The sequence below is a fragment of the Pelodiscus sinensis genome, chromosome 24 (assembly GCF_049634645.1).
Source record: "Pelodiscus sinensis isolate JC-2024 chromosome 24, ASM4963464v1, whole genome shotgun sequence".
In the NCBI taxonomy this organism is placed as follows: Eukaryota; Metazoa; Chordata; order Testudines; family Trionychidae; genus Pelodiscus; species Pelodiscus sinensis.
Window position 1 is genome coordinate 21,750,467 of NC_134734.1, and position 234,849 is coordinate 21,985,315.

The following is a 234,849-nucleotide window of genomic DNA, read 5'->3' on the forward strand; positions in this document are numbered from 1 at the left end:
ATCCAAGGTCACCCATTGGCTCTGCAATGAACAGGGGATGGAAGCCTGACCTCCTGCGGGCCAGAGTGGTGCCCTGAGCATTGGATCATCCTTCCCCTCCAAGAGTCCTTCCAGACCCCCGAGCCCTAGCTCCTCAGGGACGGGCCAGCCCGAAGGGGCTGTATTTGCGGTGCCGAGCGCCAGGCCCTGGGGGAAGCCAAAGGAAAGCCTTGCAGGACTACAGCGGGCCTATCGGGCCAAACCACCGGAGTGGATCTAAACCCGTTCCAGGCCGCTGAGATGCCTTCCCATTTAGCAGCCTAAGGAAGGGTGGGCCGGTGCGGAGGGGTCGCCATCCCCAGATGGAACACACAGCCCGCAGCATTCGGGGCAGAAGGGCAAGAGAAGAATGCGTCCCTGCCTTGAAGAGCCTCTGCTCAGAACAGTGGGGCAGACACAGGGAGAGAGGGGAAACTGAGGCACGGGGCTCCAGGCCACCGACAATCGCGGGACGGACAGACAGACATAGGGTAACATTGCTGCAGCACCCACGGATAATTCAGAGGACTTTCCATCCACCTACCATGTCCCCCAGGTGGTTCATGGCCAGTTCGTAGGTGTGACTGCCCAGAGAGAACTCCAGGTTGTGGGTGTTGATGTACTTGAGGTTCTTCTCCCAGATCAGCCGCCGTGAGAGCTCGTCCATCTGCGGAGGGGGACGGAGAGAGGGATATTCGTGAACAGAAATGCACCGAGCTATTGGACTCCAAGAGCCAGACCCTGCACGGGCTCCGGGAGTAGGGTCTGGAGGTGAGAAGTACCTAGAATACAGCCTCCCCAATTGCCCTGGGATGGAGGAGGTGTCGTGTGTCTTGAACCCAGACCTGCCGGTCTCCAGACACCTGCCACCCACTGGCTGCTAAAACCCAGTGGGCTAACCAGTGCCTAGACCTAAGCACCCCAGTCACAGCCCCGCCCATAGGAGCTCTGATTGGTGGATCGCCCGACTCCACCGATTGGTCCAGCTGCGCTATTTAAGAGGAGGAACAGGAAGTCTGACTGAGAAACCAGGTGGTTTCCTGTTGTGGCTGTATCACACCCTGTTCGTTCCTGTCCCCCCCCCCCCCCCCCCCGCATGCAGCCCTGTTCCCACTTCTGCCTCAAACCCGCCTCCGCAGGGCCTGTTCCCCTCCGTGCGCGCCTCCCGTCCGCGGCGACCGGTCCCAGCTCTGATCTGAGTGATCCTTCGCGCCGACCGTCAGCTTCGACCGCTGGCTCTGGGAACCGATTCTGATGACCACCCTCGACTTCATTCCCCAGCCTGCGCACCTGCTCTACCCACTAGACCAGACTGCCTATATCCCGGCCCATTAGAGCCTGCCAGCATCCACGTAACATCCTGAAGGCGCGGTTGCTTCCAAGCTGCATTAGAACCGCCCAGGCTGCCCGTGGGCCGAGGTTCATCTCCGGGAGCTGCCTCCTAGCGGGGAGACTGTGCAGCCTCGTATGCAGGAGTCAGGCTTAGATGCTCATAAGGTCCCGTCTGCCCTTCGAGTCCAGTCGTATGTTCCCCAGGGCCCTACGGCTGCCCCTCGCTGCCAGGGCCCCTGGGCACGGTGTGGGGGATGGCTCTGTGCTCTGGGGGGGATTTAAAGGGCCCGAGGCTGTCGGCAGTGGTGGGGAGCCCTGGGCCTTTAGAAACCCCAGCCGCAGGGCCACTGCCCCCCCCACACCCCCGTCAGAAGCCTGCACGCTGCCCCTCCCTTCTCTGGTTCTGGGGTCTCCCCTAACCCCTCTGCCCAAGAACCAGCAAGGCCTGCTGGTGCCCACGACACTGCCCCATCCACTCCCGAACCCCATTACCTGGGCGAGGCGCTTTCCAGCCCAGAGCCCTCGGTCAGCCACTGAGCCAATCCCATCGTGCTCTGGTGGGGGACCACAGGGCCCTGCCTTTCCTCACGCCAGGGCGGAGCGGGTGTCACGCCGGGGCCGGCCTCAGGGCTTGGCCAGCTGGGCCCGTGCCCAGTAGGGATGTAACATTTCCATTCACCGGCTAATGGAATGGTCGATGCCTTTTGCATGGACTATCCGATTAGTTGGGAAGGGCGCCTTTAGCCCTGCTGCTACGCTTCAACGGCGGAAGCGCTGCAGGGAGCAGGGGGCCAGCGGGGGACTCAAGCCGTCTCCCCAGCAGTCCCCACTGAACCTATGCTCCCTGCGGCGTTTCAAAGCAGCCATGGAGCCCGGGTCAGCGGGAGAGTCCCCACATCACCCCGGGCTCCACACAGCACTGCCCCTTTGAAGCACCCGCTCTCCTCTCCTCCCCTCCCCCTTGCTGCCTCTGTCAGAAAGAGGCAGCAAGGGTGGGAAGCGACCAGTCGACTAGCGTGTTGACTATCTGAGAAGCATTTGCTCATCGAAGAGTCGATTAGTCGTTCGCATCCCTAATGCCCAGAGCACCATAGCTAGTGAGGGAGGACAACTGGGCACGGGTGTTGCTGGGCAAAGGGGGCGGAGGGAGCTGGACCTGGGGGCTGTGTGCCAGGGGCACAGGTTGGAGAAAGTGCAGGGCTGGGCTGAAGGGGGCCCTGTGCAGAGGGGCAAAGGGGGCCCAGGATGGGGATGCCAGGGCTGGGAAGCCCACGGGTACCAGGGGAAATGGGTGGTGCCAGGCCCACAGGGGTCAGGGCACCAAGTTTGCCCAGGGCTCCATTTTCCCTCAGACCGGCCCTGTGTAAAGCGCTGCGGTCCCGCCACTAAGGGGATCCAGCCCCATGGCCTTCACCGAGGAGACAGACCTGGGCACTAGCGGCACAGCTGCTGCTTGGGGGGCCCAGCCTGCCGAGCATTCAGCGCCCCCCCCCTTCAGCTAGGCCCAAGCCCCCTCCCCTGTGACCAGACCCCAGCCTCCCTGGGTACCTTGCCATTGTACTGTTTGCGGTAGGTTTTCTTCCACAGCTCCCACGGGGAATCCAGCGTCTCCTCTGGGTACACGCTGGCCTTCACTGCCGGGAGCAGCAGAGCCAGGAGGCTGATCCACCACATCCTGCTGGGGTGGAGGGGAAAGCCAGCCATGAACAGGGCAGCGTCGCGGGCAGCACGGGGACCCTCCCACGCACGGCCACTACAGCTCTCCTCCGGGCACTGACCCCACGCCCACCTTGCACGAGCCGCACCTGGTCCCCTCTTGTGGCCTGTCTGCAGAGAAGATAACAACCTACTACCGCTGCCAGAGCTGCCCTTTTAGCTCACGTCTGTGCTGTGGTGCTGAATTCAAACCTGGTGGTGGGTGACCCACGGGGGGGGGGGGGGGGGGAGCGGAGAGTGAGAGACCCACGGCAGGTGTTAGTGCCCAGTTTGAACCCAGCTGCAGCTGGAGCAGTTACCCTTGGGGCTGTGGGGAGTGGGGAGTCTAGCATTGCAGGGAGCAGGGAGGAGGGGGTTGGGGGAGGGGTTTGCTCCATCGTGCACTGCGCCTGCGCCATGAGGCGAACGAGGACTTTGCTCCTGTATCCCGGCTGCATGGAGCCCTCGGCGCCACTGAACACAGATACAAAGTGTGTGTGTGTGTGGGGGGGGGGGGGGGGGGGGGTCACGTAGGGCTGGTTAGAGACAACACAGCATGAGCCAAGCTCCTCTTTCACAAGCCGGATCCTACCCCCCCCCTCCTCCCCAAAGCCCGGCCTCCTGGACCTGCCTGTGGCTGCACAAACATCTGTCACATGAGCCCAGCAGCTGTTTCCCATTAGGGCCCTTTCCCGGGGCGGATGCCTTGCAGATTTGGGAGGAATGCCGGTTAAGCTGCCTGAGCACATTAAGTCTGCCCCTCAGCTCCCCCCTCCCACTCCTGGCATTTCCCACAGACAGGGAAACTGAGGCACAGCCGAAGGTCTCGCGGCAAGTCCTTGCTGCGAACAGATGCCAGGTGCCCTGGCTCCCAGTCCAGTTGCTCTAACCACTGCGCCGCTCTGCCTGCCTTTGTGTTACAGTCCCCATTTCCCTGCCGAGGAAGCGTAGGGGCAGCGTGGGGACGGGACGTGCCCAGGGGCACAGAGCTGGGTGTGGTCAGTGCAGGTCTCCTGACTGCCACTCCTGCACGGAGCACCCACATCACATCCAGTGTTACCCCCACTTTACCCCTCTGCCCCCCCCCCCCCATCAGACCCCGCAGCCACCCTCCAGCCCTGCCCGGCATGCAAGTGACCAGGGATGAACGGACAAGCCCTGCCTGCTGGGCTCAGTGTGCTGAACCCCACTTCTGTGTGCCAGGGATTGCTGAACACCTGGCTTCTGTCTCAGGAGTGTCCCGGGGGGGGTGTCATGTCTCCCACTCCGTGCCTCAGTTTCCCCTCTTGCCCCTTTTGTCTGCCCGTCTGTTCAGAGCAGAAGCCCCCCAGGGCGGGGGCTATTTCTCCAAGTAGTCACAGGGCTTAGCCCCACGGAAGCGCTTGCTCTCCAGCAAGGCCTCCGAGTGCTCCCGTAATGCTACCAACAAGCCGGACCCCCGGACTGCAAAGAGCAGCTGGGGAAGTCAGCCCTAGCAGCCAACTTCTGCAATGGCCCCAGGTTGCTGCTGCCTGGTCCTGATGCTCGGGGAGAAGGAAATGAAAGCGGACGAAGAACCTACGCCGAGCACAGCGAAGGCCGCCATCTGGGGCTACGAAGCCCCTTCGGCCCCCTGGGGAAAAGCTCCTGACCCCGCCCCAGGTGGGAATCTCTCGGCACCGGACACCAAACGCAGGGGCCTTTGCCCTAGCTTCCGAGAGAGCCGCCCTGCCTGGAGAGCTATCAGAGCCCCTTTGCCCAGGGGAGGGGACAGGCCAGACGCCCGGAGGAAAGGGGGGCTCACCTGGCACTCGTGGCTGCTCTCGGAGACCGACCTTGGATCAGCTGCCTGCCCGAGCGGAGACCAGAGGCGGGATGCTGCACCACCGCTCGGCTGCCAGTTCTTTTAATGTGGGCTGGATTGAGGAAGTGGGGCAGGCGGATGGAAAATCTGGGCTGTCAGTTGCATGCAGGGTTTACTCAGATTTGCATACGGGCCAGGCGGGGCGAGAGGTGCCGGCTGGGTGTCTGGTTTCACGTGACCTGCAGCGGCCACCTCGCAGGCCCAAATGGCACCCGTTTCTGCCTGGGGACAAGCCGGGGGGGGGGGGGGGGCGAGCCGGGGGGGGCCTGGGTCTGTCCCCCCCCCAGAGCCCCAGCCTGGACAGATTTCCTGAGCAGGGGGCACAGCTCCCTCCCTGCCCCAGACTGGGAAGCCCAAAGGGACCATTCGCTTTTAATGCCACCCCTTCGAGCCACAGACCCCATCCGTGGCACGTGGCCGGCCCAAGCCAGGGAGGCCTTGGGCCCTTTCCTTTGGCTTCAGGGCAGGTCAGCCCCTGGCAGGATTAGTCCCCGAAGGGCCTTCCAGCAGCAGGGGCTCCGCACCCTTGTTCCCTGTAAGCTGAGCACTTGGGCGGCCACCCAGGAGAGATCCAGGTGCTGCCCAGCTGATGAGCAGAGCCTGTGTTTCTATCAGTGGTGCCCCTCCGCACAGGCTTTGGCGCACAAAACAAAATGTATTCCACACACTGATTTAAAAAAACAAGCATGAACATTGCACAGCCCCCGGGTGACTTCACCATAACCAGCTGCAGGAGCCGTTTGGCTCAACACAGGGCTCGGCCTTGCCCCCGTGACGGTGCCCTCTTGGTGGAGGCAGCAGGGGACTGGCCCCGCAATCTCCAGAGCTAAGAGGACAGAAGCGGTTACAGCTGCCAAGCCGGGGCTGCACCAACGCCTCTCCTCGGCGGGTGCGCGTGGAAGGGGACCCATTGCACTCCTCTCCCGGCTCCTCCCCGCCACAGGCACAGAGGGGCATGTGACTCGCAGATTAGCAACCCTCCCGAGGCGCCGTAGCTCAGCGTTTCTCCAACGTGGCTTTTCTTGCTGGGCTGGGGAGCAGCAGCACCCCCTTGACATTGGTTGCTGGGGCCGCCAGCAGGGGATGGGTCCAGCCTTCGCCTGGGGACATGGGGGCACCGCCAAGGGAGCCGACAGCTCCCGTGGCCCTTGGGACAAGGTGGGGGAGCCCTGGCTCCACTCCCCCAGAAGGGGCGGGGCCCCCAGTGAAAGGGGAGGGGCCAAAGCAGCCAGCCCTCAACACCGCCCGGAGCACAATGGACCCTCCCCCCAGCCCTCAGAGTCGCTGGGAGCACGTGGTGCGGTGCTCCAGCGGCGAGTTAAAGGGCCCAGAGTGCCAGCTGCCCCACTGCAGCAGGAGCTGGGAGCCCCAGACTCTTTTGAATCAGAGGGCCCGTGGGCAACTGCCCTCTTTTTCCCCCCTCGCCATTGGCAGGCCTGGGAGCAACGCCAGGAGAAGCCGGCAGCCAGCAGCTCAGGCATTACGGTGCAGCCCTGGGGCTGCGGGAAGTGGGTTCTGTGTGTGGGGCTTTGGGCTCCCGCCTGCGGGCTCCAGGCTCTGCCCCCACCCCCTCCCCCGACTTCCCATCCAGGCTCATTTGCCGGGCCTGAGCGACTCCGCTGCGAGCGGTGCTCTCAACCGCGCACGTGGCAGTCTTCCCAGCAGCCTCAGCAGCACCCCACGCGCCAGCGGCAAGGGGGCCGACCTCGCTACGCGCCTCTTTACTTGGTTTTCCTCGGGCGCACGAGGAACTTTAGGAGCCTGCAGGGGAGGGGCCGCTGGCCACTGGGGGAGGCTGCACCTCGAGGCCACCCGCTAAGTGCTCCGGTGCAAACGCCTGCCCAGCTGACTCAGAGGTGCAGCGCCCCCCCCCCCACACACACACACACGGGGCTGAAGCTGTCACGGGTACAAGGGAGCAGGCGGGAGAGCGGATGCCGGTCCGAGCGGCGTTTGCCCATCCAGGGCTCTAAGGACAGGATGCTCCCGGCACGGCCACTGGTGCCCTTTGAACCAGCAGGAGCAAAGAGCAACCCAGCCACTGATCCCCTCTTACCTTCCAACTCTTATTTTTGTCCTCTTCCCCCAGTTTTAACTTGAGGGGGCAACAAGGTGCTGGGGGCCCCACTCCCATATTGCTGGATGGGGGGGTACCCGGAGCTTGGGGGGGGGGTCTCGCGTGGATGAGAAGCCCAGCTCTGACCTGCACGGTACAACAATTTCTAGTGGAGAAAAGCAGAACAAAGCCCCGTGGCTAGCCGCCAGCACCGGTTCCAGTTAGGAATCTGTAGCACCCAGGCACGGCCCACGTATAGAACAAAGCAACACTCCCCCCCTCTAAACGCTTCCCATCTCATTTAATGCACCAACTCGGTGCCCGGGGATTTCAAAGCAGCCCCCAGGACTGGATTAAATCTCCCAGGAAGCTGGCAAGCGGCTTGTTGTCTGCTTTGCAAATCATCAGCAGAAATGAATCTGACCCATGCGTCATGGTCAGAAAACCTTCCTCTTCCTCACACTAAAGTACGGCCTTCCATACACACACAAGCTGCTCAAGGTGACCCAACGTCATCCCCTCGGCTAATCTGATCTAGGGCTCTTCTCCCATAGGTCCCAGAGCACTTTACAGTAGCACTATCCCCACTGTACAAACGGGGAAACTGAGGCACAAAGCCGGGACACGTCTCACCCCAAGTCGTCCAGCAGGTCAGTGGGGAAGCCGGGTTAGAGACAAGATGATCTAACAGCTCCTTCCGGCCTCACTGTCTACTGGTCTATGAATAAGCACAAGGGACCAGCTCTTTTTCCAGTGAGCAAAATAATTCCCTAAATTAGACACGATACCATTAGAGACCAGGTCTTCTGAGTCACCGTTCAAAATGATCTGGACAAGCTGAAGAAATGGTCTCAGGTCAATAGGGTGAAGTTCAAGAAAGGCAAATGCAAAGTGCTCCACTTAGGAAGGAACAATCCATTTCACACATACAGAATAGAAGAGACTGTCTAGGAAGGAGTATGGCAGAAAGGGATCTAGGGGTCACAGACCCCAAAGTAAGTACAAGTCAACTGTGTGACACTTGCAAAAAAAGCAAACATGATTCTGGGAGGCATTAAGAGGAGCGTTATGAGCAAGACACGAGAAGCCGTTCTTCCGCTCTACTCTGCTGATTTGGCCTCAGTTGGAGTTGTGTGTCCAATTCTGGGCGCCACATTTCAAGCAAGATGTGGAGAAATTGGTGAAGGTCCAAAGAAGAGCAACAAAAGCGATGAAAGATCTAGAACACATGAGCTATGAGGGAAGACTGAAAGACTTGGGCTTGTTTAGTTTGGAAAAGAGAAGACTGAGGGGACACGAGAGCAGTTTTCAAGTATCTAAAAGGGTGTTACAAGGACGCGGGAGAAAAACTATTCTCCTTAACCTCTGAGGATAGGACAAGTAGCAACGGGCTTAAACTGCAGCAAGGGAGGCTGAATGTTAGGAAAAAGTTCCTAACGGTCAGAGTGGTGCAACAGGAATAAATTGCCCAGGGCGGTTGTGGAATCTCCATCTCTGGAGATATTGAAGAGCAGGATACACAGACACCTGTCAGGGATGGTCCGGAGATGGTGCTGGGTCCTGCCGTGAGGGCAGGGGACTGGACTCGATGACCTCTCGAGGTCCCTTCCAGTTCTAGTGTTCTGTGACCCTACAATCCAGTGCTCTTCCCAAGGGGTCACCCTGCCTCTAGCCTGTCTCCTCGCATGGGCCCGATCCATGTCTGCTCTACCGCTTGTGGAATCATTGCTACTGGTGCAAACATGCCACCACACAAAGCTGGCAGCATTTGACATCGGTGTTGCTCTCCTGCCACTGCCAGTGACTTCATACGTGCTGGAGAATTGTGCCACTTGATCGTGTTCTCTTAGGCTGCTGGATCATACAGGGTTTTAATTTGGGGGGGTAACAAGGTGCATTGACCCCCACTCCCATATTGTTAGATAGGAGGGGTCCTCGACCTGGGGATGCCTGCCTGGCTGAGAAGCCCAGCTCTGCCCTGAGTTACAACTCCTAGCAGAGACAGGCAGGACAGAGACCGGCCCACGGCTGGCAGTGAACATGGCATCCATTCGGATTAAAAACCAGGCACAAACATTGCCCAGGAAGGGGGCTGAAATGGATTCCTCCCGCCTTCTCTTCTCAGGCGGCCTGGCTAGTTTCTGGAAGAGACGTTTCAGCCGCAGACGGGTCACCAGGCCCCGCGCAGAGGTAACTGCGTGAATTTCTCTACCCTGTGCTATCCAGATCAGATGAGATGAGCTAACAGCCCCTTCTGGCCCTACCGTCTCCTGATCTATGAATAAGCAAGGAGGAACAGCTGTCTTTTTCCAGTGAGCAAAATAATTCCGGGTAACCCTAAATTGGTCTCTCGTGGCATTTTGTCTAAGCTGACGAACAGGCTCGGCTCTTCCAACAAGCCACAAAACCCAGGGGCAATCTGACGGTGCAGAGCAAATAATAAAGACATGTGCTTGGTTTGGATAACTGAGCGTAGGTCGGCTTTACAGCTCTTGGAGTGTCTGCAGTTCCCGGCTAGCGTGGCTGACAGTAGCGGCAAAGGCCCGGCCCGGCGTGGGCCAGAAACGCGAGTACACACCCAGGCATGGATCCACAATGCCCCTCCAGAAAAGTGAGATAAAAAAAAAACCAAAGAAACCCATAAATCCTCTTGCTGGAAGGTTGCAACATACCACGACTTTCTTGCTTAGCTTTTAGAATAAGAATACACATGAAACCCAAAACACAGATGCAAAAGCGGGCGGCTCCCTTCGTTAGCAAAACAACTCATCCCACCGTCCTCTAGGCCGGCTTGCTGTGGGTTTGCTGCAAGACCCAGTCTGAACACTTCCCTACACAGCCCAGCAACCTGTCCACAATGGCTGGGAACCCCCTGACATTTTGAGCGATGACCCGCTGTCTGTTGCAGGTGCAACACCACCCTCCGCGGCTGCCGCATCTTCACCGCCATCTTTAGCCATGCGAGCTCGCCGAAAACTAGGTTGGGAGCCCAACCTGAGCTGCGATCACACCTCTGTCCGCTGCGTAGCCGTGCCCTTGGAACGTCAAACCCAGGGGCACAGTCCAAATCCCAACAGCCTCCAGGGAAACGCATCAAGGAGTGGGACTGGGCTCTAAGGGGTAAACACAAATCCCAGGGCAGAGTTAAGGTTATTTGGCTGCCACTTTGCTGAATGGTCCGGGTGTCGGGGCTGTGGATTAGAACGTTAAATTGACTAATTTCCACTTCTGAATGCTTTGGTGGGAAGGGGAGAAGGATGCGTTCGGTGGGGAGTGTCCTTTGTGTCTCACCCCACTTTTGTGCTTTTGGGGGGTGGGGGGAGTTCAATCACCAAGCAGCTAACTGCAGTCGAGCCACATTTTTCTATTCCCAGAGCAGCACTGGCTCCCCCACCCACAGAAGCAGCCCACCCAGTCCCTGCTGTTTAGATTGGAGGCTCTTTGGGGCAGGGACTGTCTTTGTTCTGGGTTCATCCAGCACCTCCAAGGTCCTGGTCATACACTGGGGCTGCCAGGCGCTTTCATACCACAACTAACTAATAGGAAGACCTGCCAGGGCAGCTGAGCAGAAGAGCACAGCCCCGGGAACATGCTCTCCGGCAGACGGCGGGTTCCCCTCGCTGCTTGCAGCAGCGGCTCAGGACGGTGCTCAGCGGTGCGGAAAGTCTGACTCTTGTTCTCTGGGTAAAGGTGCTTTCCAGCCTGCGGCATGCACAGCACTCTGGGGTCAGCAGTTCACAAGGCAGCCCTTCCCCAAGCAAGGCATGGAGGAAAGCAGGTGACTTGCCACAAGGAAGCAGCATTGGTTAGTTACAGGCAATAAACAGGCAGAGGGGGAAGCTGCGTGGAAAATAGCTGCCTCCCTGCAGCCGCCATGGAGGCACGGTACTTGGTGCTACTGGTCAATAGGGAAGGAAGCAGCGTATTACCCCAGCTCAGGTCTGTCGCCCGCTCTCCCCTTCCCTGCCTGCAATCCGACGCCCGCTCTTCGAGGCCATTGCAGGTTTCGCTTCACAAACATGGTCTAGGGCTCTGGCGTTTTAAACACCCCCCCATTTAGAACATTTAGGACGTAGAAGCTCTATATACCAACATCCCACAGGAAGACGGATTACAAGCAATTAGAAACACTATCCCAGAGGACACCACTGCCAGTCTGACAGCAGACCTATGTAACTTTGTTCTCACCCACAATTATTTCCAGTTTGAGAACAACTTATACCTCCAGATCAGCGGCACAGCCATGGGTACACGCATGGCCCCACAGTACGCTAATATCTTTATGGCTGACCTAGAACAACGTTTCCTCAACTCCCGTCCCCTTTTAGCCCTTCTCTACTTACGCTACATCGATGACATCTTTATGATCTGGACGCATGGCCAAGAAACACTGGAGACATTCCACAGAGATTTTAACAACCTACACCCCACCATCAACCTCAGCCTGGTCCATTCTACACGAGAGATCCATTTCCTGGACACCACAGTACAAATCAGCAATGGAAAATTAGACACCACTCTCTACAGAAAACCCACTGACTCATACAGTTACCTACATGCCTCCAGCTCCCATCCAGAACACACCATACGATCCATCATCTATAGCCAAGCCCTTCGATACAACCGCATCTGCTCTAATCCCACTGACAGAGACCAGAAACTTCAGGATCTCTACCAAGCATTTATAAACCTCAACTACCCACCCGGAGAAATAAAGCAAATTGAAAGAGCCAGACGAATACCTAGAAACCATCTAGTTCAAGACAGACCCAGGAAAACCAACAATAGAACACCACTTGTCATCACCTACAGCCCCCAACTTAAACCTGTCCAACACATTATCAATAAACTACAGCCTATACTGGAACAGGATACTAAACTCCGAGAGTCTCTGGGACACAGACCCATAGTCTCCTATAGACAACCGCCCATCCTCAAGATGATTCTTACCAACAACCACAGGACATACCACACTAATGCCAACCCTGGTACCTTCCCTTGCAACAAACCCCGTTGCCAGCTTTGTCCACATATTCACTCTGCTGATACAATTATTGGACCTAACCAAGTGAATTATAAGAAAAGAACACATATTCCTGCACATCCAGAAATATAATTTATGCATCATGTGCCGAAAGCGTCCCTCTGCTATGTGCATTGGACAAACGTCTCAGACACTTCGCCAAAGGATCAATGCCCACAAAACAGATATCAGACAGGATCACAAAGAAAAAACAGTTTCTTGACATTTCAACCAGAAAGGACATTGTCTCAACGACTTGATTACCTGCATCCTGCTTCAAAGACCTTTTAAGACTTCACTTGAAAGAGTATCCTCTGAACTGCTTAAATTCGACACTTTACACCTAAGCTTAAATAAAGACATGAATTATCTTACCCATTACAAAGATAGCTTCCCCAATTATCACCTCTAATATCACTAGCTCACAGACATTTACCTTCCCCTCCCCCCATCCCTCTTCTGTTCTGAAATTTGATTTGTCCTTTTCATATGTGTTCATTTTTTTTAATTGTATCCTTTGTTCTATATGGTTGTGACAATTTTCTTCCACTATTTGATCTGAGGAAGTGGGTCTGGCCCACGAAAGCTCATCACCTAATAAACCATCTTGTTAGTCTTTAAAGTGCTACATAGTCCTGTTTTGTTTCAGCTACACCAGACTAACACGGCTGCATTTCTATCACTACCCCCCATTTAGAGTCACTCCCAACTCTACCCTTCCTGCCCAGCACGATACTACGATCCAGGGACCAATTCTACCTCAAAAAGCCTCCAGCACCGGTAGGGATGGCCCTGCAAACAAGCTTCTACACAGCTTGCATTCCAACTTTCTCTCTTGTTTGCCAGGGCCCCTCTACAACTCTGCAGCAGGTGGAGCCATCTAGTGGCTGAATAGCTTATTACAAGTAAATGTATCCCACAGCTTCCTTGGTTCTGTTCCCCTCTGCACCCAGCGCTCCTCTACTGCCTCTGCAGAGGCTGTTTAGGGACAGAGGCCTCGTCTGATCCTCTCCTTCATGACTGCTCCCACCCTGCAGCAGTCAACTGGCTCCTGGGAGCAGCATGCAGCGCCCCGGCTATTGCTGTAGCATGGGCTGCACAACTGTGGCAGGCTGGGAGGACTGATGTTGCTGGAGGGGAGCTGCAGCGCATGGAGAGACATTAGCTAACCCAGCCACACGACAGCCCTCTAAAGCAAGTCTCAGCCTTCCCCTGTGGGGGGAAACTGAGGCACACGGAAAGGCCCAGCCCTGTGCTCCTATGTGTCATTGGCTAACACTGCACTGAGCACAACATTAATCCATCTGAACAAGGACTCCAGAGCCGGGCCGAGTCCAGGCGAGGAAGCCACGCCGGCTTGTCTCAGGCCAATTGTGCTGGGCTTTCGTGTTATACAGACACCATGGGGCTTGGCCCTCTCGCAATAATATTTAAAGCAACAGTGTCATGCACCTGGCTTGTTCTGGGCACCCAGAGCTCTGTAGAAGTGGTTTTCAAAAATATTCACAAGGCAAAGTGACATTAAAACGTGCTCACACTCCATCGTTAGAGCCTGGCAAATCTGTGGCTATCTGTATTACATCCAGGGGTATCCGCATCCGGGGACAGCGCCAGCCGCCAACCATTTTTGCCGACGGGGACACCAGTTGTGTGTCTGCACAGGGCTCTGTCCATTGTACTTTACTCGGGATCAGGGTAATATTCCGAGGATCTGGCTTGCTCCACTAGGGAGCTCCCCTCCGACTTCACGCAAAAGGGTGTCGGCATTTCTGAGCACTTCTCCGCTTTTTGGCGCGTCTCGAGTTCGTGTGTGGGGCGAAAGCTTTCCCGCCCCCAGGGTCGGCCACATTTTACAACCCCTCTTCCCCCCCGGATCCATGCGCGGGGCCCGTTTTCCCGATCACTTCCAGATGAAGTCTTGCCACCCCCCCGGAAAGGGGAAGGTGAACTTTGAAAGTAGCTTTGAAATCGCAACACGGTGAAACGAAGCCGACGGCTTGGCTCACAGAGCAAAGTCCCAGAGCCTGGAGCGTCGCGGCTCGGCCAGGCAGACATACCATGCACCTTTCATCCCCAGGACACCCTTGGGGTGGGCCTCCGGACACCTGGGTTCAATTCCCCGCTGACTGCATCCCTTGCTTCCCGGCGTGGACCTTTCAGAAACCATCAAGAGACCCTTATGGCCCAGGGATGGGAAGGAACAAACTGCGACAACCTGTTAACAGGCCCCGGTCTCTGCCCATTGACCTAGGGGCGGCAGCGACACAAAACTGGGAGGGGCTTGGTCTTGTCCCCCACGCAAAGTGGCTCTGGGATCATGCCCCTGAGGCTCGCCTGTCTGGGCAGCAGTGTGGGAAAGCCGCTTTGAGCCCGCCTCCCTGGCGGAGGCTCTCTTGGGTATGCGGCCTGCGGAGAAGGAAGTGACAGTGTCAAAAAGGAGAGGGGGAGACAGGCCAGGTCCCCTCACTGGCCCGCAGTGCGCTGGCTTCGTCAGACACAAAGTAGCCGGCATTATGGGGGAAACTGAGGCAGCTTCTCAGGTGGAGTTGTACAGGAGATCAGAGGAGATCTGTAGGGCAGCGGTCCCCAACCTTTTGGGGCTGCCGGGCACCCGGGGGCAGGGCCACTCACACGCCGGACACCCGGGGGCAGGGCCGCCCATGCGCCGCACTCCCGGGGCTGGGGCCACAACTGTGTCGTGCTCAGGAGCCGTCAGTGCTCATGCGCCATGCGCCCAGTGGCGGGGCCACCCATGTGCTGCACGCCTGGGTCAGCACCACCCATACTCTGCAAGCCTGGGGCCTGCACCCACGGGTGGGGCCACCTAACCGCCGCGCGCCTGGGGCCAGTCCCGATCACTCGGTGGGCGCACAGAAATGGCCCGGCAGGCGCCATGGCGCCCGCGGGCAAAACGTTGGGGACCACTGCTCTAGGGCCTCTAATCTAAAGGGGAGAATAATCCAGCGTCCACCAGGTCTTTTGGGGCAGGGAGCATCTCTTGCCGCGTTTGAGCCGGGGGCCCAGTAGCCCATCTATCTGGAACTAACAGGCCTTCCCTTTCCTTAGGCCTGCGTGGGAGGGAAAGAGGATCAATCGTTTTCTCCGAGCTGCAGCTGGGAGGTCACGGCCGTTCCCGGAGAGGAGCAGAGACTCCTGTGACAGCAGATCCCGTGACTGGCTCGCCCCTCCCGGCACGGTGGGATGAGGCCCTTGGCTTCCAGCCGCCCGGAGGAACATTCCTGGCACCGGCGCGCACAAGCCAAAGCAGAGCTGCTGACTCAGCCAGAGGAGAGGAGCTACCCCACATGCAGAGTCATCTCTGCCAGAGCGGGTGAGCAAGCAGCTTGTGACCGAGTCACGGGGGCCTGACTCCTGCAGGAGCAGCTGTGGATCCAGCGCTGGGCCAGCCCCACGACGGCAGCTTGACACCGAAAGGGGAGCAGAGGCTGCTGCAAACCGGAGGCGAAGGGCCGACGCATCGCGATCCGCCCCCGCGCCGCTTAGTCCCTGTTTAAAACTGGGGGGGCTGCAGAGGCACCAACGGCCCGTGCGGACCCCTGCAGCACAACCGGGAGCGGGGCTGAGCCCCGGGGGGCCCAGACCTTATCCCCTGTGCAAGTCACCGCTGGGGAGCTGGGCACGCAGTTCCTGGAAGAGGGGGGCGTTGCTCCTCTAGGCCCCAGCTGTAGCCTCTTGCACTGGGGCCAAGGTCCCTGGAGTTTCCCCCAACCTCAGCCAAGCCTCGGCGACTGCCCCACAGGCTGCTCCCTGGGGTGCCTGCCTGAGGGATGGGGAAACTGAGGCACGGAAGGGCCCTAGAGCCAGACAGGGAGCTGGGGTTGCTCCAGAAACTCCTGCCTCCCCTCCCTTCATGTGTAACGGGCCCAGTGCAGGCTGGGCCCAGGAACCAGCATTGGGCCTGGTCCTGGGAGCTCTGTGCTCCCCCCCTACACACACACACACACACACACACACACACACACACACCCTGTGACACTGCCACTGGGCCTGATCCTGGAAGATCAGCCCCCTTCTCCTCCACCTCTGAGCCTGATCTTGGCTCCCTCCCTGCAGTGCTGGGAGCTGCCCAACCTGCAGGCACCCTGGCAACTCCCAGAGCAACAAACCCCTCCAGCGCGCACACAGAACAGCCTCAGGGGTTCAAGGCTGGACCGACGTGCGGTTCAGGGTCTGAGCTGCAGCCGGGACTCCTAGGGGCTTTTCTCAGCTCTGCCACCCCCTGCTGGGCAACCTTGGTCACGTCACTTCATCTCAGCTCTCCGGGGACGATGCGCTGGCGGGTTGGTTTGCACAGGGGGCGCTCTTCAGGGGAAGGACCGTCTGGGCAGCGCCTGGCACAACGGGGCCCTGATCTCAGCCAGGGCTCCCAGGTGCCCGTCGCTTTGATAAGGCCCCCAGCTCTTGCTTCCTGCTCCATGACACAGTCTCAGCCAAGAGGTGCAAACGGCTCCAGCAGCCCCCAGCCTGGGCAAGGTGCCTGAATGGCTGAGGTCCCCCGCCAAGTGCTTCCTGGGCCTCAGGCTGGCCGCTTTGCGGGGGGTGGGGGCGGGGGAGGGAATGCTATTCTCTGGGGCAGGTTGGCCTGACCTGCCCCCTCTCCATTGCAGCGACAGGGAGCGTGGAGGCGTCTGCAGGGGCGCATTCAGGGACCATGCTGAAAATATTCCTGAAACTAATCAGCGTAGCAGCGCTGCGCAAGAGGGTTTTTCTTGCGTAAGAAGAGGCCGGCAGGCAGCTCCTTCAGGCGGAAGAGCCTCTTCCGCAAAAATACCAACTTATTAGATATGCAAATGAGGCTCGGCGATATTCCACGCTTAGCCTCATTTGCATATCTCTGGCGCAAGATCGCACCCGTGTAGACCTAGCCGAAGGGTGGTCACCACAGAAGTTACAGCGCCGGGGGCGGATGAACCGGGTAGTACTCAGCCTCGGTGGATTTGTAGGTCGTCTCCCGTTCTGTACTGTGGTGGCAAGCTTGGGGGCGAGGGCTTGGCTTTTCATGGGGCGTTTGTACAGCGCCTTGCGCCAGGCACCCTGGTCTGCGAAAGAGGCTCCCCTGGGCTGCGGTATTACAAAGACGACACTGGAAGCACAGAAGTTGAAGTGACAAAGATTGGTCCCTGGAGGTCAGGTCTGAGCCACACATGACGCCGTTGATCTGTAGCATTCACAGGCCACCAGCCAGGCAGCGCAAACATCTCTGGGCATCTCGCTGCCAAACCAGCGCCTCCGCCAAAAGGGACAGTCCCCACGATAAACAAGGCCAAAGGTCCAGGCTGCATCCTGTCGGGAACAAGGGAGGCAGAGAAAAGCGCAGACACCAAACCAAAGATACGGTTCCACACAGAGTCGTCACAGAATACACAGCGGTGAAGGGCACCTGAAAATTTAGGGCACCGCTGGGTCTTCGTGCCCACCCGCCCGCCTCGTCCTAGCCCGGTTCTGTGGCTCGGCTTCCTCCGGAGAGGAACTTGTTAATTGAAAAGTGACAAAGCTCGGCAGAGTGATCCACTTGCTGAGGATCACTGAGCCCCACTTTACAAATGGGGAAACTGAGGCACAAAGTGGCGACTTACCCAGGTCACGCAGGCATAGAGCCCGGGTCTCCTGAAAGCCAGCCCCACGTTCTATCCCCTGTACCAGGCTGTTCCACTGAGACAAGGAGGTAAAATCCCATTTTTCTGTTATGGTGCTGGAAGCATGGGAGTATTTTATGCCAAGGAGGATAAAATTTCTTTTTCCAGGGGACTGTGGCTCAGTGGTTAGAGCAGAGAAACACCAGGACTCCTGGGTTCCATTCCCGGCTCTGGGAGGGGGGACTGTGCCGGATGAGGGCAGCCCCAGCCATGGGGATGGATTTTAGACTTTACCCGTCCTGCGCCCCCTCCTTCCGATCCTCAGTGCCTGCCTTTGGAGCACTTACCCCATCAGGGGAGAGAGGACGTGATCTTTCTAAAAGGAACAAACAGAATTCAGAACTAACTCGGGATCACAGAGTTCCCAGCTTAACCACATCCAGACCCGGCTGCGAGGATTCTGCAAACAATTACAGCGCCGGAGGGGAGGGAGGAAGAAACCCTGCTGCCTTACAGGACTCTGGGCACCAGGGCTGCAAAAAGACACTGCTGACAACGCCCTGCATCCAGCCCCCTCTTGCTGATGCTGCGCCGGAGCCAGAGCCGGGCACAGATGTTGGCCAAAGCCACAGGACTCCTGCTTGTGCCCAGGGAGCTAGTGCCGGGAGCTGGCATTGTACACATCAAGGTGGAAAGGGGCTGGTCATAAGAGCCTTGGAGTAGAACTCTGCAGGTCTGGCTTTGCTGGACGGCCTTGGTCATGTCCCTTCATCTCAGAGCTGGAGGGGGTTTCCCTTTGAAAGATATGGGGAGAACAATCCCTCCGTTCCCCTTGGGGCAGGGAGTGGGCCAGGGCCCGGACTCCAACCCCAACTGCATGAGCATTTGGCCAAGTTTGCCCACGGTGGCCTAGTGGCTCAAGGCATCAAGTCCAGACTCCTGAACTCAATTTTGAAGCTGGGGAGAGAAGATGGGTGAGTGGGAGTCTGAGTTGCGGGAGGCTGAGTTGCCAGAGGCCTGCGTTCCCACACAGGCACTGTTGCCTCACGGAGCGACTGCAGCCAAGTCTTGGCCTCCACGTGACTCAGTTTCCCCCATCTACCAAGAGCACCTCTCCCAAGCCATCCGAGAGCTGCGGCTGGAAAGAGCTCCCCGCGCCTCTGAAAGAATTTCGCCACCTTTTCCAGTAAGCCCAAGGTGCTGCCACCTCCCACCATTCATGGACGAGTTGGTCACAGTGGGCCCCGGGGGTAACGGCGTGCTAGCTAACTCGGCTCCTCGGGCCTTTCCACACACTTGCAAAGATCACAAGCCGCTACGCCGGGGTCTGGGAGAGTTGCCACCCGCCGTTGGTAACATCCGGCAGGGCCTAGGGACTGTTTAGATTGGCTAGTGGCGACACTAGGGATGTAAGCAACTAATTAACTACTGGATAAGCGTATGTAGGGACTCGATTAATTGCTTCCCCCCCCACCTCTATCAGAGAGAGGCAGCAAGACGGGGTGTGGGGGAGAGCAGAAGGCGGTGCTGGGGGGAGCTAGCTAAAAAGCTGGCTCCCCCCCCGCACAGTCTCTATGGGGGGGGCGCAGAGGTACAACAGGGGAAAAGTGTGAGCGGGGATTGAAGTACATTTCAAAGGCAGAGGTGTGGCGGGATAGTGAGCGCCCCCCCCCCCCAACTAATCGATTAGTCGATCAAAATTTAACATCCCTAGGAGACACCAGCTGAGCCAGGACAGTAATCATTGGGGAGCGCAGCAGAGTACCAGCGCCCTCCCCAAAGCAGATCCCTCCCCTACAGTTACAATCGGGAAAGGGGGGAAACAGAGCATCAGGGACTGTCCCAAGGTCAGCCAGCTGCTGAGAATACAAGCCGGGTTACCCGCGAGCCAGCCTAGCACCGCAGCGCCTCAAGTATCGAGCAGGCTTGACTCTGTACGGAGACCTTAGAGCAGGGCGGATAAGAGGGAAGGAAGAGACAGGATTGGGGGGGGACGGTGGTGACAGGCGTCTTTTGAAGCTGCCATTTCTCACCCGTGAGGCGGCAGCTACAAAGGGAAAGAAGGAATCGCGGCTCCCGCTCCCCTTTTATTTCGGACTCTGGCTTTCAAACACCGCCAAGCACAGGAGATGAAAGGCCTGGGGCGTCGCCAGACACATGCTCAGCAGCTTGACACCCTCTCGACTTGGGGAAAAGCCTTTTTCCTGAGGCCACGGCGCCGACAGGCAGGCCGGACGGCACGGCCAGGCGCAGCTGCTTTGCTCCGGCAAGCGGCAGGCCTAATGGCAGGAGGGGCTGGCCCTCTATCCCCGTCTCTTTCATAAACTCACGTCACAAGCATGGGCCAGCCGTGGGCCCTGGCAGCCCCAAGTCTCCGAGCACTAACGCAGAGCTGGGGAAAGGCCGGGCTCTGGGCTCTCGTGCAATGCCCTGGCATTCAGCTCCCCACTCGTGCAAGGGGAGGCCAGGCCGTCCTTGGTCCCGTCTGCTGTAGCTCCTGGGATAGCAACTAGCTCTGCCCCCAGGTCCGCACAGGGCCTCCGCTCAGTCTATAGCCCTGAGCCGGGGAGGGCCAGAGAACCCAACCACCACACGTGGATTTTCACCCTCCCCAGTAACCATCCTTCTGCAGCTGGGGAACGAAAGCACGGAAGAGAGTTAAGTGATTTGCTCCAGCTGCCCCAGGGAGGCCGTGGCCAAGGGCCCGGGCTGAACACGCCGCTCCTGCATTCCAGGCTGTGGGCCCGTCAACCTGCCAGGGTCAGATATTGATAACTTTAAAGCCAAGCTGGGGAGGGGAGGAACGAGCCTCACATGGCACCTCTGATGTGGAGCTGTCCCGTTTAAGACCTCTAGGCTGGGATTTGCAGCAGGCCACTCAGCACCAACGCCTCCCGCTGAAGCCAAGGGGAGCTTGGGGTAGATGGGTATCCCAAGTCAGGCAGACCTCAAAGCCCTTGAGGAGCTACAAGAGAGCGGTCCTTGGGCTGGTTGCAGGTCAAGTGGCCAAGCCAGGTGCTGGGAGGAAATCTTTCCCCAGCACAATTTAGTTACCGCGAGTTAATGGAGGGCTGCTCAGATTGGAGCCGTGTTTCTTAAACTGTGTTCTGTGGTGCACAGGTGAGCTGCAGAGAGCAACAGAGTTCAAAATGGCCACCCTTAAAGGGGCAGGCGACCTTTTTTTTTTTTTTTCCAGAGGCCACAGTGCCCACAGCCAGCATGGCCAGGCGCGTGGTCCCAAGCCAGCGGGCTGAGCTGTTTTCCCCAGGCAGGACAAGTTTTCCAGCCAGTGTCTCCTTACCTTCTTCCCTGCAGGTAGTGGGGGACACCGCAACCTCCCTCCAGCCACACAAGGCGCAGGACAGCAGGTCTGCTGGGATGGCTGACTTCCAAGCTGTGATTTCCCCTTTTCCGACCCACACTTGTTCTATCCCAGATCTAGGGGAGCCACATTTGCTCAAGGCTCCAAACACCTAGAACAACCTTCTCCCTAGAGCCCTTGCGTGGATACAAAATTTGTATCAGCATCCACAGCCACAAAAGTGAGCCCTGGCTAGGGATGCGGATAGCCACAAATATAAAGGGGATATTGTGGACTTGCAGGGCTCTATTTTTCCCATGCTCTGGCTGTCTTGGAATAAAAGGCAACCTTAGCCCCACAGGGAGCTCTCGAGTCAGCTGTGAGTACAGGAGGTACATACTGGCCGGCAATTAGCCAGACTTTTTTTTTTTTTTTTTTTTTAAAGGGACTAGGGATGTGAACGACTAGTTGGTAAATGCTTTTCGGACAGTGGTCCAGTTACTTCCCTCCCCCTTGCTGCCTCTATCAGAAAGAGGGAGAAAGGAAGGGGGAGGGAGATGATGGGGTGCTTCAAAGCAGCAGCACTATGTGGAGCCCACAGCTAGACTTTGGGCTCCACATGGAATTGATGCTTTGAAACGCCGCATGGAGTCTCAGGCCAGCGGGGAACTCCCCTGCTAACCCCAGGCTCCGTGCAGTGCTGCCACTTTGAAACACCGCAGGGAGCACAGGGCCAGCAGGGGACTGCTTGAGTCCCCCTCTGGCCCCATGCTCCCCAACAGCGCTTTCACCTTTATAGCATCTGTTGCTATACTTCACTTCAAATTCGGAGGCACCCTTATGGGCTAATCGAATAGTCGATGCAAATTGCAACTACTATTTGATTACCCAATTCAGCTAAATTTAATGTACCTAAAAAGGACTCTCCTCCAACACACCAAATTGGATTTCTTGATTGTATCGGTTGAGGCTAAGTTGCTCGAGCCGAGCAATGTTCCACCAAAAAGCTTCTTCCTCTGCCCACGAAGCTTCCACAGCATTACGTCTGTAGCACAAGGGAGGGGCAGGAGGTGCTGGGGAGAACACAGCCCTGTGTTAGTTATGGCTCCCCCAAAACCATCCTGCCTGTGCCCGAGTAACAGGCCCACGCTGCTTCTCCATCCGCCCCGGAGGACAGGCTGGTGCTCACTTGGAGGGATAGGAGATTGCAAAGAACTTGCTGGGTACTGGATCCCAGCCTGACTAAGTCCAGAGATGACTGCAGGGGAGTGAAAAAGAACTGAGGTGTTCAGCTGTTGCTTGAAGCCAGAGATTAAGGAATCCCACCTTTCCGGACAGTGGGGAACAGATCTACTGCTCACCCCAAGCACACTGGTTAGATCACGTCCCAACATCTCTAGAACACGGCACAGCAGTGCCCCATCCGATGGCTAGAAACGCACCATGAGGCCACACAAGCAAAGGCAATGCTTGTTGATATAGCTACAGTGGGAGAGGGCAGCGCATCCCAGGACAGCGGACAGTTCTTCATCTCTGAGAGCTGAAGGGCTTTAACACACAAGAGATTTGACTCTTCTGAGCAAGACCACAATAGTAGGGATGAAGTAGGGCAAAATTTTCAAGAACATCTCGAGGACTTGGGAGCCGAAAGTCCCTTTTTCTAAAATGTTTTCAGCACTTGGGAGCAGTGTTCCCTTTCACTTTTTCCATCTGTGTGGAATACATTTTGTGTTGCGTGCCGATGCATGTGCACCACCAATAGAAACATGCCGCTGGCAGTGGGTGCTCTCCTAATCAGCTGAGTGGCACCTGAATCTCTCCTGGGAGGTTGCCCAAGCGCTCAGCTTATAGGGAACCCTTCTTGGGATTCTGAGTCAATGGGACTGAAGCTCTTTTGAAAACGTTTCCCCTTAAATCTTCCCAACCAATTTCAACCTAAAAGGAAGCTGACACCAACTTCCATTCACTTTCAGCAGGAGCTGGGCAGGTAACTGCTCCACTTGAGCCAAAATCTCTCCATCAGGCTGCTCATCCAGGGAGAGCTCTGAAAGTCAGGCTAGCAGGCTGGTGAAAGCACTGCGTGGCAGGTTTAGGCCTCGGGTCTTTGCATGCCCCATGGAAGTCCTTAACCCTAATGAGTTCAATCAGGCTGGTGAATGCTCATGGAAAGACGCCCAAAAGATGACACTTTGAAAAAGGGAAAAAAAATATCTTGTAAAATCTCTGCTACATATAATTATTTGCAACCTCTGGCACAGCACAAAGCCTTCGGTACAGAACATTTATAAAAGAACAAACGTTTCGCGCCTCCCGTCCCCCACCCCTCCCCAAACTGTACAATAAAATACTCACATTTTAAAATATTTGATTATCAAAACCAGGATTGAATGAAACTCAACCTTCTCTCAAGTAGACTTTTAAAAAATAAAATAAACTAAGACTGTGCACCTCCTTGCATTTCCCCCCTTGGCATCCAGAGCGGGGAAGAAAAAGACCCAGCCGCCTTTCTACGGGATGCACGTTTCACAGCAGCCCTGTTCGCTTGCATGGCAAACAGTTATTTTTGGTTTCCAGCTGACACTTGGGTTACGTTGCTGCAGGCCCACGGGGCATATTCGATAGGCCTGGGTGTCGTTTCCCAGGAGGGTGAGCACAACCGGCTGCTCCCGTGAGATTTCATAAGGGAGGATTCCGGAAGGTGCGTCCCTGCACGGATTTTATTCCAAGGAATGCAGGATCCAACCTGTCAAGTGGCATCTGGGAAAGGGGCTGCCTGCCAGAGCTGCAGAATTCTCCACTGGATCCTTTAAATCTGAGGGTTACAAACTACAATTTATGTGGGCCCCACTACTGCAGAACCGGAGCATCTAACTAAGCCCACCAGCACCAAAATGCGTCTAGTGCAGGGGTTGCTCCCACGTGTTGCACATACCCCTGGGAGTATGAGACATCTCTGGGAAGAACTGTGCAAGAGTAGGGATGGAAAACTTAAATTAACTGGCTAATTGAATAGTCAATGCAATTTGCATCAACTATGTGATTAGTCAATAAGGGCGCCGTTGCCTTTGAAGTGCAGCAATAGCCCCAGGGCTGTTGCTGCACTTCAAAGGCAAAAGCGCTACGGGGAGCATGGGGCCAGTGGGGGACTCAAGCAGTCCTCCCATTGGCCCGGTGGCGTTTCAAAGTGACAGCACCACATGGAGCCAGGGTCAGCGGGGCATCCCCAGGTGACCCCAGGCTGCATGCAGCGTTTCAAAGCAGCAGACCCTGGGCTCCATGCAGTGCTGCTGCTTTGAAGCGCCTCCCCCCACCCGGTCCCCTTGCCGCCAGAGCAGCAAGGTGGGGAGAGGGGAAGTGATTAGTTGACTAGTTGTTGACATCCCTATACAAGGATGGATCTTGCTAAACATTTTCCTACCAGGCTACTCAGATGAAGCTTTAAAAATAGGAATTTGTTATAAAACACTGGAGCTGATTTACTTCAAGACGTACCAAGGAGAAGAGAGCTGACATACGGAGCCCTCCCCGCCGATCACAGTGGCTGCAGGTTCAGTTGTCCAGCAACTCTCTGATCTAACTGAACTCAGAACTTTGGGGTAGGTTGGTTTGGCCTTGTGTGTCGCACTGTACACCTGTCCAAAACAGTGAAACAGACAGATGGCTCAAGGCGAGTAGTGTTATGGAGAGCACACCAAGTGCCAGTGCTGAGAAGAGCAGGGTACACTGGCAGCTGGCAGAACTGGAAGGGGGTGGGCAGTATGTTTGGGAACCTCTGATCTAGGTAACGGAGCTGCCTGAATTCTAGTGCACTAAGCTGCAGTGAGCTGGGAGCCAGAGCGAGCCGACGAGTTACGAATGGGATAGCAGACACGGTCATCATCCAGCTAGAAGCAGCTCCTCCGGCCATGCACATGCCCAGCTCTGCCACAGAGATGAGAAACTGAAAGCACCACTGGAGAGAACTGACCACAGAAAACTCCCCCCTCTCCCCCCGAAAAAAAAAGATTCTAGCTGTAGGATGAAAAAAGGTTGAGTTTCTCCAATATCATTACAATAGTGTGCATACAGTACATGGTTTCTGTAGAAACAGGTTTCTTTCCTTATGGCCATACAGTTTCAGAGCGTTTGTCGCAACAGGCTCATTCTGATTTTCAAGGCCAGAGCTGCCCTCTCCTTTACGAGACTGGCAACGTTTATAGCTTTACCTTTCGGGACACGCTGTGGACTCAGTTCTAGCCACTCACAACAGATACTTGTGCCATTCTGTCGATACGATGTAACACACAAGCAGACGCCGCCACACTGAGCGGAAATGCCTGGGATCATTAGCACATTACAGCTAGACAGAAAAGAGCTGCTCTAAGCCTGAGAATACCCCATGGCTCAACAGCCACCAAGTTAGTGATAAAGTTATATGGAACATGGTGAACTGCCATAGCTGAAGGGGAGAGCCAAATGCAATTATTGCTGTTCGCTCAGCGGGGCACCGATATAATCTACCCAGCAGGGAGGAGATTAAGCAGATGAGTAACATTTTTAAAAGCTCGTCTGCGATTTAAGCGCTTAAGTCCCATTTTCAAAAGCGATCATTTGAATCGCTCGAAGGAGAGAAGAGCTTTTGAAGATTTGACCCAAGGTCACTAGTGTCTGAATGCTTGTTTTAACAAATGATGAGAATGCAGTACAGGCTTAAGTCTTCTAATCCTTCAGCGTCAATAAGATCTCAGGCAGGATACAGAAAACATGGACACTTCTCATCTCGCTTGATAACAGCTATTCACAGACTGAATTTAGCCGTCATACGCGTCTAGGAAATCTGCTCTCTGGAGGGCACATTTGGCAAGCAAAAGTTCACCCTCGCTACTGCTCCACCCAAGGTCTGTTAGTCAAAAGATGGCACTCTCCCGCGGGATACTCCTGGTACTGTCACTCGGCAACATTTTTTGCACAAAATGTTTGTGTGGAAAAAACCCAGATTCTGCAACACTGAAGCACTTTGAATTTGCACTCAGTTCTCCACGTGGTCTGTAAAATACCGGGCTTATTTCATCTTTAAAAGGCTGAAATATTTGTTTGAAAGAACTTTGTTTCAAGATGTCCTTTAAAAAGCTCAGAAGCTTAAAAGTGCTTCTAATCAAAGTAACATTTTGAAAACCCAGCCGTAAAACGTCTTCTTTACGTTTGCAAAATAGCCAGCCCATGGTAATCCCAGTATCTGTCCAGTTCTGATCCCACTGACTCTGGAAGGATGGCCACCCCCGGGCAGCGTACACAAACTCACTTCCCGTGGAGCAGCGCACACGCTTTAAAGGAATCAGACCAGCAGATTTAATCCTGAGGAAATACACATCTGCCTTTTCAGGAAAGGTTGTATTTTTTCCACCACAGCTTAGCAGTGTTGTACCCACACAGATAGATCCAAGTACAGGCTGCACCTGCCAGGTCTGGCACCTCGGGACCTGACTGGTCCTGGATGCGAGATTTTGCCCGAGCAGGGGAGGTCATTTTTGGATCCCTGCCCTGGCCAGTGTCTCCCAGCCAGCTTCCCTCCTTCCGCTGGCCCCGTTGCCCTGCCAAGCCGCTGGGCAGCCATTGCTCCACTGGACAGCCCCGCTTGCCAGCCGAGCGCACCACGCCAGGGCTCCCTGGGTAGCCACGTGCACACTAGGGCTCCCAACTCTGTTGGGCAGCCACACGCTGGGGTCTCCCAATCCTTCTGGGCACTGAGTGGCCCCCCCATCAGCTCCCTTTGGGCTCCGTAGGGATCCTTCCTGCTGGCCCTCCACCCCAATGCTCTGGTCCCGCAACATCCATGCTGGACCATGGATGTTGCTGGAGCAGAGAATCCTGGTTAAGAGTTTCAACCTGTAGACTCTCACTGTGTGTACTGGATTCAAATCACTTAAAAAATCAGGGCCAGGAAAGAGTGAAGCTTGCCACACATTTGTCTAGGGAAGGTGCCAGCAAATTCCAAGGAGAGGCTTGACTAAGTTAAATACCTTTCGTGTGCTCCTCCGTTTTGTATTTTGGCAATAAATCAGCACCTGGCAGTCTGGAGTTCAGGGCTCCGTGATCATCCAACTAGAGCTCGCCATTCTGACCGCTGAGCCAAGAGCAGGACTCTGCTATTTACCCGCTCCCTTGCCCAGAAGTTCGAGGCAGAACAGACTATTTCCAGATGGGAGCTGCGCCAGCCACTCAGAAATGGAGGCGGTGGGAAAGGAGATAAAAAGGGTAAAGTTGCACTGAAAGTGCCATGTCATTCTTAATAGATACACTCACTGAAATCCGTTTAACACTGGCTTACGGCAGCACTGAAGCCATCTGCTGTGGACAGGTGCATCTAGAAAGCAAAGCTACATATAATTATTTAACACTTTATGGCTCATTTCCCCCTCTTTAAGTGAGCGATAAGTCCCCACACGTATAGGCCATACTAACTAACAAGCCCATATGAATTGCACTGTTTATGGAAGAGAGATGGGATTTCAAACATGTTCTTCCAAAGCCAAGCTCCCATGAAGGTGGAAGCTTCTTTCCCAATGCACCCTCATCACAAGCCAGGGAGCCAGTAACAACCTTACTCCTTCCTCTCCAAAGAAGACACAAGCTTTCTTGCTGCCACGACCTGTAGTCCCAATGGGAAAGGCTGGGTAAGCCAAGAAGGATCTGTAATCCCCAGCACGTGCTAACCCTTTGCAACGCGGTTCTAGGGTAACATTTGGGAAAAGGTTCCAACAACTAAGCACAGTTACAATAAGTCTTTTGAAAGTCACAGTACAGAAGACTGAAAACAAGTTTTAAAAAGCGCCTCGAGAGCTCTGGGAGGTGCTTGCTGAAGGAGCCAGGCGCTTTTCCTCCCGGCCCAGTGCACAGAGCAAACCTCCTGCATGCTTCCCGCAAGTCTGGGGGAGCTTTATCCCGGACTCTCCAGTGCTTCCCGAGTCCCGAAGCCGCCTGATGAACAATCCCATGCGCCTTCCACGCAGGGCTAGCAGCCCTGCTGAGACCTCGCCTCCTCCTTCAGAACACGCGGGCCATTCTGGATTCTTGGTTGGACGTTTGCGCCTCCAGAAAATAGGAAGTGTTTAGAAAGTTCAGAAATCCTTGGGAAAAAAAGCCTTGGTGCTTTTCCTTTTACACGTAGATATTTATATAAGGTTCGTGGGGAGATCTCTCTTTTTTATTCTGAAAAGGCAGGAAACATATTTAACTCCGGGAATTCTTCATTGTTGTAGTTGGTTCCCTGGTCTCCCAGCATTGACAGCATGTCCTGTAAGAACAAAATGCGTTTTATATCTGTTCTGCAGGAGCGTGTAGGAGCGCGAGCCCCAGTCACGGACTCAGGTCCCATTGCAATAGGTGCTGCGCAAAAACCAGAACCGACACTCTCTTTCCCAAAGAGCTTCCAATTTAACGACTCCTGCAGGCACCCTCCCACTGCCTGTCACAGTCTGGATACAGCCGACCTGTGACTAACTGTGGCTACACACTCCTGGTCAAACAGGGAGCTGAAGTGGACCGCTGGACCCTGTGGGGCGCACACTGCAGAGGACTCACAGAAGAGGGACTGGGGGCTGTATTTGGTGTTCCCCCTCTCCACAGAATAGGCCCAGCTCAGGCTGCAGCACATGCTCTGCCCAGCACCCTGCCAGGAGGCCTTAGCCCAGCTATGGACCAGACGCCGCTGAGGGGAAGAGGAGAGGTCAGTCTGCGGCCACATGTGTCCCTGAGACTGAGGAGTAATGACAAGCCAATTCTGGTGGTGCTGGGTGAAGTGTGCTCCTGCCTACTGGAACAAGACAGGCCCCACTGGGATCCCAACCCGAGGCAGAGTCAAACCAGCTACCTAGCGGAGGTGAACAGCTCCAGATCCCTGGACCGTCTCCTTCCCAGCAATTCCACTCGGGCTCATTATGGACGTTCACAGCCCGCTGCCCAACACTCTTAAGGAGCCAGTGCTGTTGTAAGCCACGCCCACTGCTTCCTGCAGGATTTACAGTCCTGATCTCCCTCAAAGGGTTACAAAAATGCCATCTTACTGGGAAGACCTCAGGCTGACTTGGCTGCTGCTGGACGTGCTGCTCCCCAGAGCTCTGCCCGTGGTGTTGTCCTGGCCACTGAGGCCACATGCCAACTCCTTCTGCCGTCCGTGTCTGGAACTGGGCTGGGGTCTGTCCAGTTTCAGCGGCTGTTTAACAGAGTAACAAGGTCAGGGTGTTGTGCCCACAGAAGAGCCTCTAACCCAAGGGGAGCGATAGCTGTTCCCCCAAGAGTCTTTAAGGGTCAGGCAACACAAGAACGGTTATTGCTTTGGGCAGCCAACTTAGTCTGTCAATAAGGTGGAGAGCGCGCCCAGCGTCTTAGCGGCAAGGGTAATCGAACCATGGATTACGAAGGGTCCATCGCTGATCTTATCCAATCAGCTCAGGACTGAATTTCTGGCAGGGTCAGGACGATAGGAGTCAAGAGGGACCCTCTTACTCTAACCGGACTGTGATTTTTAGAATCCCTTCTACCTTCCTCTGCCAGACACAGCTACTGCAGCTGTAAAAGCCGCCGGTTTGCCTCAGTAAGGACAAGCGGGGAAGGGGAGAGGCAAGAATTCAGTTTTAGAAGTAACACTAGCACAGCATTAAAGGCTGTGGTGGGAAGCTGCATCTACCCGTACCTGACCCAAATTTGACCTTAACCCTAATCTTTAAGCGCAAATCCAAACAAGCATCTTTTGAAAGGAGCTTTTATCCTGCTCCCACCTCCATAGCAAGATTCGACACATGCCCCTTGTGCACCACGAACGGCACTTACCAAAGCCAGTGCTGCGGCTGGCAAGGGGTGGATAAGCAGCGACCCCCGGGGAAGCTGTGGAACCAGGCGTTGACATTGGGCTGAAAGAGGGAGGGGTGCCTTGGAAATTCCCCATTCCAAATGAAGGGGACCGAGTCTTTGTGGTCTGGGAAGCCACTTGCTGTAAACACCAAGAGAAAGAAATGCTGCATTATTCTGCTCCAAAACGAAAACAGTACAGGATGCTGGGCTCACGCATCTCTGGAGACTGAAGTTCTCTACCCGAACACACAGCGCAAGCTTCTCCCAGTCAACCTATCCCAGCCCGGCACCTGGAGGGCCCCTCTCTAGGGACGAGCGCTCTTCAGGGTAAGGGCTTGTCTCTGTAGGTGCTGTGGCCAGCGCCCAGTGCACAATGGGCCTATTTTCATTGTGGCAAGCGGGTGCTGTAGTAATAGAAATATGAACTAATCCCTTGAGTGCTCAGTCCATGGTCTGGACACTCCTTGGCCTTGTTACATCTGCAAATAATCCCATTCTAGACAGTTTTCATACTGTTCTCATCTTTGAGCACCTTCCAGCAGGCAGCAAGCAACACAACTACACATCCATCACGTATCTGTGGTCTCCTCAGGCGCAGGAGGCGGCACAGTGAACTACCTTGGTTCACCAGCGGGTTTCTTTTGTTTCTTATGAATATACGTGTTGCTATGCATTTAACTAACAGGAAAGGCAAGGGCAGAGACATGCACCCTGCCCTAGGAGAGGAGGGTGTGGAGGTTTAGGATGGGCCTTTGTTCCTGAGTGAGTTCATTCCAGTCTGGGACAGGCCACCCAACAAATTCCTCCTGCCCAGAGGAGCTCTGCTCTTAGGGTTGGCTGGATGCATTGATGGAGCAATTGTTTTCAGGGTTGGAGGTCGAACCCTTGCCTCCTTAGAAATGGATCTGGACCATTTCGCTCAAGCAGCTGCTGTAACGTCAGCTATTAAGAGATGGCGATCGCTGTCCAACTGGAATTGTTGAATACATCCTGGGTGACCTTCCCCACATGCCAGGGAAATTCCTCCATCAATTTCCTATTCAGAAGTCAAGCACGTCAGAACCCTTTAATATTCCCATGCAGCTAGTGAAAGAGAAATTCTCACGTCAGCAACCTGCCTGCTTGCTGCAAACCTGTATCCTCCGTGAAAAGGCTCCCTGGGAATTCTCAAAAAGGTACCTGTGCCGTGAACGACGGTCGTGTTGCTGATGCCCAGTTGGTTGCAGTGACGGGAGTGGTGTTGGAGTGGCGAGAAATCTGGGCTAAAATCTGGCCAGCTGAAGCAGGCTGCTGCTGGATGATGTTGACGGGGGGTACCATGCTACTGCTCCTAGAAGAGAACGTGCTTTTTTAAGAGTGATCCCCAATTTAGCAGTGACCACTAGACCTGCCGTCAGAAGTATTAGAAGCACAGGCAGACAGGTAGAATGTGGAGACTATCTAGAGCAGGGGTCAGCAACCTTTGAGAAGTGGCGCACCAAGATCTAACTTATTCACTTCATTCACAGGTCAGCGTGCCGGTGATACTTTTTCAGTCAATAATAGTCCTGCTACCAGCAGCTTCATTAATAAATACATTCAAATGCAGATTGTACCTTTAGTGTGATCCTTGGCCTTGCTTTGCCTTGCTGAGTTCTCTGATCTCGGGCTCATAGTTTGATACTTTAAGCAGCAAACAAGCCTCTGAGTCAGGGTTTGGCTACCTACAGCATGCCAGAGCGGCCGCCCGAGCAGCTATCCCCCAATGTGGCCACGGGCCTCGGCCCAGGCCCGCCCCCAACGGCTTCAACCCCCCCCCCCACCAGCAGCCATCTGCCTGCCCCTTCAAACCCCTCCCCCTCCCCGGCAGCAACCCGCCTGGCTGCAGCTTCAACACACCACAACAGCAAGCTACCCGCCTGCCGCGTGTTCTAGACCCGAAACGCCGGCGGCAGCCGCTCCACAACGCAGCCTCAGCCCCAGCAGCAGACAGCCCTCCACGTGGCCCTGGCCGCTAGAGCAGATGCCCGAACAGCAACCTCCAATGCAGCCCCGGGCCCGTCCTGCTCCTCAACCCTCCCGCCCGGAGCTTCCGCACCCTCCTAGTCCCCAACACGCTGCAGCAGCAACCCGCCCACCTACCCCATGTTCTAGGCCCGAAACACCGGCGGCAACTGCCCCACAATGCAGCTTTCTCCCCAGCGGCGGCCGGCCCCCAACGTGGCCCTCGGCTGTCGCGGTCATCGCTGCTGCCGCTCCCCGTCAGCGGGAGCAGCCACGACACCCACCTTCCAGGAGCAGGAGGAAGCGAGTGCTGCTGCAGAGGGGGCAGGCTTAGATTAGAGTTTTGTCTGCGTCACTGCGTAGGTGCGCACATTAAGGAAACGCTGGTGCAGGCTCCCGGCTGCACGGAGGAGGAGGGGCAAGGCTGAGCTATTGGCTCGCGTGCTGCCGTAGGTTGCTGACCCCGATCTAGCGTATCCACATCGCTTCGCTTGCTCGCCTAGCTTGGAGAGGAAGCACCACAGCATGCACATGGGTACCTGTCTGCCTATGCTGCCCATTTAGTATTTACGCCAGTGTCTAGCTAGTATCTGGTCATATTTATTGCCTGACACTCATGCAAAATCAAATGGTTTCCTAGAACAGAGACAATGGTATCCAGTTCCTAGGGATGCCCTGGCACATCCAAATCTTTCCTAGGAGGGTGGTTAAGCTTGTATTGTAAGTACTGCAGGCCACTCCCTTGTGACAGGATCCAGCACATGCAACAATCTAGTCTGGTGCACTGAAGAGACCCCTTTAGGGCAACACAGACTGTTCAGTCTGGACAGTTATTTACAGACCAATTCTCTTTCAAAAGCATCCAGCTACCACAAAGCACTGTCCGTCCGTCCCCTCCTTTCTTCTGTTGCCTCTCCAGGAAACTAAGCCTGGACAGAGCATAAAGATGGCACAATTCACAACCACCCAACCCCAGTCCAGCATGCTAACTTCACCTGAAGCTCTCAGCGGGCCGTGCAGGAGCAAACGCGTTTCCCTGGGAAAAGAGAGGCTGATTGGCTGGCACTGTGCTGGCAGGAATGGCTTTGCTCTGGTCTGTGAAAGAAAGGCAAACAGATCTGTGAAAGAAAAGCAAATGGCTTTGCTCTGGTCTGTGAAAGAAATGCTAGTGGAGGAAACCCAAGACAAAAGGCCGTCCACAAGGGAGCAATCCACCATGTCAAGTTGGATTCTTTGCCTTAAACAGCTTGGCTAGAGAAAGGACAATCTCCTTACAGACACTACCCAGGACTCAGACTGCAGATGGTTCCATGACAGCTCATTAGAAAATTGAAAGGAAATCAAATTAAACAAGCCTTGATCCTTTTGGGGCTTAGAACAGCCAAGGGCAAATGCCTGAGTCACGGAAAACATCTGCCCTCTGGGGACAGGCAGAAGGGGCTAGGAGGAGATCCTAGACACTGGACCCAAGGTGCAGAGTAAAAGACTGTCCCCGTCCCAGCCAAGCTTTGCCGAGATGCAGTCGGGAGGCACTGCTGTGATGGCCGCAATCGGGGGAAAAGGAGAGAGGCAGACGGGGGGGGAGGGTGGGAATGCCTGTGATATTCCGGACTGCCTTCACCTCTGCCACTTCAGCACCTGTCCGCAGCCCTGGATTCACCTAAGCAGAACGAGTGATGATACCAAGCCAGGACAAACCGAGGAACGGAGCCAGCTAGCTCAGCCCCCTGCACATTGCAGCCCCTACCTGTATTGATACTGGAGTAGATTTCTGAGAACCGCGGGTCCCTCTCCTGACTGAACAGAGCCTCCGCTTTCTCCCGTGGTTTGCTGTGCTCTGGGCCAGCAGCAGTCACGGGCTGAACAGCAACCTGCAAGCAGGGCAGGGAGGCAGAAGCAACAGCCGGCAAAACAGAGGTGAGTAGAGGAAGCCACTTAGGAACCGACTGCCTATGATCAAGAGCACAGGGCACTTGTTACCTGGCTTTCTACATACACCTTGGTCTGCAAGGTGCTTTAGCACAGTCTCCGGGCCCACTTGGCCTGTTCCAGACTGAGTGCATGGACAGCTCAAGAACTGGGGGGGAGGGGTACAGAGGCAGCTCTTGGAAGGACGAGAGAACCCCAAGTGGAGGAACAGAGCCGCAGGGCGCTCCAAATGCTGGAGACGGCTCAGGAGCGGCTGTGCCAGCCTATCTGATGGAGAAGTCACAGTATGGGCTCCACAGAAACCCAGCAGCTCAGACTGCCATGCGGTGGTGTCAGGTTACTGCTATATGGGCCAGTTTTCATCTATAGTCAGGGATAGATCGCCCCATACAGGACAAATGTCCCAGCTCATTTACCTGCGAATGGTCATAACCAGACAGACTCTCTCTTCCTGGGACCACTTCCAGCTCACTCTGCGGTGTCTGCTGCTGCCTAAAATAGAACATGAATGTAATAAGAACAGGGCCTGCTAAAAACAACCGAGCTAACTAAGCCGTGACCCGCTGGCGGCCAGGAATCTGAGTGGCTCTGCATAAGCAAGCAGGACAGTTACACTACTGCTGGAGATTCTGCCTATGCTCTCAGCCCATAGAAAAAAAAAACCCAAGACTTTCAAGCGTAACCAGTTTAAGACTCCACCCCGCAAAAGGAAGTTTGTGACTCTCACAGCATCATTCGACGATCCTGTAAGCAATAAATCTCCTGCATAGCCTATTGGACTGCAGCAGATCAGCTATTCTTCCTTTTCGCTCATTTAAAAATTAATTACTAGCTCAGCATTAGGCCTGCTACTTAACTAGGTCAGCTGATTGCTGTAATAAATATTTTGGAGCTGTTGACTCAGACATAGAACCCTAGAGCGCCTGCTCCTTCAACAAAGCAAAGAGGGGGAAGGGGTAACCAACAGGCCTATAAAAACAAGGTAGCCATATAGGGGAAGAACTAGGACAATCGGAGGCACAGTAGAATCCTTTCACCTAGATGCCAGCTGGGGTGTGCCCATCTCCAGGGGAAGGCCGACGTTCTGTCCCTGCTGTGAGCGCTGCATGGAGTTAGACACGGCAGGCCGAGACTCCTGGCTTGAGTTCCTGAATGTTTTTGAAAAAAGGAGAGGAAAGAAAGGATGCAAGAGTCAGTTACTGTCCTTTAAAATTGGCCTTTTTTGGTTCAGTCGTGAGTCCGAGCGCCTCATTTTTGCAAAAGCCTGATGAAGTCAAAGGAACGATCCTCAGCCTTTGGATCAGACATCTAATGGAATAGCTGGGATCCAAAGGGCACTAGTCCTCCGAAAGATACACCAAGGAAGAAGAGCTGTTAAATCTGTGTCCGCTGGAAGCCTCACCAATCTAATCAGTACTCCCAAGGCTGTCAAGCCTAAACCATACATGACTTACCATTTGAGTCAGTAAATACATCAGGGATCAGAACTAGGATGCCCTCAGGAAAGGGCCACTGTTAAACCGATTATTAACCTCTGGGCTCTGCTTCTCTCTAGTCGTGAAGCCTGTATAGGGCAACGTAACCTAAACAAGCTTTCCCATAAGGTAGAAAAATCTGCTCTCTCAACATGTGTTTTAAATGCTCTTGTTTCCACCCAGCGGAGAGCACTCGGAGCTGTGAAAAATAAAGGGAAGCACAGTTCACATCGGGCAGAGCCAGGCAGCTGGAGTGCACCTATGCTATCTGAGGCACAGCTGGGCTTTTCTGCTCTGAGCTGGCATGGTACATTTGGAAGCTGGAGTATGGAAATGGGAATGGATGTGTGTGGACTGATTAAGAGGAGGAGAGAATATTGTCAAAGAGACGCCTCTAATGCCAGGATAAGGCTAAGTCCACATCAGAGGCATGATTAGAAACCAGACGCCTGGATCTCTACTCCGTGTTCACACCATGGAGGTCTAGAGCCAAAGGGAAGCCCCTGGAGGGATTGGCTTAATACGGCTCTGAATCTTTTTGCGGGAGCCTGATCAGAACAAGGGTCTCCTCCTGGTGCTTGGAGATGGTACACGGCCAACTGTACGGCATGATTAAGAAAGGTCTGGGAGAGACCCTGAACATCCAACTCAAACTCTGCCCTCTGTCTACAAGCACAGATGGTCTGGCTTGCCTCTTGTCCAGCTGGACAGACTTCCTTTGAGGCTACTCCTAGCTACGCAATGGAAAGAGGAGATTTGAGCCTGGCGGGCACAAGTGCTAGACCTGTACAAAGAGCTGTGTGCTCCCCCTAGGTTGGAATGCCAACTAAGGCTAGGTATTGTGGTGCCCCCATGCCACCAACATGGCCAAGAAGGGAACAGGTGGTAGGTCATGAAGATCATAACAGAGAAAGGTCTATTTTTACTACTGTCTCACAATCCTTTCCTAGCGCTAGGATGAGCCACTGAAGCAAGCAGACTACACCAAAGTAAATATTTACTTTCTGGCGTCAGCTGAGGATTTTCCTGCCCACGTTCACTCTCCAACTTCCCTGCCTCCTCCTCCTCCTGCCACGGAAGCCAAGAGCTACCTTAAAATATCCTTGCCGAATATTAATATAGACATACAGCCTGAAGCATCAATGCAGTAACAAGCACCACCAGCCAGTTAAGACAAAACAAACTACACTTTGACAGCTCCCTAAACTGTTCAACTGAGCAGCCAAAAGAATTCCATTCAATGCATTTTAAAAGCATTTCATCGCACGCTCTACACCGATATCCAGATTCTGCCCCAGGAAGTTAGTGACTTTTCAAGAAAGCACAGACGCTTGGGGAGGTGGGGAGGGGGAGAAAGAAGGGGTGATGGTGGAAGAACCTGAGCTGGTAAAGCATCCTGTCTGTGCAGCTGGTCACGCTGGGAGGCAGTGGGTCAGGCAAAGTGCACATGCTATCACGGACAGTGCTCAGGGATTGAAAGCCATTGCCGTGTACATACTTAACGTTGGTGTTGGTACAGATGATGTACTCAATCTCATCTGAGTAGGGGTTCTGGAAGGTAAAGGAGCTGGTTCTCATCCAGAGCCATTCACGGTTTTTGGACCGGAATCGGAACATGACTGACAGAACCTGGCCTTTTAACTTCACCACCTAGAAAAATTTAACGCCATGAGTAATACCTGACAAAAGACGACGTTTGAGAGCAGAGTTGTTTACAGGCACAAACCCACCCACCCTGCTAGCAATGACGACAGCCTTCTTGGCTGTAAAGCTACGATAATGCACCTTGCTTCCCAGCCACACAACAACTACTCCATTCTTTTAAACTCTTTTTATATATTCCTCCAATGTCTGACTTCCCAGGATGATGGTATGGGCGTGAAATGCAGCATTTCCTTACACCTTCAATTAATGCCCTTTGCAGTTATGGAGTTAACAGAAATAAGAACCAAAAAGTTAATTTTTCCAGAAACCAAAAGCTGTCGGCTATTTAGGATTCTGACTACTGGGTTAAACAAGCGAGGAGCTGCTTTTCAAAATCAGCAGCAGTGAAACCTTTCCTGCCCTGTCAAGTCAAACACCCTCGAGGAATAGCAAGAGAGCCAGCTAAGTCACATTCATTAAAGTTTGACACCTTATGCATGGCAAGGCGGATGAATTGGCGTTTGAAAGCACCCCCGGAAGCGTGGCCTTGATGTCATGACTTTGTACTCACATCTCTGGTCTCAGAGAACTAGCCGCAAAGGGAGGAATTTAAAAATAAATTAGACACACAAACCCACCCAGTTTCATTTTGCATATTAGCAAGTTTAATGATCTACTCAAATGTATGCTGCTCCGTAACTGAGACATGTTAGGACAACGAGGTGTGATTCCTGCTTTGATAAAAGTCTAAACCAGTTCAGTTCCATTGCATAGCAGTCAGTCAAAAGGAATATCGGCTTATAAGCTGTGATGCAGATCAAGTTGTGAACAGCCAAGGCAGTTAAATATAATACCTGCTGAAAGCTGTCCCGCAAAAGCTGCTGGTCCTCTGGATGACAGAAATCCACAACATCTTTCCCCAGGAGTTCCTAATTTTGAAGAGGGGGGGGAAAAGTCTCCATTTAATAAGCAGACTGCCTGCTTTCAGCTTGCTCAACTCCAGCTCACAACTCCCTCATACAACTCTGGGACAAACACAGAGACCTCAACCTATTTTAGGAACGGACACTTCTACAAAACAGCTCCACAGGGATTAAACGTTAGGGTCAATTGCTCACTCTGAAAGGCTGTCAAAGACCTTGCTTCAACCAAATTTGCTCTAAATATACACCAGATTCACCTTCCTGCATTCAGTGTTATACAAGAACATCAGAATGACTACACAGTGTCAGACCAAGGCTTTCAGAAAGTCCAAGTACATTATATCCACTGGATCACCTTTGTCCATATCATTGTTAATACCCTCAAAGAATTCTACTAGACTGAGGTGGCATGATTTCCCTTTACAAGAACAGTGCTGACACTTCCCCCAATAAATTGTGTTTATCTGGGTGTCTGATAATTCTGTTCTTTACTATAATTTCAACTAATCTGCCTGGCCCTGAAATTAGCCCTATGGGCCAATAATTGCCAGAAGAGCCTTTTAAAAAAAACTGACACATTAGCTCTCCTCCAGTCATTTGTACAGAAATTCATTGAAGCAATAGGCAATATGCCATAGCTAGCAGTTCTGCAATTTCATATTTGAGTTCCTTCAGAACTCTTGGGTGATACTCTGTTCCTGGTGACTTATTACTGTTTAATGTATTGATGTGTTCCAAAGCTTTGTCTATTGACACTTCAGTCTGGGACAGTTGTTTTGATCTGTCCACTTCGTATTTCTTTTTTAAGCAACTGGTGAGGCAGAAATTAATGGCTAGTTCAATACCTAACCACTAATTTGTCTTAGCTCAGTTCTATCGGAAAACTACAGTCATGACTTGTGGAGCAAGAGGGAGGGGAAACCAATTTAAGTGCAGGACTCTACACTGGGAAGAGTCTGTTGTTTCTCACCTGTGGCTGGTAGCCAACTGTAGCCACACAGCGGTGATCTACAAAAGTGAAAATGCCTTCGGTGTTGTGTCGGGAGATGAACTCCGTTGGCTGACAAATGCTGTTCAGGTCTGTGCAGTTGGGTGAGCTCGTGACCTGAAGAGAAAAGATTCGATTTCAGGTTTAAAGAAAGTCACTGAGAAATGCAAGTGTGATCTCCCAGCCAACACATACGAGTCCTTGGCCTGGCTGAACGACGTTTTCTCCCACCAAATCATGGAGCAGTCATCGCTGCTTGGAAAGATACAGACGACAGACAGAAACATTCCCATTTAATAAGGTAAGTCAGAAAGGAGGAATAAACCTGCATGTGAACCCAGGTAAGTCCATCCCTAACTCAAAGACTGTTGATAAATCATTAACTATTTATAGAGCCTTTGGCCCATTTCCAAAGGGCAGAGATGCACCGACAGGAGTGGAGATGCCAGCACAAGAGAGTAGGAATTGTGAAGCCACATGGTGCATTCAGTGCATTGACTGGCATGTCAAAGAAGGCACCTGCCAGGTTGCCAAGCTTCATGCTGGGCTTGCGAGAAACGCACAGGTCAGTTTCGGTAGGGTCTGCAAGCCCCAGAGTTGTGGATAGTTTTATTCGTCAGAGATGTGTTGTGTTTGCTTTATCTAGAGCCACAGATGACAGCTAGGAGGAAAGGGGGAGGGGGAACCTGCAGAGACAATATACTGGACAGGACCTTGGGGAGAAAGCGGGAAAGGGGTTTAATCTTCAGCATGACCATATTCCAGAGACTTGCCGAGTGTGCTTTGACTCACCTGCAACCTCCCAATGGCCACAAGGCAAAATTTGCTCCCCTGGCCAGCATCTGGGTCATCGTCTGGCAACGAGACACCTGAGACAAAAGAGAAAATGCTCAAGAAATTACAGAACACACACACTAGAAGCCCCAAATCCCACAGGGGAAGTAACAAGATAAGCAGCTCCCATTTCCACATTTCAAGCCTTACAGTTTATTTTGTTGTCCATCACTTTCTTCTAGGCTACATCTAGACGGCTTACTTCTGCCGAAAGGTATGCAAATTTTGAACTAATTTGCATATCTTCTGATCACGTTATCAGAAGAGGCTGTGTCAAAAAAGATAGCAGTGTAGATGCGGTTCTTTCGAAAAAAACCTTTCGAAAGAACCCTTCATCCTCAAAAATAAGGTGTGTAGAGTTCCTTGGAAAAGGGTTTTTTCGAAAGAACTGCATCTAAACTGCTTTCTTTTTCGACAAAACCTCTTCTGATAACGCGATCGGAAGATATGCAAATTAACTCTGAATTTGCGTATCTACTTTCAGCAGAAGAAAGCAGTCTAGACGTAGCCCTAGTCAAAAAGGATTTGACTGGGTAAATTCAAAGTAGATTTCAACTTAATCAGACTGTTACATGAAAGTGAAAGAAAAAAAGATAACCCGGGTCTCGTTTCAGCACCAGATTCTCTAGCAGACTTTTTTGAAAGCAAGACCCATTCTCCTGACCACCAGGAACGTCCCAACCTTTTGTAAACCCTCACACCTACAGGAACCGATTCAGCAGAGTTTGGCACTCTTTAGTTCTTTAAGTTTTGAAACATGGGCACAAAACATCACTGCTTTCAGACTGCTCGTCTCTAAGTGCGACACGTGCACCGAAGGAAAACAAGAACATGCCAACACCACAGGTTCGATTAAGAGCAGAGTTGGTAACTAGAATGTTCCAAACAGCTGGTATAATTCCTTACCTGCGGGCGGCCAGGCTTTGATGTATCCCGTGCAGTGGACCACCACATAATGGGGCTCCCCGTCTTTCACTGCACCCAAGCCATTCCTAGAGCAGAGAACATTAAGATGATTCTTTCTATTTTTAAGAGGCTCATCTTATTTTGAACTGATCAAATAACTGAAATGGAGCGTAGTCCCTGAGCCTGCACACCTAATGACATCTAATTTAGATCCATGGACGGTGGTTTACCCAATGCAAGCCCATGCTCTGGGTGTCCCAGCTAGCTCAGGCTGTCAGCCCCAGGGCAGGGAGAGTTCCGGCTGTGTGGAGATGTAAGTAACCCCGTGTCTACGCAGACACTATGACCGAAGCGTTTCACCTCTTGCGGAGGCGAAGGTGTTAGACCAGCGTCGTGGGTGACCTAGTCAGCGGGAGTGATGTTCGATTGCAGAGTTAGGTCAATGCGAGCTGCCTTAACTTCGTAGTGCAGATTGCAGCCCAAACCCAAGACTGACTGTTAAAAGCTGGGCCTGGATGCAGGACTAGATCACTGACGAACTGCCCGGTCCTGGTCATTCTCTGGAGCATCTGGCTCCGCCCACTGTCTGAATTCGGGACTTTGGGCTAGCCGGGCTATTGGTCTGATCCAAGATGGTCCATCTTATGTCCTTAAGGTCAGCTGCGTGGACAATGAGCTATTACACGTGCTGTAATTTCCAAGGATTGAAGATCTCAGCCTTCCTTAATGTCCTTTAAAAGTAACATTACTTGTCTTCCAAATATAAAATACATTCAAGCCTATGGGGAAAACCCTCCATTTGTGCAGTTCTGCTAGACCTTTAATTTATACACTGCACAGAATAATGATTTGAGGCTTTAATCGACATATTAACCAGGCCTGTATTTAGGGGGAGGTGCAAAGGGTGCGAATGCACCCTGCCCCCCACAGTCCTTCATAGTCCGCCCTGGGGCCCATTCTGGACAGTCTGGGAAAGGCAGAGAGGAGCGTGGCCAGTCTCCCTCCCCCATGCTCTGGCCAGCAGAAGGAAGCCTGGGGCTCATTCCCCTGCTTCTTCCTGTAAGAGAGAGAGGCTGGGGGCAGAGCTGGACCAAGGGGACAGGGCATGGGGAGGTGAGGCAGCCATCAGCACCTCCCACAGCTCGCACCCCCACACAGACAGGCCTGTTAACAGTGTCTTGCGGAAAGTGGCATTGCTAAGGCCTCTCTCCATTGCGAACATACATCTTGAAGCACTCAATCAAGGCTGTGCTAGGCCATCGCACACATGCTTTGTGTACTAACCCTCCCACACTGCTCTCAGCTATTTTACTTTGCTACTCAATGTGCTGCAAGACTCGTCTCATCATCCTCTAGGGTTATCAGCTCAGTTTACCTGCATCGGTTCCTCAAGAAGCTGAGCCTATTCATGGAGACTGGATCTACTGAGCTGTTGCCGCACCTGGACCAGTCAGGAGGGGGGAAAAAAAAAAACAACAGTTTAATCCCCAAAGATTAAGACTGTAAATAAGATACTTTACCCTTTTATTCAAGATTCCAGAGTGTTTTATAAACAGGAACCATGCCCCAGCCTATACTACAAACTTACAACAGTGTCACTCAAGAGTGTGAAAAACCCACATCCCCAGGCAATACCATTACACCAACTGAATTTTTGGTTTACACAACACTATGGTGACAGGAGAAGTGACATTGAGGGTGGTGCAGCTGCAGAATGCGGCAGTGTAACTGTATTGCTGCAGGCACTGTACGTGTAGACAAACCCTTATCTATCTCCATCCCCACTATACAAGGGTGTAACAAGCCCTGCTGTACTGAAGCAGAGGGCTAGGTGACCTGCCCCAGGTCAGAGCAAGTCAATGGCCAAGCTGGAACAGAACCTGGAGTTACTGAGCTGCCTGTGGGGACTTCTGAGAGCTGTCAAATCCCCTTAACACAGGGGGGAAACATTAGGTGTTCCAGAGCTGAACCCTGTTTCACACAGCCCCCCTCTCTCTCCTCTAACCTGAGGCGGATGAAAGAGTTGGAGAAAAATTGGACTGCTCTGATATTTGGTAAGCAGCCAGTTAGCAGGTGTAACCGTGGACTCGTGCAACCCCGATTCCCTGCAGGCTTCCCGGTATTACCTCATGCGACATATGAAAGATCTCCTTGAGCCCATGCACATTCTCATGGACTGCTGGCCTTCCTTCTTGACTGTCCCAGTCTTTAGATCTAGGATTCGACCTGGGGGGAAAGACAAGCAGAGTGACACTGCTCTGCAGAACAAGTTCTGGGATTGTCTCCATCACCAGGATTGCACCAGACAGCATTCCAGGCACCGCTTAATTTTCCAAGTGGGAGCTACAACATAACCAGCTTTAAAATAGGACCGTGGTGGATAAATCCCATGTGGCAATGGAACTGAAGACCGGCTCCTGCTCCACATCTCCCTATAGAAGCGATTCCCTCTCTCCAGGCTGACAGCATTACACTCAGCTCTGATGCGAGAGGAATAAGAGGACAGGCCCTACTGACTCAAATCACTCTAGTAGATCAAGGCACCTTGTTTAGGGGTTCCTTGATGTCCCATCTCCTTCTAAACTAGAAAGGTGGTGTCTGTCACAAGGGGTCTGCAAGGGAGGCAGACTTCAAGGTTTGGAGGAACTTGCATGTGCATATTTGAGAATGGGGTATGGATTCAATGCTGTAACACAGAGAGGTGGGGGGGAGGAGGTAGCGGAGTGCCCTGCTGGTAACAGATTTAGCACCATGAATAATGGAAATTCAGCTACATGTATCCTCCAATACATCCTCAGGCTCTTTGTTAGAGGCCTAGGGTGGTTGGCTCTCTAGCAGGAATGCTAACAATCCAATTCTTGCCTCGTCGCATCATCCCGACACCAGGCCCATGGGCATGCTACACATCCAGGAACCCAGCAGCCCGGCAGAGTCCCTATGGCAGGTTGCTTTACCTGTCAGAGCATTCTCCGAAGTAGAGAGTTGCTCCCGCAATTTGCCCACGTCATCGGGATGCACCTGGTCATAGAGGGTGCTGCCAAACCATTCGGACTGCGGCTGGTTGAGGACGGGAGTCACCGAGTCGGAGACGTACACCACCCTCCCGGTCTCACAAGACACAATGAACAGAAAGCCATCGGCTGCTTCTAGAATCAAGTGTTTGAGTTCCTGCAGGCAGAACAGACATGTTATTAACCCAGTCGTGAGGCAGTCAACCACCCACCAGCTGCCTTTAGGCTCGTCGGCTGCCCCAACATTAACTGCCCTGTGGTTGAGCTACCCACTGAGTTCTTTCAATCTTTCCCGAGAAGCAAAATCAGCAGACACCTGATCAGTGAGAAAGGAGGGTTTGTAGGTGCCATCTGCAGAGGTGTTGCCGGTGCCCCGCAAGGACTTCATGTGAGAGACAGCCATGCGCAAGATAGTCAGCTTGTCTGGCTTGCGAGCCAGGGCACTGCAGGTGGGCACCATGTCGGACAGCTCCGTGATGTAGGCAGTCATCTTGTTCCTACGTCTGCGCTCTATCTCGCTGTGATTCTCTCTGGGAAAGCAGACGGGGAGAGGTTACAAAAGCCAAATGGATCAGCTCTTTCGCCACATCAACCCTTCTCGGGTTCCCACCAGGCCAGAGCGCAGAACAAAAAGTGCCAGGATCTTCAGAAGTTAGAAGGGCTGCAAAAGCCTTCCATGCAGGGCATGCATGAAAACACAGGAACAAGGGCAAGGGAGAGAAGCTTCAGCCAGAACATTATTGCCATACACAAGAGCATCTTGCTCTAAATTGTGTTGATTCAAGAAGTCTTATGAAGGGCTAAACTACATGGACATGGGAAACTCTTTACAGCTGCTGGAGAACACAGCTCCGCTCCACAGAAAGCAACCTACAATGATAATACAGGTTTCCTCAGTTGCTGGGGCCACAAAGACGCCGTGGAGTGGGTGTAAATCAGTGGTTCTCAAACTTTTTGGCCCGTGGCCCACCTGGCTCAACGCAAATCTTTCCGCAGACCGCCAGTTGCTAATGGAAACTCAGTTAATTACATCGGAGCCCTTTTGCTAGTGCTGCAGCTAGGGAGAATGGTTTAAAGTAAATTATTAAACAGATTAAGCATTTTAACTCTCTCATGTTAGTTTATCAGACTTCATTTTAAATAAAGTAAAATATTAATTTATGTCCAACAAAAAAAGGTTTCAATGTTTTCTTTATGGCGGGGGTGGGGAGCCTTTTTTGGGCCAGGGGGACACTGACCCACACACAAAAAAAATCAGTTGGGACCACACAAAAGTGAGAAGCAAAAAAACTGCTCCAAACCTCCCCCAACTGAGAAGCCTCACTCCTCTGGCGCTCCAGTCCCATGGGACAAGGGGAAGAGACAGGGAGGACTGAGGTTCAGGGCTTCCCATAGGCCAGATTTACTTTTCTGGACTTAGTGGGTTTTATGGGCTCCCTTAGTCACTAGGCTGGGGACAAAAATGAGGGATTCAGTGTGCGGGACATGGCTGCCAGTGAGTGGGATAGGGATGGGAGTGCAGGGTCTGGGCAGAAGGGGGTGAGGGTGGAGGTAGGGTGCAGAAGCAGGCTGGGAGGAGGGTGTCTGACTGGGGGAAGGGAGCAAGAGCAAGGGAGGGTGCAGCGTGTGTTCAGGAGAGAGGGTACGGAAGCAATAGTGGATGCAGGAGCAGGGTGGGGGTAGGTGTCTGGCCAGGAGGGAGGGTGCAGCATGTAGCCAGAAAGGAGAAGGATCAAGCTGGGGGTGCAGGGTCCTGGTGGGGGAAAGGGGGTGAACGAGAAGGATTGGGGTGCAGGGGTCTGGGCACGAGGGGGTACACTTAACTGGCTTCTCACCTCCACTGCTCCCATTTGCCAGTGGATTGTAGAGAGCTGCTCCCTTGTAAGACTGTGCTACCAGTAGCAGGAACTGCTCCTATAATATATTGCTATCAGAAGTAGCACAACCCTACAGGCTATTGTTTCTAAACAGAAAACTAAATGTTTAGAAGTGCTTCCCCTTTCAGCACTGGGGGGCTCCTTGCCTGTCCACTGCACTGGCTTTGTGTTTATGGCAACCCAAACAGCACCTTGTCAGCACCGGGCACAATGCAATAGAGAAGCGTATCTTGGTTTACACCAGCTCTTCAGAGGCAAGGGGTGATGGTGGGGGACAGTCCCTTCGTGGCCCTCCTTCTGGCTGCACCCCCCGACCTCCTGGGGAGAGAGGCAGCCTCCTCCCCTGGCTTCTGGAGGAGCCCCACTCTGCGTGGCGGTCCTACAGAGCAGCCCTCCCTGCCTCAAATGCAGCTGGCTGCACCACTGAGCAGAAGGCAGGATGGGCAGGTCCTACAGGGGAAAAGCCTCCAGGCTCGTCTGGATGCTTCCCCAGCCCCACAGCGCCAGTCCTACCACTTCTAGGGCTTCTCCAGCAGCTGGTGCAGCCCTTCCCCTGGGCAGTGCCTGGAAGCAGCAGGGCCCATGGCAGATACCACAGTGCAGTGCAGGGAGGTGGATGCCAATCTCCTGTCTAGCAGAGCCAGCTCCCTGCAGGCAGGGCTGATACTGGGCTGTGGTGTTGCTAGAGGGCTCCCAGAGGCAGTGTGGTGCACAAGCAGCTGTTGCCCCTCAGGGCACCCCAGGTGGCACCAGCAGGGAAAGCCTCACTGCTGTTTCCCCAGCAGGCTGGGATGACCTCTGTCCCCTCCCCCCCCCCCCCCCCACACACAGCGGGGAGGTAGTGTGGGCTCACTCCTTGCCTCGTGGGGGAGCTGAGCTCAAGCCACAGACCACTTGGGAGGTGGCCACAGACCACTAGTGGGCCGCGGACTGCACTTTGAGAACCACTGGTGTAAATACAATTTCTACCCACTCCAAGGCCCCTCACCCCTGCTGGAGTGTCATGTATATGATCACTAGGCTCCATGGCTTACTGATTTATTTGTTCTAAAGGTGAGGCAATTGCATCTCTACAATACAATTAAGCGTATTCTATGAGCCGCCCAACTTGCTTACCTGTGAGGCACACCTGTGCCTCATGTTCTACCGCGTGACTGACTGTGGGAGTACACCGCCGTCGAGAAACATTAGAATACATGTTCATTGATTTCACCTCCCAGTAGAGTCAGCATGCCCTTCTCAGGCATCAGGCTGCTCCTGGGAGGCATTCTCTATTGGCACCCCCCAGGATACAAGATACCATGGGCTCACATCACATTGCTTTTATGGGCCACGTGTAATTTAGCTGGGTTATGAAAATGGATTTTTCACAACCGAACAGAATGCTAGGTTTCCTTTAGGAACAACTGGTTAGAAGGGAAGAGAATGGATCAGATGGAAGAAAGGGCACAATGGGAGATGAAACTGGATGATGGCAGCTAGTAGAAGGAGCAGCAAAAATGAAAAAGGGAATGTTTAAAAAAGGAAGTGTCACCTATTAGCCTTATGCAGTTTTTAATAGGAAGAGGGAATGCCGTTTGGCACAGTGCTGTGAATATCCCATTCGCCTTTAATTCCACTTCCCATAGTTGCAAAGAAAGTTTACCTGCCCAGACATGTATTACTCACTTACCCCGTCAGGATTAAATGGGGAAATCGAGGATACCTCACATGCCCAGTTGCAAAATCTTCTTCCCAACAAGAAGGACTTTGCAAGGCAGTTGCAATGAGAGATTGTAGGGCCACTGCTCAATTGAAGAATGAGGACTCCTGAAAGTCTAGCACGCTACTGTCTCCACACACTGCTAGAGAGCCCCTCATTCACCAGACATACACTACAGGGTTTTCCTTTAATCCACTGAACATCTTTCTTCTCTGGTTAAATATTTCACCTATGAAATGCTGCACTTTCAGAAGCCATCTCTGCTTCTTAGACAGCATGTAATAAACCAACCAGAACCCTGACATTTGAAACACACACACCCATGTAATAATTCCAAGTATTACTTAAAAGCAGTGACTGTTTAAAAAAAAAAAAAAAAAAAAACCATCTGTAGGTTCGTGAAGTCTTACTCTTTTACAGCACAGTGCCCATTCTGTTTTACCAGGTGCCAAACCAGTATTTGGCATAACACTGAATTTACAAGAAGTCTGGCCAATACAATTATTCTATCTATTTTATAGTGTGGTAAAAGGCACCATCAGCACAACCCGGCAGCAGCTTAGAAAGTGGGTATTTCTTGGCACCTAGCATCTTTCAGTGCAACAGGAGAGAGGTTTTACTTGCCAAAGCTGAAATTAGCAGAGCTACCTTGATCTGTGAAAACACTGGCCTAGCCACTCTGTCCTGCGATCTTCATGCTCTCTGAGCTTGGATGCAAACGGTCTGTGGAGGGCATTCCCACAAGGAGAACACGCCTCATCTCCCAGTCAAGTTTTAATATCACACAGATCCAGAAGTCGCTCCAGTTTCAAGTCCTTTATTGCAGCAGATAAGAAAAAGGTGGGGATGCCTGAAGAAACATCAAGGAGAGGAAGTACTCTGCTTTGCCATGCTTGCAATCTCCATTCTCCTACCTACCTGGCCAGTCTTTCCTTATCCGCTGAACTCTGCTCATCATCAGACCTAAAAATAAAATTAGTGAACTAAGCTAAAATAGAAAAAAGCTTAAAGAATGAAAAAACGGGAAGAGGTAGCAATAGGTTGGATTTCCTAATACAACTGTTTTGTAATAAAACAAATCACAAAACAAGGGGCTCAATTGTATTATACACTTATCTAGCACTTTCTATCCGAGTGTCTCAAAGTGTGGTGAAAACATCAAGCAAGCCTATAAGGTAGGCAAGTGTTAGATTCATTTTTTACAGAAGGATAAACTGAGGCAAAGAAATAATTCTGTCCAAAGTCAGAGGATCAGCAGCAGAGCTGGGAAGAGCCCTCAAAAAGTCCTGACATTAAACTACACTCGCTTCCCTCAGGAAAAAAAGATTTTTTTTTAATTAATACACAGCCTATCAATTCATAGTGTTAACATACTTGTGAGCTACACAAGAGACACTCAAGACTTGCATACAAGGACACCCACAAATGCCAAGAGAGACAGAGACAAGTATCCTTTATAACACTGTTACATACACCACATGCACTGTTACATACACCGCATACATTTGGAGCGACCACATTGTGCAGGAGTGGTGAAACCACAACGGTACTGTGCAAGTCATCTAACCAAAGGGCCTACAAAAGTCTTATAGTAGACAGGTTGGTCTTACAGTAGTAGGGTTGGGGGGGGGGGGGGGGAGAAGGGAGGGAGAAGGGAGGGGAATTTTTTTTTTTTTTCAAAAAGTTCACTGGTACTATTTTTCCCAAGCCTCTCTGCCTTTAAGACCAGGGTTGCCTTGGGTACCACATTATTCAAAAGCTGTATTTGTAAGTTTTCAGATAATAGTTAACTATAATTTTAACTGTTTAACCGGTTAACTGTTGGCAGGTTGGCATGGCCAAAGGGGTCATGCCCAGGGCTTGGCAGCCGCGCGGTTCTGCGAGCTGTGCATGCACAGATCGTGCTGCGCCAGCTGTGCTGGCTTGTAATCTACTCGCCACGGGCAAGTAGATTACATGATTTGTTGAGCCCTGGTCATGCCTGCTCACTGAGGTGGGGATGGGGACACAGTCCCACCTGCTGCCCTGACTCAGCTGGTGGCCATTCACTGGGATTTGGACAAAGCCTGGTTAACCCATTACCCAGTAAACCTTCCAATAAACCTCATGCTTACTGGGCAACCAGTTAACCTTTTATACCCCTACACCAAGTACTGAACACATTAGCACAATTATGTAAGACACAATGGTCCTGCACATTAGCAGCTTTTCAACCCCAATGTCTCAGCTGTTTTACTTGTGTAATTTTTTTAACGATCAGAATGGAGGTCAAACACTGTAGCTGTTTGTTTTAAACGGGGTATTTATAAGGTCCATTGCTGCTAACATTTGTAGCTATGCACGCCAAGATAAGGAAAACCTGATCCCACACTTCAAGGTGTAAATTGATCACGTGCAAAGAGGTCAAGATGAATTTCCGCACAAACGCACATGCAACATGGTACGACCAGCTTGGAGTATTATAGAGTTTAACTCCTCGGAAGAGTCAAGGACTGAAACTATATATCCAACTCGAGAGCTAATGTCCGACCCCTGCAGATCAGCGTTAAGATACCACAACACATGATACCAAGAGAACCTGTGAAACATTGTGTGTCAATGCCTAAAGAATCGGTCGTCTTATATTTAAGTTTCTTCAAAAGCCACCAAGGCCGTGCTTACATTAGGCAAAGAAAGATAAACAAGTCAGCTAGCGCAGGTCGGTTAACATTAACTGAAGTGAACTGGCAATCGACTCAAGTACAAAAGCTTAGTGAAGCTGAGTCCCTCGAGTTCTCTAGTAGCTGTATGTGAATGCCCATGACAGACTTGAAGAGGCTGGCTTGGGAGGTCACACACTGCCGAGACTGTTATGAAGAGGGTTTACAGCTCCAGTGTAAACACACAGGGAAAAAAGGGGTTAGGAAAGAAACCTGGAAGTGCAGAACTGCTGCAACAATAGGCCTCCTGTGCAGAAACACTATACCTTGCCCAAGGAAGCTGAATAGGGCAAAAGGAATTCTGCCAAATTCCACACCCCCATTTGATCCTCCTCCCTTTCAGAAACCCACCACTTTTCTGCCTGAGACAGGCCTGCTGTGCAAGGGTCAGCCTGTTTCACGGGACGATTCCTGCCTCTTCGGCACTCCTGAACTCTAAGAGCCACGCCCTGACACACTGCAATGTCCATTTCCCACAGCGATCTCAGTGAATGGAAGTTCTTTATAAACACAGGTAATATCTGCTGCTTTCTCTCCTGAGGAAGGCTAGCAGTTCTGATACTGAATACTGGCTGCCATTGGAATCCCACTCTCTGAAATTTGTATTTTAACTTCAAGTTCAGGAGCGCCTAGATATAGGGCATTTAATGGTTTTAGGGCCACCTCTAGCTGAAAGGTTTAATACAAGTTATTGCATGCACTGTTGCTAATGCTCAAGAGTTGCTTGTTTTGGCTAAGTTTAGCAAATCAGAAGACAAAATGGATTCTTTCAATGAAGACATGGACTGGAACCAATGTTCAGAACAGAGATAAAACACAGAGGTTCTGCAATATTACAAAAGCGACATAAAAACATGACAAACATTTCAAATAAGTTTAATTAGCATCATTCTGGGTTTGCAGTGTCCCTTCAATGCCCAAGGCAACCAGAGAAATACAACGTCAATGCTCAATTCTAGATGGTACAGAGAGCTCTTCACAAGACAGTCGACATCCTCAGCTCCCACTAACTTCAGCTGTGCTTGAGAGCGCTCAGAACCTTACAGGGAAGTCCTACAGCACCAACGCTCCCAGACACTTCCCTTAAATTCAAAGTCCTCTAATAATGCTACTTTACTCCCTGGTCATTAACCCCCCTGTCCCCCTCGCCATTTATCTGCACCATTTTTTCCAGAATTCCTTTACAAAATATACTAGCAGGCAACACCCAGGAGGCATATTGCAGGCAGAAAAGGAAACTCTGGACAGGCTGAACATCTCTAGTCCGGCACCCTTGGGACCTGACCGGTGCCAAACCAGAAAATTTGCCAAACAACAGGAGGTCAATATTGTGTAGCAGCATGACTAACACTTCCACTGCTTACTGGGCTTTTAGACATTTCGGGGTAAAGCAGAAGTTAAACAACAGCACAGAACACTGAAAGCCAGGACTGGTGGCTGCAAACAAACTTTATGGGACAGTGGGAAACTTGGCCACAGCTATAGTAAATGGAAGCCCAGCTAACTAAAATCATGCTGGATCAAGTTTGACACAAGCTTACTGCACACTTGTATTTCTATAAGATTTGGGGGCTGCTAAATGACAGCTGAACAAGGAGAAGCATTGCAAAAAAGTGATTCTGAATTAGTTTGATGCCTTTACAATCAAACTGTTCTAAAGCAATTTAGCAGAATTGCTAGCTTCCCTCTTGAAAAATGTAGATGTTCCGCAGAATAAGATACAAAAAACAAAGGTGATGAACATGCGCTAATGGGTAGATGAGGCACCCCACATGGAAGAAGTATGACTTTGTGGGTTTTATGAACCACAGTACTGTAAATTCTTACCTGGCAAATCTTTCTTTATCATTTGGGAGCTGATCATCATCACATCTAAGAGGGAGGAAAAAAGGAAAATGTTTTTAAATACTTAAATATCATTCCTTTTCAATGATAAAGTAACATGTTTATTAAATCGCGTGGGAGAGACAAGACACTGAAAAAAATACACCAGTTACATAGGATACAAGTTGCAACCTGACACAGTGTAGTCATGTATTTGTTTCCCATTGCCAAGTGCTTTGAGATTAATAAACCATTAGTTACATTTCTCCCACGCAATACAGAATAGTGATCTCATACCAAGATCAGCCACCTCCCATTGCCTGACGGTCATAAGTAATATGACTTAAATTATGCTTGGAAGATGCAGTTTCTCCCATAATCTCATCCATTCAGTGACTTAGAATTCAGTAGATAAATCATACGTACTCTATAAAAATAAAGAATCCAGAACTACTGTCATGCTCGTTAGCTATTCAAAAGCCTCTAAATGGTATTAAACTACATAGCAAAATGCCACAGCGCCTAAGAAAAAAAAAACTGACATACGGATTTTGAGCTTCATTACACTCAGACTAAGGCCGAAAGGGAACAATCATCTAGTTCAACCTCCTGCACATTGCAAGCTGCAGAAACTCACCCACCCACTTCTGTAGTAAACCCATAACCTCTAGCTCCGTGGTGTTCAACCAGTCCTGAAGAACTAGCCACGCTCAACCGGCCAAATAGCCACATGTGGCTAGCGGCTAGCATGTTGGATACCACAGCTCTAAATGAAGTCCTCAGATCTTGATTTAAAGACTTAAAATTACAGAAACTCTATCATTTACTCTGTTCAAACCAGTAAGCCGGTGATCCCGACCTTCTTTATACCAGGAAACAGCAAACCCATTCACAAACTTTTGGTGGACCAGTAACATTTTATTTACATATTCATAGAATCCTAGAATCCTAGGGCTGGAAGAGACCTCAGGAGATCGAGTTCAGCCTCCTGCCCAAAGTAGGGCCAACCCAACTAAATCATCCCAGCCAGGGCTTGGTCAAGCCAGGATTTAAAAACCTCTAGGGATGGAGATTCCACCACCTCCCTAGGGAACCCATCCCAGGGCTTCCCCACCCTCCTAGGAACATTGCTTTTCCTAATATCCAACCTAGACCTCCCCTACTGCAACTCGAGACCATTGCTCCTTGTTCTGCCATTCCTCACTACGCAAATAAAGAATATGCAAATAAAATGTTACCCGTCTGCCACAAGCCCCAGCCCCCAGAGCCAGCCCTAACCCCTAGCGCTGGTTGGCTGAGAAGTGGGGCAGGACACGCCTCTCCCAACAGCCGCAGCAGGAGCGGTGTACCCCAGCTCCAGCCCCCAGAGCCACCGCAGCCCAGCTGCCAGAGGTCCACAGACCATTGTTGAGAACCGCTGCACTAAGCAACCCGTGCCCCATGCAACCGAGGAAGGTAAAAAAAAAAAAAAATCTCAGGATTTCTGCCAATCTGATTTAGAGTGAAATTCTTTCCTGACCCCAAATACGGCACTGAGTGAAATCCTAGTCATCTGAGCAAGTCTCAGACAACACACACTTGGGAAAGACATATCTGTGGTAACTCTCAGCCCTTGCAACAAGGAGTCCTGTGGCACCTTATAAACTAACAGATGTATTGGAGCATAAGCTTTCGTGGGAAAGGACCTACTTCAGAAGATACATGTCAGGACTCCTTGTCACTTCTGCAGATCCAGACTAACACAGCTACCCCTGATACTCTCAGCCCTTGCCATCTAATGTCCCATCTCTGGCCACTGGAAATACATGCAAGCAGCAGCCAGGGATGGGCCCCACACCACATTGCAGGCACTCCTCACAACCCTCTCAAGCTCAGTCTTAAAACAAGACAGGGTATTTTACCACTAGCCAGAACGTCGCTCCTCTGATGGTCAGGCATCTCGATCCATTTTCAAGCCTAAAGTTTTTGATGGCCAGTTTATATCCATTTGTTCATGTGCCAACATTGGCCCTTAAGTTAACACACTCCTCTCCCTCCCGGGGGTATTCAGAGAGAGCAATTTCCTCCCCTCCAGCCTTCAATCTGTTACGCCAAACAAGCAAAGCTCTTGAAGTCTCCTCCCATCAGATGGGTTCTAGGGATGTGAATGGTTAACCAGCCGGAGCAGCCCCCTCGCTGTGGGGGAGGGGAGAGGAGGGCACACTCCAGCCCAGCCTGCCGTGGGCAGAGGGCATCTGCTCCCATTTAAGCTGTTAACCGGTTAAACAGTACGGTTAACTGATTAAACAGGATTTTAGGTTCTCCATTCCTCTGATCACGCAGAAAAGAGCTTGAGGTTCCTGTCTGAATTCATGTTTATTAAACGAGAGACCAGAATAGCACTCAGTGCTGCAGCTGAGGTCTCACCAGCAACTTGTATTTCCAGTAGATATGGGGGAAGTGTTACCATCATACACCTAGGATTGCATTAGTTGTCATCTAAACAAAACAAACAAAAAAAACTAATCCAGGTACCTGGACCACAGATTATTTGCATGAGCTCATTAAGATCTTGAAACTTCCATGCGGATTATAAGAAGTAAGAATGTTTGCAGCCCCTGGGAGTTCTCATTAGTCAGAGCATCCATACAGTAAATTAAACGACTAATTGGTAGGGTAGTAATGGAAACTCTGCTCATTAGCAAAAGGGTTTGACCTTGTTAGAGGAGCAACTGTGTTGTTAGGCTGGACCTGTATTCCCAAAGGTAACAATGAACAGCTGCTTAACTCACCCCTGAAAGGAGTTAAATCACATTTGCTTTCCCCATTAACCACTTTGTTACACCAGCAGAGCTGTTTCTGCAACTCCATATTTAATCCTGTCAACTGAAACCAAAGAGTGACGCACTACTATACACCTAGTACCAGTTTTGTCATGGCTCATCAAGACTCACTACCAGCATATATTTGTTTTAGGCATTCTAACATGAATACTCAAACACAAAGGGCAGCAACTGGACACGTGACAGACCACTCTTAGGTTTGCCCTGCCTGGAAAGTTACCCAAATATCAATCTACTTGCCAGACAGTTAACGCTGTCACTTTGGCTTAGATCAGTGGGTTTAGATATTACGGCATACAGAGATGCAGGATGACACATATTGTTCTTAGCACACCAGGGATGTGTAATGAAGAAAAAAAAAATTATTGGAATCTCCTTCCTTTGATTTGCTTACCCTAGATCAGTGGCTCTCAAACTTTTTGGCCTGGAGCCCAAAGGGCTCAATGCAAATCTTTCCAAGGACCATCAGCCAACCACCCATGATGACAAAATACCTTTGCTTATCTCTAAATACCTTAAATATTGAATTATTCATATGATAGCACCAATAGCCTAAGGAGGCATATATAACCAGTAAGAAAATAAATATTAATTAAAATCAAAATAATTAAACAGGTTAGGAGCTTTAACTTTATCATGTTAATTTATCAAACTTCATTTTAAATAAAGTAAACTATTAATGTATGTCCAAAACAAAAAGTTTCAAAATTGTCTATTTATGACGGGTGGGGAAGCTTTTTTGGGTCAGGGACCACTGATCCACAGAAAAATGAGGAAAAACAGGGACAAAACAACCCCCAACCAACACTGATGTGGCCCACAACTGAGACACCTCATTTCCATGGCACACCAGCCCCAAGGGTTCAGGGCTTCCCCCAAGACAGATTAATTCTTTGGGGTCCCAGGGTTAGTAGATTTTGTGAGCCCGTCAAGGCTTTGGATGGGGCCAAAAGTTGAGGGGTTCAGCGTGCATGGGGGGCTGCCAGGAAATGGGATGAGGATGGGAGGGCAGAAGGAGATGAGGTTGGGGGGTATGGCCGGGAATTTGGGTGCAGGAACGGGTGGGATATCTGGCCTGGAGGGAGGGTGCAGGGTCTCAGCAGGGGGCGGGGCACTTACCAGGCTTTGAACTCTCTGCTGCTCCCAGGCACCACCTCCTGCTGCTCCCATTGGCTGCAATAGCAGCCAATGGGAGCAGCGGGGAAAGCCTCCGGGAATGGATGGGGGGGAGGAGAAGCAGCATGCGGAGCCACTTGGGAGCTGATCCGGCAGCAAGGCTTGGGACTTTCTCCCTCCACCCAGCAGGAAGCTGGCAGCTGGCTCTCCAATCTTGTGGGGGAGGTTGGAGCATCAAGCTGCAGCCCATCTGCAAGGCAGCTGCAGACCACCGTCTATGAGAACCACGGCCCTTCGCATCTGTGTTCTCCCCCTCCGCCATCCAACATACCTCGTGTTGCTGCAGCGCCTCTCCCGGCCCAAGGAGAGCTCCTGTGCCTTCCCCCCAAAAGAGGCAGAGTCAGTAACACTCCCACCAATCCCAGAAGCAAAGCTCTCCTGGGTCTCAGCTCACGTTTTACCATAAGTTTTGTACATTTAAAGAGTGTCTGAGGGGAAAGAACAGCCTCACCTGAGGAATTTATTGGTTCCTTCATCATCATCATCATCATCAAAATCAAGCCTGAAAAACAGAAGCGGGAAAAGCAGCCATTACCAGAAACGCTTCCTCCCAGGGCTGGATTAAGACATGCTGAGGTCCTAAACGACGTCTAGTTTAAGAGGCCCCAAAGCATTATCAAGAAAATGTGTATTATCTTCTTACAGAGAGGACAATGAAAATAGAAATAAAGTTGTTTATAATTGCATATACACTGGTATATAAGCAAAGATGCAACTACAAAAACCTTTTTTTTTTTTTTTTTTTTTGGGTATTTGGAGGTCCCTCAATCTGAGGCCCTAAACTGTAGCCTACTTAACTTATACATAAATCCGGCACTGGTTTTTCTTTCCAGGCTGGTTACCCATTCTGCTGCATGTCAGCCCTGCAGAATTTGTTTGAAACTAACATTAAACACCCCTCCTTGCAGTAATACTGAGAAGAGCCAGGAAATTCAAATAGGTGGCTTCCCATCTACACTAGGGATGTTAAATGTGAGGGTTTTCTTTATAAAAGTGTAACCATTGAATTTTTAAGCGGTTACATGTTTACATGCAGCAGGCAGGCAGGCGCTGGTGCTCAGGCTTGCTTTTAAGCCGGCTCCCCTTAGCACTGGCTCCTGCTCCCCACACCCCCTTCCCCCCCCCCCCCGCTTCTGTATCAGAGGTGGAGAGAGAATGGGAGAAGACGACTCAACTACCCAATAAGCGTAGGTTTATCAGATAGCTGACTACACTTTTACATCCCTAGCGTGTAACCATTAGGATTCACCCATAAGCCCAGGCTTATTGCTTAATTGTGTAAATGGGTAAACCAGAGGGGTGGGGAAAAACTTTTTTGGGTCAGGGGCCACACCCAAGAGAACAAAACAAACTCACTGACGTGGCCCACGGCTAAGAAGGAGGAAGACACTCCCTACATTCCCCTCGCACACCAGAGCCTTGGGTGGCCCAGGCTAGAAGATTGTATGAATTCTATCCTCACAAGGGGACAGTTGGGGGAAGAGGAGAGCGGGAGCATCAGCACAGGCCCCCCAATGCAAGGAGGGCTGCATCCAGCCCCCTGGCCTTAGGTTCTCCATCCCTGGGGTAAATGCTAACATCTCCAATATACACTTGTCAGAAACGGAGCATGCAACGGTGCAGGAGGCCATTTGGCATGACATCAACCTTGCCATGCATTAACCTTGTATTCCAAGTATTGTAGGAAATTCAAAACAGCGAGTAGGGATGTAAAAGGTTAAATGGTTACCAGTAAGCATTAGCCTTACTGGTACACTTACCAGGTAACCAGAGGGTCTGGCATAACCTCTGCCTATGACTGGTGGTTAACCAAATCGTTTTTGGTTAGCCAATTTAGCCAATTTTTATATTCCTAATGGCAAGTGATCTTATAAAGCAGATAGCTCCCTGCACTCCCCACCCCTGACCTGATCAGCGTGGTAATCTCCATCTGGAGAATATAGTGTCTGCCACTTTAAAATTGTCAAATCTCCTTTATCTTAAAAATGGAAAACAAAATAAAAGTTAACTCTAAACAGTAGAGTTTGTGTTCTTAGCAATCTTAGATGGTACTACTGTTAGAAAAAGGCTGACTTTTCTATTGTGACCACCTTTTATGTGCCTGGAAGGGGGAAAGAGTTGTCACTTTACTTTGTTTGCACTTTGAAACCTAGCATACAGAGCCAGCTCAGCTGCCTATATGCCTGTAAATAATGTACAAGGAACAAGTGGTAGGCAGAGTGGGAGGGCTTGAAAATAAGAGGATTTTACCAGCAGTGGGCTTTTTAAGAGAAACTATTGAAGTCTATTTCCCTTGTCCCTTCAATTTGCAACAGTATTTTTAGCACAGTAAAACTAGAGTACAAGCACCATTGCGATCATAAAGCTCACCCTACAGAATGGCATCAGAAAAGCATTGCAGACTGATCCACTGGTATTCTCCATCTCACACCAGCCGAAGTATTTTCTCCTTTGCACTACCATGTTCTGGAGCAGACTTCTTTTATTAGTGCTTCACTGATTTCCCTGCCTCCTGCCCCATGTCATTCCCAGCCATTTTTTCTTTTGTCCTGAAACTCAACTTCTTTTGGCCACACCTTTTAACAGTAACCATATTAACTGAAAGGCATTTGGGGATACAGTTTGCATTCAAGATAAAATGACTAAACAAAAGTCAAAAGAAGCTGAAGCCACTGAGGAATAATTAAATCCTTTCAAAGGTAAGGAAGTTTCCTCATTACAAGGCTGACCACGCTTTACTGTACCACACAAATTGCTCTGCAAGGGAGTAAACACTATCTTAAGGAGCAGCTTACTGTGTTTCTAGTTATTACAACTTACCCTGGTCGTCTCTTGTTTGTCCTCTGGACAATGGCTACTCCAGACTGCGTACCAGGTCCAGGGTTCCCAGAAGCAGCTGTTGCACCCAGAGAGGGAACATCCGAGGCCATTTCTGAGCAGCGGAGAAAAGCAATTATGCCAAGTCCCACCATGTTTCAGATTTTGAAGCGCATTATCCATTAGATTAGTTATCCATTAGAGGTGATTAAATCTGAGCCCCAATGCAGTTAAGCCCTTTATCTATTTAAGTGGGTAAACTTTATGCAACATGCAAGTCAGATTCTCATTTAGCTCTCCGTCCAGAGCCTGTATTAAGGGCACATTTGAAGCTCTAAGCACATGCTGCTTTCATAAGATCAAAAGCTCATATCACTAAGATGTGTTCATTTGAAAGAGGAGCTTGATGTGGTCGTGGTTAGAAGTGGAGACAAATGCTAATTGGCCCCCCTCTGGTATGCAGAAGGGAAAGGGAAGGAAAGCTTGGAGCTACTAAAATGATTAATACAATTGGGGAGGAGAGGAGAATCAAATTCATACTAAAGCTGGCACTAAATACATTCTCACGCGTTTTTCCTATGGACACTACTTCGTAACAGCCTTAGGGGGCTTAACCAACATTTATAGAACCCTCTGAAATTGTAGAAACATGGTAGAGTGGAGTTTTATTATGTAAGCAACTGTGCTGAATTGGACCAGGGAGACTTCCTGAAACCATTCAACTCTCAGCCTCTCTAGCGGACTGCCAATTGTAATACTGGATACCACTCTTGTTCATTACCTATCGCCAACTACTCATCTCCAAGATAGGCCAAACACAGAACAGCAGCAGCTGTGGTCACTACCACTCTGGGCTGGATTCAAACTAGTGATCAAGTCAGAAAGACCTGTGTCTTTTACCAGCTATCTAGTCTATTGCTTCTACAGGTCCAATTATGCTGAAACACAAAGCAAAACAGCCGTGATTCCATCTGAACACAAATATATTAATCATGTGCCACCGCTGGATGACAGAACTATAGAAAAGAAATAATACTGGACATTGCACTACTTTCAGCAAAAGGAAACAGCTTCTCAGGTTAATTACTGGGGTACTAAGAATGTGAACAATGCTGCATAGTCTTCTCTTAATAAGAACTTGTACTAAGTTTTTTTGCTGAAAATCTTCTAAGCTGAAGTAAAGATTCTAACCAGGAACAACTTATAAGCAAAGGAAAAGAGCCAAATGTAAACATGCATGTTAGAATTCAAAGCCAGTTGAATTATTCACATTTTGTATAGAGCTGAGTTAAATAAATGTAATGAGATATTTCCTACCCCAGTCTAACATATTCATGGTTCATTCCCATGTAAGAATTGTGCCTAACCCCAAAATGAATGTGTTAATTACATTATTGGCTTTAAAAAGCCAGTATCTAAGCACCTGCATGGTGTAAAGTTTCAACAAAAACAAAACAAACCAGAGGGGAAAAGCCAGAGATCTTGGGTATCTCAAATCTCCGTTTGTCGTTTTCTCTCAAAATCACATTCACAGTAATAGCGTAATGGAAAATTATCTATTCATTGCAATAAAGGATCCAACTCGCCTATTGTCCACCCATTTTGAAGGGTTACTGACTCTAAGTACAACATTGGGTGAGTTTGTGGTTTGTGTTTGTTTTTAAACTGAAGAATTAAAAACTTTATGAAAAGATGCAAATCACGCAAGCCTCACTTAATTATGCTTCCTTATTAGGACCATTTTTAGAACTAAAAATCTTTGGGATAAATTACATTAGATTATAACAGAAACAGGAACTAGAAGAAAGAAAAACGTTGAGGGAAAATAGTCATGGTCTTCAGAGATTGTTTGATACATGATACGAAAATAAACTTCTATAAATGGCTCCATACCTGAAAACAGAAGATACCCAAAATGAATACAGGCAGTCCCCGGGTTACGTACAAGATAGGGACTGTAGGTTTGTTCTTAAGTTGAATCTGTATGTAAGTCGGAACTGGCATCCAGATTCAGCCGCTGCTGAAACTGATCAGTTTCAACAGCGGCTGAATCTGGACGCCAGTTCCGACTTACATACAGATTCAACTTAAGAACCCCAGAGCAACTCTGCCTTGGGCTTCCTGTAGTCAGCCGCTGGTCAGTTTCAGCAGCGGCTGACTTGGGGACGCCTGGGGCAGAGCAGCTCGGGTGCTGCTGGGTTGGTCCAGTAGCACGACCGCTCCTCAGCGCTACTGGACCAACCCAGCAGCACCCCAGCTGCTCTGCCCCAGGCGTCCTGATTCAGCCGCTGCTGAAACTGATCAGCAGCGGCTGAATCAGGACTGCTGGGGTGCTGCCGGGTTGGTCCAGTAGTGCCAAGGAGCGGTGCTACGGGACCAACCGGCAGCGCCCCACCTGTTCTACCACAGGCCCCGGGCTTTGCTCCACGTCTCCCTGGTCTGCTGGGGGGGGGGGCACTAGCTTCGTCTCCCCCCAGCAGACCAGGGAGACGCGGAGCAAAGAGGCGGAGGACCCGGGCCGGACCGCGGCACTTCCAGATCAGCGCCGCGGTCCGGCCTGGGTCCTCCGCAGCTTTGCTCAGCGTCTCCCTGGTCTGCAGACCAGGGAGACGCTGAGCAAAGCAGCGGAGAACCTGGGGCCGGACCCACAGCGCTTCCAGATCAGCTGGAAGCGCCGCGGGTCCGGCCCGGGTCCTAGGCGGCTTTGCTCAGCGTCTCCCTGGTCTGCAGACCAGGGAGACGCTGAGCAAAGTGGCGGAGGACCTGGGCTGGACCCGCGGCGCTTCCAGATCAGCGCCGCAGGTCCAGCCCGGGTCCTCCGCGGCTTTGCTCCGCGTCTCCCTGGTCTGCTGGCTCCCCCAGCAGACCAGGGAGACGGGGAGCAGCTTTTCTCGCCCCGAAGGAGGCGGGCGGCGGGACCAGGCATCCCGCCGCTCCAGTCCTCCGGGGCGAGAAAATCCCTGTTCGTAACTGCGGATCCGACATAAGTCGGATCCGCGTAACTCGGGGACTGCCTGTACAACACGGTTTTCAGGTAAGAAATTTGAAATGCAAAGAGCTTTCAAGTTCTGCATTCATAGTTCAAACTATGTGGTCAAGCCTGTTAAAGGTCAACAAATTTCAATTCTCGAAGAGTGTAGGGTTTTCAGTTACTTGCAAACCCAGTATGTGATAGGAAGGCACAACTTCCAGGCCCTCAAAGAGGGCTGCTCTGTGCCCTGAGCGGTTTTGTACATGGCTTGGAAGTATTTTATTTTTAATCGCTAAACATTAATCAATTTCACAATATACATGCAAACCAACAGAAATACTTCTGCCAAAATTTAGATAGGAAGAATAAGAAAAATGCTGCTTGAGCATTAAGCTATTTATTCTGTATGATTTTACATAAGATGTTGACAATTTGTATGTGAAGGTTATGAAACTGTACATTTTTAAATCTCAAAATCTACCCAAAACAAAATAGCTGTTGTAGGATTCCCCTGATAATTTCCTGCTACAAGGAAAACTTAAAATGAATTAAAAATATTGACAATTCTTTTAAAAAAAATTATCCACTTAAGTTATTTAAAAACCAAATCAAATCCTGCCACACCTATTGATGCAGCATACAGGAAGCACTGCCAAACTGCTAATATCACTTGTCAGAAATCATACAAGTGCCCTGCTAGCAATAAAAGCATTGGAGTACCACTCTAGCGACCATGGTTTGAATTGTAGCGTAGGCCGCATCTGGCCTGCCAAGCCTTTGGATCTGCCCTGCCTGGACTCTTAGGCAGGCTCCCTACCTGCTGCTGCCCCAGGCTGCTCAATGTGCTTCTGTGCACTGCACAGTGGGGGGGGGAGGGGAAGACTCTTGCATGCTGCCCCTCCCAGCCAATAGCGCATGTCCCGTTTGCCAGAAACCAGTCAATGGAAGCTGCGATGATTGGGCTGGGGTGTGGGTCAGTGTTCCCCCCAGTCTCCCCCACCCCCTCCAAGTTGTTTTGCTATTTGTGTTTTTTGGCTCCAGTCAGTTCCTCTTTCCCTCCCCCCCCCCTTTTGCTCAACAACTTTTGCTGCTATGGGGGAGGGAGGGGGAGGGTTTCTCAAAATTCAAAAAGAAGGCATGATGCCAAAAAGTTTGGGAACCACTGAACTAAAGAATCCTGCCAAACTCTCCAACTACAGACTCTTGCAATATGCCCGGAAAGTGGAAAAGCACTTCTGCCTCATCAGATCCGCTGGGATAGGCGAGACAGAGGACTGGAACTCACAAGAGACCCTGCTGAAATCAGTGAGAGTTTTGTCAGTGAAGTCAACGGAGCCAGGATTTCATCCCGGGGTCTTCTCCCTAGCTCTGTCATGCCTCCATTTCCCTTTCCACACTCTGGTCTACTTAGACTGTAGGCTTTTTAACGCAGGGACTTTCTTACCAGGTGCTTGCACAGCATCTAGCATAATGAACTTTGATCTCAGAGCTTCCATTTGCTACTACAGTATGAAAAAAGGAGTAACCTTCTAGCAGCTTAATGTACTACAAACACTGCAGTCAGCATATTTTTGTTCTCTTGCTGCAATATGCAGCATGCAACACACTATATAAATTTTTGTATCACTACAATAATTTCATTAGCTAGTCATCAAGAGTACTGGAATCAAGACATCTTGACATGAACCATGCCAAAATCCATCCATGTGGAGTCAAATTACCAGATCAATCAAGAAACTTATGCTAGATCTTTTGGGTGTGAAACATGCATTATCTATTTCATGATAAGAGTAGCTTTCAATGATTTTTAAAAGCCATTTTGTACTAAAATCACTCCCCACACGGCAGAAAGATATACGCATTGCTAACAAATGTCAATGTTAATAATCAGAAACATTTTATGGTAATGTATTTCTGCATTAATTTAAGTCATCTGATCTGAAAAAGATTAGAATACAATATTGCATAGCATTTTAAAAAAGCAGATGTAGTTCTCCCACAAAATCATCTAAATACATGGCTAGTCTGTATTAGGGTTTTTTTTTTTTTTTGCAAATCCCTCCTTCCCTCCTCCCCCCAAACTGAGTGTGCTTCATGACACTATCACAGCAAGACTACCATCCTGCCAATTTTTAGAATTCACCAAGGGTGACTGCACTCTGGAATAACCACTGAGCCTGGCAAATAGCAAAGACATTATTCTTGGCCTTACCAATAGCATGGGAATTCTAGATTTAAATAACTATAGCAACAGAAGAGGGTATATCACTTTTAAAAAAAAATGACATTTTAGTATAATCCCCAAAACTGTCAACATATAAAACATTCTACAGATTACCTTTGCCCTTAATCTTCTTTTCCATACTCAAGTAGTTAGGTTTTTACCTATGTTCCCTGTCCAACTTGTACAGATGGTTAAAAAAAATAAAACCAAAAAGTTCCCCCACAAAGTGATGGGCCCACGTTCACATGGTGTGTCTGGAAAGACCTGCAGTTCCGAGACCTGTGTTTTAGTTTTAAAAAATACTTTCCCTGCCATCTTTCTGGTGACAAGAGACCCTATTGCTAAATAAGGCCTTTAAATGTTTCAATTATTTAAGTTTGGGAACACAGTATTTATGAATCTAATTTAGTTTTTTAATGTATTGCTTCTCTATCTTGAGATCTAAAGCATACGGCAATTGACAATATGGTATTGATGTTGCTTCATTTGTTCACTAAACCTAATCCTGGGTTTGAGGTAAATTTAAGTGGTTTAGAAGAAATCATGAAGGAGGAGCTTGTTTTATGTCTAGACTTGGCTTTATGATGCATATGATTTTTTCCTGTTTAAACCATGGTATTTGCATTTCTGGAGTTACTGACTCCGACACTGTATGTCACTGTTCTATTAAGAAGGGAGGAACTTCCGGTTAAAGACAGAGGAAGGAAATGACCTTGTATTTTTAAGACTGATTTACGAGCAAAACAATTTTAAAAGAAAGCTTCTTACTTCTGATCTGTGCATTCTCAAGGGTCACTACCAGGACTAAGAGCTAAAAGCATAGGGATCCAGAGGTTAGGGCTTTGGTTTGGTTTTTTGGGGGGAGGAAGGGATGAACCACATGAATTTGAGCAACTTACTTCACCCCTTGCCTGCTCCCCATCTATAAAAACTAGAACTACGCTCCACACTTGCCTACTACAGGAGGTGGTGATGAGGCTTAAGAAAAGGAAGTCTGTAGAGTGCTTTGAGATCATGGAAAGTACCATATTTACGCCTAAAAGGAAATACATAAAAAGGGTTACGGAAAATCCAGTTACGTTCCCGCTGTTTAGAGGAAAAGTCCTCCTCAAAAACTGTATGTTAAAAATATGAACCGTCTCATCTGGAAATATTTATACAAAACATAACAAACATTAGGCTCCAGCATTCTTTTCAATTTTACCCTGAATACAAATTTTATACTGAAATTAGTACGGAAGAAATGAGACCAAGGTCTGTGCCTAATAGATGCATGCCTATTAGGGATCATTCAAGGTATAGAACTATCTAAAAACCAAGAGGGGAAGGGAAATGGGTAGAGAGACTGAAAAGAAGGACATAACTAGCGGGTGGAATCAACTGTCACAAGGAAAATGGTGGCGTTACACATAAACTGTCCAGGATGTTGCTCAACTAGAAATGTTTGAAATTAAGGTGGGGATGCCAATAGCTTCTTCATCTTTTCAGTCCTCAGCACTCATTTCCTCCCTGGTCCAGCACCCTCAGAACCTGACTAAAACCAAACCAGGGAATTTGCCAGACCAGGGGAAGTCAATCCCAACCACTCTGGTCCTGGCTGCTGGCCAGCATGGCTCTTCCCGAGTCTAGCAATGCTCCTGGCCCTAGAGTGCCCATTTCCTCCCTAATGAGAGCTCCAGCCCTAGAGCACTCAAGAAATCACCAACAATGCCAGACTAGGGTTGTTGCCAATCTAGGGAAATCAGAATTACAGAGGTTCAACCTGCAGTTTCTTATTCTTGCTGTAGCAAATGTGGAAGCTGCTGACTAATATGACAAACTAAAAATTAATGATTACTGAATGTCAGAGTATGATGTTTTGACTAAAGTTGCCCACATATGAAGTGGTATGAAGCAAGCATTTGAATAGGCTGAGTAACAGATCAACTGAAGCAATAATAGCGTTACTCTATTAAAGTAAACTGTAAACCCTTTCAGGAGTGAAGCAGCAAGACAGAACATGTTCTTAAATGTGATGAAACCAACTTTTTGCAAGATCAAATGCGTCACTGAGAGAAAGATTTGTCTGCCAAAGAGGAAGATCAGATCTTTAATGACCCTGCTAACAGGATATGTTTTACATTGTGGTCATCACAGACACATAGCCAGAATGATGTGTAAATCTTTGTTCTAAGCCTTTGAGGCAACTCTTTAGCATCAGCTCCATCCGGAAGCAATCCTTAATTGTCTCCAACTCCCATTCCCAATGAATGAACACACCAAACTAGGACCACCACTAAAAAGGTCAAAATTGACAAGCTATGAATCTTTTGCATTTCTGACCAATATGACTGACTGCAAAGACAAAACTGAGCTTCAGTCCAGATCAGGAAGAGACTGAACATAATTGATGGAACATGACCTTCAGTTCCTTCCTTTTCTTCTAGACTGTATAACTGAATATCCCATGTTTCCACACCAATTCTATTTGTGAAGGAGGTTGTCTCAATGGGCAGCATCAAAATGGTGGCCTACCGCAGAAGTAAAAACATGAAAAACAGAAGAGCTGAATTCAGAATTAGTGATGTAACCAAGTACAGGCAGTCCCCGGGTTAGGTACAAGATAGGGACTGTAGGTTTGTTCTTAAGTTGAATCTGTATGTAAGTCGGAACTTGATCAGTTTCAACAGCGGCTGAATCTGGACGCCAGTTCCGACTTACATACAGATTCAACTTAAGAACCCCAGGCTCTGCGGCTTTGCTCTGCTTTGCTCCCCGTCCCCCTGGCCTGCAGACCAGGGGGACGGGGAGCAAAGCGGCGGAACAAGTGGGCAGCGGATCTGCAGTTATGCAGACCAGGGGGACGGGGAGCAAAGCAGAGCAAAGCCGCGGAGCACGCGGGCAGCGGACAGCCCAGACGTGTTCCGCCGCTTTGCTTCCTCTCCCTGGTCTGCTGGAGACTAGGGAGAGGGAGGGCCCCGTTTGTAACTGCGGATCCGACATAAGTCGGATCCGCGTAACTCGGGGACTGCCTGTACTTGACTACTCAGTTCCCCCTCCTACTTGCTGCCTCTGTATGGAGAGGAAACAGGAGACGGTGCTGAGGGGAGCCTGTTTAAAAGCTGGTTCCCCCAGCACCATCTCCACAGTGCTGCCCCACGGACAGGGGCTGCTGCCGCCAAGCAGCCCCTGTCCACGGCGGCCTGGGCAGCTCTTACTACATTTAAAATGCAAAGGCACAGCGGTCCTGGAGCCTGCACCAGTCCTGGCTTGCACCAGCTCAGGAAGTCACCTGTGCTGTGGCTCTGCAGAGCGGCCCCCATATCAACTAATCATGTAGTTGACACAATTTGTATTGGCTGCACAATTAGCCAAATAACTGCTCTTTGGCATCCTTATTCAGAATTGTGTAGACTTATTTGACTAAAACTTGAGAATAGGCTAGGTATGGAAACAAAAAAGAAGTTTACAAAAAAGCTGATCACTATCAGAGCAGCTACAACTGAGCAGTAATCCAGCTAGGTAGAAGAATGCAATAATCAAGTCTTATCTCATTCACAGAACTGCAAGCTTTACTGTTTGGACCGCGTGAACGACTACGCTTAAGACGGGAATTGCACACTGTAGGGATGTTAATTAATGATTACTTTGCTAGTCAAGTAGTTGATGGAATTTTCATCAACTACTCAATAGGCACTTGTGCATTCTTCCTTTGAAATGTACAAGAGCCTTTGCCATGATGTTTCAAAGCGGCAGCACCACATTCTGCCACTTTGAAATATCCCCTCTCCTGCCACCCCTTTGCTGCCTCTATCTAATAGAGGCAGCAAGGGGGAAGGAATCGACTAGTCGACAGACTATCCGATAAGCATTTTCTTATTGGATAGTCAACTAGTCTACTAGCCCTTAACATCCTTAGCACACTGGTATTTTTTTCATTTAATAAAGCCATTGTTAATAAGTTCTTGGACCATAGGAGAGGAAACACAGCAAACCTGAAGATAATTATTAAAAAAAAAAAAGATTACCCTTAAAAGTGACAACGTTTTGGTAACCATTAGCATATTGGGGTTTTTTTAAAACAGCATTTTAAAAATAAAGAGCTGTGCATTTATTATGAGTCAAGGTACAATGTACACCACCATGCTTTGCCAAGGCTCATAGGAAAAGAAAGTAACATTAACAAGAAACCAAGGGCAAATAAACCTTGTACCTTTCACTTCACTGCCAATATTAAAAAAGCAGATATGAACAGGGAAGGGAAGTTTATAATGAAACTAATAGGTCAAATATTTGTCCAAAAAAATTTTTACAAACAAAATCTGACATTAAAAATCTTTCAAATATTATACAAGTCTCCTCCTCCAGATTAAGCCTAACTAGGGATGAGAGATTCCGTGTTTTTTAGTAATTGTGGAGCCCAAACATTTTTAATGGTTACCAAAATGGCCCCCCGGAGCTCCTGGCCCCCCCTCCCAGGGAGCCCGTCATCCCACAGAGCAGCCTCTGTCTCCGGCAAGCCCGGGCCTGCTGCAGACAGAAGCTACTCCGTGACAGCCTCCCCTGCCTCGCCACCCTGCACTGCTGCCTCTGATAGAGAAGCAGCAGCGCAGTGGGAGGGGGGAGAGGGCAGGCGGCTCCATAGGATCCAGTGTTCACAGGGATCCAGCTTTTAAGCCAACTCCCCGCTACCGGATCCTGCCTGCCCCCCGTGCTGTTGCCTCAGCTACAGAGGCAGTAAAGAGAGGAGTTGTGTGTAGTCATTTGGATTAACCAATAAACCCGGGTTTATTGGTTAATCATTTAAACATCTATATGCTAACATCCCTACCTTCTATCATTAAACAATGAAGCCTTACGCTATGGGAGAAGACAGATTAATTGCTGGGGAACAGATGGGTAGAAAGATGTGTTGCTTTAAGGAGAAATTTAAAATGAAATGAAAAGAGATTCATCTGTAGTCCACTCGACAATAAAAGTCATTGCTTGCAGCTTAGATCAAAACGTAAGTACTTATGAACAGCAAGACTAATGTAAAAAATGAGTTAAGCCAGAAACGTGCACTGAACGTTTCCACTAAACAGACTCAGGACTCTATTCTGAAAGCTGTTTGGCACAACCACATCTTGCACCTGCAGAATTCCAGTAAAGTCTGTGGGGGACTAACAAGGGCACACTGGTCTTCCCATGCAGAACTTAAAGATCCAGGCCCTAGGGTTGAAACCTCTGTGCTTTTAAACAGTTGTAAATTACAGCATATTTTGTAACCAGTTTTATCCATCACCAGACTCTGCCGGCTTAATAGGACATTCGGTGCATATTTCTGGGCTTAGCTCACTCGAACTTTGCAGTCCACTTTTTAATACCAAAAGGGAAAAAAGGGGTCAAAGCTTGCAAGGACAGCAGCAGACAAATAACTTATCTTACTAACATTAACCTAAATGTATACAATGCATAATTACTCAGAGTAAATACCTTTTCCTGTTTAGAGAATCAAGCTATTATTGGTGTGTTTGTCAAACTGTAGCCATGAAGTTATAAATGAGGATGGAAAACTTGTTCTTTTGACATGTGAATTCAGCAATGTTTAAAGAGTGTCTCGAATGCTAAATATCATCCAACTCAGCAGATGAAGTTGCATAAACATTTTGTCATGTGTGAACAATACAAAATACTCATTAGTGTACTTACTTTTCAGATCACAGAAGTATTATTGTACTACAAAATCTGGTTTACTTTATGAAGTGTTTCCTCCCCCCCAGCTTTACTGCACCAGGCAATGGATTTAACTACATCTCTTTTGCTCTTGAAATTGCAAGAGAAACTTCAACACTAAAAACAAACAAACAAAAACACCAAAAAAAAAAACCCCACCACCCTGGCAGACAAGAAGGGAGCAATCTCTTTTATAAAGCTCCAGTCCTGTCAACACCTACATGCTTAACTTTTTTTATGTTGAGGAGCTTCTTTGATTTGTGAAGCACATGTGTTTGCAGGATTGGGGGGTAGGGAGGTCTAAGTTTCAATCTGTTGCCCTATTCTGACCAAATGGCAACACAAGCGTCAATGATTCAAACAAGGGGAACTGACTTCAGTATGTTGTAGAATTTCAGTTCTTTACATGTGAAACCACAACCACGTATTTCTAGACGTCAGCGCTGCACCCTAGCCTCAAGATCACCACAAGCTAAAGACCCAAGGTGCTTTCTCAATGTTGAAAGCCACAAAAGGTTACTATACCAAATTATGTTTAGCTAGAATGAAAATTTCATCCTTCAAAATTCTGTTTAACAATATTTGATGAATGTGAACCGCTCTCACAGCCCAAGACCTAATCAGCCTCAAGCCACAAATGAATATACAGAAAACACCACAATTCAAAGAACACAAGCAGAGGTCAAAATTCGAATCCGCTACAACACTGTAAATCCACAATAACTCTACTGGCATCAGGGAAGTTACATCAGATATACACCAAAACAAATGAGAAAGTTTTAGCCAGAAACTTATGAGGCATGAAAGATTCAATTATAATCAGCAAGGATCAGAAATACCAGATTTCCCCCACACACCCATAAAAAAGAGCTCCTGTGTTAGGCAGAGTTTAGAAAGTTAAAAGCACACTAGCACTGCCTCTCTTGCCTATGTACATTATCAGTTTTGCCTGTCAATCAGTTCAGAAGAGATGAAATGGGATATTGTTTTTATTGCCATGAATTACAGTTTGCAGTGCCCTCATAGTTTAAGCAATTAATAACAGTAGATTTTATTTCTTGCCAGGGCAAAAACAAATCAACATATGTGCAGAAAGAACACCCCAATGTAAGCCATTAAAATAACAATTTTTTTTAAGATAATTTTCTGGAGTGCACTTACTGCATGCCAGCCAGCAATGAATTCACAGAGATGGGAAAGAGACCTATCAAAACAGACTGGGCTGTTTGCATGTGTGCGACCTTGAAGGGAAGCAGGGTCTACTTCGAAACAAGCTAGCCAGCAACATAATCCAACAAGGAGTAAAAAGCAGCAGGAAAAAATTGGGGGGAGGGATTCACTGGGAAGGGGTTGGTCCAACCCCACCTCATGCATTACTGTTAAAGGCTCCAGCCAAGCCTCCCCTCTAAGCTTAAATATGACACCCACCGCAACCCTCTGCCTAGAACAGGGTTTCACCATAACATTTCAAAAAGGTTGCCAAGTGTCTCTGCCCCCCCCCCCTTGTTGAATTGCCTTGGGTCACCAAGTCTTCCTGAATTGTCAAAATGGGACCCCATCTGGCCTAGAGAATCTGACCTCCGCCACCTTGAATTCAGTCCATCCATCCACAGCACTCCTCCACCCACTCCTTCCCACAGCCTCCCCTTCCCCTGCTTTCCCTCCCTCAGCCTCCACACCCCTCCCTATACACCTCTCCCAGCACTCCCACCAGACACCCCTCCTCCAAGACACCTCCCCCCCTGCACTCTCCCAGCCACCTCCTCCCAGCCACCCTTTCTCCAGCCACTTCCTGTACCCCGCTCTCCCCAGACCCCCCTGCTCTCCCCCTAGACGCCACATCCCCTCCCCCAACCCTCCCAGACATCCCCCAGGCCTCCCCCTAGACACCGCCCCTCGCCCCAAGCCTGCCCCCCCCAGCCGGCCCCTCTCCCAGCCTGCCCCCCCCAGCCTGGCCTCTCTCCCCAGCCGCCCCCCCCCCCAGCCTGGCCTCTCTCCCCAGCCGCCCCCCCCCCCAGCCTGGCCTCTCTCCCCAGCCGCCGCCCCCCCCCAGCCTGGCCTCTCTCCCCAGCCGCCGCCCCCCCCCAGCCTGGCCTCTCTCCCCAGCCGCCGCCCCCCCCCAGCCTGGCCTCTCTCCCCAGCCGCCCCCCCCCCAGCCTGGCCCCTCTCCCCCCCCCCAGCCTGGCCCCTCTCCCCAGCCTGGCCTCTCTCCCCCCCCCCCCCAGCCGGCCCCTCTCCCCAGCCTGGCCTCTCTCCCCCCCCCCCAGCCTGGCCCCTCTCCCCAGCCTGGCCCCTCTCCCCCCCCCAGCCGGCCCCTCTCCCCAGCCGCCCCCCCCCTAGCCTGGCCCCTTTCCCCAGCCGCCCCCCCCCCAGCCTGGCCCCTCTCCCCAGCCGGCCCACACCGCCCTCGCCCTTCCCCCGTGAGCTGCCCGGGGCCCGGCTCTCCAAGCCCCCCCGCGCCCCGGGGCCCCGCACTCACCCGGGTTGGCGGCGGCTGCCATCGCCCCGGGCCGCCCCCCCTCGCTCGCTCGGTCCCGCCGCCACGTCCAAGATGGCGGCGCAGAAAATCCCTCCCCGTTGCGGCGTAGCCGAGCCTGCCCGCGCCGCGTCCGGGGGCCCCGCTCCCTGGCCCGTCCCCATTGGGCAGGGAGGGGAAAGGGGCGGGGCCACCTGGAGCCTCGGGGAGGCTGCCTCCGCACGCGCCTCCCCAGCCCCGCCCGCGAGGGGGCGTGGCCAGAGGGGGGGCGATTTAAAGGGCGAGTTTGTTGTCAGGGTGCGTGGTTGGGTGACGTCACCGGAGTGGTGGAGGAAGGATTTAAAGGGACAGGAGCCCGGTTTTTTTTCTTGGGGCGGGCGGTTGTGCTGAGCCTGGGGCTAAGCGCCCCCCCCCCACCTGGGGCTGAGTTCTTTCCCCCACCTGGGGATCATGTGCTTCCCCTACACACACATCTGGGACTGAGCCTATATACCCCCCACCTGGATCATGTGCTACCCCTCCCTCCGCGCACATCTGGGGCTGAGCCTATATACCCCCCACCTGGATCATGTGCTACCCCTCCCTCCGCGCACATCTGGGGCTGAGCCTATATACCCCCCACCTGGATCATGTGCTACCCCTCCCTCCGCGCACATCTGGGGCTGAGCCTATATACCCCCCACCTGGATCATGTGCTACCCCCCCCCACGCACATCTGAGACTGAGCCTATATACCCCCCACCTGGATCATGTGCTACCCCTCCCTCCGCGCACATCTGGGGCTGAGCCTATATACCCCCCACCTGGATCATGTGCTACCCCTCCCTCCGCGCACATCTGGGGCTGAGCCTATATACCCCCCACCTGGATCATGTGCTACCCCTCCCTCCGCGCACATCTGGGACTGAGCCTATATACCCCCCACCTGGATCATGTGCTACCCCTCCCGCCGCGCACATCTGGGACTGAGCCTATATACCCCCCACCTGGATCATGTGCTACCCCTCCCTCTGCGCACATCTGGGGCTGAGCCTATATACCCCCCACCTGGATCATGTGCTACCCCTCCCTCCGCGCACATCTGGGGCTGAGCCTATATACCCCCCACCTGGATCATGTGCTACCCCCCCCCTCCGTGCACATCTGGGGCTGAACCCATACCCCCACCTGGATCATGTGCTTCCCCGCCCCTGGAGGCTTAGCCAATACCCTCCCGCACCTGGGGATCATGTACTTTCCCGCTTACCCAGAGCAGCGCTCTCTCCCCTCCCCGCCATACACTTCCCCTCCTCTCGTCCTATAATCTGGGACTCGGTGCTTGCAAACCCTCACATACCCAGGAGGGACTGGGCTGACCCAGGCAAGGATGTGACAACCCTTTCTGTGGATGACCTTGCAACAGGCTGCTTTTAGTGGAGGGCTCCAGCATGGGAATTCTCAGCTCTTAGCGAGTCTGCTGGGGCCTGGATTTGTTGCTTACCCAGGTCCATTTCTTTGGTTTTAAGTTTTGGAGAGATTTATCTCCATTATTCTGCCAGGTTTTCCCCCGACAGCCAGGGAGCTAATATTGCCAGTGGCGGCTGCAATTTTTGAGTGAGGCGGCAAGGGGCAGACCTTCAGTGATGGGAGAGTGTTTTTATTTTGGAAAATGAACCCTTAACTTCCTTGGCCTTATAAATTATTAACATCAATTACATGAGCCTGGGTCATGAGGAGGAAATTGGCTCCCCCGGGGCTTTTGCAAGTGAGGTTATTTTTAACTCCACCTTTGGTTAATGCAAAAGAAATAAGCCTTCCATTTCTGTAGCGTCTTCTGCACTCCCCAAACACTGTATGGGCTATGGCCTCAACCCTGCAAATTAAACTTTGCAACACAAAAGAAGGCAAGTGTAAGAGGGATGAGGCACTTGCAGCAAACATGGTTCCTTGCAGTGATGTGCAAAAACAGATGCACCCGGCCACACAAACCTGCAAATCCCAGAAGGCCAGACCTGTGTATTCCATGACCCACAGCCTCTACATCAGCTCTGGGGCTCATGACGGTCTTTCCAGCTCACAGACTCACCGTGTCGTCAAGGTTTCTCACATACTCCGGTGCCCTGCTACCTCATTCCAGTAGCATTTACTTTTTCACAGCTGTGCCGCCAGTAGCCAGGGGCACTGAAAAATCAGCACCTCCTCAACTTGTCCTTGCCTTTCTCCACCTTTCATCCAACACTTCCCGTGTACAGAGGCTGTGGGGGGGGTCCAGGAACAGTGGGACAGTGCCTTGTGGATGGCTGATCTCCCTTCCCAGAGAAGAGTAGAGACCCAGGCACTCAAGGTCCTTTCTAGGTGCTCGTTCGGTGAAAAGCCAGCTCTGAAATATCCCACTCACTAGAGTACAGACTTACCCAGTTGGTTAGGTGTCTCATTCGGTTTTGTTTGCATTCCTCCAAAACATTGGGTATTGTTATATTATCAGATCTGACAGACCTATTGTCTGTTCCGGGTGCTGTCTGTACCTCCCTGCATAAAGGAGCTAACCCGGCTTCCAATAAAGTCCACCCCAAATCTGCCGTGGACTTCAAGGGAGGCAGAATCGGAACCAAGATATTTAGGGCTCACTTCCTCTGGACTCGATCCAGTGCCCATTCAGGTCAATGGGAGTCTTCACATGCACATCAGTGGGTGATGGATTAGGCCCCAGAATAGTCCATTAAGGAGATTCTTGCACTTTTCTATGAAGCTGCTGGTATTGGCCATTGTTGGAGATAGGACACGGACTGAGGAGGGCAACTGGTCTGATATGATGCAGCAATTCCAACAGAGGGCACCAGCATTAGCTGTGTCTGTTTAATCTGCTGTGGTCTGGTCCAGTGGTTAGGGTATCAGTTTGGGAGGCCTAATACCAGCTCAGCTGTGTCACCTTTGTGTCCCTTCCCCGCCTTTGTCCATTCAGGCTGTAAGCTCTTTGGGGCAGGGCCTGTCTCACCTCTCACCATGAGGATGTGGTACCACGAAGTTCCAATCTGGGCAGCGGGGGGGGGGGGGGGGCTGCCAAGTCCTGAATAAACCTGAGATTTTCTTGCTGCCACTTTCTTCTGCTCTCTGAAAGGTTCTCAGTGAAACACGGCAGGTCAGGTCAGAGAAGGCGGGGGAACTGTTCTTGCTCCGTCCCTGGAGTTGGCCTTCCCTATGCTCGGGATGTTTCTGAGGGTGTTTGTCCCTGTTGGCTACAAGTGACCTTTGCTTCTGCTTATCCAGTAAGGTTTATGTAATCATCTTATCTAGCAGAGTTCATCTAATCTGATCCCCTGTTGGGGACCTGGCTTGACTCTGGATTACACTGGGGACGTCTCCCACATGGATGTGATAAAAATGGCCTTGGCTAGGCAGGGCTTGGTTTTGCACGAGTTCTGATCCTCTCTGTGAAGGGTATCAATGCTCTCCACAAAGCCTCTCTCCAGAACTGCTCCTCACCCCCTGTTCAGTCCCAACATCCTTTTTGCGTCCGGATCGGGAAAGAGGAGGTTTACGACGGGAGCCTGTTCCCATGGCGTTGCTACAGCGGCCTTTTCCACAGCTCCTGCTGCAGGACTTTAAAAAGGACGTCCGATGCCGGGGGTGTACGGAATGAAGGGCATTTCTTCCTGGCACCTCAGCTGGGGATCGAATTATGGGGTGGAGCATGAGGCTGCCGTCTCGTTTTCATCCTCGCCGGCACGATGGCAGCTGCCATTCTTATTTTCATAAGTACCACATCTCCGTTTGTCCCCATGATAAACTAGACATGGTCAAAATCTGCCTCCCTCCTCCCTCCTCCCCGCCCCAGCAAAAAAAGATCCCATTGAAAAATGGGTTTAAGCAAACATGATTTTTTCCACTGGAAAACAGCATTTTTAGGCCGAATTTCAGTTCCAACTTCGAAAAGTGTTCAAAATCGGCCATTTTTGGCTTTGCTCCCTGTGACCGGGACCCTGGTAACTGTGTAGCTTAGGCAACCAGGGGCTCTCTGAAGGAGAGGACCCTGGAGTGTGAGCCAAGTGGACAACAACTACCCCCGCTAGGGGGGCTCAGAGACAGGGGTGGCCCGTCCATATAGGCGAACTAGGCAGTCGCCTAGGGCACCAAGTTAAATGGGGTGCCAAATGGTGGTGAAATATCATTGAGGGATTTGGGGGTGGGGGTGCCAATTGCGTGGTTTGCCTAGAGCTCCAGTTGCTGGCAGCTAGTCTAGGGCTACCCCTGCATCAGAGACTAATATGGGCACTGCCGGAGGGTAGTGTCCCAAAGAGGATGCTATGAGCGGGAGAAAGAGGGGAGATACCACCAGAGGGAAGGCACCCAGCTGGCAAGAAAGAGCTAATTCCCAGGACAGATGGCTGGTGGCGCTGTGGTGGTGAGTTGGCCCTCTCACACATGGACTATCCCAGGGTTTATAAGAGAACTAGATAAATTCATGGAGGTTAAGTCCATTAATGGCTATTAGCCAGGATGGGTAAGGAGTGGTGTCACCGGCCTCTGTTTGTCACAGGGTGGAGATGGATGGCAGGAGAGAGATCGCTTGATCATTCCCTGTTTGGTTCACTCCTTCTGGGGCACCTGGCACTGGCCACTGTCAGCAGACAAGGTTCTGGGCTAGATGGATCTTTGATCTGACCCAGTATGGCCGTTCTTATGTTCTTACAACCAGGTTACCAAGGAAGAGTGTGGATCTATTCATCAAAGCTTTAGGCTACGTCTAGACTGGCATGATTTTCCGCAAATGCTTTTAACGGAAAAGTTTTCCGTTAAAAGCATTTGCGGAAAAGAGCATCTAGATTGGCACGGATGCTTTTCCGCAAGCGTCCGTGCCAATCTAGACGCGCTTTTGCACAAAAAAGCCCAGATCGTCATTTTCACGATCGGGGCTTTTTTGCACAAAATAAATCTCAGCTGTCTACACTGGCCCTTTTGCACAAAAGCTTTGACACAAAAGGACTTTTGCCCGAACGGGAGCAGCATAGTATTTCCACAAGAAGCACTGATATCTTACATGAGATCGTCAGTGTTCTTGCAGAAATTCAAGTGGCCAGGTAGACAGCTGGCAAGTTTTTCTGCAAAAGCAGCTGCTTTTGCGGAAAAACTTGTCAGTCTAGACACAGCCCTGGTGTTTATAAGATCATGTGTATCTCTAGAATAATATCACTGCCTTTTTAACTCTGGTTATTTTACCATTTGTATACCTTTCCGTATATCTCAATAAAAGTCTTCACAGCTCCATTTTGTGTCCCTGAGCATCCTTGTCGTATATCCGAGGGTCTTCTGGGACAAGAACCTTGTAATGTTCAGATCAGATGAATTGGTGAGCTGTCAAAGCTCCTTCCCCACTCTGGCACAATAAATTCAGAAGTGGGGGTCTGCAAAAGTACCCCAAAACCTTATCTTTCCTGGCTTTGGTAAAAAAAAAAAACTCCTCCCCCCCCCAAAAAAAATCTTAACAACCTAGATTTTGGGGATAAAAACTCCACTGCCACCACCCTAGTAATGATAAGAATATCAGGGGAGAGATCACTTGGGAAATCTCACCCCTAAAGTACAATCCAGGACACACAAATTAGCCAATACCAGGTAAAGAAAAGAGAACTTTTATTATCACCACAATATTCCTGTTGCAAGCATAGTGACTGGATGGTAGAGTCACAAAGTAATATACTCGGGAGGAATTCCACCATGGGCCAAAACTTAGTTGCAAAAGAGAGGAAAACCCCGTTTTTAAAGCACAGACATCACATCCCATTTCCCAAACCATTAAACAATACAACGGATTTATCTAAACTTTACCCTGCTTACAGGCAATGAAGAGCCTTTTCTTGGAGGGAGACATCCTGTCTGTGTCCCTCAGTAGCTGGAGAGAAAAACCAAAAATTCCTTTGTCCCAGTTTGAAATTCCTACCTACATCGCTATTGGCCAACTCTACCTGGGTTAGGTGTAGTTAACCCCTTAGTCCCTAGGTGGCTGGCTAACCCTCATGATCATGACACAAGCCTATAACCAACGTTATCTAAAACTGTGAGTCATGACCCCCTTGTAATGGGATCAGCAGGGCTGGTTTGCATGTGATGAGCCTAGGCTGAAGCCTGATCCCCAGGGCCAAAGTCGGAGGGTTTAAACTCTGGGTGCTGGGAATCTGGTGACAGCCCCCACTCCCCCCGCCTGTGGCTGAAGCCTCTGAGATTCAGCTTTGTACCCCTGCCCAGAGCTGCGGGGCCAGGGCTGCCAACAAAGGGGGCAGTTGTCATGGGGCAATTTAAAAGGGTCCAGGGCTATAGGCTGCTGCTCATGACCCAGCCCTTTAAATTGCTGCTGGAGCCTTGCGTGGCACAGTCCGGGCAGGGCTGAGGGCTAGCCAGAGGAGGCATGGTGCGGTCCATGCAGCCTGGCTGCCCTCTAGCCCTGCCCGTTTTGCCCGGAGCCCCCCTTCCAGACAGGGCGTGGCAAAGTCTGTCCCAGCCTGGGGTGGTGCTCAGACTTTAGTCCCCTCACCCGGGTCAGTGGGGCTTGGGTGGGCTCAGATGGGGGTCATGTAGTAATTTTTGTTGCCGGAAAGGGCTCGTGGTGCGGTGAAGTTGGAGAAACCCAGATCTAAAATAAGGACACGAACCTCCTTACATCAGACAACGGAAGCTTCAGCTCCCATTGGGAGCAATGAGAGTTGAGGGTTCTCCGCATTACACAGATCCAGGCGTTAAAGGCCAATCCAGCAACGAGTCTTTCCCAGGAATAGCTGAAATAAACAGGACTGTGTTTAGAATGAAGGGTCAGGTCTCTGGTTGGGGTCTCCAACAAGATGAGAGCACCTCCTACCGAGCAATCAGTTAAAACACCCACGGGCTAGTGAGAATCTGGTTTGCGCCATGTGCCCTGTGCCCAGCAATTTTCATCCCGCTGCTGAAAGTCAGTTGTGGAAATATTTTCTTGACGACCTGGGCTATAATTTCATCTGCGGGGGATCATTTTGCTCTCATTACTGGGAGTGCCTGAAACTTGATGCCGTCACATTTCTGAAGTATTTATGAAGCTTCTGTAACAGCAAACACAGCAAGGAGTTAGGGAGAGCAAAAGAGTCACAGCCTCAGCCAGACTGCGAAGGGTAAGGAAAGCGTCGCACCATGGGGCAGAGGATGGGAGCTGTTGAAAGATCCTTTGGGGTAGGTAAGGAATGTCCAGAGGTCAATAAAATCCAGACGTGTGAAGGTAACAGGTTGTCAATATTATGTAACACTTAGAAAAATCTTTATACTGTGTGTAACTTTCTGTGAATTCTATTTCTGTACATGCTATTTCTTGTGTGTCTATATATGCTAAAATATTATAGTGCATGTGATATAATGGAGCGCTCTAGCCTCATACATACTCATCTATCTTGCAAGTGACATATTAATGGCTACTAAACTTTTAAAAACCCTATTGACTTTTCACCATCAATGCTGTTTGCTTACACTTTTGGGGGAGGCACATTTATTCAATTTGGACAATAGAAGGAGGCAGCTTAGTTTCACTTTCTGTTTTTAGTCAGTTTCACTTTCTGGCTTAGCCAGAAGCCCCTGCATTTCTGTTTCCTGCACTTGCTGGTAAGATTCTGAGGAGTGGTTTTCACCAAATTGTTTACTACATAGAAAATAGAACTTCTGTGTTCAGAATAGAATTTAAAACAAAATGAAGCCTATTCTTTTTCTTACATAAGAACATAAGAACGGCTGTACTGGGTCAGACCAAAGGTCCTTCTAGCCCAGTATCCTGTCTGCGAACAGTGGCCAGCACCAGGTGCCCCAGAGAGGGTGGACCGAAGACAATGATCAAGCAATTTGTCTCCTGCCATCTCTCTCCAGCCTCTGACAAACAGAGGCCAAGGACACCATTTTATCCCCTGGCTAATAACCTTTTATGGACTTAACCTCCATGAAATTATTTAGCTTCTCTTTAAACTCTATTATAGTCCTAGCCTTCACAGCCTCCTCTGGCAAGGGGTTCCACAGGTTGACTACACTCTGTGTGAAGAAGAACTTTCTTTTATTCGTTTTAAACCTGCTACCCATTAATTTCATTTGGTGTCCTCTAGTTCTTCTATTTAGGGAACTAATAAATAACTTTTCTTTATCCGCCCTCTCCACACCACTCATGATTTTATATACCTCTATCATATCCCCCCTCAGTCTCCTCTTTTCTAAACTGAAAAGTCCCAGTCGCTTTAACCTCTCTTCATATGGGACCCGTTCCAAACCCCTAATCATTTTAGTTGCCCTTTTCTGAACCCTTTCCAAGGCCAAAATATCTTTTTTTCTTATTCCTAGGGTTACCAGATGGCTTAAAAAAAATACCGGACACACTTGATCTCAGATCGGGATGGAGGGGGACCAGCCAAGAGGGGAGTGGGGCTGGCCAGGAGGAGGTCAGGGGGGCAGGAAGGGGTTGGGGGGGAGCAGGAATTGGGGAAACCAGCTGTGAGCGTGTCTACCAACTAGGCAATACGCAACTACGTACCAATACTCAGAATAATAAAACTAACTTAATTAGAAAATACTGGACATTTATATGTCCAGTATTTTCTTAATTTGTTTCCCAGACAGAAAGCTCAAATACCAGACTGGTTCAAAACCGGACACCTGGCAACCCTACTTATTCCACCTAAATTTGGGGGCCTCGATGGTGTGACAGTCTCTAAAAACTTAAAAAACAACAAATAGTCTGGTAGCACTTTCAAGACTAACAAAACAGGTAGATGGTATCATGAGCTTTCGTGGGCACAGCCCACTTCTTCAGATGACTGCGGAATTAAAACAATGTCGCTTCGAGCACTGCTCAGAATTAATGTACAAACTCTCAAAGCAACACATTTAATCAGCAGCTGAAATGACTGAGCCTTGGTCTACACTTAAAAGTTTTATTGGCATAGCTTTGTCCGGAGTGTGGGAAAAAAAATCAAAGCTCAAATGACATGGCTATAGTGGCAGAAACCCTATTGTGTACAGTTATTCTGTCAGCAAAGAACTTTTGGCAGCATAGCTTATTTCATTTGGGGACCGGCTTTAGGTATCCTAGTGAGATAAATAGAAAGGAACATAAACACTGTCAAATCAAGTGTAAAAATGTAATAAGAAAAGCAAAAAAATAACAAAATGTTTTTTAAGCACATTAGAAGCAGGAAGCCTGCTAAAAACCCTGTGGGTCCCCTAGACGATCGAGATATAAAAGGAGCAATCAAGGACGATCAAGCCATTGCGGAGAAACTAAATGATTTCTTTGCTTCAGTCTTCACGGCTGAGGACGTTAGGGAGATTCCCAAATCTGCACCGTCCTTTGTGGGTGATGAATCTGAGGAACTGTCCCGGATTGAAGTGTCATTAGAGGAGGTTTTGGAACAAGTAGAAAAACTTAATGTTAACAAATCTCTGGGACCAGATAGCATTCATCCAAGGGTTCTAAAAGAACTCAAATGGGAAATTGCTAAACTATTATCTGTGGTTTGTAACCTATCCGATAAATCGGATTCTGTACCTAATGACTGGAAGGTAGCCAACGTGACACCAATATTTAAAAAGGGCTCTCGAGGCGATCCTGGCAATTACAGACCGGTAAGTCTAACTTCAGTACTGGGCAAATTAATTGAAACAATAGTAAAGAATAAAATTGTGAGGCATGAAGAAGAACATAATTTGTTGGACAAAAGTCAACATGGTTTCTGTAAAGGGAAATCATGTCTTACTAATCTATTAGAGTTCTTTGAAGGGGTTAACAAACATGCTGACAAGGGGGATCCAGTAGATATAGTATACTTAGATTTTCAGAAAGCCTTTGACAAGGTTCCTCACCAAAGGCTCTTGTGTAAATTACATGGCCATGGGATAAGAGGGAAGGTCCTTTCTTGGACTGAGAATTGGTTAAAAGACAGGAAACAAAGGGTAGGAATAAATGGTCAATTTTCAGAATAGAGAGGGGTAATTAGTGGTGTCCCCCAAGGGTCAGTCCTGGGATCAATCCTTTTCAACTTATTCATAAATGATCTGGAGAAAGGGGTAAGCAGTGAGGTGGTAAAGTTTGCAGATGATACCAAAGGCTGTGTCTAGACTTCATGCCTCTCTCATCAGAGGCATGTAGATTAGACACGTAGGCAAAGGCAAATGAAGCGGCGATTTAAATGATCGCGGCTTCATTTAAATTTACATGGCTGCCGCGCTGAGCCGACAAACAGCTGATCAGCTGTTTGTCCGCTCAGCGCGCTAGTCTGGATGCTCCCCTGCCGACATCAAAGCCCTTTGTCGGCAGCTCCGTTATTCCTCGTAGGATGATATTTTGGCCTTGGAAAGGGTTCAGAAAAGGGCAACTAAAATGATTAGGGGTTTGGAACAGGTCCCATATGAAGGGAGGTTAAAGCGACTGGGACTTTTCAGTTTAGAAAAGAGGAGGCTGAGGGGGGATATGATAGAGGTATATAAAATCATGAGTGGTATGGAGAGGGCGGATAAAGAAAAGTTATTTATTAGTTCCCATAATAGAAGAACTAGAGGACACCAAATTAAATTAATGGGTAGCAGGTTTAAAACGAATAAAAGGAAGTTCTTCTTCACACAGCGTGTAGTCAACCTGTGGAACTCCTTGCCAGAGGAGGTTGTGAAGGCTAGGACTATAACAGAGTTTAAAGAGAAGCTAGATAATTTCATGGAGGCTAGGCCCATAAAAGGCTATTAGCCAGGGGATAGAAATGGTGTCCCTGTCCTCTGTTTGTCAGAGGCTGGAGAGAGATGGCAGGAGACAAATTGCTTGATCATTGTCTTCGGTCCAACCTCTTTGGGGCACCTGGTGTTGGCCACTGTCAGCAGACAGGCTAGTGGGCTAGATGGACCTTTGGTCTGACCCAGTACAGCCATTCTTATGTTCTTATATAGTGGCAAAGGAAATGTTTTGCCTGTATAAATTATCTTGCTAAGGCAAACCCCTTTTTTGTATAGACAAACGCTAAGATTGTGCAGTGAACATTTACAGTCTGTTTTGTTGGAGCGCTCTGAATTAATTGTTAAAAATTGCTCTGCTATGGAAAGAGGCATCTTTTAAAATCAAACTTATATTTTCATGATCGCTGCCAGGTTGAGACGTCTCATGCCATGTTCTTGTTAAATCACATACTCGGGGATTGCAGAAATGCCCAGTTGTTATTGTGAATCCATCAGGCAGTAAAGTACATCTGTGTCTCTATGAACCTAATAGTATGATATGCACAGCAGCAGAGCATGTTCTATCCACATAAAAGATTAATAGACTGGAAGGGCAGAAGGAACCATTAAATAGATCATCTAGTCAGACCTCTTGTCGCACAGGTCAGAACTTCTGTACTGAAAGCAATGACTCATGCCTGACAAAATAGCTCTGCCAGAAAGGCATCCAGACTTGTTCTTAAGACACTGAGACACAGAGAATCCACTGCTTCCCTTTGTAGTTTGTCCCGGGGCGGGGAGGGGGGGCAGGTAATCAATTGTGCTCCTTATTCGTAATTTGAATTTGTTTGGCTTGAACAAGCCAGTTTATAAGAGTGCGTTATAAGTTAAGAATATAGAAAGAATCTGTAATTAAGATTCAATCATCTTTAGATATAAAATCCAGGCCATAAAAGCAAACATGGGCAGTGGATGAAGGCCCAGGTGAGGAAGGAAAGCTGAAGCCCCACCCACTCTGCCCGAAGCCACACCCCTTCCCCAGAGACCATGCCCCTTTGCCCCTTCAGCAATCTCCTCTCCCCAGATAAGAGCCAGGCTGCCCACCCCCACCACCCATGAAAACCAGCTCCATCCATTGTTCATATGTGCATTTCGCAGGTGCACTGCGCACATGTGTAACCACCACCAGGAGAATTTGAACCTGGGGCCTCTGAAGCTTAGTACAGGGGCCTCTATCCCCTGAGCTAAAAGCCAGCTCGCTCTCAGCCCATGCTGAAGAGGTGTCTTGTTCTTAGCAGTTGATCCACACTAGTGCCATGTCTATACTGTGCTCTCTTGTGCAAGAAAATATGCAAATGAGACAAAGTGGTGACTATCATAGAATACTAGGACTGGAAGGGACCTCGAGAGTCATCGAGTCCAGTCCCCTGCCCTCATGGCAGGACCAAATACTGTCTAGACCATCCCTGATAGACATTTATCTAACCTGCTCTTAAATATCTCCAGAGATGGGGATTCCACAACCTCCCTGGGCAATTTATTCCAGTGTTTGACTACCTTGACAGTTAGGAACTTTTTCCTAATGTCCAACCTAAACCTCCCTTGCTGCAGTTTAAGCCCATTGCTTCTTGTTCTATCCTCAGAGGCCAAGATGAACAAGTTTTCTCCCTCCTCCTTGTGACACTCTTTTAGATACCTGAAAACTGCTATCATGTTCCCCCTCAATCTTCTCTTTTCTAAACTAAACAAACCCAGTTCTTTCAGCCTTCCTTCATAGGTCATGTTCTCTAGACCTTTAATCATTCTTGTTGCTCTTCTCTGGACCCTCTCCAACTTCTCCACATCTTTCTTGAAATGCGGTGCCCAGAACTGGACACAATACTCCAACTGAGGCCTAACCAGCGCAGAGTAGAGAGGAAGAATGACTTCCCGTGTCTTGCTCACAACACACCTGTTAATACATCCCAGAATCATGTTTGCTTTTTTTGCAACAGCATTACACTGCTGACTCATATTCAACTTTGTGGTCCACATAACCCCTAGATCCCTTTCTGCCATACTCCTTCCTAGACAGTCGCTTCCCATTCTATATGTGTGAAACTGATTGTTCCTTCCTAAGTGGAGCACTTCGCATTTGTCTTTATTAAACTTCATCCTGTTTACCTCAGACCATTTCTCCAATTTGTCCAGATAATTTTGAATTATGACCCTATCCTCCAGAGCAGTCGCAACCCCTCCCTGCTTGGTATCATCTGCAAACTTAATTAGTGTACTTTCTATGCCAGTATCTAAATTGTTGATGAAGATATTTAACAGAGCCGGTCCCAAAACAGACCCCTCCGGAACCCCACTTGTTATACTTTCCAGCAGGATTGAGAACTATTAATAACTACTCTCTGAGTATGGTTATCCAGCCAGTTATGCACCCACCTTATAGTAGCCCCATCTAAGTTGTATTTGCCTAGTTTATTGATAAGAATATCATGTGAGACCTTATCAAATGCCTTACTAAAGTCTAGGTATACCACATCCACCGCTTCTCCCTTATCCACAAGACTCGTTATCCTATCAAAGAAAGCTATCAGATTGGTTTGACATGATTTGTTCTTTACAAATCCATGCTGGCTGTTCCCTATCACCTTATCATCTTCCATGTGTTTGCAGATTATTTCCTTAATTACTTGCTCCATTATCTTTCCTTGCACTGAAGTTAAACTGACTGGTCTGTAGCTTCCTGGGTTGTTTTTATTTCCTTGTTTATAGATAGGCACTATATTTGCCCTTTTCCAATCTCCTGGAATCTCTCCTGTCTTCCATAATTTTCCAAAGATAATAGCTAGAGGCTCAGATACCTCCTCTATCAGCTCCTTGAGTATTCTAGGATGCATTTCATCAGGTCCTGGTGGACTTGCAGGCATCTAACTTTTCTAGGTCATTTTTAACTTGTTCTTTTTTTTTAGTTTATCTTCTAAACCTACCCCCTTCCCACTAGCATTCACTATGTTAGTCATTCCTTCAGACTTCTTGGTGAAGACCGAAACAAAGAAGTCATTAAGCATCTCTGCCATTTCCAAGTTTCTTGTTACTGTTTCTCTCTCCTCACTGACCAGTGGGCCTACCCTGTCCTTGGTCTTCCTCTTGCTTCTAATGTACTTATAAAAAGTCTTCTTGTTTCCCTTTATTCCCATAGCTAGTTCGAGTTCATTTTGTGCCTTTGCCTTTCGAATCTTGCCCCTGCATTCCTGTGTTGTTTGCCTATATTCATCCTTTGTAATTTGTCCTACTTTCCATTTTTATATGACTCCTTTATTTTTAGATCATGCAAGATCTCGTGGTAAAGCCAAGGTGGTCTTTTACCATATTTTCTATCTTTCTGACGCAGCGGAATAGTTTGCTTTTGGGCCCTTAACAGTGTCCCTTTGAAACACTGCCAACTCTCCTCAGTTGTTTTTTCGCTCAGTCTTGATTCCCATGGGACCTTACCTATCAGCTCTCTTAGCTTACCTCAGCTTACCTCTTATCGCAGCACTTCATTTGCATAGTTAATGAGCTATGATTTTGCGCAAGGGGCTTTTGCGCAAAAAGGAGATGTCTACATGGCTCCTTTTTGTGCAAAAACCCCCTCTTGCGCAAGAGCCGCTCCGCCTGAAAAAAAGCGACAGAACGGCTCTTGCACAAGAGTGGGCTTTTGCGCAAAAAGGAGCTGTGCAGATGGCTTCTTTTTGCGCAAAAGCCCCTTGCGCAAAAATGGCAGCTCATTAAGTATGCAAATGCGGCGCCGCGCTATTCACCACTTTGCCTCATTTGCATATGTTCTCGCGCAAGAGAGCGCAATATAGACATAGCCTAGGTGTGTGGGTTACACATGCATTCACATAGGGTGCTTTTCAATAAAGAGACAGCTTTCAGGCTTGCTGTTAACAATCTGCTCTACTCTATTTTCCATTCTCTGACCACAGACACATCCAACTTCCTGTTAAGCATGCTGAATGATGGTATCTAACAGGCATTTCTTGTACAGAGAAGTACTATAATGAAAACTGCCACTAGAGGACATGCAAAATCCTATAGGCTATGTTCTTGAAAGTGCTCAGGCCAGGACTACATATAAAAATAATAATAGGTTGACCTAGCTACATCACTCGGCGCTGTGAAAAATTTCCCAATGCAATGTAGTTAGCTTGGGCAGCTAGGTCAGCGGAAGACTATTACTCCTCGGAAAGGTGGGGCCACCTCCATTGATGGAAAAACACCTTCTGGCAATGGAGGAAGTGTCTACACTATAGCGCGCGGGTGGCACAGCTGTGCTGCTGTAGCACAGACATATCCTTAGCGTCGGCCTGGTGCTGTTCCGTTAAAGACAAAGGAGCAAAGTTAAGCCAATGTTAGGTGCTGTAGGAGCACAGAGCAGACTGCTGACAATTCCATCCAGTCTGCACATTAAAGGACGGCAGCGTAATGGATGTGATGCAGCTGCATTACGGTAGATGAACCAACCTGAAGCAAAGCAATTGAAATAAAATTTGCTAGGCATGGTAAGGACGAGTCCTCGTGGTCTCAGCCCTCTCTAGCAGTGAATAGAGGTTTGAACAGGTGAAAGGAGCTGCCGCTATTGCATTGCTGGAAATAGATCTTTACCGTGAAACCCTCATTTATCTCATTGTCTCGTGATGAACATTTTTCTCCCCCTGAATTGGCCTGGATGCCCTATTCCTCCTCCTGGGAGCAGGGTTGTCCCATGGGGGATGTGGGGACTGGGGCAATCCCTCTCCCCCCCCCCAGGACAACTCTCCTGCAGGGCTCGCCTTGCCCCTGCCCCCAGGCAGGTCCATCCTGTTCATGGGGGGGGGGCTCCTGGCAGCCACCTCAAATATCCTATGGATGGGCCTGCTGCGGAGAGGCAGCAAGGGTCACCCCGCCCCCCTGCACTCACCACGGCAGCAGGAGCCAGAGCAGCCCAGCAGCCTGCTCTGCTTGGCCCTGCTGCCCTCTCCCAGCCCGCTGTGCCTCATTTCTACGTGGCGGCGAGAAGCGGAGCACCATGCGGCCGGAGCACTCTGCTTCCTGCTGCCACGGAGAAGCTGTCTGCAGTGGGCTGAGAGGGCAGTGGGGCAGAGCAGAACAGGCTGACGGGTGGCTCCGGCTACCACTGCGGAGAGTGCAGGAGGGTCAGGGTGACCCCTGCTGCCACCCGATGCCAGGCCCGTCCATAGGACAGTTGAGGTGTCTGCCGTGGGGGTTTGCCAAAGCAGAGGGCCTGAGGTGGCCGCCTCGAACTATCCTATGGACAGGATGGCTCTGCCTGGGATGTCTGATGGCTAAGGCTCTGGTCTCCACATTGAAAATATAGGCAAGGGGGGTCTAATCTTAGCTCTGCTTCTCCTGTGACCTGGGGCAAGCCACTTGAACTCAGATCTGCAGGGGTCTTTAAGTGCCTGACCCCTCTGATATCAATGGGAGTTTGGCACCTAAGTAACCTCGAGGACCTAGGCCTCCATTTCCCCTCTGCCCTTGGTCTCAGGCTTTGAGCTCTTTGGGACAGGAACTCTCTCCCCAGGGGTCTGTGTTGCTCTATGCAAATCATGATCTGCAACAAAGCTGCAAAGGGCAAAAGTAGCCCTGATGTTATAAATCAGTCATCTCCTGACAGCATGGCTGAGCTGTGGATTTCTTAGTTAGGGGCAGGTTGTTTACCCACACTCCTCCTGAGTCCAACTTCCCTTAGCAAAGGACCTCCGTGTTCTTTTGCTTTGTTTCGCTGGCAAGATTTTGATCTTTTTACACTTAGGCGCTGGGCAAACTCTTTACCCTGGGGCTGGAGAGGTAGAAAGGCACAACCAACAAAAACCAACCAACCCATACACACAGCCTGCCGTAGCATGGCCAACCCCCACACACAGCCTGCCGTAGCATGGCCAACCCCCACACACAGCCTGCCGTAGCATGGCCAACCCCCACACACAGCCTGCCGTAGCATGGCCAACCCCCACACACAGCCTGCTGTAACATGGCCAACCCCCACACACAGCCTGCTGTAGCATGGCCAACCCCCACACACAGCCTGCTGTAGCATGGCCAACCCCCACACACAGCCTGCTGTAGCATGGCCAACCCCCACACACAGCCTGCTGTAGCATGGACATTGGAAGTCACAGTTATGATCTGGATGCAGAATGACCACATCTAGTTCATGAACTACTCTTCTGCCCTTCATTTGACATGACCGCAATAGGCATCACTATGGGGAGCCGATGAAATGAAGATGGCTAAACAAAAGGGAGCAAAAAAACCAGGGAAATTGCGCATTTTTGCCATCCAAAGCTGCTGGAGGCATTTGTGTTTGGAGGAAAACCAAGGCGGCATCTCTGATCTTTGTCCACATCTGTAGCCGTTTCACGCTGCGCACGGCTGCAATCGAAGGCATCAGAATTTCCACTGTAAAAATCTTTCCGCTGTTTATGCCACTCGAGCAACATAACCAAGCCTAAAAGAGGATGGAAACAGCCCCTTGAGAGTCCTTCCTCAAAGGAGGGGGCTCCCCAGCTGGTGGGCAGCCACTACAAGGGTCCTGCACTGGCCTCTGGTGAGGGGGATGAATTGTGGTGTAGCCAGAGCTCAATGCATTGTGGCTAAGCTCCGCTTCTCAGGATGGTGGAACGTAAGTTAGAGCAGCTGTAGGACTGGGCATGCCCAACATGTGTGGAGTGCAATTCTGGGATGTATTAGCAGGAGTGTTGTAAGAAAGACACAGGAAGTCATTCTTCCGCTCTACTCTGCACTGATTAGGCCTCAATTGGAGCATTGTGTCCGATTCTGGCACCACATTTCAGGAAAGACGTGCATGGAGAAAGTCCAGAGACGAGCAACAAAAATGATTAAAAATCTAGAAAACTTGACCTATGGGGGAAGTCTGAAGGAATTGGGCTTGTTTAATCTGGAAAAGAGAAGACTGAGAGGGGACATAACAGCTGCTTTCAAGTACGTAAAAGGTTGTTACAAGGAGGAAAGAGAAAAATTGTCCTCTTTAACCTCCGAGGACAGGACAATGAGCCATGGGCTTAAATTGCAGCATGAGCAGTTTAGGATGGACATTAGGAAATGTCAGGGTGGTTAAACACTGGAACAATGTGCCTAGGGAGGTTGTGGAATCTCCATTATTGGAGATTTTAAAGAGCAAGTCAGACAAACACCTGTCAGGGATGGTCTAGAAGAGAGTACTTAGTCCCGCCCACTATGCTGGCAACAAGTTCCTCTAGCCAATCCCTTAAGCCACTCATGTGCCTCCAATCTCTCCAGACTCACTGACTTTATGGTGCTCACAAGAAAATGGCTAATTATGGGCAGGCCAAGGGGCAGTCATGATAAGGTAGCAGGAGAGGACGGGTGGACCAGTCGTTAAGATGCTGCTGGCCTGGGAGAGCTGGGTTCTGTAACACAGGTGACCTCTGTGACACTTCACCAGCTGCATCAGACTTCACTGGAACAGTCACTTACACCAGTGGTCCCCAACGCAGTGCCCGTGGGCGCCATGGCGCCCGCCGGGACATTTCTGTGCGCCCACCGAGTGATCGGGACTGGTCCCATCCCCAGGCATGCAGTGCAAGGGCTTTGCTGGCCCCTGGGCACGCGGCGTATGAGCGGCACCGACCCGGGCGCCCGGTGAAGGCGCAACGCCGGCCCCGGCCCCGGGCCCACAGCACGTGGGCGGCGCATGGGCTGTGCCGGCCCCAAGCACGCGACGTATGGGCGTACCCACCCCTGGGCGCTTGGCTCCCCACCCCTGAGCAGCGCTGGCCCTGAGCACGCGGCATATGGGTGGCCCCGCCCCTAGGCGTGAGGTACAGGAGCGGTGGCAGCCCTGGGAGTGTGGCGCATGGGTGGCGCTGGCACTGGGTGCGCAGCGTACGGGTGGCCCCGCCCCCGGGTGTGTATGCGGCCCCGCCCCCGGGCCCATGTGTGGCCCCTCCCCTGGGTGCCCGGTGCGTGAGTGGCCCTGCCTCCGGGCACCCGGCAGTCCCAAAAGGTTGGGGACTACTGACTTACAGGATTTCCTTCTCTGCCACCTGCTGGTTCATCAGGGAACTGTAACAGGAAATTAAGTTTGGTGGGCCTCAGTCTATCCCCAGTGTGACGGGTGTCCACCCTGCACAGCCAGCACCCCAGCTGTCAATATCTCCTCCTTTCAGACAGATGAACATTAACAAGGATCTAAGAGTCCAGGGCCTCATGAAACTTCAGTTCAAGACCGTGCCCTTGCTACAGAATCTCTGTGCGACCATGGGCCACTCCCTTAATCTCTCCGTGCCTCAATTGTCCAGCTGCAAAACATGGTTTATAGCCTTACCTCCCACTAATGTCATGAGGATAAATATATTATAGACTGTGAGATGCTCAGCTACTGCAGTAAAGGGAGACCTATTATTATCTGCAGGGCAGTAGTGTGTGTGGTGGGGAGAAGGAAAGTCACGGATCAGGACCCCTTTGTGCTAGGTGCTGTACAAACACAGAACAGTCTCAAAAAGCTTGCCACCTTGTTCACTTTTTAGCAGGTTTGGCAAAGATGACAGGGACTGAGAGGCTCTGGCATCTGAGTGACCCCTTCGGTTGTAGTCCTCCTAGAACAGGTTTGAGGGTGGGAGGAATTAGGGATGCATTTCCTGCTGCTGACCCTCCTAGATATGTTCTCTGGATAAACAGAGGACTCCAAAATTTCTGAGACAGTCAAACTTTCACCACTTCTAGTCTATACAGGTTCTCACAGCTTGCTCATCGCTGTAGCATCTCAGCGCCTTTCAGGAGTGCACTAAGCAACGTTATTACACATCTGAAAGTGAAAATACACCAGTAGTGAAATCACATGGAAAACTACTCACCGCACCAGACATAGCCCTGGGCACATGCTTTGAGTATGAACAATCCAAAAGCCAGCAGCCAAGTATTTTCAGTGTCTCCTGGAACTAAACTACAACAGGATACAAACAAGTGACTGTAAATAAACGGAAATCTGTCATCTTGATGATGTGTCAGGTCACTTATCCAAAGTATTCCTGTGGCCCGCATCACATCGCAGCAAGCACTTCATCCTCTTTAATGCCGGTATTTTCACAGCACTCCTTGGAAAAGCTATTATTCTCATGTGGAATGGAGACACAGACACAGGCATGCTGAGGCTGCTAAAGAGCTTGTCTACCAGATCAGACCTCCCACAAAACACAGCTGCCCTTCTTACACTCCTTAGCTCAGTGGTTACATGGCCAATGCCTGCCTGAATCAGAGAAGGGACATGATCGCAGGTCTCTCCCCTCTGAGATGAGTGCCCTACCCAGTGGGTTAATGGTACTTTCTCAATCCCCACTCTTGAAGCTGGTCCACTCTGTAAATATGGAGAAATAAACATGACTTGAGCCAGAGAAAGTGACTATGTCTCAGTGTTTAGGGAAATGGGGGAGTCAGGCCTCTCTCAGCGGTACTCAGTACATAACCAATATGTTGTGACATGTCTCTCACATGGAACATACTGGGGTTGATGGGCCAAAGGAAGCGCTTGATAAGTTTATGGAGGAAATTATCTGAGAAGTTACATACAATGACATATGGCCCATCCACAACAGCTGTTCACAACTATCTCCCATGGCAGAAGAGGGGACGCTAGAGGGGGAGGCTTCTAAGTTACTAGAGAAATTTTCCCTCCAGTCAGATTGGCAGAGATGCTAGAGGGCTTTTTTCCTTCCCTCTGTGCTGTGGGGCACAGGACACTTCCCAGAACAAATGGCGGCTTTTCTCTAACTTGAATTTTCTAAATCAAGTTTTGAGGACTTCAGTAACTCAGCTGGTGATCATGGGCCTACTACAGGACTGAATAGGTGAGATTCTGTGGCCTGTGCATAGGGTCAGAATAGATAATCATGTGGGTCCCTTTTGGCTTTAAAGTCTTTGAACCTATGAGCAGCAAACTCTAGCATTTTCTGTCCTCTGCAGGTAATGCAAACTTCCTAATTTCATAGGTGAGCTCTTTGGGCCAGTGACTAGGTTGTTTACAACACCAAGCACCATAGAGACTTAATTGGAACCCACAGGTGCAATTGTAATCACCTCCCTGCAGATTTGAAACCGGGCTCTCTAGAGTTTAGTGTAGGAGCCGCTACAGCTTAAGCTATAAAGCCAGCTGGCTCTAATCTTAGGCTGTAGAGCTCACTCATTCTTTTCTCTCACTATAAGTGGTCTAAATGCCACTACATGGGACAGTGAACCACACACACGAGGGCCGTGTCTACACTGGCAAGTTATTCCAGAAAATCAGCCGCTTTTCTGGAAAAACTTGCCAGCTGTCTACACTGGCTGCTTGAATTTCCGGAAAAGCACTGACGATCTAATGTAAAATCATCAGTGCTTTTCCGGAAAAACTATGCTGCTCCCATTTGGGCAAAAGTCTTTTTCTGGAAAACTGTTCTGGAAAACGGCCAGTGTAGACAGCACTGTAGTGTTTTCCGCAAAAAAGCCCCAATCGCGAAAATGACGATCGGGGCTTTTTTGCAGAAACGCGCGTCTAGATTGGCCACGGACACTTTTCTGGAAAAAGTGCTTTTCCAGAAAAGCGTCCTGCCAATCTAGACACACTTTTCTGAAAATGCTTTTAACGGAAAACTTTTCCGTTAAAAGCATTTCCGGAAAATCATGCCAGTGTAGATGTAGCCTAGGTGTATGGATTACACAATCACAATATAAATTATGCACAAAAATAATGATTTCCATCTCAAACTCTGCTGTGCAGGTGATGGACGTGCCAGAGCTCAGAGGACAGAGCAGGGTGTGAAGGCGGAGCCCTATGGAGAGTCCGACAGTGCAGCCGTACGTCGATGTGGACAAGGGGTTTGCCATTGGGTTTGTCATCCTGATGTGCGTTTTCTTGATGGCCATGATCGTGAGGTGCGCCAAGCTGATTGTGGACCCATACAGCGCCATCCCCACCTCCACTTGGGAGGAAGAGCAGATCAATTGACTGACAATAAATAGGAGGAAAACTGGCTAATCAGTTCCTTGTGGGTGACTCTTTTGCCTCTTGTGGTCCCTGTAATCCCCCACCCCTGCACAGATAATGAAGATTCTGTAGCTTAAATTGTGCATTTGTCAGATTCTAACACTATTGATAATACCTGGTATCTTCCATCTAAGGATCTCAAAGCACTTGACAATTAATTCAGCTTCATAAGACTTTGGGGTGGTAAGTGAATATACTAAACTCCTTGTGTCAAAGTGTCCATGGCCAAACCAGGAACAGAAGTTAGGAGTCTTGACTCTCCTTATCTCCTTGACTCTCCTTGACTCCCCTTAGATTCTCCTAATCCTAATGCCTTATTGAGGAAGACAGGAGTAGCCATCTGGGCTGGCTGGCTCCGACAGCAAGCTGGAGTAGGAGATGGTTGCTTACGCCAAGCGGCCATCTCTACCGGAGCAAGAAAGTGAGCGCAGACCTGCCCACTCTGGTTTTCCTGCACATAGTCACGTGTGTACGATTGGAATGAGGGGCAGGATGTTTCTCTCCTGTGACATCTCAGCACAGGGTGAGTTCCTCAGCAAGATTTGAACGCTGAGCGCCAAGCCTCAGCCCACCAGTGCAGCGCCTGTCCCTCAGGCAGGGCTGCAAGAAAGCAGCAGTAGTAGGCTGTTATCCCCCACCCACGCGAGCCCAGCACTAGCCTCGTGGCCCATGTCAGGCAGCTACAGCCTCAGCTCAGAGGCTAGTGCCCAGGAAGCCCCTGTGAAGTGCGCAGAGTTGTGGCAGGGGGAGCCCGCACTCCTGGCGTCCATTCCCGGCTCTGCCACTGACTCGCTCTGTGACCTCGGGCAAGGCACCTCCCCGCTGTCCCTTTAAGATCTGCCGCAGCGCCCTTAACGATGTGTTCTCCCGGCGCATGCGCACGGACCCACACAGCCTGACGGACCCCTGGCCCTTTAAGAGTATATCCCAGAGGCACGCTGGGCGCATGCGCAATATCCAGCGGTGGGCTCGTGCCCCGCTCTCAAGCAGAGCTCACTTGTGCCTCGCGGGCTACCGTCACCGGAAGTGCTGAGAGGTTCCATCCGGTCTGCCCGCAGCCAACGGCTGCTCCTCAGAAACAGCCCCACCCCCCGGGCCCGGGGAGAGGTGAGGAATGTGGGCTCGGGGAACATGGGAGCGGGGGGGGGCAATGGGGGGCACAGATAGAGGGGGGCTCTGGGGGAGGGGGAAGGGGCAGTTGGGGTACAGAAAGAGGGGGGCTCTGGGGGAGGGGCAATGGGGGGTTCTGGGGGAGGGGCAATTGGGGTCCAGATTGAGGGGGGCTCTGAGGGAGGGGCAATGGGGAAGGGGCAGTTGGGGTACAGATAGAGGGGCAATGAGGAAGGGGTAGTTGGGGTACAGATAGAGGGGGGCTCTGAGGGAGGAGCAATGGGGGGCTCTGGGGGAAGGGCAATTGGGGTCCAGATTGAGGGGGCCCTCTGAGGGAGGGGCAATGAGGAAGGGGCAGTTGGGGTACAGATAGAAGGGGGCTCTGAGGGAGGGGCAATGGGGGGTTCTGAGGGAGGGGCAATGGGGGGCACAGATAGAAGGGGGCCTCTAGGGGCTACACGCGGCACAGGGTCCGACCTAGCTGGCATTTAAAAATGGCGCCGGCCGGCTTTATGCAAATGAAGCCCGGGAAATTCAAATCCCGGGCTTCATTTGCAACTCCGTATGACTACATTACCACCCCCTAGTTCGAACTAGGGGGGTAGTGTAGACATACCCATAGAGAGAGCAGGGAACCAACTTTTAAGCTAGCTTTCCACATGTATTGGCTCCCACCTGCTGCTCCCAAGGATCTGGACCGGGAGCCGCATGTAACCATTTGTGTAACTGATAAGCTCATGCTTACCTGTTACCCATGTAAACAGTTACACTCTTACATCCAAAATGTCCATATGCTTATGAGGTCTTATACTGCAGTCAGGTTGGTTAGAGTGGTACAATACTTATGCTGACATACACTGTGTGTGACCAGAGCCTTGGAAGCTTGCATGTTGTCACATATTTCTTTTATTGCTTTGGTTTTAGCAAAAATGGATTCTCAGGAAGTAACAGAGTTGCAGCAAGAAGTGATAGAGGAGTTGGGGATCTCTATGGAGGAGCTCCAGCAATTCATTGATGAGGAGCTGGAGAAGTTTGAGAGTGTGAAACAGAGGAAACAGCAGCTGGAAGAGCTGGAAAAGAGTGTGGAACAGAAAGAAGCAGAAGTGGCATATGTTGACCAGCTCTTTGATGATGCTTCAAGGTAGGTATACTTGCAGTGGCAACTTTGTGTTGAAGAGAGAGCTAGTGGAGGTAGCAAAGAGAATTCTAGAAGAGGGAACTGGGCATTAGGATTCTCAGGTTCTATTTCCATCTCTACCACTGACTTGCTGGACGATGTGTAGGCAAGTTTCATGCACTCAGATTCTTAGAAGTACTCATTAAGCGCGTGCACTTTGGTAGCTGTTTCGTGTAGTGGCTTTGAGTCCTTCGGGTTAGTTTGTCCAACCCCTAATTCTGGTTTGCTTACTTGGGCAAACTCGCAGTTCTGCTTAGTGGTGATAATGGCCACAATTGCTGAGTAACCCCTTAAAGTAGCAGGTATCAGCTGTGCAAAACCTTCTCCTCTTCCTGGGAGGAGTGGGGTATAATTATATTCATCTTGGATCTTTCTCTCTGCCCCTTTTTTCCCCCCTCAATATGTTGCAGAGCCATTGGTAAATGTGAGATACTGGTAAAAGATCTCTACTCCAAGCTGGGCCTTCAGTATCGTGAGAGCAGCTCTGAAGATGAAGAATCAGCCTCCAAGCCCATGGAAGTGATCGAAATCCCAGATGAGGATGACGACGATGTTATGAGTATTGATTCGGGTTGGAAGCGCAGTTCAGTGTTCCACGTGACATTGGGAAGTGGGTTGGAGGAGGGGGTGGGGAGATAAAAGCATATCCCTGCAAAGAATATAACTTTTTAACAGGGTTCAAAAAAGGAGCTAGATACATTCATGGAGGATTGGTCCATCAATGGCTATTAGCCAGGGTGGGCAGGGATGGTGTCCCTAGCCTCTGTTTGTCAGAAGCTGCGAATGGGTGACTACTGTCTGGTTCATTCCTTCTGGGGCACCTGTCAGGACAGGACACTGGGCTAGATGGACCATTGGTCTGACCCAGTCTGGCCGTTGTTATGTTTTAATATGAAGGGGGATGGGGAGTTGGTCAAAGAGCATCCTCAAGAATATGCATTAGGACTATTGTTTGTAAGGCTGTGCAGGACCGGATGGAGACTCCCATGGAGCCTGTGGGAAGTGTAATAAGAGTGGTGCTTGTGAAGTCAGTGCATTTGTTCCCTAATTGAAAGCAGTTAAATTGGGAAGCTCTCATATGACATTCCCCTCCCTCAGGAATTGTGCAGAGAAGCAGCCAGAAGGACTAGTTAGCTCATCCCAAAGCACAGCTTTTGGGTGGGGAAGGAGAGTGAAATGAGAACGTATCCTGGGGAATCCTCTCTCCTCAACAAATAGGCAAAATTTGGTCAGGAGCTGAGATCCTAAGTTCTCACCGCGCTCATTGAAGTCACTAGATGTGGGTGCTCAAGAGGTGGCCCCCTGTTACCCTGAGATTCTGTTCACAAGAACTTCCTGTTTGAAGAGGGATGGCTAAGCCTCAGTTTTGAAATAGTAGGACTTCTTAGAACTACACATTTTAACCATAAAAGGATCAGCATGTTCTTCCAGGCATTCTTAATGGTACAAAAGGAGTTCCATTAAGATTACTATGTATTTCTTGGGAGAGTCCTTACTAACAGTGATTCTGTATGATCTGCATACATTTTAAATGTTCCATAGCTCTTAAGAATTAAGGCTTATCCAGATATCCCACCCCAAAATTTTCCCTTGCTTGTTAACCCCAACACTTATGTGCCAGTTATCCCTCTGTAATAGGGATGCAATAGTGGAGTGATTAACCGATAAGTAAAAGTTTATATATTTATGCTATAGACTACATGCATGTCCCTCCCCTACCACTCCTGCCAATAAATGTTTTTTACAGGCTGGCCAGCAGCCTGGCTTAGTTCTGGCTTGTGACAAGGTCCGGGATCTACCCCTTCTGCAACTCTACATTTAAAGTGTATTAGGAGCCAGGCGGGCAGGCAGCCAGGCTCAGTTCCAGCTTTAGCCAAGTCTGCAAGCTCAGACCATCTCCACACCCTCCCAGACACAGGCTGCTGCCACCCCACGCTGCTGCCTCTGTATCAGGTGACAGGCAGCTGGTCTGTGAGGAGTGCTGGTGTTTAAACTGGCTCCCCTCGCAGACCAGCTCTTGCCTGGCACCCCACATTGCTGCCTCTGATACAGAGGCAGCAGCACAGAGTGGCAGGGGGCTGCTTGGGAGTGAGGCCAGAGCACACTGGCTGCCGGCCCCGGAGACTATAGAGTAGTCAACTAACCGGTAAGAATTCATGAGGCAACTTGGCTAGTCGATTAACCGATATTTAATATCCCTACTCTGTAATGGCACGTTTCGCCTCAGAAGTGGCTGCATTTCATGGGAGCTGTGAAACTTGTCTTAAGAGACCCACTCTAGGATCAGTGTAAATCTTTGACTTAATAGAGTGGATCGTCTCATAAATGTGTAAAAGAATTATACTCTAAATTTATACTTCTCTTTTGGAATGTTTGTTTTCTGTGCCCCATTCCCTTTGTTTTGATATCTTGGAAGAAGGAGGTTATGGTCCGATTATATACTCTTTCCAGCATTAGTCCAAATGTCAAGTGGCTTCTTCTGTTTCTTTTGTTTAAATATAGGTGATGCAAGTAACAGACTCTCAAAGGATCAGACACTGGTGAGTTGGAAATGCTTCATGTTTGCAATGCACTCTTGTATTACAAGTATCAATCAAGGTTCTATTGTGCTAGGCACTGTGCAAATATTAAAGAAGGCATCCATTGCTCTGGAGAGTTGACGGTCTTAAATTTTGTTGAGCTTCGTTGTACTTCCTAGAGAAATTTGTGGGCCAAACAAATCAAGTTGAAGTTGCAACCCCTCAAAATACAATTTTATATTGAAAAATGTCTTTATTTCTTCCTCCTCTTTCCTTCCTGATAGCTTCGAGAAGCCATGGCTGCAATGAGGAAGTCTGCCCAAGATGTTCAGAAATTTATGGAAGCAGTTAACAAAAAAACAAATGCCCAGGACCCGCAAAAAGGTAGGTGTACGGGAGGGGGGTGTGTGTGTGTGTGTGTGAGAGAGAGAGAGAGAGAGAGAGAGAGAGAGAGAGCACGAGCACGAGCACGAGCACTTGGCTTAGCCATTTGCCCATGTGCCCAGGCTTTGTGTATCAGTCAGAGATAGGTCACTGCTGTCCTTAGGGTATGTCTACACTAGCTCAGTAGTTCGAGCTAGGTAGGCAAATGAGGGCAACCAGAGTTGCAAATGAAGCCCGGGATTTAAATATCCCGGGCTTCATTTGCATGTTCCCGGGCGCCGCCATTTTTAAATCCCCCTTAGTCCGAACTCCATGCCCGCAGCTATACGCAGCACGGAGTAGGTAGTTCGAGTTAGGATCTCTAATTCGAACTACCAGTACACCTTGTTCCACGAGCAGTAACAGTAGTTCGAATTAGAGATCCTAATTCGAACTCCGTGCCGCGTGTAGCTGCGGGAACGGAGTTCGGACTAAGGGGGATTTAAAAATGGTGGCGCCCAGGAAGATGCAAAAAGTTTTTCCGTTAAAAGTATTTCTGCAAAAGCGTGTCTAGATTGGCACGGATGCTTTTGCGCAAAAAGTGCTTTTGCGCAAAAGCATCCGTGGCCAGTCTAGATGCAATTTTGCACAAGAAAGCCCCGATCGCCATTTTAGCCATCGGGGCTTTTTTGCGCAAAACAGTTCTTCCCAGTCTACACTGGACCTCTTGCGCAAGTAGTCTTGTTCAAGAGGGCTTTTTCCCGAGCAGGAGCGTGAAAGTATTTGCGCAAGAAGCACTGATTTTATACATTACAAAGTCAGTGCTCTTGCGCAAATTCAAGCGGCCAGTGTAGACAGCTGGCAAGCTTTTGCGCAAAATCTTGCCAGCCTAGACGCACCCAAGAGGTTTTAGTTACATAGGTAAGAAGTTTGCTTTGAAAAATGATTTCTGACTTTACATCGTTTGTTTTCTCCTGGACAGATGGGCTGTCCTCTCCCCCGAGCTCTGTTGCGGGATCCCAGCAGGTGGGCTCTGGGCTTGCTGGGGGTGACCTCAGCAATGATGGTGACCTGGTGGTCGGTATGCGTATCCTAGGCAAGAAGCGGACCAAGACGTGGCACAAAGGAATTTTGATTGCAATCCAGGCAGTAGGTGAGTGAGTCAGTCTTGGCTGTGAACTAGCCAGCTGTGTCTCCAGGGGAATGCAGCATGCTAAGTATTCTTGTGAATTTAGTGACCAACATGTGCTAGATTTGTAGTCTTCCGTGCACAGCACAAGAAAATTAAGGAGAGTAATAGTGCAGTAAGTTGCCCTACGGCCTTGTCAACTTGGTTTAGGCTACCATTTTATTTGTCCTGCGGCAGCCAGCGTATTGTATGTTGGGTGGCAACAACACTCCCATCTGGCCTGGCTTTGAACTTGCTATCTACAAGTTAAATGCTGTCTTAAGGTTTGTGCTGCTGCCTGTCTCTATGTCCTATCTTCCCTTCAGATTAAGAGATTGAAATATTTGAGTCTCAATGCATAGTGCTTTGCTCTCCTCACCAACTCTGGATCAGGGCAGTCTTTCAGGTGAGAATGAGTCTAAAGATCAGTGCCAGTCCACTAGTTATTTAATGTTTTCCTGTTGCTAGAACCTGATGATGTTGAGAAGGGTATTTTAACCTTCCGATTTAGCATCACTTAGCTCTGGGGTGGTCAGTCTTTGGCATCTTGCCTCTGTTAAGAACTTGTGTCTTTAAGATGGTAGAACTATGTCGTAAGGAACGTAGGAAGTACTATACCAGATCAGAATAGTCATCCATCTAGTCACAGGCCCCATGTCTAAAACTGACCAGCTGCTTCAGAGGAAGGTGCAAGAAACCCTGCATTAGATAGTAGGCTAATCTGCCCCCAAGGGAAAGTTTCTTCCTGACCCCATTAGTGATTTTCCTGTATTCTGAAGCAGGATAGTTTATTTTCTCTATAAACGTCTGCTTTAGTTTTTACTACTAGAACCGCTCGTGCAGTTGTGCTAAGAGTAGCAATGGAATAACAATGTGTGTGGAGGTAGCATGGGCTGTCTGCTAAAACGGGAGTCGGGCGGAGGGGTGTCCAGAATTCCTACATTCTAGGCCCAGTTTTATCATGCAGTGGTTGGTGGGGCAAATCATATCCACTGGTTGTACTGTTTTCCCCACTGTGTAAAAGGGCATAACACTTGTGTGGCTCGCAAGGGTGCTAAGGCTGAATGTTTGTAGGTGCTTTCAGATCATTGGGTAAAAAGATAGCTGCAAAATAGTCCATCTAAAGGTGATAAATGATGTGGTCTCACTAATAATCTTGTGAATTAGACTCTTCTCAAGTAGGTTGCTACCCTGGATCATAGACCTGAGTGGATGTTTTGCTGAAAGATAGGCTTTAGTTCAAACAGTAATTAAGACAAGGAAGTCCCATGACTATGTTAGGCAGACTGGATGATTGCAATTGGTTCTCACTGATCGGAGCTCTCTAACATGCCTTTTCAGGTGCTGGGAAGAAGTTCAAAGTGAAATTTGACAACAAGGGGAAGAGTTTGCTTTCTGGCAATCACATTGCGTATGACTATCATCCCTCTGCCGAGAAACTCTATGTTGGAAGCCGGGTTGTGGCAAAATACAAGGATGGAAATCAAGTCTGGCTCTACGCTGGCATCGTGGCTGAAACACCAAACATGAAGAATAAATTGAGGTATTCAACAACCGTCTCCTCCATACTGGTCCCAGTCTCGGGGACAGGTATACAGGCAGTCCCCGACTTACGCGGATCCGACTTACGAACGGGGCTTTTCTCGCCCCGGAGCTCGCGGGTGGCGGGACCGCCCAGAGCGCAGCGGTCCCGCCACTGCATCCTCCGGGGCGAGAAAAGCTGCTCTGGGTCTCCCTGGTGTGCTGGGGGGGACTCCCCAACACAGCAGGGAGACCCGAGCAAAGCCGCACAGGTGGCGGGACCCCGCTGCCCGTGCGGCTTTGCTCCTTTGCCCCGGAGCAAAGCTGCAAAGGGAGACAGGAGCAAAGCCGCAGAGGCGGGGGACCCCGCCACCTGTGCGGCTTTGCTCCGGGGCAAAGGAGCAAAGCCGCGGAGGCACAGAGGTCCCGCCGCCTCTGCGGCTTTGCTCCTGTCTCTCTACTGTGCTGGGGGAGTCCCCCCCAGCACAGCAGGGAGACAGGAGCAAAGCCGCAGAGGCGGCGGGACCTCTGCGCCTCCGCGGCTTTGCTCGGGTCTCCCTGGTCTGCTCGGGGGGGTGGGTGCAACTAGTGCCCCCCCCCCTCCCCTCCCAGCAGACCAGGCTTTTGTTGCGGGACGCCTGGGGTAGAGCAGCTGGGGTGCTGCCGGGTTGGTCCTGCGGGGACCTACCCAGCAGTGCCCCAGCTGTTCTGTCCCAGGAGTCCAGATTCAGCCGCTGTTGAAACTGATCAGCGGCTGATTCCAGGAAGCCGGGGGCAGAGCAACTCTGCCTAGGGCTTCCTGTAGTCAGCCGCTGATCAGTTTCAGCAGCGGCTGAATCTGGAGCCAGTTCCGACTTACATACAAATTCAACTTAAAGAACAAACCTATAGTCCCTATCTTGTACGTAACCCGGGGACTGCCTGTATAGACGAGAGTCAGACTCTTGTGACTATGAGGCTGTGTCAGATTCTAAACCTTGTGAATCTGGGCAAACAACCTCTTTTAGTGAAGTGGTTTGGATCTTCAATGCTTAATAGCCTGAGAACAAATCCTATGCCACTAATCATGCACACAGAATAGGAATTCTGATTGTAGCTTTCCTCTGAGATATGGCAATAGCAGGTGCAATTTGACTGACCCTCCTCCTATAGGGTTTGGGGGGGGGGAAGCATTCTTAACTCAGATTAGCTAACTTGATTTAACCTGGGTTAAAAACCAAGAGTGAAGACATGGCAACTTGTCTAACGGCTTGAGTTAAGACTTATAGGGAGCGTGCGGTGGGATGCTCGACACTATCCCAAGTTGAAATGTCATGCCTCCACTGCTGGTTATCTAACCTAAATTAAGAACACACCTTTTTACAGTGTAGCTGCACTTTTGGTCTCCACATAGGGCAAAGCAGCTATTGCCTTAAAACGCTTATAATGAGAAGTATAGGCTGTGGAAGTTTTAGCTGTGCAGTATAGACATGCCCTATTTTGAAATAAGTTATTCCGGAACAGTTATTCCAAAATAGCTTATTTTTGAAATAGCGCGTCTACACTGCAGGGAAGCCTCAAAATTAGTCGAAGGCAGGCTTCCCTAATGCAGACGTGCTATCTCAATTTAGAGCCTCAGGCGGCACTGGGGAGGAATAACTTAGAATGGCCCTGGTGAGGGGCTATTTCGAAATAGCAGCAGTGGAGTGTATTCTCACATCTTTTTTCAAAATAGCTATTTTGGAATAGGCATTATTCCTCGTGGAATGAGGTTTACAGATTTTGGAATAAGCTGTCCGTTATTTCAAAATAATTTTGAAATAACAATGGTTATGTAGATGCTCAAATTGTTTCAAAATAACGCTCGTTATCTTGAAATAACGGTGCAGTGTAGACGTACCTTTAATGACCAGCAGCATTACAAGTATCACTTTCCTTGAAAAGCCCTTAAGGAAGAGAGACTGTAGACTTAAAACTGGGTACACAAATCTACATCTAAGTAGGCAGGGTTCTTTCTTCCAAGTATTGTTTAGGCTGAATCTTCTTAAGAGATTAATTTAAAAAAAAAACCCAAAACTCCCTTTGTCAAATATAACTGTCATAAATTGCTGATGGTACAAAGTTGTATGCAACAAATAAGTGTTCAGTGATCTTTTCTAATACAACTTCCAATTAGACACTGCTGTCCTGAACCTGTTATGTAATGTTACTGTATACCATTAAACAGCTACCACGTTGCACTCTCTAAATCCGTAGTTCCTCTAATTGCAATATTCCCCCACTACCCAAAAAGATGATTCTAACAATTGGTTCCTATTTGGTTTTGTTCCTCCCCTCCCCCAACACAAACTTCTCTTAACTGCTTCCTGCTCCTTATCAGTATTCTGTTTCTTCCTCCTCCCCTGAATTGCCTAGCACATAGTACAGACAGGATGCCGCTCCGAGGCCATTGATCCGTTGTGGGGCACGTACTCTGGTGTCTCTGTGTTTCAAGGGTGTAGAGGTGCTGCTGGGAGGTGCTTTTTGCCTATATGGTGCAAGCCCCGTGGCCCTTGCGGTTTGGCGCAGAGATTCTTGTGCTGCTGAATGTGAGGGTGGATCCTCTACCCATCATGTTCCGATCCAAGGCTGAGCAAAAGTTCTGGATGGAATCCTCATCCATACCCCACTGTTGCTCCTCACTGCTGGGGAATCTTTGGGGCCTCACTTAAGGAAGCATTGCTTCTCCTCTCCTCAGCCCTTGAGGCTAAGTGGGATGGATTCCCTTGGGCCATGATGGAGTGAAATCTCCACTGCTGTTCCCATCCATGGTGAGGAAGTGGAAGTATTGGATAACTTTGTTAGCTCTTTCGGACAGATGCTATTTCTTTGTTGTGTCTGGTGCCTAGCCCGGTGGTCCATGGCTTGGGCACCGAGCTCTACAGTAATACAAATAGACTGTGGGCGAGGGGTCTTCAGTTGCATTCATGAGCGCCGCTCCCATCACATAAGGCCACTTCATAGCAATATTAAATGTGTCCCCTTTGCCTCACTCGAATTCCAGGTTCCTGATCTTCTTTGATGATGGCTATGCGTCTTATGTCACCCAGTCGGAGCTGTACCCCATCTGCAGGCCACGTGAGTTATCGGTTTGCATGCTCCTATGCTTTGCTAGGCCTCTAGCTGTGTTCTGACCTGGCATTGGAATGAAACCAGCAATGGGCAATGTAGGTCAGTGAATGGGCCACAGGAGCGACTCTCCATCTCAGTGGGCTGCAGGATTGTCATAACCAAGACCCTCTCTCAGGAGAGGGCTGCGCTTGTGTACCTGGAATCTGCAGGGTCTGCTGATCGAACTGTAGCCGCGCTTTGATTGGATGCAGAGGGAGCTCACGGCTCTGCACCCAACGCTGACTGCGAATCAGCCTGCACCTTGCTTTATATGTGGGTCGCTTTAGGATACCATTAGAAAAAATTACGCAGCCAGAAACTAGTGGAATCTGGCAACCCTGCATGTGGGCAACAGTAAATAAAATGCCTGGCTGGCCACACACACAACCCCGCTGGGCTGCCGATTGCCCATCACTGCATTAGATAATAATGGTTCCTCCTGGTCTGAAAATCCATGACCCTATTGGAAAAATTTGTAAAGAGAACTGGGATTTCTGACGCTGACTCTGAATGGTTTTGGGGAGTCACTTCATCTTTCTCTGCCTGTAGGCCCTCATCTGTGAAATTGAGATAGCAGCACTTAGCTCTCTTGCATGCCAGGGTTGATTACTTGAACCTTCTTGGAAATGAAAAGTCTGAGGGGTAGCTGTGTTAGTCTGTAACCTTAAACACAAGTAGTACAGTAAACTTCCGATAATCCAGCACTTTTAGGACCCACGGGGTGCCGGATTATCAGATATGCCGGACTGTCGGAAGGGGGGGGCTATGGGGGGTCTGGAGTGGGGTGGGGGAGGCGGCGCTGTGGGACCAACCCGGCAGCACCCCAGCTGCTCTGCCCCAGGCGTCCCCAAGTCAGCCGCTGCTGAAACTGACCAGTGGCTGACTCCGGGAAGCCTGGGGCAGAGCAGTTCCAATTGTCCGGCTGCCTGGATCGGTTCCAGGTGGTGCCAGACTAGCAAGAGTGCCAGACCACTGGGTGCCAGACAACTGGAGTTTTACTGTACTATGGCACCTTGGAGACCAACAGATAAATATCATGAGCTTTTGTGGGAAAAACCCACTTCTTCAGATGAGATGAGCTTGTGTGACGGAGATGAAAATCACTCTGTGATCCCTCCTTGTCTCTTAGATGTTCTTACCTCTTTGTCTCATTTGTTTTATGTAAAATCTGTCTAGAATGTCACCAGAGAGGCTGCATAGGTCTGTAAAAGCCTTCTCCCGTTTTTTTTCCCCCTCTCCTAACAGTAAAGAAGACCTGGGAAGATATAGAAGATGTTTCCTGTCGTGATTTCATAGAGGAGTACATCAGTGCCTACCCAAACCGTCCCATGGTGTTGCTCAAGAGCGGCCAGCTTATTAAAACAGAATGGGAAGGGACCTGGTGGAAATCCAGAGTGGAGGAAGTGGATGGCAGTCTGGTCAAAATCCTCTTCCTGGTATGGAAGCATTTCTTACCCCTGGAATGGGGGAAGATTGGGTGTATTTTGCTGAGTTGGGGACTGAGGACTTCACTTTCCCATTGAGTCAGGCGGGACAAAATGAGCTTCCTTGCCACAGAAAGTGAATTAAAAGGTTATTAATGGTGGTTAGAAATGGGATAGTGGATTAAATGGGCCTTTTTTTTTTTCTATGGGACAGCGGCCCCCGACCCAAAAAAGGTTCCCCACCCCAAACTAAGGAGTTGGTGACAGAGCTGGAAATAGAAAGTAGGTTTTCTGAGTATCGATCCTGTGCCTTGGTGGCAAGGCCTGCCCTTCCGAATCCTTACTTCAGTGGTTCTTAAACGTTTGCATTGGTGACTCCTTTCGCACAGCAAGCCCCTACGTGTGATCCCCTTTTTAAACATTTAGCGCGATTATAAATAGCTGGGGGCAAAGCAGGGTGTAGTGTGAAAGGCTGCCAGCTCATGAACTCCCATGCAATGATCTCATGACTCCCAGTGTGAGAATCTCTGCCTTTCTTCCTCTCTTTACCATATGTTCTCGCATGTTGGCCCAGTCCCAGTGTTGCCATCTTCTGCGTTTCCTTTGCGTTCTCCTAACGAGTGCGGACTCCCTCCCTTGCTAGCTGCAGTCAGCTCTCCTTCTCTGTTCTGTATTGCGTGTGCCAAGCTCTTCTGCACGCTTTTGATTTGCTTGTCCTGTGGTGTGGTTTGCAGCACACTTAGTGCACTAAAGTTTTGAAATTCTGAGGTTTAATGCCCATTGGAAAGAGTGTCGTCTCCTCACACAAAGCACAGTCAGCCTGTGGAACTCCTTGCCAGAGGATGTTGTGAAGACCAGGACTTCAACAGGGTTTAAAAAAAGAACTAGATTAATTCCTGGAGGTTAGGTCCATCGATGGCCATTAGCCAGAGTGGGTACGTGTGGTGTCCCTGGCCTCTGTTTGTCAGAAACTGGGAATGGGAGACAGAGGAGGGATCACATGATGATTCTCTGTTCTGTTCACTCCCTCTGGGGCATCTGGCACTGGTGGCTGTTGGCAGATGGACTTTTGGTCCGATCCAGTCTGGCCATTCTTATGTTTTTAACATGTATGTATTTTTCTTATATCTACTTCAAATCTTGATGTCCCCTTAAACACACACTTCTTGCCTTGAATCCCAGTTGCTATGAACGTTACCATATTCTGTCTGCTACAGGATGACAAACGCTGTGAATGGATTTACCGGGGTTCCACACGCCTGGAGCCTATGTTCAGCATGAAAACCTCAACAGCCTCCACTCTGGAAAAGAAACAAGGAGGGCAGATGAGGACTCGTCCTAATGTCGGTATGTTAGTCCCCCAAGTGTCTGTCTCAGGGTACACCCTAAACTGCTTTCTCAGCACTACGGGATCGGCCTGTCATTCAGTAGTTGTAAAGACTTGGCAAGGAAATGAGTTCCATTAAGAGTCCAGTCTGTTGGAGATAATTGACAACTCTGGACTGTCTTGCAGCACTAGAAAATGATTCTTGCTGTCTTAACTTTGCTCATGTGGACGTAACCATTCTTGAGTTCTCACATCTGTCAGTAGCTGCAGCGTTGCTATGGGCTAGCTGTTCAGAGCTGTGGTTGTCAGTCTGAAAGTCTTTGCAAAGAATAGATTAGATTGTCTAACACTCTGTTGTTCACAATTTAATTACATGTGTTTCTGAGAGTGGTAACTGGAATCTACCAATAGCGTGTGGTTAATCGGTGCACCAGTCTTTGACTGACATAGCGACTCTCTTCCCCCAGGTGCCGTGAGGAGCAAAGGGCCGGTGGTACAGTACACGCAAGACTTAACAGGAACCAGCTCCCAGTTTAAACCTATCGAACAAATCCAGGCCATATCTCTAGCTGCACAGCCTGCTTCCCCCCCACCTGCTGAAATGGAGTAAGTACCTTTATTGACTCTCCACTGTACCAGATATCTCCTAGTTTTTAGTTGTTACTGGCTCTGTCCATTCCTGTAAGAAGGAGTCTTCTGGTGTGGGTTTCTTCCATCCCTTGGCTTATTTCTCGATTGCACTGTTGTGTTAATTCCAATGCGGGGAGACTGTAGGTAAAGGCTGATGGATGAGGATCTTGGGGCGGGGAGGCTGACACCACAGTACTCACTGAACACGCTGCTTCCTCTAATGCTTCACACTTGATGTATTGCCGAGTTACAAAGTTTGCTGCTTCTCTGAATTACTCCCTCATGTCACGATCCAGGCATTGGCCCCCTGCTGCTTTGCATTCTTCAACTTGGACTGACCGGCTCATGGACCTCTCTGACTTACGAGGCACTGAGAATTCAGACTCATGGGTTGGTCTTGATGGTCATGGAGCAGACCTGATCAAGTCACTCTCCAACCAAATCCATCATGCACCTTCCACCACCGGAGGCACGAGTTGGACGCTGTCAGAGGCACATCCTAGTGCCGGAGGAGGACTTGGTGAAGGAGAAGAGCCACATTGCAATGGAGATTGTGGGGTGCAGAATGCAAGATTTCCTGAGCACGTGTGTTGGGACTTCAGGATAAACTTCCTCAGAGAAAAGGAGACTGTCCCTGTTCACTTTTGTCACCACTGCGGATTTCCCATCAGGATTTATGGACGCATGATTCCCTGCTTACATGTCTTCTGCTCGAACTGTGCCACTTTGCATGGGGAAAAGGGGACTAAGATGTGCCCCACCTGTAGCGAACCTGTGCAGCACGTTGAGCAGTACACACGAGAATCTTTCCAGACGTAACGGCATGCAAGTAACACGGTCTGCTCCACTGCCTGTAACCCTGAACGCCAGTGTAACATGAATTCTTCTGCCCTGAACGTAGCGGCCAATTGGTTAATGCTCTTGTACACCACTCTAATCCTAACGCTTTCCCAAGGCTCGTGAATCTAAGCTGTAGTTTCATTCTTTCACTGTGGTCATGTAAAGGGAGAGTCCTACCTACTCCCACACGGTGTCCCCTCCGCCTTGAGGAATGCCAAACTTGGCGCCTTGTTCTCCACTTCCAGGGCAATGTCCAAACAAGATCTAGACTTTCTTGCTGCCATTAAAGTAACTCAAACTGAGGAGACTACGGGAATGATAGTTGACGAGAAGTCTGTTACACTAAACTGCAAGTTACAGACCCCCTCTAGCTGTCTCATCTGCACTCTTGTGTTAAAGAACAGTCATTGCAGTGTGTGCAAGGCATGCTGGGGTCTTAAATCATATCTATATAATATAATAAATTTTAAGATCCTGTCTTCAAAGCGCATAGTCCAAGCTACTTGTATGGAACTAAAGCTGCTGTTCTAAGCCCCTTCATCTGTAGTGTTGCAGACGGCTGCCAAGACAATTGCTTCTAGTATAAACTGAGTCCTCCTTCAAGTATTGCTGCTGTTCGAAGGGATATGGTTGGTTTAAAAATCCTGCTAGTAAAGACATTGAAGGTTATGAGTAAGATGACAATAGCATCTTTGCCATGGTGTCTTGGGTACTCCTAGTGCCTCGCTCTCTTGTTTTGATTTTTTTCGACTTTCACTTTCGGGGTCTTGTGCAGTGCCGCAGGGTTGGGATTGCAAGTGCTGCACGTTATGGTTTTCTTCAAGCCATTTGCCCCGGATTTATGTATTCATAAACATTTCTCTTGGTCCTGGATTTTAGAGCTTGCTTTACCCCTCTTCCCTGCTCCCCTCCCCCCATGCCCTCCTCACCGCCCAATGTTTGACGTATAATGGTTGGTTTCCCGGGTGGCGTGGCTTGTCCGTTGAAGTATAATTTGAACTGGAAAACATGTATCATCTCTACAAAGAATGAGACTTAACTGTGCTCTTCTGAGCACCCAGCATCTTCTAGTACAGAAGTTCTGCTTCACTCCGCAGTTTGTCTTCCCTTTTGTAATTGATTTGCAGCTCAGTATAAAAAGGAGATTGTATTCCCCTTGCTCTTGCTGATACAGTAGGAAGAGCATTACAGCTGGGAAACTTTACTCTCTCGCTGATGCTGAAAACTGCCACAGATACAGATCCTGAAGGCTCTGCTGTATTTCTGCCAGCCCAGGGATCTTCAGATGTCCAGGTTGCTCCTAAAAGCCTGAAATTATTTTAATATCCTCAAAGGTTCGCCCCGTTCCCCAGAAATCCCCTGAATGCCAACAACATTATTAAAATGGAGGTTTTTGTTTTCAACCTGTTTGGTGTATTCTGTTGGGTTGGGTGTATTCTACCAGCACGCAGAAAATCTTTGCCTGAGTTTGTCTCTGACAGGTAGCAGTGGGCTGAGTTCTGCCGGGGGAGGAGGGATCTCCAATTTTCAGAGTGCATTTTAGGTGCCGGCATCTGTTAACCCCATCTGCTCATGTGAGCATGTAGCCTTGAAATCGTGCCCCATTCTTCTTCCTTTGTATAGAAGCCCCGAAAGTCAGCTGGCTCAGTCCAGAAAGCAAGTGGCCAAGAAAAGCACGTCCTTCCGTCCTGGCTCGGTGGGGTCTGGACACTCTTCGCCTGCTTCTCCTGTGCTGAGCGAAACTCCTCCCGTGGGAAAAGCCGCGGTGAACCAGCAGTATCGGTAAGCAAGCGCTCATCTCCTTCGCCTTTCATGTGCAGACTCCCAAGGCTCATGCATATTTTACATGAGAACCCGTGCTGTTTGTACAGGGCTCCTGTGTGCTAGGCACTGGGCATGGACCAGCACGCTCAAGTGCTGTGGCAGTATTAATAATGGAAGGAAGTGTTCTCCAGAGATGCGCCAGGTAGCTCTCAGTATAGAGTTGACAATCTTGTCCATCCTCTACCACCATAGGATCACCCCCCTATTCCCTGTGGCTTTTTGCTCAGGGCAGTCAGGCCCCCCAGGGAAGCCCCACTGTCTTGTGGTGTCGCCAAGGAGGACTTTGTGCCAGATCAAACTGTTAGTGTTGCTTTTCTCCAGGGGAAGGATCCCCCGTGTATCTTACTTGCTGTCTCTCTCTGCAGTGGAAGCTACTCCAGTGGCCAGCCTGGCACCGCTGCAGTGCAGCCGTTCCACGGCATGATGGACCGGGTGCCCAACGAGCCTTCCTACCGGGCCCCAATGGAAAAGCTCTTCTACTTGCCCCACGTCTGCAGCTACACCTGCCTGTCACGGGTCCGCCCCATCCGGAGCGACCAATACCGCAGCAAGAACCCCCTCCTGATCCCGCTTCTCTACGACTTCCGGCGCATGACTGCCCGCCGCCGCATCAACCGCAAGATGGGCTTCCACGTCATCTACAAGACGCCGTGCGGGCTGTGCCTGCGCACCATGCAGGAGATCGAGCGCTACATCTTCGAGACGGACTGTGACTTCCTCTTCCTGGAGATGTTCTGCCTAGACCCCTACGTGCTGGTGGACCGCAAGTTCCAGCCCTACAAGCCCTTCTACTACATCGCGGACATCACCAAAGGCAAGGAGGACGTGCCGCTGTCCTGCGTCAATGAGATCGACACCACCCCTCCTCCGCAGGTGGCTTATAGCAAGGAGCGCATCCCGGGGAAAGGCGTCTACATCAACACCAGCTGGGAGTTCCTTGTGGGCTGCGACTGCAAAGACGGCTGCAGAGACAAGTAGGCAACGCAGTGTGTGGTTTAACCCATCTCTGGGCCACGGGTTGGGGAAGGGCTTTGCACACAGACCTTTCTGTGTGTCCACATGAACAGCCCCGGCTCCGTCGCGCGTCCTATAAGAAAGCAAATCTACCCAGAGAGACCATTGTGGCCCCAGTTCTAGGGCACTTGACTTCAGGGATGTTAAAACACATCTAATTCAGTAATCGTGTAACTGTTGAAAATTTCAGCGGTTACATGGTTTCACGTGGGGTGGCAGGCGGCTCCCTGGAAGCCAGTGCATGCTGGGAGCTGTCTTTTAAGCCGGCTCCTGGAGCTCATCAGCTGCTGCCTCCATTTCTCCTCCTCTTCCATGCACGGCTGCCTCTATATCAGAGCCAGCAGCACGGGGGAGCAGGTGGGAGCCAGTACATGCGGAGAGTCGACTTATACAGAGGGAGCAGCACGGGGGAGGAGTAGGTGTCTCCCTGGGAACCGGCTTTTAAGCCAGCTCCCCACGTGTACTGGGAGCCTGCGTGTTACCGTGAGCATTAACCGATGAGCCTGGGCTACTCTTTCACACCCCCGCTTGGCTTGAGCTTCCCAGCTGACTGTAGCAACAGGGGGATGCTTTCTTGGAAAAGCGTTACGATAGTTGGGCTGCCGTAAGGCTGAGACCACATCCCTGTTTCTTAGCCAGTTCCCAGGTTTTCTAAAATCCACGTTTACTCCGATTCTCAAAAATTGTTTCCCCTTGTGTGGGTGCAGGGGGTTAGGGGTCGCAGTCAGAGGCCGCTTGAGTGCGGGGTTCCCATATTCCAGCCCACAATAGCATTTTGGTGGTTCTGATTTCTTCGGCAGTCTCAGACTATGGCTCTGATCCTCTCTGCACCGATTTACTTGCCTCAGGATTGCGCTTGGCGCGAGTCCTGCGCCCACTGCTCCCTTGGGGAAGCAATCTTACAGTTGTTTGGGGTAAAAGGCGTCTGTGCCTGTATCTCGGCCAGAGTTTTGAAGGTCACCTGCCATCAGAGTGGAGGGGGCCTCAAAGTGACCCTGTACTGAGAGTCCAGCTGGTGGCAGGAAGTCCCCGTGCCACGTACTTGTGAGCGAGCAAGGGCTTGAAAGGTCTCACTTCTCTTGTGAACACTGTGCCAAATAAATCTGTGGGTGGGGGTTTTGCGCCTTTAGATCTAAATGTGCCTGCCATCAGCTGACAGTCCAAGCAACAGGCTGCACCCCCGGCGGGCAGATCAACCCCAACGCTGGCTACCAGCACAAGAGGCTGGAGGAATGCCTCCCGACAGGGTGAGTAGCGTGGCATTGGGCTTCCGTTCAGAGAGATTTGAGGCCAAGGTGGTCAATCTGACAAGGGACTGGAGAGCTAGGTATACGTCTCAGACCCCCCTCGTTCTAGTCCTGGCTCCTCCGCTGGGTCCTGTGGTTTAACCAGACGCTTCTGACCCAAGTTCCTCACAGTTTGCCTGTAGTTATTCTCAGCAAAAATCACAACCCCACACATAGGGCACTGCATCTTTCCTAGTGTACAGATGGGGAAACTGAGGCACAGGCTTCATTGACTTTGACCTAGGCATGCAGAAAATCCCTCTGGGAAATTTCCTTTCATGGGTTGTTGCAAAACGAAATCCGCTATAAAGCACTTGGAGCACCTGTGATGATCAGACTGTCCAAGCCCAAAGCATGACTAAGGCTCCATGACAGATTGGTCCGAGACATGGCAGCTGGGAGGGGTTCAACTTCTGAGGCACTCGACCGCAGCGTGCTGGTTGCTTGAGACCCTGCAGAACTGAGGTGTGGCTGAACATGGAGGCTTTGTCTACACTGCTGGCTTTTGCTGATTAGCATTTTGTCGCACTTCATTTGCATTCTCTCTGCTGGCAAAAGCCGGCAGTGTAGACCTAGCCTGAGTGCAGTCAGTGGTAGTTGTGACTGTCACTTTGCTTACTGCTCTACTGGAAGACACCGAAGGACCGTGATGATTAGGAATGTGAATAGTTAACTGATTACCTGGCACGCTGGAGCAGCGCCCCACCCTCACCCCATGGCCAGCTCCGTCGGGCCCCATGCGGGATCAGTGACTGGCTCCCAGCCTGGCAATCCTGCTGGAGCAATCCTCCCCCGTTTAATTGCTTAGCTGGTTAAACATAGTGTTGAACTGGTTAACCATTTAAACGGGATTTCGCATCCCTAGTGATGGTGGGCACAGTAGAAGAGTTGACTTGGCGGTCCACTACTGTTAAGGCTTATTTTTATAATAAGGGATGGTGTAGACGGAGCTTGGTCCTGCCTTGAGGGCGGGGGGCTGGACTCAATGACCTCTCGAGGTCCCTTCCAGTCCTAGTATTCTATGATTCTATAATAATGCTGTCCCTGAATTTTCAATATACTGCTGATTTGATCCTGTTACTAATACCAAAGTATTTATGCATGATTTCATTCTATCACTGTCCAGTTTTATTACATGGCCTGTCAAATCTCTCCTCTCCCTCCCCAAATACATAGTTAGAAATCACTCACTTCATGACAAGCAACTTACTTTGGCCTGGTTTCCCCTCAGTGGCAGGATTGTGTCTGTTCTGTGCACCTCTGCCCCTAAAAACGGTCGGTCCAGTGCCCTTCAGCTGTGCAAACTGGCCTCATGACTTTTCAGTCTCTCTGTAACAAGTGTTACTGATGCTATCTGCCCTCTAGTAACATGGCAAGATTCAAATGCAAATCAGATATATGGCGAGAATGCATAATGGCTGTTCTAGCCTCAGCTCTGGTGAGGGGTGGGTGGGTGGGGCGTGTTTTTGAGAGAGAGATCAGTCTGGTCTCTGACACTTGCAGGGATAACCATCGACTTTCCCTTTCCCAGAGTCTATGAATGTAACAAGAGATGCAAATGCAACATGAACATGTGCACCAATCGCTTGGTACAACATGGACTCCAGGTCAGACTCCAGCTGTTCAAGACTCAGAACAAAGGCTGGGGAATCCGCTGCCTTGATGATATTGCCAAGGGCTCTTTCGTCTGCATTTATGCAGGTACATCTGCCATTCTTTGGTGTTACTGACGATCCTTCTGGAAATCCTTTGGTTAAAATAGGGCACCACTAGCACAGATCTGCTCCTGCTAAACTGTGCTGCTGTCCCTATCAGTCACATAAATCAAATACTAAACTACTTTTAATAGGCAGCAGGTTTAAAACAAACAAAAGGAAGTTTTTCTTCATGCAGAGCAGAGTCAACCTGTGGAACTCCTTGCCAGAGGATGTTGTGAAGACCAGGACTTTGACAGGGCTAAAAAACAACCTAGATAAATTTATGGAGGACCCATCCATCAAGGGCTATTAGGCAAGATGGGTAGGAATGGTGTCCCTAGCCTCTCTTTATCTGAGGCTAGAAACGGTGACAGGAGAGGGATCACTTGATGATTCCGTGTTCTGTTCACTCCCTCTGGAGCATCTGGCACTGGCCACTGTTGGAAGACTGAATACTGGGCTGGATGGACCATTGATCAGACCCAGGATGGCCATTCTTATGTTCTTACCCTTCCTTACACAAAACAAGTATTTATTTAAAATGACACGGTCATCTAGGGTTTGTTTTTCCAAAACTTACAATAGGGACAGAATTGTCACAGACCTTCCTGCATGCCTGTTAAACTTTACTTTCCCAGCCTTTTGAAGGCCAGTTATTTCCCTGGAAACAAGGAAGTACAGAATCTGCAGTGACTTCAATGCCAGTGCTGAGAAGTGAAGCACTCCTCAGGCATGAAGGTTTCCTTGCATCCCCAATTCATTAGCTTGGTGCATATGTATCGACCGGCTTCCTGATTGTTTTCACAGTCTAGCACTGGGTTGCCAGTAGCTGAGTGCTTTGGTTTCTTAACCTTGATGCTGCCTCAGTGCTAGGTTATTACACAAACTTGAGTTCTTGGCCTGCATGAGTCCAGATACCATAGGTAGTACAGAGACTGGGCACTGGCTAATCAGTCCCCCCTTTTCCCCAAGCAAAGTGTGGGAGATGCCGGGAACCCCTCTTCCAAGAGTCCCCAGCTGGGTGGGGCTGTCGTGCCGTCATTAAAATGCAGCAATAAAAAAACCAGAAAGGGCTAAAACCGGGCCAGGGTCTCCCTGCTGGCTCTACAGTTTGGGGAAGCACAGCAGTGGGACTAATTGGAAATGCTGCCTCAGCGGCCTCGTCCTCTATGGGCTGGACCTCCTGGCTGTACTGTGTATCCCATGATGCACCATAGACTCTCCTCTTGCTCACTTGCATTGTGGGAGATGCAGTCCCTCTGGGGATCCCAGCACATAGAGGAGAATGGGAGCCTGAAGGTCTGGAACTACAACTCCCATGAGGCCCTATGGTGGCATTTCAGAGTTCCTCCTCCCCACTCCCTCCCCCCCCAGTTTTCTAGCATCTGGCTTTTCAACAAAAAGTTGTTTTTCCATGAAAACCAGACCCTTTCCCACTTAAAAAGGTGGAGTCCAATGCCAATTTTCCATTGAAAAATAGCTTTAGTTGAAAACTCAGCACTGGTCTGAGGCACTGTTCTACTTCCTGCTCCATGATCTACAGGTCAGCTGGGCTCAGCTCAGGTGTGCCTGCTTGTCTTAGCCACAGGCCTGTGGGGGTTGGGTGCTTTTGAATTCTTGAAGGGGTTAAGCCGCCTCCTCCAGCTCACGGCCCGCTCACTTTCCAGGGAAAATCCTCACGGACGACTTTGCCGACAAAGAGGGGCTGGAGATGGGGGACGAGTACTTCGCCAATCTGGATCACATCGAGAGCGTGGAGAACTTCAAGGAGGGCTACGAGAGCGACGCCAAGTGCTCCTCCGACAGCAGCGGCGTGGACCTGAAGGACGAGGACGAGGAGAACACAGGCAGCGAGGAGCAGGAGGAGTCCAACGAGGACAGCTCCGACGACAACTTCTGCAAGGACGAGGATTTCAGCACCAGCTCGGTGTGGCGCAGCTACGCCACCCGCCGGCAGACCCGGGGCCAGAAGGAGAACGGCCTGTCGGAGACGGCCTCCAAGGACTCCGGCCTCACCCGGCAGATCAGCCACGACGAGGTGGTTGTGACCACGGCCTGCAAGCCGCCCATGTCCGAGGAGACCTCCAAAAACAAAGTGGCCTCCTGGCTGAGCTCCAACAGCATGTCGGACAGCTTCCAGGACAACGACAGCGCCTCCTCGTTCAAGGCCAGCGAGGCCAGCGAGGCCAGGGCAGGCAAAGGGGACGTCCTGGGCGGCCGAGAGAAGCCCAGCGCGTCTGGGGTGGGGGGCAAGGAGGCCTTTGGCTTGGAGACAGACTCAAAGGCGCAGAGGAAGGAGGTAAGCGAGGCTGTTGGGATGGTGCTGTAAGTTAATGGCCTTCCCCATCCCTGGGAAAGCCGTGGGTGTGGCGCAGAGCTGGGGAAGGCCTGGCCAAGGGTGCTGATCCTGGCAGGGCTGCTGTAGCGTTCGTGGATCCCAGACTGTCCCGCTAGACCAGGGGTCTCCAGCCTGTTGAAGCACAAGATCATTGGTTGAATTTAAGTGCAATCCAGGATCTACCTCAAACGCCAACACCCTGCCCCCACTCCCAAGGCCCTGCCCCTGCTCACTCCGTCCTCCTGCCCTCCCCCATGCTCCCTTCCTTTCACCGGGCAGGGGCAGAGGGCTGGGGCGCAGGCTCTGGTCTTGGGCTAAGGGATTTGGAGTGCGAGGGGGGCTCTGAGCTGAGCCTGGGTCAGGGAGTTGGGGTGCAGGAGGGTACAGGCCCTGTAAGGGTGTTTGGATCCAGGGGGCTCAGAGCTAGAGCAGAGGCTTTCTGTGGGGGACGGGGGGGACGTAACTGGGGCAGGGGATTGGAGCTGGACACTGCTTACCTCAGGCAGCTCCTGGGGGGTGAGGGGGTGGCTAAGGCAGGCTCTCTTCTGCTTTAGCCCTGCACAACTCCAAAGCAACCAGCAAACTCCCTCCATCCCACGGCCCCCCCATTCTGTGGAGATAGAATACAGAGTGGGGGGGCACCCTGACATCCGCGTTCCTCCTCTCCCTTCCCTGCTCTGTACCCGGGAAGGGGCCGCTCCAAGGCAAAGGGCAGGCGATGTGCAGCAGTACAGGGAAGGGCAGCTGAAGAGCCGCCACTTGGTAGCTTCTTGGCCCAGCTAGTCAGGAACCCGTCAGAGGCGCCAAGATCTACCGGTAGATCCTGACCTGCTGGCTGGTGACGGCTGAGCTAGACTATTCGATTTTGTGCTGCCGCCAGGGTATTGGTCAGGTAGGGACGCGTTCTCCCTGCTGCAGGGATGGGAAACCAGAGGCGCAGAGGGAGCTGGTGACGTGCCAAGCAGAGAGGCCGTGACTGAGCCAGGGGTAGAACCCAGGCGTTAGTCCCAGGCCGAGATCCTCCTTCCTACCCTCGTGCTCACATCCGACCCGCCAGGGGCTTGGCAGCATTCAAGGCCCAAAGCCGTGCTGATCCGGGCCAGTGGACGTCCTGCCCCTGCCACTCAAGTGTAATTCTGACGTTTTCCCCTTTGTAGGAACCTGAAGAGCCAAGCAAGCATTCGATGTAAGTGTTGGAACAGTCGAGTGAAACATGGCCGCTTGCCAGAGCGCTCTGGGTGCCTGGTATTGCCCGGTTGCTGTGGGGGATGGGTGGCCTTCCACGTAGTTTAAAGCTATCCTGTGTGGCCAGCCAGTGGGGAATCTCAGAGGAGCTGCCCCGTCAGATACAAGCGCGAGGGAGAAACCAGCTGCGCGTCAGAGGGGGCGGGGAAAACTGCAGCATTACTATGGAGGCTGGTGAACCCGTTAGGTTAGACCGTGGAACAGGACTGGCAGGATTAGCAGGTTAGTTGGGCATGGCCGTCTCCTGCCTGCTCCAGCTGCCGGAAGCCCTTGCGATCGGGGTGCTGCCATTAGGTTCGGAGTAGCCCCAGGGCAGGCGGGGGAGATGGCTAGGAAGCGGCCTGGGTGACTTGTTTGTGTTCTTGGCTCCCAGGGCACCCGAGACAGGCAAGGTGTATGGCTACAATCCAAGCCCCATGAAACTGGAGGGGATCAGGAGGCCACCCAGCAAGACGACCGTGCATCAGAGCAGAAGGCTTTTGGCTCCTCCACAACAAGCGACTGATGTGAGAATTGGGCTTTGAGGCTTTGAGATCTTCGCAGACGGGCCTGTGCCGCGTGCGGCTTCCGTTTTGCATTGAGGCTCTCTGTCCCTCCAGTCCTTCGCGCGCGCTGACCTGACTAAGGGCCACCCCCCGGCCCATGGGTTATAGTTGCTAGTTCCTTGGGGCTGCGGCTTCCCAGGGTTTGCTCAGGCACATGTGTGGGGTTTGAAGGCTCCGTCTCGCTATGGGAAAGCAGCTGTAATGACTTGGGTATGGTTTAAAGGGCAGAGGGACTGCTGCGGAGACTCTTCCTTGATCTGGGAGCTATCTGAACCCCATGCTAGTGTCAAGAAAGACTTGCCCCAGGCACATGCACAGGGACAGTAGGTATCCTCCTACCTTCCCCTAGATCACTGAGCATCTGCTGGGATCTGATTAGACCCGTCCCATGTGGCTGATCTCCTGTAAATTCCCCACGAGCATGGATTGGCGTTGCTGGATCTTGGTACTCACGCTCTTTCTTATTGTAAGAGATCGTTCACTCCCGGCTGGGCAGGCTACTGTGATCCTTGGCTCTGCGTGTCGTGTATTTCGTACAACGTTGGGCACCGAATTTGGGGTTAGAACACTTCCTGCATCATTAACTCCAAATTGCAGACGTCAAGCAGGCAGCTCGCCAAAGTTCCCCTCTAATTTTTTCCATCCATGTGCAGAAAAGATTTTGTTGTGTGTGAGGCACGTGCGGATGTGCACCACCAGTAGGAACACACGCAGCTGGCTGTGGGCGCGCTGCTAATCAGCTGGGTGGCACTGGACTCTCCTGGGTGGGCGCCCAAACGCTCAGTGTACAGGGAGCCCTGCAGCCAAACCAACCAGGCCTGGCTGCCGTTGTGCTAGTGGATTAAACCAAAGTTAGTGGGCATGAAAGATCTTGTTTCACTCCGCAGGGTGAAGGGTGCAGTCTCCTAGCAGGCTGGTCAAATTCCACCTGGGAGTTACGAACCAGCCTCTCAAAATTTCTCTTGCAGTTTCAACTTTTCCCGTGTAATAAACCATGGACAGTCATGCAGCTTTGTGCTGTCGGCTGTCACGCACCACCACAGAGGGGGCAGCACATGTCAGTGGCTAAAATCCTTGCTGGCCAAAGAGTCTTCAAACCAAAAGGGGCTATAGAAAACACGCGTGATTGTCGTTAGTCCTGTGTAGCCGGGTTCCTGGAGTCTGGCTCTGCCTTTTCCATGTGCATTTAAAATGGCTTCCCACGAGTATCGTAAGCTTTAGTGAATAGCTGCCAAAGGGTTTTATAGAAAGACACAATCTTTTAACTTGGCTCCATGGAGAAAGGGAAGTGTTAACACTCATGAAGGGGAAGTCTTCTGGCACTTAAGAAACTAACAAATATATAGAGAATCAAGAGCTTTTGTGGGTTAAGCCCACTTCATCAGATGAGTCGGAGTGGAAATAACAAACCAAGAGTTGTATAAACAGCAAAAACCTGGCTTTAGAGTGCGACACACAGTTAATGTCTCTGTTCAAGCCCAGGGTAACCGTGTCAGATTGGTAGACGAATGCTCCCAGCGGCGTTAGCAGCGTTGTGGAGAGGGTAAAAAGGATGCTTTCAGCCTGTATCGCGTCGCGTCTGAGCCACTGTTACATGTGCATGTTTCCAGGATGTGCTGACGCTGTCGAGTAGCACGGACAGCGAGGGGGACAACGGGCAGCCGGCAGCAGGACAAGCGCAGGGCAATGCAAACGACAGTGACGACATCCAGACCATTTCCTCTGGCTCTGAGGAAGAGGATGTTGAGGATAAAAAGAATTCCTCTTCCGGCCTAGGTAGGGGCAGCTGCGGCAGCCGGTGGTGGGATAATGGGATTGGACAGGGAGTGGTGAACATGATGAATGTGTCTGGTGCCCTGAGTGGAAGAGCCGTATCTACCTGTTACGAACTGATCCCCGTGCAACTGACTAGGCTAAATTCTAATGAGATTGAGGTGTCAAGTTTCTCAAAAGTGATTAGTTTTGAGTGCCCAACTCAAGACTCTTTTTTTTAAGGGACCTGAGTTCAGATGCTGGTGCTCAGCCCCTTCCTGAAAACCAGGCCCTCCTTAAGGTATCTCACAGTGGGCCCCCAAACTAACTAGCCAGCATTGACAACTTCAGGCCTCAGATCCTGAAAAAAGAGGATTTTTTGGGGACTCACTGGTACTGAGCAGGGGTCAAAGCTCGTCACCACCGTAAACCTCTCTCAGGATGTGGGAGGAAGTGGGGCCGTGACGATTTCTCTGTTCTGGCAGGCCCTGTCAAAAGGCAAGTGGCAGTGAAATCCACACGAGGGTTTGCCCTCAAATCGACTCACGGGATCGCCATCAAATCGACCAATATGGCATCCGCCGACAAGGGGGAGAACATGCTGGTGCGCAGGAACACCCGTCAGTTCTATGACGGCGAAGAGTCCTGCTACATCATCGACGCCAAACTCGAGGGGAACCTGGGCCGCTACCTGAACGTGAGTTTCCTTTCGCTGGCTCCGTGCGTCCTCCAGAGGCATCCGCTGCGCCGCCTGGGACTCGGCTTCTGTTCGATTTCAAGCAGACCCTACCCAGGAGCCTCACTGCTCTTGGGTACAGGCCCGCCAGTAGGTGGGGCACAGGGCAACTTCCCTGGGGCCTGGTGATTCAAAGGGGGCGGGGGCTCCTGGCCCTCACTGCTCCTGGGCCCTTTAAATCACTCCCAAAGCCTAGGGCGGTGCTGAAGGCCTGGCAGGAGCAGGCTAGTCCAAGGCGCTCCCCTTCCAGGAGCAGCATCCCCCTCCCCCCATCCTCCTTGGCCAACTGTATTGCTGGGCCCCTGGACTCCTGTGGGTCCAGGTCTAGCCCCAATGCAAGTGCTGTCCTCTGAACATCAGCCCTGCCCTTGTTGTCACCATCAGATGAGGGCCAGTCATTGCTGGGTCTGGTGGCTGTAAGTCAACACCCATCCACTCGGGACAGCTCTGAGTTCGGGGGGAGGGGGGGGTCTGTTACTGAGCTGTCCCAGTGCAGGGGCCTGGACTTGAGCTCTCCAGACTCCTTCCAGCCCTGTGTATCTGACTTGTGGGCCACTGTTAACCTGCAGCTTGTCTGCGTTGGATTGGGTTTGTCCCCGGCGCGTGGCTCCGGACTAGCCTAGCGAGGAGGGGAGATGCTGCGTTTGCGCCCGACGTCGCGCATGGGGCGGAGGGGGCAGGGTGGAAACGCAAGCATTGAAGACAGATGCCACGTGGGGCAGTCTGCAAACCAGGCTCTTTATATCTCGCCAGAGGGTTTACCTGCCATTGCTCAGGTCCTTCACTGACATCATTTTTCTTCCTTTGAATCGTTGCTCTGGGGTGGGGCCGGGGCAGAGGGGCTCAGGATGCAGGTTGCCCCGGGGAGAGAGGACAAGCCCAGCTCTGTCACCGCAGCAGCTTGCAGCCAGGTGAGAAGCGCCTCTCCATGGCCGCTGCAGTTGGCACGGCCAGAGGAGGGGGGCATGTTCCCTAGCTGGCCGGCCGACAATGACAAAAACACAAACTCCCTGAAACGTATGGGAGAGTCGTCCCTTTCCCCAGCCCTGCTCCCTGCTGCCCCCCTGTGGTCATTCTACAGTATAACCTTCCCTGCTAGCGGCTTCCTCCCTTTCCTTTTTTTCTGAGAAACAATCCCATTCTGGGCACATCCCAGTGTCCTGGCACAACCCAACCCCTCGGTTGCTTTGTTGTGATGAGAACAAGCTGAATGCCAGATGCAGTGGTCCCAGCTCTTACCTTGGAGCAATTCTTGAACAAACAGGTGGGCAGGCAGCCCCAAGACGCGCTCAGATAGTAGACAAGACAGAAGGTTCTGTGGAAGCCCCACGTCCTACCTGGAGTAAGGCCAGCGTAGCCCCTATTTCAATGGGCTTCAATCGGATTTCCAGGGCTTAATGAGTAAGATCATTGTTACAAACACTGCAACCCGCAGCCTGCTCATCAGTTCGCCTCTTGTCCCTTCACAGCATAGCTGCAGCCCCAACCTGTTTGTGCAGAACGTCTTTGTGGACACTCACGATCTCCGGTTCCCTTGGGTCGCCTTCTTCGCCAGCAAGTAAGTGACGCCCAGGCCTGCGCGGGGAAGGGCTGCGACCGGCCACGCTCCTGGCTTTCTCGTCCCTGAGGGTTCGGGTGCTTCAAAAGGTCACGGGGAGGCCAAGCCCCTTAAGGCGCGTTGTTAGTGGTTTGCGCCAGGGGGATTCTAACGTGGTCTTGCGACGAGAGCCGGGGTGGGGAGTCGGGGCTGCTGGGGTCTCTTCCCAGCTCCATCCCTGGCTGCTTACAGGCTTGGGCCGGTGGAGAGACTGTCGAAGACACAGGCCCCCAGCTGCCTTTGGGAGTCCGAGCAAAGCCAGCCCCTTGGGGTCCCAAGTAACTGGCAGCTGCACGTTCTCAGCTCTTCTGGGAAGGGCGTTAATGAAATGGGGAGATTGTCGCTCTCGCGGGCTGACGCGCTTCCTCTCTCCAGAACCGGTGCGGCCTCCGTCCCGGCCGTTTGAGGCAGGAGGGGAGGGGGCTCTTACGGGCTTGGTGCTGATGAGGCCTGAAGCCCGGATTGCTGTCTGTGGTAGAACTGAGAATTGAAGCCTGGTCTCTTGAGTGCCAGGCTAGGGCTCTAACCGCTAGACTGTACTTCCTCTGGATCCTGTAACAATGTATTGGACCAGCCTTGGCTTGCTGGAGGCTGCCCAAAAAGCTGCGGCGTTCTCGTGGTAGCAGAGAAATGTTTCCAGTCCGCAGGTGCTGGCTGTGCTGCCTCCTCCCCCCCCCCCTCTGTTGAGCAGGCTGCTTCTGCAACACTCCTCTGCCCCGGGGGCGCGGCCCAGGCACAGATCTCGTCCTTGAGCAGGCACAAGCGTTGCCCTGTCATGTGGCCAAGATGCATGTGCATTCTCGGGACCACCCAAATCTCCCGTCGGGTCACTGTGTCCCCTTCTGCTCCCTAAGTAACCTGGGCACCTCCCTTCCTTCCCAGGCGGATCCGGGCTGGGACTGAGCTCACCTGGGATTATAACTACGAGGTGGGCAGCGTGGAGGGCAAGGAGCTGCTGTGCTGCTGTGGGGCGATTGAATGCCGAGGCCGGCTGCTGTAACCGTGCCACTGCCTGTTGGCCCCCCTGGACGCCGGTTGTTCTGAGCCAGGAAAAGGTTGATTGTCAACCATAAGCCTTCCCCCTCCCCCCGCACAACCCTTTGTCTGTGAGGGTGACGTACCCTGTTGCGTCTCAGCTGTTTGTCATTACACACTGTGTTTAGGTGTAAGCGTAGCTGTTCCAGAGCTGGGTACAGCAGGTTGCAGTTGTCCAGCTCACTTGACGAGATGCCTGATGGTACAAGGACCACACCTGTGCCCAGCTGACAAGGAGGAGCTGGGTTGTGCATGTGGGACTGACGGATGGCAATGGTCCCAGCAAGCTGTAGGTCTCTGCTTTGATTGGGTGGCTCAGAGCTGAGAGAGACTTGGAACCACTGTCCTGACAACCATGCGGTGCAAGTGTGACACCTGCTAGGCAGCCAGCACAGCAGGGTCCTGCTTTTGTCAGCTGCCAGCATCGCCTGTTCCTCTAAAGGCAAGTCTGCCACTGTCAGTCTCCCACCCAAAGAACTAGGCCTCCACCATTTGCGTTGGTGCCTGTCAGCATTTCAATTAAATGAAGCATTGCAGAGGCCCAAGGGTTGGAAGATCCACCATGGGCCTGCTTGGGGTTTCACTGGGGCATTGTGTGTGGACCAAGGCTGGGTTACACCAGAAGAGCTGTGAGTTAAGGGGTCTGTCCTCCTTGGACTTTTGTGTTGTAAAAAGCCTGGCTGCTGTTGAAAGCAGTAATGTGCTTTTCTTAAAGTCACCCAAAAATAAACCCCCCTCCCACCACGGAGCAGCGTGTGAACATGGCCTGCTTTTGGGATTGGTCCATTTGTCTGAGCGCTCTCCATAGCGGGGCTCTAGTGTTCTACTTCTGTGCAGGGGGGCATGGAGTCAGCCTGTGGGATTCTGCCTACAACCCAGACCCTTGAGAGGACTCCCTTGTTAGTGAAGAAACAGGGGTCCTGCAGGCACTTCCAAAGCCCGTTCTCATGGCAGTGCCAACCGGGGATGATAAAGGCAAAGCAGGCAGGAGCAACTCCTCTGATTTCGCTCCGTCAAGCGGCTGCTGCCCTTTGTTGTAGCCACATTGGCCTTGGCATCAGTGTGTTCAAGCAGAGGAGGTTTTATGGGCCCTGGCTGCCTAGAGATACAGAACAAAGTGTCAGTTCAAATGGATCTCCCCTCCTAAAATGCCCTTCAGTGTGGGATATCTAAATGGGTAAAATCCTGTCTCACTCTGAGGGCAGGGGCTGCTGGCCAGGGTAAGTTTTAGCAGCTGTGTAAACACACAACCTGTCTACTTTGACCTGCTCATTAGGTTTGAAGGGCCAGCAGCAGGTGAGCAGAGCTTAAGGGAGGTAGAGCAAAGCTGCTGTGCTGTGTGTCTCTTCCCAGCCAGCCAGCATGTTGGCCAGGAGCTGGGAATGGGCCACAGGATAAACCACTTGATTCCCTCTAGGGCACTGGCCACAGCTGGAAGACAGGACAGTGGGCCAGCTAGCCTATTGGTCTAGCCCAGCGTGACGCATGCCCCTGGGGGAGATGCCAAGCTGGAAAAAGCAGGAGTGAGTCAAAAGCATAAGTGGGGCATGGGCACTGAGGTGCCCTCGATCAGCAAAGGGGGCCAAGAGCCACGAGCTGTCGGAGCTCCACCCTTGCTAATGGAGGAAGAGCATTTGGCCAGGGCTGGTGAAGTGTTTTACAGTAATTACCTTTCCTAGGACAGCTAAGAGCTCCTCTGCTCCGTGCCTCTGCCATCCAGCCATGCTAATGGACGAGTGCTATTAATAGTCAAATCAGCAGCTTCTCTCTCCCAGGCTGGCAATAGCCCCCCCATGTTTCAAGTGTAGTCTCAGTGCTGCAGCAGGCGGCTTTTCTAGGACAGGGAGGCCAACTGTGGTTAAAATAGGGCAGGAGGAAGCATGTGGCATTCTGATGCCTTTCCACACATGCAGCGCCCACCCTCAGGGCTTGGCTCCCCCCAAGCATTCCAAATAAAGGCCAGACTTTGAAATGCTCCCTACACTGCCCAGTGGGTGAGGGGGGGGATCCAGATTTCTAGCAGGCCCAGCTCACTTGAAAACCTGGCAAGGCCTTAAACACAGGGCTGATCTGTGCTAGCCTGGGGAGGCTCACAGTGACCAGGGCTACCACTCAAGGCTACTCTCATGAAAACCACACCTAGCATAAGCTGGAGCTGCTAGGAAAGCTGTTACATGTTTTGTACTGACCCAAGCGCGCCCACGCCCCCCCCTTCCCCCCCCCCAGACACAACACAACCCTTCAACAGAAAACGAGAGGCCTGGTTGTACAGAAGTTTTAGTTTTAACTTTTAATAAATTTTAACTTTTAAAAAACAACATTTTGGTCTGAAGTTAGGTTAATGGTCCTTGTCTCCAACCCCTGTCTAGCCTGGAAAGTTTTATTGCCTGCAGCATGTCAGCCCCCCCCGAATTGGTTTTGACGTGAGACTCTCTGTGGTCCAGTTCCTTTTTGTACTTAGTCCTAGCTTTAAAAAAATAAATAGAAAAAAATAAGTTTGATTCATTTGTCCATCTATAACCAGGGAGGAGGAGAAAATGTCTGTACACCGAGAGTGTAAAAAAAAAGGGACATGGAATAGATCATTAAAGCTGGTCAGAACCAATTTTTATAGCGCAAAACAATGGGATGTGTTCAGTCCTTGCTGAAATAGGGATTAGGTAGTGTCTTACGATGCCCAGCTTCCTTCCAGCAAATACTCAATAGTGTTGTCTAATAAATCAGCCATTAATACTCAGACATTCAGCTACTTCCTTTAGCCTCTCCCCTGGGATAACAAATGGCACCTGATGCCCAGGTCTGTCACTGGGGTGGAGAGCTGTAAACAGCACAAGGTCACTAGGGCTGCTCTTTATTCACGCGCCCTAGCACAAGCCAGGGACTTAGCTCCTCCCAGCCCTTTGCTTGCCGGGGAGCCAGCCGCCAGAGCACTGACCGCTGTTCGCTGGCTGTGGCAAGTAAAGCCAAGATGTGAACCAGGGGCTTCTTTCAAAACGAGGCCCCCTTCACAGTGGGAGCCAGTAATCATCTTAGCCCCTGAACACCTTTGGGCTGCAGCTGGCTCCCCCGAGGGCCTGCACAGGCTCAGACTAGCGAAGCTGCAGAGCTGGGACTGACAGGGTGGGCTCTGGCTTCCCTAAGATTTGATTCCCTCACTGCAGCTAAACAGGTGGCCGGGGAGGCCTTGCAGTCATTTAAAAAACCCAACAACTGACAACAAGGGAGAACAAGCGAGTCTTTGCAATTGCCCCCAAGGCCTCAGAGGACACAGGAGACAACCGAGTTCAGCTGTGTGTGTTATTTCCACCAGCAACACAGCTAGGGGATTCCTTTCTGGAAACTCCAGAGGAAAAGAGCAACTAAGGAGGCCGTGAAACCGTGCCTCGCCAAGAACAGCCTGGGAAGGAACTGGCACCAGCCTTCTGCATGTGTGTGAAAAACCAAACCAAACCAAACCACCATGAGAGCAACCTGCCCCCCTCCCCCCTGCAGCAATGGCTGCCGGCACAAAGGCTTCCACCGTACTGCTCTAGTTCGGAGACAGGGCCTGCTAGCCTTGGAGAAGGGAATCCTTGCCTCCCCGGTTGGTTTTAAGGCAGCTGGGTGAGGAGAGAGAAAGGACACTACTGTCTGGTGGTACAAAGAGCTACCACCCCTCCCTCTCCCAAGGTTGGCACATTTCCATCTGCAGTGACAAGGAAGAATGGCGCATTCTAAGCACACGTGGAGGGGTGGTGCTGGCACTGCAGGGTCCGTTCCTCTAGTCTCCCCCCTAGCTGGGTCAGCTATTTCCACTAGATCCCTTCTGAGGAGAGAAGAGGGGGAGTAACTATTTCTAGGGGACAGGCAGGAGACCCTTGTACTATGGTTGGCGGCAGGGTGGAAGCTGAAGTTCTCAAAGTTTGGCTCTCTCAGCTCACGCCTGCGGTGGTGGGACCGGGCAGCACGCTGACGCCACGTCCGCATGCGCCTGAAATCAGTCGGTTTTCCGGTGGTTGTTGTTTAGGACGGGGTGCCCGTTGGAAAGGGGCCCGTTCTTCGTCACCTCCTCCTCCTCCTCCGTGTTGTCCGTCTCGTCGCGATCACTCCTCTCGTCTTCCACCACCTGGAGGGGTTGAGAAAGGAGCTTTGTGAATCCAGGTGCAACGGGGCAAGTGGCCTGGAGCAGGGGGAGTGTCAGGATGCCTGGGTTCTGTTCTTAGCCCTGCTTCTGTGCCTTAGTTTCCCTATGGAACAGCATGAGCAGGGCTTAGTCTGAGGTTCCCCCCCCCAGCCCTGCCCCTCCACTGGCGCCATCTTGACTTAACCTGGGCAAAGCCCTCCCACGGAGTCCACCGCATACTTCAGAGGGCACCAGCTGCTGCCTGTGAGTGAGGCTAAACCCACAACGGTGACACTGAAGGGCCCCCCCACTGCCTTCCCTTCCCTTGCGATGCCCCAGGAGGGGGCTGCTGAGCTCTGGCGTCTCCCTGCTGCTGCCCTAGCCAAGGCCTCCCGTTCCAAAACCACAGCACAGCCCGAGGCCTGGGACATGCCACTTCCCCCAATCACCCAGGCCCTCACCAGCATCAAGAGGCTCCATTCCCATAGGAATCAGCAGGGTCCAGGAGCCTGGGTGACAGAAGAGCTGGACCCAACTTTTCTCACCCTCAAGGCAACAGAGGGCCCAGTGCCCACCAGCACCCTGTCCCACCCCAATGCCTGCACCTCACAGGGGGATCACCACGCACTGTTGCGCCACAAACCAACCTGCACCCGTCCACATCCTGCTAGTGGTCCCCATTAAAGCAAGAGAACTCCCCTTCCCCCCAATGGATCACAAAACCCTGCACTTCCTCCCCTCCCCCCCCCCCCATCCTGGTAAGGTGGCAGTGGCTTCCCTCCTGGCCCCCTTCCAAAGTAAGTGCCCCCCAGCAGAAGTGAACCTGCCTTTCCAGTTATGAACTTGTGGGCCATGCGGATGATGAGGTAGGCCCAGAAGATATGCAGCGACTGCAGCACCACCATCATGCAGTTAAAGTAGTAGTAACCGAAGAAGGGCGGGTACAGGTCCAGAGGGTAGATCACTGTGCAATGCATGATCCTAGAGGGAAGAACAAGAGAGCCCAGGCATGTTCACGGTACTGAAAGTGGGGCGGCTACATGACCCTCCTGCTAACGCAGCTCAAACAAAACAGGAAGTGCAGCCTAGTAGCTGGCGGTGCAGCCTGGGGCTAAAGAGCCCTGGGTTCTAGTCCCAGCTCTGCACTCCCCAACCCCCCATGATGCAGCAGCAGAGCCCGCGGGAGGCCTTGCAGCAGCACCCCAACGCACATGGGCGGAGGCCGGGGCGCTGGCTCACCAGAAGGGCAGGATGACGAGGCGAGTGACGATGAAGACGGCAGCGAACACGATGAAGATGTTGTTGCAGGTGTTCTTCCAGCCGGCGTAGTTGAACATCTTGGCAGACTGGGGCGAGAGGCCAAAGTGACAGTGAGCTCCAGGGCCCTTGAGGTGGGGGGCGAATGGGGGGGCCTCTGGAGCCACTGCCTCGTGGGAGCTCTCCCACTTGCAGAGGCTAATGAGGGTGTTAGGCGCTTGGCAGCAAAGGCAAAATTTGCGCCCAACACTGGGCACTGACCTGGCACAGCTGAGCCCGACCCTGGGAGAAGGGGGGGAGCTTGTACCACATCTTCCCCCACCCCCTCCAGTTTGGGGCCAGGCCCCCGCACGCACAGCGGAGATGGAGGAGGGTCGGGCTGGGGATGGAGAGGCAGGGAGAAGGCTCCAGCCACCAGTGGCAGGCAGAGGGGGAGCAGGTGAGCTGAGGGATGACAGGGGAGCAGAGGGGGACTAAATTGGCACCCCATTAGCATGGCGCCTGGGAGAGACTGCTCCCCTCCCTGCTACAACACTGTCAAAGGGAGTCAGATTCCTGCTTCTCTCCCACCCTTCCTCAGTTGCCCCGGGAGCTCCTTAGGACAGGAACCATCTCAATCTGTACATACAGCACCTCCCAGCATGGGCCCTGTTCTTAGCTGGAGGGCGGGAACAGAACAGCAGCCCTGCTACCAGCAGCTGCTGGTCTGGTTTCCGGGCAGGGCCTGAGTTTGGAGAGTAGCTGCCAGTGACAGAGGGGGCTCCGCACATCCGTCTCGTAATGAAACGGTCACACGTCAGGTGCACGGCTGCGGCGCCTAGAGGGCCCAGCGCGCCCGGCACGGCCCAGACGCAGAGTGACTGGCCGTGCCCAAAGGAGCTCAGCATCCAGAGAGACCCAAGGAGGGGAGTCAGGGCACCTGGCTCAGTGGGGCAGGACCCCCCATTCCCAAGGGAGTTGGTCCCCCTGGCTCCATGTGGTGCTTCACACTGCCCAGGAGCCGCCCGCCGGGCCTGCTCTCACGGGCATCGGGATTGCGAGCTACGTCAGCCCGTGGGGGGGAGGGGCCCCGCACTGCTCTGCCCCCCTCACCTCCAGCAGGTAGTCAGAAGAGTCGTGCAGGGCCATGATCAGCGTCCCGGCCCGGATGTAGTTGACGCACCAGGAGAAGCTGATCAGGATGATGGTGGCCACGTGGTGGATGATCTGCTCTTTGAAGTCCTGGCAGGGAAGGGCGGGGGGAGGGTTAATGCCCACAACAAACTGAGGGGCCCTCGTCCGACCCCACCTGTTTCAGATACCAGGCCCTGCCCAACTTAACCCAACCCCTGGCCCTCTGCCCAGCCCTGCCAGGCACCCCCCCTCAGCCCCAGCCCTGCCAGGCATCCCCCCCCCAGCCCTGGAGCAATGGAGGGGCGGAGAGGGGTTGCCTAGCCATTGGCCAACTACACCCGAGTAGCATGGGTCCACGGTCCCAATGCCAGGGGCGGCTGGAGGGGCACTGCTCGCCCTATGGGCCTAACAGAGGCAGCCCCTTTAGTAGAAGCCCTCTGAGCCCCAGCAGCCCCACTGCTCCCGTGTCCCAGAACCAGCCACGGCCGAGGGATTCTCTCCAGACCCTGGGGGCAGGGCCCGCCCCGAGCTGCCAAGTCCCATCCCCATTCAGCAGCAGGCCAAGACTGGGGATGTACACGGGGTCTCCATCCCGGCCCTGGGGACACCGCTCACCTTGCGCTTCACGTCCGAGGCGATGCTGAAGAGGAGGGACCAGTAGAAGGACAGCTCGATCATGTAGTACCAGTACTGAGACGGCAGTGTGGTCTGCAAGGCAAACGGGGCCAGAGGGCAAATCACAATACTGCTCTGCTGAAGTGTGCCTGGGCGCCCTCTACTGCATGCGATCGGAATGGCACCCGCTGTGTCTCAAACCCTATACTGCATAGAGCTAAGGGGGGATTCCCTTGTAGCTCAACTAGCAAGGACCTGAGCTTTGGAAGCAAGAGTCCTAGATTTCTAGGTGGCCACAGGCTGCTTACTGCACTATCCCAGCGATTTCTTAGCCCTCCTGCCAAGGAGATATTAACCACCAAGTGGTTGCCATGAAACCATCCAGATTGCAGATCCCAGTGGAGCAGGGAACCTGGACTGCGTAGCAGGAGCAGCTGTGCTGGAGGCTGAGCCACGCCGGAACTCTCTGCACGGAGCTGCAGGAGAGAAAGTCAGCTCTGCTGAGGGGCTGGACTCACCTGGACCGGGTAACCTTTCCACACCTCCCTCAGGTCAGAGAACCAGGGTTTCTGTCAAGAAGAGCGGGAGGGGAAGAGAGCAGGAGGTTAGTGGGGACAGCTTGGCCAGGACAGGGCGAGAGGCCAGGAAGGGGTCGAAATGGCAGCGCTTACTTACATCCACTATGACGGCCATGCCAGCAATGAAAGCAATAAGGTAAAAGGTGAATCGCCAACTGGAAAAAGGAAGCAGATGGTTCTCACCAGAGGAACGTGGGGCGGGGGGGAGAATGTGTTACGGGAAGGGTGCTGGGAGCCTGGGGGAGCTGGTTCAGGGGTCGTGGGGTTGAGGTGCCTGGGTCAGCAGTGACCCTTTGGGGGCCTGTCGAGATCTAGCAGGGATGGAGCCTTGTCCTATGCCCGGTGGGAAAGCTGGGGGCTGAGCCGTGCAGCAGCACAGTGCTGGGCTCTAGCTATGGGGGGGCAGCCCCCTGAGCCCGTCACTCTGAGCTGGAACAGTCCTCAGAGCCCAGCTGGGCTTAGGGACAGCGCTCACAGCAGGCCCCGGCCTGGGGCAAGAAGGGAAGCGCTTCCACTGGTCCCCTCCCCCACAAGCTTCCCACTCAGCCTGCTGGATGCGGGTGCAGCACCTGGGGATGTGGGGCACGAAGGGGCAGCGCCCGGTGCCCTACACGCTGCTATTGCCATGTGTGCAGCCCAGAGAGGCACTGGAGAACCACCCGCGCACCGAGCCCTGCCAGGTCTCATTCCAGCGAGCGCCCCGCTCAGCCAGAGCCCAGGGGGATGGGCCAGGGGGTGCTGCAGGATGGGAAGGGGGCACTGGGCTCTCACCTGGCCTCCCGGAACTTCTTGAGCAAGCTGGGCCGGTCCTGATTGCGCCGGCGTCGGAACCAGCGCTCCACCTGCCGCTCCGTGCAGCCACTCTTCTTGGAGAGCATCTCGACATCGTCCTGCGAGGGAGGGAGGGGGAGACTCAGGGTGGCTACCAGATGCCTAGCCAGACCACGGGGTGGGCGGGGCCAGACCACAGGGGCGGGCTGTCTGCTGGCAATCAGGGCTGCGCATGGTGGCCTGCGGTGATCTTGCGAGCCCAGGTCCCGACCAGTGGAGGTGCGTGGGGAGGGAGCTGGCCCTAGCCCATGAGCTCTCCAGGGGCCCCAGCTCGCCTCAGTGGGTGCTGCAGCTTCACTGCTCCTGAGCTAGCTAGGCTGGGCCCAGCTACACGCGCCGCAATCCCAGCCCACGGTCCCAGCGCAGCCAGACCCAGGCTTTGCTTTGAGCCTTCAGAGGCAGCAGCCACAATGACGGGGCTGGCACCTGGGAGCACAAAGCTGAAAGCTCATGGGCCGAACCAGACAAGTGCAGCCCCCCTCCCCGCCCCCCCATGACCCCACCCCACAGCCCCAGCTATCCCGGCACACACTGCTCTGCCAGTGCCCTGCAATCCCCACTGCGACCCACCCATGTCTCACCCCTGGATTTGCCCCCCACGGAGCTCAAACGGTGCCCCCCCCCCACCCCGCGTCATCCTGCTATTCCAGGTCTGAGCACCTCAGATCCCAGCTCCGCCAGTGCCCCCACTCCCACCTGGCAGCCCCTGGCTATCCCACCCCCCACCCGCTCTGGGAATGCAGCCCTGGGCTCCCCCTCTGCCCCAGCAGCTGGGCCAATGCCCCTCAGTCCCGCCTTGGCGCTCCTCCCTCTCAGGCCAGCTCCGGGAACCCGCCAGCATTGAGACTGGCAGGCTGGTCAGCAACCTACTGGGGATGAGGCAAAGCACCTGTAATGACTGGACCCCGCCTGCCAGGGGGAAGACCTGCGCATTGGGCCCTGCATCACTAAAACCTCACGCAAAGGCCCCCAAGCGCGAAGGGCAGCTCCCCCGCTTGCCTCTCGGTTTCTTCCACACACACAGCCTGATTTCACACCACCCCAGGCCTGGCTAGCCCCGCACAGACCTGTTCCCATGGGAGAGGGCAGCCCAGGGCACCTCACCTGCAGCGCAATCCCAGGCAAGACCCACCCCCTGCTGGTGGCGCACGCTGTACCTGCTTGGGGTGTTTCGTGGACGAAGCGTAGAACTTTTCTAGCACGGGATTCGGGGTGGCTTTTAATCGGATCTTCTCCTTGACATTCAAAAGTCCAGCTAGTGGGGTAGCCACATACCTGGGGGGGAGCAGGGTGCACAGGTAGAGAACAGGTGGTCAGAATAATGCCTTAGGACAGGGGCTGGCCACCTTTCCGAAGTGGCGTGCCAAGATTTAACCCTCCTGCCCTGAGCCGTGCCGCTCTCCCGGGGGTGGGGGGGCGGATTTCTCCACCACATGCCCCATGGACCGCCTGGCTCAATGCAAACCTTTCCACAGCCCATCAGTTGCTAAGAAAACTCACCGTTAATGACAATTACGCCTGAGCCGTTTTGCTAGGGCTGCAGCTGGGGAGAACGGTTTAATTTAAACTATTAAACGGATTTTGTGTTTTAACTTGCTCAAGTGAGTTTATCAAACGTCATTTTAAATAAAGTAAAATATGTCCCAAAACAGAGCAAGGGACGCCAAAGCTGGTGCGCCCGCCTGCAGCTGCGTGGCTGAGGCTGGAGCCACAGCCCCAGTTCCGCACTGCGTGGAGAGGAGGGGGAAGGGGAAGGCTGAGCTCCCGCCCCGCGTGCCAATAAAAACGGGCTCACGTGCTGCTTGCGGCACAGGGGCTGGGGGCCGCCGACCCGCCTTAGAACATGGGGCCCTTCCCTTTGGGGCTATTCGGCCTCTTTATGACACAGGGGGCAGTCTGAAAAAAGGAAAGCACCCCAGCGCTGGCGAGGCAGTGTGGCCTAGTGAGTAGAGCACTGGGTCTAGCCTCAGGAGACCTGGTTCAGCCGCTGCTCTGCTAGATGACCGTGGCCACGTCACAGCACCTGCATGTCTGTTTCCCCTCTCTGCAAGGGGGACAGTGATGCTGCCGTCCAGTGGAAAGCGCTGATGGAACGTGCCACAGAAGGGTAGGAGGAGTTTATGAAAACATGAGCTGTCTGGGGCAGGGGCTGCGTCTGCAGAATCTGACGCCACTGGACTCCGAGGGGCTCCCATAAAACACCTCATTGTTAGGCTGTAACGTGTCAGGGCAGGAACAGCATCACCCTACATCTGGGCAGCTTCTGGCAGACACACAGTTACTGGTCAGCCTTAGGACCCAGCATAGCACAGACCAGTTTCCTCCTATATCCCGACAGACCTTGGACCCCAGCGCTAGCGCCACCTGTCAATAGTGACAGATAAGAAATCTGCGAGGCAGCGGCCACTAGGCGGCAGTCAAAAGCACAACCCTCCCTGGGCCAAAGGGGTGCACCTATGCCCTGCAGATGGCCCTGGAGAGACTGCAACACCCTTCCTATTTTACAGATGAGGAAACTGAGGTACAGAGCAGGGGAGGGACGCGTTCCCTTGTCATACGCTGGAGAGAACAGAATCCGGGATTCCTGGCTCCCAGCCTCCCCATCGCTAAGCCCACTCCTCTCCCACAGCTGGGGGCAGAACCCAGGAGTCCTTCCAGCCAGAGGAGCCAAGGGCTGAAGTCAACAGATGTTGATCAGACAACTTGTCAGAATGAGGCGTAGGGGGAAGGAAAGGGTTAAAAATCAGAGGAAGGGGTCTGAAATGGTGGCTGGGGGGCGAGAGAAAAATCAAGGGAGGGAAGAGAAGACAGGCGGAGGGGGAAAAGACGACAGATGCGCACAGAGTGACACGTCTTTAACAGAGAGGGGTGGGAAAAGGCCGGGCGACAGGAAAGAGGGGGAGAGAGGTTCTGGGCATGTCCATCTTCCTATTGCTCCACACGTGTCCAGCGCGCGGCCCAGGAGGTTTGCTGACCGCGTGCGAGGAGACATCCCTGCACAACCTAGCGCCACGCTGCTCCTCCCACTCAGCGGCAATCGCAGCAAGACGCCCGCTGGCACAGAGCGCCCGGGGCAGGCAGCTCCCGACAGCTCCGCCCACCCCCCATGCATGGGCCCGACCCCCCAACAAAGCCAGCTCTGTTCGCCGGTCTCCGCTCGCCCCCAGGAGGGTGGTTCATACAACAAATTGCTCTTTAATGCCTCAGTACAGCTGCGGCTGCCTCAGCCCCCAGCATTGCTGAGCTACTCCGGACCGGGGGCCAGCGTGCACAATGAAGCGCTTGTGCCGAGCTCCTGGGACGGGCGCATATAAATATACTCCACGTGCGCCATAGTGCAAGAGGCCCGGCGCTAAAGGCCATCTGCCACGGTTCATCTCGCTCCCTGAGGTCAGCGCAGGTCACAGCCTCAGTCTGGACATGGGGCTTTCTAGCACTGGGGAGGGAGGGAGGGAGGGCAGGCGGGCGGATGTAAAGGAGACAAGGAGATTCTCCTTGTTCATTCACCCAGCCCCTCTCGATCAGGATTGGAGCCAATGTCCAGAGCCTAGGAGGGATCCATGACCCACAGGCTGGACTCCGGATCCTGGGCTTTGCTCCCAGCTCTGGATGGGATCCAGGGGGTTAGAGGAGGGAGGTAGGACTCCTGGGTTTTATCCCTGCCTCTGAGCGGGAGTGGGGTCTAGTGATTAGAGCAAGGGCAGGGAATCGGGGCTCCTGGGTACGGATCTTCAGCTGATTAAAGGCGGTTGATCAAGCAGTTGATGGAATTTCCATCAATAACAGGGGGAACTGCAGAGGGGCAGCGGGGTTAGCTCCCGGCCCCAGGACGGACCCCGCTGCGGCTCTGCCTCTTAAATGTAGGCAGGGCTGGAGGGGGCAGTCAAGGGGGCAAGAAGCAACTAGTGAAGTAGTACCTGGACTACCCGATAAGCCTAGGCTTATCCACTCCCGACTCTGGGAAGGGAGTGGGCTGCAGGGATTTTCCAGGTCGCTCAGGCACATGAACAAGGCCTGAGTCTGCAGGAGCGCCTAGCGTTCCACATGCACCCAGTGCCCCAACTGCCTAGGATTAAGCCTAAGCTTCCTCTCGGGGCTGGACATCCCCTCACTGTCCACCAGTGGGCGCTCCTTGCAGGGTTCACTGAAGCAGCTGGATGCTCCAGCCCAAGACGGCACCAGCCCGGCCTCCCCAAAGGGTACTCACAATTCGAAGAGATGCCTGACAATGAGGAAGAGGAAGGCTAACGGGATGGTGATGTAGAGGTCCGAGGCCTTGGCATAGATCCGCCCATCGCGGTCTTCCAGGTCAGCCCAGGTCAGGTTCACGGGCAACCAGAGCCGATCCCACCAAAAGTAATTGTATAACGTCCGGAACATCCTGCAGCAGGGGAGAGACACATGGAGTTGCTCACTCATGCTCCAAGGGCTGTTTCTGCTCCATGGCTCCCCATGGCTCCTACCCACACTCCTAGGTAGCATCAGCCCTCACCCCTGGATTCCCAGCACCCATGTTACAGGGAAGGAGCAGACACATACATGACTTATCACGGCTGCTCCAACGTCACGGCACCAGCCCTAAGATCCCACCGCTCAAAGCGCCAGGCCCTGTCCCACCCCGGAGCAGGAGAATTGCGGTAAGCCCGACGGTGCTACGGGCACACAGGAAGCAGTGAGAATGTAGCTGGCCGGGAGGAGCGGAATGCTGCAGCTGTTTGAACACCGTGCGGCAGTTTAGCACGGGAAGAACCTTGTATCCGACTGAAATCGCAGCGGACACCCAGGGAAGCAAAGTGTGGAGGCTCTTGGCTTAAAAGGCTCGATCGTGGCTGCAAAGGCTCAGGATCAGACGTACACAAATTCACATGCCATGTTCAAATCAAGATACTAAAATTAATGGAGATTGCCTATCTCCTAGAACTGGAAGGGACCTTGAGTCCAGTCCCCTGCCTTCACAGCAGGACCAAGTACCACCCCTGACAAATTTTGCCCCAAATCCCAAAATGGCCTCCACAAGGACTGAACTTACAACCCTGGTTTAGCAGGCCAATGCTTGAACCACTGAGCTATCCCTCCCCCCAGCTAAGTATACATGTGTGAGTCAGTCCTTTGGGGCTGGCTTTTAGTTTGGTGCCTGTCAGTACCTAGCGCCCAGGGGGGAAGTGTCCCAGATGGCTAGCTTAGAGAATGCCATTTGTACTGTGGTAACAACAGGAGGCGTCCCTGCCAGCAGTGTTGGCTTTTTTGTGTTATCACACTGAGTGCAATAATCTGTCTTGGACAGGGATTAGTGACAATACCCACAGTGACTGCCTCTGCAGTCTCCCACTTTGCTAGCAGCAGCTTCCCTTCCCCACAATCAGCCTTCGCTCCCCCCATGCACAATTCCAGCTACTAATCCCCCCCATGCACAATACCACACCTCCTTTCCAGGTGTGGGGGGCTCAGATACATTTTGCCCAGGGTTCAGAATAGGGGAGGCTGAACTGTGGCTTTCTGCAGTAGGACTGCAGCCCCTGGCTGTGACACACAGGTTCCTCAACAACTCTCCCCCGACCTGACAAACTCACTACACCAAGCACATCTCACAGGATGTCTACCCATTGAGAGTCTCCGCGAGGTAGCCGTCTTAGTCTGCAACAACTTAAAAAACGAGGAGTGGTCCCTGTAGCTCCTTGGAGACAAAGGCTAAACCCTATCTACATATTTTTGTTAGTCTCTGAGGTGCTACAGGACCACACGTTTAAGTTTCTCCATCAGGAGGTAGCTGTAAGGTGTCTGAAGAAAGCTTGTACCTTGCCAAGATTCAAACAACGGCACAGGAACTAGTAAGGACTGCTGCATTTCTAGTGACAGTATGCTTTTACTCCAAGTCCACAAAGCAGTCACTGGGGTATAGAACCCTGTGATGGTCCATGCAGGCAGGAGGGAGTTGTCCCTCTTCCTCTATTTAGCCAGTGATGCAATGCAAGCCTCCATTGTTAAGACTTGCACCACACACACAATCCAAAGCGCTTAAAGGTGAAAAATGAGAATTGCAGCAGGACCCGGGCTGCCTTGGCCGTGAAGGCACAAAACATGGTTTCAGTGTTACACACAGAGGACGGCCGGGTTTGTGGGATCCAGTCACGGAGGAAATTCCTTAGGGAGCAGGGGTGTTTTCATGAACATTTAGCTCCTGGTTCTAGTGCAGCCAGCCCGCTCCGCATCAGGTTAAACGTTGGGGGACCCAGGGGTCACTAGCTAGGAAAGAGACCAACAGGGCAGTGCTGACCCAGCGTTGCGTTCTGTTTTGTATCGTAACCGCTCCACCGCGCGCTCTTGTTTCTAGTGCAATCTCTATTTTCTGGAACAAACTGGCTTTGGTTGTATTAGAGAGCTCCAAAGTGCAGCGTGGTTAAGGGAAACGAGGGCCAACTGCTTGGGATTTCAGTGAGCGACAGACTGGCTATCCCAGGAGAACGATCCAAAGGGCATCTTGGCCTGGGGCGCCTCTCTCGTTAGCAGGCAAGGTGAGGACAGGGCTGGCGTGGTCTGGAAGAGAACATGTGGGCAGCATTCAGGAGCTGACGCCCAGCCTGATCTCGGAGTGAAGGGGGTGGTAAGATGACTCTCGGTCTGGCTCTCTGCTGCCTCATGTCCCAACACAGAGGAAGACCCTCCAGATTAGCCAGGAGGCAGGCTGCCAGGGACAGATTCCAGCCCAGCCCACTCCTCGGCAATCAAGCTAGAGATTATGCTGCCACAATGTCTGGGTCTAGGTCCATCTCAGTATAAGCAGCTTGTATGCAACAGGGCTGAAACCCACCACGCTCAACTCCCCTCCCCCACATGGCTGCATAAGACACTGTGGAGTCTGGCACCATGCTTCACCCCAGAGGTGGCTGCCTTTCAGCAGTGCTGTAGAGACAAAAGCCATGTTCCTGCATCGGCTATTTTAGGACACGGCAGTCCAGTCCAGTGGGAGGGCACCTGGATTCTACTGCTCGCTCTGCCACCACACTCAGACATGCCATTCCCCATATGCCTCTGCTTCCCTCCCAGCTTTGCGGTGGCTATGCAGCCTGCGAGTTCACCAGGGTGGGGACAGAATCTCACGCTGCGTCTACGCAGGGCCCTGTGACTGTCGTAATACAACCACATTCCCTAGCCAAACAGGAAGCACGGAGCACTGAAAAGCTTCAGAGTGGCCAGGCAGTAACTAGGGAGGTAGTAGTGTAGTTGATTAACTGATACACAAAAGCTTATTGGTTAATGCTATCTCCCCCCCCCCCCCCCCCCCCGATCCTCTGGCCAGCATCCTGGCTCAGACCTGGCTCACGCTGGGTCTGGACCTACCCCTGCTGTGGCTCTGCATTTAAAGTGTAATAAGGATCCAGGCAGGAAACCTGGTTCAGTTCCAGCTCGCACTGGATCCAGGAGCTCAGCCCCCCTCTCCCCCTCTCCCCCCCCCCGGTATAGGGGCTGCTGCCACCCTGAGCTGCTGCTGGCCCCACCCCTGGGGACTGCAGACTAGTCAACTAATCGATAAGAATTAATGAGGTTAAATGCTATTCAATTAACCAATATTTAACATCCCTGGTAGTCACAAGCAGGGACAGAACAGGTTACAGACTAAAGTTAGATGGATTCAGGTTGGCAGGGCTTAATGAAATGCACCTAAAGTACTTAAGGAACACGCTGGAGTGATTTCAGAACTGTTAGCAATCCATCTGCCAGAACTCATGGAGGAAGCTGAGGTCCAGGAGCACCAGAGAGGGTAAACAAAGGACCTGCCTTGAAAAGGGGGAACAAAGCAGACCCGAGGAATTACAGACCAGCCAGCCTGAATTCAATACCTGGGAAGATACTAGAACAAGTTATTGATCAATTTGCAAGCACCTGCAAGGCAAAGGAGTGACGAGCTACAGCAAGAACAAGTCATACCAAACAAACTGAATTCTCATTGCTGCCAGGACGACAGGCCCAGGAAGCAGCAGACAGGATACAGCTTGATTTCAGTACAACTTTTGACACTGCATTCTCAGCTGCACACTAGGGAAATGGGATCTAGAGGCACGTGTGTGCACAAGTGGTTGACATACCCCACTCACAGAGCAGTTCTCAATTAAACAGAAAACAGGACTACGTAGCACTTTATGAACTAACAAGATGGTTTATTAGGTGATGAGCTTTCGTGGGCCAGACCCACTTCCTCAGATCAAATAGTGGAAGAAAATTGGCATGACCATATACACCTAATAAGCCATCTTGTTAGTCTTTAAAGTGCTACATAGTCCTGTTTTGTGTTTCAGTTACACCCAACTAACACGGCTACATTTCTATCACAGTTCTCAATGGTTCGTGAATCAAAGCGAGGAGGCAGATTTAGTGGGGTCATTCCCGAGTCAGCACTAGGGATAATGGCTATCAGTTAATGGAATAGTTGAGTATCTGCGTGAAATCTCTGCAGTTACACGACTGTTCTATAATCCCTGGGGGTGGGGCCAGCAGCCAGTGCACTCCTGACCCCACTCTGCTGCCTCTGCATCAGAGGCAGCAGCGCGGGGTGGTAAGCGGAGCTGGTCCGCGAGAAAAGCCAGTTTAAAAAAACAGCTCCCTCTGCAGACCAGCTGCCTGTTTGCCCTGTGCTCTGATACAGAAGCAGCAGCGCGAAGTGGCAGCAGCCCCTGTCCATGGGGGATCCCATCTTCCCACAGACAGAGGCTGCTGTTCCTCCCACGGAGCAGCCTCTGCCTGTGGGGGGTTCCAGCTCCCCGTGGACAGAGAGGGGGCAGGCAACACCGCGGAGGCAGTGCTGGGAGGAACTGGCTTTTAAGCCAGCTCATGAAAGCTGCTGAGGACACCACACTGGGAGAGTTGCTGGCATTTTGACGAACCGGGCTATAATTCAAAAGGACCTTAAACTGGCCAGAAGTCAACCAGATGAAACAGAACAGAGCGAAGTGCAAAGTGCTTCACTTTGGAAGGGGGAAAAAAAATCAATTGCACAACTACAAAGAGGGCGTTAAGCGACTGGGTGGTAGCACCGCTGACAAGGATATCAGGCGGCAGCAGGCAGGGGGAGGGGTACAGTGGATTGTAAATTGAGTAAGAGCCAACTCTGTGATGCAGTTGCAAACATGCTAGCACCTTTCTGAAGCGTGTTCATGGGAAAGGTGTTTGCAATTGTCCAGCTACATTCAGTGCTGGTAAATGCCTCAGCTGGAGCACCTCCGGGTGCCAGGCTTTAGGAAAGATGGGGTCAAATGGAAGAGAAGCCAGAGAGAACAGAGGTAAAAGGGTTAGCAAACCTGACCTAAGAATAATAGTAAAAGGCTGGGCTTGCTTAGTCTTGCGAAAAGGGACTCATGGGTGTGGGGGAACCCGGTAACAGCCTTCAAGCGTGTTAAGGGTCCTGACAGAGGATGGTGATGAAATCTTTTCCTTGCCCAATGGGCGTAGGACAAGCAGCAATGGGCTTGCTCTGCACACGGAGATTTAGGGTCGGTATTAGGAGAACCTTTGACTTTAAAGGTTAGTTAATCTCCGGGGGGGGGGGGGGGGCTGGGCTTCCAGGGGAGGTTATGGCTGGAGGTTTTGAAGTACAGGTTGGACAAACAGCTCTCAGGGATGGTCTAGGTTTGCTTGATCCTGGGTAAGTGCAGGGAGCTGGGCTACGTGACCCCTTGAGGTGCCTTCCAGGCCAAACTCTGCTAGGACTGAGCTTTTCTGGAGTTCCTCCTAACTGTGGGATTCAGGCCCCCAGACCCCATTAGTCTGGGGCACACCTACTGCCCAGTTCGCTTGATCATCTTAAGCAAGGATCCCTGCATGGGTTCACTGGGGGGGAGGGAGGCAATACAGGATTTTCCACCTGCCCTCCCACTCCCTGCATTGCTAGGGCTCTCTGAAGCAAGGAGCTGACATTCCTACACACCGGTGCTAATTGCTAGCTATTTAATAGCACTGGGAGAGCTGCAGGCATCAGTGGATTGGAGCCAATTTTGCAGAGAAGGAGCAGTCAGCTGACTTGCGTGCTGATTACACTGTGGGCCTGGATAGGGGCAACTGTTTGGAGCAAGACAGTAGCTCAGCTTGGCTCTTTGGGGGTGAGCTAGCCTAATACACCAGTAAACTTTGGATCTCCAGTCACCTCATCCGTCCCATCAATGGGCCTGAGGCTAAAGGGATGTTTTAGGGCAGCGGTGGGAAACTTTTTTTGGGTCAGAGGCCGCTGACCTACAGAAAAATCAGTCAGGGGCCACACACAAGTGAAAAGCAAAATACCCCAAACTCACTCTCACTGACATGACCCCCAACAGAGAAACCGAAAGACACTCCCCACATATCCCTCACACACCAGAGCCTAAGGGGGTCCAGGCTACTAGATTTTGTGTGTTCCAGCCCCGCCAGTAGGGCAATGGGGGGGGGGAATTAAAGTGCTTGCATGGGCTCCCCAATGCTGGAAGGAACCTCAGGGGTCAGACCCAAGGAAGCTGGGGACCACATCCGGCCCCCGGCCTTAGGTTCCCTGCCTCTGCTTTAGGGTCTTATTTCCACTTCTAACACAGACTCCGTGGAGGCTGCTCCCTGACCCCATTTCCCAGCTTGAGGAAAAGGATTAACTCTTGGCATATAGGAAATACGAAGGGGGTTATATTCAAAGCCCCGAGCCCCTCAGAGCATTAGGGTGTAACTCAATAGCTGCTCGCTGCATTTTGGTGCTGGCTGACAACATGCAGGGGGGAACAAGCCAATCACCTACCCTTCCCCCGCTCCCAGAAAGGGCGTGGCTGAGGTGTGGGGAAGACAGAACTAAAGCAAAGGGACCAAGCGGAGCAATCACCAAGGGGCACTCTGGTTCAGCAGGAACCAGCCACACACTGTAGCCAGATACAGAGCTTAGCCCAGGCCGAGAGGGAATAAAGCGCATGGGGAGTCCAGGCATCAGCGGCCCATTTCCGGAGCATTTGCTGCTCCCTGAAGCACGCGGGGCAAGGAATCCAGACACAAACGCACCACTGTGAACCCTCATGCCTGCTATGGTGAGTGCAGGCAGCAGCCACCGAGCACTAAGCATTACTGTTGTGTCAGCACGGAGGGGTGGATTCCCTCGGGACCATCAGGCACCCCCTTCCTGCACACAAGGATGGACTTCATCTGAGCAGAACCCCCCCAGGGTAAGTCTGGGGTTGTGCCACTGGCCTCCGCATGGCGGCTCCCTCTCCTCAGAGCAGGGGCTAGCCCTGCACCTCAATCATCATCCACCCTGGAGGTGACTGGGACCAAAGCCACCGAGCGCAGACAGTTGGGAGTTTTCACTCCCCCTGCACTGCTGGCAGCCAAGACACCAAAAGCTGGGCTAGCCAGTTTCACTTCCTAGTTCTTTCCCACCTCTGCCTCCATAGTCCTACCCCAAACCTGCCTATCACACTTCTCCTCTGGTCTCTGACCCATCACCCACCCATCTCCTGCACTCCCCATATACCTAAACAATCTCAGCCCCTGTGCTTTGCCCCATCCTGTTATTTCCTCCCTTACGCATCCCCCTTCTCCCTGGACACCCAGCCACTGGGGTCTCTCTTCGGAGCCCCTACCCTGTCTCCTCCCATACCGGCATCCACCCATCTGAATAATAATACAAACCACTAGAAGGAAAACCACAATCAGATGGATGATCAGTTACCGAACACCCAGCTTCCCCTCTGCTGCTCCACTGCTCCCTACTCACTGGTTAGAGTGGTTGCCCCATCACAGAGTTTCTCGTCATCCTGGGGCAGATCCCCGTTAAAACCAACTCCACCGTATTACAACCACAGAGCCAACACTCGGCCATGGGCAGAAACGCCACTGCAACGTGCTCAGTCGGCAAACGCACCATCAACCATGCCACTCCAGTGACACCGCTCCGCACAATGGCATGCGAAAGTCCAACCAAGAGAGGTGGCAACAGGTATTCCATAGCACGTTGGGACCCAGACAGACGGTGAGAGACGGTCTCCACCCCCATGGAGCCTGCAGTCTGAAGAGACTGGACAGGTGGAACTTAAGTAGGAAATGGAAGGGGAAATAGTGGCAGGGAGAGAGCTAGCGACTTGCCACCTTGCAGGCCAGTGGCCAAAATGAGACTAGCACCTCGGCGTCCTGAGTCCCACCCCAGAGACGCAGCATGGGACGCGCGATCTTTCATGTTTGTCATCCCGTCACCCACCTGCCGCAGCACTAGCTACATTCTTCACCACTCGCTCTCTGCGGGGCAGCCCGTGAGCTCTCTCGAGGCAAGCACTTGGTCTGACGCGTCCGGCCCCCCCCGGCACTGGAACAGCCACCGGAGAAGGAGTGCTGCAACCTACTGATGCCAACATCCCACAGGAGACAGCATTCCGGGCATGACCCCACCACGTTCTCAGTAACCGACACAGCCCCACATGCCGAATGAAGGGCAGGACTCCTGAGCACAGCTCAGCCAGAGTAGGAAGCTGGGCAGCTGCTGCCACCATCCGGCAGTTGGATTGGGAGGGTGGGAGCATCGCGGCAGGGGCTCGCTGGCCCTATAAAGCAGCAGTGACCGCTCATGGGGGCGGGGGCAGCCACCCTGGGACAGCGCAAGGCTCCCGCCCACCCACCCACCCACCTAAGAGCCTGCTTGTTACCTCAGCCCCCCAGCAGAGCCCTGGGAGGTGGGATAGGGCATGCTGCAGAGTCAGGGGCTAACTCAAATCCCCGCCAGTCTACTAACGAGGCCCTAACTGGAAGGAAGGCAGCGAGCTGACCGAGGGTGCCAATTCACGGAGAAGAGCTGCAGGAAGGTGCTAATTGAGGAGGAAGCACCCCAGCAGCGAGGGCTGCCTACGCAGACGGGCAGGAAGTGCTGGGGGGGGCAGGGAGTCCAACAAGGCGGAAGTATGCAGAGCTGGCTTCTGCAGCAGACGCGAGTGGGGAAACTGGTGCTGACCATAAACACAGGAGCACGTGGCGGCTACGGGCTGCAGCTATGGCTGCGAAGGACTCAGGACCACTCCATAACAGGATGCTGCTCCAGCATCCTGGGGCTGGGCTGCCCTGGTATCCCTAGAGGGAGCCATAGTGGGTGGGGAACTTGTGTTATCTTTTTCTCTGCAGCCAGAGCCTAAAACAGCTGATCCACACCTGCAGTCCAGGCCTGTGTGAGGACAAGAGGTGCTGAATGAGCAACAGCAGGTCCAGGACAGCTGCAGAGACTTTGCCTGTCTGAAAATCCAGGCTCCAGGTCAAGTACTTCCTGCACAGAACAAGGAGCCTGCTCAGCTCCCTCATGACTCAGTCCTTAGCCCCATTGCTTCAGGCCCTCCACCACTAAGCTGGGAACCCGCTAAGCTGCGGCGCTGCTGTATGCGCACTGCAGGGATCAAAAGGGCAGCAGTCCTGGTTTTCATGCTGCTATCACGGATGGGAAGGGCAGGAGGGGGAAGGGGACATGCTCTGCACAAATACATGGAAATACAGGCCTGCAGCGCAGCCAGGGATCGCCCAGCAGTGCACTCACAAGAAAGAGGTCCAGGGCATTCAAGGTGCGTGGCACAGCCAGGTAATAGCTCGGGGAAGGGGAGGGCAGGCTTGTAAAGCAGCCACGACAGCCCTCCCCGGGCCTCTGTCAGAGCTGTGCAAGTACCATGTGGAGAATGCACACGGCTAAATGAACACGTGGTGCGCCAGGGCCGGTGCTCCAGAGAGCAATTCATAATGGAACTGTCCTCAGCAGCTGGGCATGAGAAAGAGCCATCACAGCAGGACATGCCTCCATGCACACACGCTCAGGCTGCGCTGGGGAACGTGGGGGTCCCCAGCAGCCCCAACCCCACAGGGGGCGTCCCTTATTTACACAGAAAGTTGCCTGTCCAGTAGACCATCAGGACAGGGCACCTTCTAGTATTTCAACAGCAGGGGCCAGGACTCACAGGTGCCTCTTCCCACTCTGCCCCTGCCCTTCAGTGCTGTGTAAGGAAAGCAAAAGGGGCTGTGCTCCAGCACCAGGGACACCCCCGAGGGAGGCTCTGGGTGGCAGGGCAAGTGAATTGGGCTGCCTTCCCACTCACAGAATCTGCCAACAGCCCCAGCAGAGGAGCAGAACGGCTGCCTGGCTGAGTGCTGCAAAAGAAATTAGGGATGTAAAATCCTGTTTAATTAGTTAACCAGTTAAATGTTAAACTCTACTGGTTAACTGATTAAACGGGAGCGGGGTGCCCCTCCACCCGGGTCAGGCTGTCCCTCCACCCCACGGCTGGGTTGGCGTGCCGTCACCCTCCTCTCCCACCCCAGGCAGGGGCTGCTCCAGCCCCACTGCACCCAGTCCTGTGCAGGGCTGGAGCAGCCTTTCCTCCACGGCACACCATGGATAGGGGTTGCTCCCTGGGTACTGGATAACCGATTACCTGTTAACATCCCTAAAAGAAATACTCCTGGCAAGCACGGCTTAACTGCAATAACATTCACCAGGACAAGGGGTGGCCAGGGGTGCTAAGCCAAACAGTCCCTCTGTCTGAAATACAGTGTTGTCAGCCAGAAGGGGGATACCTGTTCCCTCACCCTCAGAATATTCAGAGCAGGTCAGTCTGTCCAACACTCACCAGGGCCCCTCAGCTAGCCCTTGGGCGCTGCCATAATAAATGAGATTAATCCAACATGAAAAAAGCCTGCCAACCTGAGGGAGCACACAAGTGGGCACACCCTGCAGTGATTGCTGGAGCGTTAGGCTGCAATTGCATTTGCACAAACACATCACACCGCCTGCTTCAGCCAGGCCTCCCTTGCCCAAGACAGATTTAAGCAAATGTAGAACAGAGGATGTGGGGGGGAGAATTCTGTAGCACCTGGTAAGGCCTGAAGGAGAAGGCAGCCAGCCCCGTGAAGGGTTTCCCTATCTAACTGCCAAGGTCCGGTGGGCAGCAACCCCATCACACAATGAAACATGTACTTCAAGTGAAGCCAATGCCCAATTTATTCGGAATCCAATAGGTTTGCCTGCCTAGGAGTCCCAGACAATTCGCACAGTCACCCACGGTGTTTCATGCTGCTCCGGCCTCTTTTACAAAAAAAGCCAGGAAGGGGCAAGCTTTCAAAAGCCCTGCCCCATGGCTACAATTTGTACATGCCTGGGAGGAAGCTGGCCACCTTCTTTTACTCCTGCTGACAGTTTCCAGCATGTAACTAGCAAGTGGACAGGGCATCAGATGCGCAGAAGGGCCAGGCATTTAAGAGTCTCTGCTGCCATTTAGGCACCAAAACAAAGGCAAGGTTAACAACGCACTGCTGAAATACCAGACTCTTGTGATGCTCCAGGCCTTTGCTCTGTTGCCTAATTGGAAGCTGAAACTCTTGTGAAAATTCTGGCCCAAGTGAGCAAACCCTTACTTCACAGATGCACTTTTTTACTTCATAGATGCATCAATGACAAGACGCACCCTTAAGTCTGGTGCTGGAAGAGCTCAAAGCATTGGAGCAACACTCTTCCCTTTTCACCACCTCCATGACGAAAGAGTCAAGGCCCTAGGGGTCAGTCCAAGCAAAGCAATGTGGACTTAAGCCAGGCTAGCAAACAACCCTGAACAGGCTGGACCTGGCTCCCCATGTTGGGGTGAAGGCACAGGCTGTGCCTTGAACACAGAGATGCTAGACATGTGACTCCCCCCCCTTCAAGAAACGGCAACTCGACACACACTCTTTTCCACTGGCTCCAGAAAGAAAAATGGGTGCAAAGGGCAAACGGAGTCAGAGTCCTTGCTCTCAGAGAAGGATCTGAAGAAAAAACTCTGTAGAGATCACAAGCACGTAGGACTTACAAATCTGCATGCAAGACACACAAACACCTTTAGGGCTGAGCTGATAAGCATCCCTGAAGCTTGCCCCAAAAGGAGATTACATGTGCAAGTTACCACCACAGTCTCACTATATCGGTGATATTTCATATCTATGATTAAAGCAGGTGTGTTACAGCCACCCAAATTCTTTGCCTGGTGTGTGAGCAAGTGTTCTGTCTCGGGAAGACATGCAGGGATAGATTTTGCTTAAACAAAGTTGTGTGTTGTGGGAGCTACAAGAACAGGACAAGTATTTGCTCTGTGCCTGGGCCCCGATGGGAGCTAGTTCTTCAGACAGACTTGCTCTCTGAGAACGAGGCACTGGCACTGTGCAGCAATTCCTGGGAGAAGGGATTGCTCTGAACACTGTCTGATGATCCCTATCCCAGGACTGATGTATGCATACACATATATCAAATATACCCAGCCTCTCTGTCACTCATTCCCCTCTGTGGGAAGCTGATCTGCAAGGCCCCAATATCTGGCGTTAAAAGGAGAGAAAACAATACAGAGACTATATACTCTTGCACCATTTGTTCCCTGCCCTAGTGCGTCACATACACAGCAAAGAAGGAGTGCATAAGAGAGGGATTGAGTGTAACTGGACAAACCTGCTACTAGTGTAATGCTCTACCAGTTCACACCAGCAGAGAACTAGGCCCAGTGTGTGCCTACTGTCTAATAAGCTGGGTGGTTGGTTTTGCTGAGATTAGTGGAATTCTTTGGCTCATCCATGGGTAGAAGCTAGACACCCCTCTCAGGTTTGTTCAGAATATGAATTTGGAAAGTATTTTTAACAAACAAGTCTCTTGGGCTGATGGACAACAGAGACGGTCACAAAGTTCAAGGCCAAGAGAGGTTATGATTATCGTTTGGGCTGCCTACCTGCTCTGGCCTGTGATGCACCTCATCCAGCAATTTCTGGCTGAGCTAAAGCACATTAGAAAGAGGCAGCCAGCCTCGAGTTACGGACTGCTAGGGATGCAGAATCCTGAGCTAGCTGTTCCAAAGATTAAGTCCCCTCATTTAAAATTTTGCACTTTAGTTCTAGTCTGAATTACAGGCAGTCCCCAAGTTACGCGGATCCGACTTACGTCCCTGGTCTGCAGGGAGACGGGGAGCAAAGCCTTGGAGCACGCCTGCAGCGGGACAGCCCGGGCGCGCTTGGGCTGTCCCGCTGCGGGCGTGCTCCGCGGCTTTGCTCCCCGTCTCCCTGGTCTGACCAGCAGACCAGGGAGACGGAGCAAAGCCATGGAGTACTTGGGCGGTCCCACCACCCCCGTCTCCCTGGTCTGCTGGGGGGGGTGCAGCTAGTGCCCCCCCCCCCCAGCAGACCAGGCTTTTCTTGCCTACCCCTGGGGTAGAGCAGCTGGGGGCTGCCGGGTTGGTCCCGCAGCACCGCTCCGGACCAACCCGGCAGCACCCCAGCTGCTCTGCCCCAGGCGTCCTGATTCAGCCGCTGCTGGTCAGTTTCAGCAGCGGCTGAATCAGGACGCCTGGGGCAGAGCAGCTGGGGTGCCGCTGGATTGCTCCAGTAGCGCCGAGGAGCAGCGCTACTGGAGCAACCCAGCAGCACCCCAGGCGTCCCCAAGTCAGCCGCTGCTGAAACACTGATACAGAGGCAGCAAGGGGGGGGGGAAGAATGTGAGTAATCGACTCAATAAGCATAGGCTTATTGGGTGGTCAATAGTCGCCTACTCCTTTACATCCCTAGTCCAGGCAGTAAGAGGAAGGGATGGATACGGCACATATTTGTACACTCAGCCCTCCAACTCTTAGCAGGTTTGAAAATTAACCGGGTCGGGATTGATCTTAAATACCATGGGGAAAAATGATGCCAAGTGACCTGAGGTTGCCAGAACAGAGCAGGTTCTCCCACCATTGCATTGGGGGCATTCACTGAAGAGAGAGAACACAAGGACAATGGGTTTCTATGACCCTTTGCATCCATAGATCTCAAAGGGCTTTGCAAAAAATGGGTCAGTGTTACAGCCCCTCAGCCTCCTTTCTGTAGGATTCCCCAGTCCAGGGGTGGCCCTGGCCCTGGAAGGGTGTGCTATGGGCTTGGCCCAAACCGTTTAAGGCACACAACAGCGGATATCGCCATTAATCTGCAGCCCCTTATGGGGTGACCCTTGAGGGTAGGGCAGCCATGCCCCCGCTCTCAGTGGAAAGGAACACCAGGCAGTGGACTGGCTACCCACCAGGGTCCTGAATGTGCAGCATCCTGAGCATGCCAAGCTTTGCGCACAGGCTGCCAAGGCTCCATGGGCTTCTGCATGGAGCTGGGGCATGTGGGAGCAGACAGGGTGGGGCATGGGAGCTGGGCACACACAAATAGAGCAGCAGTGTAGCGCAGGTGGAGGAAGCAGAGACCTGGGCAGCACAGGGAGACCTGGAGCATGGGGGCTGGGGAAGGGCACAGGTCTTGGCACTGGAAAGGGGATGAGACCAGAGTGGACACAGTGCCCTGCGGAGATGGCCAGGCCGGGGGGTTTCAAAGGAGATACCCTCGCCCTCCATCTGCAGTTCCCTGATCTCCTAGCAGGTGCAAGACAACGCTGTGTCCAGGGCTGTGCCCCTTTGTCCTCCCAGCTACTGGAGTGCTGCTCTAATGCATCTGCACAGCAAAACCCTGGAAGTAGACTGCCTCCTACCCCTCCCTTCTGGGCATGGGCCTAAGTAGGGGGCCCAGGAAATAGGGAGGGAGGTGTAGCGGGGTAGGTGTTTCGCAAGAGCCTGGGACAGCCAATGGCACAGCTTGTCATGCTCTGTGGTTTCCTCCCGAGCCACACAAGGTGTCGGGGCAGTGGGGAGAGGACTTCCTCAAATGAAATCAGCACTCCTTACCCAAGTGCTTTGTGAGTGTCCACAGAGGTGCCCCAAGAGGTTCACGGGTATGAGAAATAGATGGGAGAGGTTACAACACAGTGACTCATGTGCAACCAGTGCGCACAATTCTCACACACAAACACAAAGCTATTTAAGTTCTCTCACAGTCCCATTTAAGAGAACTGCAGCAACACAGTGTTAACAACCATTAGAAGAGCCACATGGTGAACCTACCCACGGAGAAGACACACTTGTGTTTGCAAACAAACCATCCAGCCATGCTCGGTGCGACTTACATAAATTAGACACAGAGACTGCAGCTGAAGATTTGCACAGCAGCCAGGAGATAGCAGATTTCACTATTCCAAGCCAGCTGCAATCTAGCCAATAAGTCGCAAGTGGGAGACTGGGGACTCCTGGGTTCTTTTCCTGGCTGTGGGGGCCAATGTAGCAATTAGACCTAACAGGATTGGGAAAAAGGACTATGACCCATTCCCAGCTCCCGCTCTCTCTGACGGGCTGCGGCGCCGAGCCCTCTCGGCCCTGGTTTCCCCTCTTCAAAGCAGGGTTGGCGACGTTCCACCCACCTCCACTCTGTGCTGACATGGGACCCAGACCCTGCAAAGCAGACTGTGCCAGGTCCTCCAATCCAGCTCTTCGACCCCTAACAAACACTTGGTGGACGGAAGCCCCATAGCTAGAAGCAAAGCACAGACACAAGACTGGGCTCCAACCAGGGCAGCAGAAAGGTTTGCGATGCCACGGCCCAGTGCAGGACAGGAATCTCAGGGAACCCCAGAAGGGCTGCCGCGACTGCCGCAAGGAGGGCAGACCCTGAGCCCAAGTGCAGCCAGTGGAGCAGCTTTGTGGGCACAAAGGGGGGCTGGGAAGGGACTTCAGGCCACACATGTTGGCTCCGGCCAGGGGGCACTGTGGAGAGTGTTGGAAGTCCTGACACCACAGCATTGCTGCCCCTCCCGGGGCTCAGTGCAGCGAAGGACACAGCGCCCCCTTCCTGTGGCATGTGCCAGTTACTCCAACGACTGACCTGGGGCAGACCAGCGATCTCAGTTACCCCAGAGGCTGATCCCCAATGCGTTCAGGCCTCAGAAAGCTGGGGGCTTCACCCTTCCCCGTCACAAACTCTCTCCCAGGACCAAGCTTTGAGTTTTTCCAGGCAGCTTTTTATAGAACATCAGTTGCAACAAGCAGCTACGCTCCAGCTGCCGAGCGGTTCAGCAGCTGGTCGGAAGGCAGGCTCCCAGAATGCAGTGCGCTAGGTTTCACTTCCCCGTTCAAATCCCCAAGCGCTTGCCAGGATGTCCTCAAAGGCCCAGCACATCCTGTGCAGTGGACCTTGCCCCCGCCCCACTCCCAGCCATTGATCCGTGGCAGAATCCACAGCTGGCTGGGTTCCAGCCACGCCGGCATAGCCAGCAGCCCATCTCACCACTCAGCCTTTCAGTTCATGGGCATTCCAAGAGGCACAAGAAATACCAACCCGACAGTTCTCTATGGACCTTCAGTTCTCCTTCCATACAATGAGGCTCATAGTACATCCTTTCCTCCATCCTTCCAAAAAGATAGCATTGCCCATCAGATAGAGCACAGCCCTGGGAGTCAGAAGACCCAGGTTCTATTCACACCACCATCTGACACAGGGCAAGTCACTTCCCCTCTGTGCCTCAGTTTTCCCTACCACCCATTGTGAGCCCTGTGGGCCAGGGACTGTCTCTCACTGTGTGCATATAGCATAATGGGGCTTGCATATCAGGGTCCTGGGATAAATCACCAAGGGTTGTGCAACAGCAGCACCCAATTATGGCATTTCCTGCAGAAGGATGCCCTGGAGTCAGGAGAAGGGCCCAGGAGCAATTAGGAAGGTCAACATATTGTTGAACACATGGTTAATCAATAAGATAAAGGCAGCAAGGGGGGAGGGCGTGGAAGCTAGGTTTAAGCCAGATCTCCATGAGCAATGAAGCCATCTTCCCCCAACCCCAGTGCTGCTGCCTCTGATAGAGAGGTGGCAGTACACAGGGTAAGGGGGGCAGGCAGGATCTGGTACACATGGGAAGCCAGCTCCCCACAAGTATCAGCTCACACAAGCCGCTGCCTCTCCCCGCCACGCTGCTGCCTCTCTATCAGAGGCAGTAGCGCGGAGCAGAGGACAGGTGGGAGCCAATATACGTGGGGAACTGCCTCCCTGGGGTGCCAGTGCAGCCTCTGTCCATGGGGAGCTCAGACCCCCACATACAGAGGCTGATGCCACCCTGTGCGCTGCTGCCCCTCTATCACGTGGGGAAGCAGGCGGGAGCCAGTCTGTGCAGGGAGCCAGTTTTTAAACCAGCTCCCCTCGCAGACCAGCCCCTGCCTGCCTGCCGCCCCACAGAGCTGTCTCCGATACAGAGGCAGCAGCTCAGAGTGGCAGGGGGCTCCCCGGGAGTGAGGCTGGGAGTGCACTGGCTGCTGGCTCTGCCCCCGAGGACTATTGAATAGTCATGAAACCAATATTTTGTGCAGTTACATGACTATTCAATCGCTGTCTATCATCCCTGGGAGCAATGTATCCTCTAATTTTTTCCATCCATGTGCGGAATACATTTTGTTATGTGCACTGCGACGTGTGGATATACATCACCAGTAGAAACACAAACTGCTGGATGTGGATGCTCTGCTAATCAGCAGCCGTTCAATCTTTCCTGGACAGTCACACAAGTGCATAGCTTACATGGACACTGCCCAGAAGTGGGTTATGCTCCTGATGAAGGATACCTGTAAGAACTAGGCAAGAAGCTTTAGGGCACCAGGGCCTGGGGTGGGGAAGGAATTATAGACCCTGAAAGAGATTTGTCATTAACATTGCACTGTGATGATATTTTTAACAAGTCATCCACTCAGGAAGGGTTGTGTTTCATGATTCACAAGCATTTATGCAGTGTTATTGGCAAGCCGAAGGAGGGGAAACCAAAGGAGTGGACAGATGGCCTGATCCCGCAAAAGGGCACCTAATTGCTCCTGCAATACAAGCAACAAACAAAGAAGCCAATGCACCAACTCGTCCAGAATCCCACTACTGACACCAACCCAGGCCAGTCACCCTTCAGTAATGCTCCCAATTCTGCGGGAATGCTGGTGGCAACTTCCGTTGGTAGCTCAGGTAACACCCAGATGCATAGCTGTACCTGGGATTGCTGCAAGGAACTATCATATCAAAGAACGTATATCACCTGCTACTCGTTTTCCAGCCTTTCCAAAGCTACTTTGCTCCTGCTGCAAGTTTCACAGATCAGCAAAACTGTGCCCAGGCGTCATTCTTGGCTGGCCAGGTGCACAGCCGGCTCCACTTCCCTAGCTCTAGCCATTCCAGAATCTGCATGTGTTGCGATGCCATTCTGATCCCCAAGGTTTTCTGGCCAACAGCTGCAAAAGGATGCTGTGTTATTAGCAACCATTACGCAGAATTCCCTGGAGGACCTGATGCACCCATTTAGAGCAGCAGTTCTCAAACTGGGAGTTGTTTGAGCCAAGACAGGTGTTAGATTGGCTGGGACCTGGAGCTGAAGCCCCACCCCACCACTTGGGGCACAAGCTCTGGCTTCAGGTTACAAGTCCCTTGCCTGGGGATGACGCTCTGGACAGCAGGGCTGACATGGGGTCAGGCTTCAGTCCCCACTCCTGTGGTTGTTGTCACTTTGTTGTCAGAAGGGGATCACAGTCCAATGATGTATGAGAAGACCTGGCCTAGAGAATCGCTGTTGGCCAGGAAGGGTTTGTTACAAAGATAATTGGGGAGCAAGGTGCCTCAGGCCTGATTTATGAACTCACTCCCACAAGCCAGGGGAAAGGGAGCTGTCTCCAACGGCCCCTGCTCATCAGATGGGCTCATACCAGTGGACCATGGTCCTTGACTGAAGCCCCTAAGTATTACTGAACACCTAGAGGCACCAACTGAGATCAGGACCCTAGAGAGCTAAAGAGCTCATAGTCTCAACAGATGAGCCAGACAAAGGAAAGATTTGATCCCCATTTCACAGATTGGAAACTGAGGTCTACTGATTCGTGGCTCCATTCTAAGGTTTTGTCCAAGTTTAACTCAGTGAGTGAGGGATGGGATTTTTTGCCACCATAATGGAATAGCACCTACTGTGGCTGCATCTATTCTGGTAGAAAAGCTCATGCTATGGTGCTGTACCGCTTTTAACTGTAGCCAAAGTGCTGGATGCCCATAAGCCCATGCCTAACTTTAGCCATGTGCCCTCTGATGCCAGGTTTCAAGTTAAGCGTGGGCTTCACTCACTCACGGCCTCAGCTGCAGAGCTGGAAACTGAAACCCTGTCACCCATGTCCAAGCCCAGGGCCTTCACGTCTCTGGCATTTTGACCCCTGGTCATTAGTCTCTTTGAAACATGCAGTCCGGTCTCACAGCTAAAGAGATGCATAAGGTGGCTGCCGTAAGATTTGATTTCATCCTTCCTATTCATTTTGAAACCTCCACATCCTTTTACACAATTACAAGACATTTACACCAATCCCCTTCACCCACTACAAAAATGCAGCCATCTCGGGTTCGAATTAGGGATGTTAAGAGGTGGGTATTCAGCTAATCGAGTAGCTTTGCGGCAGCAGCCCCAGTCTGCAGAGGGTCCCGACTCCCTGCTGGGACCTCCCGCATACAGGGGCTACTTAGCGGCAGCAGCCCCTGCTCCCCCCCACTGATGGAGGCAGCAGTGAGGGAGGGAAGGGGGAACAAGTGGCACTGTGGAGAGTGTGCCGTGGGGAGCCTGCTTTTAAGATGGCTCCTCCCAGCATTGGCTCCTGCTTCCCTGCCCTTTGGTGTCTCATACAGAGGCAGCAAGGGAGGGAAATGCAAGTAGTCGACTACTCCCTTACTTCCCTAGTTCCAAGGCAGAAGCTGCTAGTAATTAACAGCCACTTGGTGCGGTTACGCTGCACTTCAGGATAAGAACAATCATCAGTTCCTACTACCTAGCTCTTATCTAGTGTTTTCCATGAGCAGATTTCAAACCACTTTACAAAGGAGGGCAGTATCACTACCCAGTTCTACAAATGGAGAAACTGAGGCACACAGAAGTATGTGACTCACCGAAGGTCACATCATGCCAGAACAAGGAAAATTCTGCAGTCACTTAAAGCAACAGGAGAGCTTCAGGAGGGGAAACAAGGGTACCCTACTTCAAATCAGGTTTAGAGCAAACAACAAATATATTGAACTAGGAATCAACCAGGTGAAGGGGAGTCACGTGACCTATGGACACCGCTGCCAAGTCAGTTCCATGATGTCATGGAGATCCATGTCTCGCCCTTGAATCAGCAGGCTGCTGGTAGCCAGGGATGGGCACTGGGGAAGTCTTATCCGCCAGATGATTCAGCAAACATTCTCAAGTCTACCTAACCCATGCTGTCACCCAGGGTTGTGAAATGATTGTGCTGCTGCATGCTGGCCAAAGGTTGGACTCAGGGACTTTGCCCTCATGCTGGAGGGTCGCAGAGAGATGATTAACCTAGCTCCCTGACCCGAAGCCTGGAACAGAAAAATTCCCTGAGTGCTGGAGAAAACAAACAAACAGGATCTGCCTTAGTGGGAACTGCTCTCCTCACTGCGTATCTAAGGGCCAGACTCAGGGATATGGGGCAAAAAACTTCAGCAGTGCATCAGCTCCAATGTTCCTGCAGCACACAGATTATCCACCACACACACAGTAAGTGGGCGGGCACTTGCCTTGACAGCATTAGTTCTTGCCAAGTCTCTCCCCAAACTCTCGCCCCCGCAAATGAGATATTCTCCCCACCCATCAGCACACACTGGCACCAGGGTCTCCCTCTTCGAACTTATCTTGCCTCCTAACAGGGATGGAAAATCCCCAGGATCCAGTAGTAGGGCCAAGGAACAGGCACATCTTTAAAGAGACTGTTAAAAAAGTAAACAGTAGTTTTCTCCACTCAACCAGTTTGTTCAGGATGGAGATGCACAACCACAGACTTTAAATACAGATGGGGCCTTACTGGAGACTTGGTCTACTCTACAGAGTTAGGTCAACCTAACTAAGGCAGCTTTGGTCAACTTAATGTTAAGTGTCTACACTACACCATCACTCCTGCCAATGCAAGTTGTAGGGATGTCAACGTGTAGTCGACTACACAATTAACCGATAAGCCTGGACTTATTGGTTAATCCTATCAACTACATGCATTTCCCCCACTGTTGCCTCTGTCTCAGAGGCAGCAGCGCAGGAGAGGGGCATGCACGGGAGGTTGCCACGGAGCAGTCTGTCCATGGCAGGCCCAGGCTTGCCATCGACAGAGGCTGCTCAATGGGATGCCAATTCAGCCTCTACCCATGGGGAGCTCAGACCCCCCCCCCCCCCCCCCACAGACAGGGGCTGATGCCGCCTCTGTATCGGAGGCAGCAGCATGGAGTGGCAGGGGGCTCCGCGGGAGTGGGGTCAGGCGCTCATTGGTTGCCATCCCTGTCTCTGGGAACTACTGAATAATTGTGTAACCCCTAAGTTTTGATGGGGTTACACAGTTATTAGAGTAATTGATATCTGACATCCCTAGTAAGTTGCCCACCACACTGACCTAATAACTTCACCTCCACTCATTGCTTAGGTCAATATAGTTATGGTGACAGTGTCTTTGTAGACACTTGTATCCATCTCCTGTTGGCTGTTTACCCTAGGGAGATGGGGGGGGGAGGTTCCAACTGTGAGCCCTGCCTCAGGATGAGGGGGCTCCAGCAGTCAGTGCCCACACAATTAAGTCGGTGGAAGCACTCCTGGGGAAAACGTGCACCAAAGTCTAGGGTGGGCATAGGATAGCCATGAACCACTGGAGTAATTACTGCAATGGCTACGTGTCAACCTAATTTCAGTCGATTTAATTTTCTAGTGTGGTCAAGACCTTAGTCATTAACGGCATCTGCATGTGTATTAACAATGCAAAGCCCCAATGTAGGCACTCTGAAGTGGTCAAAGCAGGCTTATACCATCTCATTTTATTTCCATATGGGACCAGATTAAATTGCTTTAAAATAATGTTTGTATGGGTGTAACTACACTGATGCACTAACGGCAGTGTGAATTTCCTTAATGTAAATTAACACTTCTCTCCCATTAGCATTGCAAAGTCTCAGCACAGCTGTGGCAGCAAGAGTCAGAACAGAATCTGGCTCATACATGAGAACTAGCTAACCCTGAATGCGTGGGAGACAAAAGTCCTAGTCCTCACCCTCAATATCCCAGAGTGCAAGGATGGTAGAATAATAGCCTTAACTTGTGTACTGAGTTCAGACCAGCCAACATTTATGATTTTCTCTCTCTAAATTCTGAAAGACTTGCTTTTTTCCCCTTCAAGCCCCATCTCCTGGAGTCTTCTGATCACACGATAATCTCAGCTCAAAATTTTAAAAAGGCAAGTTTCTAGCCAAAATGGTGATGGAGAAAAGCTTGGACAATTGCCCCTGGAAGGGTCCAAGACACAGGCAAAACTTTTTTTTAGCACTTGGGGGTTGGCAGATGATCTCTAGCACATAGTATCTAGCCTATTCACAGTGCAGGTGGTCTGAGGCAGGGACTGGCTCTCACCATGTGCCTGGCACCATCAGGCCTGATCTGAAATGAGCAAGATGACAGATTGTGGTGGTTCCCATAACACAGATAAGAAGTATGGATCCCCATGGTACCATTTTTAATAAAACAATGCTGCATGTTCAGAAGGCTCTCATGTACCTGTTAGAAAAGGACAAAACAATAGTCCTGAAAACAGTGCATCTTAGGCCAGGTCTGCACTAGAAAGGATTTGCCAATCTAGCTATAACCAGCCACTACAGATTAGGGATGTTAAAATGCATGTAACTGTGTAACTGCTGAAAATTTCAGCAGTTACAGGTGGCTCCTTGGGAGCCAGTGCACGCCGAAAGCCGGCTCCCCATGTGTACCACTCCTGGCTGCCACCTCACACTGCTGCCTCTGATACCACATGGGAGGGTGGAGGAGCAGTCAGTTCCCCAGGAGTTGATGTATGCTGCGAGCCTGCTTAAAAGCTGGCTCCCGGCACGCACCGGCTGCTGCCCTATGCTGCTATCTCTGTATCAGAGGCAGCAGTGCAGGGCGACAGCCAGGAGATGCAGCGGTAAGTCAGGACATTCTGGCTCCATCTGCTACCGCAGGCAACTTCTTATCAAGCTGATTAACTATTCCTGACACTAGAGTCATAAAATTCCGCAAATGTTTGGCTGTAAGGAACCTCTAGAGGTCATCTAGTCCAGCCCACTTCGCAGAAGCAGGACCTAGAACATCTAGACTCTCTCTAACCTATGCTTTAAAAACTTGCAGCCCTGGGCATCCCACCACCTCCCCTGGAAAAACTATTCCAGCACTTAACTAATCTTACAGTTGGAAAGATAACCTAAATCTCCCTTGCTGCAGTCCAAGCCCATTACTTCTTGTCCAACCCACAGCGAACAATCAAGCACAGCCTCACCACATCTGAAGATCATCATCAAGTTTCTTGGTTCTGGACATCCAACACTCTGGTCATCTGAAGAAGTGGGCTGTGCCCACAAAAGCTCATGATACTATCTACATGTTTTGTTAGTCTTTAAAGTGCTACCAGACTATTTGTTGTTGCTGAAGTTTTTCCTGTTACAGACTCTCTTGGCTATCCCTCTGAAGCATGTATAAGAAGGGGCGCTCTGGCCATTAAACTCTGGGTTCAGTCCAGCAAGCCAAGCCTCAGAGGAACCCCAACTCCTCACTCAGACAACTTTGCCCAGCCAGCAAACCAGAACGGAGCCATAACAGGGGATGGGAATGGGGGGGAGGGGGGGGTGTTCAGTGCACATGTTCTTTTCATTTTGTATTTTCAATAAATGCAGTGTATTGCCTTTTCCCCTGAAAAAGATCCTGTGTGCTTCTTATAAGCATAATACCAATCAGTCCACGCTCTGTAGCTGTCCATTTGATTTTTCCTCCTTAAATGGAGGCATTTTGCATTTCTCTTTACTGAATTTCATCTAGTTGATTTCAGACCAATTTGTCAAAGTTGGTGCTTTTCTCCAAAGGGCCAGCAACTCTCCCCCCCCCCCCCCCCCGGCCCTGCCATGGGTGTTATCTGCAAATTTTATAAGCATGCTCTTCACTTCATTATCCAAGTCATAACTGAAAATATTGAATAGTACTAGATCCAGAAGTGACCATTGTAGCACCCACTAGATATGCCCCCAACCTCCCACTCTGACAGTGAACCATAGATAACTCTGAGAATGGTTTTCAATCAGTTGTGCACTCACCTTATAGTAATTTCATCTAAAGCACATTTTCCTAGTTAGCTACTGAGAATGTCATGTAGATTTGTGTTAAGGTACATTACATCTACTGCTTCCCCCTCCCCTCCCCTCCCCCCGCCCATCTACTAGGCCAGTAAACCTAATTTGTTCTTGACAACTCCACATTGGCTACTGATGATCACCCTATTATCCTCCAGATACTTACAAACTGATTATTTAAGAGCAGTAATGGGCAACTTATGCTAGTGAGTGGGCCGCATGAGTTGCCCTCCATCTCAGAGGGCCGCAAGATTGTGGTAACCAAGACAGTCTCCAAGAATAGAGCAGTTTTGGGAACAGTGTTGACGTACCTAAAATTTGTGCAGTGTGCCGACTGAACTGTAGCATCACTCCGACTGGCTGCAGAGGGAGTGCATGGCTCTCACGATGTTGTTGCAATCATCATGCACCTCACTTCATGTGCCCTTGCTTTATTGCACATGACTTTAATAATACTGGTAGAAACAAAACTACACAGACGTAAACCAATGGAATCTGGCAACCCTAGTGCATGGACAAGGGTGAGCAAAATGTCTTGCGAGCCACACACAGAATCCCAACGGGCCATGCTACCACCACTGTGAAAGAGAGTTTGTTCCAGTATCTTTCCAGGTATCAGAATTAGGCTGATTCCTCCACAATTCTCCAGGTCCTCTCTGTTCCCCTTTTTAAAGATACATATTACATTTTCCATTCTCCAGTTCTATCGCCCCTGACCCTCTTCCATGAGTTCTGGAAGATAATTGCTAATGGCTCCAAGATTGCTTTAGCTAGTACCTTAGGTACTCTAGGGCAGGGGTGGGCAATAATTTTAGACAGGGGGAGGATCACTTCAGAAATTTTTGAAGTGGCCCGGGCTACCCTGGAAGGTGCGGGGCCTTGGGTGGACAGGTCAGGGCTAGGACACTTCCGTGCTTCTCCACTCACAGACCCTGATTGGCCTGTGGATGTGAGGAGCACGCCAAGTCCCCCACAAGAGAACTGCCAGCTGTTCTGAACAACTGGCGATTCCCTCTTGGCGCCTGATCCCCTGGTGGCAGGAGGAGACTACGCACTCAGGTCATTCAGGGCCTAAGGGAAGGGCAGGGCAGGGCAAGTCTTTTGCTCCCTGCCTCCACCCTGCAAGGGGGTGCCTCACTTAAAGTCAATCACCAGCTGAGGGGCAGCTGGCAGTTAACTCAACACCACAGGCCCCTTGCAGGGCAGGAGGAGACTTTGCACACTCTCCCCGCCCCAGATCAATCAGGGCTTGGGGGAGCACGCAAAGTCTCCTCCTGTCCTGCCCCCATTCTGCAAGGGGCGCGCGGCGCTTAGAGTCAAACCTGGCGGTGGATTAAGTGCCACGCGCCCCTGGTGGGGGAGGAGACTTCGCATGCTCCCCCTTCCCCAGGCCTGGAGCAGGGGAGCAGCAGGGCATCCACAGGCCGGATCAACCTGCTTGGCGGGCCTGATCCATCCTACGCAGGCCCTTTTGCCCACCCCTGTTCTAGGGTGACCTTCAACAGGTCCTGCTGACTTGAATGTAACTTACTTTTCTAAATATTCTTTAACCTGTTCTTTCCTTATTTTGGCTTGCATTCCCTCCCCCGTGTTGTTAATATCGTGTTAAAAATCTGGTTACAATTCACCTTTTTAGTGACGCCTGAAACAAAACAGGCATAGAACCCCTCAGCCCTTTTGATATCATCAGTTATGACCTCTCTTTCCTTGCTAAGTAGAGAACCTATGCATTTGTCCTCTTTTTCTGCTCCTAATTAATTGAAAGAACCTCCTCTTAATGACTTAAATGCTCCTAGCAACACAGAACTTTGTGTCCTTAGCCTTTCTGATTTTGTCCCTACATGCTCATGCTATTCTTTTGCACACCTCTTAGCAATTCATCAGTGTTGGCTTTTGATCACTGGCTACTGATCATTATCTATTATCCTCCAGGTACTTACAAACTGACAACTTAATCGCTGCCTCTAAACTCTAATCAACGGAATTTTATGTATTTGCAAAGTGCTTTGAGCTCTCCAGACAACACTCACTAGATAAGAGCTCAGGGGGGAAGGTGGGGGGAGAGAAGAGGAGAGTCTACACCAAGCCTGGGCAAAACACCGCCCAGGGGCTGGATCCGGCCCACAGATGCTGTGGTGAGCTCCAGGCAGGCTCCCCTGCTTGTCCCGCAGCCCTGCACACCATTCAGAAAAGTGGCTGTGGGGCTGTTTCTCTTCAAAAACTGGGAGAGGGGAAAGCTTCAGGCGTAAATCCTGCCCTCAGCACAAATCCACTGGTCAGTTTGAATAACAGGCAGCCACGAAGCACTAGCTCCCTTCGGCTCAGTTATTTCACACAAGCACATGACCGGGCAGCCTGTGCAGGCATGGGACAGGCAGACTGGCTGAGAAACTTATTAAGATCTTCAAGCATTTAGCTCTGCAGGCAGGCAGGTTGGGCTTCTGGATGGTAAGTCTCCTGGCCAGAGCCTGCCTCTGACACCCCAGCCCCACTCTTCCCCAGCCCTCTGCCCCCCCATTTAACATACACAAACCTTCTGCCCCCCTCCTGCACCCTTACCCTCTCCCAGATCTGGCACCCAAATCCCCTGCCCAGATCACAATCCCCTTTTACCCTAGGTTACTAAGCAAATTCCTGCACCCTTGTTCCTTCCCCTAGGTCACAAACCAAACCCCTGCACCCAAGTCCCCTGACTTGGGTCACAACCCTCTCCTGCCATAGGTCACATTCTAAAACCCTGTACCCCAGTCTCCTGCCCTAGGTCACAACTGTCTCCTTCACCCAAACTCCCTCCCATACTCCACTCTCCCCAGGTCAAAAATGATTGCCCACCCCTGCTCTACACGCTGCTGTAGCTCTCACTTACTGATTTTCACCTGGAAATCTCATTTGTACCCTCAGCCCCACAGACTGCCCAATAGTCTACAATGCCATTGTAGTGGTGTGCAAGTCTACAACACCGGCAGAGCTGAGGTGAAGGACTTCGAAGCTAGAATAGTACAGGCTGCGTGTCGAGACTGAAACAACAATTATGCATGAGTGTGGAGTCAAGACTGGAAAACAAGGGGTGTTGCTGGCTCAGCTTAGCAGAGCAAGAGCTCTCATTCACCCTATGCCTGGGTGACATTAGCACACCTGCACCTGCACAGGTGCTAAATTCTAAGGCTTCCGCCAAGCAATGCTGGGTTTACAGCTATGCTGACCATCCTCCCCACTGCTGCAGAGGAACCAGGAGGACAAAGAGGAAGAAAAACAATCCCACAAAGCAGGATTAGGCACTAACACAAACAGGCCGCACACTGGTTTCACTCAAACGACGTAAAATGACTGGAACCAGAGCTGGAGCTCAGGGAATCAGACCAGGGTTGAGACTTCTGCAGAAGATTAAGGGCTTGAAACAAAATTCCATGTAGCACAGGCCCGGATGGCACCCAAATCCCAATGTAGGCACCTAAATCAGTGGCCTAATTTACAGCTGCTGCTGTGAGCTGCTCTGGAAATTCGATTCTCTCCCTTGTAAAGAGCCAGTGAAAAGACCCCACCCCACTTCACTCTGCAATCTCAGAGTTCAGGCACAAAAAAGCATCTTTACGGGATGTCTAAGAGCTACCACATTATAAATCAAAATGCAGCCAGGGCAAGGATGCATCATCCAGGATGAGGGGAAAGATTACATCCCAGCTCAGTTACAAGATACAGAGCAAGCAGGTTATGCAACTCATTGCACCAATACAGATTTAATAGGACCATCACACAGGGAGGTAGCATGGTCTGGTGAAGAGTCAAGAGATACGAGTTCTATTCTCAACCCTGACCTTGGACAAGTCTCTCCATTTCTTCTCCCACTTCTTGTCCATGTAAATCAGGGATAGGGTAACTCAGGCCCAGGGACCAGATGCGGCCCCCAGCTTGCCTGGATCTAGCTCCTGAAGCTCAGAGCTGCCCCTCAGCATTGGAGAGCCCGCGCTGGTGCTCCAGTCCCACCACCGCCCCACCATGGGGCTGGAGCACACAAAATCTACTATTGCAGGACCTGGTGTGTGAGAGGGATGTGGAGTGTGTCTCTCTCCTCCTCAGTCAGGGGCCACATTAGTGAGGGTTTAGGTAGTCTTTTTTTGTTTGTTTTTTGATTTGCTTCTCACTTTTGCGGCCCCTGACTGATTTTTCTATGGGCCAGAAGCCCCCAAACCAAAAAAGGTTTCCCACCCCCGATGTAGACGGTTGGCTGTCTGGAGCAGGGCCCATCCTCTAGGCCAGGAGTTTATTGTTGTTTTGTTTTTGTTACAGTGTAGACAGAGTCTCTTCAACATGAGATTAGATTGAAGGACTAAAAACTTTAGTGTTTTCAGGCTTGGGTGGAAAACCCATGGTAGGTGGTGGGTCCCAGATTCCGGGCCCCCACCCAAAAAACTACACTGCAATTTTTAGCCCCCACAGCCCAAACCCTGGTAAGCCAACCCGAGTCAGATGCAGGTCTTTTGCTGCAGTGTTGACATATCTTATGTGAATGCACCACATCTAACATAGAATCATAGAATACTAGGACTGGAAGGGACCTCAAGAGGTCATCAACTCCAGTCAATTAGATTAGACCCACATCTCAGTCACTGCCTCCCAACTCTAATGGAAGTTATGTATTTGTAAAGTGCTTTGAGCGCTCCAGATGAAAAGCACTAGATAATAGGTTGGTGGGGAGGAGTTCTACCCACTGCTGTAGCTCTTACCTACCAATTAGCATCTGGAAATCTCAAAGCACTTTACAAAGGAGGTCAGTGTTATTATCCCTATTCTACAAATGGGGAAACTGAGGCACAGGACGGGGAAGCGATTTTCCCACAGTGACCCAGCAGGCCCGCAGTACAGCTGTGAACACAACTCAGGTCTCCGGAGGCTCTACCCACCAGGTTGCAGAGAGAGGATGAGCAAGAAGGGAGGAGAAATGTTGTCTCATGAAAGGATCTTGAATTCTCAAATTACAGGTTTGAATGACAATCAAAACCAGGCTCCTGCTGGCATAGACACTCCAGCCGTGGGAAATCAATGCCTCTGGCACCTTCAAGGCAATGGGCACTGGTACAATCAATACTTTACTTTCAGCGAAACAAGGGATGAGTGCCCCTTGACTGTTGTGCTGGCTCAGGGAGGTCTGCCCTGCCCTGTGCCAGAGCTAATATTAGTTTGTCTACTTAAAGATTCAATAGACTGCGGGAGACGGAGTGACACTACTTCTAAGGAACTTGGTTTCTATTTGCCTGCCTCCCCACCCTTCTCTTCAGCCTTAAAGCTTTGCTAAGCTAGGAAGATTTGTGAAGAGAGAGGGAAAAGGAGAGCAAGAAATCCATGTTGCTGCTAAAACAAATTGGAGCAAGGGCTGTAGCTGGCATGAATCAAATGCTGCCATGCATCAGCTGAGACTATTTGGGGTGCAATGGAGGAAAAAAAATTTATTAGCATAATTAAGCATCAGAACAGGTTTCTGATAGTAGATTAGACAAATACCTGTCAGGGATGCTGTAGGCTTACTAGACCCTACCTCCATGCAGGGGACTGGTCGAGGTAACTTCTTGAGGTCCCATCCAGCCCTGCATTTTTTATTATTTTTTGAGTGTCAAAGGCACAAAGGCATCCCAACAATGCTAAAGCCCTCCTCCCACAACACCTTGTATTAGATAATTAGAAGATCCCAAAGAGCTTAAACATTGATTTGGCCTCACAACCCTGTTGTGTGGAAGGAAAAGACTGCTACTTCTATTTTACAAACAGGAGAAACTGAGGCGTGGAACAGGGAAGCAAATTGCTCAAGATCACCTAGTAAATCAGTGGCCAAGGCAGAATTAGAATTCAGAGGGCCCTGGAAGACCATGGTCTGATATAGTAGTGGAAGGTGGATGAGTTTTACAGATGGGTTACACTGAAAGCTCTCTGAGGCAGGGTCTGGTCTGTCTTTCACCAAAAATGGGAAATAACCAGTCTGAGGTGACAACTCAGTGACAGAAACAGAACCCAGGGGTTTTATCTATCAATTGGCTCCAATCACTACACATCACTCCCTTTGTCTATAGATCTCACCGTGCTTTACACAGGTCAGTATCACTGTCCCAATTTGGAAGTGATTTCTCCAAAGCCACCCAGCCAGCCACAGAGATGGGAACAGAACTTGGGGCTCCAAAACCTAATTGAGTGTCCTATATACCAGGACACAGTCTCCTGTCCCAACATAAAGGAAAATGTTCAGAAGCACCAAAGGGATTTTTTTAGCCACACAAATTCCATTCAAAGTCAATACAACTTGGGTCCCTAACTTTGTTCACCACCACCTTTCTGCTTGGTTTGTTTACTAACCTGTACAGCTAATAAGAAGTATTTTAGTTTTTAAAGAACACTGTGTGAGATTCCCCAGATGGCTATCAGAATTTTTGCACAGACTTCAAAAATAGCTACTTAAAAATATACACATTTAAAGAGCCCCTGGGGAGGAATCAATCCCTCAGCTATCCTCTGCCAGTCCCTTTAGCTCAGGAAAATGCAAGGATTAAGGACTGCTGCAGTCTTTATTTTAGGGGGGAGATAACAAAAGCAGCATCATTAAGTCAGTCAAAATGCTTTTCAGCTCATTTTTCATTTATAGATTCATAGATTCTAAGACTGTGATCATCTAAGTGCAACCTCCTGCACAGCACAGGCTTGAGAACAGCTCTGAATTAATTCACGTTTGAACCAGAATATATCTTTTAGAAACATCCACTGAATGGCCCTGGTCCATTCCAACTGTCCCACCACCACACCCAGCTGATGAGACATTTCCAAAAGTTTGGGCAGCAAATGGTTCAGGCACTGGATTGGAACTCAAAAGACCCAGGTTCAATTCGCAGCTCTGCCCCATACTCTCTGTGACTCTGACAAGTCACTCTGTCTCTGTGCCTCAATTTCTCCTCTAAATGGAAGGTGATAGTTATTTCTTTCTCCCATCTTTGTCTGTAAGGAATTCAGGCCACAGACTATTATGTCGACATGAATATTGAGTTTGGGCTTGTTTAAGTCTGAAGAAATCTGAGAAGGATAACAGTTTAGGAATGTTAAGGCCTAGTCGACTATCCGATAAGCAAATGCTTATCGGATAGTTGACAGGATAGTCAACTAGTCACTCCCCCCCTCCGTCCCGCCCCTTGCTGCCTCTATCAGAGACAGCAAGTGGGGGAGGTACTTCAAAGCAGCAGCACCACATGGAGTCCAAGGTCAGCTGGGGACCCCAGACTCTATGCAGCACTGCCTCTTTGAAATGCCACAGCAGCATTTCACAGAGACAGCACCACACGGAGCCCAGGGTCAGCTGAGGAGTCCTTGCAGCATTTCAAAGTGGCAGCGCCACCCTATCAAGTAATTGAATAATCAATACAAAAATGAGACTAAGTACATAAGCTTTTACAAAGAGGAAAGAGAAAAAATTGTTCTCCTTAACCTCTGAGACTAGGACAAGAAGCAATGGACTTAGTTACAGCAAGGAGGTTTAGATTGGGCATTAGGAAAAACTTCTGAACCACTGGAATAAATTGCCTAGAGAAGCTGTGAAAGTTCAGGAACTGGAAATGTTTTAAACAGGTTAGACAAACACCCGTCAGGTCTAAGCAATACTTAGTCATGCCTTGAATGCAGGACACTAGCAGCCTTCTTAAGGTCCCTCCCAGTCCTATGATTACACATATAGTAGGACCAATCACAATGGGGCTCTGATCCCAGTCAGTGCTAAGATGCAAATAATGAAACAGAAAAATTATGACTGCTTCACATCAGCACATGGTCATATTAAGCACAGGACCATAGAACTCAGACACTTAGAGCAGCTGCCTAAACTAGTCTATTAAAAAACCCTCCATCCTATGTTAGTCAAGAGTAAACGGACAAACTCATTGTCAAAACAGCATCCTCTGTGTCACTTAAGAAATAACTCCAAACTTATCAGATCCTTTTTGAGAGAGACAGCAGCATAACAGAGATACTGATCAAGGCCCTGTCGCACTGGCACTGCACATACTATGGGAGGATCAGACCTTGCTCATAAAGGGGCCCCCAATCTAAACTGACCAGAGAGACATGAACTGATTATTGCTCCAATTTTACAGTGCAAATCCCAGATCCTACAACAGTTAAGCACATTTAATTTTACTTCCATGAGTCACCACTAGGCAAGTGCATAAGTAGAGTTTGCAGGATCAGGGCCTAAAAAACAAAAACTAGACAGATAAATGGGTAGAAATGGGAAAAGCATGGCCCAGAAAGGAGAACCACAATGTCAAACAGGAAATCAGTTGCAGAGCAGGGAAGAGAATCAAGGTCTCCCAAGTCACAGTCTGGTGTCCTACCTACTACGTTACAAAGCTACTCTGATGAAGAACTGTGCACCTCACTGGCTAGGGACAACCAGGCCATTAGGGAGAAATTTCTGGTGAAGAATGTAAGCAGCTGAAAAGAATACGGGATTCAGAGTTGTAAACAGAGGCAGAGATGCACCTGCAGGCTATGAAGTAGCATGTCAGCTGCATTTGGAATTTACTCAAGAAGTTTGTGTTTTGTTTAATCCTATGATTTTTAAATTAAAAAATAAATAAGTGAGCTTATGTGCTTGTGATTCCCAAACCCATGGAAATCTGTCACACTGATCTCCAGATGTAGGATAGTGGGAGGTGTTTTAAAGAAATATTATTATTTATGCAGGGCCAGAAGCATCTCACATGCTCTGCAGTATTAATGTCACCACCTTCCCTTGAAGGTATCCTAATTTATGTAGACAGACGTATAGATAAGAGATAGGGTTGAGATTACAAGGAAGAGCAGCAATAAAGCCATGGAGTTTGGGCTCATTACCTCTACAGTTTCCATTTCTTTTCATATGTGTTTGTGTATAAGCACACACACATAGTTCTTTTGTTATTTGGAGAAGGCTTCAGAGGGTTAAAAGAGAGAAATATGATTTATTTGCAGTGGTATTGCTGATTCTTGCCATTTGAATCATGAGTCTTATGGTAAATGATTTTCTTAAACCCCTGGAGTCAGGAGGTTACATGAGATTCTCTGAAGTTCTAGCCCTTATGGTTATAAAGAAAAGCTTGAAAACATGACCCCAAATGGCAACCCCTCCCCCCACAACCCACAAACACCAACTAAACAGGACACAGCAGTGCAGCCTAATGGGTGGGACTCTGGATTTGAACTCAGGAGACCTTGTTCTATTCCTGGCTCTCCCAAGCACCCTTGTGTGCCTCAGTTTTCCAGTCTATATAATGTTACCTGCTTTACAAAGCACTTTGAAATCTAACTTGAGTTATTTGCCTCCTGATTTCACTTCATGTTTTTAAATGCATTCATGGGACTATTCATAACAGTAAACAGTTAAGTTTGCATGTAAGTGTTTGCAAGATCAGGGCCTTGAGTGCTTTTGAAAAAACACACATGGATTTTTTTCTGGGTAGCTTCAGGAAATCCAACCAAACAGCTGTCATAAGGGGCATGAGAATTAGAAAGTGAAAGTAATTAAAAACAAAAGTGAAATGTCAGCCTATGTAAACAAACTTCCACAGAGAGGGACAAGTAGTGATGACAGGTTAATATTTTTTTAAATTCTTATCCATCTGACATCCTATAATTCTTGAGTGGCAGATAAGGATTTATTGAGACTAGATTCTTTCTTGCCTTGACAGTTAACACATTATATCTTGGCAACTTCTGCTTTGCCACTGCTGACTTAAAAATACAGAAGCTGTGATTTTCAAAAGCAATGAGTCATGTTGTGGACTGAACTCAAAGCGCCTTAAAAAGGGCTTAAATTTCAGAGTATGTCAAGTACTTGCCATATTCATAATGGAGCTATGACAGCTTCCACCAGCTGATGATCAGGCCCAAGCGGTTGAGTCAGGAACCCCCCCAAAAAAAAGAGTATAAAAAAATCACCAATCATTTGGGGGGAGGATAAGCTCCCCAGGGGGGAAATATAGGCCCAAAATAAGATAGTTCATATGAAACTCTCCATTGATGTGAATAATTAACTTCAAGGAATTGAATCTTGTCCAGCACTTCAAATCACTGAGCTGGGGAAGGGGGATGGAAAATATCCTACAATCTGACTTCCCCATACAGCTCCCAGCCCATAAATGTAGTTTCACACAGGTGCAGGAATCCAACCAGCCTAAACCGGACCAAAAGATCGGAGCCAAAGCACCTAGCTGCAAGGCTAGCAAGAGATAAAAGCAGTGATGATTTTGCATCCTACATTTGCTTCAGACTGAAAGCTCCTCGACAGTAGGGGGGGGTGTCTTTAAATTCTCTCCTCACAGCACCCTGTGTTGCATGTGCCCCTGGCAAGATTCTGCTAATTCAGCCAAGCTCTTATAAAGGAGGAATATTTATAATTCCAGTTATGATAGCAAACAGAGGAAAGAGTAAATAAATCTAATACCATTTTCCACTGACTGCCTTGCAAAATTTGCTGTACGCAAAATGCTCCTTGGAATTCATCCATCTAGAGAGGATATGGTTGTTTTGGGTTGGACCTGGAATCAGAAACTTTTGCTTTTCAACTGCTATGTTTTGCTCAGTGCCAGGACCATCAGCTGCAGTCACCACAAACAAGGCAAAACATTCAGGTTCCCCAGCAAATATCAACTAGAACCAGAATGACCCTGGTTCCAACAAGATTAGCAGCAAGACCTTTTTCACGAAAGGTAGAAAAAATACCCCCTTCAATACAGATACCAACAAGCCTCTTCGGGCCTGAAATTCACCGATTTATTTCTCTACAGAGTAAGCTAATTTTAAAAGATGCCCAAGAATTGTTTTATAGCAGTAAGCAGGTTATACATTTTTCCTGAAGGATTATCTGGCCCCCATTATTGCAGTATCTGAGCACCTCACAATTTTTACCATATTTATCCTCCCAAACCTGTGAGAAAGGATTACCCATATTTTACAGCTAAGGAATCTCAGGAAAAGACAGACCAAGTACAGCTGCTCAAACATATTTAGAGTTTTAGCTTCCATTGATTTCCTAAGGTTATAGAGGAAGCCTGCAGCAGGGCAGGGAATTAAACACATCTCCCAAGTCACAGATTAGTCCTAATCATGGGACCATCCTTCCTCTCAAGTTATTCCTAGATTGTTAAATTATTCAGCATGCTGCTCTTCTGTGCTAAGAAAAGCTATTGCAGATACTGATTTCACATCGACAGGGTTCTGGCACATTTTTCTGTTGAAGTTAGTTTACCAGTTACTGGGCTGCCATCACTTTTCCTCCCCTCCTACCACCCCACAAAAATATAGTTGAGCATTGCAGAATCAATGGCCATTACAGAGTCTTCTGTTCTGTTTAAGAGAGAGCCCAGAGGTCTGGCTATCTTACTTTGGAAGGCAGCCTCAAAGTCCGTATAATGAAACCTTCTATTTTACTGAATGCTAGAATGTACTAACAGATGAAGGATGGGGCTGGGAGCCAGGAATTTCCAACTTGCTGTGTGGTCTTTCTTGAGCCACACAGAGCTGGGGTTTTCGGAGTACCCTCGGGGAGTTCGGAGTCCAGCAGCTATTACATTTTCACACTTACCATCCCCTTAAGGCCCATTAAAAGTCCATGTCCCAACTTCTCCAATTCAGATCCCCCACCAAAAACACTGGGTGTCTGAAGATGAACATTAATGCAGAACTTAATGAATGACAGGGAATCTTTTCCACAGACTACAATCAGCTTTGAATCAGGCCCGCTAACTGACAAGTCACAGTATATAGATCCTGGAATTCAGGAAGTGAGAAAGCAGCAAACTAGGAGCTTTAAAAAAATAGACTTGTCAGAGATATATTCTGTTTAACATACAAAGAGTTGAAACAAGATAAACTCCAGCCCCCAACTTAAACCAAATACTTACCGGCAGCCACACAACTCATCACAAACACCCAGGAATCTATTCCTTTAGCAAACCTTGTTGCTGTATGTGTATAGATATCTGTACACACATCTATAAAAGTGACACCATCACAGGCCCTAACCACACAAGTCACACTATCACAGGCTCATCCGTCAGCACATCCAATAATCTGATATAGGCCTGCAATATCCCTCTGCCCTGCATACTGTTCTAACAGGACAGTCTCTACGGCAACGTATAAACAGACACAAATCAGATATCAGGAATGATTACAAACAAACCTGTAGGAGAACACTTTCAAATCCATTACTCAATGTCCAGGGAGGTTAAAGTAACCATCCTTCTACAAGGGAATTTCAAAACCAGATTACAAAGGGAGACAGCTGAACTGGAATTCATTTGCAAATTCAACACTGTCAATTTATGACTGAATAAGGATCTCAACTCATTAACACATTACAAAGGCAATTTCCTCTCTCTGGATATTCATATCCCCACACCAAATGCTGTGAGTGACCCACTTCCACCCTGACTTGATTAGCTTTATTAACACAAGCAACTTCTTACTCATATATACACCCCTTCTTCTGTAAATTCCACACCAATTCATCTGATGAAGTGGGTTTTACCCACGAATGCTTATGCTCTAATACATCTGTTAGTCTCTAAGATACCACAGAACTTTCCTTCTTCTGGTAATTTAGGCCTTGGTAAACATGCTCCCTGAAAACCTTCCCAGTTACATTAAGCATTCTACAAAATCATGTGCTTTGGAAGGCTTTCACATTCACCAGAGCAATGAGGTTGGGGGCAGGGCAGATTCCACCTCTCCCCTCCTCCAAATCAGAGAAATCTGGAAGGAAATTAATAAAATTCTTAAAGGTAGAAAACGTGTACACCAAAATGAGAGCATAGTGGGAAAAAGACCCTAAAATCCTTGGGAAATAATCATATTGCCCACACTCTACATCATCCAAACTCCATAAAGCACTACCCGGCATGCGGGGGCAGGAAGAAGGGGGAATGCTTTATCAACAGCGGGATAGCAGCCTCTCCTCCAACTTGCTTTCTGTGCACGATCCGCCCGGCCTGTTGCCTGCCGTCATTTCAAAGGGGAAGGCGAAAGGCCTTCCACACCCCGCAGGCTCAAAAGTTTGTCTGGCCAGCCCACGTAAGCTTGCAACGTCCCAGCTTTTGCCTCGCTAATGCTTCCAAGCCTCTGCTTTTTTTTTTTTTGCTTTTTTTTTGGGGGGGGGGGGAGAGCAGACGGGAGACAGACGATGACCCACCCGCTCCTCCTCGAGGAAACAAACTTTGTAAAACCCACCCCCGCCAAGGGGGAGAGAGATGGAAGGCGCCCAGGAACAATACGACAGGGTGGCAGGGGCGGAGGGGGGGGGTTAACACTTTATCGGATTGTTTCAAGCCCGGGCGCCATCAAAGGCAACACCAGCCAGCAAAAGGGCCCCCCCCCCCCCCATAATGAATCAGTTTCTTGTGAACTCTTCGAGTGGGTGGACACTGGCTGAAATGCACCAAGCCCCACGCGAAGCGTTAGTCATTGCACGGGGGGGGGATGCTGCAGAACCCCCCCAACTCCCCCCCTTTTTTAAATTACTTCCATTCATAAAAGAGAAAGAGCTGGACCCCCCCCATCAAGGAGAGGGGAGTGCCCGACCCCCCCCCCCCCCCGGGCCGCCCAGCCGAACCCCACCCTGCAGCCAACACCCGCAAGTCTCTTCCCCTGCGTCGCTGCCAACTTCCCGCCCCGGGTGTGTGGGGGGGGCGAGCCTGAGGGGGGAGGGGGCGGACCTGAGGGGGAGGGGGCGAGCCTGAGGGGGGCGAGCTTGGGTGCGGGGGGGGGAGGGGGAGAGCGGGGGGGGGGCCCGAGGCCGCGCTCCCCCCCCCACTTACCTGTGGAAGAGCTGGCGGGGGAGCGGGCTCCCTGCGGCCTCTCGCCTGCGCCTCTGCCCCCTCCCTCCCCTGCCAGGCGCCGGGCAACGCGCGCGCCCAGCCCAGTGACGTGACGTCCCCCGCCGCCGCCGCCCGCTCGCTGCCGCGCGAGACGCTCCCTCTCCAGCCCCGCCAGTCGCCCGCGGAGCAACCGATCGGGCGCGCGAGGCCTGCAGGGGGGGCGGGGCCCGCCGAATGCTTCGTGGGGGGTCCGAGCGGCGGCCGCTCGATGCTCTCGTGGCTCGAAGGGGCAGCAGCCTGGGGCCCGTCTGCAGCTCTCCCGTGCAGAGCCCAGTGAGCGGGGAGCAGCCGGGTCCGCTCCCTTGCTGCCTCCTGGGTGCTGTGCTACTCGCCCCCCATCGCTCCGCGCCTGCCCCATCCTCCCCAAGCGACAGTGACGTGCGCCCGCCGTCCCCCAATTCAGTGTCTCGACCCCCTGCACTTCTGCAAACAACTGGGGAAATTCACTGCCCCAAAACTTGGTTATCGCAGCGTTAAATCGGGCTGCCCTTCCAGAGCCTTGATTGCCCCTCTAGTTAAACCTAGCAAGGTATCAGCCCCACTTGGCAACCTTAACTCTGCCCTAGCGCTGGCAGCAGCTGCTGGGAAAGTCTTGTCCGTCAGTCTGGCTGAGGCAAAGGACTGTAGTCGTCTGCCCCTGCCCCTGGGGCTGCTGTGTCAGCTTTAGAGAGGCTTCATTGAGCTGCTTCTCTCGGGGGGAGGTTGCATTGCCTGGCGGAGACACACAGCTTGAGCATGTCGCTGATATGGCACAAGAGTGGCAGGCGAGCGAGGCCAAGAAGAGGAAGCATGTAGTGGAAAGTCTCTGGGGGAGGGGGAATGATGATAAAGCATCGTCGCTTTATGTCTACACTACAGTTTTGTCGGGAAAACAGCCGTTTTTCCGACAAAACCTGAGTAACATCCGCACTGCAATCGCGTTCTTTCGAAAGTAAACCGAAAGAACAGAGGGGGTTTTCCGGTGTTGGTAAACCTCTTCCTACAAGGAAGAAGCCTTTTTGGGAAAGAGCTCTTTTGGAAAAAGGCGTGGGTGGACCGGGAAGAGGGAGTTCGTTCACAAAAAGAGGAAAGAGGAAAAAGCACAGGTGCCCTGGTGGCCGCTCCGCCCATAGTAATCACAGCTTACATGCGAGAGAGCGTCCGTTCATTGTGGACGCTATCTGTTGAAAAAGCAGATGCTTTTTCAATGTGCTTTCGTAATGTGGACACGCTCTTTCAGAAGACTTTTTTTGGAAGATCTCTTCTGGAAAAGCTTCTTCCGAAAGAAGCCTGCAGTCTGGACATAGCCTCAGTGTACCTGCATATCCAGTGGCACCGAGTGAGAATCATTATTAGGGCTTTTGCGGTGTCAGTCAATAGGGAGAGAGAAATCTCTTTGCTGCTTCCTTGGCACTTGTCTGCAGTGGCACAAACCACAATGCCAAGCAACGGGGCCAGATGCTTGGGGAGAACCCAGCTTGTCTAGGTTTCGGCATATCGGAGCATTGCAAACTCAAGAGGCCAAATAGACACTCCCTGTCCCATTGCTACAGCGCCAAGTCTGACAAACCATGCCCAAAACAGCTAAAAGGCATTCTCATGAATTCCTGCCAGGTCCCAGAGTTCTCTTGTGAAATCTGGGTGTTGGTGGTAAACACAAAAGAGCTGACAGGTAGACAATACAACCCGACCTGGTCATGGAAAAAGGAAGAATCTTGCCTGGCTACAAGATTTAACCTGAGGCTGGACATATGAAAACCTGACATAGGAACTGCTTGTTATCATGGGGAGACGTGTTAGGTGCTCCCTGAAAAATGGCCCTTGAGTCCAGATTGAAGAAGCAACAGAGTGCTGGCAAGAAATACAATCCAGAGTTTTTAATAGAGCTCCTGATGGCACTTGGCCCAGGTTTTGTGTAGGTAGCTATGGCAGAGAGTCCAAAGAGGAGCAGGCAGACAGTTCGTGGGAACATGAGGTCAGGAATACTGCTTTGGTCCTTGGAACTCCATGATCTCAAGTAAAGTATGAGCTGCCAACTTTCCTTTACCCAATACTGCAAGAAGGAAGGCGAGGTCCTATTGCTTTGCACTCTGAGGCGGAATCATTCATGTCATGTTTATGACACACACACCAAGACATCAGTACTTTTGCTGGAAGGTTGCAGTGTAACACAAATTCGTTCCTTCACCTCCAGACCTTAACACAAAAGAACCAGCACCAGAGAGAGAGAAAGCAGGCTGCTCCCCATGGCTGTGTCCCCACTATCTCCCCACTATCAGATTATTTTGAAATAAGTTATTGCGAAATAATAATTCCCGAATGAACTATTTTGAAATAAGCTTATTCCTCTTCACAAGCAGGAGATATTATTTCAAAATAACCGGCTTGGTAGTGTGGGTGCTCGCCTTGTTATTTCTAAATAACTCCCCAGTGTAGGCATGCCGTAAGGCAGATAAACCTACTTCACTCCACCTTGCTCCTGTGATAGGCATCTCACTCCACCAACTCAGGGGTGGGAAAAAGGGCCTCCACAGGCCGGATTTGGCCCTCCAAGCAGGAAGATCTGGCCCACGGAGGCCCTGCCACTCCCCACGCCCCCAGGCCAGTCAGGACCTGACAGGGCTGGAGGATAGAGCAGAGGAAACTTTGCATGCTCCCCCATTCCCAGGTCCTGATTGGCTTGGGGGTGGGGGAGCATGGGAAGTCTCCTCCCAGCCTGGGGCATGGGCACCTAAGTGGAAGGGGGGGGCAGGTAGGCAAAGGCACTCCCCCACCCCCAGGCCAATCATAGTCTGGGGGTGGGGAACCCAGAAGTATCCCGGCCCCTCCCTTTCCACTTGAGGCTTCGCCCTTCACTGCATCCTATGGCAAGGAGTTCCACAGGTTGACTCAGAGTTCAGCTCATTTGATTCTGGGCCAAAGGGCTAAAAGGAGCAATGCAGACGTGCCCTCTTGGGTTCTGAAACCCAGCAAGAGGGGGTGGCTGTCCGTGCCCGGACTCCAGTCAGATCAGGAACATCTGCCCCACTGCTTTTAGCACCGTAGTGTGATCCCCCACCAGTCAGAGTCAACTGATTCGCTACTCCAGGGTTATTGCTTTTATTTCAGTGTAGCTCAGTGGTTCTCAAACTTTTTGGCCCACAGCCCACCCTGCTCCACACAGACCTTTCTGTGGACCACCAGCCAACGACCCATGACGGCCGTGAGGTTGGGCGCTAGAATGGGCTGAAGGTGGGGGTCTGGGAAGAAGGGAGGGTGCAGGAGTGGGGTGCGATTGGAGGAATCTGGGAGGAAGGGAGGAGGTAAGAGCTGGCAGAGGATGAGAGGTCTGGGAGGGAGTGAGGGGGAGTACAGGCTGGAGGGGGTGAAGGGATGGGGCTTGGGGTCTGGGCATAAGAGGTTTTGAGGCACTTACCTAGCTCCATGCTTCCAGGCACCGTCCCCCACTGCTCCCATTGGCCGTGAGTCCAGCCAATGGGAGCAGCTAGGAAAGCCTCCAGGCAAGTGGTTTCCTGCACTGCCCTTCCCCAGAGCTAAACACAAGCACGACGGACCATGATCTAAGGAGCCAAGTGCAGGGTTGTCACAGGCTCAAGCTCTCTGTGGATTGGCCCAAGGGGGGATCATCGCGCTGCACAGAATCCCATCCTGCCCTTGCCAGACTTGCTCCCCCTGTCCCAGGGGCTTTCCCGCAGCGACACGGATTCCAGCAGAAACAAAAGGTGTAATCCCATGAGATCACAGACTTGTCCCACTCTCCTCGTCACCATGCTACAGATGGGAAAACTGAGGCACAGAGCAAGGCTGAGCCTTGTCGAAGGGTGCGTAAGCAGTGCAGGAAATCGAACACAGAAACCCTGAGTCTCAGTCCCCTGATCTAACCACTAGATCTTGCTTTCCTCCCAGCAGTGGGAGTAGAACTAAGGTCTTCCAAGTGGCATTTCCCTACTCTAACCGCTAGATACCACTTGCCTCGCAGAGGTGGGAAAGAGAGTCCTGGTGCCCAACCCCCCTGCTCTAACCACTAGTCCCTGCTTTCTTTTGCTGTGTCTCAATGTGACTACGCAAAGAGCTCAGTGCACCCCCCCTTTCCTCTCTCCCATTCCTGTCTGCATCTTTGAGGTAACCTATTGCAGGGTGGGGAACAGGGACTGCGAGGCGGGTAGATAAGCAGGACTTAGGAGTCCCTGATCTCAAGATGCTGGTGCAGTAAAATCACAACCCAGAATAAGAACATAACAATGGCCATACTGGGTCAGACTCAGACCAAAGTTCCATTCAACCCAGTATCCTGTCTGCCAACAGTGGCCAATGCCAGGTGCCCCAGAGGGAGTGAACCGAACAGGTACTGATCAAGCCATCTCTCTTCTGCCATCCATCTCCACCCTCTGACAAACAGAGGCTGGGGACACCACTCCTTACCATCCTGGCTAATAGCCATTTATGGACTTAACCTCCATGAATTTATCTAGTTCTCTTATAAACCCTGTAATAATCCTAGCGTTCACAACCTCCTCAGGCAAGGAGTTCCACAGATTGACTATGCGCTATGTGAAGAAGAACTTCCTTTTATTTGTTTTAAACCTGCTGCCCATTAGTTTCATTTGGTGGCCCCTAGTTCTTATTTTATGGGAACAAGTAAATAACTTTTCCTTATTCACTTTCTCCACTCCGCTCATGATTTTATAGACCTGTATCATATCCTCCCTTCGTCTCCTCTTTTCCAAGCTGAAAAGTCCCAGTCTCTTTAATTGCCCCTCATATGAGACCCGTTCCAAACCCCTCGTCATTTTAGTTGCCCTTCTCTGAACCTTTTCTAATGCCAGAGCCAGTATATCTTTTTTGAGATATACCAGTGCTTAGTCTGCACCCCCGAGAGCTTAAACTCCAGATGGCTCCTTCCACTACCCCTGGGCACAGAGCCCCTGCAGCTGGCAATTCAGTGGGCCTGGAGGATACTCTCGCTCATTCGAGAGTATCTTCGAGTGAGTGGGGAGCCGGAGGGCGGAGTTGCCAGGATCAGGGGATGTGACTCAGAGGCATGCAGAGAGCAGATGATGAGCAAGCTGAGCCTGTTTCGCACAGTCACTTCTTTGGCCTGAATCACGTTCCACCCAGTGTTTCCTCTTCAGGGCCTCGGCAGAGGTTGTGACATTTTTACTCCCCCCGCTTTCCCTCCCATGGCCCCGATCCTGCAATGAGCGCGGGCGGAGCGTGGCCCCGATCCTGTAACGAGTACAGCGTGGGCAGAGCCTTCCCGCACTTCCCCTGCTATTCTGCTGCCACTGCGGTCGCGGGGCACATCTCTTGTTAGGCTATTCAGTGGTCCCCAACGCGGTGCCCGCAGGCGCCATGGTGCCCGCCGGGGCATTTATGTGCGCCCGCCAAAACATCTGGACTGGCCCCGCCCCCAGCGTGCGGCACATGCGCGGTGCCAGCCCTGGGCGCAGGGTGCCTGGGCGGCCCCTGCCCTGGGCACACGGCATATGCACAGTGCCGGCCCCAAGCACGTGAGCGGCCCCGCCCCCGGGGGCCCAGCAGCCACGAAAGGTTGGGGACCACTGGGCTATGTCTACACTGTGTTCCCTTCCCCCCTTCCCCTTCCCCTCCCAGTAGAAGATATGCAAATGAAGCACTCATTACCATATCTCTCACTCTCATTTGCATATCCTCTCCCGATCCTTTTTGCGGAAGAGGTTTTGCCATTAAAAAGTCCCCTGCAGATGAGGCCATCTGTCGGAAAAAAAACCCTTTTGCACAAGATCCTGTAAACTACATTTTCTGAGGAATAAGGGATCTTGCGCAAAAGGGTTTTTCCCCCAACAAATGGCCCCATCTACACGGGGCTTTTTAATGGCAAAACCTCTTCCGCAAAAAGGATCGGAAAAGGATATGCAAATGAGAGTGTGAGATATGCTAATGAGCACTTCATCTGCATATCTTCTGCCAGCAAAAAAACCCGCAGTGTAGATATAGCCTTAGGGTGGTCCGATGAGAGCAGAGTCAGGTCATTCACTGAGTCTCCCAGGCCCAATTCAGGAAACTATCCCTATGCCAGCCAGCACTCGCATGCCTGCGGGGCTTAAACACATGCTCCAAGTTAGACACAGAGAATCAGAGAAATGTGGGGCTGGAAGGGACCTCCAGGGAACATCAAGTCCAGCTGAGGCAGGGCCAAGGAAACCCGGACCATTCCTGATGAGTGTTTGTCTTAAAACTGCGCTGGTTAGGCCTCTGTTGGAGGATTGTGTCCAGTTCTGGGCACCACGTTTCAAGAAAGATGTGGAGAAACTGGAGAAGGTCCGGAGAAAAGCAACAAGAATGATGAAAGGTCGAGAGAACATGAGCTATGAGGCAAGGCTGAGGGAATTGGGCTTGTTTAGTTTGGAAAGAAGAAGACTGAGAGGGGACATGACAGCAGTTTTCAGGTATCTAAAAGGGTGTCACAGGGAGGAGGGAGAAACATTGTTCTCCTTGGCCTCTGAAAATAGGACAAGAAGCAAGGGGCTTAAATTGCAGCAAGGGAGGTTTAGGTTGGACATTAGGAAAAACTTCCTAGCTGTCAGGGTGGTTAAACATGGCTGGAGATATTTGTGGAACCTCCATGGCTGGAGATATTTAAGAGCAGGTTAGATAGACATCTGTCAGGGATGGTCTAGATGGTGCTAGGTCCTGCCATGAGGGCAGGGGACTGGACTCGATGACCTCTCGAGTCCCATTCCAGTTCTAGTGTTCTGTGATTCTATGATTCTAATCTCTAACCTAAATCTCCCTCACCTGTCCCACCTTGGGTGGCCATGGAGAACGGTGGATCATTTGACATTTGGTCTTCCATCTACTTTGACTTCTTAGAACTTGGTGTTGCATCTGCCCATCTGACGCCAGCAACCGGACCCAAATCTTTCCTGAAACTCATCCCAGCGTGGCTCATCTCCCCTGCAGCAAAGAGAATGAAAGTCAGAGACTTGCTCCCTAGCCTGGCCAGGGCTTTACAGTCAGAAGTTTTAGCTCTGTGATCATTAGGCCTGGAGGGCCCATATGCTTGGATAGGGCCCTGAAAAGCCCAGCTGGGGAGAAGCTCCTAGCAAATATTTGTAATGCAAACATCTCTCTGTTTACTCTGCTGCCATCTGCTGCATCTTGGCACTATAAAGTGGAAAGGCATTCATCATCATCATCATTATTGATTATAAAAATAATAATTAGGAGCAGCAGCCATGATCTGCTTTGCATTCCCAAGGGGGGAAAATGGCATATTCTCAGTTGAGAACTATGTACTGAGTGCCTCACAAAATGCAGCCCTTCCTCTCCAGATCAGACAGAGAAATGTGGTGCGTTAATCGACTGATTCAAAGCTAAAGAACACACAGGGCTTTGAAAGTAAAAAGCAGTGCTAGAGCTGAGAAATTGCAGGGCTAAAGCAACAGGGATGAGAGCCTGCCGGGAAATGGCATTCTCATAGGTAACGATCAATGAAATTACTAATGTTGTAATGAACTGCAAAGTGTGGGAGGGAGAGATTGAAGGCGAGCAAGAGAGCTGCCCTCTACTGGACAGAGTTGAAATGACTCAATTGTGTGTCATATGCCCTACATATGAATGGAGATTCTCTTTTAGTTCAAGTGGTAGGGGTTTGGGCATTGCAAGAAGGATCAGTGGGCTATTCCCCCTCTTGCTATAAAGTTCCCAGGGGCTACCTCTGAAACAGATTCTACATGGACAGATTTTTTTTCTCACTATAATACTCTCTACATAACACTATAATACTCAAATAGCTAAATATAATACTCAAATAGCATTCATTGACTCAGATAGCTTTTCCCTCACTTCCTCCTCCTCACCCCACCTTCTGTACTAAATCTGATTTGTCAGTTTTATAATTGTGTTCACTTTTTTCATTGTATTCCTTTGGTATATATGGTCATGTCAATTTTCTTCCAGAATATGATCTGAGGAAGTGAGTCTGGCCCACGAAAGCTCATCACCTATTAAACCATCTTGTTAGTCTTTAAAGTGCTACATAGTTTTTCCTTTTGTTTTAGCAAGATCAGACTAACACGGTGACCTCTCTATTACTATAATACTAATGATACTTTGCATTTCACTCCCACCTTCCATTAAAAGATCTCAAAGCATTTCACAGGCACTAATGAATTAGACCCCTTCATGTCTCCGTGAAGGGCTGTGATCCCTGGTTTATAGATGGGGAAACTGAGGCATAGACAGGGACTGTGATTCTCTCCAGGTCATGCAGCGACTCAAGCAGCAGGACCACCAACAAAACCTGCATATTAGAAAAGCAGAAATGAGGGGAAAGACTCAAATACCAAGGGGTGGGTTACAAGTCATGATTTCAAGATTGCAGAAGAGGTTGGGGGAGAGGGAGCAGAACAGTGGGGGATGGGAGACCTGTGGATCAGAATTAAGAGGCACTGGGAAAGCTGTTTTGGGCTAGCCCAGGGAAGCAGCCGCTGGTTGAAATTGAGGATTATCAGTAGAACTAGCGTGGGAGAGGAGGACAGACCAGGGCGGGGATAGCAGGGGGCTGCCAGTCGAGATGGAGGAGCATCTGCACAGCTGCATGAAGGAAGTTTGCCCAGTATCTGCCAGGCCTATGTTTCTCTCCATCCATCCATGAACAGGCCTGGTGTAGCGGGGTCGCCTCTGCAGGTCCCTCCTCTAACGAGTGTCTCTCCTTTTTCCGGGCCCAGCTTTCCAGAACAGATGTATAACCAGATAATAAATAGCTGGTGCTTTTCATCCCCGTATCTCCAAGTTCTGAGTAAAGGGAGCACCATAGAACCATTTACAGGAGGGAAACTGAGGCACGGAGTGCAGGAAAAGATGTGCGGGGGGGCAATCATCCATAACTAGGATTAGAACTGACAAGGCTTGCCTCCCTGTCCTGTGCTTTCACCTCTCACTTACACACGGCTTGGCCCAGTCTTTTGGTCCAGTGTGTACAGCCCCTAGCGCCCTGAGAGTCCTTGTTCAGTTACTGGGGGTGCTTGAATGCTACCGTAATACACCTAATAGATAACAATGATAATAATAACCCTCACTGCCCTCCAGACAAAGGTGGGATGGCAGAGAGCGATGGGGAAGTTACGACAGACTATGTGGGAGAAAGCAGAGAGAAGGAGGGGGCATGAATGGGGGGGGAACTGTAGAGAACTGGCCTATTTATTGGAACTCTGCCGCATCAGACAATAATAACCCACCCTCTAAAATCTGAGCATGCACGTATCTAGCCTGAGTATTTACACTCCAGGGAGGAATGTGGCCTTGTATTGCACCAGGAAACTCAGTCCATAAAATCCGGCCAGATAGGATCGGTCTAGGATATGGTACAGCCGCTTTCCACACTCCCCAGCTGGATTCGGCCCTCGGCCCTCCCGTGCCAGGAACCTGTCCGCGCCCACAGCCAGACAGATCCTGTAGCAGCATCTGTCTCCAAAGCCGCTTGGCCCCTGTCCAGTGCATAGAACCTCTGTGTCAGAGGCCGTTTGACTGGTAATAGGATCTGGCTCCCTGGGCTCTGGGATTTGTTCCATCTTTGGGGCTGGACCCTGCATACTGCAAGCTCCCTGCTGCCAAGAGGAGCGTGGGGTCTGAGAAGCACACAGGGTGGGGCCCTGGCAGCCAACCACCCCACACACCCCATGACTGCATCTCAGTGGGATGCAAAGTCTGTTTTTGTCATGCAGGCACCTATTAGTCTGAGGAACTCACAGCCACATGAGAGCACCCAGGCTCCGAATGCCGAGGGATTCCAGAAAGGATCGCACATGCTTGTGGATAATGAAAACCTCCAGGGGGAGGAGTGAAAGGTTGTGGAAAGACTGCGAACTCCCCTCCTTTGGGGGCATAAACTAACCTCTAGCTCCTGGGATCAGCTGGGGACTCTCCAGCAGGCAGATTACCCCAGCGCCCCAGGGTTCTTGCACCTTCCTCTGAAGCATCTGGTACGAGCCACTGTGGGAGACCAGATGTTCAGATACGGGGGCCCATTAGTCTAAACCTGGATGAAGAGTCCTGTATTTCCTAATGATTCCCTCCCCGCCCACCTCCTCCACTGCCGGGATCCCTCCCCACCCACCTCCTCCACTACTGGGATCTTTTCCCACCTGTGCTCCCCACGCCAACCCCATTAGCATCTCTACACTAGTTCATGAGGCGAGGAAGCAACATGTGAGAGGTGGGGAGGCAGGGAGCATGTGTGTGCGCACACGTGCACACGCACGCACACACACAGAGCCAGATGTAGGAGCAGGCCACCACCACGGGAGCCAGGACCGGGGCAGGCCATGTTTGGGATACTGGTTTTCTTGTTATCAACAAAAAGGCAAAGAGAACATTTGAAGTGAAATGTCTCAGGAATTCCGTACGCGGATTCTTTTCTGGACCTTTGGAGAGCCTCAAGGAACCGTCCAGACATTTTCTTCTAGCCTCCTAGAATGTTTGTCAGCCCTGCCCTGTACATACCAGCTATTCTTAAAATGTTTCTATACACTTAGAGGAAATATATTTTTATTTTCTTATCTATGGCATGAATAAACACCAGATTACAGAGCCTAAGGTGCAAATGTATTGTCTTCTAAGAGAGGGATAAATCATACATGCAATTTGTGCCAGAAAGTTAGAACATAAGAACATAAGAACGGCTGTACTGGGTCAGACCAAAGGTCCATCTAGCCCAGTAGCCTGTCTGCCGACAGTGGCCAGCACCAGGTGCCCCAGAGAGGGTGGACCGAAGACAATGATCAAGTGATTTGTCTCCTGCCATCTCTCTCCAGCCTCTGACAAACAGAGGCCAAGGACACCATTTTATCCCCTGGCTAATAGCCTTTTATGGACCTAACCTCCATGAAATTATCTAGCTTCTCTTTAAACTCTATTATAGTCCTAGCCTTCACAGCCTCCTCTGGCAAGGAGTTCCACAGGTTGACTACACGCTGTGTGAAGAAGAACTTTCTTGTATTAGTTTTAAACCTGCTACCCATTAATTTCATTTGGCGTCCTCTAGTTCTTCTATTATGGGAACTAATAAATAACTTTTCTTTATCTGCCCTCTCCACACCACTCATGATTTTATATAGTTGTGACATGAGCTACAAATGAAATAAATACATAAGGCATTCAAACTGTAAATGGACCATGTGATCTAGGACTGGCCCTGCACACACATGTAGTGACACATACACATGCACTACATGCACACGCTCGTGTGCACACACCCACCCACGTCCCAAGGGGACAGCCTGCCTCTTGCTGTTGCTCTGATGCTTGGCCCAGCTGCAGTGTTGCTCCCCAGCTGTGGCTGCGGGTATGTATCTGGCTTCCCAGCTACTAGGGATGTCAAGCCAGCAGCCAAGGCTTCCTGCCCCTTCTGACAGCTGAGTAGCTGCAACGCAGCCCTTCTCCAGGAGGGGGCAGCACTACTCAGGAGAGGGGATGGATAAGGCATGGGGGGGAGCCTTGGGGGGCAAAGAGATGGGTGCAGAGGGGGGTAGAGATGCAGGGGAGGGAAAGGGCAGAGGGGGGGGAGGTAATTAGGGAGTCACATCAGGGAAGGGGGGAGCTGACGCGCACAAACAGGGGAGTGGGCTCTGCACAGTTGTGGGGTGGGCTCAGGCAGGGTCAGGAAAGAGACTGGGAAGAAGAGTTCGGGGGGTGGGGGGGGGGTGAAAGCAGCACATATGGCTCAGGAGGAAAGAGCAGGGGGAGTCAGATGCCCCGGGGATGGGCGCCACACCATAGCTAGGCCGATGGGCACATACAGCGATATAACATTAATCACCCCTAATGTAGGGATGAACCCCCAGTCCAGGATGTATCCCTTCTAACTCCTGGAGGGGAATCCCAGTCCCCCCCCTCCCCACTCCCTCCTGAGAGCTTTGGAACCCAGCCCCAGACATGGCTCTCTGCCCTCCACCAGCGACTGCCTCGCGATGCTCCGGCATCAGAACCAGGAGGCAGGTGCCAGTGGGTACCGAAGTCTTTGGCATGTTGTGCATGGGGCTCTGGGCCCATCTGATCTGTCCTGGGTGATTTAGTTACATTTTCCCAGCTGTCCTCCGAGGCAGGAATTGTTTGATCTTGTTCAACAAGGAAGGAATTTCAGCTAGGAATGCAGCCTGACAGCAAGAGGCCTGGCTGAGTCACCCAGAGCCTCCCAGAGGTCAGAAAAACCAGCCAGGTTCCTACCCACCTTGTCCACCACTCCCCAGCAGCAGAACCGCTGTAAGAGGCGGTGGCGGAGCTGTTTAACCCAGGTGGGGAATAAGGAGAAAAGGGAATTCAGCCTGGGAGAATCCCAACCCATTTTACAGGTGGGAAATTGAGGCACAAAGTGGTGAAGAGCCTCACCAGGGAAACAGTGGCAGAATGAAGCGGGGTGGTGGGGGTGGTGCCAGTAATAGGTCAAGATGAGGGGTGTGAACAAGTAACCGGTTAACCGGATATCCCGTAAGCATCACCCTCACCGGCTGATGCTTACCTGGTACCTGGGAGCAGCCCCCCGCCTGTGGCCCGCTGCAGGTGGAGGGCTTCTCCAGCCCCATGCCGGGCTCGGGAGCCAGCAGCCTGCTCGCAGCCCCCCCTCCCCAGCATGGGCTGCTGCTGGCTTCTGCTGATGCCCCCACCCCATGCAGGGGGACTGGGAGCAGGTAGTATCAGCCCCTGTGAGTGCAAGGAAGTTGGCAGCAGCAGCCCCCATGCAGCTGGGGGGCCAGGCTGAAGCAGTCTCCAGCTGGGATCCCGCACTTAATCAGTTAACCAGTTAACCCTAGCTGTTAACCAGGACTTTACATCCCTAGTCGAAATGAGGGACCCAGAAGGGGCACCCTGACAGTGCCGCTGCCCCAAGGAGTCTGTGGAGGCCACCCAGAGGACCCATGCATGGCTAAGTGCCTGGGAGAAGCCCCTGGTTACAGAGCTCTCCCCACCCCCATCCAGCTGTCAGATGGACAGGGCAGGTTCCCAAGGAGGCGTCCGGAGGCTGGAATCCCCTCTCTAGCCACAGAACAAGCAAGGCTTGGGGCGGCCGAGGCAAGCTTTCCCCAGCCCACCTGACTTACTGCAGAAAGGCCACCCATGGGTCGCCCGGGACCCTGGCAACCGGCTCCATCTCTCGCTCCCCTGAGCTGGAAGCGCTGGTCTGAGGAAGCTCGGTGTCACACGGGCTGGCTCAAGGCACCCCGCGATGCAGCTGCGACGCCCCCGTGGTTTCAGCCCGGCACATGCTGGTGTGCGGGTTTACGTGACAAACACACGGAGCCGTTTACCACTGGCCACCAGGCTGATCCACTGCCTCCATCTCTCGCATGGTAAGAGGCTGCAGCGGCGCCTGCCCAAAGGTGGGGGCTGCCGGATCAATGGCAAACGGAGGCACAGGGCCCTGAGTTTATGGGGCTGAACGCCAATGGTCCCCTGAACCCTGAATTTCATGCCTTCTGCTGCCTCTTTCTGGCATTCTCAGGTGGCAGCCGGATCTACGGCAGCTGCTCCAGCCCTACCTGACCTCCAGTGGCTGGGTTAATCCCCAGTGACCCTCTAATCTGCTCTCCTCTGCTGTGCTTCCCATATTAGCCTACCAGAGACTCCCCTTCCGCACCGTGCACTGTGTAAATGGAGGGGTAGGTGGCTCTGCCTTAGGAATTGTCAAGATGCCGATACTGTTTCCAGGACGGCAGGCTGGGAATTGTGGTATCAATCATCTAACCCTGCCCTCAAATCCCGGGCTGCACCTACAAGCCTCAAATGGCTGGATGTGGCTGCAAAGAGCCGCTTAGCCAAGAAGGAGTGAATGGTGTCAACAGGTATGTTGTTGTCATTAGGCTCCAGGGTGAACACCCTCTCTGATGTAAGCACGGGTGGTTTGGACAAGAGTGATTGGGTTCAATTAATACAGCCTGGTGTCAGGTCACTGAAGTCAGTGTGGGTGGGATTTCCCCACGTCAAGTCACAGGGTTGCACTTCCACCTTCCGATTGCCGTGCAGTTCTGATGTCTTTCTTCTGGGGCCTTCCCCCGTCCTTGGTGACAATTTGGGAATTGCTGTTCCTGGCTCATGGTCCAGGCATGCACTCCAAAGGACTGCGGGGAGGTAGGGCCTTCGGAAAAATGATTTCAGATTTCTTTGGCATTCATGGAGCACCTAAGACCGTCTTATCTGAGGCCCCTCACAAGTGCATTACGCTAGGTGCTGTACAAACTGGGATGTAGCACGCAGCCGGCTCCATTGCCCATTGCCACAGTGCTGCCTCCGCGGGGAGCTAAGTCGGGGTAGCTACATCGCATGGGGGCAGATTTTTCATGCCCCGAGGTGACGTACTTACACCGATATAGGTCTGCAGTGTGGACCTCGCCTAAACCACAGATTTTTAAGGGGAATTAGCTAGCTAAATATCCCGGAGGATCTGAGCCTAATTGGTCTCAGAGGCCACAGTGGGAGTTAAAACCCAGTCTGGCTATAGGCAGGCTAGTACGTTAACCCCTCCTCCACCCATCTTCTCCACTTCATGGTACACACCAGCTGGCCTTCTGCTAACCCTTCTTGTTCCCCTTCTCTGGCTTTCCTTTGGGAACCCAGGTCATGCCTTGGAAAGTCACCCCACTGGCTGCCCACTAAGACACCCACGGCTGGTCACGCCAGCGACGACTGACCCTAAAAACCAGAGGAGCCTATCCCGGAATCGGCTCGCCACGAGTCACGGCCTGTCTGGCAGTCTGCAGGCGTGAAGCTTGGCCCGGTGCATCAGCCGAGCAGAGAACCCTCTGAAACTCCGCTCCCGTCCCGCCCCCGGAGTGAGACGCTGGGCAGGTTTTTCTTCGCTCTTCTCTCTCAGCAGCTCCTTGCTCGACGACTGATCCCCTGAGCGGGGGCAATCTTTCCAAGGCCTGCTGTGCCCAGCGGGTACTGGCGGTGGATGTCACACCGAGCCAGGAACTGCTGCACACAATGCAGCCAGTGTGCTGAAAAATCCAGCCACTGGGAGGATGGGCAGGCTACACGCCTGAGTTGTTTCTGGGTGGATTAAGGGGTTGATTCTATGCCCCTTCCCTGGTCCCCACACCTGCAGAGAAGGGAGTTTATTTTGGGGGTGGGACAGACATACACACCCACCCATTGTGTGGACTTCAGCTCTGTCCCTGCCCCTACCCTGCATCAGCTGAGCACCCAAGCTGGTCAGGTCCAGACTCTTGGGAAGTGCACCCGACTCAGGCCTGACTGAGTCCCTGGGAAATGGAGCTCTCTTGCTGGCCAGGCCTCTGTGACACCAGCTGGCCTGCAAACTATGAGAAAGCTACAGAGGGAGTGTGGTCTAGTGGGTACAGCACAGGAAGTCAGGACCGCTGGGTTCATTTCCTGTGTCTAGGCGGGGAGTGAAGTCTGGTGGTTTGAATGGGGGGGAGGGGCACGGGTTCCCTTCCCAGCTCTGGAAGGAGAGTGTGTTCCAGTGGTGAGGGCAGGGGACTGGGAGTCAGGACTCTAGTGAGCTAGTCTCATCTCCGCCACTGCCTTCCTCCATGGCCTTGGCCCACTCCCTCCCCCCTCCCTCAGTGAATGAGGCTGATGCTGGAGGGCTGGATCCACAAGGACGATTGCTGATGCTCAAGAGCAGGTCCTGGAGCTAGCGCCCAGTAGAGATTAGCTGCATGCACGTCTACCTGCTTCCCATAGGGCGCACTAATTAATTAACAATAATTCCTAGCGTTTCTATAAGGAGCTTAACGCCAGTGAGTGCTTGAGATGCTGGGGGGCTAGAGAAATGCTGGTCCCATGTGCCAGCCCTGCATGCCAGCCCCTCTAACTGGCCAGGCTGCCTTACACCACTTGTGGAAAGCGACACTTTTGGGGGACCCCTCTGCCTTTTCTGTCCGCCACTCCCAGCGCGCCACACCAGCGGGCTCCCTGTGTTCCAACGGGGCTGCAGGCAGGGGGAAGAGGGTGAGGGCTGCAAAGTGGGGGAAGAACATGGGCAGCCCCCCAATACTCCCCCCCCCCATGCAACCCTCCCCAACGGACTCCCCTTGGGCCGCACTTTCCCTGCTGCTGAGCCAGTTTGAACTTCAGCTCCCCGCTCGCCACAGACTAAACACCTGGTTAGTTCCGCCTGGCAGCTCGCTGGAACAAGCTGGGGGGCGGAGGAGGGGGCCGAGAAGGAGGCCCCGCTCCGAGCAGCGGCAAACAGGAGGGTGACCCAGGCTCCAGCTCGGTGCAAAAGGCCAGGCCAGGGGAGGCACCGTGCGAAGGGCTCGGGGCATCTCGAACCGGCTTTCCTACCCAAGACGCTTCAGTTCAAAAGCAACCTGGGGGCCCTGGCGCAATCGAAATCCCAGCCCCCGTGGCGCTCGGCTCCCCGTGGTGCCGGTCCCAGGCACAGGCTCTTCCAGACATGTGGGGTGTGTCACAGATGGCACCCTCCCCTCCCCCATCCGGAGGCGGTCTGAGACAGAGAGGCTGGCGAAGGGGACTAAAAAGCAGGAGGCTTGGGATCGGCTGGAGCCAAGGGCAGCCAGCATGGTGGGAAGGCTCCGGCTTCACTGAAGAGTTGGCCGGAGAGGCAAGTCCCGCCCCTCCCACCCCAACCCAGACTTGACCCCTAGCACAAGCCTACTTATTTCGCCCCTTGGGAGGTTGCTTTTAAAGCCCCGTCTGCACTGAACAAGTCCCAGGCAACACAATGCCTGTTGCTGGTTGATGGCCGGCCCCCTCGGCGGCTCTCCTCCAGAGCAGGAGCTGGGACAAACGGAGCGAAAGCACCAGTGTCCTGTGGCTGGGTCATCACCACTCGCCTCCTCCGCAGACCAGCACGGAGAGGACCCATGTGGTACATGCACGTCAGTGCCACTGGCACGAGCCAAGCCCTTGGGCTCAGGGAAAACGGCAATACAGGGAAGCATTTGTGTTCCAGCTGCAGACATGGGCCAGCCATGTCCCCAGCTGTTGTCAATGGTCTATGTTGAAATCAGTAGAGTCTAGCCAGTGACCTGGCCATGAAATCTGAACATTAGTGTGCCAAGCGCTGTTTGCTTTGTTGTCTTGTATTTGTTTCTACTCTCCTGTGCTGTTCTGTAGTCAGTGTGCCTCAGTTTCTCTGGGCATTGCAACAGTATCTGGATGAGGAGGGGAAGGCTGGGCACCGCTCACTGTGGAAGTGTGTTAGTCTCTCAAGTCCTGAGGACCAGGGTCACTTTGGGTCCAGGAAACAGGACAAAGGAGGGGGCAGGTTTGCCTAGAGGGTTGACACCAGTTGCTCAGTTTAGTTTTTCCTCTGGCTTAAGGAGAAAGGACCCAAGCTGGCTTGAGGGGTGGGGCAGGTCTTACACATCTGGTCTTACACATCGATTTGAGTCACTGCAACACATTTGGACCCTTTTTGGATTCCTTTGGGAGTTCAGAGAACTAAGCGAGGAAGATCTATATTCAGCGGCTGAACTGTTTCAACGAAGGTACAACAACGAAATTTCAAGAGATCTCTGTGACGAGATTGTCTTCCAGAAATGTGTACATTCCACCAACTTTACATCAGACTGCAAGCCAAAAGAAATGCTTCAAGAAATATTTGATCTCAGCCTGTCGACTGTCTTTCCTAATCTCACAATTGCATTACGTATTTTTGTCAGTCTCCTTGCATCAGTGGGTTCAGGTGAATGCACAGTCAACGTGTTAAAACAAGTAAAGAACTATCATCATTCTACAATGGGGCAAGGGCGTTTGAACGGGCTCGCAGAGCTTAACATTAACAGTGATGTTGCACGTTAATTAGATATTTCTTCAATTATAAACGAGTTTGCACACAACAAAGCCTGAAAAGCATTCCTAAAATGAAGAGTTTTGCTTGCAGTGGAAAATCGCAATTAAAGTTACATTTTTAATATGCAGGTGGCCCCGGCTTGCAACGTGATCGGTTCCTGGGGAAGTGTCGCAAGTCATAACTCGAACCCTCATTTATGATAGGCATCATGCACTGTCGTAAATGCAGGCCAAGGACGTAAATTGGGGTTTTTCAGCTCCTTCTACACTTACAAAAATGGTTGTATGTGTGTGTGTGTGGGGGGGGGTGTTGCATCTCGGGCGGTCACATCTCAGGGGTTTCCTGTACACGCTATTGGTCTAATGACTTAATTGTTAATAAATACGTGTCTCAAGTGTTCATTTTCATATATTCTTTTGGTTTTAGTATGACCCTGTGGATGAGAAGATAGACATGTTGGGGGCTGGGGCTTCTAAACTCAAAGGCTATGTCTACACTGGTGGCTTCTTGCGCCAGAAATATGCAAATGAGGCTAAGCGTGGAATATCGCCGAGCTTCATTTGCATGCCTAATGAGCCGCCATTTTTTGCAGAAGAGGTTCTTGTGCCAGAGGGAGCATCTACACTGCCCCTTCTTGCGTAAGAAAAACCCTCTTGCGCATTACCGTTATTCCTGAAAATAATCAGCGAAGAGGCATTGCGCAAGTGGGTTTTTCTTGCACAAGAAGGGGCAGTGTAGATGCTCCTGCTGGCGCAAGAGCCTCTTCTGCCAAAAATGGCAGCTCATTAGGTATAGAATCATAGAATCATAGGACTGGAAGGGACCTCGAGAGGTCATCGAGTCCAGTCCCCTGCCCTCATGGCAGGACCAAATACTGTCTAGACCATCCCTGAGAGACATTTATCTTACCTACACTTAAATATCTCCAGAGATGGAGATTCCACAACCTCCCTGGGCAATTTATTCCAGTGTTTGACCACCCTGGCAGTTAGGAACTCAGTGACCCCGACAGAACTTTTTCCTAATGTCCAACCTAAACCTCCCTTGCTGCAGTATAAGCCCATAGCTTCTTGTTCTATCCCTAGAGGCCAAGATAAACAAGTTTTCTCCCTCCTCCTTATGATACCCGTTTAGATATCTGAAAACTGCTCTCATGTCCCCCCTCAATGTTCTCTTTTCTAAACTAAACAAACCCAATTCCTTCAGCCTGCCCTCATAGGTCGTGTTCTCTAGAGCTTTAATCATTCTCGTTGCTCTTCTCCGGACTCTCTCCAATTTCTCCACATCTTTCTTGAAATGTGTTGCCCAGAACTGGACACAATACTCCAACTGAGGCCTAACCAACGCAGAGTAGAGCGGAAGAATGACTTCTCGTGTCTTGCTCACAACACACCTCTTAACGCATCCCAGAATCATGTTTGCTTTCTTTGCAACAGCACCACCCTGCTGACTCATATTCAACTTGTGGTCCACTATAGATCCCTTTCTGCCATACTCCTAGATCCCTTTCTGCCATACTCCTTCCCAGATAGTCACTTCCCATTCTGTATGTATGAAACTGATTGTTCTTTTCTAAGTGGAGCACTTTGCATTTGTCTTTATAAAACTCCATCCTGTTTACCTCAGACCATTTCTTCAATTTGACCAGGTCATTTTGAATTATGACCCTATCCTTCAGAGCAGTCGCAACCCCTCCCAGCTTGGTATCATCTGCAAACTTAATAAGCGTACTTTCTATACCAATATCTAAATTGTTGATGAAGACATTGAACAAAGCCGGTCCCAAAACAGACCCCTCCGGAACCCCACTTGTTATACCTTTCCAGCAGGATTTGAACCATTAATAACTACTCTCTGAATACAGTTATCCAGCCAGTTATGCACCCATCTTATAGTAGCCCCATCTAAGTTGTAGTTACCCAGTTTATTGATAAGAATATCATGTGAGACCGTATCAAAAGCCTTACTAAAGTCTAGGTATACCACATCCACCGCTTCTCCCTTATCCACAAGACTCGTTATCCTATTAAAGAAAGCCATCAGATTGGTTTGACATGATTTGTTCTTTACAAATCCATGCTGGCTGTTCCCTATCACCTTGCCAGTTTCCAAGTGTTTACAGATGATTTCCTTAATTATTTGCTCCATTATCTTCCCTGGCACAGAAGTGAAACTAACTGGTCTGTAGTTTCCTGGGTTGTTCTTATTTCCCTTTTTATAGATGGGCACTAGATTTGCCCTTTTCCAGTCCTCTGGAATCTTTCCTGTCTCCCATGATTTTCCAAAGATGATAGCTAGAGGCTCAGATACCTCCTCTATCAGCTCTTTGAGTATTCTAGGATGCATTTAATTAGGCCCTGCTGACTTGCAGGCATCTAACTTTTCTAGGTGATTTTTGACTTATTTTTTTATTTTACCTTCTAAACCTACCCCCTTCCCACTAGCATTCACTATATTAGGCATTCCTACAGACTTGTCGGTGAAGACTGAAACAAATAAATCATTGAGCATCTCTGCCATTTCCAAGTTTCCTGTTACTGTTTCTCCCTCCTCACTGACCAGTGGGCCTACCCTCTCCTTGGTCTTCCTCTTGCTTCTAAGGGTATGTCTACACTACCACCCTAGTTCGAACTAGAGTGGTTAATGTAGGCAACCGAAGTTGCAAATGAAGCCCGGGATTTAAATATCCTGGGCTTCATTTGCATCTTGCTGGGTGCCACCATTTTTAAAGCCCCGGTAGTTCGGACTCCGTGCCCGCGGCTACACGTGGCACGGAGTAGGTAGTTCGGATTAGGCTCTCTAATCCGAACTACCGTTACTCCTCGTGGTCGCACCCAGTCACAGATGCTGCACCTCTGCTTTTTAAATGTATTAACAGTCTGCCAGCTTGACACTGGTCAATGCCAGGTGCCCCAGAAGGAATGAACAGAACAGGGAATCATAAAGTGATACATCCCCTGCCATCCATTCCCAGCCTCTGACAGACAGAGGCTAGGGACACCATTCCTGCCCATCCTGCCTAATAAGCACTGATGCACCTAACCCTAACCCTATCCAGTTCTTTTTAGAACCCTGTTAAAGTCCTGGTCTTCACAACATCCTCTGGCAAGGAGTTCCACATGTGTGCTGCATGAAGAAATACTTTTGCTTGTTTTAAACCTGCTACCTATTAACTAAATTTGGTGACCCCTAGTAGTTACATTATGGGAACTAGAAAATAACTTTTCCTTATTCACTTTCTCCACACCAGTCATGATTTTATAGTCCTCTCTCATATCTGTGCCCTCTCTCATATCGCCTCTTTTCTAAGCTGTAAAGTCCCAGTCTTTTTAATCTCTCGTCACATGGGACCCGTTCCAAACGTTTAATCATTTTTGTTGCCCTTTTCCGAACCTTTTCCAATGCCAACATAGCTTTTTTGAGATGAGGTGGCCACACCTCGATGCAGTATTCAAGAAGTGGGCGTACCATGGGTTTATACAGAGGCAATAAGATATTTTCTGTCTTATTCTCGATTCTTTTAAACAATGCCTAAAAATTTGCTTTTTTTGACTGCCGCTGCACACGGGGGGGGGGGGGGTTCAGAGAACTCTCCACCAGGACTCCAGGATCTCTCTTGAGTCGTAGCTACACGAGTATCCTACCTAGAGTGGGGGTTATTTTTCCCAATGTGCATCACTTTACACAGATCCACATTAAATTTCATTTCCCATTTTGTCATCCCCCCCCCCATCTCCTCCGTCTGGCCCCACCCCCGGGCGCGCGCTGCACAATTCATCCTCTTCCGGTCCCCTGCTCGCCCCGCGCTCTGTGACGCCCCTGGCGGCCCCTCGCGCTCCGACAGGCCGGAAGCGGGTTTGCCAGGGGAGGCTGCGGGCCACTAAGTCACCCGAGGACCGCGACCGGAAGTGCCTAGGTAAACCCGCGCGACAAGGAGCGGTCCGTCAACCCATCGCGTCCTGCCGGGAACCGTGACCGGAAGTGCCTCAGTACGCCGGTCACCCGCTCTACTGGCAGCACAGCGGGGAGCGGAACGGCCACCAGCCACGTCCCCTTGGGGCCTGTGAGCGGAAGCTGCCGTGCTAGCGGGTCCGTCTGGGGCAGAGCTCCTGCGGAATCGGGCACCGGAAGTCGTCGGCACCTTGCGGTCACTATGACGACGGCCGGAAGGGCGTCAGTTGGCTCGGGGCTGGCGGAAATGACGAAGGGTGTGGAGCGCTGGTGGCCGAGCCGGGTCGGAGCCATGTCAGCGGGGAGCGCAGGCCAGCGGGACTCCGGGGCCGCAGGCGGGTGAGGCGGGACCCGAGAGACCGGCTCTGGTCGGAGGGTGGGAGTCGTAGGAGGGTGGGGCTGCGGGGGCTCGGCGCTGGCGGTTGGTGGGGTGCTGGAAGCAGTGGGGGGTCGAGGCAATAGGGGGCTGGTTCCTGGGGGTGGGGGGCGGTTGGAAGCAGTTGGGGCCGGGTGCTGCAGGCTGGGGGTGTTGGAGGCAGTCGGGGGGGTCTGGGCACTGCAGGCTGGGGGTGTTGGAGGCAGTCGGGGGGGTCTGGCACTGCAGGCTGGGGGTGTTGGAGGCAGTCGGGGGGGTCTGGGCACTGCAGGCTGGGGGTGTTGGAGGCTGTCGGGGGGGTCTGGGCACTGCAGGCTGGGGGTGTTGGAGGCAGTCGGGGGGGTCTGGCACTGCAGGCTGGGGGTGTTGGAGGCAGTCGGGGGGGTCTGGCACTGCAGGCTGGGGGTGTTAGAGGCAGTCGGGGGGGTCTGGGCACTGCAGGCTGGGGGTGTTGGAGGCAGTCGGGGGGGTCTGGGCACTGCAGGCTGGGGGTGTTGGAGGCAGTCGGGGGGGTCTGGGCACTGCAGGCTGGGGGTGTTGGAGGCAGTCGGGGGGGTCTGGGCACTGCAGGCTGGGGGTGTTGGAGGCAGTCGGGGGGGTCTGGGCACTGCAGGCTGGGGGTGTTGGAGGCTGTCGGGGGGGTCTGGGCACTGCAGGCTGGGGGTGTTGGAGGCAGTCGGGGGGGTCTGGGCACTGCAGGCTGGGGGTGTTGGAGGCTGTCGGGGGGGTCTGGGCACTGCAGGCTGGGGGTGTTGGAGGCTGTCGGGGGGGACTGGGCACTGCAGGCTGGGGGTGTTGGAGGCTGTCGGGGGGGTCTGGGCACTGCAGGCTGGGGGTGTTGGAGGCTGTCGGGGGGGTCTGGGCACTGCAGGCTGGGGGTGTTGGAGGCAGTCGGGGGGGTCTGGGCACTGCAGGCTGGGGGTGTTGGAGGCAGTCGGGGGGGTCTGGGCACTGCAGGCTGGGGGTGTTGGAGGCAGTCGGGGGGGTCTGGGCACTGCAGGCTGGGGGTGTTGGAGGCGGTCGGGGGGGTCTGGCACTGCAGGCTGGGGGTGTTGGAGGCGGTCGGGGGGGTCTGGGCACTGCAGGCTGGGGGTGTTGGAGGCAGTCGGGGGGGACTGGGCACTGCAGGCTGGGGGTGTTGGAGGCGGTCGGGGGGGTCTGGCACTGCAGGCTGGGGGTGTTGGAGGCAGTCGGGGGGGTCTGGGCACTGCAGGCTGGGGGTGTTGGAGGCAGTCGGGGGGGTCTGGGCACTGCAGGCTGGGGGTGTTGGAGGCAGTCGGGGGGGTCTGGGCACTGCAGGCTGGGGGTGTTGGAGGCAGTCGGGGGGGTCTGGGCACTGCAGGCTGGGGGTGTTGGAGGCAGTCGGGGGGGTCTGGGCACTGCAGGCTGGGGGTGGCTTTGAAGATTTGGGCTAGTGGGGGCTTTGGGTTGACCATGTTTTGTTCCTCAGGCGCCGCAGTAAATGGGACCAGCCTGGTCCATCTCCTGCTGTTTTCATTCTCCCTGGTACATCCCCAATGCCAGGCCGCCCCTTCCCAAGCAGCGCTGATGGCGTCTCTGCTGTGGCAGGTTCCGAGAGCTCTGCGGCCCCCTCTGGGGCTTTGGATGCAGCTGCTGCGGTGGCTGCAAAAATCAATGCAATGCTCATGGCTAAAGGAAAACTGAAACCCACAGCAAACACAACAGACAAGGTGAGGGAGGGGCAGTGGTGACAGCTACCTCTTTTTATGTCAGCAGTCGTACAATGGCTGTACTTTGCAACTAGGTGGGCCAAGTGTTGAGGGGCTGAGGATGAAGTCGAGCCCAGTGAAATGCAAAAGATTTCACATGATTTCTGACATATTCAAAAACAGTATGTGTTTTTTATAAATGTAAAGGGGTTTAAATATTATGAAAAAATAATATTGAACAGGAAGCTCTGATGAGAAGATTCAATAGAAGTGTCCAACTTTGTATTCAGAAAGCATTAGAAACTGAGGTGCTGCAGTTATGGGAAAATTAGTTCTACAATTCTAAGGAAGAAAATATAGCTTCATTTAATGTTGTTTTGAACATATAGCCTCTTCAAAATACTTTATGCATATTAATTCTTCAATCCTATAAAAACAACAACACAATTCATCCTCTTCCGGGATGACTTTAAGCTTTAATAAGTAATTTTTTAAGCCCACTCTGCTCACATGGTTAAAGTTAGCCATGTATTCAGTGAATTGAAGCAAATAGAAATTATATCTTGTCCAAAGTCTCAAAGGAATCCAGTTCCTTTGCCACCAAGACCTTCCTTTCTGAATTTCTCTGTAAAATGAAAATAACAGCCATCCCAGATAAGTGTTGTGAAGGATTAATCAGATGGTATTTATACTGAGTATTTGAATATGTGAAGAGGTAGGTAAGTAATGAATACTAGATATAGTTAATTTATTTTATTGTTAGTAAAGCAAATGAGTTCAGGGATCGAGAGGGGATATAGAAAGGTAAAATAGTTACTTGTGTTAAGGGACCATTCTGCTCAATTTGTCCTATTATAGAGTACAAATAAGTATTGCCCTGTATCAGTTTTGTAATGATCTGTTGAAGCTACAGGCCCCAGGGAAAGGTCCAGCTACAAGCAAAAGTAAAGATGACCTGGTAGTAGCAGAAGTGGAAATCAATGACGTACCCCTCACATGCAGAAACCTGTTGACAAGAGGACAAACTCAGGATGAGGTGCGTGAAGAAGTGGTGTCTAAGTCTTAGATTTTCAACTGTTTTTAAAGTTTAAAAAGATTCATGGTCATCACTGCCGGGCAGATTCCTAGCAAAAGTGTTTGGCTTGTGGATAGGGAGAGAGTAAGGGGCAGTAATCACTTTGTAATTTACTGGCCATAGTGATTAGATTCTGAATGTGAAACTATGCAATATAATAGTGAAATATGTGACTGCTTGTGAAAATATTCAAAATAATTTACATAGAGATGATATGCTGAGCCATGGTAGAGCTTATGACTAGAACAATATTCAGCTCTCCCTCGAGTTAGCTTTAATATTCCAATTTGAGGATTCATGTTGTTAGAGGTGAACAACTGCATTAGATCTTGTATTTCCTAGGGACCAATGAACTCAGTCTTGCTTATGGTGTTAAAATTTGGGATGTTAGCATGTAATCATTTACACAATTAACAGATAAGCCCAGGTTTATTGGTTAATCCTAACAAATACACACACTCTCCCCCCTTGATGCCTCTATATAAGAGCTGGTGCTGGGGGGAGCTGGATTAAAAGCCAGCTCCTCATGAGCACTGTCCCCTGTGGAGCTGCATGCCCCCTGCACTGCTGCCTCTAATAGAGGCAGCAGCGTGTGGCTTGGGGCAGGTGGGAGCCAGCTTTTCATGTCTGCCAACTTTTAAGCTGGTTCCCAGTGTGTACTGGCTCCTGCAGAGCTGCCTGTTCCTCCCCTCCCGGTGCTGTTGCCTCTGATACAGAGGCAGTAGCATGATGGGGGACGGTTACACTGTTACACAAATACACGATTGTTAACATCCCTAGTTAAAATAGAAGTGCCATCTGTTCCACATGGTCTTATTTATGTTGGGTATGACTTTGATTACTCACATAGCTGGAACATTTGTAAATGCATTGATTTTTTTTTTCCTGACCTTTCCTTCTCTTGCCTATAGAGGCAACATGTCTGTGCAGTCTTTGAAGGAATATAGGAATTGCCGTACTGGATCAGACTACTGGTCCATCTATTCTAGATTTTGGCTGTAACCAGTATCAGATGTTTCAAATGAAGGTGTTAAACAAAGCGAAATAAACTACTAATGAAAGAAGTGTCTTGCTAAACCAGAAGATTTGTAGTCCTTTTTTTTTTTTAATTTAAAGAAACCTGTAATATGGTATCACAAACAAACAAAATCCCCCTTTTTGGGTTTAAATATGTTCTTTCAGTATAATGTTATTGTATAATTAAAGGTGACCTGAAGTTTGATCAGTTTAATTTTTGCTGATGATCTGGTCCCCATTTTAGTTACCACTTATTTCATTACTAAGACCCTAATTAAATTTGCAAAATTGTGGATCCTGCAATATTTGAGTGTACACCATAATTTTGTCAGCCACTCAGGGCTCCCCTATCAGCTCCATGCATTAATGACTTTAAACTAGTTGCAGCAAAATGTCAGGTTATTAAAACAAAAACAAAAAATAGCAGGCATAACAATACTTCAGTGAAAAAAACAACAAATGGTCTGGTAGCACTTTATAGACTAATAAAACATGTAGATGGTATCATGAGCTTTTGAGGGCACATCCCACGTCTTCAGATGACCAGAGTTCATACTTGAGTGTTTATAGTATTCCAGCAAATTTTTTTAAATGCAGCTCTTTTCTGGCTTTCCAAATTACCGCAATTAATAAAAGTCTGTGATGAGTTTTCTGCTATTTTCCATGTCTTTGTAACTGAGCTTCACATATTTGACAGTCATCCTATGACTGAAGTAAATTCTTATGCAGGACAGATTTTTGTTTTCATGTCTACAGATAAGTCGTTTGAGTGGAGCCGCTGTCTCTACTCGAGGGAGGTTCATGACTGTGGAGGAGAAAGCAAAAGTGGGACCTGGGTTTGTAGTTCTTTTAACTTATTTGGCATCACGGTTGAATACTTATATGGATGTACTTAGTTAGCCTCAAAGACTCCCTATTATGTAGAAGGGTAAGTTGGTGGTGTGGTAATTATGGAGATTTTTAATAGGTTAATCATCATCAGGTTGAAATACTGATTGCATATCTAGCTGTGTTTGTGCGGCTTCTCGCACATTAAGGCCCATGATTGGGGCTCTTACATGATGGTGAAACTGACAATGCTTGGGCAATTGAACCAGATGTGTGAAATCCAAAGAGTAAATGTAATGTAATGTAAATGTAATGTAAATTTTTCAAGACCTGGTTTTAATAATCTAGGGAGTGGTCATTCATTCAAATAAGGAACTTCTGAATTTATGTAGACTGTATCACTTTGCATATCAAGGGTCATGAAATTAAAAGGAAAATACATAGTTAAGAAATATTTAGTTATTTACACTTTCTCTCAGAGTTCAGCAGGGGTCATTGATCTTATATTTATTAAGGAAAAGTATGTAGCATTATCAAAAACATAATGGAATTGGGATGAATTCATCACTGGATAGCAATGTCAGTACATTAATAGAATGTTTTGGTTCCCATTTAATAGGGATCGGCCTTTATATCTCCATGTCCAGGGACAGACACGGGAACTAGTTGACAGTAAGTAATATATAGTTTTGTGTCTTGGTTTTTAATAAATTTGATCTATATATTTTATTACAAACTGTAAATTATCTGGGACGCGGTAAAGATAAATCCCTTGTTGGTTGAAAAGTCAGAAATGTCTTCCATTTGCATCCTACAAGTTATCAAACTAAGGCTTTGATGGACCACAAGGTGTGACTTGCTGAGTTCAGGTGTAGCCCCACTGTCAAAAGGAATAAACTGTCATCTGTGCCCAGATGAGATCTAAAGAGAACTGGAATGGCAAGGAGGAGATGGAGAGGCCCTCTCTCTGATCATGTATATTCAAATCTAAGAATACACGCCTACATTTAAGCCACAACAGTGGCACAGCTACAATACTGCTACTGCACCAGTGTAGATGCTGCCTATGCCAACAGGAGGGGTTCTCCCACTGGTAAAGGTAATCCAGCTCCCTGAGGCGGTAGCTGACCTACCTCCTCCAAGCGCTGTCTATACTGGGCGATAGGTGAGCATAGCTGTATCTCTCAGAGATGCAGGTTTGTCACCCCCTTGAGACACACTTTTGCCAGTGTAAGCTCCCAGTGCAGACCAGCCCTTAGTGTTATCATTACAAAAGGTGAGTTTTGAATTAGAGAGGCGAGGCTGCTTAGTGCACCAAGGCCCCTTTTTAAAAAAGCAAAGGAATAAATGAAATCGTTCAGCTTCCCATCTGCTCTTCTTGTCAGTTCACCTTCCCAGTTTATCTCCTTGCATCACTCGTATGCCCACCCCCAACTGGGTAAACCAGTTTGCATCCTTGCCTGTGATGTGCAGATTTGCCAATGGAGACAAATGTCAATTATGTAATTTTTACATAAAATATTTTAAATGACTGCTAATAATGCAGACCGCCCAACTGCATAGATCATTCTAAACTTTAGTAGGGGAAGGAAATCTCTTGTTTCCACTTGCAGTCTGACACAGGGACCCGACTTCTGGTCTAGGACCCCTGTGGGGTTCCAGGCTGGGAATTCTTTTGGCACAGGGGCAGCATAGGTCACCACATCCTGTTCTTTGCAGACCCCATCATACTGAGATGCTGAAATATTGCTGGATCACTAGTGGGGATATTGGGGACTGTGGAGCTCCTCCTTAGGTAGTTGTGAGCTGTAACAGCTGTAGATTAGAACAGCATTTGTGGTCCATGCCAATCCATGGCCAGGACTGAATTCAACTGTTGCAAAGATTGGGTAAAGCTGCCTTTGTTCCTCTAAATTTGCTGGATTTCATCTGGACACCATCTTGCTCCATATCAAGCATAGTTATTCTATGAGTATGCCTTAAAATGCTAGATCACACAGCTTTCACTAATAACGGGGCATTAAGATCAGGCAAACCAGGAACTTAAATATTGTTTACAGCAAGAGCTGGTTTCTGGCTAGGATAGTCCAATGAAAGGAAAGGCTTTAAAACATGAAGAAACCAAAGAGATCCATTTGCTAGCATGCTTTTCCTGAAAGTGGCGTTATGTTCTACCAAACAGGAGCTGTAAATCGAATTAAAGAAATAATTACTAATGGAGTAGTGAAAGCTGCCACTGGTTCCAGTCCAACTTTCAATGGAGCTACAGTTACCGTTTACCACCAGCCAGCTCCTATTGCCCAGCTGTCTCCCGCTGTTGGCCAGAAGCCTCCATTCCAGTCAGGGGTATGTAATGCAGACCTGTGCTTTTTACAGCATTTTAAGCTCCTATTGGAAGATTTACCCATTTATATATTTGTCTTTTTAAAATCTTATTCACTGTGATAACTGGAGGACTAAGAAGGTGGAGTCTGTGAAGCGGGGCTCTGCTGATACCACCCTCCTAGAGAAAAGCAATGGAGAGAGCAGTCTTACTTACAGACGAGCAGAGGACTGACTGTACCATCCAACATTTAAACTTCCTCCTCCAGAAGGAGAATAGTTAACTTTTGCAAATGAGTTGTAAACATTGTATGTGAAATGTTTAGATGTTTCCTGTTATGTCTGCAGATGCATTACGTGCAGGACAAATTGTTTGTTGGTCTGGAACATGCTGTACCTACGTTTAATGTGAAGGAAAAGGTGGAAGGGCCTGGATGCTCCTACTTACAACACATTCAAATTGAGACTGGTGCCAAGGTCTTTCTTCGTGGGAAGGGCTCGGGCTGCATAGAACCAGCGTCCGGGAGAGAAGCCTTTGAACCTATGTATATCTATATAAGGTATGGTAATTTTAAGAATCCGTGCAATTATAGTTATTGTGGATGTTATTTCAGGTGATGCTGAAAGTATAGCATCTTCATCTGACAGCTGAGGAAACTTGAATGAAACAGTTTAATCTTTCCTGCGTTGCACAAGAACATGGTACAGCATAGTTCTGGTTGGACTTGTTTGGAAAGAGATATTACGCACCTATTTAAATCTTTCATAAAACACTGCTCTGTCTGTAGATTCTAAGCATCTTCTAATAGTTACTGAACAAAACACTTGATGGACAGGAAGAATGTAGAGTGTTGAGTAGATAGGGCAGTTGATCACCTGCATGAGGGGAAAGGAGAAAAGACCTGGTACTGTGCTACTAAGGGAGGGAAATAAAAAGGAAGAAGCACCCAAGTCTAGTTATAAAATTCATAAAAGAGCAAGACTGCTAATGCACTTTATGTTCCTGACTCTTTTTTTTTTTTTTTTTTTTTTTTTTTTTTTTTTTTTTTCAGTCATCCAAAACCAGAAGGTCTGGCAGCTGCCAAAAAACTGTGTGAAAATCTACTGCAAACAGTAAGTGACTTTTCATGGTAATCTATTCACAAACATGAGATTTCAAGAGTCCATTTTAGCTGTGCTGTGCCTCAGTTGTATGTATTGCTTCCATTATGCTCTTAGCAAAAGTTTTCATAAGCTTTGGCATGTTGCTGGTGGTATATTTCTAGGAAACAACTGGCTTTGAACAGCAGCATGTGGAGGGGTGGGGGAGCTGGAGCCCAGCACACCCCCACCCAGTAATCTGCAAGAGATGCAGAACTCCTGCTCCTAGGGTGCAGCAAGGAGAGCACGAGAGCTCTCCTCTCCCCACTGCAGCCCTGCCAAAGAACGGAAGTCCGCCTGCCCCATGTGCTCTCCACTGCAGCCCTGGGGAAGAGGAGCTGCCTTGCTCTTAGCACTGCAGCCCAGGAGCAGAAGTTCTGCGGAGGAGTTTGCTCTCCTACTCCCCTGCCACAGGAGTTCTGTATCCGGCACTACTACCTTCCCCTGAAAAAGGGATCTATTTAAATTCCTGCACACACCCCTGGGGGTGATACTATTTTCAGAACAGACTTGCAGTAAGGACTTGAATATATGCAAACAACTTGAGCAGCCGCAGAAAACTAAATTAATCAGGGTGTGTGCCACCTACAGAGGCCCTACTGTTTCTTATTGTGCTTGTGCTCCTACAGAGAAACAGTTGGTTGCAATGTAACAATTTTTTCAATGCTAACTGATATCTTGCTCAGATTCAGATGTATGTAGAATCCATCCCTTACTTCTTCCTCTGTTGTGTTGTTAGGATATAGTAGTTCAATCTCATGTGCCAAATTCTTCCTTGTTCTATCAGAGCTTAAATATGGGCTCCTCATGGTCGTTTGGACATTCTAAAATGCATTTCTATGGATACTTGAGACAGTTTAGATAAAACATTAATGACTCCAACAATACATATCTGATCAAAATCTGTCATACTAACACCATGCTGGTGACTTAGCTTTGTCCTTTTCCCTTTATTGCTCGGATCATTAACGTTACTCTGCTTTTGGTAGAGCCAGGGCCACATTATGTAATAAGAAACATTCTTCCTGCAAAGTAGCTAATCTGACAGCATTTGTGGTATACATTTATTTGCTAATCTAGTCATATCCTTTAAAGGTTCATGCTGAATACTCCCGATTTGTGAATCAAATAACCACTGCAGTACCTTTAGCAGGTATGTGTTAACATCTTTGTAGTTTGTAAGTTACATTGTTTCTGTGAGTAATATTTACACTTACATCTGTATCAGTCCAATGGTATTGGGCAACAGTCTGGTTTTTCCATGTTAATTTTCATAGAATCATAGAGTACTAGACTTGGAAGGGACCTTGAAAGGTCATCAAGTCCAGTCCCCTGCCAAATACTGCCGAAAATCTGAAAATCTTTCCCCTCATTAATCTTCAGTGAACACCTCCCCCCGCCCACCTCGTTCCCCTCCTTTACCTTTCCTTGTCAGTGAAATGGATTTTTGTAGATTCTGCAGCTGGTTTAGAAGTAATGGCTTTTATTTTTTTTTCTCTTCCACCAGGTTTCACACAACCTGCTGCTATAAATAGTCTACCTCCTCAGCCATCATACTACCCAGCCAATGGTTACCAGTCTGGCTACCCTGTTCCTCCTCCTCAGCAGCCAGTTCAACCTCCGTATGGAGTACCAGGCATTGTACCACCAGCAGTGCCACTGGCACCCGGAGTGTTAACAATACCCCCTGGAGTACCACCTGTGCCCACACAGTATCCAATTTCACAAGTGCAACCTCCAGCTAGCACTGGCCAGGTAAGGAAAGGGATGGGTAACTTGGCCTAGAGTTCTCAGCTAACAAGTTTCTGCGTCTGCTAACAGAAATCAGACTCAAAACTGCTTCTTTTAGATATGCTTGTATAATACTTCTGCTATTTTATTGGATCTCTTCAAGTCAGGTACTGCTACAATCACCTAAGTAAGAGATGACAACTCCATTTATAACGTGTATCCATTAGTTGAATTCCTTTTATCTGTGTTAATGTTAAAAGTAATTTTAATTGCCACGGGCATTATCATAAACTGCACTACAGTTACACTAGTAGAGCAAGTTTGACTTACGCATGTTAGACTGTGGGGAGGTTTTTTTGGTAAATGTGTAACCACTGGAATTTTCAGTGGTTTTACATTTACACATGAAGGGAGAGGGGTGAGGCAGCGCCGTAAGCAGATACGTGTGAGGATCTGGCTTAAAAGCTGGCTTCCCACCTGCCTCCCACACTGTTGCCTCTATCAGAAGCGGCAGAAGCACAGGGTGGGGGAATCTTGTGTGTAATCGTGAAAGTTAACCGATGAGCCCAGGCTCATCAATTAACCGTTTAAACATGTACACCAGGGTGGGCAAGATACAGTCCACCAAGCAGTTTGATCTGGGCTGCCCTGCCGCGCCCCAGGCCAATTGAGACAGCAGCTGTTCAGAAGGGCTGGTGGTTCCCTCTGGGCACCATGTGTCCCAGGCAGGGTAGGGTGGGGAGGAACCTCCCATGGTCTCCCACAGGGGAGCACGCGAAATCTCCACTCCCACCCGCATGTTACCTACAGGGAGCTGCCACTTCCGCCTAAGCCTCAGCCCCTTCTAGGGCTGGCCTGCAACCACTACCAACATTGGTGAAGTGGCCCCCCGCTACAAAAATTATTGCCCACCCCTGGTGTACACTGATACATACCTAGTTTGAATAGCTATAAATAGCAATCACTTTAAGACAGCATTCCACAACTTTGCTGCTTAATGGGTATTTAAACTCGCTAATACAATTTTTAAATTATTTGCCTTTTTAGCACTCGCACTCAGTGAAGTGTATTTTATTTCATTATGTAAACTTTAATCCGTTTAAACTGTTACAGATTTTTACATGCTATTTTTTTTATTTTGTGTCACTAGAGTCCACTGAGTGGCCCTTTTCTTCCTTCTGCCCCGGTAAAAACAGCCTTGCCAACTGCTACACCACCACAAGTCCAACCCCAGCCCCAGGGCCAGGGCCAAAAGAGACGCTTCACTGAGGAGCTACCAGATGAGAGAGAGTCAGGACTGCTGGGATACCAGGTGGAATAAAATAAGCAATTTTAGTACCTGCCCCCAGTTCTCTTCCCTACCAAGAAACTTTGCTGTAAATTAATCATTCTTAAAGTAGTTTGAGTTGTTTCATGACAGTCATCCAACACCTTTAGGAGATGCTAGTGAACTTTTAAATAGAATTTTAAATTTAATTGTGAGCGATGAAGATGAGATTTCACACTTTTGACCAGATGCAAATGGTGTATCTAGCGCCTCCCATTTCTTTCGGGTAAAAAATTTCTTTCCTTTTTGGTCTTCCATAATGAAAAGCCGTGTTGCTTTTTTTTGTGAGACAAAGTGTATTGTTTGCTTCCAGAGTCTTCTATTCAGGTTTCTGGCAGTTTTAGTGGTTAGGAAGATTACAGTAAGACAAGACTTAGGTTTTCTTTTATTTGAGATCACATGAGACATAGTTATGAGAGAGAGATTGTATCCCATACAAACAGCCATATTTAATTTCATAAAGATATAATATAATTTACAGCTTCTACCCAGACATTTCTGTGTGTTAAGAGAAGTTTCCACCATGGAAAAGTGCCTTCTCATACCTGAAGTATTTTTCTGAATCCAAATTGCCCTTGGTAAAATTTAACCAAACTTGCATTTAAAATCCTTTAAAAAGCTATTCAGGATCAGAATCTCCAATGGCAGGTATCTTTGCACCCACAAATGGATGCAAGGTGAACATTGGTGTTTCATTATAGCATTCTGTTCTAGCCTATAAAGGAAGTAGATAGTTGTCTGACCGTTTTAATGGTCATACAATCGCACATTATGGTGAAGATAGGCTAGATATGATGTAAGGCCTCTTCTGCCTCAGCCATTGGGCCCATATTTTTAAAAATATTTATGCATTGCCATGCTCAGCATAGCAATGTCTAACTTGGTTTGGGAGCCTACATTTCATTTTCCAAAGGGATTAAAACACTTAAGAGTTGGAATATCTTTAAAAATCTGGGCCTTAGATACTGTGGTTATGGATGCTATACAAAAGTCTTTGTGACAGTTCATAGGTGTTTATAAACAAAAGTTACCTTGTTCAGGATTCATTAGGGAAAAGCATTTTTAATAACTATGCTAGAGAGCAATAAATATTTCTTGATCTTTTATCTTACGTATAGTGCAATCGTGAATATTAGACCCAGAAAATTGAAAATATTAACCCCAGTCTATAGTTGGCAATATACTTCGAAAGGTTGGGCTTCCTGACATTTTCATTAAGGAGTTGTAACTTATATCATAGTTGTAGATTTGCTAATGCCATGTGTTTTTCTGCTCATAGCATGGACCCATTCATATGACTAATTTAGGTACAGGCTTCTCCAGTCAGAGTGAAATCGATGAGGCAGGATCGAAGCCCGCAAGTTCCTCAGGAAAGGAGAGAGAGAGGGACAGGTAAATGTTGTGTTTAACTAAAGTATGATTAGATTTAGTCATATGTTAATTCTAAAGAAAAGCTGAACTTCTAAAACAAAGTTTTTCAACTGGAGGGCTCTGATCCTCACACGGGCCACAAAAGCTAATCAGAAAGGTTGTAAGGGATTGAAAATGTTCTTTTAATCTAAAGAAGATTTTTGGTTCCCATTCCCTGCACACCTTTACCTTTTCTCTTGTCAGCCTTCTGAAACTCTCACAAATTATGTAGGCTTCTCACTGAGTTGTTTAGTAAATATGAAAGCGCAGCAATTTTTTTTTTAATTCAAATAAGGAATCGCCTATTAAAAGAGTTGCGAAATTTTCTAAATCTTATTGAGGTCATGACTATTGGTAAAGTTTTAAACTCAAATCTACTTGATGGGAATTCATAAGACAGTGTTAAACTGTTGGGTACGTCTAGACTGTGGGGCTATTTCGGGATACCTCCAGTATCCTGAAATAGCAACACCGCTTCTTTTAAATATACCCATTATTTCAAATAATGGGTGTGCTATTTTGGCATCTGTGTAACTCTCATTGCACGAGGCTTAAGGAATGTACAGTTGAAATAAGAGACGCAATTTCGAGTTTAGGGTGCTGTGTAGATAAACCCTTTCTGGTAGATCTTTAGCAAGATGTTAGAATTTACTCCAATCTCATGTTGTCTAATTTTACACCTTCTCTTTCTCCTTTAAATCCCTATCCCACTACTTTATGTTGCTTAGTCAATAAATTTAAAAATACTATATTATTTAATTTAATAATATTTTTATTAATACAGGCAGTTGATGCCTCCACCAGCCTTTCCAGTGACCGGAATGAAAACAGAATCCGAAGAAAGAAATGGATCGGGGTCCTTATTGGGCAACCACGGTGAGCATAATAAACCAAATAAATGTATATGCAAAAGCAAGTTTAAACTTGCAATGTACAATCTGATGTTGACTTTGGCAAATACTGAATTGTCCAAACAATTCTGGGCTGTCCTTTGGATTGCAGCTTTAAGTGAGAGGATGGTCATGTTCCGTAGGCTTTAAACCCATGCATTTCTTGATTTGAACAGTCAATGCATGAATTTTTGAGTGATAGAAAAGCCCCAGTAATATGTTTAACTCCATTTTTTGAAAGAAAGAAGAAGGTCTCTGTTTTTATTTTTTAATTTTGATAATCAGCCCACTCACAGCTCCATAAGAATTGCTGTATAGCACACTTATATATCAGAGTTTTATATTGCATCAGGTTTAAATTGTGTAGTTCTGTACATTAGGCTAGTTGTTAATGTAAGCCATGTATCTAGAAGACCTTCTCCCTAAGTGGTACACAACTGATAGATATCATTGGATTCCATCTTTTCATACAGTTCAGTAGCATCAAATATTTGCGACTTGAGAAAACATTTAAATTCTTGTACTTGTTCATGCCCTTGCAAGTTGCACATTTTCGTGTATCCAAGAGCCGCAGAGACAGTATATTAGCTTAACCTCAGTTTTTCTCCGGTATTGGTGACAGAGTTTGCCATTATATTTGACCTCTTATGATTAAATTTGGACTTTTCTTTACATATTTATCTCTTAACGGTGAAATTGAGTCACTTTAACTCATTTGCTAACTTGACCTTTTTTTTTTTTTTCTTTTTGTGTTTCTTTTTTTCTTTCTCTGCTTTCTTACATGGTTCTGATGGATCACATATGCCGTTGCTGCTGCTATTTCGTGTGACCGCCAACCTTGGGTGACCATTGACCCTGTGACCTCAAAATGGTGTCCAACTAACGATTTATAATTAACATCTCTTTTTATTAATTAACTTGTCTGGGGTATTTTTATCTTTTTTTCCTTCTCTGGGGCGGGGAGATGTTTTTTTCTTTCCCTTTAGATCATTCAGCTAAGAAGATGAAAACTGCTGAGAAGGGGTTTGGATTAGTGTCTTATACTGGAGATTCATCTGATGAAGAAGAGGAACATGGTGGCCATAAAAATGCAAGTAATTTTTCGCAGGGATGGAGTTTGGGATACCAGTATCCTTCCTCACAACAACGAGCTAAACAACAGATGCCATTTTGGATGGCACCATAGAAGCTACAGAACAGTTTTGTATCCTCAGTTACACCTTTTTTCTCTAGCAATAATGCATGTATATTACAAAAGGAACTTTGCAAATGTACATTGTTTTTACCTTTGCAGAAACTGCTAAAGGTGCACTATTCCCTTTGGAAAGGGGTTCTATTATATTTTTACAATCCATATTTCTGCTGTGAATTTGTCATCTATGAAAAGTTATTTGAAATCACAAACTTGGTGCAGCACGGACTTTTTATACAGTGAGGGAATGTGCTCGCAGAACGAGAACAGGGAAGTAGGTCTCTTCCCCTGCATTTGCTATGTATCCTGTATAGTTTCAGAAATGGAGATAGCCGGCCAGGTTGACTTCAATACAAATTTTGCATTTGTATTTTAAGTAATTTTCCTTCTGTCAATGTGTTTTGAGTCTGGTGACAAAAGATGTCCTTGGTGTTTGGACTTTCACTGGAGAAAGCAACATCTGTGCATTACACACTTAATTTTAAGATCATGTTTCCTTAAATTCCTAATTTTATTTACTTTAAGCATATCCCATGTATGGTGTCCCCCCCTTTAATTCCAAAATGCAATTTCAGTAACTCAAAACAACTTTTGGTTCGTGGCAAATTTCTTGGAAGGCGGGGGTTGTAGGGTTTTTTCCTCACAATTTTCTATTTTGGATGGATCTGATTTGTTATTAATACTTGGACATATTTGGTATGTCAGTGGTGTGTTCACACTTACCTTCTTCAGCTGGTCTATGTGATACTACTTGTTATGTTGGTGTCATTAATTTTCTAGCCTGATTCCACCAGTTTTGTTTAATGACTATTTAATATAGCATCCTGGTTTGTGTGTCTCCAAAGACCTGATTGCAAGCTCTGCTATTACACTGAAGCACAGAAGCAGAACCTCTGAATAAATTGTGGATTGTTTACAGTGACTGGGAACTGCAACACAGCCTTTCTTAGCATGGCAAGCTGTTGCCAAAAGATTTACTCTTTTGTATTGATAACATTGATGTGTGAAGCCACCAATGTGTGGTGGGACACAATGTACATGGAGGTGCGGGTTTGCATTTGAAACATGAGTAATAGTTTGAAGTATTGTAATAAGTACACATTTTGACTACCGTGCAAACTGGCTGGCTTTGTATAAACTTATTCTCTGGTTTCCTACATGTTGTAAATAATTATAGAAACATAATTTCCTTATAAATAAATGTACAAATATTCTTTTTGCTTCCATCTTTTTTTCTTTAGTTCTATCAGGTTGCTTTCTTGAGTACAAGCCAGTGCATGTTGGGTGGAAATGGTGACAACCTCTGTCTCCAACTTGGTGTTTTAACAAATATAGGACTTGATGAAATATACTTACTCATTAATAAAAGCCATTATTATAGTATTTAAAACCTATTAAATCATTTTTAACGGGACACATTTTGTTCTGTTCTATTTAGGTTCTTGTGCTATTCCCTCATTGCAATATCTGAGCTCTTTTCAGTAGTGCACCCACTTCTGTCTTGTGGTTTCCTTCTCTCTCGTCCTCTGTACGGGGCAGAACGGTGCATGCAATGCAGTACTTTGGTTTGGCAGGGGGATAATTGTTGGGTTTGATTGTGTTCATATAGTTGAACTTGCTATGCTTATAGTAACATATCTCCAACTTTTAAAACTACTCTTTTATGCTATACATTAATTTTAATAAGCCCCAGTCCTTCAAATTCAATGACTCCTCCTGAGGCACTTTAAAAACTAACAGACTTATTTGGGCACAAGCTTTTGGGGGCTTTTGCCCAGGACAACTTAAAACCAAATAAATCTGTTAGTCCGTAAGGTGGCCCAAGACTCCTCACTTTTGTGGGCATCGACTAACATCGCTTCCCTCTGACTTGGCGCTTGAGGGGCCTTCCTGACTTCAATTTCACTGGCACTAGAGCCTGGGCTCGAACAGTTCTTCAGTCTTTTGAAAGTTGCCCCTCCCCATGTTTACATGCTGCTCCTGAGGGCAAGCGAGCGGGAAGACTCCCAGCTGTTCCTTTTGCCTGGCGGCGGGTTCGCATCCCTCTGCAGAATGAATTGTCTGGGCTGAGACACTGGCGAAGAGGCACCAGCAGAACACAGAGCGAGCTGGGGGCCCTGCGAAGCAGCTGGGCAGCACGGGCCTCTCTGCCTCGCCCTTGCCCACGCGCCCCGGGCCCACTGGAGAGCAGCAATGAAGGGGTTGAGCTGGGGGGGGAGGGGAAGGGGCTTGGGCTATGGCAAGGAGGGCAGCTGAGCTGGGGTCAGAGTGGGGGTTGGGCTGAGGTGGGGGGGAAGGGAAGCGGGTTGAGCTGAGGTAAGGGGGGAGGGGAAAGGGGTTGGGCTGAGGTGGGGGGGGAAGGGAAGCGGGTTGAGCTGAGGTAAGGGGGGAGGGGAAAGGGGTTGGGCTGAGGTGGGGGGGAGGGGAAGCGGGTTGAGCTGAGGTAAGGGGGGAGGGGAAAGGGGTTGGGCCGAGGTGGGGGGAGGGGAAGCGGGTTGAGCTGAGGTAAGGGGGGAGGGGAAAGGGGTTGGGCCGAGGTGGGGGGAGGGGAAGCGGGTTGAGCTGAGGTAAGGGGGGAGGGGAAAGGGGTTGGGCTGAGGTGGGGGGGGAAGGGAAGCGGGTTGAGCTGACGTAAGGGGGGAGGGGAAAGGGGTTGGGCTGAGGTGGGGGGGGAAGGGAAGCGGGTTGAGCTGAGGTAAGGGGGGAGGGGAAAGGGGTTGGGCCGAGGTGGGGGGAGGGGAAGCGGGTTGAGCTGAGGTAAGGGGGGGAGGGGAAAGGGGCTGAGCTGAGGTAAGGGGGGGAGGGGAAGTGGGTTGGGCTGAGGTGGGGGGAGGGGAAAGGGGTTAAGGCGGGAGGAAGGGCGGAAGATGTAGTGCGGGGGCGGTGGGAGCCGGGGCAGGAGCGGCCCCTCGGCGCGGCCGGGACACGGTGCCCGCGGGCCGGTGTCTCCCTGCGCGCGCGGAAGGGGTGGGGCGAGGGCGGGAGCCGCCATTTTGGCTGCGCGGCTCGGAGCGGAACAAGAGGGCCCGGCCGGGGCGATGGACGCGGGAGCCCGCCCGGCCGGCGCCGCGGTGCAGCCCCGCGAGTACAAGCTGGTGATGTTGGGAGCCGGCGGCGTGGGCAAGAGCGGTGAGTGCCCGAGGGGGGGAGGGTAGATGTGAGGGGCTGGGCCGGGGGGGGGTAGGTGCGAGGGGGCGGCCCGCGGGCCGGGGGGGGTAGGTGCGGGGGGGGCGGGCCAGGCTGGGCCGGGGGGAGGTAGGTGCGGGGGGGGGGCGGGCCAGGCTGGGCCGGGGGGGTGGTAGGTGCGAGGGGGGGCGGGCCAGGCTGGGCCGGGAGGGGTGGTAGGTGCGAGGGGGGGCGGGCCAGGCTGGGCCGGGGGGGGGGGTGGTAGGTGCGAGGGGGGGCGGGCCAGGCTGGGCCGGGGGGGGGTGGTAGGTGCGAGGGGGGGCGGGCCAGGCTGGGCCGGGGGGGGGTGGTAGGGGCGAGGGGGGGCGGGCCAGGCTGGGCCGGGGGGGAGGTGGTAGGGGCGAGGGGGGGCGGGCCAGGCTGGGCCGGGGGGGAGGTGGTAGGGGCGAGGGGGGGCGGGCCAGGCTGGGCGGGGGGGGGAGGTGGTAGGGGCGAGGGGGGGCGGGCCAGGCTGGGCGGGGGGGGGGAGGTGGTAGGGGCGAGGGGGGGTGGGCCAGGCTGGGCGGGGGGGGGGAGGTGGTAGGGGCGAGGGGGGGTGGGCCAGGCTGGGCGGGGGGGGGGAGGTGGTAGGGGCGAGGGGGGGTGGGCCAGGCTGGGCGGGGGGGGGGAGGTGGTAGGGGCGAGGGGGGGTGGGCCAGGCTGGGCGGGGGGGGGGAGGTGGTAGGGGCGAGGGGGGGTGGGCCAGGCTGGGCGGGGGGGGGGAGGTGGTAGGGGCGAGGGGGGGTGGGCCAGGCTGGGCCAGGCTGGGCGGGGGGGGGAGGGGGTAGGGGCGAGGGGGGCGGGCCAGGCTGGGCCGGGCGGGGGGGAGGTGGTAGGGGCGAGGGGGGCGGCCCAGGCTGGGCCGGGGGGGGGGTGTAGGTGTGAGGGGGGTGGCCAGTGACCCTTACTACCTGGCCGTTCGGGAGTCTCAAGCTCGGGTTTTCCCCAATCTCCGAGAGCCCTTCGTGTGGGGGAGCCAGTGGGGCAGAGAGCAGCGCTTAGGGCTTCACACTGATCGTTTCCATGTTGCCCTATCGCCCGTGAGATTGACAGGGAACACGATGTGCCTTTCCCCCTGCCCTGCTCCCCTCGAATCACCTCCATGTGTCTGTACCGTCAGCACTTCTGCAATTCACCCGGCCCCCACCTCCACTTGTGAGATTCCTCCGGAGGCCTGGAGATCACTGGCCTCTGTGTGAGTCTGTATCTGCAAACAGTGAGTCCTGTGACGCCTTGGAGACTAACAGATTTGTTTGGGCATAAGCTTTTGTCAGTTAAAAACAACTTGGTCAGCTGTGTGGAGTCATCTGTGTAACTGTGTTATCCAATGTTATTTTTCAGCAATGACTATGCAGTTTATCAGCCACCGCTTCCCAGAGGACCATGATCCTACCATTGGTAAGAAAAACTTCCCCAATATCTAATCTTTGCCAATTAAGAAGTAGCTTTTGTGGAATCGTTTACCATGAACCTTGTATTAACCAATGACCCTGGACTCATTGGTTAACCTTCATGTTTAGAGGTATGCCTCTCTGTGCACCTTCCCCCACCACCCGCTGTTGCCTTTGTTACAGAGCGAGTGGGGCAAGGAGAGAGCAGATAGGAGCCAGTGCCACAGAGAGCTGACTTTTATGAGCCTTTACATCTGATACAGAGGTAGCAGTGGGGGGTGGAGGGCAGGGCAAGTGGCTGGGAGTCTGTATGTGCAGGGAGTCAGCTTAAAAGCCCTCTCCCTACACACAACTTGTATAAAGGAGTAGCTGCTGAAACTTCTTTTAAATAATTTACATTTAACTATTAAAGTGAGGTGGCAAAATTTGCAAATGATACTAAACTGTTCAACATAGCAGATTATGAAGAGCTTCAGAAGGATCTCACAAAACTAGATAATTGGGCAACAGAATGGCAAATGAATTTTAGTGTTAATAAATGCAAAGTAATACACATTGGAAAACGTAATCCCAACTATATGTACAAAATGCTGGGGACTAAATTTAATTATACCACTTTAGAAAGTCTTGGAACCATTCTGGATAGTTCTCTGAAAACATCCACTCCGTACACAGCAGCAGTCAAAACAAACATTGTTAGGAATCATTAAAAAAGGGATAGCCAATAAAACAGAATATCTTATTGCCTCTATATAAATCCATGGTACGCCCTCATCTTGACAGCTGCATACAGATGTGGTCGCCGTATCTCAAAAATATATCTTAGCACTGGAAAAAGTTGAGCAAATGGCAACAACAATTATTAGGGATTTAGAATGCGTGCCATATGAAAAGAAACTTTAAAAAAAGCTGATGCTTGGTCTTGTGTGGAGTTTCCTGCACACCACCTCCTTCCTTCAGGTGTATAAGGAACTCCAGCTCTCTCTCCATTCCTCTGGCAATGTCTTCTATCTGTGAGCTGTGCTCTACCAGGGCCAGCAGCTCTGTAGTCCATTTCTGTAGGGGGGGAGGAAAGATGAAACTGATGTGCACACAATATTCACTTCTGTGCAAATTCAGCATTATGCAGTTGTGCCAAACTCCCACAGTAGTAAATATCAGATACTAAAGTTAGACACTAATTCAGCAAGTCCAAATAATGTCATCAAAGGATTTTAAGAGCTCTTTGAGGAGCTTTCTGGGCCATTCATGTTGATTTTAATTAAGTCATATAGCAAAGAGGTTCCAGAAGTCTGCAAGAAAGCTAATGTGCCAATATTTAAAAGGGTCAAATGGGATGACCTAGGTAATTATAGGTCAGTCAATCTGGCATCGATCCTGATCAAGATAATGGAATGGATGATATGGAAGTGCATTAATAAAGAATTAAAGGAGGCTGTAATGAAAGCCAGTCAATGTGAGTTTATGGAAAATAGATCCTATCAAACTAACTTGTAATTTCATCAAAAATATCAAGATTGGTTGTCAAAGTTAATGTTGTTGATGTCATATACTCATACTTCTCAACGTCTTGATTAAAAAAAATTAGAGCAGTACAAAGTTAACACATTGAGTAGATTAAAAGCTGGCAGACTGATAGGACTGAAAATGTAATTTTAAATGGGGAATCCTCTGAGTACGGGTGCTCTTAGTAGGCTTCCTCCGGGATCAATCTTGGCCTTGTGCAGTTTAATATTTTTAGCAGCGACTTGGAAGAAGACAGTCGTCGCTGATAAAGTTTGCTCATGATACAATAAGAGTAGTAAATAATGAAGAGGACAGGTCACTAATGCAGAATGATCTGGATTGCACAATAATATTAAATATATAACTATAAATATAACCAAATACTCTTAAATTTTCAGTACAATGAAAGCTACGTTTAGCTAACTTACTGCATATATTTAATTGCCTGGCTATCAGTTTGGTGTATAGCTCTGGCTCTCCCTTTGCAACACAAGCTTGCTTGAAGTTGGAGATCCATGATTGAGATGGTAATTCGAAGGGACTCTTGTGTGTATTGGAGAGTAAGGCCATGTCTCTGATCACGGCAGTGTCAATCTTCCCCATTAATCTAGTAAAGACCTGCTAAATCAAACTCTGAGGGTGCCCGTCAGCGACCAGTACTATTTCTCCTGCAAGGAGTATGGGAAAACAAGGGAGATATTTGCTCCTATTGGCCTTCTGCCATGGGGACAGCAGGGAAACTCGAATCAAGGCACATCTACTCCAGCTTATGTAGTTAACATAGCTGGAGTTGCGTATCTTAATTGAACCTTCCCCTTTGGTGTAGACCTAGCCTTTGATGATTTTACTGTTGCCTTTACATTTTGAAAATGTGGAGAAGAAAATTTCACATCTGTAAATTGAGTTCACACACTTAGTGGAAAATTTATGCTGACGTTTGGATAAGTAGTAGTGTAATGTCTAGTTGAATGAGATTTTTTTTTTTTAAATTGAGCAGTGGAATTAGCTCTTGTTAACCAGATGCATTTACCTCTACAACTGGGCACAAAGAAATAACCATATTCCTACTATTCTCTAAAGAATCTGTACTGATCTTTGTACTTGCATTTTACACACACTGAGGACTCTGCAGTGTAAAGCTTATATATAAAGCTGGTAATTGAGTAAATGTGTAACCGCTGAATTTGGGGCAGCAGCCAGTTCCCTGGGAGCTGGTGCATGCCAGGCACCATCTTTTAAGCCAGCTCCCAGCATTCACCAGTTGCTACCCCACCCCCAGGAAGCTGGCTGCTGTCTTGCGCACACTGCTGGGCGCACACTCGCTCATCTGCAGCCCTGCATCCTGGGAGTGGAGCGGCAGCCTATGTGATACACTCACTCTCCCTTATCGGTTAACTGTTTACACAATTAAACTTTCACATCCTTAGTCTACGCTACAGCAGCCTACTTGTGCTTTTGTGCTTGTAGACTAGATGTGCACTTCATATTTTATCCTATTTAGGCAATTGGCAGTGCTGTTCGTAGCTGTCACTAGAATTATTTTGTCTGCCTGTTCATCTCAGTTGGGGAAGGCCCACTAGTCTGAGAGAAATGTAATAGTGTATTCTTATGTCTTTATTAAGATGTGCAAAACTGAAGTCTTACTTTATCAGTTGTAATGTATTTTCTGTTGGTTTATATCAAGAATAGCATTAAGTAGAAAATTTTGACCAAATCCGTGTATCATTAGAGCAGTTACATTTTGATTAGTTTTAATTACTTGATAAAGAACTACATTAAAGTTTTTAATGATTTCAACAGATAACATACTAAGTGCTTGATAGTAGTATTTGCATCTGTTTCTTTCCTTGTGTACATGAGAGAGGTACTATAGTTTTACTGAATGTCACCCATCCATCTTCTTAATCCACAGAGGATGCTTATAAAATACGAATACGGATTGATGATGAACCTGCAAATTTGGACATCTTGGACACAGCAGGACAGGTGTGTGAGCAATGAAAATATGAATAGCTGGAACTAATGGCCAGGCATATTCACAGAGATCCTTTAAAAATGTATTGTCTGTCTGTCTTTTCTTCTAAAATGGTGCCCTTTCTCCCCTTCCCCACTCACTCCTACACCCCCAGCCCCTGCCCTAACTCCCCTCTGTCAGGCACCTCCACATCCTTCTGCTCTGAGCCCATCATATATCCCACCCCTGACTCTTGCATGCTTGTCCTCAATCCTTTGCCCTAAGTTCCCTGCACTCCACCTCACACTTACATTTCTTACAGGTACTGTTGTATTGCTAAGCCCCTTCCCCCCCTCCCCTCCACCTCTTGACAGGGCAAGTTGTGATAGGACAGTAGCTATGAGCAGGGCTCGACAAATAATACAATCTACTCGCCTGTGGCGAGTAGATTGTAACCCAGAAGAGCCGGATCGCTGGACAGCGCCGTTCGGCGAGCCCTGGCTATAAGAAATTTAAGTTCCACTCATCTTTTCTCATTGCTTCCATTTGCTTCATTGGTTCCAAATTTCCCCAATACTTTGTTGTGCAAAAGAATAGAAAGGAAACAGATTGTTCATAACATTCTTTTAACTCTGACTACTACATGTTGCACTTTTGGCTGTGGATTTCAGGTGTTGAAGTGATATCTCACATAGGGAATTCATAAAATCTCCAGTTTTTCCAGTGGACCATTTGTGGCTTAAGTAAACCAGTATGATGTGTGGTGCATAGCTGTTGTTAAAATGGATAGAGCGCTGCCAGTGATGATAGCTGTTGAGCTTTTATGGGCTTTGAAATACATCTTTATTTCTAGGCAGAATTTACAGCCATGAGAGACCAGTACATGAGGGCAGGTGAGGGATTTATCATCTGTTATTCAATCACGGATCGTCGCAGTTTTCATGAAGTGCGCGAGTTCAAACAGCTGATCTACCGTGTTCGGCGCACTGATGACACTCCTGTAGTTCTTGTGGGGAACAAATCTGATCTGACACTGCTACGACAGGTAAACTACCCAAAGGAGTTCAGAAAGTGCATGTCTTGAAACAGCAGTTCTCAAAGTGGGTGACAAACCTGTTTTAATGGGGTTGCCAGGGCTGGCATGAAACTTGATGAGGCCTGGGGCTGAAGCCAACACTCAAGTCCTGCTGTCTGAGCTGAATTCCCCCAAACCCAGTGTGGCAGGGCTTGGGCGAGCTCAGGCTTGTGTTCCTCCTTGAGTCGTGTAGTAACTTTTTATTGTCAGAAGTGGATTATGGTGAAGTGAAGTTTGGCCCAAACTTAAAACAATGCTGAGGATTATCCAAATTTATTTATTTATTCCTTTCCTTGAATTAAATTTTTTGCTCTTGGTTTAATGTTTAAATTATTTGTATTCGTCATGTTGAAAGATTTTAAGCACTGAATGCATGTAGTTTTATTATGGAATAGCAGAATCATAGCATACTAGAACTGGAAGAAACCTTGAGAGATGAAGACCAGTCTCCTAGATGGTGCTTGGTCCTGCCATGAGAGCAAATCATCCCTGATAGATGTCTATCCAAACTGCTCTTAAATATCTCCAGTGATGGAGATTGCACAACCTCCCTAGGCAATTTATTCCAGCATTTAACCACCCTGACTGGAAGTTTTTCCTAATATCCAACCTAAACCTCCCTTGCTCAATTTAAGCCCATTGCTTCTTGTCCTATCATCAGAGGCCAAGGAGAACCATTTTTCTCTCACCTCCGCATAACACCCTTTTAAATACTTTTGATATTACATGACAGCAATTTTCAAGTAATGCACATGATTGAGCAAGAGGAACAGGAGGGAGCAGAAAAGAGGGAAGGAATGAACACTTGGTTGACAAATGTGTACTTTGTTGAAGGTCTCCAAAGAAGAAGGCTCTGCTTTAGCACGGGAGTTCAGCTGCCCTTTTTTTGAAACTTCAGCCGCATACCGCTATTATATTGATGACGTGTTCCATGCTCTTGTGCGAGAAATCCGTAGGAAAGAGAAGGAAGCAGTAATGGCCATGGGAAAAAAATCCAAACCCAAAAGCAGTGTATGGAAAAGACTAAAGTCGCCATTCCGAAAGAAGAAAGATTCAGTGACCTGAAGGGGAGGGATGTACCTGTCCAGCAGTGCCCTGGAACATGGAATCAGAGCAGTCCAGTGACCTACGTTTTTGAGCATTATGTGGTCTTGTTTTTGACCATTTTAAAAGGAAAGCTAACTGTTGGGAGTTTTGTGGGGCTGCGATTTACTTTTTTGTTAGTTTTTTAGAGTACTCTTCCCACAATTTCAGGACATTTGTCTGAGACACACCAGTGGGTTTTAATTCTGTTTACTGTCACTTTGTGACTTGGATACAGCAAATGTCACTGACGTAGTTGTAAATGCTGTTACATATGTCCCTGCACTTTTGAATGTTTGTCTTAAGGGATCTCAGCATAATAGAAACTGAATCATGTATAATGTCTTTGAACTTTTACATAGAGCCTAACTTAGTGAAGTCTCTTCCCCCCTCTCCCCCCCCCCCCCCTCGGAGGATTGCACAACAAAATATTCTGCTTTCTGGAAAAGTTAACAGCGTATTAGAAGGCTTGTCAAGATCAGTGTTAAAATGTAAAGTGTGTGAAGCACAGGTAGCAAATTAATGGAACAAACTGCATGCACACATCTGTGAAAAGAGCACATGCCAAAACTGCTTTTTGTTCAGATCATGCATTTTTCCAACGAACAAGTAATGTTGGTCTCCATGTGCTTGTGTATCTAAAAGGAAATATTAGAAAGTGTAATGCAACAATATAGTTAAGATTTTAAACAAGTCAGGAAAATTAAAATTATTATTCCCACAGCAGCCATAACTTGAGAACATTGCATGAATATGTAGCATTTTCTTACTGTATATAGTGTTTTCTTGTACTGCCATAATATAGTGTATGCAATGTGATAGAATTGATGGGGCTTTCAGTAACTACAGCTTTGATTTTTCCTGACTTGTATGCTTAAAATCTTATCTGTAATGTTTCATAAGTTCATGTATTTGCATTACATTTTTCATTCTTTTCTTAAACCAGTATTGTTAAATTGAAATCTCAAACAGATTCATTTCAGATTTCTTATGCTTTGAGGCTCTGTACCCCACACTGCACTGTGTTGTAGAAAGAATGTGTAAAATTGTAGAATGTGTAGAATGCTGGCAATAGGACCTAACAGAAATAACTCTGATGATAGTGAGACTTCCAGTGCAAGTAGGTGGAGAGAGATAGGGGAAGGAGATGATTGCCAGGGCATAGTGTCTGTACTGAGAGTGAGATACAATGGATATCCCTACATATAAACACTCAAGTAGCTATGTAGATGTTTGTGCCAGTGATCACTCTACACTGGTTAGGAAGCTAGTATTTTGTGAAGCACATTTTTCAAATGTTGCAAATTAAATGTTCCTTATGGAGGATTAATATGTATGTCAGATCTGAAGATTTGTAATCCAGAGTTTATCTAAGTCAGTGTTTCTCAAACTGTGCTCTGTGATTGAAACATCGATAGGTACAACACATACAATCAGTGGACTGCTGGGGCTCCGCACATACAATCAGTGGACTGCTGGGGCTCTGCATAAATTTTTACACATGTAAAGGGCTCCAGAGCCCAAAAAGTTTGAGAACCACTGATCTAAGTATAGAAATAGTATCAAAGGTGTTTTTTTTTTTTTTTTAAATAACATAATTCATTTAGGTAACTCGGAATTGGTGAGAGAGAAAAATGTAGGCTAGACATAATTTCTCAGCAAATCATACTGAAAACTGGAATTTAAAACCAAAGTGCCCACAAGTATATAGTATCACAACTGAGTTATTGGCAAAACCAATCATAGAATAATGTTAACCATGTGGTGTTGATATCAGACCTTAGTTTGATACACTTGATCATTGTACATTCAGAGATGCGCAGTTGAGACTTGAGTATAAAGGATCTGATGAAAGTATCAAGAAGGGCAAATGAGTCAGCCTTCATGGTTTCTTTTCTTCACTAAACTATTTAGCTTTTCCTGCTCTTTGAGAACAGCATTATAAGAAATGTAAGCTTTTTAAGTTTTGTTCTTTGATTTTCTACACAGAAAATTAATTTTCTGGGTTTTTTTACATTTTTAAAATGTGCACCTGGACTACAAAGTTGTATAAATCAGTTCATGGTTTCTCCTTCCTTATACTGTTCCACTGCAAATCCACCTGTGTTGTGCTGTGCTGTGCTATGCTGCTAGAAATCACACAATCCATTACATGGAAAAAGTAGCTGAAACTTACCTATAACGTCTTGAAAGTATTTTACTTGTTTGTTTGCAGTGTAAGATGAAAGATTTAATTAAAAGTAACTTCATGAGTAAAGTTGCATACCTTTACCATAGCTACTGATTTAGGAATTAAGGTCCTAATAATTATTCGTATTGGATTAAGTACTGTCCCAAGAAAGCCACGCAACAGAAGACATCAGTGGAAAAAATAAAGAACTAACACACACAAAGGTCTGGTTCTGATTAAAAGATGAGACAAAACCAGATTTCCTGAAAAGTTAAATGTTTTTAATTCCCCCCTTTTTTTCCCAATGATAGAAATTTGACTGGAAATTCTACTCAGCTACTAGTATGTTCAAAACTTGAAGTGAAGAAAGCTTATGGGGCTAATTCCTGCTCTTGCCTTCTGAGAAATGATGGGATTTCTGTGCCTTAAATTAGCCTTTTAATAAATTCAGTGATTAGTAATTCCATTTGAGCATGTTGCTTGTGGGGTTAATAAATCTGAACAGCAAGCACTTTTTTTTACACAATGTTATTCTAGAAGATTGTTTTATTTTTGTCATGTATACATTTGTACACAAAGAAATAGACACAATATGGAATTTTTAATATAAATGTTTGCATTTTATGTTTTAATCCTAGGTGCCTAAAACTGTCAATAGAAAACATTGTGGCTAGGAGCTCAGAAATAAACAGTTTGAAATGTGCTCATAATTTTTGATGGATTTAGTTGACTAACTTGATGCTTGGAAGGTGAGATATTAGATTTGCAGCTTTCAAATGGTTATTTAATCTTACAAGTACTATTAAAATAGTTTCGTGCTAGGATCTTCTCAGATGTCCGAGAATTTTCCTTCATATAATAGTTCAGACCTGTATATAAGAGCCTCTAAATTGCCATGTTTTGATTTTGAGGATTGGGAAGATAATGGTGGTCGTAGGGTAAACACTACAGCTAAACTTTGCTCTGAAGAACGTTTGTATTTTCTTCATGTATTGTTTGTTCTTAGTTTTTACTAACAGTGGGAGCAACTGTTTTGATACCCCTTTAAAAAGGCAGGTAAATATTCTTCAAGTGATTGCTCAGGTAGGGGGGTGGGTGTGTGTGTGTGTGTGTGTGTGTCAGTCAGAAGATTTTCCCTCGTGGTAGCTAGGGTCAGCAGTGGCACCTACTGTAGCAGTGCCTCACTGGACGTGTGTATATATACCCCTGGCAACCCAACTTTCTGCCAGGGAGGGTCGGTGGATAGAGTTTGTGTCCTCTTGCTTTGAAAGTCATTAAACCCTAGCATTGTGGCCTTTAGTAGTACTTTGTAGTGTAGATTAGTTTTGGGTTTTTTTTTCATTAGTAGTAGTTGGGGGGGGGGGGGGGGGTTGTGCTCTTGGGGCATGCAGTGACTCCAGGGCTTAGTCTGCTAAGTGCAGCAAGCACATGCCTGGAAGTGATTTATACACTGCCTGCCTAAAGTGACTGGGAGAAGGTCATCTGCAAGGTAAGTGAAGAACCTAAGGTCCAGGGGCCAGACACAGATCCTGGCTTGCTTGGATCTGGCCCCTGAAGCTCAGGGTTCCGCCTTCCCCCAGCATTGAGGAACCCGTGCTGGTGCTCCAACCCTCCTGCCATTCCTCCACGGAGCTGGAGCACACAATCTACTAGCTCCCCAAAGCTCTGGTGTGCTGGGGGCATGTGGGGAGTGGTCCCTGACCCAAAATTGGTTCCTGAACCCTAGCTTAAGCCAAGATCTAAAAGGGAGAGAGATTAGCAGTTTAAACTACTGCTCATAGAGTCAGCACCTAGGCCTCACAGACAGATGCAACCCTGATTCCCTCAGTGTGCAGTATGCGGCCTCAGGAGGCCTCAGTGCCGCCCCCAGCCGAGTGTAGGGATCACTGCACCAATCTACACAGAATATGGATGGGTTTATCCTCCAGGTATTGATCCAATGCCATGAAGAAGAGGACTGATTGGCTCCAAGTCCTATGGCCCCAGTGTGGTCAACTCTGGGCCCTAGAGCACTGTTGAGTCCAGTGTTAGTGGACTTTCTGGTGCCAGTGGTGGTGAAAGAGGACTTTGATCTTCCCTCCATGCTGGATACTTTTAAGGCCATCTAAGACCTCATTGAACGAGTGGCACTGGCTTTCATGTGAGACAGGCCTGCCCCCTCCTTCTGCAGCCCTGGTGGCATCTTCAGCACCCTCAATCTTGGCACCGTCAGTACCACCACCAGTGGCTCATTTAGTACCAGTGCCTTCACCTATGGCACCACATGAGGTACTTTTTATGCCTCCTCCCCTGACTCTAGCACCTGGGAATCTTCTGTGCTGGTGGCATCATGGGAAACCTGAAGCTGTGAGCCAACATGGACACACCTCAGCTCCTTTCTGGTCAGCAGGAGAGTACACATCTGAATCAGAAACTGAGTTTGTGTCCCCGCGCTCTGGGTACTGGTACCATTTGCGTTTCTAGCACTGCTTGCAATATCAGTATGCAGAGGCAACTGCAGCACTAGTGCAGTCCTGGCCCCCTCAGTGGCACATGCCAATTCAATGGCTCTTTTGGACTCTGTGGGCCTATCACCAAGGGTAAGGGCCACCCTGCAGGGCTGCCTCATAGAATCCTAGGGCTGGAAGAGACCTTAAGAGGTCATCAAGTCCAGCCCCCTGCCCAAAGCAAAACCAACACCAACTCAATCATCCTAGCCAGGGCTTTGTCAAGCTGAGACTTAAAAACCTCTAGGGAAGGAGATTCCATCCCCTCCCTAGGGAACCCATCCCAGTGCTTCCCCATCTGCCTAGTGAAATAGTTTTTCCTAATATCCAACCTGGATCTCCCCCACTGTAACTTGAGACCATTGCTTCTCTTTTTGCCATCTGCCACTACTGAGACCAGCCTTTCTCCACCCCCTTCAGGAAGTTGAAGGCTGCTATCAAATCCCTCCTCAGTCTTCTGCAGACTAAATAAGCCCAAATCCCTCAGCCTTTCCTTGTAGGTCATGTGCTCCAGCCCCCTAATCATTTTCATTGTGTCCACATCCTTTCTGTAGTGGGGGACCCAGAACTAGTCGTGGTACAGATGTGGCCTCACCAGTGCTGAATAGAGGGGAATAATTTCTCTTGATCTCCTGGTAATGCTTCTCCTAATGCATCCCAATATGCCATTAGCCTTCTTGGCTACAAGGGCACACTGTTGACTCATAACCAGCTTCTCATCCACTGTAATCCCCAGGACCTTTTCTGCTGAACTGCTACTTAGCCAGTCAGTCCCCAGCCTGTAATAATGCTTGGGATTTTTCCCTCCCAAGGGCAGAACTCTGTACATGTCCTTGTTGAACCTCATCAGATTTCTTTTGGCCCAAACCAAAAATAAGGATGCTAAGATGCTGGACTTATTTGGGTGCAAGGTTTATTTGACTGGGGATTTACAGCTGTGGGTCTTAAACCATCACATGCCCCATAGCCAGTATGCCTTCAATTCCTGGAACACGCTCTCCAAGTCCCAGGAGCTCCTCCCCTCAGGCAGTAGGCAGGAGTTCGTGGCATTGCTGCAGGAAGGTCACCAGAACTGCCCTGCAGGCAGCCTTAGGCTCTGTTGACTAAACCATGTACTTTGGCCACAGCTATTGCTATGCTCTATAGCCCATGGCTGCAGGTGTCTGGTCTCCCGGCAGAGGGGCAGCATACAAATATATATGCCTCTGCCTTTTAAATGCAGTAAGAGCCAGGTGGCTGTTACTACATTTAAAAGGCAGAGCTGCATTGGGGTTAGTTCCTGGGGTCGGGAGCTAACTCCGCTGCAGCTCAGCAGTTTCTCCTCTCATCGACGAATCGAGTAGTCGATGGAAATTCTATCCACTACTCTATTAGCTGATTAAATGAAATTTAACATCCCTATCAGTGACCAGGCTGATGACCCTTCCTCTGTTCCCAGATCTCATAACACAGCATTACAGCCTGGCACAGCATCTGAACCTGGAGCTGCTCCACTTCCCAGCGTGGAAGCTCCATTGCTGAACTGACTCAAGCTCCTGTGTTCGGACTCGGTCACGGAGGTCTGACTGGGCAGCTGGAAGCCCTCTACCAGGGTCGCTTACCTCGTGAAATGGGAGAGGTTCTCCCTTTGGTGCCTCGATCAGGGCACACCCCTTCAGCGGGCCACTGTCCCCATGCTTCTGGGCTACCTCCTTCACCTGAAACCCCATGGCCTGGCTGTCATCCATTAAGGTCCACTTGGAGGTGATTTCAGCATTCCATCCAGGCTCAGGAGTCAAAAAAGCCGGTGATGGGTTGTTTCCTGAAAGGGACTGGTTTTACCTTCAGGTGAGGCACTCGCTACCACTGGGGGTCCTGAATTTGGTCCTTTTGGCTCATGGCACCCCCATTTGAGCCCTTACTTTATCCTGCCTGTCCTAGAAAGTGGCCGTTCTGGTAGCTATTACCTCTGCCCAGAGGGTGTTGGAGTTACAGACCCTTAGCTCTGAACCCCCAGATACTCTGTCTTTTTATGAAGTGCAGCTATGACCCCCGCACCACATTCCTGCCAAAGGTGGTGTCATTTCATGTCAACCAGGACAACTTTCTACCTGCCTTCTTCCCAATACCCCATGCCACAGACCAGAGTTGTTGACTCGAGTCCCGCGACTTGAACTCGAGTCCGACTTAAGTCGCCTAGGTGGCTCAATTTGACTCGGGTTCATTGTTTGTGACTTGAGACTCAACTTGAGTCTTGCTAATTTTGTTAAATTGACTTGGTGAAAAAATTGTCCAAAAATGCCGATATTGATGGCTTGTACAAAAGTGACATGACATTTTTTAAATTAAGACTTGAGACTTGACTTGAAAGTGACTTTAGGGACTCGAGACTCAACTTGAGACTTGAACTGTAGTGACTTGAGACTCGACTTTGACGACAATGACGACTTGAAGACAACACTGCCACAGTGTTGGGACAGAGGCTGCGCTCTTTGGACGTAAGACGTGCCTTGGCCTTCTATATCGAGCGTACCAAACCGTTTCGTAACACAGCTCTTCATCTCTGTTGTGGAGGGTATGAAGGGATTCCCGATTATGTCCCAGCACCTACCGTCTTGGTTCACTGCTTGTACTGAACTTTGCTACGACCTACCCTGTCACAGTACACTCCACCAGGGCATAGGCTTCTTACAGCTTTTCCAGCACAGGTCCCTATTCAGGACATCTATAGGGCAAAGACGTCCTCCGTGCACAGCTGTGTGGCTCGTTACGCCCACACCCAGCAGGCACAGGATGATGCTGCATTCGGCAGAACTGTCCTATAATCAGCAATGAGTTGAGGTCTGATACCTCCTCTGCTCAAACTGCTAAATCACATATTGGAATGCACATGAGCAATCGCTCGAAGAAGTAAAAATGGTTCATACCTTTTGTAACTATTGTTCTTTGAGATGTATTGGTCCGAAGTGGACACGAACGTTCTGCCTTCCCTTTGACGGGCTGTTCCAGCAAAGGGGAACTGAGAGGGCATCGAGTCGGCAGGGGTATATATATGCCACGGGGGGTGTTGCTACAGTGGGTGCTACAGCCAACCCCACTAGGGTACTGCTAGGGAAAATCTTCTGATGGCCACGCATGCACATTGGAATGGATATGAGCAAATCATCTTGACCAACAGTTACAAAAGGTAAGTAACCCATTTTTAAATTAAAGCCATTGTATGAGTCCTTTTTAAAAAAATCTAGTCCACCAATTTACAAAGTTTATTATTGAATCTAATTTTTTGTTTATAGTTGCCTTTCGTGTATCATAAAATCACCTTTTTTTGTGTTGATAATCTGGGTTCTCTCTGCACCCATGTCTCTTCCATGTGAGTTCTCAAGTCCTGAGCTCTTCATTTCAGCAGACACCAGTGTTCTCTGGTTCAACGTGTCTGTCATGTGATTCACTTTCTCTACTACTCTGTTATGGATGCAGAATGCTGAAGTTTTAAAATAAATATTTAAATGTGTCATTTTAAAGAAGGCCAAGTAAACGAAGTGCACTTCACACGTGCAGCAGAAGCCAGTGAAGTTTGTGGTAGTTCTTTGGTGGGAGTTTGTTCCGCATTCTGGGAGCAGACTTTGAGAAAGTACCCTGTTTCCTGCATAAATGTTTTTTACTCTTGTGGTAGAAAGTTCCACAGTGCTGAAGCAGCAGCATTGTTAACTACAGTCCTTATGCCAAAGCTAGATTGCCTAGATATCCTGGACTGTGGCAACTGTGCACCTGGAAGACAAGGACAGAGACCTTGAACCTGGCTCAGTATTCTACATAGAAAACCAATGTGGAGAAGAAAGCCTAGATTTGATGTGCTTTCAGTAGTCCGTCTTTCAGAAAAGCTGCCCTGCCATATTCTGAATTAGTTGGCATTTCCCAAAGTCAGATGGCTTCATACCCAAGTATATTGCATTGTTGTAATCCTGATGGAAGATGACAAAGGCATGTGTAACTGGGGACAGGGTGGATCTCTTAGCCAGCCAGTGATGGCAAAAAGCAGTTCTCTTGGATGCTGCTATCTGAGAGGCTAACATCAGTGAGGAAGAGCGATGCCCAGCTATCTAACTGAACTGACCAGTTATCTATAGATTCATAAAGGCAATAGGCCAGAAGGTCCAATGGGATCCTGTATAACACTGGCCAGGGAACTAATTGTAAGAGCACATCTTTTAGAGAAAACATTTTATCTTCATTTAAAAATTGTCAGTGATGATGAATCCACCACACACGTTGGCAGATTGTATCCATGGTTAATTACTCACAAAGATAAAAACGTGTGCCTTATTTCTGGTCTGACTTTGTTTAGTGTCAAATTCCAGCCATTGGGTCACATTATACCTATTTCTCTTTGAGGGGCCCATTATTAAATATTCCTTCCCCATGTAGGTACTTAGACTGTAATAAAGTCACCTCTTATCCTTCTCGTTGTTAAGCTACATAAAGTTGAGCTCCTTGATTTTGTCATTGTAAGACTCGTTTTCTAATCTTGTCGTCATTCTTGAGTGCCAATTTATCAATTGTGGATGCCAGAACTGGACACATTAGTCCAGCAGCAGTTGTACCAGTGCCAAATACAAAGGTAAAGTAACCCCTCAGCTCCTCAAGTTTCCCCTGTTAACGCATCTATCTCATCTTGTAAGTGTGGGCTACTTTCTTTGTTCCTGGATGTGTACATTTAACCATATTAAAGTGTGTATTGTTGGTTTGTACACACTTTGCCAAGCAATCCAGATAGTTCTGAATCAGAGACTTCTGAATTATTTATCATTCTCTCCATTTTTTTTGTCATTTGCAAGCTTTCTTAGTTATTATTTTGTTTTCTTTCCATTTCATTGATAAAAATGTTAAAATAGTGTAGGACCAAGAACCAATCCCTATGAGACCCAACTGGAAACAGATCTGCTTCATGATGATTCACCATTTACTGTTAAATTTTGAGACATATCAGTTAGCTGGTTTTTAATCCATTTAATATTTGCAATGTTAATGTATGTTGCTCTATTTTTTTTAATCAAAATGTTGTGCAGTATCAAGTCAAGTACCTTACAGGAGTCCAAGTATATTAGATCAATACTGTTACCTTTATCAGCTAACCTTGTAGTCTTGTAAACTAATCCCTCTAGTTAGTTACGTTAATCTTCATCCCAAAGAGTCTGCACAATGACTGGGAACTCTTCAAAGTGATTTCTTTCCACCAGCATCACCTTTGTCTTGCCGTGCTGCAGCTTTGATCAGCTACTCGTCATCCATGAGCTAAACTTGTCCAAGCACTGGGCTATCTTGATGCTAGTGGCGAAGGAGAAGTAGAGTTGTCATCTGACCATATTCCTAGCTGTTGTGTCCATTTCATCTTACCACCTTTTTGTAGTGGCTGCATAGAGATGTTGAACAGGACCAGAGAGAGAATTGATCCTTGTAGGAAACTGCATTTTAGGGATCTGGTGGTAGAAGTGTAATTTGCCATCACTGTCCTTTGTGTTTTTCTCTCCAGGAAAGACTTCAAGCATCTTACTGCACTCCCTATATCAGTAAGTTTGAAGAGTAAATTCCCAAACTTGGATCTGTTATAAATATAGAGTTGTAGGAATATAAGGGGCTCTTGAAAGATCATATAGTCCAGTCTCCTGTACTCATGGCAGCACTAAGTATTATCTTAGACCTTCCCTGACAGGTGTTTGTCTAACCTGCACTTAAAAATCTCTAGCAATGAAGATTTCACAACCTCCCTATGTGTCTCATGGAAGATTACAGAATTCTAGTATCTGGTGACATGGTCAAATGTCTCTCTAGGGTCCCCTGTAGCCATTCTTCACGGGCAGAAAGGTTGGCCTCTTTTACAGTCCATTGACTCTTGTGGATGGGCCATCAAGATGGTGGTCTCTTTCATGTTACACCTGAAGTGTCAGCAGTGGGCGCGACCCAAAGCAGTAAATAGGAAATACAGATATGCGGGGCAGTATTCCAAACTTTATCTACAAAAATGCTGCCTGCATACAAATGGGAGAATCACAACCTTCCCAGTGATAGGTTATGTGTGTCATCTTGCATCAAGCATAGCTCAGTTATAGCATATTCACTTCATAAGCGCAGTTTCATAAAGCACATGAAACTCCCGTCACAGGCAGGTCGTGCGAGTGCTCGGTAAGGAAGCCAAGAAAGAACTGCATGAAAAGATGTTAACATTTACAGTAGAGTTGGTGGAAAATAACCAGCAATTATACAAACCTGTTTACTTTGGCAAGCAGCCAGTCTTAGCCAATCATTGCATGTGTTGCATAGTTACTGAGATACTGACAGGCAGTTGGTGCTGACCCTCAGAACCAACATGCAAAGAACAGCATAACTAGTGCGCAATGTAGTTGCTTTGATAACTATAGAAGACCCCTGTTGCCAGCTGTGAGTATATAGTATCTGAGCAACTTTCAGAGGGCATTAAGAGACATGAGTAACATTTGTCACATTTGGGCCATACTTTATTATCTTCTCATAGTGAAGATTTTGTATGTAATGTAATGTGGTATTCTGGTATTTTTTTTTATAAATATACCAGCTTCTCTGTGTTTATATTATCAAAGTCATGATCAAAGAAGAGCACTTGGCACTTAAAGTGGGCAGTAGCCAGGTTTGTGATAGTCCTTACTTCCTGTAAAAAAATCTCAGCGGGGTAGATGTGTCAGTCTGTAACTTTAAAAACAAATGGACCTGTGGCACCTTAGAGACTAATCAAAATATATAGATTCATGAGCTTTCGTGGGCACAACCCACTTCCTCAGATGAATTGGAGTGGAAATAACAGAAACCAAGATATATGTATAACAGCAGAAGTACCTGTCAAGTGTTAATGAGGCTAATTAAGTGGGCTGGATGTGTCCCAGACATAGCTTTTGATGTGGAAATGCAGGTGATAATGGCAGGAGAAACAGACCATTTTTTTTCTTGGTTCCAGTGACAGTCCCTTGGGAAAGCTGTTGCCTACATAGACAAGCTGTCCCCAAATGGTAGAAAATTGCATTGTGCTGGAGGAGCTGAACTGTTGACCACAGTGTTTATCCTGGAGCTTTAGGCAATCTTTTATATATTCTGGCCATTGAGTGCCTTGAAGATGTGGTTTAGACCATGAGCTTAAATTGATATTCTGTGGGAAGCCCATGAAACAAGGAGAGGACAGATTTAATGTGCTCCCAGTAGCTGTGTTGCCGAGGAGACACAGTAAAGTGTTCTGTTGTATTTGGCATTTCCTGAGGGCTGATGGCTTCATGCCCAGGTATATTGTATTACTGTAATTCAGATACGAGCTGATGAGGGAGTGTATAATTGTGGCCAGATCACTGTCCTTCAAGACTGACCAATGTCTCCTAGCCAATCAGAAATGGTAGATTGTTAGTTTCAGGGCTCATCTAGATGAACAGTTAGTGCATGAAAAACCGGGACAGAAACCTAAAATGCACTAGCATACGGTGCACAAACTGGTCATGTGGATACTGCTACACGCTGACCTCTTCTGGTTCAAAGTGGCCAGTCTTTAGATGCAGGTATGTGAGAGCTTAGGCCTGGTCTATGCTAGGAGTTGAGGTCAAACTTAGCTGCATTGTCGATTTTCTAAACTGACTTTAAGGGCTGTTAAAGTAGATTTCAGTACTCCTGCTTTTCACAAGGAGTAATGGTCAATTTGACCTTGCATTTGTTCCTGGCCTCCGGAAGGTGTCCAATAGTACCCCACAGTGACCAGTCTGGCCACAACTTTCAACTCTGCTGCTTTCTCGGTGCACAAGAAAAGGCCTAGGAAAGTGTGAACTAAGGATGTTAAGGACTAGTCGACTCTCCGATAAGCTTTTGTTTATCGGATAGTCGACTAGTCAACTAGTTGATTCGCTCTCCCCCCCCCCCCCCCGCTGCTTCTATCAGATAGAAGCAACAAAGGGAGGGGAAGGGGATTACTTCAAAGGGGCAGCACCGCACCGCTGAGCCCGGGCTCAGCTGTGTGGGGCTGCCTCTTTGAAATGTGCAGGTTGCTTGTGTACAGCTTCATGAGCCACAGAAGCAAGGGGTAGGCTGGGTGTCCAAGGATCACTATTGGCATTTCAATGCCTCTCATGGTAATTGTCCAGTCTGGGAAGCAAGTTCCAGCTTGCAGCTTTCTGAAGAGACCAGAGTTCCTAAAGATGCGCACATCATGCACCTTTCCCGACCGTCCCACACCAATGTCGGTGAAATGGCCCTTGTGATCCATCAGCGCCTGCAGAGCCGTTGAGAAGTACCCCTTGTGGTTTATGCAAGGTGGCCGGGTGCCAAGATAAGGACATGCGTTCCATCTACCATAGTTTGGAACCCCATCGCAGCAAAGCCCTCTGCTATGTCCTGCATGTTTCTCAATCACTACAGAAGGTTATTTTTTGCCTTGGCTGCTTGGATCACAGCAGCCCCCACTAGATTTCCCCACACCGAATTAATTCCCAACTGATTGGTAGCTGTCTGGCCTTGCAGGCTTCCACAGAGCTACTGCTGCTCACTTCTCAACTGCCAGAGCAGGTCTCTTTCTGTTATTTCTGTGCTTCAGGGCGGGGGAAGGCACTTTGCAAACTTCCATGAAAGTGGCCCTAAGCATGGGAAAGTTTTGCAGACACCGCTAATTGTCCCACAGCTGCATCGCTGTGTGATCCCACCAGTCTGAGCTTGTCTCATGGCACCAGAACCGGCGTTCCGCTTTCTCAAGAGGATCAACTGCCGTCAGCATCCGCCCATTGCTCCACTCAAGTTTATCATACGTGTGTCTGTCTGAGGCCTCCTCACATTCTTCCTCACTCCGGCGCCTGTGGCTAGGCTCTGGACATACCACAGCATAATGCACAAGGTGTTTGCAATGCTTCCCACATCACTTGGCTGCTAAACGGGGTCCAAACTAGCCCTGCTATGGCATCTGCACAGATAAGCAGGCAAAAAGGGGCGTGAAAAGAGTGTTTGCCATTGCTTTCAGGGGGGGAGGGAGGAGGAGGAGGGGATGAGTGCATTATGGGACAATGAGGTCATGTACCCAGAACCATCCACTGGTCCCAATGGGCCCTGACCCAGAATGCAAAGTGGCATTAGGAGCTGTGGGAGAGCTACCCACAATGCATCGCTGTCAGTTGATGGTAGCCACCCAACTGTGGACACACTGTCTTGTATGCAGTGGGGACGTGCACCTTTGACGTTACAAAATCAGGTGCTAAAAATCGACCTTAATAAATTTGACCTTATCTCGAAGCACAGACAAGACCTCAGTGGCAGCTAGGAATCCAGGAACATGCCTAAAGGAC

The 234,849-nt window shown here is 50.2% G+C and overlaps 7 protein-coding genes and 1 non-coding gene across 28 annotated transcripts in view; 5 read left to right on the forward strand and 3 right to left on the reverse strand.

Annotated features, from left to right (window-relative positions):
• The window catches only part of LOC102447447 (cathepsin K), an 11,925-nt gene extending 6,940 nt beyond the window's left edge, over nucleotides 1-4,985 (reverse strand). Inside the window, exons 1-3 of one of the 2 annotated variants that reach the window (XM_006132057.3) lie at nucleotides 4,829-4,985; nucleotides 2,899-3,028; nucleotides 563-685 (exon numbers count right to left, since the gene is read on the reverse strand). In XM_006132057.3, the coding sequence (XP_006132119.1) occupies nucleotides 563-685; nucleotides 2,899-3,024 (249 nt within the window). In that variant the 5' untranslated portion in view covers nucleotides 3,025-3,028; nucleotides 4,829-4,985. The remainder of the gene's footprint in view (nucleotides 1-562; nucleotides 686-2,898; nucleotides 3,029-4,828) is intronic. The other variant, XM_006132058.3, reaches the window with a different exon arrangement.
• An 18,074-nt stretch (nucleotides 4,986-23,059) lies between these two features.
• On the reverse strand, nucleotides 23,060-71,866 carry ARNT (aryl hydrocarbon receptor nuclear translocator). 8 transcript variants are annotated; one of them, XM_075907775.1, is made up of 22 exons: nucleotides 71,673-71,839; nucleotides 58,308-58,419; nucleotides 55,939-55,989; nucleotides 51,493-51,537; nucleotides 47,885-47,929; nucleotides 43,704-43,917; nucleotides 43,331-43,544; nucleotides 42,503-42,602; nucleotides 41,752-41,817; nucleotides 40,377-40,462; nucleotides 39,429-39,505; nucleotides 38,619-38,753; nucleotides 37,580-37,654; nucleotides 36,580-36,731; nucleotides 34,644-34,754; nucleotides 34,023-34,098; nucleotides 33,425-33,548; nucleotides 32,673-32,772; nucleotides 30,874-31,024; nucleotides 29,674-29,833; nucleotides 28,908-29,056; nucleotides 23,060-28,138 (listed from the first exon to the last, which is right to left on the reverse strand). In XM_075907775.1, exons 1-22 carry the CDS (start codon nucleotides 71,692-71,694, stop codon nucleotides 28,049-28,051), a joined length of 2,355 nt encoding a protein of 784 aa, XP_075763890.1. In that variant the 5' UTR covers nucleotides 71,695-71,839; the 3' UTR covers nucleotides 23,060-28,048. The 8 variants fall into 8 exon arrangements, with proteins under 8 accessions (XP_075763890.1, XP_075763894.1, XP_075763892.1 ...); XM_075907779.1 differs by lacking the exons at nucleotides 55,939-55,989; nucleotides 58,308-58,419 and adding an exon at nucleotides 45,223-45,301; XM_075907777.1 differs by lacking the exon at nucleotides 47,885-47,929.
• A 6,875-nt stretch (nucleotides 71,867-78,741) lies between these two features.
• On the forward strand, nucleotides 78,742-93,346 carry CTXND2 (cortexin domain containing 2). 2 transcript variants are annotated; one of them, XM_075907474.1, is made up of 2 exons: nucleotides 78,742-78,846; nucleotides 93,115-93,346. In XM_075907474.1, the coding sequence occupies exon 2, from the start codon at nucleotides 93,169-93,171 to the stop codon at nucleotides 93,340-93,342; it is 174 nt and encodes a 57-aa protein (XP_075763589.1). In that variant the 5' UTR covers nucleotides 78,742-78,846; nucleotides 93,115-93,168; the 3' UTR covers nucleotides 93,343-93,346. The 2 variants fall into 2 exon arrangements, with proteins under 2 accessions (XP_075763589.1, XP_025044965.1); XM_025189180.2 differs by having other exon boundaries at nucleotides 78,745-78,842.
• An 87-nt stretch (nucleotides 93,347-93,433) lies between these two features.
• SETDB1 (SET domain bifurcated histone lysine methyltransferase 1) lies at nucleotides 93,434-124,422 on the forward strand. Of its 7 annotated transcripts, none has more exons than XM_075907472.1 (22): nucleotides 93,434-93,564; nucleotides 95,416-95,632; nucleotides 96,079-96,251; nucleotides 98,171-98,208; nucleotides 98,472-98,571; nucleotides 99,533-99,703; nucleotides 101,060-101,261; nucleotides 104,262-104,335; nucleotides 105,614-105,804; nucleotides 107,010-107,139; nucleotides 107,587-107,725; nucleotides 110,213-110,371; nucleotides 110,779-111,387; nucleotides 112,558-112,674; nucleotides 114,245-114,414; nucleotides 116,078-116,709; nucleotides 117,906-117,934; nucleotides 118,367-118,499; nucleotides 120,149-120,314; nucleotides 120,776-120,987; nucleotides 122,496-122,584; nucleotides 123,506-124,422. In XM_075907472.1, the coding sequence occupies exons 2-22, from the start codon at nucleotides 95,421-95,423 to the stop codon at nucleotides 123,621-123,623; spliced, it is 3,864 nt and encodes a 1,287-aa protein (XP_075763587.1). In that variant the 5' UTR covers nucleotides 93,434-93,564; nucleotides 95,416-95,420; the 3' UTR covers nucleotides 123,624-124,422. The 7 variants fall into 7 exon arrangements, with proteins under 7 accessions (XP_075763587.1, XP_075763580.1, XP_075763581.1 ...); XM_075907465.1 differs by lacking the exon at nucleotides 93,434-93,564 and adding an exon at nucleotides 93,745-93,904; XM_075907466.1 differs by lacking the exon at nucleotides 93,434-93,564 and adding an exon at nucleotides 93,745-93,904 and having other exon boundaries at nucleotides 96,079-96,239.
• Nucleotides 124,423-125,922: 1,500 nt separating this feature from the next.
• CERS2 (ceramide synthase 2) lies at nucleotides 125,923-174,134 on the reverse strand. 2 transcript variants are annotated; one of them, XM_075907473.1, is made up of 11 exons: nucleotides 173,977-174,134; nucleotides 136,362-136,535; nucleotides 133,312-133,429; nucleotides 132,095-132,213; nucleotides 131,421-131,478; nucleotides 131,264-131,314; nucleotides 130,746-130,838; nucleotides 130,110-130,238; nucleotides 129,000-129,106; nucleotides 128,588-128,741; nucleotides 125,923-127,763 (listed from the first exon to the last, which is right to left on the reverse strand). In XM_075907473.1, the coding sequence occupies exons 2-11, from the start codon at nucleotides 136,532-136,534 to the stop codon at nucleotides 127,635-127,637; spliced, it is 1,131 nt and encodes a 376-aa protein (XP_075763588.1). In that variant the 5' UTR covers nucleotide 136,535; nucleotides 173,977-174,134; the 3' UTR covers nucleotides 125,923-127,634. The 2 variants fall into 2 exon arrangements, with proteins under 2 accessions (XP_075763588.1, XP_006132111.4); XM_006132049.4 differs by lacking the exon at nucleotides 173,977-174,134 and adding an exon at nucleotides 136,694-136,835.
• A 21,565-nt stretch (nucleotides 174,135-195,699) lies between these two features.
• Nucleotides 195,700-211,919, forward strand: KHDC4 (KH domain containing 4, pre-mRNA splicing factor). Of its 4 annotated transcripts, none has more exons than XM_075907020.1 (14): nucleotides 195,700-196,066; nucleotides 197,554-197,794; nucleotides 198,681-198,809; nucleotides 200,622-200,701; nucleotides 201,313-201,365; nucleotides 202,876-203,039; nucleotides 203,364-203,575; nucleotides 204,068-204,128; nucleotides 205,251-205,308; nucleotides 205,663-205,910; nucleotides 207,037-207,198; nucleotides 208,493-208,605; nucleotides 209,408-209,499; nucleotides 210,500-211,919. In XM_075907020.1, the coding sequence occupies exons 1-14, from the start codon at nucleotides 195,930-195,932 to the stop codon at nucleotides 210,697-210,699; spliced, it is 1,950 nt and encodes a 649-aa protein (XP_075763135.1). In that variant the 5' UTR covers nucleotides 195,700-195,929; the 3' UTR covers nucleotides 210,700-211,919. The 4 variants fall into 4 exon arrangements, 3 of the variants coding, with proteins under 3 accessions (XP_075763135.1, XP_075763136.1, XP_075763137.1); XM_075907021.1 differs by having other exon boundaries at nucleotides 198,687-198,809; XR_012897398.1 differs by having other exon boundaries at nucleotides 195,703-196,066; nucleotides 208,521-208,605; nucleotides 210,500-210,557.
• LOC112547293 (small Cajal body-specific RNA 4) lies at nucleotides 203,141-203,268 on the forward strand. The gene has a single exon (XR_003091026.1).
• A 1,675-nt stretch (nucleotides 211,920-213,594) lies between the features above and the next one.
• Nucleotides 213,595-222,456, forward strand: RIT1 (Ras like without CAAX 1). 2 transcript variants are annotated; one of them, XM_075908317.1, is made up of 5 exons: nucleotides 213,595-213,834; nucleotides 215,212-215,268; nucleotides 218,680-218,753; nucleotides 219,575-219,766; nucleotides 220,631-222,456. In XM_075908317.1, exons 1-5 carry the CDS (start codon nucleotides 213,744-213,746, stop codon nucleotides 220,859-220,861), a joined length of 645 nt encoding a protein of 214 aa, XP_075764432.1. In that variant the 5' UTR covers nucleotides 213,595-213,743; the 3' UTR covers nucleotides 220,862-222,456. The 2 variants fall into 2 exon arrangements, with proteins under 2 accessions (XP_075764432.1, XP_006132109.1); XM_006132047.4 differs by lacking the exon at nucleotides 213,595-213,834 and adding an exon at nucleotides 214,770-215,086.
• Nucleotides 222,457-234,849: the final 12,393 nt, after the last annotated feature.

What these genes read in the sequence shown, in the direction of transcription:
- CERS2 (XM_006132049.4), bottom strand. An exon ending in AAGAAGTTCCGGGAGGCCAG is followed by an intron (nt 131,479 to 132,094) that starts GTGAGAGCCCAG and finishes TCCTTTTTCCAG; the next exon opens with TTGGCGATTCACCTTTTACC. An exon ending in GCATGGCCGTCATAGTGGAT is followed by an intron (nt 131,315 to 131,420) that starts GTAAGTAAGCGC and finishes TCTTCTTGACAG; the next exon opens with AAACCCTGGTTCTCTGACCT.
- ARNT (XM_075907775.1), bottom strand. Translation starts at nt 71,694, where the DNA reads ATGGCAGCCGCCGCCAACCCGG. An exon ending in CTACTCCAGTATCAATACAG is followed by an intron (nt 32,773 to 33,424) that starts GTAGGGGCTGCA and finishes TTTCTTTCACAG; the next exon opens with ACCAGAGCAAAGCCATTCCT. An exon ending in GTCAGCCTGAGGTCTTCCCA is followed by an intron (nt 28,139 to 28,907) that starts GTAAGATGGCAT and finishes TTGTTCTTACAG; the next exon opens with GACATGCTGTCAATGCTGGG.
- RIT1 (XM_075908317.1), top strand. Translation starts at nt 213,744, where the DNA reads ATGGACGCGGGAGCCCGCCCGGCCGGCGCCGCGGTGCAGCCCCGCGAG. An exon ending in CGGCGGCGTGGGCAAGAGCG is followed by an intron (nt 213,835 to 215,211) that starts GTGAGTGCCCGA and finishes GTTATTTTTCAG; the next exon opens with CAATGACTATGCAGTTTATC. An exon ending in ATCTGACACTGCTACGACAG is followed by an intron (nt 219,767 to 220,630) that starts GTAAACTACCCA and finishes ACTTTGTTGAAG; the next exon opens with GTCTCCAAAGAAGAAGGCTC.
- CTXND2 (XM_075907474.1), top strand. Translation starts at nt 93,169, where the DNA reads ATGGAGAGTCCGACAGTGCAGCCGTACGTCGATGTGGACAAGGGGTTT.
- KHDC4 (XM_075907020.1), top strand. Translation starts at nt 195,930, where the DNA reads ATGACGACGGCCGGAAGGGCGTCAGTTGGCTCGGGGCTGGCGGAAATG. An exon ending in AAAGCAAAAGTGGGACCTGG is followed by an intron (nt 200,702 to 201,312) that starts GTTTGTAGTTCT and finishes CCCATTTAATAG; the next exon opens with GGATCGGCCTTTATATCTCC. An exon ending in GTCCTTATTGGGCAACCACG is followed by an intron (nt 209,500 to 210,499) that starts GTGAGCATAATA and finishes CTTTCCCTTTAG; the next exon opens with ATCATTCAGCTAAGAAGATG.
- SETDB1 (XM_075907465.1), top strand. Translation starts at nt 93,760, where the DNA reads ATGGTTGCTTACGCCAAGCGGCCATCTCTACCGGAGCAAGAAAGTGAG. An exon ending in TGGTCAAAATCCTCTTCCTG is followed by an intron (nt 105,805 to 107,009) that starts GTATGGAAGCAT and finishes TGTCTGCTACAG; the next exon opens with GATGACAAACGCTGTGAATG. An exon ending in ACCTGGGCCGCTACCTGAAC is followed by an intron (nt 120,988 to 122,495) that starts GTGAGTTTCCTT and finishes GTCCCTTCACAG; the next exon opens with CATAGCTGCAGCCCCAACCT.